Source organism: Python bivittatus, unplaced genomic scaffold, assembly GCF_059951505.1.
Source record: "Python bivittatus isolate LINGU-HERP-01145 unplaced genomic scaffold, Pbiv_v1 ctg000810_np1212, whole genome shotgun sequence".
NCBI classification, from domain to species: Eukaryota; Metazoa; Chordata; class Lepidosauria; order Squamata; family Pythonidae; genus Python; species Python bivittatus.
Genome location: NW_028277111.1, coordinates 1,520 through 250,871, shown reverse-complemented (window position 1 = coordinate 250,871; position 249,352 = coordinate 1,520). Strand labels below are relative to the sequence as shown.

Below are 249,352 nucleotides of genomic sequence, written 5' to 3'. Positions count from 1 at the left end.
CAGTCAGCCAGATGTTTAGATTGGATTTGGCATTTTTATCCACCCATTGAGTCCTTCCCAAGCTCCTGGGATAGACAGATGTTGTTTGAGGGTGTTAAAAAGGTATGGTTGCAGGATGGAAGCTGTTCCGAGGAAAGCTGCCTTTTGCCATTGACTGAGGGTGATTTTGTCACTGCCGATGGTCTTCAAGGGGTGCTCCAGATGTTTTGGGATTGCACCCAAGGCGCCTGTAACTATTGGTACCATCTTTGCTTTCTTTTGCCACAGTCGTTCTACTTCTATTTGCAGGTCTTTATGTTTTGTGATTTTCTCCAGTTCTTTCTCTCCTAGTCTGCTGCCTCCAGGGATTGCAATGTCCCCTATCCAGACTCTTCGTCTTTCTTACCAACAATGGTTAAGTCTGGGGTGTTGTGTGGCAGGTGCTTGTCTGTTTCAATTCTGAAGTCCCAGAGCACTTTAGCTTCTTCCTTTTCTATTACTGTGTCTGTTTTGTGGTCCAATTTGCTGAGACTCAGGATTTTGGAGAAAAGCCAGGCTGTGGCTGATAATGCAACATTATTATTGTTGTTGTTGTTGTTGTTATTATTATTATTATTATTATATTTATTTATTTCTAAGAAGCAGAAGGAGGCCAACATCCTTGGTCCCCTTTCCCTTTTTTATTCCTCTGGAAACACAGATGTATAGAATAGTTTAATACGGTGTTTCCCAACATCAGCAATTTTAAGATGTGCAGACTTCAGCTCCCAGTATTCCCAGTATATGCTGGCTGGGGAATTCTGGGAGTTGAAGTCCACACAGAGTAGAGGACACAAAGCAAGATGTGCTAGACTGTCTCTATCACTCCTTCTGCTTGTGAAACTGGAGAGGTTTATAGCAACAGCTTCAACTATCAGAGGATGCAGGGCTCGCCTAGAGCCACCAAAACCACAGGATAAAACCCCTAATTTGATGAGCAAAATGTGGTCAAACCTCAGGCTAAAAAAAGCAAAAGAACAAAGGCCCTTTTCCTACCCCTGCCTTGAAGACTTCCCCACTCATTCTTGAATCAGCAGAATCAGGCAGGACTTTCACTGTATACCTCTTTTCCACCTCTGTTCTCAGTCTTCTGGCTTCCCCCTGAGATCCTGGGAGATTACAGGTTTTATACACTGCGGGACTGCGGTGGGACAGTGCCAAAACAGGAGGGGATGCAGCTACCGACAAATTAAGCCCGTCTCTTTCCTGTGCTGGAGGGGATTTATTTATTTATTTATTTATGGAACCTATAATATAGGGCTGCCCACCTACCCTATAATATAGGGCTGCCCACCTACTAAGACAGTCTGGGCGATAAGCGGAGAAAATCAACCATGAGAATCCAGAACATTAAAAAACAAAACATAAAAAGAAATGGCCACACAGGCCCCTCAAAGATCTCACAGGCGACAGACAGACGGTGCTCACATCAGAGCTTCATTAGCCCCCTGGTCCCATTGCCTAGGGAAGAGCCAGGTCTTTATGGCCTTACGTAAGGCCAACAGAATCGGGGCCATCTGTAATCTCGGGGGGAGGCTGCTCCATAGGGCAGGTGCCATAATGGGGAAGGCATGCTTCTTAGGGCCCATCAAGTGACACTGCTCCACCGAGGGGACCTGGAGCATGCCCATTCTGCCCAGTTTGGTGGGACGAGCAGAAACCATCGGGGAGAAGCAGTCTCACAGGTAACCTGGACCCATGCCAAGTAGGGCTTTAAAGGTGACAACAGCACCTTGAATTGCACCTGGAACCCTACTGGTGGCATTACATGGGCAATGTTATGTGGGCGTGCCGTGGGGTACCCGATACTGCCACATTCTGGACCAGCTGAAGCTTCCGAATGCTCTTCAAGGGCAGTCCCAGGTGGAGCGCATTGCAATAGTCCAGTCGAGAGGTGACTTAAGACATGAGCAGCCATGAGCAGGGGCTTGTGATCCAGGAATGGGCATAACTGACACCACAGATGTCATTGTGCCAAGGGCCTCATGGCCATGGCTGCCACCTGCTCCTTAAGCAGCAGCTGTGAGTCCAAAAGAACCCCCAGATTATGCCCCAACTCTGCCTGGGGGAGTGTTATCCCATTCAGAGGAATCCAGCGTTATGGGGACGCAGCCAAAAACAGCTGCCGGAGCATGTGTTTGCTATGTTCATAGGGTGACATGTCTGAAGATGGATGTGAGTACCTGCTTGATTTCTGTGCAGGCTGCTAGAAATCTCTGGATTGGCTGGGCCTTAACTGCTCTGAAGACTCTGGACTGGCAAAACCATATATATCTTTTCCTTGTGTTTTTTGCTGGCCCAGGAGAGCAAAATCCATGGCCTGTAACTCTCTAAGGCCATTCCAGAGTTGGCAGATCTTCTCAAGAAAACGAACACTTCTGTTCCCCGAGTTCATCCTGCGAAAGATGTCCACTCAGAGTTAGCAAAAAGGGTGTCTCGGATCAGGTTTGGAGCCGAGGGATTTGCTTGCGGAACAGAAATGCAATGGCTCTCAGAATCCATTACTCATAAAATTCCATTCTTAGTTTTCCACCTCCTTTCCCAGCACTGGCTCATTTCCATCAGCCTAAGTTAAATGTTGGAGCAAAGTCTTTTTTAATTATTATTATTCCCTTTCTTCCTTCTTAAAGAGAAGCTGCAAGTGTTCAACAACTGAGAATAATTCATCCGTTACTGATCTACAGACAGATCCAGATACAATACTTGGTGCCCAAAACTGTTCTGAACTTCCTGTTTTCCTTTCAGTCAGGCCAAAATTGCTGAGTCTGGATCTCCAGAAAGATACCCGATTAATCCCCGGTGCTGTTTAGCTTTAATGGTTTTTAATTTAAATTTATTTCCGTTCTGAAGGGAACTGAATAAAATCAGGGAAAAAGAACATGCAGAAACAATTCTAAATCATTGAATGTTTGATATTCCTCTGCTGTTTGTTTCAATCATAATTCAAATAAAACTTCTATTGGGACGCTTTGTATGAAAAGGTGGGTGTTAAACTCATCTGAAGAAAGAAAGTATTGAAGTGAAGATGGAAGCCCAGCACAGTTCTGCTTCATATTCAGGAAGATTTTAATTCTGTTTTGAAAACGGCCCTAGAGAATCAGTTTTGAGCCATTGCCTTGGAGTGAAATTTCCTCAAATGCATTACTTCTAATCAGGCCACCCATATATAAACTCTAGTTTTGTATACAGGGGTATTTTCAGGGTAAAGTAAAAAAAAATCAAGATGATGGTCATAATGAGGCTACCATCTTGACGTTTTTGATCCTAAGCTGGCTGGGGAACTCTGGGAGTTGAAGTCCACACATCTTCAAGTTGCCAAGGTTGAGAAACACTGCTGTGGATGTTCTTGTTTTTGTGACTTTGGGTGGCAATCGAAGCATTCTTCTATGTTTTGCTTTACTCTGAGGTTATGTTTTAATTGCATTTTATGTGCAGCCTCTTAACCTCACACAAGCCAGGATCTCAGGCTGGGAGATGGGGTTTTTCATTCCCTAATCTTTTAGAAGTGCCTTCATTCTTTGTTATAGACTCAGCTGGGTTCTCCCTCGATGCATTATGTCAAGAAATGCTTTCTCAAAAATGTAAACACTAGGGGAGAGTCGCCCAGCACAGGCCAGCCAAGCATGAGCGTCCATGAAATCTTGCTCTTCTCCTTCACGAGCCCATGGCGACACAAGTCAAAGACGCAGACGTTGGCCGACCTGCCAACAGCACCATAGGCCTTGGGCTGGCCCCTGTGTCCAGACTCATATGTCATAAAAGCAGCAGGGACGGCCATCGCTGGTGACTCAGCAAGCAAGAAGATCTTGGGCTCCAGATTGAGTGAAGTCATGTTATGTCAGTATTGGAAGCAGATGTGAGCTGTTAATTTCCGCAGCTGTGCAACCCACGATGCAAACCAGATGTGGCGCCCAGAATGGACAGGGGACGGAGATGGAGGAGGCAGAGACCCGGGGGCCAGAGGCCGGAAATGCTCTCTCTCCCTTTTGCCCTTGGCTCCTAGAGTGATCCTGCAGGAGGAAGGCCTGCAGCCAAGCTAACTCAAAAACGGGGGGGGGGGGGGGCTCCGCACTCATACTGCCAGGTTGAACACAGGACAAGGTTTGGGAGTCTCCGTTCTTTGATCGCATAGGGAGAGGAGCCTAGCGGTTGCAGGAGCAGCAGTCAAGAGCTGGTGCGGCCAGTGGATGAAAGGATCACCTATGAGAGAGACACGCAGTCTGAGATCCCACCACATCTGCCCCTTTCTGGAGACATTGCCAAAGTTGGTTCCAGATGGAAATGTTTAGTGGGGCCGAGAGTCACCAACCCTGCTGTACATAGAGAGGCATAGTGTGAGATGCATTTAATTCCTTCCATTTCTGCTCCATCCTTTTTTTCTGGTTGCAGTGCGACATCACCTACAAGGTGCTAGGACTGCTGTGGTTGTCGAGCTGATTCTGGCACTTTGGGGGTTTGCACTGGTAGACGGTGACCACAAGCATGCTTCATTTGCTGGGGGTTTCATCGCTCAAGGCCGCGTGCGGCACCCAGCCTGACAAAAACTGTGCGCCTCCCTGACCGAGGGCTGCAACTCAGCATGTAACCAAAACCGAGAGTAAATTGAAAGAACGGAGGGCGGATTCTTTTTCCATTCTTGTCTTTCTCCAGTTCTCTTTCTCTTTTCCCTGTTGTTTCCTCAGTCTTAAACACTTGTTTTTGTAACCTCATTCATTCTCCTGTACTCTCTTGTATCGGAGGCTGTGTTAAAGGGGAAAACCGAAAGGGTTTCTGATGTTATTAATCACTATTATTTGCTGTCATTCCATTCCGTTGTATGCCCCAGCTTTCCTTAGGGCAGTGTTGTCCAAACTTGGCCATTTTAAGATGAGTGGACTTCAACTCCCAGAATTCTGGGAGTTGAAGTCCACTCATCTTAAAGTGGCCAAGTTTGGACAACACTGCCTTAGGGCAATGAATGTGAGTATCTGTGCTAATATTTCACCTCCAAAACAACTACCCTGGAAGGTAGATCAAGTTGTGATATTATGACTGATCTAATGTCAGCCAGGAAGAAACAGGATTGGAAGAATATTGATGCTTTTGAGTTTTGCACAGCAAAGAAAACAAACTGACGGATCATTGAACAAATCAACCCAGAGATCTCACTCGAGGCACAAATGAGCAGGCTCAAGTTATCCTAGATTATGCAAAAACATAGCTCTGTGGAGAAGTCTATAATGCTGGGAAAGATGGAAGGAAAGAGAAGAAGAGGATGACCACCAGCAAGGTGGATGGACTCAGTTACAGTGTTGATGGAGACCCAATTGGAAGACCTGAAGGACCAGGTTGGGGACAGAACCTCATGGAGAAAATCTATCTATGTACTTGCTACGGGTCAACACTGACTTGATGACACGTAATCAATCAAATCTCAGCCAGCGATCCCATGAGCAGGGATTTGAACCTAGACCTCCCCAGTCAGCTTCTTCACCTTCCCATTACAGTGACTCTCATGTCCATCAGCCCACCTTTTCCTTTCCTTTCCTTCCCACAACCCAAATGCCTTATCTTTTGAGGGAGGCCAAGGGAAAAACGGGGGGCAGGATCAACAGCTGCCCAAAAATGCCATTGGTCTTCAATGAGCTGTGTCAACGGGGCCAGTGTGCCGTTTGCAGCCTGTGGGGCTGGACATCATTGTCAAGAGGCTGAAGACAATTGTGTAGTACCTTCACTCTATGCAGAAATTCTCCGTTCTAGATCTGTAACTAAAAGGATCAAGGACAAATCATGGAAAAGCCTCTTTTCTGGAGAGCTGGAACAACTGCTGCTCATTGGAGGGCAGAGCTAAGGGGGCAAAGGCCCTTCTAAGCACCAGCCTCATGGCTCAGAACCAGCCCCCTGCTTTGCCCAGAGCAGAAAGCCCTGGGTTCAGTCACCATCTCTGGGAATTGAAAAGGCTCTTGAGCTGCAGTGGGTGAGAATGAACATTTCTGCTGGGGTTTCCCACAAGCTGTTGCTAAGCCCAGTGGACAATACTGAGGGTTTCCCCCAAGGCAGCAGAGTTTTCCAGGTTAATGATGAGAATTCTGTATGTTGACGTGCAACACAGTTGGAGGACCCCCTTGGGAAAAGGCTGTGGGAGCCAAAAGGGATGAGCATGTTTTCCTTTGTCGGTCAGCTCAGAGAGGCTACTAGTCTGCTGGGGTTTGTGTTCCTATACAGCAGCCTCTTAAATTCCTATCTTGGGGTCCGGGGTCCAGGGGGTGGGCTTCCATTCTGTGGCAGCCCACCCTCTTGGTATCCAGGCTGGGGCCTGAGGAGGAAAGGCGCCCCAACCCTTCTGCCAGCCCTCTCATTCACCTGCCTGCAACTCCTGATCTCCTGTCATGACAAGGCAAAGAATGTCATCTCAAGTCCCAGAGAGGTCCTGTGGCTTGTGGCGGTATGGAGGACACACTGGTCTTTCAACATAACCCCAGCCAACAGTGTGATACAGCTGCAGCAACAGCAGATGCCATTCTAGGACAAGGAGAAGCTATTTTTCCCTTCCCCAAATACTAGAACCAGAGGTCACCCAATGAAATGGAATTCTGGAAGGATCAGGACAGGCAAAAGGATTTTTTTTTTTACGCAAGACATAATTCAACTTTGGAATTCGCTAACGTGAGATGTGGTGCTGGCTGCCAGCTTGGCTGGCTTCAAAAGAAGGTTGAACCGATTCATGGAAGTTGGGGGGATCCATGGCTTTTAGCCTGGATGGCAGTGGGACTGCCTCTAGAGGTCATCTGCTGGGTGGCCAGTGGGCTTCCTCGTGTGGCTGGTGGGCCACCAGGAGCAAAGACTGCTGGCTAGATGGGCCAGAGGTCCGATCCAGCAGGGCACTGCTTAAGTTCTTATCTTCATGTGGAGGTTTACCAACAGAGGTTCAGCATCAAGATCAAAAGTCTCTATTCTGGTGGCTGGTGTGGGTCTTCCGGGCTGTGTGGCCGTGTTCTGGAAGTTTTGTTTCCTAACGTTTCGCCAGCACCTGTGACCAGCATCTTCAGAGGGCAGGAGCACAGACAGGAGCAGTTCTCTCTGTGCCCAGGGTGATGTGACCCTTTTGTGGGTATTTATAGAGATCTGGGGGGGAGGGAAGGGGGGGATTGGGTGTGTGTGGGGGGGGTTGGGTTACTGAGTGGCTGCTTGTTTTGGTGTCTGAATCTGTGTGTATCTTCCTGGGGATTAGGCAGGGTTTTTTCCTCTATTGAATTGTTAACGAGGGGCTGCTGGGGGTGATTAGCAAGTTCATTGTGTGAACTGTTCACATGTCCTGATGGTTGAGCTGAGTTCGTTGACCTTTTTGCAGGCTGTATTTTTCAGGATTGGTAGCCAGGTTTTGTTGATTTTTAGACTCTCCTCTTTTTTATTGAAACTGTGCTGGTGTTTGTGAATCTCAATGGGTTCCCAGTATAGCCTGGTATAGTGGCTGTTGGTGTTGTCCAGTATCATCCTGGGCACAGAGAGAACTGCTCCTGTCTGTGCTCCTGCCCTCTGAAGATGCCGGTCACAGGTGCTGGCGAAACGTTAGGAAACAAAACTTCCAGAACACGGCCACACAGCCCTGAAGACCCACACCAGCCATCGTATGCTGGCCGTGAAAGCCTTTGACAATACATCTCTATTCTGGGTTGGTCAGACCTTAGCTGGAATATTGCATCCAGCTTTAGCTGCTGTGTTTTAAGGACATTAATAAGCTAGAGCGAGTCCAGAGCAGAGCATGTGACATGTGTAAAAAAGTGGCAGGGCTTTGATCATGTGGTTGTGGCCACCATTTTGACTTTTTTGACCCTACCCCTCTCTGTGGGCATCCTTGGACCCAGGTGAAATCAATATGAGGAAGGACTTTGGGAGAGTCTCTTTTTAAATTGCATTAAAGGCCTTTCACTACACAGGTTTGTGAGGTTCTCTGTTCTAAATGGCAGAAAAGAAAGCTGCTGATTTTTCATAATTGGGATTGCCTTGGCCCACGGGGTTGAGCCAGGTTGCCCTTCCCTGAGATAAATGAGCCAGAACTCTAATGCTGTAGAAGACAGTTTCTCATCTTCCAAATTCATGTGTCCAGTTCTTGTCCAGCCCAGATTGTTATAAAACGCAGCTGGTGCCTGTGTAGAAATGTTTAGTGGACTGATTAATAGGATGAATGGTCAAATTGTAAAGGGAGAGAATATTTGTGTGTCTGGCTTGTTTATTCTGGTCTGTGTCGGTCGTCGGTTATCCTCCCCCATCTCCAAGAGGGTCAGAACACCCTTGGATTTACGGATTTTTAATAAATATTTCCATTATGGAAAAGGGTGAATAAATAAGCGTGTGAGAGAAAGCTCTCAGGATTTGAATGAGAGAAAAAAGATGTTTTCAGTCACTGACCTCATCCTCATCAAATAAGAATGAACTGATAGACACCTGTTCCTCTTTTCTTGCATTATTTTCACAAAAAGGGGTTTCCCCCACTAAATGTTGCAGTCCTTGGAGGGTGTCAGAAAAAAACAACCATGTGAACTTTAAGATGTGTGGACTTCAACTCCCAGAATTCCCCAGCCAACTCCCAGAATTCCCCAGCCAGTTCCAGAGGAACCCTGTTCTAAAAGACACCAGGTATGGGGCTGGCTAGCCCCTTAGAGGCCTGTTGTCTGCAGCTCTGGAACCATCAGCCTCTTGGACTTTCTCTTTTCTTTCGGTAATGCTTTGCAGAGTTTTCTTGTTTTATGTAATTTTATATATATTTATTGTTTTAATGGATCTTGGGAGCTGCCCAGAGTGCCCCATCAGGGGGAGATGGGTGGAGATAAATCTAATCAATCAATCAATCAATCAATCAATAAAAACCAAACTAGGTGGAGAACACCTGAATGTCAGCTAATGGGTGCTCTCCAGTTGGACTCTGAAGTGTGTGTTAACATCTTAATGAAACAGCATACACAAGTGTTGGGACCAGCAAATGGTTCCTTCTCCTTCCTTAGTATCAAGGTCATCCATGGGAGAGGAGGGAGGGCAGAAAAGTCAAGATGGCAGCCAGGATGGCATGATCAATGCCTCCATCTTGGCTTTTTCCATGCACGCTCCCTGATGGGCATCCTGCTTAGAAATCTGCACACTGCTGCTTTGAAGTGCATCCCCAGCTTGGTTCACTTCTAATTTCACAACCAGCTACCCCCCTTGCTTAGATAAAATGACAATCTTCTCAAACAATGCACTGAGTAGGTGCTCACCTCGCAACTTCTCCCATCCTCCTGAGCTGATGCCTCTGGACTGGATTAGATGTTGTAGAGATGGCCATGAAGAAGAAATTCAACAACCATTATGTAAGCATCCACTCTGGGACTTTACTTTATTGTTATAGGGCAGGGTTCCTCAACCTTGGCGACTTGAAGATGTGTGGACTTCAACACCCAGAATTCCCCAGCCAGCATATGCTTGCTGGGGAACTCTGGGAGTTGAAGTCCACACATCTTCAAGTCGCCAAGGTTGAGGAACCCTGTTATAGGTTATTATAACAGAATCTGGAAAGTCTGACAGATGGTCTCTCCCATTCTTATACCCAAGAGCATGAAGGTGGGGCAATCTTGAGTTCTCACTCCTTCCCCTTTTTCCTTCCAGAGCTAAGCTGGGGCTTACCTAAGGGCTGTTGAGTATCTTCTTCAAGGCCAGCTCTGTACTCATCTACAGAAAGATTGGAAAAGGAGAAAAGACATTGGACTGGAGTGGACAGATTGTGTGAGTGTGGGTATGTGTTTGTGCATGTCCTTCTCAATCCTGAGAGTGTCACTATACAATGAGACGGTGGAGAAGGACAGAGCATCATACTGCTGGCTGGGAATTATGGGAGGTGAAGCCCAACACATCTGGAGAACAGGTGGATGGTGCCGTTACATAAAGCTATCATGTGGCCACTTTTAGAACAGCATGTGCAGTTCTGGTTTCCCCATCTCCAGAATGATATCATAAACCCCAGAGAGGTCAAAAAAGAGCAGAAGCGGAGCGGTCACAGAAATGGAAGAGCTTCTTGATGAGTCAAGGAGTTGAAGCTTTTTTAGCTCAGCGTGACTTTTTGATATATAAATAAAGACAGCTAATGAAGTCAGGAGCCTAAGAGATGTTTCCAAAATTATGAGCAAGGAGGAGGGTTGTTTTTCTCCTTCCCTCATAATATTGGAACATGGTGTCACCAGCCAAGGTGAAGGACATTGGCAAAGGGAGGGAAGGGGATGAAGAAAATACTTTGTCATGCCATGCACAATTAACCGATGGAATTAATTACTGCAGGGGTGACTGACAATGACTGTGAGCTGAGCTGATTTCTTAAAAGAATGCATGAGTCAACTTCATGCAGGATAGGGTGGTTCCTTTGGTCAACAACTTCCTAAAGGGCATTGGGTCTCCATGGACCAAGCAAGAATGATGCAGAAGATAAACATTTGAAATACGTGAATAGGAGCCATCAGGAGAGAGAGCTGCAGCAGATTGGGATTGCAGTGTGTGTGTGTGTGCGCGCTCACACGTGTGGGGGAGGCAAGGGTGTGAAGGAGGAGTTAACCCTTTCCCTCCTGTTTCACTTTGCTCAACCACTCACCCCCCAAAAGCTGCTGTCTTTTCACAATCATTTTTACACATGTCTTTTATTTTTTAAAAAAATGAGATCCCACCATCATAGGAAAAATGGACTGAAGAAACCTGGAACTGGAATCACCTTGGGAGATCAGCCAGCTCAGGGGATCACAATCAGCAATGCCAGGGCATGTGGCTCTCCCAAACCTGGGGTGTACCTCCTTGGATTGTTCATTTATGGAGAGACCATGATACAAGAGGTGAATAAACTCTGCTTATTAAGATCCGGTTAGACTCAACTCTGAGACCTGGAATAAAAAGGATGTAAAAAGGGAGATAGCACTATCCCCCATCATGCAGATAAGCTCAGCTTCTGGAAAAGATCAACTTCCTCACATCCCTGAGCCTTTCCAAAGGTTTTATTTATTTGTTTTGTTTTTAGCTATTATTATAATTACATCCTGTCGTTTCTTTCAGAGCACACGGCAGTTCATGTGGGGGATCCCCCTGGCATTTTCATCCTCCCCAGAATAAACCCTAAAGTCCCACCAACTGAGCTATTATCATGGCCCCATCCTCTTGCCAGTGGCCCAAGCCACTGAAAAGCACATCCAGACCTGCAAGATCCTGCTACTATAGCTGTTAAAATAAAAGTAGCCCTGACCTACATGGCATGGGTTTCTTAGTCTGGTCTACCTTGTTTTGCTGGCATCAGTCTTGCAAGTCTGAATGTGCTTCTGCCTCCCTCACTTTATCTTCATGTGAACTAGGCAGGGGCTTGTCTGAGACCTTTTCTCAAGTTACTTGCTTGGCCCAGGCTCAGTTGCCACTTATCTGTCTATTGCCTTGATAGCAATTCTTCCTCCGGTCCTTCAAGGCCATTCTTTCTGTCTTCTACACTGCCTAATACTGTATTGCCTCAGACCAGAGCTAACTTAAGGATGTTTAGTATAGCCAACTCCACTGGCCCAGAAAAGTGGGGGCCCTCTAAGCAGAGCATCAACTAGAAGCAGGCAGTGGCAAGCAACTGTAGTTGTTGTTCAGTCGTTAAGTCGTGCCCGACTCTTCATGACCCCATGAACCTTCCTGTCCTTTACTGGCTCCAGGAGTTTGCTCAGTTTCATCCTCATTGCTTCAATGATACTATCTAACCATCTCATCCTCTGCCGTTCCCTTCTCCTTTTCCCTTCAAACTTTCCCAGCATCAGGGTCTTTTCCAAAGAGTCCTCTTTTCTCATTAGGTGGCCAAAGTATCTGAGCTTGAGCTTCAGTATCAATCCTTCCAATGAGCAGTCAGGGTTGATTTCCTTTACGATTGACTGGTTTGACCTTCTAGCAGTCCAAGAGTCTTCTCCAGCACCACAGTTCAAAGGCATCAATTCTTCGGCACTCAGCCTTCCTTATGGTCCAGCTCTCACAGCCATACATTGCTACTGGAAAAACCATGGCTTTGATTATGCGGATCTTTGTCGGCAAGGTGATGTCTCTGCTTTTTAATATGCTGTCTAGGTTTGCCATAGCTTTTCTCCCAAGGAGCAAGCATCTTTTAATTTCATGGCTGCAGTCTCCATCTGCGGTGATCTTGGAGCCCAAATAAATGAAGTCTGTTACTGCTTCCATTTCTACCCCTTCTATTTGCCAGGAATTGATGGGTCCAGATGCCATGATCTTAGTTTTTTTAATGTTGAGTTTCAAGCCAGCTTTTGCACTCTCCTCCTTCACCCTCATCAAGAGGCTCTTTAGTTCTTCTTCACTTTCTGCCATTAGGGTGGTATCGTCTGCATATCTGAGGTTGTTGATATTTCTCCCTGCAATCTTAATTCCAGCTTGTCATTCTTCCAGCCCGGCATTTCTCATGATGTACTCTGCATATAAATTAAATAAGCAGGGTGACAGTATACAGCCTTGTCGTACTCCTTTCCCTGTTTTGAACCAATTGGTTGTTCCATGATAGGTTCTAACTGTTGCTTCCTGGCCCACGTACAGATTTCTCAGGAGACAGGTAAGGTGGTCTGGTACTCCCATCTCTTTAAGAATTTGCCACAGTTTGTTGTGATCCACACAATCAAAGGCTTTTGCATAGTCAATGAAGTAGAAGTAGATGTTTTTCTGGAACTCTCATGCTTTCTCCATGATCCAGCGAATGTTGGCAATTTGATCTCTAGTTCCTCTGCCTCTTCGAAACCCAGCTTGTACATCCGGTAGTTCTTGGTTCACGTACTGCTGAAGCCTAGCTTGTAGGATTTTGAGCATAACCTTGCTTAGCATGTGAAATGAGCGCAATTGTGTGGTAGTTTGAGCATTCTTTAGCATTGCCCTTCTTTGGAATTGGAATGTAAACTGACCTTTTCCAATCCTGTGGCCACTGTTGAATTTTCCAAATTTGTTGACATATTGAGTGCAGCACTTTAACAGCAACATATTTTAGTATTTTAAATAACTCAGCTGGAATACTGTCACCTCTGCTAGCTTTGTTGTTAGTAATGCTTCCTAAGGCCCACTTGACTTTGCTCTCTAGGATGTCCAGCTCAAGGTCAGTGACCACAGCAGCGTGGACATCGGGGACGTTAAGATCTTTCTTGTATAGTTCTTCTGTGTATTCTTGCCACCTCTTCTTAATCTCTTCTGCTTCTGTTAGGTCCCTGCCTTTTTTGTCCTTTATCATGCCCATCTTTGCACTAAACGTTCCTTTCATATCTCCAATTTTCTTGTAGAGATCTCTAGTCTTCCCCATTCTATTGTTTTCCTTGATTTCTTTGCAATGTTCATTTAAGAAGGCCTTCTTATCTCTCCTTGCTATTCTCTGGAAATCTGCACTCAGTTGCTTATATCTTTCCCTTTCACCCTTGCTTTTCGCATTCCTTCTTTCCACAGCTATTTGTAAAGCCTCATCAGACAGCCATTTTGCTTTCTTGCATTTCTTTTTCTTTGGGATGGTTTTAGTTGATGCCTCCTGTACAATGCTACGGACCTCCGTCCATAGTTCTTCGGGCACTCTGTCTACCAAATCTAACCCTCTAAATCTATTCATCACCTTCACTGTGTACTCACAAGGAATATGATCTAAGTCATACCTGAGTGGTCTAGTGGTTTTCCCTATGTTCTTCAATTTAAGCCTAAATTTTGCAGTAAGAAGCTCATGATCTGAGCCACAGTCAGCTCCTGGTCTTGTTTTTGCTGTCTGTATAGCGCTTCTCCATCTTTGGCTGCAAAGTATATAATCAATCTGGTTTCGGTATTGACCATCTGGTGATGTCCATGTGTAGAGTCGTCTCTTGTGTTGTTGGAAAAGAGTGTTTGCTATGACTAGCTTGTTCTCTTGACAGAACTCTATTAGTCTTTGCCCTGCTTCATTTTGTACTCCAAGGCCAAACCTGGCTGTTATTCCGATTATTCCTTGACTTCCTACTATAGCATTCCAATCCCCTGTGATGAAAAGGACATCTTTTTTTGGTGCTAGTTCTAGAAGGTGTTGTAGGTCTTCATAGAATCGGTCAACTTCAGCTTCTTCGGCATCAGTGGTTGGGGCATAGACTTGTATTACTGTGATGTTGAATGGTTTGCCTTGGATTCGCACTGAGATCATTCTGTCGTTTTTGAGGTTGTACCCCATTACTGCCTTTCCTACTCTCTTATTGACTATGAGTGCCACTCCATTTCTTCTAAGGGTTTCTTGCCCACAGTAGTAGATATAATGGTCATCTGAGTTAAATTCACCCATTCCTGTCCATTTTAATTTGCTGATTCCCAAGATTTTGATGTTCAATCTTGTCATCTCATGTCTGACCACATCCAGCTTGCCTTGGTTCATAGATCTTACATTCCAGGTACCGATACAATATTGTTCTTTACAGCATCGGACCTTCTTTTCGCTTCCAGATACATGCACAGCTGAACGTCCTTTCGGCTTTGGCCCAGCCGCTTCACTCTTTCTGGAGCTGCTTGGAATTGCCCTCCGCTCCTCCCCAGTAGCATATTGGACATCTTCCGACCTGAGGGGCTCATCTTCCGGTGTCATATCTTTTAGCCTTTTGACATTGTCCATGGGGTTTTCTTGGCAAGGATACTGGAGTGGGGTGCCATTTCCTTCTCCAGTGGACCATGTTTTGTCAGAACTCTCTGCCATGACCTGTCCTTCTTGGGTGGCCTTGCATGGCATAGCTCATGGCTTCATTGAGTTATGCAAGCCCCTTCCCCATGACACGGCAGTGGTCCATGAAGGAGAGCAATTGTAGTAGTAGTAACTATATTTTCCTTCTAGCAGTAGTCCAGAACAGACATAGAATAAAAACAACAGTTAATACTATATTACAGTGTTCCTTAAGGTGTGGTCCAAGGATCCCTGGGGATCCCCCAAGACCCTCTCCATGGTCCGCAAAATCAAAATAACTTGCAAGATTGATGTCAGTCTTCCCATGTAGACCAGACAGGAAAGATGACCAGATGAGCTAATTCTGCTTTATTGTAAGGCTACATTAACAGAATCTTGCAAGTCTGAAAGTACAAATCTTTTGCCATCTCCTTTACAGCCCGAGCAGTTAGGGAGGGTCCTTTCTGAACCTCTTTCTCCATCCATTATGCAGCTGCAGGCTATGTCCTCTCTTATCTGACCATTTCCTAGGCAACATCTTGTTGCCCTGTTTCTCCAGGTCTTTCTCACATACCATTACAACTATATAAAGAATGATGCAGTTCTGATCCCAGATAATTCTGCAGGTCAAAGCATATTTCCTCTAAATCAGTATTTCTTAAACTTTTTGCTCTCAGGATCCCTTCCCATTTTAATAAATTATGGAGGACCCCAAAAGAGCTTTTATTTGTATGGGTTATATTTATCAATATTGACCGTATTGTCAATTATAATGGACACGTTCATAAAATATTTATTGAATCATGTAAAAATAACAATGTTAAGCCTGTTAGATATTAACATAAATAAAGTATTTTTCATGAAAACAACCTATTTTTTTTACAGATTAAAAAAAATGAGAAGAGTGACATTGTTTTACATTTCTGCAAATCTCTTCAATATTTGGCAAATCATTTTGATTTTACAGACCCCTGAGAGGATCTTGGGGGACTTCTGGGGTCCTCAGACCACACTTTAAGCCAGTGTTGTCCAAACTTGGCCACTTTAAGATGAGTGGACTTCAACTCCCAGAATTCCCCAATTCTGGGAGTTGAAGTCCACTCATCTTAAAGTGGCCAAGTTTGGACAACACTGCTTTAAGCAATGCTGCTCTAAAACATACTGTCTCTTCCTCCATCTCACTTTGCAGGAATCCAAATGTAACTTTAGTCTAGGCTTCTCTTTCTCAAACTTTCTCTCTCTCTGTATGCAAATCCAAACCTGTTATTATACTAAATTCCTCACTAGCCAATCTAGCTTAGTTCTGTCCATGTTGACTGGGGCAGGAGATATTCTCACCCCTTCTGGAACAAGACAGAGACTGCCCCCCAAAAAGCCAGAGGTGCCGGGAAGTAAACTAATTTTAATTTGCATTCAGCTGACATTTCAAAATACGTGGATTAAATACTTTGAATAAGGGAGCTCCCCGTTCCTTTCATCCTCTCCCCTTCAACCAGAGGACTGAGTGATCAATTTCAAATGCTTCTGTGCTGCTTCAATCATTACACCTCTAAGCAAAAAAAAATCACAATTTTGCTTGTGATTTTCGGAAGGTTGCTGGAGGCCACATGGCTGGAGACACCTACAAACCCAACACCTCATCTTCTGTGGCCCTGTTTGAAAAGGAAGGTTGGGGATTGTACAGGAGTGTAGAGATAACTTTGAAGATGGAATGCAAAATGATTAAGTAAACGTCAGCTTAGCCCTGGGAAAGAAGAAGGGGTGAGGAAGAAACTGAAGATTGTCCTCCCTTGATTCTGTTTGGTATAAGAGGGGGCAGAGGGAAACTCTGGCAGGCTTCCAAGATTCTGTTAATATACCTTTTAACAATAAAGTAGAGTTCTAATGGTCCTTGTGTCAGAATCCTTGCAATCAATTAGCCGGTTTACTAGCTTGCTTGCTTTGTTTCTGCCATTAGAGAAAGAGAAGGGGGGGTGAGGTGAGCGGTTCTGGCCCTTAGAGGCAGATGGGCTGTTATCGGAGCCTCAGGAATGCTCAAGGTCGAACCAACGGGCGACTGCGAGAAGGCTGTGAGAACAAGGGGCTGAGAGAAAAGGTGGGGTGTACTGAGAAATGGGTAAAAGTAACTTTTTGGCACGCGCGGGCTTCGTCTTAGCAATGCTTTGGACCTGTACACTACTTCTCAATAAATGAGCTTTTCGTTGATCCCTTATCGGTTTCCCAGACAGCTTCTTTCGCTGGGAATTGGAAGTGACAGATTGTTACACCTTGCATTGTAGGCTCCATTTTCTTGTCGGGCAGAGTGATAATCACAAACCCTCCTGTTTGTGCAGAGCGCAGCAAAAACTCCAGGAAAATATTAGCCATGACAGCAAACACAATGCAATGTCCATTTCTTGTTTCCCAAAGAAATCCAGTCAGAAAATATATACTAATTGGTGTTTATTGATAAAAATGCAAAATTCCATAAAATGCAAATATCATACAAAATATAAAGAAAAACACATCTTCTCATTTAATGTAGCACCCAAGACTTATTAGCAACACAAGCTTAACAAAATCTCTAGCTACAAACTCTTAGAGAAGAGGTACGCTACTTGGTACTTTGTTACAACTACGTAGCCCATAAAACCTACATAGTGGCTAACACTAAAACAACTACCAACTACTCAGAGAGGCTGAACATTTTCCTCCCCTTGTATTATAGCTCTATGCCACCCCCACTGGGTACCTAGCATACACACGCCAATAGGTGGCAGTAAATAGCACAATACACAACACACAATAACAGGTGTTTTTCACATGATCTCTGTAGTCAAAATATTATTTGTTATTGTTGTAAAGATAATGGGATGAATCCTTTCCCATGAGAAAGAAAATCCTGATATTTCTGGCTTACCCCAAAGGGTTTAAAGTAGGACTTTTTGCATACAAACCAGCACTCTGCCACTGAGATATGTTCGAGGACAGTCTGTTCTTCAGGAAAAAAGAAGACGTCTGATGGGAAAAGCAAAACAATTGTATTTCTGGCACTAATATTGATTGAATTTGTCCCAGGCAGAGTGATATTATTTATCTTATTGATCAGCACAGTCTTCTCCAAAATGCCCTCCAGACAGGTTGGGATTCCAACTCCCAGAATCCCCAGCCAAGACTAGTCCTCCTGAGTAGACATTCTGGGAGTTGCTGTTCCATTACTTTTGCACGGGGCATTTCAAGCCAAAAAGACTAAAAATTCATCGACTCGGGAAAAAACAGTAGCATTTTATGATGATCTGTCAAAGCCAAATTTCAAAGCCAATTTTTAGAGGCATGTTGGAAGTACATTATTAAAAAAACAAAATTAAAAATCACATGTTGGCCAGTGGCTTTTAAAATGGTGAAATGTTTTCGTCTTGCTTGTCTGTCACCCGTTTGGGTCCTTCGATGGTAGAGAAGAAAAGAAGGAAAGCAGGCTGGATATGATATTAAAGTAGTGCTGGAAAGAAATGAGAAAAATATGCCAGTTAATAAATAAGCCAGTGCGAGATGGGAAGTCTGTTATTTCAAAGGGTCAGTTTAGTGATTAAAACCCTCTTTCTCTCTTAATTTTTAACCGCAATATAATTCTTCACGGTAGCAACTTGTCCTAAAGTCAGCTGTTGACCACTAGCTTTACGATTACTTTAGACGTGATGCTGTGAAAGACAAGTGGAACATTCCCCCAAGATGTTGGGTTTCATTTTAACACCGATGCAAGAGGGTTGATGTAGACCTGAGACATGTTCCTTCTTGCACTAGTCCGTATGAGTATATCTGCACCAGTGAATCTATTCCATAGAACCTGAAGAGTCTCAAAATCCTTCGCTGGGCCATAGCTCTGATCCAGTTTGTCATCTTCTCGGGGCAGCTGCAGGGGTGTGTATGTCAAAAGAGTCAAAATGGAGGCCACCACCATGCAATCAAAGTCTTGTCCCTTTCCTATGTGCAACTCCCCTGGTCATGTCCCTATAATGCTGCCTTCTTCTGTTCTCCTCAGCCCATGAAGGAGACAAGTGTAAGTTCTCCTTAGCCGTCCTGATGTGAAAGTAATGGCTCCCCTTTCTTCTGGCGCTGCCTTAGGGCATCTCCAGGTGTGCAAAATCTTTTAGGCGTTGTCACCCATTCATTCAATGGGGGGGAGGGCAAAATGGTAAGCCCCACCTCTTTGTACCTGCAGCTCAATACACATACAAGAGGGTGGAGCTTTGTTCTCTGGTTGCACCCACCATTTTGTTCTGCCATGATGGGAACCCAAGTGAATGCAGTGACTGGAGATACGGGCACTTGAGGGAGGAGAATGATTGGCAGGGATGTTTTGCATTGCCCCTCTGCTGGAAAGAACTAGTTGCCGACTCTGTAAAAAATTATGTTTCTCTGTAGTTGTAAACAAGAGTGTGGCTAAAGAAGTAGCCATTTATGTTGGCAGCCATTTTGAAGTCTCTCCACCTTGAAAAAAAAAACACCTCAGGCTAGTGCTTGCTGCAAAAAATCTAAACAGAATCAATAGTCGTTTCCAGCAAAGACTTTTGCCAACTCCACGCCCCCCCCCCCGCTGAAAGAAGTATAACAAAAACAAACTAGCTGGTTTTTTGGGTGGGTGTCCATTTGATTTGATTGTTATGGAAACAAGCAGAGGACAGCGAGTACTGTGCCGAAGACTGGGTCTACCTCATGAATGATAGACAAGCTGGAACAGATTCAGAGGAAGAGCAGTGAAAATGGAAAAAACAAGCCTTGTTAAAAAAAAAAGGGGGGGGGGAGGTAGAATAAATCATTATGTTCAACAGAGGGAAAACTGAAACGAGATATGATCCGAGCCTCATAGAATTGGAAAGGTGATTGGACCATCAAGTCCAACCCAACGTTCAGTGCAGGAATCTGAACACAATGATCCCAAACAGGTCGGTGTCCAGTCACTGCATCCCCTGAAGAGCCCTCTCATCTCTCTGGAAAATTGGCTCTGTGGTTAAAGTTTCCTAGCGTTCACTTGGAATCTGCCCTCCTCTAATTTAGATAATTGTTCTGTGTCTTGTCCTCTGAGACAATAGAGAAAAAGGCATGGGTTTCTTCTGTGTGATACCCCTTCTGGTATTTGAAGAATATTGTCCTAGATCCTTAGTCTTGTCATGGTTAACTATATCCAGTTCCCTGCACCACTCCTGACAGGAGTTAATCTCCAGTCTCCAACCATCTTCACTGCCTTTCTCTGAACCCATCCCAATTTGTCTGAACCCTACTTAAGATATGGTGTCTAGAATGGAGCACAATACTCAGGCTGCAGTCTGACCAGCATAGAAGAATGGGAATGTTCCTTCTTGTAACTAGGCATTCTTCAAATAACATATTATTTGTTAGTTTTGTAACCCACTTTCCCCTCAGGAGCTCAAGGTAACATCCCTAGTGCTCCATTCCACATCAAGACTGTGAAGTAGGTTGGGCAGAGAGAGAGAATAACTGGCCCACTGGTGACCCTGGTAACAGTCCAATACCTCAATCACAGTTATTATATAGAAACAAATTTGTTCACTGCTGCAGCACAAGAGAGAACTATATGTCATAGACTTCAATTACAGGAGGGGACATTTTAAGAGAAACATCTTGATGTTGACCACTGTTTCATAGCAGAACCAATTACTTAGAGGGATGATAATTCAAGCACAGGTTGAAGAACCACCTCTTGAAGATGTTCCAGCTTTGCACTGAGCAAGAAGATCCTTCCAATTAAGGATTCTATGATTCCCAGAGAGAATTGGCATGAATTATGAAGGATGGTCAACTGGCCAAAGATGATCTATGCTTCTACATCCCTGACAGGCACTTTTCAATCTTGCCTTAAAAGCTCAACCCCCAGGAGGCAAGATCTGAGGCTCCATTTCTGACCTAGAGATGAATCATGTGGCTCCTAATAACCCAGCAATTCTTCCTTAAAACCAATCCAGATGCTTTCCAAGCCGATGAACCACGAGACAGGCTTGTAAGAAAAGGCAGGGAAACTTTCCAAGTTATCAGCTAATCTAATCAAATGGGAGGAGGTTTGTCTTCTCTATATTGCTGATCAACTGAAAATTCTTTTGTTAGATTATGGCTTCCTTTATTATGGTAAGTCTTTTTTTAAAAGTCCAGATGTAAAATACTATACCGGTTAAAAACATAGCCTTAAATAGTGCTAAGGATTGATTGTAGGGTATCAGTTGTCAGTTACGCAGCTATCAGGTTGAAACTAGAGTGGTAACAATGATTCAGTGATAGGCTACATGTGGCCCTTCATAGGCATATTGGATGCCAACTCCCATTGATCACGATCAATGCGACCAAACGTGAAGGCTGATGGGAATTTTAATCTGACAAAATGTGGAATGCTTCCTGTTGTTTTGAAGAACAAGGAAAGCACCTCCCTTTTTTCAGAAACGTTCTCCATAAGCAAATTTAATCCATAGATGAATTCATGGATAAACTGAAACTTGTAGGGTGAATAATCTAGAATTGTTTCAACTGGCTTGCAATCCTAGACGAAGCCATTCGTGCTATGGATGTATGTTATGAAGATAACCTGATGATGTGTGGAGAGTTGCCATGTATATGTGCCTTGAACTGTGAAAAGTAGGGTGGTATAGAAATATAATAAAGAAAAAGATAACCAGAAATTAAAGAAATAGCTTTTTGGGTGGAAGTTGCAGAAAACGATGAAGAAATATAGTTTCAGTATTTTCCTTCATTCAAAACTGTCACTAGAGGCCAGGATAACCTATGCCTAGCTTTGGCTGGTCCTTCAGCTATGACCTTTTCTGGACTTAGGATAACTTGGCTTCAGTTATCCACAGCCTAATTATTTCAGAACCGTATTACCACAATGTCCTATATGTATATCCTGAAGGGAGTTTAGAAGCGGATCAGAAAGCGTGCAAACAGTTTCGAAGTTGCAGCTGGTGTAAAAGAATGCAGTTCCTGGACGGTGACGCCAAACAGCTCAATGAAGGGCTTGAAGCTTTGCTGTCTGTAAGCTACTGAGCCCAATTAAATGTATTACTTGTATATAAAATCCTCAACAACTGAGAGACAAGTATTTAAACAGCATCTCTGCTGCTACCAGTCTACCTCAGCGCTCATAGAATGCTACCTGGGTGAAATAAAACATGGGGAAAGAAAGAAAAAAAGTAACTTGGAAAAAGATAGGTCTGGCTGACTAGATCCCAGACAGGCATTTTGATACCACACCCTCCAGCTCCTCTTGGCCAGTTTAGGCTGCTGCATACGTGCCCCCTCCCTTCTGATTCTGGGCACTGCCCTCCCTGGCTATTTTGCTTTTGACAGTGGGAGCAGAGAGAGGGTTAAATTTTTTCAGCTGAGTCTACGGCTGATCCAGGCCACCTAGTAAAGCGGGATAGGCTTTTTTAAATGTGTGAACTGCCCTGAACCCATGTTTCAAAATAGCCTAATAATTGATGGGGGGTAGCTGCTTGGGGGAAAGGGGGAGCTCCTTCCCGTTTTATCTCAGAACTGGCCTCCAGCTGTCATCTCCTTTGAACTATTTTAAAACATGGGTTTAGCCCTCTTCCGAATGAGGGCTAAACCCACGTTTCAAAATAGTCAGAGAAACAGTTGACAGTCCCTGGAGCGGGCCATGGGGTAAAGCAGGATCTCTCTGGCTTCAACATGCCCCCCCCCCCGCACTGCACATCAGTTGTTTTTCAGATGGCTCACAGGCGCATTAGGGGGACGTGAGAATGAGTCTATTGAAGTTCAAATCCGCAGAGCTTTTGATCTGTTGGCTTTGTTTTAGACAGAGGTGGGTTGTTTTTTCTGGTTGTCATAATGGAATATTTACCCCCAGTATGAACTCAGCCTTGCAATTAGTAGAATCAACATTACTGCCAAAAGGATAAATGGGCGTGGGCTGCCAGTTAATATGTTTAATATACAGATTGCATTATTTTCTCCAAGAAGCAAAATTTGGTATAACTTTGCCTTAGGCTAGCTGAGAGCAGTGGACCTCATTCACTCCCAGCATATTAAAGGGCAATTGCTAACATTCCATCCCATTTCCCAATATTCCGTCCCCATAACCCAACATTCCATCCCATCTCCCAACATTCCATCCCATAACCCAACATTCTATCCCATCTCCCAACATTCCGTCCCATCTCCCAACATTCTATCCCATTTTTTGGGTGGCCAAGGACCAAATTAGACATGGCAGTGCAATATCCAGAATTGGATATCCCATTTTCCCTCCTCTCCAAATGGCCAATGAGGCCATGGAGCCCCTATGTATTCAAAATGGTGGTCCTATGTGGTAGAAAGTTTAATTTCCATCCCATGCTTTCTTCCCAAGGAGGATTGCAGACACATTTATTTGGAATAAAACACTCAAGTATTTTATTTCCCCAAAGGAATGAATGACAACTTTTCACTAATATGACAGAAAATAATAAGATTGATTTATTTTATTGATTGATTGATTCAATTTCTGTAGCCGCCCATCTCAGACCAGTGACTCTGGGTGGCTAACAACAATAAAAACAATCCCCATTAAAAACCGTACAAAAAATAAATATAATATAGATGCAGCCAAGAGATCTTTAAAAACTGTTGATGTCAACACAACTGTGAAACAGGGCCCTTCACACACTCGGGGCCCCAGGCCCGGGCACAAAGCCAGGTCTTTGAGGCCTTCTGAAAAGCCAAAAGGGTTTGGGGCCATCCTCATTTCAGGAGGGAGGCGCCACAGCGGAAAAGGCACGTCTGCTGGTCCCCGCCAGCCGACGTTCCTTGGCTGACGGGACCCGGAACGTACCCAACCTGCCGGACCGGATTGGACGGGTGGCAACAACTGGGAAAAGACATCGTATTAACCTATCAGTGGAGTAGCTGGACCTCTTCTTCTCATTCTGGGAATAGCCCTCAAGAACAGAACGTGCACCATTTTGCATTTTGCTTATAGGTTACACCAAAATGTGACGAAATGGGAGCGTGGGATGGGAATGTTAGCAGTTAACTTCAGTGTAGTGAGATAATTACGTTTGTTGCAGAACAGCTGTATTGGAGCCCCGTTCTGCCAAATTCTAATTCCTCAGATGACTGGGGAACATTGTCCGATCTGCAAACTAAATTTATTAACTGGCCGTTTATGTCTGTTTGGAATTTTTAAAGCTGTCCTGCAACCATCAATCTTGTTTCTGCTCTGCATGCTGTGTTGCTTTCCCATCAGGAACGTTTCCGTTCGAAACCTAACGTGTGGGAGGTGGTGTGCCTTCTGCAGGCAGAAATTCAACAAGGAAAAGGTCTATTGGAACAAAGGTATGGGTTCATGTGTGCTGAGCTACACCTGTTGGATGTTGGCCCGGCGTGCCTCTGAAACTGACCTAGGAGCCTTGGCAGGTGGACTTGTTTCAACAGCTCATACATGCTGAGATTTGATTCCCTTCACGGTCACCCTTCATTCCTCAGCTTTGGCCTCACCCTCTCGGTTCTCTCATTAGCAAAGGACTTGGGAATCCTCTTTTGAATTCCACATTAATTTTGGGGGGCTGCAGGAGCAGTACAATTTCAAGGCACATGGAATTTGTCTATGTTCTTAGAGAAAAAACAAGCAAGAACCAGCACGAGGAATCTGCCAAGAACTGACTCATGAGTCAGGGTCCTTCCACTCCTCTCCATCTCTGCCTCTCAGCATCTTTTCACAAAGGTCACCATAGAAAGAGTAGATGGTACAAACCGTTCTCCCAAGACCAATTTTGGTCTTGGGGAGCAACGTGAGCGCCCGTTTTGGAGGAGGTGGGGGCAAGCAGAAGCTGAAGGAATAATCCTGGGGAACCAGCTTGTGGATGCTGTTTGTGTAGAGCCAGGGTTATCAGCAGGGTTGGCCTACCCTTTGTAACAAAGTGGTCATGCTTCAAGACCAGTGTTTCTCAACCTTGACAACTTGAAGATGGGTGGACTTCAAGTCCCAGAATTCCCCAGCCAGCTTGCTGGCTGGGGAATTCTGGGAGTTGAAGTCCACCCATCCTCAAGTTGTCAAGGTTGAGAAACACTGTTCCAGACTAAGCAGGACTTGCTTGTGGCCTGAGAAGTGTGTGTGTCTGTGTGTGTTTGTGCACACCTTCAAGTCAGTGTTGACTTCAGGACCTGGGCAAAATTGGATGTATGTTAGTTTTCAAAATCCAAGTTTAGAAATCAAAAGATTTCAGGCCATGTCAGAAGGTCTCAACAAACATCATGGGTTTTCAACAACTGTTAATTGCTTAGCTACTGGCAATCTGTCCCACTCCAGCCTGCATCTACATAACCAACCTATCTTCTCCCCACCTTCCCTCCCTCAACTCACCTCCTGCCTCAGTCAGCCCAGTGTTTTTCAAACTTGGCAGCTTTAAGATGTGTGGACTTCAGCTCCCAGAATTCCCCAGCCAGGATCTAGCCCCTCTGTGCCTCTAATAAAGTAAGCTACAACTCCCAAAGATTTCTGTCTTTTAATAAAAGTTGCTAGTCAGAAAAGGTGCTACCTGGGTTGTTTTGCACCCTGGACCACAGCTCTCCTCCTGCAATGTGCACAGTTCCCATAAAGATTCACAAGGATGACCTTGGGTTTGTCAATAGTTCAGTTCACCCAGTATCAGACTGGGCAAATGAACTTGTCCCAAATCCCGGGCTCACCCAGGGCTGCTGTGTGGTCCAACATGTTTGTGGAACAGACACTGAGAGCTCTGATCATGCAGCAAGTCAAGATCAAGAAGGAAAGGATGAGAGGAACAACACACAGGAGCAAAATCCATATTCAAAGGGTGGAAGAGGTCGATCAATAATTTAACTTAAAACTAAAACCCGGTCATCCTTTGGCTTTTGCATATTTCTCTGACTGTTGCAATGCTGTTCTTCTTCTCCATTGTCAAGACTCGCATACCGAAATGCAGAAATAAACAGAACACATACATTATTGGAAAACAACACCGAGAAATGCATTCCATTCAAAAACATTGTTTGGAAAACAAGGAGGGGAGGGTGCTTCTCAGGCGAAAGGGCAACTCCAAAATGTGTCTATTTGCAAAAGTAGAGAGAACTTCTTTAGAATGTATTTCATAGGCAGAAACGGGCCAAATCAGATCTAAAGAAGCACCTAAACAAAGGTGTGTGTGTGTGTGTGTGTGTGTGTGTGTGTGTGTAGACAAATGGCAAAAGTAGAGATTTGTCTATCCTTACAAAAATTATCAGTGACAATGTCAAGATTGGAAGGGCCTTGAGCAAGAAGTTCTCTGGAGGCCCCCTTCTTCCTCTATCAACCCACTGCTCATTTCCTCCAGCTACTATTCATTATTCTCCCTCTTTCATCCACCCCTCTCCCTGGAAGAGAAACAGACATGGCCACAGAGCAACTATGTTTGAGGGCTCTTGGGGATGTGATCTAGCACAACTGGGAAACACCCAGAAATTCACAGCTTGGTGGAACAGGACGTCCCTTCCACTTCTTGTGGATCCAGTAGCCAGAGGACCCAAAAGCCAGCCCAGAACCTGAGAATTTCCAATGAAAAGTTGTGCCTTCTCTCTGGAGTCCAAAGGTACACCTAAGGGATCCATTCATGCACAGCTAGCAGTTCCTCCCTCTCTCTTCTGCCTTCTGTCCCCAAATGTGCTGTAATTCCCCCTTCTATTTTTGGCTTGCTGCAAATCAGAGTTTGTCATGACACAGAGATGAGAACAGACAGTGTACCAGAGACTAGAAAGGGGGAATAAAAGCATCGCAAAGGTCTGATGGTGGGAAGGAGAAGAGAATTGTGCAAGTCCCTGGCTCGTTCCAAGCATGTTCAGAACAGATTTGGTGTTGATATCTCTAAATGAGTTACAGTTGTTCTAATCTACCACTACAAGGAGAGATAGTACCAAATTGGCAATTCAAGAAGAATAAAAGATATCCTTTTGCATAAACTCCAAAATGTGGTGGTAGTGATAGACAAACACTGGAAAATAACTGAAATGAAATATTCAGCTGAGATACAAAGCTGGAACAGTCAGATGTTTATAATTTATGGGACAGCACAACACAGAACTGTTGAAAATAATCAAACTCCAGAATCGGAACGTCTGTATGAAAACCCTCCTTGGTTGGCCTGAGTCCCCGAAGTAGCAAAAGAATTATATTTAGAAATCCATAAACTTTGGCTGCCTGCAGATGAGAATTTATTCTGGAATCACCATGGCTGTCACTCCTGTTCAGTCCCTATAATGTCAACAGCCACTGTCAATTTTCTTGTATTTGAAGGAAGGGTCTGAAGATCAAGCCCTACAAGGAATCACTAAAGAATCTGGATATGTTAACTTGTAAAAGACACAACTGAAGGAAGCCTTGAAAGTAGCCTTCAAATATCTGAAGGGTTGTCACACAGAAGAGATAGTGGACTTATTGGGACTCTTTGACCCAGAAAACAGGGCCAAAACTAGTGGGCTAGAACCACAAAAAAGGAGGTTCAGGCTAGACATCAGGAAGAATTTTCTCACTGTAAGAGTTGTCATCCAACAGAACAGACTGCCACATGAAGCAGTGAGTTCTTCACTAGAAATCTTCAGACAGAGGGATGGTCATCTGTCAGAGATCTCAGAACCACAGAGTTTGAGGAAACCATATGCTGGCTGGGGAATTCTGGGAGTTGAAGGCCACACATCTTCAAGTTGCCAAGGTTGAGAAAAATGTTTAGAGGATGAGAGAACATAGGTCTGACAGAGGTGGGGATCTTAGTGCTTCCTTTCTCTTAGTTTTGGTGCAGGTATAAGCTTAAGACACCTTTAGAATAAACTTCGCTAGCCCCCTAATAATTTTGGTTGTCCTTTTCTGCTTCTTTTCCAGATCCTTCACATCCTCATGGAGATGCAATGATCTGAACTTTTCACTTTTCCAAGGACGACATCTAGGCCCCATCTTGTTTGCCTTCCATCTTGTCAAAAACTTTCTTGAAATTACATTTTCAGTTGTATGCATTGGAAGGGAAACTTTGGCAAGATAATCTTGATGGCCTGCTCTCTGGGCACATCAACTTCTCATTTCCTCCTGTTGTTGCTGTTATTTTGCTTGCTTTTAGGCCAAATCTTCATCTATTACCTGAGAGAGAGAGGGAGAAAGAGATGACGAAGGCAGAAATTAAAACTCCATCTCTGTGCTCTCTCTGAAAGGGTAGGCAGGAACTGAATGAGCTGTACCAGAGCCAAGAGGGCTCCAGGGATTGGCAGCGTTTTTCCCCTGCCTGAAGAACAGAATGGGCAGGTGCCCAATTCTGCTCATCATTGACACAAGTCTACGTGTTCCAAACCATATAGATATGCATGTTCTGAAGAAAGAAAGTAGGCGATGGCATTGGTTGAACAACCCTCCAGACATTTGGATGGGAGATAGGAATCTCTGATAAAAATCCTGCAGGTGGAATGCCACACCTTTCAAAAGAAAGAAATGAAAGAAAGAAAGAAGAAAAAGAAAGAGAGAGAAGAAAGATGAAAGATGAAAGAAGAAATATAAGGTTAAGGTGCCAAGTCAGGGGAGACATTATATGAGATCCATACATGCACTGTACATAAGATACATGTTTTAAGAGTCTAAATATGATGAGTTTCTGGGCTAGTAGGCTGTGGTTTTGTATTTTAAGAGTGTTTCTTGTATGGTCCTTGTGGTGAAATGGTAGAGTGTTGGTTTATCAGAAAGCAAGCTAAGGCTTAACTGGGCACTTTTTATAAGGAAGATGGGAAGAAAGCTAAGATATGAGGAGAAAGGAAAGAGGGAGAGAGAATGGAAAAAGGAAAGAGAAAGGAGACTGTCAGTATGGAAAAGGGAAGGGAAGGGAAGGGAAGGGAAGGGAAGGGAAGGGAAGGGAAGGGAAGGGAAGGGAAGGGAAGGGAAGGGAAGGGAAGGGAAGGGAAGGGAAGAAGAGAAGAACAGTGAAATTGAGAAAAGAAGAACAGTGAAAGTGAGAGGAGAGGAAAGAAGTTGAAACAGGATCATTGAAGCTAAGTGGAGTGGAGTGGGGTAGAAAGGAGAAGAGAACAGAAATAATGAACTAGAACACAGTTTTGTTGACAGACTCTCAAACAAAAACATTATTTTACACTGTCTGTTGACATAATGTTATTTTTAAATAAATTTTTAATTCTTACAATCAACAGGTTGTCTGAGTAAATGAGAGACAGAATCTAACATCTCTCCCATTGCCCATGACTAAGATATTGCATTACTAGGAGAAGAATCAGTAAGAGAGGAGATAACGAAACTATTAAATCCATTATTTTGAGATGTTGGTAGCACAATCTGAACTATATAAATAAATAAAACTGGGAGAAAGTATGCCACTTCGAACCAAATAAATCCAGTTTCCCCACGATGGCCATTTATATCATGTTATGCCAGAAGGGAAAAAAATGAAAGAGGATTACACGTCTATAGGAATATAATAATAAAATAATTCCTATAATTTGTATTAAAAGGCGGACTAGATCCATAGAATCATGGAGTCACAGAGTTGGAAGAGACTATTTATCTTTCAGTCCAACTTCCTGCTCTGTGCAGGAATTCAAATTAAAGCACCCCTGAGAGATGCCTGCTTAGTCTCTGTTCGAACACATCTGAGTCACTGTTTCCTCTGTCAAACTGCCCTTAGCGTTAGGCATTTTATTTTTGTCCTAACATTCAATCAGGACCTGTCTTCCTGAAATTTAATCCATTACTCTCTTCCTATTCCTTGGAATGATGAAAAACAGGTCTTGACCTTTTAAGCATTGGAAGAGGGCTATCATGTGCCTTCCTCAGCCCTCCCTTCTCAATGCTACATTCCCTCTTTCTTGGCTACGTTCAGAGGTATCATGAGATGAGGAACAAGATGCTGGCTCAAGTAGGCCTTCGCCTCCTTCAGCAGAGTTCTTGTGGTGATTTGATGTGGCCCAAAATGCAGGTGGTACATATTAAAAGCATAACCGCTTTCCTGCAATGTAGTCTTCACATAGATTGTCAACATCATCCTCATTCTCAACTTCATCATCACCAGGATGGCCTCTCTAGTTACATCTGTTGTCATCTTGTGGGATCTCAGAAATGTGCTTTTTTGGTGGCTACCTCTGCCTCGTGAGCTAGATCCTTCCCAAAGTCCGCACGGCCCCAACTCTGTTATCATTTAAGATATCCCTTAAAATGTGCCCCTTTTAGCAAGCCCTGAAGCTGTTGACTTGTAACCCACACTGATATTTGGATTTTATTCCTTGGTATTTGGTGTTTCCTTCTCTGATGTGCTACTGTATCTTCGGTTTTGTTGTTGTTGATGGTGATGACCAGTTTCTAGTTGTTTTATTGTTTTAATGTGTTGCACATTGCCTAGAGTCACTTGGACAATTGAGACGGCTTAAAAATTGAACAGAGGAATAATGGAATACGACACAAAGCATTTCATGAAGAATACCAGTTTTTTAAAAAATGTGCAGAGAAAGGCCTTTCCTTCTCTGCCTCTGAGAGGGAAGCACATCTGACTTAAAATATTCTCATCGGTGCCTTTTTTGCTCCTCTTGACAGGTGATTTGGAATAAGGGAACATAAACCAGGCTGGAGAAGATCTTTAGAGTCCTCTCCAGCAAATGCATCAGCTTTCCCTAAGGCACCTTGCAAATTAATTGGGATCACAACTCCTACAATTCCTAGCCAGGTTAGGAAAAACATCAGAACCTGTCATCATAAATTATTTTCTATTCCCCGGGGCTAAGGCTGGCAGAACAACATTTTTTTTCTCCCTCCTTTCCTAGCCTTCCACAATCTCTCCACCCCCGTGTGACCTCAACTGACACATTGGAGCAGAGAAAATTAGTGTCCCACTTTTTTGCTTCCTGGAGGCATCTGCCTAGCTAGCTGGTACAAGCAACAGAAAGTTGGACCAGGGTATGTCTGTGCTTGATCTGCCTGAATAGTTCACTTGGATGTTTATGCTGTCCCCGTTGCTTTCCTAACTTGCAGTGGGTATAGACACTCTGCCCTTTTTTTTTTAAAATACACTTTTTAAAGAAAGAGTACGTAAAAAGAAGAAATAACAGTCATGTAAAAGGAATAAAAGAGCAGGGAACAGATAGTGGAATGTGAATAAGCAAACATGGGATTTAAATTGTCATAAAAATACAATTTTCGATATAGCCTTATTTACTTACAAAATTGTAAAATGCATCCCCTTTTGAATACATAATACCTGGTTAATTCTAGCCTTTCCACCCTCTTTTTGGAGGGTGATCAAACCTGAGTTTGGGTACTAAAACACGCCCAAGGTGCAATTCAGTTTTCACATGCAATTCATGGCTCCTTTCCCCACCTCTCTGAACACAGAACCCGGGACAAATGGACATGCCCCCCCCCAAACCCTCTTAAGCATTTTCCTTCTGCCCCCACCAGCCCATCCCTTCTCTGCCTCTTGCTCTGGGGCAGTTCCCACCTTCTGCCCGGCTAGATTTCCAGGGCCTGTAGGCTGCTGTTTTGAGTTAGTTGGGTGAGATCTGGCTACCCTGTTTTTGTTTCTGATTCCATATTCTCTTCTGAGTCACCAGTCCTGACCCAGATACATCTGGATCAGAAAGGAGGCAAACGACAGGGCATCGACATTCTTGAAAAAAGCTAGTAAGAGAAACAGGGAGGGGCAGAGAGAAAGAAACCGGGGCGAAAGGCTGCTATCAACCATAAACTCCTGCTTTAAAAGTTTCGTCTTTTCCATGACTTTCCGAAATGGCCTTAGGCAAGTCAGTTCCAACTCAGAATAGGAGGATATTCGCCTACTTTTTACCAGACGGTTGTAAGAGGTGCAGGAAAATTGTGCTTAATGAAGTATTTTGAATATTCAGCAGTGCTCTGTAAATATTAAGAATCATTATTCTGGCAGCATAATTCAGGAATCTCCCCTGGTCAGATTTCAGTAGCTTGTTCGGTGGTTCTTAGTAATGGGAAATTTCCCATTTGGGAGTCATACCAGATCCCTCGATGTGGCCACCACCAAATCCCTTCCTGATTTGAACTCCCTCTGTCTGTTCTAGAAATTTGACTTAATATAATATATTATTGTTAGATAATTATTACAATCTGTTATTATGATATATAAAACCTTGGGGGCTTTGGAAGGAGTTTTTTTCCCCCTTGTATTCAGGAAAATTATAAAAACTAGCTCCAACTAGTTGATGCATGGAAGGTTTTCCAAAATACATGTATATTTTTGTTGGCTTTTTCACTGATTATTGTTTTATTCTTTGTATATTTTTGGATTGTTTTCACTCTGTTGTACAATCCCTAGAGCAGTGTTTCTCAGCCTTGGCCACTTGAAGGTGTCTGGACTTCACCTCCCAGAATTCCCCAGCCAGCATGGCTGGCTGGGGAATTCTGGGAGTTGAAGTCCAGACACCTTCAAGTGGCCAAGGTTGAAAAGCACTTCCCTAGAGTCTTGAATTGGGGACAGTTAATAAATCTAACATAGCTAGCTAGTTAGGCTCAGTCTATGGTGTAATGTTCAGAAGTAAAGATCAAAATAATGTTCATTGTTCAACTTTAAAACGTCAGTAAAGTTTGCATTTCTCTATATTGAAATCAAGCAACAAGTATCGAAATTGCTGTGGATAAAACGTTTGGACTTGGATCCACCTCTTTATAGACAACTTTCACCTTTTTAAATGGAAGTTTCAACCTGCCCTCTGACTGGGGTTAGCTAACAAGGGTCTCCACAGAACTCAGACACATAAAATGCACGTAAAAAGTAGGCGGAGCTTTGATGGCATCTTCACAGCTGCCCTCTTGACTTTTCTAACCATAGCATGCAGACACAACCTGTGATGGGATGTGGGAAAGACCTTGGGAGACGGGGCGAAGAGATGCTGCTAAGGGAATGGTCAGATAAGAGGCAGATAGCCCACAGCTGGATAGTGGGTGAGGCAAAAGACTCAGAAAAGACCCTCCCTAGTTTCTCGGGCTGTAAAGGAGATGGGGGGAGAAATGTACTTCCAGGCTTGCAAGATTCTGTCAATGTAGCTTTTCAATAAAGTAGAATTAGCTCACCTGGTTGTGATTCCTATCTGGCTTTCCCTGAGAGGCTGACGTAACCTTTTTAGCTTGACTTGGGGCAACGGCCAGAGTGTCCTCAGACATGTCCCCCCACTGAAATCTCCCGGTTCCCTCCTTTGGGACACTGTAGGAACCTCCTTCTCCATTTCAAGTTCTTTGACAATTTCATCAGCCAGTCAACAACCCTCACCCCCATATTTTCATCTCCCAGCTCAGTGGAAACAAAAGGGAAGGGACTTCAACTCCTTTCAAGGTCAGAAAGTCTTCTGAGACCAGGAAACTTCCAGGACAGAAGTCTTCCCTGTTCCTCTGTGCTGGCTGCTGTCATTCCAATATCCTCAAATTGTCCGGCACATTGTGTTGGGCACAGTGCCACCATTCACCTTTCCATTATGGAGAAGGGAATGGCAGCCCCCATATCATTCTAAGGCATTCTGGGAATTTCAAAATGGCAGCCAGCAAGAATCAATTGCCTGGTGAGTACTAGTGAATTCCTCAAACTTCACTCCAACACTGAAATATTTTGCCCCCTCCGTCATCACAATCTTCCCTCAAATATCTCCCTGAAAATTTTGTTTTGTTTTGAGCGTTTTGTTCCAGTCCTATTACAATTCATCTGGAAACAGAGCTCTTGAACGAGCATGAAAACTTCCCTGTAACCAGTCCATGAGCTGATCCACACAACCAGGTTACCCCAGGGAGCGTAGTGGCCACTGACCGCTTTTTGAGGACAGGGACGCACAACATAATCTTCTACTTGCCTTCAGTCCCCCTCCAAGAAATCAACTTCTGCCAGTTTTTTTCCTGCTGTATGTCAAACGTAGCTTTTTCTGAGTTGCGCTGATTTCAAGCACGGTTGTTGGTTTTGGCTGCTGTGCTTCATTTCATTGGAGACAAACTCCACCGTTCAACTGGCTGTGAAGTGCTACGGTGGGAACACCTCCTTTCCTCAGGTCACGGGTGACTGGCCTCCAGGGCTACTTTTTTCAATAAGTTCAGTAAGTAGAATGGTGAAAAGCTGGTTTTTTTTTTTTTTTTGGTACAAGTTTACTGATGAAATAATGAAAAGGTGGACCTCTCTCTCTCTCTGTCTGTCTTTAAAGACCATTGAAGGAACACTGGCCAGATGGACCTCTCTTTGGTTTTTACCTAGTGAAATTGACAAGGCTTCAGCCATTTTTCCCTACTCACTTTCCCCTATTCATCCAAGATGAGAGGAAAAATGGTAAACCTGTAGAGTTTCCTCCCTCCTTCCCTCCCTCCCTCCCTCCCTCCTATTTTCCTTCCCTCCTCCCTCCCGCCCGCCTTCCTTCCTTCCTTCCTTCCTTCCTTCCTTCCTTCCTTCCTTCCTTCCTTCCTTCCTTCCTTCCTTCCTTCCTTCCTCCCTCCATCCCTCCCTCCCTTCCTTCCTATTTTCCTTCCTTCCTTCCTTCCTTCCTTCCTTCCTTCCTTCCTTCCTTCCTTCCTTCCTTCCTTCCTTCCTTCCCTCCCTCCCTCCCATCCAGGAGGGGTAAAGAAAGAAGCAGAGGAGTTGTTGGCCTTTCAAGGAATCCACCTCACTAGCTGTGGTGAATGTGGTCTGAACAGGACATAAAGCCATCACTGTGTCCAAAATATAGGAAAGAGTTGAAATCTAGAAAGGCGTTTCTTAAGCTGCTTTGTTTCCAGATGGTTGTTGCTTACAGCTGCAGTGTGAAAAAGTTGCATGTGTAATAATTCTCTGCAATGACTCTTAGCAATGCAGGCTAAGCTTTTTTTTAATGCAATCAGTCCAAGATTAACCTCTGGTATTAAAAACAGATTTTCTTGGTACATGATTGAACTCTAGAGAACAAAATTGAGAAACAGGCTCATGTTTGTATCTGATCTAACTTCCCAGCACTGGAAGACAACAACAAAATCTTCAGGAATGTTGATCTTGATTCTATAACCCTAGTATTCTTTCTTAAGTCATTTTAATGCCTTCTCAATTTTAACCCCATTAACGTATGCACATGTAATGGTCTGTGGGAATGACCATGGAGACAGGAGGGAGAGCCACAGGCTGGACAACTGGTGGGTAAAAGGTGTCTTAGCCCACAGAAAGAGGAAGGGTGTGGGAAGCATCTCAGAAGGGACCCTCCCTAGTTTTCCAGAGAGCAAAAGGAAAGGAGGGGAGAAATACTTTCAGTCTTGCAAGATTCTGTTAATATAGCCTTACGATAAAGAGAGAGCTAGTACTTCTGGTTGTTCTTCCTGTCCTGACTATCTTGCAGGGCTGACATCACCGCTATAAAGTTGTACCTATCAGCAGAGCTGACATTAGTCTTGCAGGTTCTATTTTGTAGCTTACTAGAAGATTGAGATTCAGCAAATAAACCAGATGCAAAAGGCATAGAACAGTGTTTCTCAACCTTAGCAACTTTAAGATGAGTGGACTTCAACTCCCAGAATTGGGAATTCTGGGAGTTGAAGTCCATGCACCTTAAAGTTGCTAAGGTTGAGAAACACTGGCATAGAATGAAATAAGATAGTGGCTTGGAGCAGATGTTGAGCTGAACATCTTTGATTCACTCCAGCTGCCCTGATCAACATCTTCTTGAAGCCCTTGCCACAGATATAATATCGAAATTATTTTTATGTACCTGCTCACTTCTAGTGCTTGTTAAATATTTACTGCTGCAGTTTAAACCCTTACTATGCTCGGGGGCTCCACACTAAAACATTTATTAATATTCAGATTGCTTAAATCAGTGTTTCTCAACCTTGGCAACTTTAAGATGTGTGGACTTCAACTCCCAGAATTCCCCAGCCAGCCTTGCTGGCTGGGGAATTCTGGGAGTTGAAGTCCACACTTCTTAAAGTTGCCAAAGTTGAAAAACACTGGCTTAAATGCTTCCACAATACCTTTTTATTCACAGAAGAATTTGTATCAAATGTAAGATTATGATGGAGCTGTCCAAGCTTCCTTCTTTAAGCTTTCTTATTGAAATAGCTCAGCCCTATCTAGGTCCAGACGGAGGCCCACGGTGTTGAGGAATGCTAATTCCACTGTCAAACTTGTCACCGGATCTATCTGTACCTTGTTAAATGAAGCAATAGGCCTGTCCCAACATGAAGCAGCCATAAAACCGATGAGTAACTCTGGTCTACGCTGGCAATAGAATCCTTTCTACAAATCCAATTTTTTTTTTAGAAAAATCAGTTCCCCTTCAAAGAAGAAGGAGTTTCCAGAATTTTGTGACCAGATAAATGGGGCCAGCCTTACTAGGCAGATGAAACATGGGGGGTGAACTCATGCCTCAGAGTTTGGGTCTCTTGAAAGGCCAGCGGAAGGTCAGCCATTTAATTCTTGTTATTGTAATTCTCCTGCCAGGGATGAGGAGAAGCACTTGCTAAGCTTTCTGACTCCAAAATAACTTGAATTGCTTTGGGAGTTATATACCATGCTTGGGTAATCAGCGAAGCTGCTCCATTTCTGGGAGCAAGTTGTTTTGGAAGCAAACGATGCTCAAGAATTGGAGGAGGCCCTGAGCTACACAAGAAGAGGGATCCTGGGAGCAGAAAATGTCTTCTGACCTTTCAGTCAAAACCCTGGTCTTCAGTATAATCAGGAGTTCTTGGAGAGAGACAGATAGGAGAATGGCAGCCTTGGTGCTCTCTGAGCTTGGTGGCTTGTTTGTAGATGTTTCATTACTTACTAGGTAACATCATCAGTGCAAGGGAGTGTGGGGTTTGCTCCCTGTTTATATAAAGTGGTTTGCCCTGCCAATGTTGGTGGCGGTGTGGCTTTCTCCTTGGTAGTTCCTTGAGTAAGTAGTTCCTTGAGTAGATAGTTCCTTGATTAGATTAAATAGGTAGTTCCTTGATTGACAGACTCAACCATAGTTTCAACTGGGAAACTGTGAGCATCCTAGACCAAGCTAAATCCAAAAATGCTACGGAATTCTTGGAAGCTTGGCATTCAGACACATCAGTCATCAATAGACACATAGAAATAAACCACATTTACACACCATTCAGAAGAGACAATATAAAAGCTCAGAAGGAAACAAAAAGACCCGAACACATCCTCTCCGGCAACCAACACCCAATTAATCAGGGATTAACACCAGAAAAACAATCTAGCAGAAAACAATACCCTAATCAAGGAACTACCAAGGAGAAAACCACACCCTCACTAACACTGGCAGGGCAAGCTACTGTATATAAACAGGGAGCAAACTCCACACTCAGCAGCACTGATGATGTTACTTAGTCAGGTAACAAAACGTCTGCAAGCAAACAACCAAGCTCAGAGAGCACCAAGGACTCCACAGTTCAACCCTGAGCTGCGTATATTCTCTTCTATTGGAGATAGGAATGTTCATCATCTCTGCATCAGTGGTGCTCCCACTGCTCCTGGTAGGACTCTGCCAGTCTGTAGGACCTCCATAAAGAGGGTAAGGGCAGGTGCAATCAACTAGTGGGCAGTGGGATCAAACTGGATGTTCAGCAAATGATATGTTGGGAAATGCGAGGCCTATTGGGGGTGGAAAAAAGAAAAATGGAAGAGAGATCAAATCGTATGACAACATCTGAATGACTTAAAGGTCGTGATTGTCAGAAGTAAAAGGAAGGAATATAAAGTTAGTTTGTTCGACCAAGGTTAAAATAAGACATGTTTCTATAAAGCTCTGATAACCCTTTACAGACTTCTTGCTGACACCAGGACTGAAATGTTGATGATTTATAGACTTGCATATACTGTAGATAAGGGATGGGTTATGGGACGAAGAGATATTTGTTTGTAACCTTCTAGCGGGTAAAGATTATTACATTTGTTTATGCTTGTCGTGATGAAGATTGGAAGTCACTCTTGATATATTTCTTTTCTTTTTCTTTATCTTACTTTCTTCTTTTTCTTTTTCTTTCTTTGCACGTTTTACTGTTTCTGTCTATTTCTCCTTCTCTCTCTGAGTCTAGTTTGTATTTGCTTTTACTATTGTAATTAAAATCTTCAACAACAGTAATACGAATGAAATACAAGGCTTATGGTTGAAAGGCAAGAGTGGGGAAAAGATGCTAAGAGTCCCATTTGCCGCTACCTCAACAGAGGAAGGTCCAGAACCCTTCTGATCTGTTTTTGATTCATCTTGCCTTCTGATCCGGGGAAGGCTTTTTTCCTGCTAGCAAACCAAGTGTGCCCACTGCTTTTGAGACGTTAATTTTGTCCAGTGGGCCCAAGCTTGTTATAATCCACCGCTTCCTTTTTCGCTATCCTGATCAGGAACCCAAGAACATGTTTTTTTACTTTTCACTTGGGCCCCTTTCAACCCATCTGTCCTGCCCTGACTTTAAAAGGAGGGACAGGAAGCCTGCGGCATCCCCCCTTGTTGAATTCAAGCCTTCCTGTTCCACCTTTACAAATGGGGGGAGGGGGGGAGAGTTGATTTTAAAATTCTACACACATGAGAAAGCTGCACTCCTGCAAAGAAAAACAGCAGCCTCCAGCGTCAGTTTGATTTCCAAGAATGCAACGGAAATAGTGGCTGCAGTCTGGTGCTTATTTAGAGGAAGTTTGTTCACCGCTGTTGCCACTAATTTCTGCATCGATGCTTCATTTCGGTTTTGCAGGACAGATATCAAAGAACGAGGACCCCAAGGGAGACGCCAGGATGGCAACCAGCTTTGAAGAAAGTTTATTCAGAAATTGTCCCTGAATATGCTCACAGCGCTAGGGGGTCCCTTCTTCATCTGTCAGGTGAAGCTCAAACGGAGGGTCTCTGGAATTCAACTCACAGAGGGGTTGTTTCATTGGGCAGGCTTTGCACCCCCAAAGCTGTTTGGATATCAGCCAGGGAAGGTTACATATTCATGAGGATTAAGTGTCCGGCTTCGACAAAAGAAGGAAATAATAATCTGATTGGAGTTAGAGCTGGAAGTTTGTTATCTCACAGCTCGCAAGAGTAAATAGGAAGAGCTATTAAGCAGCCGTTCTTCCAGGGGTTGATTAAAAAAGGCAGGTCAACGACCAGACACCTTCCCAGAAAAATGAGAAGACAAAGGGAGGGTTTTGAGGGCCTAGCGAGGTGAGTAGGGAGCTTCTGCATCAGTTGGCCAACCACGCCTGTTTTGCCAGGCATTCTGCCAATGGGCAGATCCACTGCATTGCAAACATTTGGGGCAAATGCCCAGGATAGGCTCTCAGAATTTAAAAGGTGACCATTCGATTCATAAGGCCAAGGGTCTTTGGTGGTCATAGGCAGCTAGAAACTGCTAGCAGGGGAATTCCAATAAGGGACAGAGGGAGATGGTGACCAGGGTTGGAAACTTTCTGTGCCCAGCCTAACACTGGAAAAGGGAAGGAAACTCTTTTATACCCCACATAAAAATGCAGCTCTGGGTCCCACCCTCCACCCCCCCCCAGCATGTTAATAAGGTTAGTCATTAAGGTGATCTTACAAAGCCAAAGAAGCTCATTGTTCCTTCTGGACAGATCTCCCTTGGAGGACCAACATGTTGACTAGCATTTTTTTTTTATTATCCTTTAGAACTGGCCTGCCTCCACTTTTCTTCTCTGCAGACAATGCTTTGCATTTTTGTACACTATCCCGTTAGCGTTATTGATGAATATGCCCTAATCCTAGAGAAATCTCAAGGAGATGATTTCAGAAATAATGCATATGGTGCAAGCTGGAGGCAGGCTGGTGGAAAATCTGATTCTGGGATGAAGAACAACGATCCAGGCGTGTATTTGGGTCATTCAACCTCCCTGCTTTATCTTTTGCCCCCTTGCCTGACCCATTCTTTTCATGTGCTACTCATTAAATATAAATGAACTCGGGGCTCTGCTGCGCATTGCCTCATCCCATCGCTATGAGATCTGGATGTTGCAACATCTGGAGGCACGATGCAGATGTTTGGTTGCCCCAGCAACCGGCTTGCTCGTTGATAAATACAGTCGGGGAAAACTTTTCCTTCCTTCCTAAACTTCTTTCCGTCCTTTGGTAGCAAAACAATCTTCAACTTGGTTCTCAGCAAGGCTCTTGGCTATCCAGGGGTAGGACAGCCTGCTGAAAGGGAAAGAGCCGTTAAGTAAAAGCCGGCGCTCTTGATTGACTGAATCAATTTTCTAGATGGACTGAAAATCAACTCAGGAGGAGCCTTTGCAAGGCACAACTTCTGAGGTCTTTGCTACAATGCAGGTCAGCAGTTAAGAGGCTAGCTGGAAGCCCCACTAGGTAGAAATCCACTCCCTAGGAAAGTTAAAACTACTTTTATTGAGATTGGCTACAACAGTGTTTCTCAACCTTGGCAACTTGAAGATGTGTGGACTTCAACTCCCAGAATTCCCCAGCCAGCAAGCTGGCTGGGGAATTCTGGGAGTTGAAGTCCACACATCTTCAAGTTGCCAAGGTTGAGAAACACTGTTCTACACCAATACAAATTGCAGGGAAATCTGGCTGGTTTCAGTCTGGTTTTGAGGACAGGATGGATCGGCACAGAATCTGTAATGGGTGTAATACTCATTGGGTATTCTGTTGCCATGATCCGAACACTTCTTGGGGAGATGTGGGCTGGCTTTAGATGACTTCCCCTGCAAGGGTGGAAGAGCAATTGGGATGGTCTGTCCACGGAGATAAATGGAATCTAAGGGATTTCTAAATGCTCAGCAGGGTATGCCAGTGTAATAACTGGCAGTTCTCTTAAGGTCCTAGTCTCACGCTGGAAGAGTGAGCTGAGAAAGGCCCTTGACATTACACCCATCCCCCTTGAGTATTGTCTCATTGGAGGGAGCTTAGAATGCCCTTGGTTTACCAAGCAACTCTTGGCAAATGTGACTTGATCACATATGGTAGGAATTTCAGCATAAATTTCACCAAGGGTAGGTTAGAGGACTCAGTCATGCATCCCGTGTGTGAGGTGTTCTAGTGAAGAGGACTTACCTCTCCCCCATGATTGTAACCTCAATGTATCCCCAGCAGAGCTTTCTTTAGTGTGATGAATGGAATTATGAAGGCCAGGCTCAAAGATATAAAAATTTTCTTGATTGATGTCAGGCCTAGCCCAAGGAACTCCAAGAGACAATGCAAATTCAATGTATTGTCGAAGGCTTTCACGGCCGGAATACGATGGCTGGTGTGGGTCTTCCGGTCAGCCACTCGTTAACCCCACACACCCCCACACACCCCCTAACCCCCCCACCACACACCCCCAATCACCCCCCCCCCAGATCTCTATAAATACCCACAAAAGGGTCACCTCATCCTGGGCACAGAGAGAACTGCTCCTGTCTGTGCTCCTGCTCTCTGAAGATGCCGGTCACAGATGCTGGCAAAACATTAGGAAACAAAACTTCCAGAACACGGCCACACAGCCCGGAAGACCCACACCAGCCAATGCAAATTCAGTTCAGCTTTGTTTATTAGCTACAACCTCTAGCAAGAATCTTCCCAGACTGAAACCCCAGCTCTCAAGCCATCCAGCCACAACAGTGTGAATTCCTCAGGGAGGTGCCAGTCTCATCCTCTTGTATCTCCCACACTCTTCTGGCGAGCTAAGAAAATGTTTATATCCCTGAGCCTGGCCTTCATAATTCCATTCCATCACATTTATTGAAGACTAGGCTGCTCAGGGCTAGTGTTATAGGAGGCTCAGTTGACCATTCAATAGTCTACCATGATAAATTTGTGATGTGTTTTGAAGGTAAAGTTGTTCACGTTTGATCCAGATTTGGTGTCATCATTCTTGTTAATCCTTTTGAGCATATTGTATAAGGGCACCATTTGGTCAGAGTTTGTGGGATCAGATTATTGAAATTATTCTGACTTGATGAACTGGACAAGAAGTTTGTGAGATTATTTATTTATGTATTTATGTATTTATGTATTTATGTATTTATGTATTTATTTATCTATCTATATAATTCAACTATCAATGTTTTGGACACGCTCTTAAGATTCAACAGAGAGGATCTAATTAGGTGGATCCAGAGAATGCTAAATGCTTCTTTATATGACAGAGTTATGCTCCCCATCTTGAAGGAGTTGATATGAAACTTGCTTGAAAAGGTTCTCCCTGGACCTTGAGGTTTTGCACCTCTGCTACTCAGTTGCAAATATTCTTTTGTTGGGCAAGGTGCTGGAAAGTGTAGTGGTCATCCAACTTCAAGCATGGTTGGAAGAAGCCAACTATCTAGATCCATTCCAGTCTGATTTTATTTCTGGATATAACACACAAACAGTCTTGGTAACAGACTTAGGAGCTTTATCAGGACCGAGTTAGGGTACTGAGTTGCTCCTTCAGGATCTCTCAGCAGCCTTTGGCACTACTGATCTTAAGTACTGCTGGAGTAGCTCATTAGATTGGAGGGCATGAGGATACAGTGGTTCCATTCCCAACTGCAGGACCTTCCCCAGAAAATACCCATTGAAAATTTCTATCTGGTTTCAAGATGCTTAAACTGAGGTGTCCTACAAGGTTCTAGTCTTTCTCCCCTCCTGTTCAATATCTAGATGAAGCTTCTGGCAGTAGTCATCTCAGAGATTTGGAGTTGGGTATTACAGTATCAGTATGTTGGGTGGCACTCAACTCCGTCTCTCCTTTGTACTTGAATCAGAACAGCCTGCATAGGTTAGATGCTACTAAGTTGGGCCAAACTCCTGGTGTCTATCCAGACAACTAGTCTCCATCTCAGTCCCTGGTGACACTGGAACACTTCCAGGGACATTCAGTAATATCTTTCATTCCACCCATCCATCTTAATCATTGTCTTCCCCTTCGTCTTCCCTCTATTTTGCCAAACATCATTGTTTTTTCATTGTCCTTCAACTACTTCATCACAGGACCCAAGTATGTGAATTGCTGATCATCTCTTCAAGAGAGGACTGTAATCTTTATTTTTTTCAGGACTGACTACTTTTAACAAGCATGTCCAAATCTAGAATTTGAAGGCATGTATCTTCTTTTTCTTCCTTTGCTTTACACCCAGCTTTCACTGGTGTACTTTACTATGGGGCAGACTAGTGCTTTCATTATGCTGACCTTTGTTGTCATAGAAATATTCTTCAAGATCTTGTCTAAATTTGTAGTTCCTTTCTTCCCTCGGATTAATCTCCTCTTTTATTCTAAAGCATATTGCCCATTTTTATCTACTCTTAAGCCCGAGAAAAGAAAACTATGTATTATCTTCACTTTTTCACTGCCAGTTGTGAGTTCACGGTTGACATTACCCTTGTTGTCTTAATATTTAACATTAAGCCAAATCCATCACTTTCACTTTCCATTTTCATCTTCCTAATGAGCTCTTCTAAGTCTTTATTGTTGGCTAACAAAGTGGTGTTTACTACATATCTCAAATTATTACTATTTTTGTCTCCAATCTTGAGTCCAGCTATCATTTCCTCTGCCATTCTTATAAAATATTTGCTGTAAAAGTGGAAGCTATATGGGGACCATATGAATTCTTGTCTCACTGCCTTCCCCATTCTGAACCTCTCTGTTTCTTCAGATTCAGCTCTTGCAGTAGCTTCTTGTTCATTGACAAGGTTCCTCAGAAAAATAATCAGGTGTTTTGGCCCACCTACCAGCCTTATGTTCCACATTCTGACAGGATCCACCCAAAGGCTTTGCAGGACTCAACGACAGAAGTAAACCTCTTCCTCAAATTCTCTTGCTCTCCATTCTGCATCTTATGTTAGTCTTCTGATCTCCTTCCCTTTTTTTGGAAATCAGCCTGTTCATTTGGCATTCCCCTTTCCATATATGACTCTATTTTTCTTGTAAGACCTTCAGCAAAAGTCATTTTCATTTTCTTCTCCTTTCTTCAGGAAAGTTTATTTAAGGAAATATATGGGGGAGGGAGAGAGCCAGTTTGGAGTAGTGGTGAAGGCACCAGGCTAGAAACTGGAAGATTGTGAATTCTAGTCCTGTCTTAGGCATGGAGCCAGCTGGGTGGCTTTGGACCAGCCCCTCTCTCTCAGCCCTAGGAAGAAGGCAAGGATAAACAACTTCTGAAAATGTTGCCAAGAAAACTGCAGGGACTTGTCCATGTAATCTCCAGGAGTCATGACTGACTCAAAAGGGGTGTACCCACATGCACGGAGGAGGAAAATGCAAAACCTAGCATCTCATTAACTGCACCCTACTGGCAGGAGACCCAGGGAGAGAGGAAGACAAAGAGGGGACACAGAGAAAATCCCTCATTGTCTATCCACACCTCACTGCCCCTTGCGGTCATAGGTTGTGAGTCGCTGCAGAATCAGTCACCCAATAAAAGATTCCTGAAGGCTTTCCACGTTAGACATATAGGTGTGTGTATGGGGGGGGGGCATTGGGGGTATTTTCTCTGTGAAGCATTCTTGACCATGGAAAAGGTCAGTCAAGGGCTAGAGGGGATGGTGTGTGCAACCAGACCTAAAAGTAGACAAGACATTGCAACATTGTACAGCATCTTCTCACATGTTCTGAATCAGTGCTATCATTCCCCTCAACCTCTGCAAACCCACCTTTGGGCTCAACTATTCCAATCAGCTATGAGATTCCAGATATAGATAGGCAACGTAGTACCACCGGACCAGATCTGTACAATCTGAAGCCCAAGGGCCACATGGAGCCCCCAAAGCCTTGAATGCAGGTCCCAAAAATTACCCAAAGTTCCATTGTGACAGAAAAAGTAAATGAATTAAGTATGCGACCAGCGAATAATCATTTTTAATTTTAATTACATGTACATTAAATGAAGCCACAATCATTTTTGTCCTGGCCCCATGAGGTCAGTCTCCAACATCTGAGCTTGCCTCCTGGAGTTGTGGGTGCTCCATCACTGGAGGTTTGCAAGAAAAGATTCGACAACCAGTTGTCCGAGATGATATGAGGACTCCTGCCTTGGTCAGGGGGTTGTTCTAAAAGACCTCCAAGGTGCCTTCCAACCCTATGATTCTATGATTCTATGATTCTATGCTACTCAATGCTACTATGATTCTATGCTACTCAAAGGCCAAATTCAGCCTTCAATCTGGAAAATGTTACAAAATCCCAAGTCTAGAAAGTTTGGGCTTACGTCCCATCAGCCTCAGCCAGCCTGGCCAAAGAGAAAAGATTGTGAAAGCTAGTCTAAGACCTCCGGGGGATATTAGATTGCCTGCTGTGATGGAAGACATGAGCGGGGAGGATTCTGGAATGGAGCTTCAAGGTTTCTGGGAGGGGGAAGAGAGGTTCCAGGGGAAGCACCTCCTCAGCCCCCAGCCCGAGTGTGGGAAAATCAAGAGAAGGAGACTGGCCCCTCCCTAAGGGCATCATGGTTATAGTTGCTGTTGTTGGGGATTAGAATTAGTCTGGCAAGATTCTTCCTATTAGGTGTAAGCTAATAAAGGAGCTGAACTGATTCTGGACTGTCTCTTTGTTATTCTTGGGCTGAACCTGACACTGCCTAATTTCTAGGGACGTGGGTAAAGCTGAAGAGAAAAGAACTTCAACCTTCAAGTAAAGGCAAGTGACATTAGGAGACAACCCAACATTTATTTTGCTTCTAGGATGTAATAGGTCCTGGCTTGAGAACCCCAAACAAAGCTATTTGGGATGCCTAGATCAGGACAAGACAGGTTGATTCTTTCAGAGTTTTTCAAAGGGTCTATCAACTCACTGGTGGAGCGCATGGTTGACTCCCAGAAGATCCCTGATTTGATCCCTGTTATCTCCAATTAAAATGGGCTGACGGCAGGTGATGGGAAGGAGTCTCTGCTAGAGAATCTTGAGAGGTGCTCTCAGCCAGAGTGTCGTCATCATCATCATCATCTTCAATCCTCCTCCTCTATCCTCCTCCTCCTCCTCAATTATCATCCTCATTCTCATCCTCCTCCATCCTCCTCCATCCATCCATCCATCCATCCATCCATCCTCCTCCTACTTATCTCTTTCCTACTTAAAAGAGTCCAGAGCGGTGCACAAAACTACAAAGTTCAAGTATCATTGCTTAACCATTAAAACACCCAGTCCAAACAGAAACGCTTACACATATAAACTGTTCACAGCAGGCAGCCATTTATTTTGGTTCCTGCAGAAGTATTATTCCACAACCAGCCCCATAAGGAGATGAGTTTTATTTACTGTCTGAACTTTGCAACGAAGAGCCAACCAACTTCTCCTGGGAGATAATTCAGTTCTGGCAGCCGGTACCGAGCTAGGCGGACCAGTAGTTTGATTGCTTGAAAAGCTGTTTCAGCTAGTCAGGCGAACGGGACGTTCCCAGTGGTTGAAGAATGAAAAGCATGTTCTTTCCATACAGGTCTACCTTGTCATCAAGTCATGCCTGCCAGGTTGCAGGCCTCACTGCTGACCAGCTGGGGATATTTTTCTTGTGATCTAATTCTGCTTTATTTTCCTGAGAAATCCCTGGGGCAGAGGGGGCAAAAAAGCCTGTTCTTCCATGATATTTACTTGCTGCCCTTGCATGGCCAGGAAATTATGAGAATTGTTTGTCGTTGGCTACAAAAGTTTCTACCATTCTGGGTGGCCAAAGACTAAAGTCTCCCTAGAGACTGAAGAAGATGCTCTAAGGTTGCCATGCATAATTTATCCATCCATAATTATCCACAAATAAGTAACTGTCCTTAGTTGACATAATGCAGGATGGGAGAGGTCCCATATTTGTACAAAAGACGGCTACATCGTCATTGCTATTATTAAGTTACTGTTCAGGAAGTCAGCCAAGACCTCTCTGAGATTAGCTGTCATAATAGATAAAAGGAACAACCCAACGATGTTCTACCTCCACACAAGAAGGTGCTTAACCCTTGGAATAAATATTATTAATCAGAGCTTTTAGATTCTTGTTCCTAGAATGTATTGATTCCTGTCAAGGCTGCTAGGCTGACAAATTTCATTATTTGTCAGCTCTGAGCCTTTGAACTGGCTCTTTTTCCACAGAGGATCAGATCAGATGAATCCAGGTTTAATTCTGTGGCTTAAAAACTGAATTGCCATGATTTCAATCATCATGACGTTACTATTTGTACTGGCGTAGAAACATAGAGAACTTTTATTATAGTGATGCATTTTTCTTTCTCTTACTGTGTCCATGTTTTGTTCCTTTTCCCCTTTTCTTTTTAGTTTGTATTATTTTGTTTTCGTTTTTCAGTATATAAGTAATATCAGTGATCAGGCCTGGGGCTCCCAGGGGACCGGGGAGATTTTACAATGGCTCCCTTATTAATTTTATTCCCTCCTATTTTGTGTGTTTTTACAGTTTTTTTATGTGTAATTGTTTTTATGTATTTATTTTTTTAATTGTTGTATGCCACCCAGAGTCACCTTGTGTGAGATGGGCATGAAAATCATACATTTTGCTTTCAATTACGATTCGCCGTACCTGTTTATAAAACTCAATAAAAATTAAAATAAGTAAAAAGGAGGGCTATCTGATAACGTCTTCCAAAATGTTTTTAAGAAAAGAGCAGGGGTGACCTGGGGGCGGTGGTGTGTGTCAAAAAAGTCAAGATGGCAGCTATGACTGTTGAGGCCCTGCCCTTTACCCAATGCACATTTTACAAGGGTGGGCCTTCAATGGTATGTTTGCAAACGCCATCTGGACTTTTTTGATTTCCCTTTTTTTTCGTGGTATAAATTTTTATTATTACATAGTAGACAGATTTGACTTCCAGTATCCTAACAGTAAAAACAAATCTATATGTAAATAAGCTGCTATTTCTATTCTACTTCTTAAATGATTAAACACCAAAATAATTTTTTAATTAGCATTCTTTGGGGAATTTATCTAGGGTTCAATTCTGTTTTCTCATCCAGTGTTCATATTCCATCCAATTTTCTTTATATTTCTCCAAAGTCTTGTCTTTAATCCACGCTGTTATCTTTGCCATTTGCTTGAAGTGGTTCAATTTCTTCTTCCATTGTAGTTCCCATTTCTCAATCTTCTCAGGCTTCCAATGTTGAGCAATAATCATTCTTGCGGCTGCTGTTGCATACATAATACAATTCCATGACTTTTTCTTAATTTTTTCATCAAGCATCCCCAACAAATAATATTCTGGCTTTTTAACAAAGTTCGTTCCAATCATCTTTTCTATATGTTTATGTATAATATCCCATAATTTTTTCACTTCCTTACAACTCCACCACTTGTGAAAGAAGGAGGCACCCTTCTCCCCACATTTCCAACATTTAACCTCTATTTTTTTTATACATTTTTTCCCCAATTTATTTGGGGCCAGGTACCACCTGTACATCATTTTGTAACTATTTTATCTTATATCTCGACATGCTGTAAATTCTATATCTTTTTCCCACCATCTTTCCCACCTTTCCATCATAATACTATGTCCTAAATCCTGTGCCCATTTGATCATAGAATGTTTTACATTCTCTTCCTCTGTTTTCCATAACAGCAAAATTCTATATGTAGGACTTTTTTGATTTCCACTGCAGACCCACTTGAAGGACAACAACCGTGCCTACTTTTCACGATCTTCCCTTTTGGAGTAAGCAACATTATGCCAAGTACAGGTAAAGAGTGGCATTAGGCAAAAGAAATTCACGGCATGAGAAAACAGGAAAAAAATCTAACTAAAACTCGTTTACACCAACCATTCATTATAGTCCATTATAATCTGATGAAGGGAGCTGTTGTTCAAGAAAACTTAGGTCTTTAGATAAAAATGTGTTAGTCCGAGAAAGCGTTACCAGACTCCTCCTGATTTTTGGCTGCTATAGACTAAAACAGTTCTCTCCCCACAATGTATACCCAGAAGTACAATCTAAAATTAGGCAAGAACTGGTTATGGCAATAACTGCTGAACACAGCCCTTGTTTTGTACATGCTGATGTACAAGTCTCACATCTGGTGCGTGCATAAGAGTCAGCAAGTGTTGGTTATGACAATTCCCAGGTCCTGTTTGGCTACCGGAAGCAGCTTTAGTTGCAGGACTGTTTTGTCTGCCTGATGCTCTGTGTACATGAGATGTGCTGCTTCGACAGGGGAAGGAAGGGAGAGCTGGGCGCACTTTGACCTGGGAGAAAATGTGAGACTAGGTTGACGTCGACCATTTCGGCCGCAATCGGAAAATGAACCCAACACATACGCAGAGAGTGCAAAAGCCGGCGATCTTGTCAAAAAGATCCCGTTGGAAAACAGATAAGAAAGAACCAGAATTTTCCTTGCTGGGATTAATGGACGGTCAATTAGAAAAGAACCATGGAAGATTATTTTTATAGATGTCACTACTGCTGTGAGACGATCATATGCGCAACAGTGGAAAGGCTCTGAGATACCCACAGTAGAGGAATGGTTGGTGAAGGTGACAGACTAGCAGAGGTGGCAAAATTAACCTGTTTGAATAGAGAAAGATCAACAACTACATGTATTAGTGACCGGAAACCCCTTGTGGCCTTTTTGCTGAAAAAGGAGACAAACGAACCTGTGATTTATGGGTTTGAAGATGAGGAAGGGTAGTTTATGGAAAGAAAGAAATTATGATGTAACCTTAGAGAGAGAGAGAGTAAAACGTACAGTATCTATAACCGCTGTCGAGAAGATCCGAAGCTGCTTCTTTATAATCTTTCTTTTCCTTTTCCTTTTTTCCTTTTTTTTCTTTTTTCACTATTTACTATTCTTCTTTATCATCTTTGTTTTCTCTTATGGTTTTTCCTTTGTTAAAAATCTCTTTAATGAAATTTTTATAGATTTTTATAGATAAGAAAGATTGATTGATTGATTGATTGTGCCATCAAGTCGTTTTTAACTCCTAGTGACCACATAGATAGATTTTCTCTGTGACAATCTGTCCCTAACCTGTTCTTTCAGCTCTTCCAACGGTGCCCATCTCTGCTGTAACTGAGTTCCCCCACCCTTGCTGCTGATCATCCTCTTCTCTTTCCTTCCACCTTTCCCAGCATTAGGGCTTTCTCCAGAGAGCTGGGTCTTCACATAATGTGTCCAAAGTAGGATAATTTAATCCCATCAAAACTACCAGACATGCAGATCAATAAGATGAGGCCTTTGGGGGATAAAAAGAGGTCTTGAAATCCACCCACTCTGAGTCATTCTGGGTCTGGCCCTGGTGGCTTCCATTCTTCTAGCTCAATGTTTCTCAACCTTGGCCACTTTAAGGTGTGTGGACTTCAAATGCTGGCTGGGGAACTCTGGGAGTTGAAGTCCACACATCTTCAAACTGCCAAGATTGAGAAACACTGTTCTAGCTACTGTCTGGCCAGCCTAGCTGAGCAGGATTAGGGTAAGTGTGAGCAAGTGTGCATGTGAGCAAGTGTGAGAGCAACTTCATGCTTTAATCAGTAAAGCTTTGCTGTGTTGTTAAATGTATAAACTTTTGTTGAGATTTTAAATGGAGGAAGAGCATGTTAAAGAATATATGGTAAAATGGGCCAAGAATTTTGGTTACAGGGAGTCCTTGCTTAACAACCGTTTGTTTAACAATAGTTCGAAGTTACGACAGCCTCGGAAAAAGTGTGTTATAACCTGTATTTGCACTTATGACCGTCGCAAATCATCTTCTAAATGTTTTTTCATACAGGATTCATCCTTTCTCTTCTTGCAGTTGCTCTGCTTTTACTCCAATGTTCTTCAGTTCTCTTCTTCTATGTCCAATTTTCCCCAAGTTCCACCCTTGATGCTACAAATGACAGTCTGTCCCACATTCAGAACTTCTCTTTCCCTTGTATCTTTCACTAACTCTCTGCACCTTTCACCGTAAACAATAAAATCAATCATGCCTTGAATTGACTTATTCCTAGTCCATGTGTTGGTATGACTCGACTTATGCTTAAACCATGTGTTTGACATACAGGTCTTTTAAGTAGATACTCACTAAACATTCATTGTCGTTCTTATTCATTCTTGGGCCTGCATGTAGTCCAGTTGCTTTTTCAGTAGTTCCCATCTGTCAGCTAAGAAAATATTTCTGTTCCTATATTACATTCATTCAGAATATTGCACAATTTTTCCTGAAACTTGTATCCTGTTCTTATTTATTTTTTATTTATTTTCAAATTTATATATGCCACCCATCTCACTGTATATGTGACTCTAGGTGGCATTACAAGTAAAAAACGATAAAATCTTAGAAAAAGTATACAAGTTAAAAACTACAAAAGGTTAAAATTAAAACTAAAAGTTAAAACTACAGCACAGACTAAGTTTGTACTAACTACAGTTCTTCCTTTATCACCATTCACTGAAGCATAAAAGGCAAATATCACCAAACTATGGATTCCTACTCTCAGGTAGAAGAGTATTCCACAACAATTCATGCATTCCATCTTAGCCCTTTCACTTATAATTCAGTCTACATCAGCTCTTTGTCAGGCGTAGTCATCAACTCCACAAGATCAGACCACCTTCGTTTGGATCTGTTATATCTTTCCTCATGCAGTTTCACAGACACTCAACTGATCTATTTTTCTTCTTTCGTTTCATTCATGAATTTGTGCTCTTCCCGCTTTCTTTTACAATCGAAGTTGCAATCCTCCATACGCCGAGGTCATCACAACTGGTCTCATAGATATTGACTTCTGCCACCCACCCATTTTGGCTCTGGGGCCTTCATTGGGGCTTTCACGTAATGCTTTTTTAGCAAGATAGAAATGTAGGCTAGGTTATCAACCTTGGTCCCACCGAAACCACATGCAGCATTAATGAAAAGGACAGTAATGACCACTTTTCACATATTTTGGCCGGGATGTCAACAACGCAACCAAAGCCAGGTTTCACCCCAAGCATATACATCACAAATTAATTCACACTCGGATAGACTGCACTATAGCTGGAATGAAAAATCTAAAAAATCATTATAAACAATCAATTAGAAATAAGACACTATCTGGAAAAAAAATACAAATAGAGCTGTTTGGGAGAGAAATTTCGGTTCTAAGGGGGGAGGAACAAGGAGATGTGGTCAATAGCAGAGGGACACCAACTAACATTGTTAGTTAATATTTTTCCTGTTGTAAAGTGGGAAAACTGAGATAAAAGGAAACTAGGGGGTTATTATTTTGATGCTAACTTGGTTCAGTTCTCCTATTGAACCAGGTTACATCAGATGCCACAGATCTGATGCTATCACTCTTATAGTTACTCCCCCATTGCAGTGTTTCTCAACATCAGCAACTTTAAGATGGCTGGGGAATTCTGGGAGTTGAAGTCCATGCATCTTAAAGTTGCTGAAGTTGAGAAACACTGCTTTATTATGTCACTGCAACAAAGTTCAAATGAAAGACATATATTTTAAAACCTTTATCCATTTTTATTCTTTACGAAAGGTACTGATAAAGCAGCATCACCTCTCTGGAATAGATGCCAGATGGAAGGAATTCAATAATTGCACACTCCTTCTTTTTTTCCAGATTCTACATTCGATTTATTGCATAAGATAACCTCTGTCTGACTTTGATCTAAGTCCCAAACCATCTTAAATTTCATAGCAGCCCTCTGCAATCTGGTTCCCTCCAGATGCGCTTAGATTCTTGTTATTCTTCCAATGTAGTTAGAGGGCTCCAGATCGGGGAGATTAATTGAACTGTAGAATTTGCAGAGTCCTTCTGGATCAGTCCGGCATTTTGCTAGCACGTTAAGCCAAACAGAGATCTTTGGGAAGCCAATGAAATCTTAAGTCATACAATTTGATTGAAGCTGCTGTCCATTACAGACTGCAAGGAATAAAAACCCACTGAGTACGGTGGGATTTATTTCCAAGTTTCATGTGAACAGGGCAAATGACAAGGAAACAGACTCCAGCTGTCAACATCTGTTGTATGCTCGCGCTGTGGTGTGGGCCGTTTCCCTATTTTATTTCCTTTCTGCTGAATTAAAATGTAATCCCATTAACCCTGGGAGATTTCAAAGGGTTTTTCTGTTGGTTTTTTTGTTGCCAAACTCTTACCTGGTTTGGAAATTCTTTTTTCTCCTCTTATTGCTTTATATATGAGAGACATAATAAGTCTTAACAGGCCATAAAGAAGATACAGAACAGCATCGTCTTTTTTAATGTTTAAATCAGGAATCAAAGGAATGCCTTATATTAAATTACATTGTTCCCTTAATATTACAACATATCTCTAGGCAGCCAATTCTGGCCTTTCCTGCCCAATCAATCAATCTCCTGTATGTGACTGATGGAAGTTTTTCTTGGGCTAGGAATCCAAACTTCCCTGAGACTGATCCTTCCACCCTCACCTCCCAAACCTCTCCCAGTTCTTCCTCTTTTTGCTCTACACACAGTTATTAAGTGGTGATGGATCAACTACACATCACCCTAGAGCACGGTTTCTCAACCTTACCAACTTTAAGATGTGTGGCTGGGGAATTCTGGGAGTTGAAGTCCACACATCTTAAAGTTGGTAAGGTTGAGAAACCCTGCCCTAGAGGAAGTGGATTAGTCCAGATTCAGGCCTAGATAGAGAACTGAGATGGCATCAGTTGCTCTCCTGACTGATGCTTGTCAGAACTGGGATGGAGACAGTGTGCCCGCCTTGCCCTGTTGAACCTCTCAGCAGATTTTGATACTATTAACCTTGCCCCATAATGGACCACCTGTAGAGGTTGGAGATGGGGGCACTGTTTTGTAGTGGTTTCACTCTTTCTGCTGTGGATCTTTTCAGTCTGTTTTAATGGGGGACAGAGGTCAGCCAGGTGGCCCCTCATTTATGGGGTACCAAAGGGGTCAGTCCTCATCCTACTGCCTTTTCACATCTATATGGAACCTCTAGGGGAGGTAATCAGACAATTGGGGTACAGTGTCATCAGTATGTAATGATACCCAGCTAACAACCCATCACTAACTCAGGTTATGGAGGAGATGCTGTTGATGTTCTACCCTGGTTCCTGGAAGCTGGGAGGGTCTGAATGGGAGAGGATAGGCTCAGATTGGACCCTACACTGCGGTTCTCTTTTGGTGCCAGTGTTATTCCTGGACAGAGAGGCACTACCTGTCTAGGAGGTGGTCCAGGATTTGGAGTCCTTCTGAAAGTGTGGCCCCTGCTTAAAGAGCAGATGGAAGTCGTGGCTAAGGGGATGCTTTTGCACAGTTTGGCCGGTGCACCAATTGAATCATTTCCTAGCAACAGTAATGCAGGCTCTCATCGCCACCTGCAGAGACTATTGTAATGTGAGTTGTCTTTAGAGGCTACCTGGGAACTGAATTAGTGCAGAATGCAACAGCTTGTGGTTCCTGATGCTTATGCTCTGGACCGTAGAGAGTAAAAAGGATGACCTGGACGGAGATAGTGAGATCCCTTGCAATGAGGAGAAAAACATGGCTGAAGCCCCAAACATGCAGAAGATATGCACAAACACCTCCCTAATTCACATGAGTATAAGGGGGGGGGGGAGAGTAAAGCACAATCAGACTTGCAAAATTCTGTTACTTTAGCCAATCTTAATAAAAGTAGTTTTAATCTTCCTGTGGAATTGGTTTCTTGCTCTGGTCTACCTCGTGGGAGCGCCCTGGTTATCGGTTCAGTTCTGAGTACAATTTAAAGTTGGTGCTAGAAGGCGCTCTGTGGCTTGGCACCTGGATATTTATGGGGTGGTTTCCTCCAGTGGACTTGGTCTGGCCAGTTACATTATGTAGGGAGGGGGTCCTCCTTAACCCACATTTTCTGGATGTCAGGGAGCTGAAGCAGCACCAGCCCTATGGAATAGGCTCTGCACCGAGACCAGACTGGCCCTTCCTGGCTAGCTTTCAGGAAATTATTAAAAATGGAGTGTTTTCAAAGAACTTTGAATCACACCACCCACACCTCTTGTTGATCTAATTATTTTTCTCTCCTTCTTTTGTTCTGAATGCTGCGTGGCTTATCTTCCGTTGTTGTTTCTGCTCTGACCTAACCCCCCGAGAACATAAAAATCAAATAACAAATAAATCAGCGGACAAACTTGCTTACTGACTTAGACTTCTGTTTCTGGCCTACCCAACTCTCGCTACCATATAACCAAGTGGGCAGTAACACAGAGCCAGTTTGCTTCTTCCGACAAACACTACCGCATACCTTTCTACAAGTATTTACATGACTTAAAAATTCTCCCTCCGTTTCCTCATATAAACATTTTGCCAAGATACACACATTCATCTGGTTGCCCTAGATTTTTTGGGTTTTTTTGCAGATATGCACAACTTGCACTCTTCCACTCCATTTTCCCTGCCAACATTCCAGCCTGCAACATATCTCTGTCATTCCCATACAAACCTTTAAAAAAACGCCTAGCATTCCTTCCCTTCGGTTTCATCCCAAACCATGTCATCACCTTTATCTCAGAAAAGTGCTCAGGCAGATAATTCACACCTCTGTTTTTGCATTTCCCAGGAATTTGTATTCAATGAGTGTGACTGATGCCCAGCCCATAGCACACTGTTTTTTCAGGGGAAGGTAGCAGACCCCTTGAAACAAGCAAAGCAGTATTTTTTGCAGATTTGACATTTAGAACCACTGGTGGAATTCTCAAGGGAAAGGCAAATTTTGTCCAGGGGTTCTCAACTGGGTAGCTCTGTTTCTCGGGAGCGGAGGCATTTACAGTAAGCAGAAACTAGATAATTGTCTATCAGGGATTCTCTACTTCATTTTCCCCCAACCTGCAATATTTCAGACAAGTTATCCATGATGGTCAAAAATGTCAGGATGATGGTCAACGGTGCAATCCAAGCCCTGTCTCTTTTTATATAAATGTCATGTTGATGTGCATATGAAAGGGGCAGGGCCTTGATTACGCAGCTGATTTTTTGACCCTCCCGAAAACACATCCGTCTTCAGATGTAAAGATTTCAACTCCCCAAATTTCTTATCTAGTGTGGTTATTGCTATGGATTCTGTCTGCTGAAATTCACATTTTTGGAGGACCTGCGGTTGGGGGAAGCTCCCCTTCCTGCAGACTGCATTACGGTAGAACTCCTGGTGAATTCATAAAGATGGATTATGACTCTATGCAGAGGTCTCAATTTTTGGCAGGAGACCTGCTGTTCTTCAGGGTACCTTATATAAAGTTGGGGATCCCTCAACCTCCCTCTGTTAGGCTTTTGGTGGTGGCTGCCTAAAATCAAAAGTGATTTGTTTCCAAGTAAGATTCTCAGAATTGTCTTTGGCAAGATTTACTGAGATGAAAGGAATGAGGTTACAAGGATTCCAGCAACTGAACTATTTCCCCTTTAGAGTTAACATATCTCTCTGCTTGATTTTCTCTAAAACAGCCCTGTGATCAATCAAGGAGACAGTTGACAGCTGGGCAAAAAAATGGTCTCCTGAATCTTTATCAGTCTGGGAGTCAACCATTGCTTCCTTAATTCCATTGACCACCACTACAGCCTGAACATCAAGGTGGCTACCCTCAAATCCATGTAGATTATTACATTCAGGGTGGGCCATTTGAAGAACCACAGTTAAGAGTAGGTAGCCAGTTCTTCATTGTGGTCTATCTGATCGTCACCTATCAGTGATTAACAACCACTCTGACCTGGAGATGAGCAGATTAGATCTGGTGTAGAATTAAAGCTTTTCCAAATAATGCATCTCACCAGGATCCAAGTTCCAATCAATAATGTCTGACAAAAGCAGAAACCTGGAATGGGGTGGCTGTTCTCAAATGTCTAGCCATGGGAACTCTGTCAAGAAGGTTGTTGATGAGGTGACAGATTTCAGGGAGTGATCCCACAAAGTCCAAATCGTAGTAGAGGAGAACTGCTGCTGTCATCCAGTTCACATCTACTGCAAATAAATTGGAAGTTCAAATCTAGATCCCAAGTCAGTGATGAAGAAGCAAGGATCCTTCTGAAGAACATTATAGGGTGATGGCTCATCAAACATCCAGGGAGGGCAAATGATGATCAATGTTGAAAGGTCAGGAAAAACCAAAGAAGCACCAATTTCTGGCACAAATGAAAGGGGGAGACTATTATCAGTAAAACAGAGATATGTGGCTGAAGAATTACCTTTTTCTTATTAAAAACTAAGACTTGCCAGGATGGGCACAATGAGGAACCTGTTTTCCAAGGTATTGGGGCAGATTGTCAAGGGTTTGAAAAGACCTGATAATAGACAAACTACAACTTGAGACTAGGCCAGAGTCCCTCCAAATGGTCAATATCGACTCCCAAGGTTGATGGCACTATCCAAGAGATTGATAAATGGCTGGGGGTCAATAGGTGGTTGATAAATGATGGAAGGTCGATTGGGGTCAATTCATCTTTTGGGGTCCCTGTAGAGTTCCACGCCAGTCCCTGGTCCTGAAAGTGAGGTGGCTAGCAGTGAGACAGTGTGACCCAAGGTTGGATGGTCAACCACCAGCGAGAGTGGCCTTGCGTTGTCACTACTATTATTATTATTATTTGTAATACTATTAGTTAAAGTAGTATTTATCAAATTATTTTCATATAATAAATGTTTGGGGGTCAAGGAACAATCTGAAACTTCACGAAGGGGTTGATGAGCTGAAGCGTTTGGGGAGCCCTGAACTAGTACCTTACATGGAGAAATGAACTCGTAGAGTTGTTTCATTGTGAGCACCTCAGGATGCCTCAGCAAAGATGGGATTAGGAGTCAGCTGTTGAAATAGAAAGAAAACTTGTCTCCTCCTAAAAGTAAACATTCACTAGCCTCTTAGATCATGGCTTGATTTGGTATAATAAAGCTGATTTATGCATCCACAATGATCGTACTTGTATTCTCGTGGTAGCAGAAGAAGCGTTTTCCAAAATCCACAAAGTTAGGAAATAATTTTGACCAGAAGTGGGGCGGTGAAAGGGCAGCATGGATATCCAGGCGGACGGATCCTGCTGAGTAAGCGTTGAGCTGATTGCGAGCTGGCAAGGCCCCACACGCCTCCCAAGGTGATTGAAGGAACTCACCCCCACCTCACAACGTGGACACCTCATTCACAGGTGCTGAAAATCCTGCTGTGGTTTACATTGCACCGTGAATGCACGTCTGGCACTTCACGGACTAAAATAAGCCAACTATGAGATGCTTGCAGTCGGGATTTAGACTGGACAGGAGGAAGAAGTAAAGCTAAAAGACAGAGATACATAGGGAGGGAGGGAGGGAGGGAGGGAGGGAGGGAGGAAGGAAGGGAGGGAGATGATAGATAGATAGATAGATAGATAGATAGATAGATAGATAGATAGATAGATAGATAGATAGATAGGCAGACAGACAGATGATAGATAGGCAATAGATAGATAGATAGATAGATAGATAGATAGATAGATAGATAGATAGATAGATAGATAGATAGATGATAGACCAACAAACATGATAGATTGATAGATAGGCAGACAGACAGATGATAGATAGGTGATAGATAGATAGATAGATAGATAGATAGATAGATAGATAGATAGATAGATAGATAGATGATAGACCAACAAACATGATAGATAGATTGATAGATAGGCAGACAGACAGATGATAGATAGGCGATAGATAGATAGATAGATAGATAGATAGATAGATAGATAGATAGATAGATAGATAGATGATAGACCAACAAACATGATAGATTGATAGATAGGCAGACAGATGATAGATAGATAGATAGATAGATAGATGATAGACCAACAAACATGATAGATTGATAGATAGGCAGACAGACAGATGATAGATAGATAGATAGATAGATAGATAGATAGATAGATAGATAGATAGATAGATAGATAGATATAGGCAGACAGGCAGGCAGGCAGGCAGGTAAAGCTGGGTCCCAAACAAATGATGCATTTCTACCACTTATTGTTTGTAAAGCAGCACTGGGAAAAACAGAGGGAATACATTCCGAAACCCAGACTGCAGCTTCTCTAGAGTAGGGCTTCCAGTGGTGAGCAGGTGTGGAGGCTCCTGTTCAACCATCTCAGCTCTGTTTTGTCTTTGAAATCTTTGCTCCGCAGCCTCTTTTTCCTCTCCTTCCTCCAAATCAGTTATTTTTTTTCCTTGTTGCCCTTTATAATTTTGGCAGCGTATCCCATAGCCTATCTACAGCCAAATGTTGTCAGAATCAATTAGGTATGTGTATATATCCCTATTTTTCATTTTGCTTCTTTGTTTCTTTTGGGGGGGGGTGATGATATTCTTCACATAATTTATGACTGACGGCAAACTTTGGGACTGAGCCAGATTCTTCCAAAGTTGCAAAAACCAAATGTTGTTCTCAGAACAAATGACACAAATCAAGATTTTTGTTTTAGAGCCCAACTTTGGGGATAGGTTGATCCATGGTCTCTGTATGTTAAAGGATAAACTGGATGACAGAACAATTCCTCCTGAAAATGCTGGCATTACTCAAAATATAATATAGCATGGAGGGGAGCACGGTGATCCCACATGGATTTTTTAAACACTTAGATCAGTGTTTCTCAACCTTAGCAACTCTAAGATGGGTGGATGTTAACTCCCAGAATTCCCCAGCCAGCCATGCTGGCTGGGGAATTCTGGGAGTTGAAGTCCACCCATCTTAGAGTTGCTAAGGTTGAGAAACACTGGATTAGATAAATGAATGAATTCTGGAAGTTGAAGTCCACCCATCTTAGAGTTGCTAAGGTTGAGAAACACTGGATTAGAGAAAACACTGGATTAGATAAATGAATGAAGTCCACCCATCTTAGAGTTGGTAAAGTTGAGAAACACTGGATTAGATAAATGAAATGACAGTTCTGTCAAAGGGTCCTTTACAGTCTTTTACTCTCTTCCTGATGTCCAGAGGATAAGGCAGAGCCTGCTGCGGCTAAAACAGCCTTGCCGATACCCAAGAGAACCCTCTGCAATCCTGGTTTAGGCCTAAAATTTGCAAACCTGCGAATCTGAGCTGATTCCTCTTTCTCTGAATCCACAAATGTGCAAGCCATTCCTCTTCTCACGTTCCTCCGTCCTGGAGTGCCTCCGCAGGGCTGTTTCCGACCCGTGGCCTCTCCCGCGGTGACCTCCTTTTTATCCAAAAAGCCACGGAGTTCTCCACAGCCCGAGAAGTGATTTAAAAAGCAGGCAGGTTTAGATAAACGAGCCTGTTTTGGGTTGTTTTTCAGACTCAGGGCAGGCCTGCATGCCATTAACCCAGCGAAGATCCCAAACCGCTGATCCTTCAAAGGCCCGTTCAAATGTCCAGAAAAATTTATTCGGCTGTCGACCTTAAAGGAACCTTCACCCTTAATCAAGGAGATGCTTGTTCACCTTCAACGCCAGCCAGCCAGCCAGCTAGCTAGGGGAAAATGGTATGGGGATTAAAAAAAAAAAAAAATATATTTGGACTGGGGAGTCTTTGAAACGGAAAATGCTTTCAAAAAGGAGTTTGTCTTCTAAAAAGCCTCCAAGTAACATGTTGGCAAGGAGAGTTACCCTCTTCGGCGGCTTCCCTGTTTGAAAGGCTTCCTCCAGCTGCAGTTAGCCTACACGGGGCCCATTTCAACGGGTATTATAGCTGCAGGGCATATGGGGGGGGGGTGCCCTGCTCTGCGAAATGCCTTCTCTAGGGAGGCCAACAGAGCCCCAGTGTTACAGGCACAGTTACAGTGTTTGGACCTAACTGATCGAAGCTTCAATCCTACGCCGGCTGATGAGTAAACCTGACTGAATCACAGAATCAGAAATGAGAGGGTTGGCGGGGGTATTGGAGGTCATCTAGCCCAACCCCTGGCCAAGGCAGGAAACCTCAGACCAGTCCAGACTCAGACTGGCTCATCTTTCCCTGAAAGCTTCCAGGGATGGACAAGGCAAGCTGTTCCACGGCTCAATAGCTCTCGCCATCAGGAGATTTCTTCTTCTTTCAAGTTTGGATCTCCTTCTGTAAAGCTTCCACCCGCTGGTTCTTGTCTTACCCTGGGGTACCTTTAAAGGCGGACGCCCACTTCTTCATTTAGGAAAGAAAAGTCGATGCATAAGTATAAGATGGGGGAAACCGGTCTTACGCATAGCTCTTCTGAAGATATTTTGGAATAATAGTTGATGGTGAATGGACTGTGAGCCAGCCCTGTGATGCAGCTGCAGAAAAGGCAAATGAAATTCTAGGCTGCATCAATAGAAATACAGTATCCAAACCACACAGAGTACTATTTTATTCTGGGTTGATCAGACCTTTCCTCAAGTACTGTGTCCAGTTCTAAGCACCATGTTTTTTTTCCTTTTTATTGTGTTGTTATAAACCTTGATACATTAAGTTGTTTCAATACAATGGTATTTATACGATACAGTTACAAATCCTTGACATGGTATTGTTTAGATAACTTAGAGTATTGGAAATAAAGAAAAAAGTAGATATTCTATCAGTATTAGCTACAATTTACGATGATTGTATCTGGCTTTTTCATTCCAAATTAAATATAACATTGGAAAGGAAAAAAAATTAAAAAAGAACACTTGCACCAAGGTATTTGTCAAGGGCACCACATTTTAAGAAAGATTCAGACAAACTGGAGCGGGATTTGAGAATAGCACTGAGGATGATCCCAGGCCTAAAAAGAGAGATGCAAGGAACTGGGAACGCTTAGCCTTGAGAAGGTCTTATCCCAGACTGCAGGAGATGGAAGCATGGATTTAAGACAAATTCTGCTCCAAAGTTTAGAAGGAGCAGTTTGGCAATAGACCAATGACCCAGAGAGGTGGGGAGCAGCCTTTACTGGCTGTGTCTAAGCAGCAGCTAGAGCAGTGCGTCTCAACCCTGGCCACTTTAAGTTGTGTGGACTTCAATTCCCAGAATTCCCCAGCCAGCATGGGGAATTAGCTAAACAGATCCTTCCAGCTCCATGAATCTTACCAAGCTGGTGGCCTCCAGGCATGTAGAGCTACAACTCCCAGAATTCTCAGCTATCGGTTGTGCTGGTGGGTAATTATGGGAACTGTAGTCTCAGCATAAGTAGAGAGCCCCAGGCCAGGAAGCTGAACATAGGAACTGTTTTATTCTCCACTATGAGCATCGGCTGGGTCTGTATAGGAAGCTTAGCCAGGCCAGCTGAAATCCCAGCAGCTCCATTTGTGCTTGGTTAGTTTGAACCATGGTTAGTTTTTGTGGCTTACTGGGTTATGGGAACCCAGCCTATTTAGTTAGATTGGTTAGTTTGAACCATGGCTAGTTTTTGTGGTTTAAAACTTGGTTAGTTTGGACCATGGTCAGTTTTGTGGTTTACTGGGTTATGGAAACCCAGCCTATCTAGTTAGATTGGTTAGCTTTAACCATGGTTAAACCATGGCCCATTGTGTTAAATTATGAGCCACTGTATTGGGTGCACCCAAGAAATGAGTTAACTCAGTGACTGAGTTAAACGTCTTGCCCAAACTCTGCCACTGTGGTAGCCTTGAGTAGCTCTGAAGAAGTTCCCTGGAAGAAGCCCTCTTTTCTCACATCAGAAAGTCGTCCACCACGTCTTCAAAGACAAATTGAGCCCCAAAGACGTTCCCCGAACATAGAGGGATTTGGGAAACGGCCGCCTTGCAGCTTAAAATGCAGTTTTCCTGGACCGATTGCAAGTGTGACCCCCAGAGGGAGCCTCTCCCGCGCTGGAAGACTCTCCCGGTTCGTGCGGTTCAACTCCTTCTCCTCTCCCTTCCTTGGGTCTCCGCCAGGGTGATCCGCAACCTCCTGGGTTGATTATCCTTCTGGCTCCACCAATTCCTGACTCTTCCTGGTGAGACTCATGCTGTGACAGCTCCCAAAGACCCAAGCCAGGAATGCTGGCTTAAAAGTCCATTCCCTCCCCCCCCACCCCCCGTGCGGGGATCTCCTGAAAGTGGAAAGGAGAGGCTTCAGACGGTATCAGACAGCTAGTCAAGAGCAATAAAATATGAGCCTCCCCTTCATGCTTTCCCCAGACAAGGCTCCCACGGGGACACGGTTGGTCTTCCAACAAGCTGACGATGAGCGAGGAAAAGGTCACTCAGCAACAACTGTCTGGACAAACAGAAAACAGCCTGCTTCCATGCCACCCGGTGGCCTTTCCCTTGCCATGGAAACAAACTTGGCAACTGGTGGGCTTTGCCTGCTGACATTTCAAGTGTGGGGTCCCCTAGACCCAAAGCTGGCTCTGGTGAGGGTCCTCCCCCATCTTTGCTCCTTCTGCTTGGAATGTATTTAATCCTATCCATTTCTTTAGAAGTGAGACATCCCACACTTGGCTTCTTTGTTAACAATCACAAGGTTCGGGGGAGAGATGCAGTTCAACTGCTTTAAAAAATGACCATTAGAACAATTAATTCAATTAAAAAAAAAACCTCTATGAGATATATTTGCCCCAAGGGTGTCAGTACACTGCTTGTATCTCCTAGTTGGTGGGATGCAGGCCATAGCATGTTGGCTTCCATGATAGTCTCCAGGGTAGGTATCTTAGCTTGCATAGAATAGCATGAGTAACTATGGGCCCATCTAGTGATGACCACAGCCTATGGAAGATTGCAAGTTGGAATGTCAGAAGAGTAAAGAGCATGAATTAATGAATGAAAAGGCAGGAAGAAAAATGGACACTTTGTGGGTAAGGGGAAAGGTGTAATAGATCTGAAGGAAGCTGGCCTGATCTTCGGTGCGTGACCACCTGCGGGGAAGTGAAGAGGCAGGAGAGAAGATTCGAAAGTTGCTTAGTACAGAGTGAAAACCACAAACCACAGAGGGATGGTAGTGGGAGATGACTGCAATACATAAAATAGAAGAATTAATTATATCCGAAGAAGTGCATAGAGTGACATGAATGAGAAGTATGGAAAAGGATTTTGGGAGAAGGATAAATGAAAAGAGGCTCTGAATGAGGGAAAATAGTGTGTTTGCTGCAAAAAAAAAAGGGAGAGAAAGATACTGTATTATGCAGAACTGTCTAAAGCAGTGTTTCTCAACCTTGGCCGCTTGAAGATGTGTGGACTTCAACTCCCAGAATTCCCCAGGTAGCAAAGCTGGCTGGGGAATTCTGGGAGTTGTAGTCCACACATCTTCAAGCCGCCAAGGTTGAGAAACACTGCCCGAAAGGATCCAATGCTGTTATCAGCCTGACAAAAGCAGCATTGCCCCCATGATACCACAAGCTCTGCTCCTTTTGTACAGATATGTGAATATATGTGCACATCTGTATGAAAACAATGTGCATTGTTGGCTGAGAACTTGAATGATTTGCAGCAAATATTCGAAAGACTGTATGATGCAACAAAGAGCAGGCACTTGAAAAGTAGCATATCGAAGACCATGTTAGTTGCATTTGACAAGGAAAGTGGGGTGGACAGTTGCAAGTTATACATAAATGGAGATAAAATAGAGGAATTAGATGCATTTCTATACCTTGGTAGAATGCTTACTAAAGATGGATGGAGAAATGTTAACATGTGCAAATGCTGGTGGAAATCGAGTGAGAAATGTGTGTGTGGTCTGTTGCAAGGACTGGACATTCATCAAAGAGCCAAAAATGGCCGTATATATGAAGATTCTTCTGCCCAGTTTGTTATAGGGAGATGAGAACTGGATATGCCAGGAGAAACATAAATAAACAGAATGCAATGAGAATGGGTCACTTAAGAAGTGTGTATTGTAAAACAAGAAGAAATGATGTCAAGAATGAATGAGTGATGAATGAATGTGGACAATGATGATGATGATGACCACGTGCCATCAAGTCATTGTCAACTAGATTTTAGATAGACCACAGAGATAGCAAGAGAGATAAAATCTATCTATGTCAGTGTTTCTCAACCTAGCAAATTTAAGAGATGTGGACTTCAACTCCCAGAATTCCCCAGCCAACTCTGGGAGTTGAAGTCCACATCTCTTAAATTTGCTAGGTTGAGAAACACTGATCTATGTGGTCACTAAGATAGATGAATATGGACTGAATACAAAATTGAATGACCAGTATGAAAGAAAGGTGTCGAGGCTGTTTGGTTATATAAAAAGAATGAACGAGGATCAGCTTGCAAAACAAATATATGATGGAAGAGCAAAAGGATCAATAGGAATGGAAACAAGCTTGAGGACACCTTGAGCAGATGAAGCTGATGAGATCCTTAAAAAGAGAGAGAGGTGGTAAGTTGAAAAAGTGAAAGGCAAAATACGAAGCAGCAAATGGATGTGGCTGAAGTCAGGGTGGTTTGAAAAGTATAGTGAATGGAGTTGGCATAAACTGGTTACAATTATCTCCTTCTTCTCCTTCTCCTTCTCCTTCTCCTTCTCCTTCTCCTTCTCCTTCTCCTTCTCCTTCTCCTTCTCCTTCTCCTTCTCCTCCTCCTCCTCTTCTTCTTCCTCTTCTCTTCCTCTTCCTCTTCCTCTTCCTCTCTCCTGCTTCATTTTCTTTGGCTTGCTATTTCTTATCCCCTTTTTATGCTCTGCTAAACGTGGCCTACCCCAAAAGCAAAGAGCACGATAGGTATGTAAAAACGTACATTTAAAACCATAATGCCTTTCTCCATGAACAAAGGAAAATACCATCCAGACAGAAATGCGTAAAGTGAAAAGGGTTAACCTGGGGAAACCACTTTTGGAATTTAGAAAGCTTGCTGCCAACCATAATGGAACAAACAGCATATCCTACAACTGGGATAGTTGGGTCACCTCAAAATCTGTTGGCATATGAGATACCCTCAGGAGGACATCCTCATCTGATTTTCATCTTTTCTTCAAGGAGCCTCAAGGGCAGCATTTTCTTCTCACGATAGTCCTGTGAGGTAGGCTCAGAGAGAGACAATGACTGGCCCAAGCTTACCAAAGAATTTTATGACTCAAGGTAGCTTTGAAAGCAAGATCTTCAGTCCTGGTTGGGTGGTTCAGCACCAACAATTTGGGTGCCTGAGATGATGTAGCAAATACAGTATCTTCCCCACCAATCAACTACAACCAACTAAGATATCTTGGCACCTGAAGCAGAAAATCCCCAAAATAACATTCACTGTTCCTGGTATTAATGATACAGTTCAGTGTCCATGTTCTACACTTAAATGACACTGAGGAACATCTGCCTGAGACTAACAACCACCTCAGTCTGCCTAATGGTAAGGCTGGCACTGCTTCTTGTCCAACACTCAGCCCACATTAGCTAACTTGTTCCTTTAATAGTTGCCTGCCCAGCAGAAAATAAGAAGATGAGGCTACAGGAGAAACATCCCGACTGCTCCCCTATGTCAGCCCTTCAAGATAGACCAGACTAGGAAACCAATGTCATGTAGGTCAGCACTACTTTTATTGTAAAGCTATAGTAACAGAATCTTACAAGTCTGAATGTGATTCTCCCCTCTCTCCCTATATTTTCATGTGAACTAGGGAGGAACTTGTCTGAGATGTTTTTTTCAAGTTACTTTCTTGGCCTGGGCTCAAGCCCCTCTTATCTGACCATTGCCTTGGTAGTGGCTCTTCCTCCTGCCTTCATGGCCATTCCCTCTACCCTCCTCACCCTGTGACCATACAATTCTCTCCTTTAAAAATATAAAGTATGAATCAAGAACAAAAAATAGTGTGCCCCCGGGCATGCCTAAAGTACTTTCCCTATTGCAAAGATTAATCAAGTTAAATTTGAGGTTTAGAGACAGAGTTTCCAAGGAAGAGGAACAGTCCACCATAAATGTTGGTCCCTTCTTAAACTTCAGCATAGCCCCATGCTGATTTGTCAAGACCCCCACTGTTCCTCTTCCCAATTCTTATGCCTCCGTTCCATTTCCAGCCTGCAATTGAACTTTCCCTTTCTCACACTCTTGTTTTCTTGCTCGCCTTTTCCCTGAAGACTCGTGGACGTATTTTTATCCATGACCTCAGCTCCTGTTGTATATTCCTGGGATCTGGAGCAGGAGAAAGCATTCTGGGTCCAATTGTCAGGATTCCAGTTGGATTTGTGTCCCTGATGAAAGGGAGGGAATGTCAATGAATTGACCGCGCGAGAGAAAGAGAGCACGGGAGAAGTCTGTAGAGCATACCAAAAGTTAGATTAGCATATGGTCTGAGACTCCATACGATCAGCATCTTTGGAAACACTTCAGGGTTTAGGAGGGAGAAATGGGAAACTAGACACTTGAGTTCCCTTGAAGCCGGTAATGTAAAATTAAGTACATTCAGGAGGGAGAGAAATACAGAATGAAAGAACATTATTCAGAATTCTTTCAGAGCTTTCTTTTTCAAATTTGTTCCTTGGTCCTTTTGCATCACTCCACCTCTCCCCTAATAATTATCATTGGCCCACTAATAGTACCCTCCCTTTCTCTGGTTTACAAGATGACCAAGTTTAGGAGACTGCTGGTTCACAGGCCCCCAAATGTCTGTGTTGACCCCCTTCTCTAGCCAAAGCAAACGCCACGTTCTTTGAAGGGCAATTTTTGGAAAGCCTGCCTGGGGCTGCCACTGGGGACAGAGAGACCCTTTTTCCATTCTCACTTGGGCCTTTCTTCTCCTCACCCCAGCCTTACAGAGAGCCAGCCTAGAGACCCGGCCAGGCCCACAACGCCCAGGACTGGCCTATAGCAACACGCAAACTTGGCTTCTAAAAGATGCCATTGTCCAATTTATTTTCCAAATGGCATGGTGCCAGGATCTTCCTTTTTTCAAATGTATCCTGTCGGGGTGGGGGGACGGGGACTCAGCACATCTACGGAGGAACTGCCTTCAGGGAAATAACTTTAGGTTAAAAAAAAATGCCAGTAGCTTTATCTTGGCCAGTGTTCAAGAACATCAATTCTCTTTAGCAATTGGTTGAAGCAGCAGAACAAGTTACCGGGGGGTGGGGGGGACCAGGGTGATTTTTTTCTCCCTTTTTTATTCTTATTCCAGTGGTCAGCAAATGTAGAGGATAGAGGGAATGGCCTTGAAGGCAGGAGGAAGAGCCACTACCAAGGCAATGGTCAGATAAGAGGGGCTTGAACTTGGGCCAAGAAAGTAACTTGAGAAAATGTTTCAGACAGTCCTCTTCCTAGTTCACACGAAGATAAAGGGAGTGGGGTGGGGGAAGCACATTCAGATTTGCAAATTTCTGGTACTATAGCTGTTACAATCAAAGTAGTCCTGACCTACCTGGCATGGTTTCTTAGTCTGGTCTACCTTGTAGGGCTGACAGCAAATCAGGGTCACAGCAGACTTTCAGAGTACTGACCCCACTCTGATTTCCTTTCCCAGGGAGCATATTTTTCTCCTGGAGTAAAATATGCTCCCTGATTTAGAAGATCTTGAGGTCAACTCAAAATACCCCTCTTTTAACACAATACTTCAAAGCCACTGCCCCAAGGGAATAAATAAACAAATAAGAGGAAAATGGGGTAAATCAGAGAAGCTCAAAACCATATTTTTAGGGAGAAACATTTCTCTTTTCCACCATCACCCTTCCCCCCAATTTTCTCTCTCTTCCCTATTTCTGTATGGTGACACTGTACACATCCATGCCTTTTTGAACTAGTAGGTGTATTTGCAACACAAGACTCTTGTGGGTCTACCCTTCACAAAATATTAGCCAGAAGAGACCTGGCCAGTCGAAAAGCATTGATTTATCAGCAGGCAACCCACTTTGTTTTATTTATTTCTTTATATTTCAAATTTGCCCCTGCCCATCTCACTGCAGAGCGACTCTGGGTGTTTTCTAGCCCTATCTCCCACAGGATGCTCCCAGCCTTGTCCGTGTGGTTATGTGTAGGCCTGTGGGTGGGTAAGGCTGTTTTCCACTTTTCCTTTATAAAATCTTTCAGGTTGGTGGAATAAGAAAGTGGCACGCCCAGCCCTCACCCCGAAGAAAAAGAACAATGGAAAGTTTGCCCTCAGGAAACATCAGCGTAAGTAGTGGGAAACTTGTAATGGGCTCATTTGGCAGCCAAACAGCAACCGGCTGCTTTCGCCAGCCCTGCGAGGGAGGCCAGGTTAGGAAATGTCAACTACAAAAACTCGTAGAGCTCTACTTTATCGTGATAGGGTATGATAACAGAAACTTGAAAGCCTTTCAGAGTCTTTCTCCCTCCGTCTTATATCCAAGAGAGCCAAGTGAGTTTCCTTCTCATCCTTCCTGTCTTTCTGGGCTAAGCCGATGTTTTCTTAATGGTGGCTGCGTATCTCTCCAGAAGAGCACTACACTTGTGTTGTTAAGGAGCCCTTGTGATGCTTGATGGCACTTTGCCACGTCCTGGTTGAGGATTACGGGAGCAGATCCCCTTGCAGAAGCCGCAGGTCTCATTTTTTTCACCAGTCCAAGTTCAAAGGCTCACAGAGGAAAAAATGCCATCCCCACAGCCACCTCAAATCGACTGGGCAGATCCCAGTTCCTGATTGCATCATCACCATCATTTTAAAAAAGGAGGGACATTGAGAGTTGCCAGATTGAGGTCAGCCCTTCGAGGTAGACCAGACTTGAACACCAAAGTTGCGAATACTAAAACTACTTTTATTAAGGAGTGACAGGAACAGAATCTTGCAACTCTGAATGTACCTCCCTCCTCTCTACCTTTATCCTAAAGAAAACTAGGGAAGATCAAGTCTGAGATGCTTTCTCAGATTCTATTCCTGCTTTGGGCTCAGATTTCTCTTATCTGACCATTGCCTTGGCTATGGCTCTTCCTCCTCTTCCTTAAGGTTATTCTCACAGGTGGCCACTCTGAGATCTGGGAGCACAATGCCCAGCGTTCCCTGTCAGACACTGAGCAGTGCATTGTAGGGGATAATATCCTAGTTGCTCTTACTAATGGCTGAGCAGTTATTAGCTCCCATCTTTTCCCTGTAGAGGGCAGAGGGAATGGCCTTGAAGGCAGGAGGAAGAGCCACTACCAAGGCAATGGCCAGATAAGAGGGGCTTGAGCCCAGGCCAAGGAAGTAACTTGAGAAAACATCTTGGATAAGCTCCTCCCTAGTTCCCAAGCAGATAAAGGGAGGGAGGGGGAAGCACATTCAGACCCTCAAGGTTCTGTTACTGTAGCTATTACAATCATAGCAGACCTGACCTACGTGGCATGGGTTTCTTAATCTGGTCTTTTGCTGCAGCGTAAGCCCAACCAAACTGCAAAATGATTGCCAGCACAAATGGGTTCAGTACCAATGAGGAATTGCTGGTAGTTTTTGAGAAGAAGGCACCATTCCTTAGGCCAATGGGCCTGCCAGGGCACGTCAAACCCAGCAGCTGCTGAAGGTCCCAAGGAGAGATGCCAAGTCTACATCATGCCCTGTTCTCCCCAAATCCACCCCGACTCAGGCTGGATAAAAAGCGCCTGCAGAGATTTGACATGCCATGGAGGCAGAGGAGAAATTCACAAAGACATGCTAAAAAAAACAGACTTCTACCTCTTGTTCTACACACAATCAGTGCCAAGCTGTGAATAAAAAAATAAGGCTGCTTCTGTCCCGTCTAATCTGGATCTGGGTGGGCATCTTATAAATTAATTCAACAGGCATTCTTTAAGTCCACTGAAGGCCCCTGTTGGGCTGGGTGGGGCGGAACTGACTGTTTGGCTCATATTATTTACATTGCTATAGTTATTCTGATGTCTGAAAAGTAACCACAACAAATATTCCTAAAATAACGCTGTTTTTTTTCCCCTGCAGTCTAATTTGAAATATAGCCAAAGATAAACTTGTTCTGAGCCTTGCTTTAAATCCCCATTGTGTGCACATCTGCAAAGGCAGGGACTTCTGCAGCAAAGGGCAATGGAAAGGATCCTGGATACCATGGATTCCCCAACCTGGTGCCCTCCAAACGGGTTAGACTGCAATTCCCATCAGCCTTGGCCTTCACAATGACCGATGATGGGAATTGTACTCCATTGGTAGTGATTGTGATTCAATTTATGTAGAGGGCAATACCCTCTACCCTGGTGTTACCAGGCTAAGCTTTGCAATGAAAAGATAAGGGTGTTTAGAAAAAGATGATTATGAGTGGAAGATTCAATGCTTTTCTCTGAAGCGCAGGATCGCCCTTAAAAGATTCAGGGATTCAGGAGAGAGAAAAGAAAACCACAAAACCACAGGGTTGGTGGGAATGTTCGAAGGGTCGAAGAGAGAGGCTTCCAAAATATCTGGAGACCTCAGAGTTAGGGAAGCCCATTCTCTCTCTCTCTCTCTCCCTCTCTCTCTCTCAGGGTTTTAAAAGGGGGCAGGGGAAGGGAAACACTGCTACCTTGTCACCCTTGCGAGGTAGACCAGACGGGAAACACGGCCAGATGAGCTCATTCTACTTTCTCAGAAGGTCACACGAACAGAATCTTGCCAGTCTGAAAGATTCTCTACATCTCTCCCCCTTCGCCTGTGCAGCCCAAGAAACTAGGGAGGGTCCCTTCTGAGCGGCTATTTATTTAACTTAAAACATTTATACAGCCACCCATCTTCTATCGAACTCTGGGAGGCTCCCAGCCAACCGTTAAAACAGCACCAATATACCGTTAACACATACCTATCTCTATTAAAACTACAAACACTAAAGCCGGGCACCAAAGTTAAGCTTTCCCATGTAGTCCATCCCTAAGTCCTCTTGCCCATCTCACCCTGTCCCAGTGCTTGGGGGAAAAACCAGGTCTTCAGTGCTTTTTGGAAGGCTGGGGCGGGGACTGCAGAAAAAGGTGGTCCATAAGGGAGGGGCCGCCATGGAAAAGGCACGCTTCCTAGATCCCATAAGATGGCAATGTTTAAAGGAAGGGACTAAGAGCGTGCCCACCCTATCTGATCTGGTAGGACGGATGGATTTCCTTAGGGATTCCTCGGCGGGCTAAGTTGCCTTTCATCTGACCGTTCCCTTGGCTGCATCTCTTCGTGCTGTCTCCCAAGGTCCTTCCCACTTATATCCCTCCACCTTTAATATCCCTGAAAAATGCCACCAATTTGGTCTGAATCCTGGAAGGGTGTAGTGGGAGAAATTCCCAGGTAAGTATGTATCAGATTACCCTGATGCATAACAACCCTTCGAGGTGGGCTAGATCAGGAAACAAAGTTTGTTATTAGACCCTATAAAAATACAGCTTGACAGAGTTTCTCTCCCTCTCTCTTATACCAAAGAGAATCAAGGTGGGGCCGTCTTGAGTTTCTTCCTCACTCCTTTCTGCTTCCCGAGCTAGTTCACGTTTTCTTAACAACTGGCGCATATCTTCTCCAAGGCTATCTCCGTACTCCTCTACTGCATTAGTGACATTCAAGTTGCATGTTTGCCATAAGCTAAGATGGCTTTTATAAACAAATTAATAGAGGATAGATGGGCCACTATTCATCAGTAATAAATGCTACAAATTCAGGACTTCACATTTTTTTCTCTGTCTTAAGCACCATGCTGTTAATTTTGGCCCATGGTTTAAACCAGCATTTTTCAACCTTGACAACTTTAAGATGTGTGGATTTCAGCTCCCAACTCCCATGGCTGGCTGGGGAATTCTGGGAGTTGAAGTCCACACATCTTAAAGTTGTCAAGGTTGAAAAATGCTGGTTTAAACTTTGTACATTTTTAAAATTTTCTCTTTGCTAAAGTGTTACCCATTCTTCCTAGTTTTATGTCTTCTGCATATTTGATCATTAGCCCTTACCCCCTTTATCCAGGGGGTAAACATGAATGAAAATGTTGAACAGTACAGGGTCTGCTCAATACTTCTTTCCATGCTGATATGGAGCCATTTATGAGTACTCTTAGGGAGTGTCGCTTAGCCCTTATGAAACCATCTAACAATAGTATCATCCAGCCCACGTTTCCATTTTATTATCATTATTGATAGGATAACTTTGCTGGGATCAAGATATATTATGCCAATGGCATTCCCCCAATCTATGAAACCAGTGACTATCAGGAAAAGGAGAAGGTTAATCTGGCTGACAACTTTATGATAGTTCCATGCTGGCTCTTGTTAACTGTTACATTCCTATCCAACTGCTCACAGACATGTTTTTTTCTCTTTCCAGTTTTCTGGGACATCACCAGGAATTCTCAATGATTACAGTCAGTGGTTCTGGCATCACAGGAATCATTTGTTCCTCTAGTACCCTAGGATATAATTCATCTGGCCTTAGAGACTATTCAGATTGTCCTGCTGAAATTCAATATCGAGTTTTAATATTCAGTAGAAGTGATTGTTGTTTTTTTAAAAAATGAAACAAATTGAACATTGGCACATTGAACCAGTCCTTGCATTAATGCGTTACAATGCTTTTTAAAAAAATCCTTGAAAAGCTGAAAAATTGGGCTTAAATTTTCCTCCAGTGACAATTGCCTTTTTAGCTTTTATCCACTTATAGAAGTGGATAAGCAGATGAACCAGGTGAAATCACTTTAATAATTTGCTTAATTATTGATTATTACTCATTCTTAGCCCCAGGAGTGAGAATACTGTAATCCACATTAGCAATGACATTGCTATAAGATAATAACTGATCACTTCTGAACTGGATCTCCAAACACTGATGCAGTATACCAGAGAATTTGGAAAGTTCTGAAAATATACTCTCTTTTTTTGGGAGATAAATATTAGTTGTCTGTTTTTTAAAGGAGGAAAATATATAATTTCCCAAATATGAGTACAGTGTTTGCTTACTGGGAGGGTAGGAATTCTGTTTTAAAAAGCGTATCTTTCAAAAATTATTCTTCAGCAGTACATAAAGACTGGAGGGGAATATAATTTTGCAACAGAAACCTCACCAAAATCATTAATGGTCAGCTTTCACACCTCCCCGGCTCCTTCCATTAAACAGTGTAGCTATTTTTCAGAGCCTCAGTCGCAAGGCACGATGCTTGCTGTCCGTGTCCGGTATACGTTAACAGACAAGCGGTGGTTATGATCCAGCTGCAACATCTGTGCCAGTGGATGGATGGATGGTCAAAAGCAAAGATTTCAGTGTTAGAATGTTGGTTGGCTTTACTCACAGTTACATTCTGGCCCTTTTCCATTGGCAGAAGATTTTCACTTCATTTAGCCTCTCCTGTATAACTAAGGTGCATTTGAAAATTGCACAATTTTTAATATCTGCCCTTTCCCACACTGGCGCCCTCCATTTATATTGGCATATAGTTCCTCACCCTGGGAATTCTGGAAGCTGCAATCCAACCCATTTTGAGGGGGGACATGTTGGAGGAAGATATTGCAAGATCATAGAATGCAAGGGTTGGAACATCTTGGAGAACATCTAGTCCAGTGTTTCTCAACCTTGGCAACTTTAAGACACGTGGACTTCAACTCCCAGAATTCCCCAGCCAGCAAAGTTGGCTGGGGAATTCTGGGAGTTGAAGTCCACACATCTTAAAGTCGCTGAGTTGAGAAACACTGATCTAGTCCAATCCCCTACCCACTTAAGTCATTTTAAATTCTGGATAAAGGATCTGATGAAGGGGAAGAGAGCTGATTGAATGACAAAGTGCCTTCATTCCAGATGTGATAGTCCAGCCCTTTGGGGTTTCCCATTCAGGGAAGAAAATGTCTTCCCCCAAGTCCTGCCTTTGCAGACAGGACATAAACCAGCTCCAGAGCACTGCAAGGCCCATGGCAAAATTGAGATTCTCCTTCAAAATGGCTTTTGGGGGGGGCGCTTCCTACTCTCTTCCGACAGAAGCATCTGCAGGGAGGATGAAGAGAGGAGGCAAAAATGGAAGCCACTTCATGACATTGTGATGTCTACGGGCTTGTGATGTCGTACGCAGATATCAGAAGGGTGGACCTTGAGTTGCAAAGAAAGCCTCTGAGCTTGCCGGCGCCTCTGATTCAGAGCCTTACTGCCCCTGAACATGGAGGTTCCATTTAGCTGAGACAAATGATATGCTAATTGATCTGATCCCAGTTAAGCCATCTCAGCCAGAAACTTCCTGTCCTGGATGGCCACATGTCCTATTAGTTCTGCATTTTATTATAACGTAACTTTCCTTTGCTTTTCTTGAATCTACTGGCCAAAGCTGCCTCTATCCCACATTCCTGTATTAATCTCTGATTCCTCCTTTATATTTCCCTCCTCAGGTTTTAATGTGCACTTAGTCCCCTGGAAATGTTTGACCACAGCCGTATTCCCAGTAAACTTCACCTTTGCTCCTAAATGGGGAACACAGATGCGCTTTCCAAGGGAAGGTTCTGAGCATCTCCTCTGGCTCTTAAAGGAGGAGGAACCCAACGGGAACTGATGCAAAGGCAGAACTTGAGGAAGAACTACCAGGAAGAGGTGGCCAGCAGTCCTGATTTATAAAGGACAGGTTCCTCTACTTGGCTTTTTGATGCGAATCCAAATCTGATTTGAAGATTAAAAAAACAGAAACAAAAAGCAAACACGCCCCCCCCCCATCCTCTCTTTCTGTACCATTGCTAGACAGGCCTTCCTTTTTGCAAGCTTTGTATGCAACTCTTCCCTACGTCCCCCAAGCCCCAATTGCCCACCCACTCTTTCCGTGGCAAGTGAGAAGGTTCTCTCTCGTTCTGCCATGGAATCTCTTTGTTGGAATGTTTGTGAACATTCCATGGCTGCCCTATGTTGATGATATTGATGACGGTTCCCAAGCTTCAGGCCAGTGGCTTGATCTTAAGCTGAATTATGCAGCTGATTGGCTCAGAGCAGTACCTAGGAAACATATTCCTCATCTTTCCTCCTCAAGGAATCATTGGCTGTGGTGGTCGCCCTGCCATGAAAATGTGTTCCAGTCTTATGAAGAATGCAGTACGTCCCGTAGTCTTAAGCAGTGGGATGAACTGGGAGGGGATGACGTGATAGAAGAGGCTGGCGTTTCTCCATCTTTCTGCTCAGCATCCTCTTTTCTCTCTGTCCAAAACTTCTCTCTCCCCTCTTCACCGCCACCCAGCGTCCTCTCCCTCTTTCCAATTGGTGATCTCATCCTTTTTCAGGGGGAAAAAAATCACAGCCAACGGCGTTGGGGGTGGGAGAGTCTGCAGGGATGAGGGCCAGCGAGGGGTAAAGGGGGAATGGAAAGGTTGGGCCAACAATGTCTGCCACAAACCATCAAGAGGTCAAGTGGGGAGTTCAAATCACGCTTTAGGAAGGGATGGGGTGGGATCAATCTTTAGGGACAAGGAAGAAAGCTATGTCTAGCTGTGGGAAGATGTATTCTCACAAAAGTGTGGCAAGACACAATCCTTGGGATGCTCCTTCCTCTTTCAAATTTCAGAAATTGTATGTTTTGATGGTCAAATCCATGCCCTGCGTGTGTAAAACAAACACATTGGCTTCATCTGACCCTGGAATTCATTCAGACTTATTGGATCATTTCTTTTCAATTATTTTTCTGAATGGGCCCATCTGTGTGCTAAGGGGGTTGGGGGTAGGGGGAAGCCCTGAAATCCCCCTTACCCCCTCTCAGCACCTACCCACTCCAGGTCCAACCCTGGCCTAACACAGCAGGTTGCAGAAGTTATCCCTGAACAGCTCGTCTGCCATCTCGAGCAGGGGCTCCCGTAGGATGGAGGTCAAAAAAGTCAAAATGTTGGCCTCAACCATGCCACCAAAGCCCTGCCCCCCTGTTTATACACACTGTGTGTGCAAGGCATGTAAAAAGGGGTGGGGCCTTGATCCCACAGTTGGGGCTACCATCTTGACTTTTTGACCCCCCCCCAGGGATTCCCTTGATCTCATGACTGATAAAGCATTTGAGGCATTACGTTATTCTTGCAGGAAGCCGTGGGGAGGATAGAAATAGTATTTTAAGAGACTTCCCTAGATCGGTAGCCTCAGCAAGTGGTGAGGAGAGACCACCAGCCCTACATTTCACAGCTAAGATGAGGGCAGAATTCGAATTAGAATTAAAGGACGCAAATGCTGAGAAGAACCTAAGAATATGCCTCTTAAATACTAAGACCCCTGAACTAGGACAGAGACAAATATCACCTCAATCTGTACCCAGGGCCGCTTGAATGATTTTGACACCTGAGGCTGAAAACGACACAGCCACTCTTCGCTCCTCAGGCGTTAAAATCATAATGAATGAAATAATCGGTAAGTAGCATTTTATCAGGCCCCAGATCTGCCCCCAAGGCGGTTGAGTCACTCTGAGGCTAGCACGGCCTTATGAAATTCATCGCTGCGAGATTGAAAGACGGCTGGACTCAGACCAAAGGCCGAGTCCAAGATCGTGATTCCCAGCCTCCTTTCAGAGATGAGCAATGTCTCTGTTCAGTCGAGGTTGCGTTGAGTGATGCTGGCTGTTGGCTACAGATACATCTTCCCTCTGTTAAATAAGATCACATAAGTCTTTGAGCATCGCCCGCAATCCAAGACGGCGCATTCCGCAATGCGTTTTGGTCAGCATTGATTGGATTGCGTAACTCCACATTCTTCCTACAATCGTACACTGATGACCTCTATCAGGTCTCCCTCTGAAGCACCTTTTTTCTGAAAGTAAGGGCAAAAGATGTTGACATTTGAGGCCAGCATTATTTCTCACTTTCGTGATTTCTGATGGCCCTGCTGTTCCTTTTCCTTGTAATTCTGTTATTAATTGTATTTGATTCATTGAATGCTGTGTTTCTCAACCTTGGCCCCTTGAAGGTGTGTGGACTTCAACTCCCAGAATTCCCCAGCCAGCCATGCTGGCTGGGGAATTCTGGAAATTGAAGTCCATACATCTTCAAGGGGCCAAGATTGAGAAACACTGCTGTCATGCCTTTAAATTGCTGTAAATTATAATCTCAGTGGGATCTGAGCTAGGCTGGACTCAAAGCTATGTTGGACCAGGCTCAGTTAGATGAAAAACCCACCAGGAAATGGGTTGATTTGTAAGCTCTGGTGTTTCCCCACTACTTTTTTTTTTTAAATGTTCACAAAACAAGTCTGGAAGGCAAAGATGCCATTGCTGCATAGGGCCCTTTTTTGATTCATCTGCTGGTCTTAATCTGGAGTTTGCTTAATCTGGAGTTTGCTGAATTAGTGTCAGAACTGCTCATCCAATTTTCACCACCCCGTTTTTTTTTTTTAGAAAAAGGATTGTTAGTAGCTAAGATAGTATCCCTAAACAGATCAAGTGGTTGGACTTGTTGGAGATTTCTTGATTATGTTTGGGTGGGAAAGCCATTAGATGCTGAAGAAGATACACGTTACCCTCCATTTCAAAGGACGTAGTATGTCTGTGTGTGTGTGTGTGTGTGTTTGCATGGGTGTGTGTATTTGTGAGTGAGTGAGAGAGTGAGACAGAGAGGTTTGGTTATTTCAATGAGCCAAAAAAGCCCCCCCCCCAAAAGAACTGAGTACCAAATCAATGAACTCATTTGTGGTATTTGTATCCCACAAATAATATGTGGTTTACAATAAAACACAATTACATAATTAAAATGACATGAGGAACACAATTAAAACAACAAAAAAGCTCTTTCTGAAACTTAAGAAGTGATTCATAGCCAAATGGCTATCTTGATTTCAACACAGCTTTCTTGTTGCCTAGATCTAAAGCATAGCGATGCTTTGAATTCGAGCACTCCAGAAAATCAAAATGTCTTTCATCCAAACTTCTCTGGAAAGGGAATTCCACAGATGGTGGCACGATCAATCCAAAAGCTGATTAGTCAATTTCTTATGGTGATGATGGAGGTTAAGGCCTCCATGTAGGCAGAGATCAGAGATCTTTGAAGCATCCTGAGCCCTCCATGAATGGCTTAGGAGATTTTGAAGGACAAGATAATAATCTTGTGCTGTGCTGAAAGGTGTTCTTCAACTTCTGGAACATTTTCTTCTCCAATGAAAATGGCTTTTCTTTTTCTACCTCCTTCTTAGGGACGTCAGAATTGTCTTTGAATTTATTGTATTTTTTTTTTTTTAGTGCAATACTGGAAATTATCTTATGGTGATGAGCTGGATGCCAGAACTACGTGTGTGTTCCTTTTTCAATACATCTGTCTCTCACTCCATAGGCTCCCTAGCTACCTGTTCTTTTAGAGAACTTACTTCATGATCTCCTCCCTTGGATCGGAATGAAGCTGAACTGTCTGATCTTTTTTTACAACCTTCTAAGTCAGGAGGGCTGTCTGTAGCAGCAAATCCCACTAATGACGTTATGGGAAGAAATTCCTTTGTCCTAATCAAGTTCACACCAACCCCCTGAAGACCGAGAGAGGGAGTTAACAACAACTTACCACCAGAGTTGGGGGATGGACAACCTTTTGGGGGTGGAAGGAAGGACCACAGCAAGCGGATGGGCAACGTAAATTCAGTGCAATCAACATTTTTGCTTTTTCTCATTGGGCCTTTCCTTCGCTTTAATAACTCGGTTTCACCTCTTTGAGGAGTTACATGATAGTTTTCATGCTTCTGGACTCCAAATGATTGGAAACACTGCCGCTGATCTTGGCTCCTGGTGCTTGATAGGACCGATGGGGTAAAAGGGGAACTGACTGCCCCTCCTTTAAGGTTATGTATATGTACAGGGACCATATGTTCTTGGAAAAAATAAAGGACCAGCCTGAAAAAGGGGCAAATCTGAAAGAGATTCATAAGGATAATAATAATAATAATAATAATAATAATAATAATAATAATAATAATAATAATGGTTTAGGTTTATAACTTTGCTTTACTCAGGAAAATTCAGGAGCAAACCCAAGAAAATAAATAATTAAATTTATTTTCTGAAATAAAGAACTGTCTTCTGTAATAAGGGACGCAGGGTCACTGTATGGGTAAGCCAAGTAGATCTACTGAATAATCAGTAGGGCAGCCCTGTCAGTTTTGCTGGGAATACATGGCAGGGAAGGATGGGCCTTGTAGAGGCTGTCCTGTTCACGTCCTCAAAAGGGGAAGAGTCTGCACTACCCTCTATATGATAACATTATCCCTGCCAGAGATCATGTTTGCGTGTGATGTAGCTTTTAAGACACCACCCGGAACCATCACCAGGAAGAAGATGCCCATGAGGGATCAAAAGTTATGGTAGATGTGGGCCACCGTTCAGAATCTGTAAACAGGGGTGAAGAAGGGGGAGGACGAGAAGAAAAAAGGGCAAGAGGCTTGGAACAGAAGCATCATTCGTTGAGTGCCAAGATGGTTATCAGCCATTCCCATTTATGATCTCATGGCAGTTGTGTCAGACGGTCCGTGATTCCAAACCAAGGAGGGAGTGAATGAGTTCTGGGTGTGGGTTTGTATGTGTGTGTTGCACACACACACACATTCGTGAGGCACATATGCTTGCTCACACGCCAGTGCTGCTTTGAGCCAGGAAATCCGATGGCCAGAAGGCTGTCTCCTCCCCAATCCAGGGCAGAGACACACACAGAGAGAAAGGAGGAGTGAGGCAGTCCGAGAGGCAGCGGGCGAACGCGGCTCTTCCCCCTTCCAGCCTGAGCACCCGACTTTTGCAAGTAAGGTGGGGAATCTACGAGGAGCTGATCTGGCCAAGAGCAGGGAGGGTGGTGGAGAAAAGCCCATTTAACGGTAAAGGAGCGGACTTGCCCAGAGTCACTGTGGAGCGGTTTTGGTAAACCAAAGTCTTCTTGTGCACAAGGGGACCTGCCAGAAAATGAAAAGATACTACAAAGCACAGATAGGTGAGGTTGAGACCCAGAGAGGGTGATGAAGAAGCCAGATGCTTGAGGCACAGATGTTAGTTCTCTGCCTTCCTTTTTTCTAACCAGAATGACGTTTGGCTGAAGAGAGAGACAGAGAGAGAGAGAGAGTGCTAGACTGGGACAGATGGAGAGAACATTTGAATGGATGGAGGTAAAGAGAAAGGATGAGGGATGAATGCAGAGAAAGGACGTTTTAAGAGTCACTCAGAAGGAACTCAGTCTGCAGAAAAGAGGGGTTCCTGACCAAGCACAAAGCTAATCTAGAGAACTGGCTGCTATAAGATACGGTGACCCAGGGTAGATGATCTTCACAATTAGTTAGACCCACCGATGGAGGACAGTTGATGTTCTGAAGGTTTGTGCCATCCTAGCCAAGTGGAATCGAACAGGTCCAGTTTGGGAACAGCGAATATTGGAAAAGGTTCCCCCTTCCCAGGTGCTTCCCTGAGGTTAGAAGCTTCCAGGCGCACCTAGCTTGTAGGAAAAAGGCAGATCTGATCTCAAAGGTGTGTTTTTTTTTAATATTCTTTTGATTCAGATTAGCTCGAGTAATCTAATTTGCGGGGCCAGAAGACATAAAAGAAGAGCAGGCACGCTAGAGGGGAAAGATTAATTGTACTATATAAACATGAACAGCTACGAGTTACAAAGATAGCTTCAAATCAGGAGTGGGGTAGCATCTTTCCAGACCATTTAATTCAACGGCAGATGATTTCATGACCTGCAGCTTTCTTCAGTGATGAAGTGCAAGGTAGCTCGTGAAAGCTTTGAATAAAATGTATGGTGAGTCTGAAAAAGTGCTACCAAATTCCTTCTGAGTTATGGCTACCCTAAACTAACCTGGTTCTCCTACAAAGATAGCTAAAACAATGCATTATCTTGGATGAAGTGGGCACGGTTAAAAAAAGGAAAGAGAGGGAGGAAAGTGGAAGGGACGGGAGATCAATGTGAATATAATGCAGTCTAGCCCAATGGGTAGCCAATAAGTTTTAAAAATATTGATAAGAGGATGCTAGATGTTGGAAAGAGAGATGAGAAATAATGAATGAAGATGGATCAGTTAATCAGTGTTTCTCAAACTTGGCCAGTTTAAGATGTGTGGACTTCAACTCCCAGAATTCCCCAGCCAGCCATGCTGGCTAGAGAATTCTAGGAGTTGAAGTCCACACATCTTAAAGTGACCAAGTTTGAGAAACACTGAGTTAGATGGACCAGCATGTAATTGATAGAGGATGGGAGAGGAAAATGACACTCAACTTCTTAGCAGGACAGAGATGGGAGAAGAGGCTGTTCAACTCCAAAGCCCATCATCCCTGACCACAAGTTGGAAGACCACAGAAAAAGAAATTGAGGAAGAATTTGAGAGCCATCAGTAGGAGGAAAAAGGGATGAGTGAGTGCTAGATAAGATAAAAAATAGGATTTTTTGGAGGCAGAATAAGGCAAGAGGAGAAAGATTGTGAAATTAAAAGGAAGCAGAACAAGAGGGGGACTCTGGCTGGCGGTGGATCAGCTACTAACTCAAAAGAGGTCCTTGGAGTCCAGGTGAATGACATGTGAGGCAGCCGGAAGGGGGATTGATATATTTATTATATTTCTAAGTGTGGTTTGAAATAAGACTTGCCTGGGACTCACAGGAACTGCACGCAGGTGAGTAAACCTCCTCTTAGTCATAGCCATAGAACTAGTAGCAGTAGCCCTGAAGTCTCCCTTTCAGAGCTGAGCTTCTGCTGATTGCCAACTTTTCGTAGCAACGATGCTGGAATGGTTTGCCACGGCTTTTCCCGGAATGCTTCTTTGCCTTCCCAGTCTAGTCTGTGGCTTTTCTGGTGGTCTCCCATTCAGGCACGAAACAGATCTGACCCTCCTGACTTTTTCCAAGTCAGCCCAGGCTTTGCCACCTAGCTAGACCTCCCCTCATTCAATCAACGTGGACTATTTGAAGTGCCCTCAGCCTAAGAGAGCTGAGAGCTGCCAGGAGGGTCAGGGGCTCCCTATCCTCCCTTGGCCAGCCCTGGCAAGCTAAAAAGCATCTTTGCCATGCGAGTAGCAGTTCTGGGCTTAAAGGCTGGAGTTCAGCCAGCCTCCCTCCTTCCTTGCTTCATTATGAGGAGATCTTTTGACTCCAACCCATGTCGACCCCTGAGTTGAATTCAGGTCCTTGTTCAAAAAGTGGGTGGGCTCCCTATAAAAAGTGGGGCAGTGATGACAAACCTGGGCAGCTTTTCCAGAAAGGTGGGAGCGGCTCCTATGATTCCCCCATGCTGGCAGGGAATCCCGGGGCTGAAGTTTAACCCCGGTTGGAGGGAGTTGGAGCTAGAATCACACGTGGGTTGGGCTGATCCAGCAAAGCAATTTACTGTCCGCGGTTAGGGGGATTTGCAAAGGGGTGGGGTAGGGAAATCAGGAATCCTCTGCGTAGTGCTTGCCAGATATCTGTGAGCAAGTGATTCAGCTTAACTGCTTGGTGTGCAAAGATAGCGTGCCATATTCTCAAATCCATGCCAAAGAAATGAAGTGATGCCTATTAGTTGTCAATGATGATGATGAAGATGGTTTGTTACAGCTGTCCCACTCTAAAAGTCTCCGGGTGGCCCCATGTAGGACCTCTACATTCAAAGACAGTAAACATACTTTGCAAATACTGTCTAGACCAGTGTCTCTCAACCTCAGCCGCTTTAAGATGTGTGGACTTCAACTCCCAGAATTCCCCAGCCAGCATGGCTGGCTGAGGAATTCTGGGAGTTGAAGTCCACACATCTTAAAGTAGCTGAGGTTGAGAGACACTGGTACAGACCTTGAGTCCAGACTGGATCTGAGGCAGGGCACGTGGGCAGGTCAATAGGGCTAATAGGACCTGCAATGAAATGCTGCTGCTTGGAGCATGGCTCTGCCGAATTTAGGGATTTCTTTGGCTTTGTCTCTAACACCCCATTTCCCTACCCCCAACCAGCATTCCACAACCACTGAGTATGCTCAGTCCTTATTGGGGATTCCTGTCCCTGAGGTGGTGGCTTTATTGTTGGGGGAAGGTTACTTCTGTAAATGTTGGAGTCCTACCAAGGTTGGAAATGCCATTTTGGCTATAGCTGGATGATTGATTGATTGATTGATTGATTGACTGATTGATTACATGCCATCAAGTTTTTTTCGACTCCTAGAGACCACAGAGATAGATTTTCTCCATGATGATCTGTCCCCAACCTGGTCCTTCAGGTCTTCCAAGGTTGCCCCCCTTGTCACTGTAACTGAGTCCACCACCTTGCTGCTGATCCTCCTCTTCTTCTCATTCCTTCCACCTTTCCCAGCATCAGAGCCTTTTGCTCTCTGGAAACTGAGTGTGACCAGTGTGTGCATATGTGCAAGCAGAAGTTTTCAAGAGAAGACCAATCAGATATAAATGGGGGACAATTCCTGCATTGCCAAAGAAGAAGTAATTCAGGATCAAAACTGGGGATAATCAAAGGCACCCTAGCATAGGTTTGCACATGTACAAGCTTTGAAATAATTATGGCCATTTACTCTGTTTGTTTGATGTCTGTTCTGGTTCTGACAACTCTTTCGTATTTTAGGAAGTTATTCCCACATGAGGGAACTCCCCAGGACTTTGCATTCTTTCTTTATTTTCAGTTTCTGGAACCCACTCAACCCAATCTTCAGACTCTGGGCAGCAGAGAGAAAGAAAATCATTACATTAGGAATTTCCCACCCCTGCCCCCAGATGGTGGCCAGAAATAATCAGCTCAGGTTAAAAGCCAGGTGGAATACAGTTTTGCCGGTGAACGTTTTATGGAATTCTCACTGAACTTCTGAAATTTTCCTGAAGGGGACCAAGCTTTGGATACTGTGTGTGCTCTAACTGGAAACAGACCACTTAGAAAATAGAGGGGGGTTTCCAAGCCCCGATCATGGTGAAGACTGCTTTTTGTTACAGATGCTAAATATTCAACTGGAGAATATTTAGGGCAAGCCATGTGTGTTCCAGGATTGCATCAAAAATTCTGCAAGCCCTTTTGAAGCACCCAGGTGTCGCGAGAGACGGTGTGGGCTTAGTTAGGGACAGTCACTAGGTGTCAATGCTGACTTGATGGCACGTAATCAATCAAAATCAATCAATCAAATCAAGATTTAGGGCGGCATTGCTCACAGTAGAGCCTTCCTAAGATCTTGGTCCAATGCCTATCACTCTAGATGAGCAGGCTGGCTAGGCATGATGATCCTAAGGCAGCAGATCGGGGCTGGTAGGCTAGGGAAAAAAGATGGGATGCCAAATATATATTTTATAAGTTGCAATTTTTTTTAAATTAGCAATAGGTGTTGAAAGGGGTAGGTTTTTAACAGGAGCACACTATACAGAATTGGGAAGATCTAGACCAGTGATGGGAGAGCTGCAGCCCTTGAGATATTGTTGACCTATGACCCCCAAAGACACAGCCAATATGGTCGACAGCTAGGGATACTGGGAGATGTAGTTCAAGGATATCTGGATGGCAACTCTTCCTTCCCCAGCTGTGATCCTGATTAAAATCTTACCCTGCACACAGACACACTCTTAACTTTAGAAGCAAAATCTTGGTCCTGTTGCTTTTCTTACAGTGCCTTTACTTCGATCCTTTGTTTAGGTAGATTTGGTCTCTGAGCCAGGAAAGTGAACTGGATCCAAAGTTTGTGCAAAAGGACCCCCCCCGAATTAAACTGGTATTTGTAGCAATCAACTATGCAAACAATTGCAGCATTTGGAATCATTTCCCTCTGTTTAAAAACAATCCATTGATTTTTAAACTGTTCTAATACATAAGTACATTCAAGGTCCAGCTTCTGATCCCTAGCTTTATCTAGAAGCACTTCCCACTTCAAAGTCCTATTTTTATTCATTATTGTGGGCAGATCTAGATCTCCTGGTAGATCCCTTTGCAATAGAGCTAAAAGGACTTGTAATCCCCAGTTGTTTGACAAGAGTAATTAGAAAGGGAGTCACCCCCCTCCTGCCCTAAATGATACTGATGAAATGAGGAAATTGAGTATTTAATGCTTTTTTTTTTTTGCTTTTTGCCTTTCTGTATTTTAGTGGATTTTACAGAATATGCTGCCTAACACCAAAAGGATATATATATATTAAGAAAATATATAAGAAAGTGGGGAGGGGGAGGAAGCCAGAAGATTTCGTGTGAAATCAGCCCATTCAATTCCTAGAATTAACTCCAACAGTGGACTCAGAATTCTTTAAGGTTTATGGTATATCTTGGCACCAAGCTTTGGTTGGTGGATCTTGGGGTTCTACCAAAATACAATACAATACAATACAAATACAAAAGACTTTAATGACCAAGTATAAAATATATACAAGGAATTTGTCTTCGGTGACGAAATGAATAAATCCATCTGGGAAGGAAGTTCTGAGATATTATCCGACCCCCTTTCTAGGTAGATATTCTATAGCGCTCTACGTCCAACAACATTATCCATGCATTGAGAGCAAGACACTAAGCCAGTCTTGAGCTTGGGACTTGGGAGGGAGAAATCAGGGCAGCAAAATCCGTGTTTCTTATTTCTTTGCTCCCATCTAGTGGTCTTTTGGAGTTTTACAGCCCAGCTATGATAACTCCACCTTAATATTTGTGTTATAGTACTTAAAACTGTCATTTTTTCTTGAGATGACCTGCTTAGCCAAATAAGGTTGCTAACTGACTGAAAAAAAGTGGTCTAGAGCAGTGTTTCTCAACCTTGGCAGCTTGAAGACGTGTGGACTTCAACTTCCAGAATTCCCCAGCCAGCAAGGCTGGCTGGGGAATTCTGGGAGTTGAAGTCCAGACATCTTCAAGTTGCCAAGGTTGAGAAACACTGCTCTAGACTGCTCTTGTTATTTTTAAATGGAACCAGTAAGGGAAGCTTTCCACACATGGGTCCACCCACTATACTAAGCCATAGTTTGTTTAGCCATGGTTTGTTGAATAAACCACAATTGGTGGTTTATACATCATACTGCAACATAAATGGTGGTTCACAAGCCACAATGGCTGGATTCACAAAACATGTTAAAAGAACAGGATCAGGGTGTAGCATGTTTAAACCCAGTACAGTATTCATTTCAGTGAGATTTATAGTTTGTGGAAATATGAATTATCTTGGTCTGGAGTTGGATCTCCAAAGTGAGATGAATAAACTCTTTCTGCTTATCGCCTGACAGACTCTCTGCTCCACCTGCTTAAAAAAAAAGTTTAAAAAATCTGGGATCAGTTTAGTAATTACTGGCTCTAGAGAAACCAGCTGCTCAGAAAGAATGATATGAATTGCATCTGATTAATTGAATGTTTCTTTTGGCCCTGCTAACTCCCTTTGAACGGCCTGTCCTTTCCATATATATATATATATATAAGATTTTAATTACAGTAATAAAAACTAATACAGACTAAACTCAAGAGAGAGAAAGGAAAGTAAAAAGAGAGAGTAAAAATGCCAAGAAAGGAAACGTAAAAGAAGAAGAAAGAAAAGAAAAAGGAAAGAGTGAGGTAAAGAAAAAGAAAAGAAATATATAAAGAAAGGACTTCCAATCTTCATCAAAACAAGCAGAAACAAGCATGGTAGCTCTTCACCCCTGTAAGGTTACAAACAGGTATCTCTTCTTCCCATAACCCATCCCTTACCTATAAGCAAATGCAGAAGACATCAACTTTACAGTCCTGGTGTCAGCAAAAAGTCCACAAAGGATTGCCAGAATTTCATAAAAACATGTCTTATTTTAACCTTGATCAAATAAACCAACTTTATATTCCTTCCTTTTACCTCTGTAAATCTTAATCTTTAGTTCATTCATATATTATTGTAGGATTTAAACCCCTTACGGACTTTTTGCTGGAAAAACAAACTTGTGATTTATGGGTTTGAAGATGAAAAAGGGTAGCTTATGGAAAGAAAGAAATTATGATGTAACCTGAGAAAGAGGGTAAAATATAAATGTATCTATAACTGCAGTCAAGAAGATTAGAAGTCGCTTCTTTAGAATATTTTCTTTTTTCTTTTCTTTTCTTTTCTTTTCTTTTCTTTTCTTTTCTTTTCTTTTCTTTTCTTTTCTTTTCTTTTCTTTTCTTTTCTTTTCTTTTCTTCTACCTCCCTTCCCTTCCCTTCCCTTCCCTTCCCTTCCCTTCCCTTCCCTTCCCTTCCCTTCCCTTCCCTATTTTTTCTTTCCTATTTCTTTTTTCTTATATTTCTTTTCACTTTCTTATTACTTTTCTTTATTCTTCCTTAATTCAAAATTTGTTTTTAATTCTGTAGAGAAACTTCTTCAATAAAAATTATTGAATTTTTGAAGGAGAAACTCTGGACCTGTGGTTCTCAGCTTCAGCAATTTTAAGATGTGTGGACTTCAGCTCCCAGAATGAGCTGGCTGGGGAATTCTGGGAATTGAAGTCCACATCTTTTAAAATTGCCAAGGCTGAGAAACGCTGCTCTTGAGCATCCTTTTTAAAATGCTTTTTAAAATGTATACCACGACTGTGTGCACGGAGGTAGATCATACATTTTTTTTCCTTTGAAAGCAAGTCTGACAAAACCTCAGTTTTATTCACTTCTGTCACCACCGCCTTTAAAAAAAAAAAACAGTGATGCGCAAAGGAGGATTTGAAATCGGAAGTGAAGTCTAGGCAGCTGGGTTGCTGATAAAGAGGAAAATGTGCTGCATGGTTTGAACGGGATCAGGCTACAGGTTACTTGGCACAGATCACTGGCAATTCTCATTTCCCATTTGAAACATCAGAATTTCCTTGTTTAGACCTCCCTTGTAACCACCCCCTCCACTATCTTTATATCCCTGCATAGAAGTTTTCTAGAAGTTCCAGTCCAGTCCAGTCCATAGACCAGCATTTTTAGTGGTTGTTCCTCTTTGGGGAGAGGAAATAAGTTGACGGGCGCTCCCCTTCAGCTTAAATCTGATTCTTGGGCCATTCCATAGCCTCCATAGCTTGGACAAGGAAAACATTTGCTGAGTTGGGTTTCATGGGGCAAGGAGAGATGCAACACTGGAAGATGAGAGGAATTTAGCAGATGGGGCACCTTTGATCTCCCCTCCATGAGAAGAGCCAGTTGGGTGTAGTACTTAAAGGTACCAGGCTAGAAACTGGGAGACTCTGAGTTCTAATCCTGCTGCAGGCCAAACGCCACATGAGAGTCCTTGCCAAATTCTGCTAACTTTATGTATTCTTATTACAGCCACAAGTGTGGGATCCCTTTTACAAGCTCACTGGGGCAACTGATATTTAGAGACATTGCACAGAGCCCAGGACCTGGTGCTCACACTAACTTTAAGCACGCAGCACCAGTGTGGAATACATCATCCCCTCCACTAAACTGCCGTTTCTTCCTGGTGCGAAATAGAGGAAGGATCACCTGGTGTCCTACTCTCCCTCTATTCTGCTACCATTATGCACATAAAGGCTGGAATAACCAAAGGCCACTCCGTTGGGGGCTGTCCATGCTAATAACCCACAGGATTGTTTCCTGTGGCTCTGGAAAGCTCCACGGAGCCAGTTTGGTCCAGTGGTGAAGGCCCCAGGCTAGAAAGCAGGAGACTGTGAGTTCAAGTCCTGCCTTAGGCATGAAAAAACCAGCTGGGTGTCTTTGGGCCAGCCCCCCTCTCTCAGCCCAGCCCAGCCCACCTCACAGGGTTGTTGTTGTAGGGAAAATAAGAGGAGGAAGGAATATCAGGTATGTTAGCTGCCTTGAGTTTTTTCAAAAAATAATAAAGGCAGGTTAAAAAAATCTAAAAAAAAAAGATGCCTGTAAATATATACCTATAGATATACAGATAATATAAATGCTTGTCTGTGGTTCATGTATTTATCTTTACTGCCTTTGCCCCATTTGGCCACTTAAAGGTTTTGATGTTGGAGGATATTCAATAAATAAATTCAAGCTGGTTTTTTTTTTTCTTTTTGCTAGCCGAATTGAGGGGTGCATGTGCTTGCTCTGATCTGCATATAGGAATTGATTGGGAGCAAATTAAACTGGAAATTAACAATAGTAATTTATCTTCCACACCACCCGCCTTTTTCATTGCCTCTGATGCCCCCTATCTCCTCCAAAAGAAGCTGGCTGGGGTAGCACCATCCCTGGAACCTCTGGCTGCTCCGTGAACTGCGTAACATTAACCAGGTTCACACACTGCACTAAACTATGGTTTCTTGAATTAACCACAATTGGCTGGATTCACACACAGCACACTATGCCAGTGTTTCTCAACCTCAGCAACTTTAAGATGTTTGGACTTCAACTCCCAGAATTCCCCAGCCAGCCTTGCTGGGGAATTCTGGGAGTTGAAGTCCACACATCTTAAAGTTGCTGAGGTTGAGAAACACTGCGCTATGCTAACCAAAGCAAGCACATTATGCTCAGCTTGTATATACTCACAAATAAGCTGAGAATTTTAGGCGTCAAAATACACCCCAAATTTGGGTTTGGCTTATCTGCAGATGGACTTATCTGCCACTATATACGGTAACATTTTTTAAAGTTCCCGGATATACTTGCAGATAAGCCCATCCGCGAAGAAGCCAACTCTCAAATGTTCAGCCAAAATGCGCCACCCGTGGAATCGTGAAAATTAAAACTTATGAAAATTTGGAGGGCTGGTGGTGCGTTTTTCGTGGTATTTTGGTTAAAAATTCAAGGGTCGGCTCCTCCGCGGATGGGCTTATCCACGAGTATATACGGTAAAAGCATAATCAGCTGGTATCTATGCTGTAAAAGCCTTTATTTGCTTGAATTTCGTCTTTCTATACTACCCTACTCTGTAAGACGGCAGGCTGTTCGCAACCATAGGGCCTATTTTGTCATTGCACACTAAACTGGCCAACGAGTTGGTAGAGCGTAAAGTGAGACCAGCTGTGCATTCGGACGCCCACGGTCTTGGTCCTTTCAAATGGTCCCCAGGACAATCTGTGGCAACCACTGGTCTGTTAAGTGGATGGAGATGATTCCCCAGAGATGCTGATTTGGAAGGGCAGAAGTCGATGAGTGTCGCTGTATATATTTTATTTATTTATTTATTTATTTATTTATTTATTTATTTATCAAATGTGTATGCTACCCATCTCCCCCAGTTGTATTTCATTACTAAGGAAAAGAGGCACTTGAGGATGGCTGGAAAGGGGGTCCAGTATTCCAGATCTAACCAGTGCTGGACGACTGCTTTAATCTGATTTAATTTAATGGATTGGATTTGATCCGGCCACCCACTCTAGAAGACCCTGCTGCCAAGGGTGCTTGGGTTCTCAGCCTGCTTGGAGTCGGGCGGGATCTGGCTGGGGCGAGTCCGTCTCGGGTCTGGCCTTTTGAATGCGAGCCAGAGCAACAGGGAGAAAAGGGAGGAGACGGGGCGAGAGAGAAGCCCTTTTTGCACGTATGCGGAGGTGCGGGTCCTCAGCCAGGCCTCTCGGCTAACTACGGAAATGGGCCCTTGAAAGAGCCTTTCTCTGTACGGAGTGCTGTGCTTGGAAGCTGTTCAGCAGGCAAAGGACAGCCTTGAAGGATGGATGTGATTTGGGGGAAGGGGCTCTCTTCTCAATATTAGCAGCGGGGAAAAGGGGCTTCTTTTGAATGAGAACTAAACACCGCATATGTTTTTTCCCAAAGCCAGATTTCATCTGCCTATTATACATATTCAAGAAGCGGAACAATACGCAGTAACTTATTACATGGAGTAGATTTCCGTAACCCTGTAGAGGCAGTCCTCACTTAACGACCACAGTTGGGACCAGAATTTAGGTTGCTAAGCAATGCAATCATTAAGCCACCCTTTTTTATGGTGGTTGTTAAGCAAATCATGTGATCATTAAGCAAATCATGTGGTTCCCCATTGATTTTTGCTTGCCGGAAGCCAGCTGGGAAGGTCGCAAATGGTGATCATGTGACTCCAGGATGCTGCAACCATTGTAAGTGCAAGCTGATTGCCCAAGTACCCAGATCACGATCATGTGGCCGCAGAGGCGCTGTGATGGTCGTAACTTTGAGCACCAGTTGTAAGCCACTTTTTTTTAGCACCGTCATAACTTTGGTCACTAAAGGAATGGCTGTTATGCAAGGACTACCGGTATACAACATTAGGACGACACTAGGACAAGAAACAGTTCTGTAAGTGAAATATCTAGCACAGCGCCCTCCAATAAAACTCTGATTTGCAAGCTGGTTAAGTTGGAGCCAAATAGGGTGGCAAGTAAGTGCATATATAGCAGAATCAAAATGATTAAAGCTTTCAAGTGACATCTCCCATCGTTTGTCTTTCTAACCTTTAGGACAATTCATCTTGTATGGGGTCCTCCTCATTCTTTTCCCCCAGGATCACCAAATAACAACTTAGTAAAGAGAGGTAATCTTCTTTCCAGATGGTTTAGGCCACCGCTTGTCAATCTTAGTAACTTTAAGATGTGTGGACTTCAACTCCCAGAATTCCCCAGCCAGCAATTCTGGGAGTTGAAGTCCACACATCTTAAAGTTACTAAGGTTGAGAAGCACCGGTTAAGATTGCAGCATCCATGATTTTTTCTCACTGGCTGATGTTTCTAAGAGTTGGAGTCCAAAGTATCTGGAGGGCTCCAAGTGGCCTATCCCAGCTTACAGTTGGCTGGGATGGACACCACCCCCCGCCACAAAATGCTATTTATCTCTACCGGCATAACTCTTCCACGTTCACCAATTTCTCCTCCTGTCCTCTAAACCTCTTTCAAAGCCATCTATGGCAATGAGTATTGTACATCGTGCACAGCAAATTCCATACATTAATTTAACATTGGGTCAGAAAATACTTTTCTTTCGTTTATTCAGAGTCTCATCCCCACCAGCGATGGATAACGTCCCAAATTCTAGCAAAATGCATGAGAAAGATAGATCTTTCCGTATCTATCTTTTCTCCACTCTTCGTAACTCCGCAAAAGCCCCTTCGGTAATGCTTGATGCTGAAAAAGGCAACGATCTTTACACAGAACAGAGTGTGTATAATTCATCATTACAATGAAAGTTGTAATATAAATACAATCCATGTGATGAAAAAGTTATCTTACGGGCCATCGCAATAGCTTGATAAGGTTGCTATGTGTGGTGTGAAAGATTTACTTTTCCCCAACTAAATCCAGTCCTGGTCAGTTTCACTAGATCCTCGTATTACGAGAAGGGGGAGACAACAAATTCTTCTGTATCTGTCCACATGATTCGTACAATCACACAATCCATTTTAGATGTGGTTTTGGAAAGTGTTAACCACACTGGAGGAATTTCCCCAAAATATGTAATTTCATGGGCCTGAACTATCCATCTTCCACTCTTGCCATTGCCCATAAATTACCAACACAGACACACATGTTTGGGGTTTGTGGCAGAAGTCACAACCGTCCGGAAAACACGTGAAAGGAGCCTCACAAAAGATGATACCAGAGACAATTCAAATTTTTCATCTGCTTTTTCACTTTCTAAGACAGTGCTTGGCCCAAGGGTTGGCACGGGCTGGAGGAAAGCAGGGGTAAATTAAAGGCCGCACTTAAAACAACAGGAACTCGCTGTGGCCCGCCAAAGAAACAAGTGAGGAGTGCCCCAAAATGCTGCCGTGTAAAATTTCTCCTGCTCAGAAATTCTAGCCAGACAAACATGCCCATTTCTTTAAAGCAGCTGCATCTTTTCCTGGCGCTCGACCCCAAGAAAAAGTTGGATTTGTTTTACAGGGTGGCCGAGGCTACATTTGCTCTGAAGGTCCTTTTGGTCTTTGAATCTGAATCATTGCCCAGCCCCACTGATGATCAGAGATGTTAGAGACAAACCCAACCGACCTGAATCCTGGAATCCCCAAATCCTGGAATTGGAAGGTACCTCAGAGGTCATCTAGTCTGACCCCTTGCAGGATCCAGTGGAGCATCTCTGACTATCTTGCCTATCTTGATACTTTGCAGGCATTTTAGAGGACAACTCCATTTACCTACTAACACTGGCTGTGTTTCTCCAAGGATCCTCAGGGTTCTGCAAGAATATAACTTGAGAACTACTGTGGTTCCAAGGGCTCTCATTGGGGGAGAGCCAACAAGTTGTACTAGATCAGTGTTTCTCAACCTTGGCAACTTGAAGACATGGGGGACTTCAACTCCCAGAATTCCCCAGCTAGCATGGCTGGCTGGGGAATTCTGGGAGTTGAAGTCCACACATCTTAAAGTTGCCAAGGTTGAGAAACACTGCACTAGATCATTTGGGGAGGGCAGACTCAAAGTTTGATTCAATATTTGAAAGGCTCAGAGGGATTCCCACTTCTCATTCAAAATAGGAAATCTAATGTCCTGTAGGAGTTATTTTAGTCCTTTTGAGTTTCCCCGCAGACCCCCATTAACCAGGCCAATTACTTGAAGGAACAACAACAAAAATAAGTAGAGGAATAAATGCTGCATAACCAGGCCCCAGTTATACTGTATTTTATGGTATTGAGCCCATTTATAAGTGTGTGAAAGCACGCTGGGCCCCGCTACGGACAGCTAACACCCTTAGAAAGAAGGCTGTGAAGCTAAATCTTTTTTCCCTTCCTTTGGTGTGCGTCGATGGGAGGACGAGGGACCTCTTAAATTTAGCTTGAAATTGAGAGAGAGAGAAGGAAAGAAGCCCCTTGTAGACTTTTTGTGTGAAAACAGAAAAAAATGAACTTACGACTTACGGTTTGGATGATTCGCAACAAGTCGGTACTAGAAAAACGAGCGTTTGTTTTTGTAACCATAGAGGAAGAGCACTTGTAAATTCTGTGCGTGCTGTAAAGGAAATCGGAAGCAACTTCTCTCTATTTCTTTCCATTTTTTTCTTTCTGCACGTTTTCTTTGTTCTCTTTCTCCTTTCCCTTTCCTTTTGACTTTCCACGAGCTCCTGTTCGTTTTTACTCTCTGTTTAAAATTCTGAATAAAAATTATATGATTAAAAAAGAAAAGCAAAGAAACGGGGAGAGAGAGAGGGAGAGACCTCTGGGAGGAATCCAAAGGGAAGCTGTGCTTGCTTTGATCGGAGGGGCCGCGTTCGTGTTGGCTGTTTATACGCTCTTCATCAAGAGCGCTCTGTTTCCTGAGTCAAAGAGCTGCTTACAGCAGGATTAGGATGGAGGGCTGTTTAATTTGGACCTGGGATCGCTCGCTTTTGCGCAAAGGGCAGCGTTCTCTTTGACAAACACGAGAGTTTGTCGGGCTTCCAAGTGGGGTGTGGTGGGGCAGGGAGGCTAAAACAAAAATGGGGTGCTGACAGTGTTGCTGGAAGATTTCAAGAGGCTGACCCGGTGGCTGGCTACGGCTGATGTGCGCTGATGCACATAAAAAGTAGGGGCTGCTTTGATCGCCCTGTCACAGCCACCATCTTGACTTTTTTGACCATACTCTGCATTCAGTCCTGGTCAGAGAATTCGGACTTCTCTGGTTTTGGGTGGTTTATTGTGCTGTCTTCTAGTTACATTTTTAAAGATGTGCTTCTGGAGTCAGTCCCACCTTTCTGATCTCAGGATGGCTGAACTATGTGCCTTGAATTGTTAGTAGGGCTTACTTGCTAGAAACCTTTCACAAGAGAGCCGCTAGAGTGGAAGGTCTACATCTAGCGCAGTGCTGTCCAAACTTGGCCACTTTAAGATGAGTGGATTTCAACTCCCAGAATTCTTAGCAATGGCTTGCTGGCTGGGGAATTCTGGGTGTTGAATACGACACACCTCCAAGTTGCCCAGGTTGGGAAAGACTAGATGCAGTATCTGTGGAAGCATTTTGGACCTAAGGCTATCTAGACTGTGTCGGAAGATCTTCAGTGGCAGGGAACATGCCATGCTACAGTTTATTCCACCCGTGCTGTCACCCAAAGTCAGCTTCCATGCCTAAGGGAGGTCTTCCGGTTTCTAGTCCAGTGCCTTAATCACCACACCAAGCTGAATAGATGGTGGATAGTTGATAGATAGATAGATAGATAGATAGATAGATAGATAGATAGATAGATAGATGATAGATAAGAGAGAGATTCAAGAGAGAGAGATCCTTAAGAATACTTGCAGTTTCAGGGAGCAATCTGGGTTGGTAACTGGTTGAAGAACAGGAAGCAGAAAATCGGAATACAGGTAGTCCTCGCTTACCAACTGCCTCATGCGACAACCGTTTGAAGGAATGACAATGCTAAAAAGATAATTTTGCAACCAATCCTCACATTTATGACTGCCACAGTGTTCCGCAGTCACGTGATCGCCATTCACACATTTCACAACTGGCTTGTGACAAACAGAATTAATACAGAAGGCAGAAGTAAAATTGTAAGTCGCGGTCATGTGATTTTTCGCTTAGTGACTGCATTGCTTTGCTTAACAATCAAAGGGGACGTGAGGTCATAAACCCAGTCGTGGTCACATAATTTTCAGCTTAGCAACCGTGTTGCTTAGCGACCGACTTGCCGGTCCCAGTTGTGGTCGCTAGGCAAGGACTACCTGTAAATTGCCAGTTTTCACAATGGAAGGATATGCAAAGTGAGGCCTGATGCTTTTTAACTTGTTTCAAAACCTGTATCAGTTTCAACTGGTTTAAAGAGTTAAGGTAAGCAGTTGGGAGATGGTTGAGTTTGTCAATGATTCTAAATTTTTTAGTGGTAGAATCAAAAACAAATTGCAAACAGCTGCAAGATAATTTCTCCAAACTGGATGAAATTAAAAGGGCAAGAAGAATTCAGGGCAAACAAGTGAAATGTGATGCGCCTTCTCGCAAAACCCCCATACTTCACATCTACCTGTATTCATGGGCGTCCGAGCCAACCATGACTGATTGGAAAAGGGTCCCTGGGGGTCTCAGTGGCTAAACTAATGAAAATGACATCCTGAACTGTGTCTATAACAAAATGAATTCAGTGCTGGGAATCATTAGCCAATTGTCCCCTTGAAGTTCCTATTAATCTTTTATGAGGGGAAGAAATGAAATGAGGGGGCATTTACTCTCTGCGACAAACACCCATATCTTGCTAGTTACCCAGAAGGGGCTTGGTGCATTCCTGTCTTGGACTGTAATAAAATGGTTTGTTCATACAAGAGTGTCTGAACTCTAATGCGATGGTTGATTGATTGATTGATTGATTGATTGATTGATTGATTGATCAAATTTATATAGCTGCCCATCTATCCAGAGGAACTCTGGGTGGCAGACAAAATAAAAACAGAGTGCGTTAAAAGCAACCATTTCAAACAATAAACTGCCCATCGCCGAACTGTGAGGAATAAATGAAGTTGTAAAAGTGATTTGGTGTGGACTTCTCTACTGTTGGATATTGAAGCCAATATGAGACCAACCTGGTGAAAAATGGTGGGATGTATCCAACTTCATAAAAGTGGACGGGGGAATACAGCTTTTGCCCCAACTTCACACGGAAGATCCATTCAGAACTATATCTGTGAATTGCGCGAGAGGAAAATGATACAGAATGAGAGAAAATGAGATGTCAGAGAAAGAACATGGTTTGACTCATTCCCTTTTGGGGAATGACTCCCTTTTGGCTCTGGCCCCAATTCATGCTTGTTTCCCTTCTCGTGTGACCCGAACAAATTCTCCCGGAAGGAACTTCTCTGCACAGAAAAAGAGTTTGCCAACCTTTGGTGCATCTCGAAATACCTGTATCTATTCTGAGCTCATGAGAAAATAACTCTGAAATCTCATATCGAGACAGCATTAATCCATACCATTAATCATGGTTTTCTTAAAACCGGAAATATCTTTATTGTTCATGGCTAGTCCACTCTGAAGGCATTCAACTGACAGGATCAATGCTGACGATCTGCATCAGCCAAGATGAAATGAGATGATCACGTGATGATTGCAAAGCAATGAATAGAAGGATTCGGTTAAAATTGCTGCCCAGCATTTCAGTAATGGAGGATCTCAGCGAGAAAAGCACTTGGGGATCTCTTAAGTTGCTTCTAAACTTGGCTGATTTCCAGAAGATTTAGGGTCTTAGTGGGTAGGAGAGGAGTGATCCCAGCCATTCCTAAACATGGAGAAATCTACGCTAGGCCAGAGAAATTAAAAGATTAGGGTGACATGCAGGCAAAGGAGGAATGGTGGAAGAATTCTATTTTTCCTAATATTCAATTAGGTTGATTGGCAAGTAGGGTTAGATAGCATTAGAAGGGAATTTTGCTATGGATTTGGGAGTGAGAGAAGATAGAAAACTTCCCATGCAGACGAAGAACAAAATCTTTCTTAATTCTGATTTTTACAGTAGGCACGCAGGCCATATTAGGGCACATTCCCAGAGTTTAAGGTTCTTGAAACAGCTTAGCCCTTGAGTTTTCCCACAATGCTTTGCGTATCACTCTGTAAGCCTCTCGGATGCATTCTGGGAAATTTAAAACGGCATATACCAAGCTGTGTCAGGTAAGCTGGAGGTCAAGGGAAGATGTGAATGGGAAGCTTAACCATTAGACCCAGAGGGCCAAGGCAGACGTTGGCGCCAATGGATCTGGAAGGCACATTGGAGCCCCAACAGCAATGTATGCATTGATGCAGAACCTTAAAATCCTTTCCGTATCAGTTGGCTTGTTCTGTTTATTTTTAAGAGGAAGAAAAGTACCACAGGCATAAACCAACTCAGGGCAGCCACAACTGTCTTTGCCAGAGCACTTTTAATTCCATACCACATGGACGCCAGATGTGCCTCCCATCGCAACCCAACTGCCAGTATTTTGTCAACACCTGGGAGTTCTACAAGCAGATTGGGAATTGTTCCCCCACCCTTGGTGCAGTCTGAGACCTGTGAGTGCAACAGAGCAGCAATTCATGGATCAAAGAGCTGGAACGCATCCCACGTGGAGGAAAGGCAGCACGATTTTAGAGCACTTTCTTCAAAAAACTAAACGACAAAGTTCTGCTGTTCTTACCACCGGGCAGTGCATCCATATACAATATAAGATTAAAACCAGAGGCTTACAAAGTGTACATTGTAAGCCTCTGGTTTTAATCTTATCTTCTATTCCTGAGGGTAAAGACATACACAGTAAGTTTAAGTGAGGTCAGTGTGGGTTAAAAATGTAGATTCACACCATTGCAAAGCCTTGGGGGACACCCAATCGCTTTCCCAGCTCTTCAAGTGTTACATATGTCTTCCCTGCTGATAAGTTAATCGTCACCACATCATTTATCTGGAAGCAACACGGATGTTTAACAAAGGAGTCACAGCTGTGCGGTTAACCATACATATTTGTCCCACTGCCCTGCAAAGCTTCACCACCTAAATATCTGCATGAGAGATGGCTGAGAAAGCCACAAGAACAAGACCAATGAAAATAGATTTAAAGCGGGCAATTCCCCGGCAACCTGCAGTTATAAAAGTAAACGGCATTTTTTCCTACAAGAAAAATAAGAGGCAAATTTAAGCAGAAGGTGGGCTTTTCTTCTTGCACATCCCCATCAAAGACCTGGGGCCCCAGGCTTTGTGGACTATTCCACTCCAATTCGGAGATCTGTTTAACCTCCTTTAGGCTGGGTGTATAGTGTGGTGAGAGAATTAGCTCAGGGCAGGAATAGTGGGCTGATGAATCAGAAGAGCCACTCCTGCCTAGATCCAGCACATGGGGTGGAAAAGAATGTATTTGGTTTACCAGCAGCATGGATTGATTTTAACAGTCTCCCCTGTTAAAAAAGATGCCTGTCCATTTCAAGCGGCAAGGAAGGGCTGCCTGAGCTCTTGAATCATCTTGAAAAGAACTGGACCCCAAACTCAGGGCTAAGGAACCCGGGCCCGGGAGAATTTGAAAGGCCCGATGCCTTGATCGGTCCTTCTGCGAGAAACGATTCTCATAACTTAAGGATAACATAAGGATAATAGGCATTTTATTACTCCCAATAAATAATGGAGCAACCCCTGAAAGGAATGAAGAGAAGGCCAGAAAAGTGGATTAGAAAATTGCAGGGCTTCCAGCCAACAGCTGTAATAAAGATACAGTAATACAGGCTTCGCTCCAGAGCTCCAGCAGTCCAGTGATCTGAATTGTGTGTGTGTAGTGGAGGGGACGGTAATGTCAGTTCTCCATCTATATGGCAAGGTTAATCTGAGATACAGCTGCCACTGACATACGTTTTGCAAGGCTCTGGTTCTTTGAATCACTGGACAACAAGCAGCAATGCTACTAATTAAGATCCTCCCTGTAATGGTATGTGGGAAAGACCTTGGGAGACGGGGCCAAGAGGTGCTGCCTAGGGAATGGCCAGATAAGAGACGGCATAGCCCGTAGGTGGGTAGTGGGTGGGGCAAGAGGCTCAGAAGGATCCTCCCTAGTTGCTCAGGCTCTAAAGGAGATGGCAGGAGAATTGTACTTTCAGACTTGCAAGATTGACGTCAGCCTTATCAGGTAGACCAGACAGGAAACACAACCAGATAAGCTAATTCTACTTTATTGTAAAGCTACATTAACAGCTGAAAGTACAATTCTCCCCCTGTCTCCTTTACAGCCCGAGAAACTAGGGAGGGTCTCTTCTGAGCCTCGTGGCCCACCCACTATCCAGTTGCAGGTTATGCCGTCTCTTATCTGACTGTTTCTTTGGCAGCACCTCTTTGCCCCATCTCCCAAGGTCTTTCCCACATACCATTACACTCCTCTTCTAACCAGTAGCTTCAGCCACTTAAGGTCTTACAGTTCTATCATTGCTGAAGGAAAAAGACCTCTATCCGAAAAAAAAAAGGCACAGAGTACTATTCAAATACTTTGAAAGGTGTCACGCCGTTGAAAGCTAAGTCCTGTTTCCTATCAGGCCAGAATGTAGGACACACAGAATAATGGATTTAAGTTACAGGAAGACAGATTCCGGTGGGGCGTTAGGAAAAACTTCTAAACTATAAGAACAGTTTGAGGGGGGAACTGATGACCTGAGGATCCTTGGTTTGCCTATCCAACACAACCAGCAGGATGTGTTTTGGCAAAGGCTGGACTGCCATCTTTCAGGGTTGCTTTAACCTGGAGTCCCGCATGGATCAGGGAGTCAGACTCAACAGCCTTTCCAACTCTATAGCTCTTTAATTCTAAGAAACAGCCTTTCCTTGTTTTTCTGCTTGTTTTTAAGCACCAGTGAGATGCTGAAGTTAGGCTGGTGTTTCTCAACCTTGGCAACTTCAAGATGTGTGGACTTCAACTCCCAGAATTCCCCAGCCAGCATGGCTGGCTGGGGAATTCTAGGAGTTGAGGTCCACACATCTCATTCTATCTCATTCTTCTCTACTCTGAGTCTTCAAAGCAGTCTTTGAAATGAGGGTATGGTTTTGGAGTTAGCCTCCCAGCTGAGGCTTCCCCCGGCAAGGGAAAACGCACCTCTGAATAAAAACTGCATAGGCTCATTCACACAGGGGAGAATTCAGAATAATTACAAACTTCAACAAATTGTATTTCCTTAAACCAGTGACTTTTAAACTGGAGGTAATTACTCCCAAGAGGGTAATTTGGGCATATTCCTGGGGGTGATGGAGCAATTTATAACTGATGGTTTGGGAGTTGAGGATCCAGTTTGGGACTGCCGCTGCTGAGACACTTGTATAAAACAACAAGAGTCTGGATTTTTTGTGGGGGCAACGACATTATTCAAGACCGGGAAAAGACATAAGTGGGTCAAAGAGTTTAAGAACCACTGCCTTAAACATTAGCAGTTAGTTGCCAGTGCAGTTCCAAAGCTTGGTTCTTTGCTCCCCCAGAAAGCAAAATTAGATCTGAGAGGTTTAGGAGAATGCAGGTGTTTTCTCAAATTCTTGAGTTGCCGGCTAATTTAGCATTTGCAGGACGGATACCGAAGCAGGAGGACACTAAAGGAGGTGCTGGGACAGCCATAAACTGAATCATGTTTATTAAAATTGTCCCCATTAAATTATTACAGTTTCCAGAATTCGGGATGGCTTTGATAGCCCTGAAATCTCTCTGTCCCCCTCCACCCTTGGAGTTGCTCAGTTTAGGCATCAGCAAGGGGAGGCTCCATATTAATGAAGGTTAAGGGTCTAGCAGGCACTGGGCGCTGGCTAGGACAAAAGAAGGAAATAATTATCTAATTGGGGATAGGGCAGAAAGTTTGTTATCTCACCATTTGCAGGAGTTAAATAGAAAGAGCTGGCTTGCATCAGCCCTTCGAGATAGACCGGGCTTGAACACCAAAGTCATGAATACTAAATGCGCCTCACCCATCCCTGCCTTTATCCTAAAGAGAACTAAGGAAGGGCAAGTCTGATGTTTTCTTAGCTTTCTCAAATTCCATTCCTCCTTTGGACTCAGATTCTTCTTATCTGACCGTTGCCTTGGCCGTGGCTCTTCCTCTTGTTCCTCAAGGTTCTTCTCACAGCCCATTACATGCAGCCTCTCTTCTGGGTGTTAACTGAAAAGTGCAGGTCAATCACAGGACAGCAGGTAAACCCCTAAAGGAGCTTCTTAACTGCGAGAACAATTTGAGAGTTAGATGGGCTGCCCAGGAAGGCTGGATTTCCTGCCTCACAGAACAGGTGGAATTAGAAGCTAGAAGTCCCTTCCCAACCCTGTGACTCTAAGGATCTCCTCAAACTTGGAGTTAGCTCAGCTGATTCGCTGGGTTTGGCTTGGTCCTACAATGAGATTCGTGCCAACTCAGGTTTATAAATTACTGTTATGGAGGATTTTACTCCTGGAAAAGGTGGCTGTAAGGAATGAGGTCCTACAACTTCAGGAGGCAATTCAATCCATCGCTTATAGCCCCTGTCATCAAAAGATATGTTTGCACTCTTTCTTCCTACTCTGTCTACTCTAATCCCGTTTCTTCTTCTCTGTTGCCAGCTTCCTACTTCCGATCTGATTCTTTCAGGGCAGGTCTCCAGCCGCATTTCAGAACATCCTGCAGGGTGTATTTTCACTGCTCTTACTATTTCCTGACCTTCCAGCTTTGGCAAAGGGCTGTGGGATGTGCGTCAGGCATCTGTTTGCATTCCTGCTCTCCACATCAATGCTACGGGTGATATCCACATCGTTCTTCCTAATTCCCTTGGTAGCTGGTGGTGAGGCACTGCAAAAGCAGGCTTGAAAACTAAGCCACCAAGCTCTTTTGTTGGGTTTCTTCAGCATCTATGAATGTGTGAAAGGGTAAGGGTAAGGGTTTATGGACAAGACACATTTTTACATCTAGTACCAGACATGAATTTGTGCCTAAACTATAGGCATCCCAATTATCTTTATTTAACAGGGACGGTCTCTTCTGGTATTTGTCCCCAGTAAATTGATTTGCCTATTATGGTTGGTCCAGTCAGCCAGATGTTTGGACTGGATTTGGCATTTTTGTCCATCTATCCAGTCCTTCCCAAGGCCCTGGGATAGGCAGATGTGGTTGTCTGAGGTTGTTAAAAAGGTATCGTCGCAGGATGGAAGCTGTCCCAAGTAAAGCTGCCTTTTGCAATTGACTGAGGGTGATTTTGTCAGTGCCGATGGTCTTCAAATGGTGCTCCAGATGTTTTGGGATTGCACCTAAGGCGCCTGTAACTGTTGTTACTATTATTACCGCTGCTGCTGCTACTGCTGCTGCTGCTGCTGCTACTACTACTACTACTACTACTTTGGGTTTTGTTTTCTCTTGAACCTCCAGCATTGAAGCTATGTGAACTAATGTACTTCTAACTTCAGACTTTTAAAAAAAAATTAGCTTACTTTTCTTCTTATTGGAGAGCTCACAAAGGTAGAGACAGAAGTTCTGCCTGTTCCTTCATATTTCCAAACTGGGCTAATTGTGCATAAAATAAATGCCTCTGTTGGTCAACTGTATGGATCTCCTGAAGAATAATAACTGGCACTTTGGGTTCCTTCTACCTCCAATTCATCCATTCTTCTAAACTTGAAATCAGGCCCCATCACCTGAGTTGCTTCCATCAACCATCCATCTAAACTAGTGTTTTTCAAATTTGGCAACTTTAATTTGTGTGGAGTTCAACTCCCAGAACTCCCCAGCCAGCATCTTAAGGTTGCCAAGTTTGAAAAACACTGAACCAATTTGGCTTCCCTGCTAAGAACAGTTCTTGGCTCCTTGACCATGCTGATTATTCTCTTCAGCAACTTCAGTTCTGTCCTCTTTTATTGCCTTGTTCAGCACTGATTCTCTTCCTTTTTGTCCCCTTCCTTACAGATCTGGATCATGGGGAGGCCCTCAAAGGCAGTGTCTTTCCTTCTGCTCCTCTGCTGGCTGGGGGCTTCATGGGAGGCACGTCTTCCCCATCCTCTCATCCCGTCCAACGCAACCATCTTCTCCCATGTCTACACCATTAAGGTGGCAGGAGAAGATCCAGAAAACAAGGGTGCCTCCCCACCTCCCCAAGAGGCCTTAGGCCCTCCTGGATCTTCTCAGGGAGGGGGCCTGTACGAGCACACCCTGGAAGGATCCGATCAAGAGCACATGGTTTTCACCCATCGCATCAACCTCCCACCACAGTCCTGTGGGTGTCCACCTGGCACTGAAGATACCCAGGAGCTCTGGAGAAGGCTGCAGGCCCTTGAGAATGAAGTGCGGGTCCTACAGGAAACTTGCCATGCTGGGGGAGGCTGTTGCCCTGCTGCCCCTGCCAGAACCCAAGCCAGCGAAGGTAAGGGAAGAGGAAGGGGGCAAGGATGAATTCTACCACACTGTGCCATGCCTTACAATCCCAAAGCCACACTGCATGTGATGCTGGAGCCTTTGGAAACATGTCCTGTGATTTCCCTTTAATTGGATTGGAGCTGTCCCTGGAGAAGGCGGATGTGGGACCAGGCAAATTATGTTGTTATCCCATCGTCCATTTCTTAAAAAAAAAAAAAAAATCAACCCCCTCCTGCCATCTGTTTCCCCATAGGTGACAAAGAAGCCAGTCTTTTATGCATCACTCAAAAAGAGGAAATACAGTCGCAAACAGGATGACAGTAAAGCACATAGATTTCCATAAAAAATTAATTGTGAGCCGCCCAGAGTCACCTTCTGGGGGAGATGGGCAGCATATAAATTGAATAAATATATAAAATAAATAAAATCGTATGTGTTAATATAGATCAGGGTTTCTCAACCTTGGCAACTTTAAGACCTGTGGACTTCAACTCCCAGAATTCCCCAACTAGCCTTCCTGGCTGGGGAATTCTGGGAGTTGAAGTCCACAGGTCTTAAAGTTGCCTAGGTTGAAAAACTGATATAGATAGATAGATAGATAGATAGATAGATAGATAGATAGATAGATAGATAGATAGATAGATAGATAGATAGATGTCTAACAATAATGATTATAATTTAAATGGAAGTAGCTCTCATTGTGAAGGGGAAAACTTTGTTTTGGAGACTTAGAGTATATATATGCTTAGACTGGCTTCAGTTGCTGTTCTGTTCAATTCAGACATGAAACTCCAAGCTTGGGTTTCTCTTTCTCCGTCTGGGGTTGTCAGCCTTGCGAGGTAGTCCTGACAAGAAACACACCCAGCAGCAAGTTCCATTCCCATTCAGTCATTCTTGTGAGGATAAAACAAGCAGCTGATTCTCACGCACTTCCTTCCTTGGGCTATAAACGCAGTAATAAAGCGATTTACAGGTGCATTTCTAAACACACACCCCTTTCTCTACCTTCCTATGTCTCTCTCTTCCCCCTAGGCCAAACAGACATTCGCACGTTATGTTCGCACCATGGCTCCTTCGACCTCTCTCGCTGCCTGTGCGAATGCGAGTCGGGTTGGGGCGGCCCCACCTGTGCCGAACCGGTCTGCCCCGGAGGCTGCAGTGGCCCAGAGCGTGGCCGATGCGTCAACGGGCACTGCCAGTGCCAACCCGGCTACTCGGGGGCCAGCTGCGAAGAGCCCCCCTCTTGCCCCGAAGATTGCAATGACCAAGGGCGCTGTGTGGATGGGCGCTGCACTTGCTTCCCCGGATATGTGGGTCCGTCCTGCTCTGACCCAGTTTGTCCCCAGAACTGCCACGGACACGGCCAATGCATCTCGGGACGGTGTGTGTGCAACCCTGGTTACAGTGGCGCTGATTGTGCGACCCGGGCTTGCCCTAGCAACTGCAACAGGCGTGGAGAATGCCGTAACGGACGCTGCGTGTGCGAGCCGGGCTTCACAGGACCGGCCTGTGGCAGCAAGACTTGCCCCAACGATTGTAACCAGAGAGGCCACTGTCTGCCGGGAGGTGTGTGTACCTGCCACCCAGACTACACCGGACCTGACTGCAGTCAGCTGGCGTGCCCAGAGGACTGCAGTGGCCACGGAGAATGTCAGGATGGAGCGTGCTTGTGCCACAATGGCTATTCCGGGGATGACTGTTCCATAGGTAGGCACAACGGTCGGGAGGGGACATTTCCTGAAATCACTGTGGTCTAGCCTCTTGCGTGCTTTGTCTGCGTCCACTTCTCTTTTCAGCAGAGTAAAACAGCTGCCTTAGGCAGCCGATGTTAAGCCTCGTGAAAAGGACAGCAAGTGGCTAGGGACTTTTAGAAGCAAAAATTGCAATCGCAGGCCAAGGGGAAAAAAATATTCACGGCTGGACCACTAAAGTGCCCCCAAGGGTCGGTGTGAGCCTTCAGATTCTCCAAAACTCTTTGAGTGGCAAGATGTGGTGATCTACAGTTTGCACACATCTCTTAGGGCATTTTTTTTTTTTTTTTAATCTGCGCTCAGTCGTTCCCAACTCTGCAGTGACTGCTTGGACGAGTCCTTTTGCAGTTTTCAAGGCAATTGTTTCGGAAGTGGTTTACCAGAGCCTCCTTCTTAGAGCAGAGCCCAGCTGGCGAGCGCAGGAGGCGGGGTTTCCATTGCTTCGCACCCTTTTCGGGCGCACACGGTTTTTCGCGCTTACCGGCAACTGCTCCCGACTCCTTTTTTGCAAGGCGCTGCCAGCATTTTTCCTCCCACCGGAGTGAGAGTACCCATTTATCTACTCACGTGAGTTTTCGAACTGTTGGGTTGACAGGAACTGGGGAGGAAACAGGAGCTCACCCTGTTAACGCGAAGGCTGGACTCGAACTGCTGAAGCGTCGACCATTTCTGGCCCAGCATTCATGATTTAGTGCATTATGAATATAGTTTGATGGCTATGAGGACACTCTGAATAGCTATTGTGCCAAAACAATGTGTAGGTGCTTTCTAGCCCAACTTGTCTGACACAGAAAAGCACATTTGCAGCCAAGTGTCCTGGGCCAAACCTTACTTTCCCAGCCTTTAAAAGAGCATTAAAAAAATCACTCTTTCTCCAGGCCTTGGGTTTTAAGCATCTTTGAAAACAGCTATTTATGCCAGCTTGCTTCAGCCGTTAAATCCCCTTAATGTGTGTTTCTAATTGGCCCACGCATGCTGGCTGGGGAATTCTGGGAGTTGAAGTCCACACATCTTCAAAGTTGCCGAGGCCAAGAAACCCTGGTCTCCCACATGAATAAACGACAAGGTATTTTTTTACTACCAGAGAAAGGAAAAAGGGGTCATGGATTTTCTTGCACAAATATTTTAACTAGCATGGACTACAGAGGTGTGTACCTTGATTGGAGGTGGGGCTGATTGACTATCTCCCCTCAGGCGGCAAACTGTCTCTTCAAGGGAGCCTTATCTTGGCGAAGCTCTGGGGAGGTTGGCTATAAAAAAGAAAAAAAGCAATATTGGTTTCTGCTCTTATCTACACGCCCCCCATCTTTTTTCTTGGCCTAAACAGAGATTCCATCCGTTGGTGTCCGTGTCTCAAATCGAGATGAAACGTCTTTCCGCCTGGAGTGGAGCCACCCTGAAATTGCCGTGGACGGATATGAGATCCATGTGGCACCCATGGTAACAGGACATGCCTTGGGCCAATAGGCTTGTGTGGTGGAAGCGGAGAATCCAACTTCTGCTGCCTTCCAAGTGTTACTGAACTACAATTCCCAGCAGCCCCAGGCAATGTGACCAGGGAGGATGCTGGTAGCTGTAGTTCTTCACTACCTGCCATGTCACAGGTTGCTTCTCCTGTCCTACAGAAGTGGGGAAAGATACTGTAGATACGATGGACCCGAAGAAGAGTGGGAGAGAGATCCTAGCTACTTCATTTGGTTGCAGGCCAAGTCTGCTTGAGAAGTAAAGGTTGGATCCTTGTATCTTACATTAAACAAGCAAACACTTGGGTGTTTCACACTAGATCAAGCCAAGGGTGAATTCACTCAACACGCTTTACAAAGATCTGGCAGATGCATTGATATAACATGCTACACTTGGTTAGTATTAACCTTGTTTAGGTTTCTAGCTGGGTCTCAAGGCCAACCCATTTGAATAGCTGATTTCAGTGCATTATGCAAACTCAGAAAACGGGTTAATGCGGTATCTAAGTGGAACGTGTGGTGTGAATGCAAATCCAAAGTCCATCTGGAGACCCAGCAGATGGTATGAAATTGCCTCAGGGTGAAGATGCTTCCTGTAATGGTCTGTGGGAATGACCTTGGGAGACAGGAGGAAGAAATCAGGCAATGGTCCAATAAGAGGCAGCTGAGACCTCAGAAGGAATGGGGGTGTGGCAAACCTCTCAGAAGGGACCCTCCCTAGTTTCTTGGGTTGTAAAGGCGAGGGTGGAGAAATGTACTTGCAAGATTCTGTTAATGTAACCTTACAATGAAGTTAGAGCTAGCAATCTTTCCCCCCTCACCCTTTATGGTCCAAGAAACTAGGGAGGGTCCCTTCTGAGATGTTTACCATGCCCCCATTCCTTCTGCAGGCTCAGCTGCCTCTTATCTGACTGTTGCCTAGTCTGCAGCTCTTCCTCCTGTCTCCCAAGGTCATTCCCACAGACCATTACACTGCCTCTATGTTTGCAAGTCACCTATAGTCTCAGTGATGGACCTCAGTCTCCTTTTTCATGTCTAATCCTTCCTTTAAAGCCATCAGAGACAGCAGCCATCAATTTGTGATGGCAAATTTTGTGAATTCTATTTGCTTGGTGTCAAAAGGAGAATGCTCTTTGGCTTCCTTCGAACCGGTTACACACCAGTGCCTTTGAATAATGTCCTTTAAATGCAGGTATATCAATGTGTTTAGTAAATAGATCAAATACGATTTGGTGTCCTCCAACACCAAGCATTTTCTTCCTTGCTTAGGAAGCTTCTCCCCTCCCCATCACGCCAACTTCTTCATGAAGCGCCATTGAGGTATGTTGCCAAAATAGAAGATTGACTCACTCAAAGTCATCTGGCACTGAACCTCCTGAAAGCGTTGTGGTCTAGCAACTTGAGTATTGGATTACGACCACTATGGAGCTTTGGCCAAGTCTCTATCTGTCTGCTTTGTTCCCCTGAGTAGTGACACATGAGGAAACAAAATGAGCCGCTTCCTCTGCATATGAATAATTTTGCTCTCACAGTTAAGAGATCGTTCCAGCCACTCAGTCTAGAGAGGTGTCAATGTTACTGCTTCAGTGAAGTCTCCTTGGAAAAATGTCAGGCACAGATGCAATGACCATCTCTGAGCAGATCTTTGTGCATACAGGTTCTATCATCTAACGTTTAGGCATGGGTCTTCTAGCAATTTTCTCATTTTCTGAATCAGTCTCCCCACAATTTGGGTTTGGAATTTCCTGATGTAATCAAACAAAATATATAGTTATGGGTGCTCATGCTGCTTTGGAGTAATGAGAGGTTTCGGGGTGACCAACAGCTTCGAAGGAATTCCATTCTGGGATAAAAGGCTTATTGATAAATATTCAGGCTGAATATGAGACATCATTAACATACTGTACCAGTAGATTCCTTTTCACTATCTGAAGGACCCCAATACTCTCAGAATTGTTGCAAAGAGGGCAAGATTTTTTTTCTGGCACCAGCTGACTTCCTGCCTTTGTATAACCCCCCTTTGTCTCCTCCTCTTGATTCAGGAAGAAATGGATAAGTAAAAGTAAAGCCCACTCATTTCTGTCCATCTTAGCTCCTACTGTAAAGAAATTACTAGAATTTTTGTCTTTTTGTCACTGAAGGCCGATCCACCGGCCCTGGTTTTCCTTTTCTGGAAGGCACAAGTGGGCAATATTGTCCTGTGTGTGGCCCCAGCCCATCTCAAACACATTTTCTGTCTGTGTTTTTCTGCTCCACATGGAGAATAGTATTTTCCAGCTTGTGTCAGCTCAAACTGTGCTGTCCAATTTCCTTGTTGCATTTAACTTCCTTCTAGGCAGGACCAACCATGGTGTATGTGTGTGTGTGTGTCTGTCAAAAGAGTCAAAATGGCAGCCATGAATACTGTGCTGTTTTCTATGTGCATCACACGAGCAATGTACATTAAAAAATAGCTACATACTTTTCCAGTGAAGTTTTTTTTTTTAATTAGTTCATCAATGCACCATTGAAACACAGAAGAGAGAGAGATTGATTTAGCTCAGTCCCAGGTCAATTTATTTTTTTATTTATTCAACCAATTTATATGGTTGCTCATCTTCCAGTGAAACTTTGGGCCGTGAACAAGGAAATAGCACAAAAATCAATTGAAAGAACCACGTTGAAACACCTTATTTATTTGGGCTCTTTGACAACTGGGGTGAAATCCTCTCTCCAAACAATGGAACAGTGCATCAGTGAACTGATTAAAAGAAAAGCAGTAAGTGGGTAGCTCCAGGAAAGAAAAACAGTGATTAAAACAAAACCAAACATTGCTGCCAGGTTTTCAATCAGCAACTCTGCACGTCAGGCAAACATTATAGCCATTATATGATTGAAACCCTCCTGTAACAGCTCCTGGGGCAGAGATTAGGGAAGCATGTTCTTGAGAACATGCAAAAAAGGAACTTTTATTTTAAAGCTAGTTGCTGGGCCTGTGGATGTGTACATGTTGATGCTTTAACTTTGTAAACTTTTTTTTAAAATCACTTTCACTCTGTAAACTTTTTTTTTTAAGTCACTTTAGCTTTGTAAACTTTTTTTTTTAATCACTTTAACTTTGCAAACTTGAACTTTGTAAACTTTTTTGTAAAAAGACTCACTCCCGGAAAGGAATGAGAATAGCAGTGTTTTTTCCAACACGCATGGAAAATGGTCTCACAGAGACCATGTTATTTAGAATTACAGGAGGCTGGGTTTCTTGCAAGATTTTTCAGACTGATCTCCCCCACCGCCCCCCCAATCTCATTCCAAACAAAATGATTGCACTAGACATTCATAAGCAGAGGTATGTGGCTTCATTCTGCCTCTTTTCCTTCCCAACGTACAGCGGGATCCTCAGGCGGGCGAATCCATACACTTGCCTGGCACCAAAACAGTCTTTGAATACAACGGATTAAAACCGGGGGAGGAATACACGGTCACCATTCGGGCAGAAAAAGGGCCGCACCACGGACCCCCCGTCACCCAGACCGTGCGTACGCGTATGTAGTCTGGAGCCACGTCTCCATTTCTGTCTGCCTTCTGCGTTCCCCATTTTTTCTCTCACTGACCTGTTCGATGTGTGTGCAACCGCCCTTCTCACTTTTTCCCCCCACACTTCCTTACCTTGTGGAATGGTTGGAGCTCACAATACAGCCTCTTTAGGCATAAGCAGAAATTGATTTATTGATTGCTAACTTACTGGTGCTTATAGTGTCATCATGGCAGATGAAGAAGAGGATCAAGAGCCCTGCCTGAAGGCAATTTGAAATTATTATTAAATGGCAAAAGTAAATGAATAGGTTTGCATTTTTTTTTTTTTGCTAACAGTGTTTCAAACCTGACCTCATCGTCTGATGTTTGCATACATTCAAGCCGATCATACCAATCAAATAATTAGCATCAAATCCAGTTTAATGTGACTCATAACAATAATACTAGAATGCTTTTTTCCTCTCTCATGTCTTGGTAAATTCTTTATGTAATTTTTATATTTTGTCAAACTTTAATGTGCTCTCCCCCCCCTTCCTTCTATTACTTTTTCCCCCCCGTTTTTACACTTCAGGTGTCATTACAAATAAATAAAAACAAATAGTGAACATCCTCATTCAGATCCTGCATGGACCTGCTCTAATAATCTAGGAAATTAGTAAGAGGGAGGGGGGGGAAACCCTTAAAAATGGCTTTAATTATCCTACTTTGCTGGGAGATAAATCAGTCCATTATTGAAATAATGGTTTATATTTCCCAGCTTCTCCGGCATTTGATCCTTAGTTACATTAAATAGCTACACTTCCTGTTATTTCTGGTCGTTTTTCTTGTTTAGGGCTAAGTGGTCTGGGCCGCAAGGATCTCAGTGACCACTAGGTGGCAGCAAAGAGATGTCCCTTTTTTTTCCTCTGGCTCCTCACTGCCATCTAGAAGTCACTCGGATATTACGGGCCAGATCTGGGAGTCCTACTGCTTACTCCTTTCATTAGGCTCAAGGCTGTCTCTTGCCAGCTCCAATTGTTTCCCCCCTCCACCCCCACCCCCATCACAATGTTTTGTGTTTCACAGGTCTCTTCCTTTCTTCCAGGAGTGGCTCCCCCCAGTGGCCTGCAATCATCCCAAGTGACAGAAGACTCCCTGACCTTGCAATGGGATCCACCTGCTTCTCGCCCCGATGGCTACATCCTCAGCTACGTCCCTCTGGTTTCCACTCGGCCCATCCAAGCCATGAAACGTGTAGAGCTGCCAGCAGCCCCTGAGCGAGTTACCTTGGAAGACCTGGAGCCCAGGATGCGCTACCGCATCACCTTGGTTGCCCGTCAGAGTGGTGAGAGCAGCCGGGCCACCAGCGTTGTTGTCAGCACCACAGGTAGATCACTAGAGGGTTGGCTGATACTTGCTTTGGTCTAGAACTTGCTTTTGTCTGGAAAGGATCAGAAAAAGAAACAGGAGCTTGGCTGTATTTTCCTAGAGGCCACCGGGCACAGAATATTGAATGCGGCATGTTGGGCTTGCTGGATCTTTGTGTGAAGTGACCAGCACCTCAGAGATGCTGCCCTAAATGGTAGCCATATGTTGAATTCTCCCCATCTGTACTCCCCATTTGTCATGGAATGACAAATGACCAGTGATGTGGCTAAAAAGGCAGGGGAAGGCACAAGATTGCATAATATCATGGATATCCATGATTGCCTGCTACAGTACCGAGGAGGGAGCATCAACACAGGATTGCTGTTTGCAGACAGGCCAAAGGGAAGAGGGGATTTTATACTGCCAGAAGTTACAGGGCCCCATTTTTCCATTAGCTCCAGCCAATAGAAATGATCAAAGTATGATAAGATACGGGATAAGAGGATGAAGCAAGGAAGTGGTATTGTTTGTGTGGTCCAAGAAATCAAAAGGATGGGATAGGAGGTTATGTTTCAAATCCTTCCAGCATGTGGAGAGTCATAAAATTCTCAGGAACCCAAAATGTCACTATATACAGACAGACATATAGAGAGAGATACATACTGTATAGCGATACATGTAGAAAGATATAGATACAGATATATTGACCACCAGGAGGCATCATGTGACCAGTTTCATCCTAATTCATCCAGTTTCATTTGGCTAGCCATCGGACATGGGTAACCAAATGTTATTTTATGGAGCTCACACTCTCTACCAGTTGAACTCACAGAACCTTGCACTGGAAATGACTATATACAGTGCATTAGGAGCTATCCAGGCACTCAGCAATTGCAGGAAGAGATAAATAGAATCTACCAGAACAGTATACAGGTAGTCCTCACTTAGCGACCACAATTGGGACTAGCAATTCTGTTGCTAAGTGACACAATCACTAAGCAGAAAATCACGTGACTGCGACGGACTTATGGTGTCATTTTCCAGTCAGCTGTTAAGCGAGACATCACCTGACTGCAACTTGCGATTTTACTTCTGCCTTCTCCATTAACTCTGCTTGTTGCAAGCTGGTTGGGAAGCATGCAAATGGTGATCATGTGATCACAGGATGCTTTGACGATCGTAAATGTGAGGACTGGTCACAAAGCTGGTTTTTTTACACCATTGTAACTTCCAATGGTCGCTAAATGAGGCAGTCAGTAACCGAGGACTACCTGTATGGAGCACAGAGATAGAAATGTTACAGAGAGCTTCAGGGAAGGTGGACTGTTTTTACCATTCTGATCAATATATATTCAATGAGCTTTGTCCTAAGCTGAGATTTCAGGGATTTGTTTCCTCAACGCACCTGGAGGCTACTAAATTAAGGAAAAAAAATTAAAAGAAGTATTTTAATAGGCAGAGCAATGATGCCAGCTTTGGATTGTTTAAATCACATATTTAAATACCACCTGTCACTCTAGAACCTTATAGGAGAGTTAATACATTTTTTATTTGATTGCCAATACCAAGAACTATAAAGCATAAGTTACCGCAAACTTTAAACAATACAGGTAGTTCTCGGCCATTTGTTTAACGACCATTCGAAGTTACAATGGTACTGAAAAAAGTGACTTATGACCTGCCCTCGTGCTTACAATCATCCCAGCTTCCCTGTGGTCATGTGGTCACCATTTGCAACCTTCCCAGCATTCCTTTTCCCACAATTACATTCTCTTTTTTCCTACCAAGGATATCTTGCTTCTTTCTTCATTTTTCCCTTTCTTCCTTCTTTCCTACAGCAGTCATGATTGTAATTTCCTTTTTTTATTTGAACCTCCTCTATATCACCCGCAGATCTCTGAAAATCAGACCATAGGAGGTTCCTGGAAGTGATGTATAAAAAGGCTGAAACTAACTCCATTTGTTTTATTGCAGCTTATGGGAAATTCAAGATCAGCACCACGGATGAGTCAGCAAGCATAACTTTTTAGTGGGGTGTGCCAACTCCAATCCAGGCTAGTTTAGAGCGGTGGGGAAATTGGAAAGCTAGATAAGCAGGGCTCCATATTTCTAGTTCGGTGTTTCTCAACCTTGGCAACTCTAAGATGTGTGGACATCAACTCCCAAAACTCCCCAGCCAGCATTCTGGGAGTTGAAGTCCACACAACTTAGAGTTGCCAAGGTTGAGAAACACTGTTCTGGTTGATAGCCATACATCTCACCTCCATGACTTATTCCCACTGAGTACTTTGCCATAACCTCCTCCCTTTTTGATCCTACCAGCACCAGCTCCAATCCAACCAAGCCGCCACTACTTGACACCACCCCCTTCTTCCCATAAAAAGCCAGATACTTCCTCTTCTGAGCCTGAAGTGAAGAAACCAGGCACTAAGCCACATCCAGGTCGCAGCCCATCCAACACCACCTTACTGACTAAGGAGTATTTCCTGAAGAGAATGACGCAGAATATCTCATCCAAACTTTCCCCATACAATGGGACTCTCCTTCAACGGTTAGAGAGCTACCTCCGTGCCATCAATTTCCCTCTCCGGGGCAATCAGACAATCCAGAGCGTGGCCAGGGACATATACCTCTATCTCAAACGTGCAAAGCCAATTGAATTTCAAGAGAGGGTTGAAGAACGTCTTGTCAAAGAAACTAGCAATTTGCCTCGGCAAAGGGAATTCCCAATAGCAGAAGCAGATAGCGCCTACTCAGATGGATATCTCCGTCCAGACCATGCCAAGCCAGCGGTGGTGACCACCTCCTCAGACCATATTGAGGTGTCTTTGGACAGTGTGAGAGGGGTCTCTGACAATGTGGTCATCCGCTACCAAAACATGGCAAATGGAGAAAGAAGGGAGTTAGTGGTCCCCGGAGATGCTTCTACAGCAATCATCACCGGATTGTCTCCTGGAACAACCTACTTGATGGAAATTCACGGCGTCATGAAAGGACATTCCTCTAAATCTTACTCCTTTATAACTGCCACAGGTACCAGGGTTGGTAGGGCCGTCATCCACCAAGGCAGTTTGCTCTCTTCCTTCACCTGCAGTAGAACCATCACATGCCTTATTTATATTCTTGCAAAGCAGAGCTTCTGCGGCACCCACACATCGCCAAATATTTAATTACACGTTGCTTTCACGTTCTCCCCAAAGTGGCTTGGACTGTAGATTGCTATGTAGCTTCCTCTCTTGGACGAAAGTTCTTCTGAGCCATATTGTTTTTCACGCAGATGTCACAGCATCCACCAGCTAATTGTCTTCTTCAAGCCAAAATGTGCCCTTACCTGCTCCTCCAAAGTTTGTTCGGTCTGTTCTGTTTTTGCTACACGTCTCTTCTTATAGACAGAGTGTTTCCCGTCTGTCTTTTCTATGTTGTCCTGAGTTTATTTGACGTCTACTTGCAAAGAGTTAAAATATGGGATATTTTCCCATTAAATTGAATCACAGGAGGAAGAATTTTATTATGGTTGTGGATATTACATGCAAAGTTCTTAGGGAACACAGAGAAGTGGCTGGAAAAATACTGAATTATTTCTTAATAATTTTAAACCTGACTTTCCCCTGAAGGAGTTCCCATTTTTATCCTTACAGCAGTCCTGAGAAACAATAATTCACCCCAAATCACCCCACAACAGCCCCCTATTTCCCTATAAAAATAGTCTACATATGAACGTATATACATAAGAGTATCACGTCCAATATTTACTGAAAGATTTAACACAATTTAGTAAAACATTTCTCAGTATGCTGGCTCAAAAGTGTACCAGTGAAAGCCAAGGTTTTGTCAAAACTGAAGAAATCAAAATCAGAACGTCCAAACATTCACATGTGGATGTTGAAATCAGGCTGAATGTTGACTCTGTATGAAACGTTGTTCTGGTGTTACTGTTTTCCTGTCCCGCGTCTTATTGTAACACACCACTCACTTTATTTTTTAGCCACAGCCAGCTGCCGATGTTGTTCAAGTGAATCTGAAGTCTTTTGTGTTTAATCACTTTCTTCTTCCAGGCTTCCAGCTCTTGCCTTCATGTTGCTTTTATGTGGCTGAAAACTTTATTTTCAGTTTCCGTTCCAGCAATGTTGGCTGTCATTGTCAAGCCAGCCCGTGCTGCTGCTCTGCCTCTCCTCCTGCTGCTGCCGTGGCTGCCCCATCACATATCCAAACCTCAGCCTCAAAGTGTCTGTCTGGCAGTTAACTGGGATATCTAGGTTTTGTTTTCTGAAATGAAGAGAATCTATTCTAAAAACTCTCCTCCTTCTCCTTCTCCCTCTCCTCCTCCTTCCAGTAGCAGGAAGTTCAGCTCTGATATATATCTGGCTAGCATACTTCTCAGCTGAATTGAACCATAGGGCTGGGTTCCCACAAATATTGCCAGGTAGTTTGTACATCCCACTGTGTGAAAGCTGGCCTCAACCTTAGCTGGTTGAGTGAACCATCACACTGAGCCATAAAATGGGTTATTTGCTTGGGCATAGCAGGTTATGGGAATGCAGCAATTATGGTTTTTAAAGCCAAGATAAGCATATTGTCCGTATCCAACCTGCATTGTCTAGATCAGTGTTTCTCAACCTCAGCAACTTTAAGATGTCCACACTTCTTAAAGTTACCAAGGTTGAGAAACACTGATTTGGAACATTATACAGATTTGCTGTTATTGATTCCCATGTAATAATCTGTCACATTTCAAAGGCTCAGGGATTCAAACTGCAATCAAAAGACACGCACACACACCCTCACACACACACACACACAGTCAATGGCTAAGGTGTCTTCTGTAAAATCCAGGAAGTAGAGAAATATGCTGGCCAGACTGAACTAAGGGAGGAGGTTGCTGAAGCTTAAAAAAAAAAAAAGAGTTTCTGGTTCCCTCACCTCACATCTCCTTTCCTTCAGCTCCAAGTTCACCAACAACTGACAAGATCCAAACCATCGCCGTGCCCACCTTAACTCCTGAAGCTCCATTGAGGAACCTACAGGTGACCGACGTCTCTCCAAACCGGCTCCGTGTGACTTGGTCAGCCCCGCCCAATTCCTTCCACAACTTTTCCCTGTACTATAGGGACCCCAAATATGATGCACCCCCAGAAAAAATCAGCATTCCAGGAACAGAGAGAAGTGTCAACATAATGGGTTTACACCCTGGTACTGAGTATGAAATAGAGTTACATGGAGAGATACCTGATGGAACCTACAGTGCTCCCCTCTTGACAAAGATAATTACAGGTACCTCACTATATTCCCTGAATTCATCAAGTTCCAACTGGGATCTTGGTTTTTTTCTGTTTCAGATTTCCTTTTTCTAGCAAAGAAGATAGTAGAATATATATTTCTGACGTGATGAAGGACATTTTCTGACTCACTGACCATTGTGTTTCATCTGTGTCCTCATGCAATCTGTGTCATGGCTCAGGATTCTGATGCCCGTTGCTGGGCGGACAGGGCTAAGTCTGCTTTGATTCAGCCTCCAAGTACCCTTTTTGTGGCCTAGAAGCACCCAAAGAGCAGTGGGGCTAAATCGCCTTTTTTTTTAAGGGGCAGAGAGTTAAATTTTGCAGCACTTAAAAAAAAACAACTGCAAAACCAACATGATCTTTTCCTAGATTGGATGGCTTTTAAAGGGCAAAGGCCGCCTAGAGTCACGTATGTGAGATGGGCAGCTATAAAACAAGTATTATTAGATTCTGCAAAATTTAAGGTATGCCTTCTGAACCTTCAATCCTGCTCCAATAGGAGCTGAAAGTTTGGTAATGCCATGCTGTTACAGGTAGTCCTCGCTTAGTGACCATAATTGGGACCTGCAAGTCCATCACTAAGCGCATGGTTGCTAAGCTGAAAATCACATGACTGTGATAGGATTACAACCTCACTTCAGCTTTGGTCATTAAGCAAAGCAGCACAGTCACTAAGTGAGACATCATGTGACCGCAACTTATGATTTTACTCCTGCCTTCTCTATTAACTCTGTTGTCACAAACCAGTGGCGAAGCACCTGAATGGTGATCATGTGACTATGGGATGCTGCGATGGTTGTAAATACGAGGACTGGTCACAAATATATTTTTTTAATACTGTCATAACTTCGAAAAGTCACTAAATGAGGCAGTTGGTAAGCAAGGACTACATATATTAGCCATGCCTCTTGAGGCCTTGGAGCCCACTAATTTATTTCCCAGTCATAAGAAAATTGTGTGCACACCCATCTTGTTCCATGACATCAGGTTGGCTGTTGAGAACAAAATGTGTATTTTCACTTAATTGATTTTTTTTTCAAAAATTCTTTATTTAAAGGCAGTTGAGAGAGGAACAAGGCTATGAAATAAGGTTGGCCACATGCTTTCCCATCCTATCAAAATTCAGTGCAAAACTGCTGGTTCTCTGTAGTATCATTTTTTATCCTCCCCGCCTCCCCATTCCCTCTATCCAACCCCACATCTCTCACTTATATTACCTTAGATGGGAAAAAGTTGCCCACCTGCACTAAATGGACTTTTGGTCTGACAGATTTCCTCAGCCTGATATTTAACAATTCTCCCTAAGTCCCTGAAAGATGAGCAGACTGATTCTCCCTCCACCAGATCATCTTTCAAAAACCCACAACCTACCTCTGTGGCCCTTACTCTGAATTTGTCCCAAGCTACTAGCTTTTTAACAGGCTAAAACTGATTTTTGTAAGCTAAACGTTCTTCCTTGCCTATATAAACACAGTATAACCTGGTATATGTTCCTTATTCACCATAGTGAGACCTGTGAGATTCATAGATACTGCACTGTCTTCTCCCATCATCCCCGCTATCCTCTTCTTCAGAGAAACTCCTAACCATCTCCTTCCCTTCTTTTTTCTTGTCAGCAGCAGAACCAGAGGAGCCCAGCCTGGGAGGTCTCTCTCTTCTAGAAGTCACAGACACCTCGGCCCACCTTTCCTGGGATACCCCCACTGGGGCTTTTGACACCTTTGTGATCCAATATAAAGACGCTGAGGGCAAACCCAAGGTGCATCGGATGGATAGGAATTCCCGAGAAGCCATGATTTCTAACTTAGTGCCGTCTCGAAAATACAAATTCAACCTTTATGTGCTCGTAGGCCGTAAGCCTTTTGGCCCAGTGTCCTTGGAGACAGTGACAGGTGAGCAATGGGTTCCAGGCACGGTATTCCTCTTGAATTTGAAATGAGGTTGAGCCCAAAGCCAGATCAACTACTATTAATCTAATATAAAGATGCTGAGGGCAGACTCCAAGAGCTGCCCACCGAGGGAGATTCCCAGGAAATCACCGTCCCCAACCTGGCTCCTTCCCACAGATACAGATTCAGCCTCTATGGCATCTCCAACCACAGATGTCTAGGTCCTGCCTCTATAACTTTCATCACAGGTCAGGGGAATGGTTAACGTAGCTACAGGATTTCTCTGCAAGATGTGTCCCTTTCCCTGCTTTCTCCAGAGGATAATGCTTGATTTCAGCTTCCCTCTGAACCAATCTCCACGTGATAGTAAACGTATCTTTGCATCTTGGCCAGGATGGAAAGATTCACCCTGCAGATTGAGTTCAACTTCCCAGGCCTCCCCATACAGCTCTTGGAAACCCCCAACGGGGGCCTAAAAGATCCATCATCTGCCTCCACGCCAGGGGTGTCTGCAGGATGAGGTCCAAAAAGTCAGAAGTTGCACATGCAACACACATAAAACCCAGCTGCAACTTTGTTGCACCTTTGCAGGCATCATCTTAAATTTTTTGACCATACCCTGTTCCACTTCCATATTAAGAAGCTGCCAGATAGGGTTTCCTTAAAAGCTGAGTGAAGACAGCTTAGTTTAAAATCACTGCTTCAAGTCAACACAGATCAACAATGCAACATGCACAATTTGCATAATGAGTTACACAAATTTGCTCTATTGCATGTGACATCTGCTGTGTTGAGTCCCAGTAAACTGAAGTTACATTGTGTATGTTTATGTGTGACCTGTCTGTCTACCTACCTACCTACCTTGCCAGCCTGTATAAGCTAGATGTTGCCTTTTTCTGGCTGATATGACTTGATAGGAAGGCTGCAGTTCTATCTGGAGCAGGATTCACACAAACACTAAGCCATGGTTTATTTTGCCCTTGGTTTGTTCAATAAGCCAGAATTACTGGATTCATACAATGTAAAAGGCAATAAACCGTGGATTGCAAATCACTACAGGTAGGTTTGCATGTCAGCCTGGGTCAGAAACCAACCACCCAAGTATGTCTTGACTTCGTGCAGCCATTGTTTAAAAACACAAATCTGTTCCAAATTATCTATGAAAAACATGCAATTTTTGCAGATGAGCGGAGTGCTACTTCTCTCTTGCAGCCAGAATCGTTCACTGGGTGCTTTTCTCACTGAGTTAGGTAATGGTAGTGAAGAAACATGAGGCACATGCCAGGGGGTGAGGACATGTGCCTTCATTCCTCATCTGTCTCCCTCTTTTATTTTTCAAATTAGAGTCACTGCTCACTACCATATTAGGGTAGTTCTGTACATGCCTTCCTACTCAGTTTGGCTTCTTAGAGAATTTGGAGGAGGTATTGTCACCAGAGAATGCACAACGACACAAAGGAGACATTAAGAGAGATGTACCTGAAAAAAGAAGTATGTTTCCAAGAGTTGGAATCAAAAATGGATGTCCGTATGGAGGAAAAAGACTTACACTGGGGAAATACACATTCTAAAAGTCTACATCAGGATGTGTGCATTGGAATATGGTTTCTCATGACATCCTTTGTTCGTAGGTGTAAAAACTGTGTATTTTAGGAAAAGCTGCAATTGAAAATGAACATAGATTTTTATCACTCTTTAAATACACTCCATAAAAAAAAAAAAACAGCTTGCCAATATATTGCTTTACTATTGTAAATAATGAAAGGGATGGAATTTCTACAGATCCTCACACAGCTAGAGCAAGGACTGCAGACTTAAAAACATAGTCAGTGACTTAAAAGATGGACAGGAGCTAGAGATCTCAAAGAGGGTGGTCATCTTTTGTTTTATTTCCACAGCATCACAGAAAGATGTGTCCAGACCCAAACCTGTCCTCAGTGATCTGTCTGTGGCAGAGGTGACCAGCAACTCTGTCCACCTCACATGGAGAGTCCCCACCGGTAGATTTGATTCCTTTTTGCTCCAGTACCAAGACTCAGAAGGCAAAGATCAAGCCCTGCCTGTGGACCGAGATTCCCGTGAAGTCATTGTTCCCAGTTTGGTTCCCTCCCAAAGATACAGATTCAACCTCTATGGTATCTTTGGGACACAGCGCCTTGGACCTATCTTTACAGATGCTGTGACAGGTCAGCAGCATCGTGAGCCAACCGGCTTTAATGTCTTTTCTTTGATAATAGGAAGCCTTTTCCTGTTAATATGAAAAAAGTAGGAAAGTATTTCCTAGTGATTTCTTTTCATTCCATCTTCCAGGATATTTACTTGGTACAAAAGATAAATCAGTGAAATTTAACTCTTAATTGAAATGTTATGAAATCTAATGAAGGATGGAATGTGCAAAGAAAGCCTGCAGGGTAATTTCCAATATTCTTTCCGAAAGATTGTTGGTTGCAAGAGAAGGCAGTCCTAATGTGGAATGGTGCTGACATCAACTCTTTTTATTCCCCATCTCTTATAGCAACAGTTCAGGAACCAAAGAAGGAGAAACCAATTGAGACAACAGGGATTAAGCCCAGCCTGGGGGAGTTCTCAGTCCTTGACGTCACAAGCAATTCTGTCCGTCTCTACTGGACCGTCCCCACCGGGAGCTTTGACTCCTTCCTGGTCCAGTACAAGGATGCAGATGGCCAAGCCCAAGCGTTGCCTGTGGAGGGACCCTCCCATGAAGTGACTGTGACCAACCTGGCTCCTTCCCGCAGATACAAGTTCAACCTCTATGGAGTCTCTGGGCGCAAACGCTCCAGCCCCCTCTCCACTGATGCCACCACAGGTCAGCTTCAGGATTCAGTGTGACTGGGGGTCTTCAGATATTATTCTTCCATACTAACATTCTTGATTTCCTTAACTAGCAACTTTTTTACTGATTTTTCCAGTTCTTGGAAGGAATCTCCAAGGCCAAGAAAATTATAACTAAGCCTTTTCTTTCATTTCCCTGTTTTAGCCAGCCTTACAGACTCAGAAAAGGTAATTCCTGTCCAACCCAGCCTGGGGGAGCTCTCAGTCCTTGACGTCACAAGCGATTCTGTCCGTCTCTACTGGACCGTCCCCACCGGCAGCTTTGACTCCTTCCTGGTCCAGTACAAGGATGCCAATGGCCAACCCCAAGTGTTGCCTGTGGAGGGAGGCTCCCGTGAAGTGACTGTGACCAACCTGGCTCCTTCCCGCAGATACAAGTTCAACCTCTATGGAGTCTCTGGGCGCAAACGATCCAGCCCCCTCTCCATTGATGCCACCACAGGTCAGCTTCTGGGGTCACCATGACTGTGGGATTTGTTGTGCAGAGTACAGCAGTGCTCCCAGAAACCCTTTGCCCAGGGAAAAAATACACACCAGCATGATAGGTTTGCAAACTGCAATGTCCATATCTTGTTCTCCAAAGAAACTCAGCCAGAAAATTTATACTATCTGGTTGTTTATTGATAAAAATGCAAAACTCCATAAAATACAAGTTGTAAACAAAATATAAGGAAAAACACTTCTCATAAATTCAGCATCCAAGACTTATCCACAAATATAAAGTCTCTAGCCAAAAACTCTCAGAGAAAAGTACACTACTTGGTTATTAGTTACAACTACATAACCCATACCTACATAGTGGCTAACACTCTACTGCAACTGCAGCTACAACTGCCAAAGCTGGGCATACATGCTCCAGTTGTATTGTCACTCTATACCCACCCACTGGATAACTAGCATACACACGCCAATAGGTGGCAGTAATTAGCAGTATACTACGTGCACAACACACAAGTCACAAGTTACACTAACAATAACAAATTTGTCATATGACTCATATAGCCATAATATTGTTGTACAGATAACGGGATGAACTTCTTTCCCATGAGAAAATCCTGACAGGATTTTGATTGATTTCCTTAATAAGCAGTGTTCAATATCTTGTTTCATACTAGTTCCTACAAGTTAGATCTTTTGCTAATATTGTGCTGGATTTCTGTTGTTTTGCCTGTCTCCTTTGGAATTCCTCCTCCCCCTCCCATTTTCAGCTGCCTCTTTATCCATCAGGTGGAAACTAAATTAATTCAAGTATTGAGGAGCAACATATATCAACTATTTTTTCCATTGGGTTAAGAGAAGATTCTCCTTACAGGGCTGCATCTAATCCATACACCTGAATAATCCCCATTTTTCAAAATCTTGATAGATTTTAGGATTGTGGAGGAAGTCAAGAACAATAGACGCATCCTTAACATAAAGAAGACAAGTTTCATATTATCAACCTCTTGATGTCATCTCAAAATGTACAATAATACAACAGGATCAAGCTATACAGAACTATGTTCCAAACATAGTACTGAGTTAGTTTTACCAGCACAAAGTTTATAATAACCTATTCTTTCTATTTCTTTTAGCCCCAGTTCCAAATGTTGAGCAGGCAGCTCCTGTCCAACCCAGCCTGGGGGAGCTCTCAGTCCTTGACGTCACAAGCGATTCTGTCCGCCTCTATTGGACTGTCCCCACCGGGAGCTTTGACTCCTTCCTGGTCCAGTACAAGGATGCAGATGGCCAACTCCAAGCATTGCCTGTGGAGGGAGGCTCCCATGAAGTGACTGTGACCAACCTGGCTCCTTCCCGCAGATACAAGTTCAACCTCTATGGAGTCTCCGGGCGCAAACGCTCCAGCCCCCTTTCCACTGATGCCACCACAGGTCAGCTTCAGGATTTAGTATGGCTGCGGGTCTTCAGATATTATTCTTCCATACTAACTTTCTTGATTTCCTTAACAAGTAACTTTTTACTGGTTTTTCCAGCTCTTGGAATGAATCTCCAAGACCAAGGAAATTATAACTAAGCCTTTTCTTTCATTTCCCTGTTTTAGCCAGCCTTACAGACTCAGAGGAGGCAACTCCTGTCCAACCCAGCCTGGGGGAGCTCTCAGTCCTTGATGTCACAAACGATTCTGTCCGTCTCTACTGGACCGTCCACACCGGCAGCTTTGACTCCTTCCTGGTCCAGTACAAGGATGCAGATGGCCAACCCCAGGTGTTGCCTGTGGAGGGAGATTCCCGCGAAGTGACTGTGACCAGCCTGGTTCCTTCACGCAGATATAAGTTCAACCTCTATGGAGTCTCCGGGCGCAAACGCTCTAGCCCCCTCTCCACTGATGCCACCACAGGTCAGCTTCAGGATTTAGCATGGCTGGGGCTCTTCAAATATTATTCTTCCATACTAACGTCCTTGATTTCCTTTATAAGCAACCTTTTTACTGATTCTTCCAGGTCTTGGGTGGAATCTCCAAGACCACGGAAATTATAACTAAACCTTTTCTTTTATTTCCCTATTTTAGCTCCCCTTACAGACCCAGAGGAGGCAATTTCTGTCCAACCCAGCCTGGGGGAGCTCTCAGTCCTTGATGTCACAAGCGATTCTGTCCGTCTCTACTGGACCGTCCCCACCGGGAGCTTTGACTCCTTCCTGGTCCAGTACAAGGATGCAGATGGCCAACCCCAAGCCTTACCCATAGAGGGAGGCTCCAATGAAATCACTGTGACCAGCCTGGCTCCTTCCCGCAGATACAAGTTCAACCTCTATGGAGTCTCTGGGCGCAAACGCTCCAGCCCGCTCTCCACAGATGCCACCACAGGTCAGCTTCAGATGTCAGGGGGGTTGTTGCAGGTTCTCTCTCTTTCTCTCTCTCTCTCTCTTTTTGAACTACCCATTACCAGACTGACCCAGTCTCAATAGACACAAAGCACTGGAAACCTGGACTGTTGGTTGACAATTGTTTTTATCTCCCTTCAGTGACTGGGGAGAGATTTTTATTTAATTATAAAAGAAAATCTTACCAAAAAGGAATAGAATGCCTTGAACCAATTCAGAAATTAATCTTAATAATAAAACTATTTTCTAGTTTAAGCATCTATTTTCCATAAGCTCTTTATTTACACTATCTCTTTAAAGTTCAATTTCATTATTATTTTCATATCTTTCTATTCTATATCTCCAATATATCTGTTTACTGGTGACTTTTATAATTCTGTTCTCTTAGTCCCTGTACAGATAGTCCATATTTACCAATGCTAATTGGGACCAGGAACTCCGTCACTAAGTGATGTGGTCATAAGGCACGACGTAACGTGACCTTGCCAATTTAAGTTGGCAGTTGCAGCAATCCCAGTAGCCGTTGTTAGGGAAATCCCATGCGATCACAGTGTCCCATGGTCATGTGATCACCATTTGTGACCTCCTGCTGCCTTCCCCACGACTCTGCTTGTCAGAAGCTGGCAGCGAAGGTCAAAAGTGGTGATCACGTGACTACACGACTCTGCGACATCATAACTGCGAGTACTTGAATTGTGATCACATGACTGCGGGGATGCTGCGATGACTGCAACTACAAGGACCCGTCACAAGTACCCCTCATTCAGCACCATTGTAACTTCAATGGTCGCTGAACGAGTGGACGTTAAGCGAGGACTACCTGTATGTCTCTATTGAGACTCACTATAGAGCTATCCTCCTTTTTGTACAGGGTTTGATTTGTCTTTTATTTTTTTTAATTTCTGTTTTCTATTCCTATTCATAACAAATCTTGGCTTTTTCTTGTCTTTTCTGTTTGTCTGTACCTGGAGCGGCTTCTTGACTCTTCTCCTCTTCTGACTCTCAGCTCCATCTGAGAGAAACGGCTTGAAGAAGTTTTCCCTCATGAGGGAAGGAAATAAATGCCTCTCTCTCCCCAGTTTTCTCAGTTGCTGCCTCCTTTCCAGTTATCTCTCCGCATCAGGGCAGTCTATCTTTTAGTTGCCTCTTTATTTCTCCTGGACTTTGGCTCTGCTTATTCAGCCCCTTCCTCATGCGGCCTGGGGCAGCAGAGCTCCCAGGCAGCCATCTTGCCTTCCCTCCCTCTCGCCTGTGCCCAAAACTGCTGTTTCATTGAAGCTGCTGTTTGACTGGCAGCTCAGTTGCCGTGACAATGGGGGAGGGCCGAGGAGGGAGGGGGAGGAAGGAGCACAGGTGCTTTTAAACTGCTGAGGCAGTCTGTCCTCCAACAGGGCTGTTCAGATATTATTTCATTTTAATGTTCTTGATTTCCTTAACAAGCCACATTTTTACTCATTACTCCACCTCCTAGATGGCATCTCCGAGATGTAACTAAGCCTTTTCTTTCATTTCTCGGTTTTAGCCAGCCTTACAGACTCAGAGGAGGCGGTTCCTGTCCAACCCAGCCTGGGGGAGCTCTCAGTCGTTGACGTTACAAGTGATTCTGTCCGTCTCTATTGGACCATCTCTACCGGGAGCTTTGACTCCTTCCTGGTCCAGTACAAGGATGCAGATGGCAAACCCCAAGCCTTACCCATAGAGGGAGGCTCCAATGAAATCACTGTGACCAGCCTGGCTCCTTCCCGCAGATACAAGTTCAACCTCTATGGAGTCTCTGGGCGCAAACGCTCCAGCCCGCTCTCCACAGATGCCACCACAGGTCAGCTTCAGATGTCAGGGGGGTTGTTGCAGGTTCTCTCTCTTTCTCTCTCTCTCTCTCTTTTTGAACTACCCATTACCAGACTGACCCAGTCTCAATAGACACAAAGCACTGGAAACCTGGACTGTTGGTTGACAATTGTTTTTATCTCCCTTCAGTGACTGGGGAGAGATTTTTATTTAATTATAAAAGAAAATCTTACCAAAAAGGAATAGAATGCCTTGAACCAATTCAGAAATTAATCTTAATAATAAAACTATTTTCTAGTGTAAGCATCTATTTTCCATAAGCTCTTTATTTACACTATCTCTTTAAAGTTCAATTTCATTATTATTTTCATATCTTTCTATTCTATATCTCCAATATATCTGTTTACTGGTGACTTTTATAATTCTGTTCTCTTAGTCCCTGTACAGATAGTCCATATTTACCAATGCTAATTGGGACCAGGAACTCCGTCACTAAGTGATGTGGTCATAAGGCACGACGTAACGTGACCTTGCCAATTTAAGTTGGCAGTTGCAGCAATCCCAGTAGCCGTTGTTAGGAAATCCCATGCGATCACAGTGTCCCATGGTCATGTGATCACCATTTGTGACCTCCTGCTGCCTTCCCCACGACTCTGCTTGTCAGAAGCTGGCAGCGAAGGTCAAAAGTGGTGATCACGTGACTACACGACTCTGCGACATCATAACTGCGAGTACTTGAATTGTGATCACATGACTGCGGGGATGCTGCGATGACTGCAACTACAAGGACCCGTCACAAGTACCCCTCATTCAGCACCATTGTAACTTCAATGGTCGCTGAACGAGTGGACGTTAAGCGAGGACTACCTGTATGTCTCTATTGAGACTCACTATAGAGCTATCCTCCTTTTTGTACAGGGTTTGATTTGTCTTTTATTTTTTTAATTTCTGTTTTCTATTCCTATTCATAACAAATCTTGGCTTTTTCTTGTCTTTTCTGTTTGTCTGTACCTGGAGCGGCTTCTTGACTCTTCTCCTCTTCTGACTCTCAGCTCCATCTGAGAGAAACGGCTTGAAGAAGTTTTCCCTCATGAGGGAAGGAAATAAATGCCTCTCTCTCCCCAGTTTTCTCAGTTGCTGCCTCCTTTCCAGTTATCTCTCCGCATCAGGGCAGTCTATCTTTTAGTTGCCTCTTTATTTCTCCTGGACTTTGGCTCTGCTTATTCAGCCCCTTCCTCATGCGGCCTGGGGCAGCAGAGCTCCCAGGCAGCCATCTTGCCTTCCCTCCCTCTCGCCTGTGCCCAAAACTGCTGTTTCATTGAAGCTGCTGTTTGACTGGCAGCTCAGTTGCCGTGACAATGGGGGAGGGCCGAGGAGGGAGGGGAGGAAGGAGCACAGGTGCTTTTAAACTGCTGAGGCAGTCTGTCCTCCAACAGGGCTGTTCAGATATTATTTCATTTTAATGTTCTTGATTTCCTTAACAAGCCACATTTTTACTCATTACTCCACCTCCTAGATGGCATCTCCGAGATGTAACTAAGCCTTTTCTTTCATTTCTCGGTTTTAGCCAGCCTTACAGACTCAGAGGAGGCGGTTCCTGTCCAACCCAGCCTGGGGGAGCTCTCAGTCGTTGACGTTACAAGTGATTCTGTCCGTCTCTATTGGACCATCTCTACCGGGAGCTTTGACTCCTTCCTGGTCCAGTACAAGGATGCAGATGGCAAACCCCAAGCCTTACCCATAGAGGGAGGCTCCAATGAAATCACTGTGACCAGCCTGGCTCCTTCCCGCAGATACAAGTTCAACCTCTATGGTGTCTCTGGGCACAAACGATCCAGTCCCCTCTCCACTGATGGCACAACAGGTCAGCTTCAGGAAATGACTGAGTCAGAGTCTTTTCAGAGACTGCACTCACACATTTGACTTTGTTATTTTCCATGATGCAGCATTGGCATCAAACATATTACTTCTATTACTTCTTTGCTTTTATGCTTGCGGTAGCTATTGTCCCATGAAAACATCCAACTTCTCTTTTCTATTTCTTTTTTCTTTGTCTATGACCCATATAGACACAAACAAACACTCCTGATCTCGGCTTCCCTTGGGACTATCAGCTTTAGGTCAGTGCACAGAGAAGCTTGTGGCTAGAAATTGAACATCCAGTTAATTGCTTATAGTTAGATTGAAATCAAAATATCCTTTCAGCTACAGTTTTCTACATTTCTCTCAAAGTATTTTGGATTGATATAGTGTTTTCATATGATTAAGGATCCAGAAATACAAACCGTCTTTATTGATTGTACTATCATTCATGTCTTTCTGTCTTTTCGCTCCTGTAAAAATCTCAGAGCAAACAAGGGAATCAGTCCTTGTCTATCCCAGCCTCGGGGAGCTCTTGGTCCTTGACATCACAAGGGATTCAGTCCATCTCTATTGGACTGTCCCTACCAGGAGCTTTGACTCCTTCCTGGTCCGGTACAGGGATGCAGGTGGCCAACCCCAAGCGTTGCCTGTGGAGGGAGGCTCCTATGAAGTCACTATAACCAACCTGGCTCCTTCCTGAAGATACAAGTTCAACCTCTATGGTGTCTCTGGGACAAAATGGTCCAGCCCCCTCTCTACTGATGCCACAACAGATCAGCTTCAAGAATCAGTGTGGCTTGAGGCTTTACATATATTATTATTTCATGTGCACTTTTTGGTTACTGTAATAAGAAGCATTGTTATTGAATGTTCCAGCTGCTAGATTGGATTTTGTACAGCCAAAAATTCTAACCAAGTGTTTTCTTCTAAATCCTTTGTTTACCCAATTCTCAGACCCAGAGGAGATAACTTCCCCCCAGCTGAGCCTGGGGGAGTTCTCAGTCCTTGACGTCACAAGCGATTCTGTCCATCTCTATTGGACTGTCCCCACCGGGAGCTTTGACTCCTTCCTGATCCAGTACAAGGATGCAGATGGCCAACCCCAAGCATTGCCTGTGGAGGGAAGCTCCCGTGAAGTCACTGTGACCAACCTGGTTCCTTCACACAGATACAAGTTCAACCTGTACGGAGTCTCTGGGCACAAACGCTCCCATCCCCTTTCTACAGATGCCACCACAGGTCAGCATCAGGAGTCAGCGTGGCTGTGAGCTTTTCAGCTCTTGTACCAATATGTTAACATTCCTGATTTCCTTAACAAATAGCATATTCCTGGAATGTTCCAAAACCTGGATGTAATCTCCAACGACAATGCAACTGTAACTAAGCCTTTTCTTTCATTTCCCTGTTTTAGCCAGCCTTACAGACTCAGAGGAGGCAACTCCTGTCCAACCCAGCCTTCGGGAGCTCTCAGTCCTTGACGTCACAAGCGATTCTGTCCGTCTCTATTGGACCGTCCCCACAGGGAGCTTTGACTCTTTCCTGGTCCAGTACAAGGATGCAGATGGCCAACCCCAAGCGTTGCCTGTGGAGGGATCCTCCCGTGAAGTGACTGTGAACAACCTGGCTCCTTCCCGCAGATACAAGTTCAACCTCTATGGAGTCTCCGGGCGCAAACGCTCCAGTCCCCTCTCCACAGATGCCACTACAGGTCAGCTTCAGGATTCAGCAACCCGGGGGCTCTTCAGCTATTCTTTCATATTAATGTTCTTGATTTCCTTAGCAAACAACCTTTTTACTGATAATTTCAGCTTCTGGATTGCATCTGCAATATCAATGCAACTGTAACTAAGCCTTTTCTTTCATTTCCCTGTTTTAGCCAGCCTTACAGACTCAGAGGAGGCAACTCCTGTCCAACCCAGCCTTGGGGAGCTCTCAGTCCTTGACGTCACAAGCGATTCTGTCCGTCTCTACTGGACCGTCCACACCGGCAGCTTTGAGTCCTTCCTGGTCCAGTACAAGGATGCAGATGGCCAACCCCAAGCATTGCCTGTGGAGGGAGGCTCCCGTGAAGTGACTGTGACCAGCCTGGCTCCTTCCCACAGATACAAGTTCAACCTGTATGGCGTTTCTGGGCGCAAACGCTCCAGACCCCTCTCCACAGATGCCACCACAGGTCAGCTTCAGGATTTAGTGTGGCTGGGGGTTTTCAGATATTATTCTTCCATACTAACATTCTTGATTTCCTTAACAAATACCATATTTCCGGAATGTTCCAAAACCTGGATGTAATCTCCAACGACATTGCAACTATAACTAAGCCTTTCCTTTCCTTTCTCTGTTTTAGCCCCCCTTACAGAAACAGCTGAGCCAATTCCTGTCCAACCCAGCCTGGGGGAGCTCTCAGTCCTTGACGTCACAAGCGATTCTGTCCGTCTCTACTGGACCGTGCACACCGGCAGCTTTGAGTCCTTCCTGGTCCAGTACAAGGATGCAGATGGCCAACCCCAAGCATTGCCTGTGGAGGGAGGCTCCCGTGAAGTGACTGTGACCAGCCTGGCTCCTTCCCACAGATACAAGTTCAACCTGTATGGCGTTTCTGGGCGCAAACGCTCCAGACCCCTCTCCACAGATGCCACCACAGGTCAGCTTCAGGATTTAGTGTGGCTGGGGGTTTTCAGATATTATTCTTCCATACTAACATTCTTGATTTCCTTAACAAATACCATATTTCCGGAATGTTCCAAAACCTGGATGTAATCTCCAACGACATTGCAACTATAACTAAGCCTTTCCTTTCCTTTCTCTGTTTTAGCCCCCCTTACAGAAACAGCTGAGCCAATTCCTGTCCAACCCAGCCTGGGGAGCTCTCAGTCCTTGACGTCACAAGTGATTCTGTCCGTCTCTACTGGACCGTCCCCACCGGCAGCTTTGACTCCTTCCTGGTCCAGTACAAGGATGCAGATGGCCAACCCCAAGCGTTGCCTGTGAAGGGAGACTCCCATGACGTCACTGTGACCAACCTGGCTCCTTCCCGCAGATACAAGTTCAACCTCTATGGAGTCTCTGGGCGCAAACGCTCCAGACCCCTCTCCACTGATGCTACCACAGGTCAGCTTCAGGAAGCAGTGTGGTTGTGGGGTTTTCAGCTCTTGTACACCAATATTAACACTCTTGGTTTCTTTAATAAGCACTATTCTTATGTAACTGATTGCCTAACATCAATAACTTGTTTTACAGTAGCTCCTGCTGACTGGGTCTTTTATAAATATTTTATTGAATTTTTTGGGGGGGGTTGCCTGTCTCCTTTTATTTTTGCTTTTTTCTTCCATCTTCAACTTCTTCCATGTCCCTCAAGTGGTAACCCATTTATACACCCATTTAACTTACTTTTATATGTTCTTTTCCTGCCCCGAAGGAGCAAGTTTGCTGTCATTGACTCCCTGGACAATCTTTTCTTCAATTTATCTATCAGTATAGTTATATCATGTTTTCCCAGTGACCCTTAATTTTTTATGGGACAATGAATTCCACATTGTAGTAGCTAAACTGGCTCCTGAATGACTGCTTCAGAGGCTTGTGGGGTGGAGGAAAACCTAGAAAACCTTTTTCGTCTTCTCTTGAGATCTCTACCCCCAGTGCCACAGGCCCCAAAGACACTAACAATACCTAGCGTTTATGGGTTACATGCCATTCAAACATGGATTCTCTCTAGTTCGGCTAGCCCTGTGTTGAATCAAAGCTGGAATACAGTTGTCCTTTTAGTATATTTCTCAGTTCCGGCACAGCTAATTAGAGGTACACTTTGCCGATCAGCATGATTTCCCCAACCCTGTTAGCAAAAACACTATCTAAATTAGCAATCAGTTTCCAGAATTTGCCTTGTAGTTCCTTGATTCCAGAAAAACCTCCCAAGGCAGGAAAGATAGCAAGAGAACCAGATGTGAAAAAGGAGCAAAGAGAAGAGCAAGTGAAAGAACAGAGACTCCTACACTCTACACGCATTCCTGTACACTTCTCACAAATACCAAGAGCTCCTTTGCACTTCCTTCTTTATAACCTAAATGTCTTGACCAGCTTGTTTCCGTCAATGAATGTTAGGGAAGGATTAGAGAATTATAATGAATCAATATAAATCAGCTACATATTCCATACCCAAATATATTAAATTCTTAATTATCTACTTAAAGAAGATTAAAATCCCTACAAATCCTAACTGATTGATTCATTATGTGCCATCAAGTCATTTTCAACTCCTAGTGACCGCATAGAAGTTCCAACAATATTGATGGAACCAAAGGGGTTTTTACAAGTGTTTCTTCTTTTGGCTTAAAGTTATTGCTGTTTATTTGTATCCTACAGAAACACATATATACAAAACTGGAGTTGGGTGGCCAATAAATTATTATTATTATTATTATTATTAATAATAATAATAATAATAATAATAATAATAATATCTGAATACCAAAGAGACCAAACTGCCCTATAAGAAAGACCAAATGAAGAACAGAAACAAACAGCAAATGCGGCCTCTGCAAAGAAGCGGAAGAAACAGTGGACCACCTAGTCAGCTGCTGCAAGAAGACCGCGCAGACCGACTACACACAACGGCCTGACAAAGTAGCAACCATGGTGCACTGGAATATCTGCAAGAAATACTGTTTGCCTGCCAGCAAGAACTGGTGGGACCACATAACAAAGTAACAGAAAATGAAGAAGCAAAAGTGCTCTGGGACTTTAGAATTCAAACAGACGAGCACCTGCCACACAACACCCCAAACGTAACCACTGTCGACAAGAAAGACAAAAAAGTCTGGATAATGGACATTGCAATACCTGAAGACAGAAGAACAGAAGAAAAAGAACTGGAGAAAATCACAAAATACAGAGACCTGCAGATATAAGTAGAATGACTATGGCAAAGAAAGCAAAGATGGTACCAATAGTTATAGCCCCAAATAATCCACATTTGTTAATGAGTTGATAGATTGCAGGAGTGGCAACGGAGCAAAGAATAATAGATGCATCCTTAACATAAGGAACTAAAGAGTTATTATCAACTCTGTTGATATCATATCAAAATAGGACAATAATAAAACGAGCAAACTTTACAGAGCAATGTACGAACGCCTGAGTTGTATAGACAAGAAAAAGATTATAACAGTTTCCCATATATTTCTATGTTTTAGCTTTGACTCCAGATGTTGAGAAGGTCATTCCTGTCCAACCCAGCCTGGGGGAGCTCTCAGTCCTTGACGTCACAAGCGATTCTGTCCGTCTCTATTGGACCGTCCCCACCGGGAGCTTTGACTCCTTCCTGGTCCAGTACAAGGATGCAGATGGCCAACCCCAAGCGTTGCCTGTGGAGGGAGACTCCCGCGAAGTCACTGTGACCAACCTGGTTCCTTCCCGCAGATACAAGTTCAACCTCTATGGAGTCTCTGGGCGCAAACGGTCCAGTCCCCTCTCCACAGATGCCACCACAGGTCAGCTTCAGGAGCAAGCATGGCTGGAGGCTTTTCAAATATTATAACTTCATCTTAACTTTCTTGGTCTTCTTAACAAGCAGCAATTTTTACTGAATGTTCCAGCTTCTGGATTGCATATCCAACAGCAAGGCTGTTGTAACTAAGCCTTTTCTTTCATTTCCCTGTTTTAGCCCGCCTTACAGACTCAGAGGAGGCAAGTCCTGTCCAACCCAGCCTGGGGGAGTTCTCAGTCCTTGACGTCACAAGTGATTCTGTCCGCCTCTATTGGACCGTCCCAACTGGGAGCTTTGACTCCTTCCTGGTCCAGTACAAGGATGCAGATGGCCAACCCCAAGCGTTGCCTGTGGAGGGAGATTCCCGCGAAGTCACTGTGACCAACCTGGTTCCTTCCCGCAGATACAAGTTCAACCTCTATGGAGTCTCCGGGCACAAACGATCCGGCCCCCTCTCCACAGATGCCACCACAGGTCAGCTTCAGGAGTCAGCATGGCTGGGGACTCTTCAGATATTATTCTTTCATATTAACATTCTTGATTTCCTTAACAAGCAGTATTTTCACTGATTATTCTATCTCCTTGGATGGCATCCCCAAAACTAAGGAAACGGTAACAAAGCCTTTTCTGTGGAGTCCTTGGGGTTCTCTGAGCTTGGTTCTTTTCCTGCAAATGTTTCATTACATGGCTAGGTAACATCTTCAGTGCTGGAATGGGATGGGGTTTGCTCTCTGTTTATATACTCTTGCATGCCCTTTGAGTGTTGGTGGGGGTGGGGGTTTTATTTTGTTCCTCTGGTAGTTCCTTGATTAGGGTATTGTTTGCTGCTTGCTTGTGTGGCCTGTGGTAACCTCTGCTTATCTTGGTGATAATTGCTGGTGAGGAGCTGTTCTGGTCTTTTGTCTCTTTTGAATAGTGTGTAGATGCTGTTTATTTCTATGTGTCTGTTAATTGCAGCCTTGTCTGAATACCAAACTTCCAAGAATTTCCTTGCATTTTTGGGTTTTGCTTGGTCTAGAATGCTGACAGCTTCCCCGTTAAAATTATGGTTATATCTGTCTCTGTGTTGTGAGATTAAGGAGTTTTCATCATTTCTTCTGACTGCTAGTTGGTGTTCGTGGATGTGCTCTGCTAGTCTTCTGCCTGTCTGTCCTACATAGTGTTTGTTGCAGTCCTTGTAGATGACTCCTGTTTTTTCTTCTTGTGCTACTGGGTCTTTTGGTTTATTTAAGTTATTTTGGAGGGCTTTCGTTGGTTTGTGTGCCACAGAGATGCCATGTGGTTGTAATAGTTTGTTGGTGGTTTCTGAGACATTTCTGATGTAGGGCAGTGTGATCCTTTTAATAGCTTGTGTTGTTTGTGTTGTAGTAGGTTGAGTGGTCAGGCACCTTTTGATAAAGTTGCTGGATATCCATTTTGTTGGAAGATGTACAGAGCTGCTTTTGTGGGAGGTTGGGCTGTTCCTTTGGTCATGGAGTACTTGATTAGCGTGGGTTGTCTTCCACTAAACTTGGGTTTCTAGTTTGCTGTTGTTTCCTCTGCTGATGAGGATATCTCGGAAGGGTAGTGTGTTATTGTTTTTGTGACGGAATGGAATGAGAGGGGTCAAGGACAGAAGCATCTCCTCAGCCCACAGTGTGAGCATGGGAAAGTGAAGAAGATGAGACTGACACCACCCTAAGGAATTCGTAGTATTTAGTTGCTGGCCTGGGGAGCTTAGAGTTAGTCTGGCAAGATTCTGTCTAGCAGGTATGAGCTAATAAAATAACTGAGCTATTCCAGAACTGTCTCATGGAGTTTCTTGGGCTTAAGCTATTGAAACTAAGCCTTTTCTTTCATTTCCCTGTTTTAGCCCACCGTACAGACTCAGAAGAAGTAATTCCTGTCCAACCCAGCCTGGGGGAGCTCTCAGTCCTTGACGTCACAAGCGATTCTGTCCGTCTCTACTGGACCGTCCCCACCGGGAGCTTTGACTCCTTCCTGGTCCAGTACAAGGATGCAGATGGCCAACCCCAAGCGTTGCCTGTGGAGGGAGACTCCCGCGAAGTCACTGTGACCAACCTGGTTCCTTCCCGCAGATATAAGTTCAACCTCTATGGAGTCTCTGGGCGCAAACGGTCCAGCCCCCTCTCCACAGATGCCACCACAGGTCAGCTTCAGGAGCGAGCATGGCTGGAGGCTTTTCAAATATTGTAACTTCATATTAACTTTTTTGGTTTTCTTAACTAGCAGCAATTTTTACTGAATGTTCCAGCTTCTGGATTGCATATCCAACAGCAAGGCTATTGTAACTAAGCTTTTTCTTTCATTTCCCGGTTTTAGCCCGCCTTACAGACTCAGAAGAGGCAACTCCTGTCCAACCCAGCCTGGGGGAGTTCTCAGTCCTTGACGTCACAAGCGATTCTGTCCGTCTCTATTGGACCGTCCCCACCGGGAGCTTTGAATCCTTCCTGGTCCAGTATAAGGATGCCGATGGCCAACCTCAAGCGTTGCCTGTGGAGGGAGACTCCCGCGAAGTCACTGTGACCAACCTGGTTCCTTCCCGCAGATATAAGTTCAACCTCTATGGACTCTCTGGGCGCAAACGGTCCAGCCCTCTCTCCACTGATGCCACCACAGGTCAGCTTCAGGATTTAGCGTGGCTGGGGCTCTTCAGATATTATTCTTCTATACTAATGTCCTTGATTTCCTTAACAAGCAGCCTTTTTACTGATTCTTCCAGCTCTTGGGTGGAATCTCCAAGACCAGGGAAATTATAACTAAACCTTTTCTTTTATTTCCCTGTTTTAGCTCCCCTTACAGACCCAGAGGAGGCAATTTCTGTCCAACCCAGCCTGGGGGAGCTCTCAGTCCTTGACGTCACAAGTGACTCTGTCCGTCTCTACTGGACCGTCCCCACCGGGAGCTTTGACTCCTTCCTGGTCCAGTACAAGGATGCCGATGGCCAACCCCAAGCGTTGCCTGTGGAGGGACCCTCCCATGAAGTGACTGTGACGAACCTGGCTCCTTCCCGCAGATACAAGTTCAACCTCTATGGAGTCTCTGGGCGCAAACGGTCCAGCCCCCTCTCCACAGATGCCACCACAGGTCAGCTTCAGGATTTAGTGTGGCTGGGGGTTTTCAGATATTATTCTTCCATACTAACATTCTTGATTTCCTTAACAAACACCATATTTCCGGAATGTTCCAAAACCTGGATGTAATCTCCAACGACAATGCAACTATAACTAAGCCTTTCCTTTCCTTTCTCTGTTTTAGCCCCCCTTACAGAAACAGCTGAGCCAATTCCTGTCCAACCCAGCCTGGGGGAGTTCTCAGTCGTTGACATCACAAGCGATTCTGTCCGTCTCTATTGGACCGTCCCCACCGGGAGCTTTGACTCCTTCCTGGTCCAGTATAAGGATGCAGATGGCCAACCCCAAGAGTTGCCCGTGGAGGGAGGCTCCCGTGAAGTGACTGTGACCAACCTGGTTCCTTCCCGCAGATATAAGTTCAACCTCTATGGACTCTCTGGGCGCAAACGGTCCAGCCCCCTCTCCACTGATGCCACCACAGGTCAGCTTCAGGATTTAGTGTGGCTGGGGGTTTTCAGATATTATTCTTCCATACTAACATTCTTGATTTCCTTAACAAGTAACTTTTTACTGGTTTTTCCAGCTCTTGGAATGAATCTCCAAGACCAAGGAAATTATAACTAAGCTTTTTCTTTCATTTCCCTGTTTTAGCCAGCCTTACAGACTCAGAGGAGGCAACTCCTGTCCAACCCAGCCTGGGGGAGCTCTCAGTCCTTGATGTCACAAGCGATTCAGTCCGTCTCTACTGGACCGTCCCCACCGGCAGCTTTGACTCCTTCCTGGTCCAGTACAAGGATGCAGATGGCCAACCCCAAGAGTTGCCCGTGGAGGGAGGCTCCAATGAAATTACTGTGACCAACCTGGCTCCTTCCCGCAGATACAAGTTCCACCTCTATGGTGTCTCCGGGCGCAAACGGTCCAGCCCCCTCTCCACTGATGCCACCACAGGTCAGCTTCAGGATTTAGTGTGGCTGGGGGTTTTCAGATATTATTCTTCCATACTAACATTCTTGATTTCCTTAACAAACACCATATTTCCGGAATGTTCCAAAACCTGGATGTAATCTCCAACGACAATGCAACTATAACTAAGCCTTTCCTTTCCTTTCTCTGTTTTAGCCCCCCTTACAGAAACAGCTGAGCCAATTCCTGTCCAACCCAGCCTGGGGGAGTTCTCAGTCCTTGACGTCACAAGCGATTCTGTCCGTCTCTATTGGACCGTCCCCACCGGGAGCTTTGACTCCTTCCTGGTCCAGTACAAGGATGCAGATGGCCAACCCCAAGAGTTGCCCGTGGAGGGAGGCTCCCGTGAAGTGACTGTGACCAACCTGGTTCCTTCCCGCAGATATAAGTTCAACCTCTATGGACTCTCTGGGCGCAAACGCTCCAACCCGCTCTCCACAGATGCCACCACAGGTCAGCTTCAGAAGTCAGGGGGGTTGTTGCAGGTTCTCTCTCTTTCTCTCTCTCTCTCTCTTTTTGAACTACCCATTACCAGACTGACCCAGTCTCAATAGACACAAAGCACTGGAAACCTGGACTGTTGGTTGACAATTGTTTTTATCTCCCTTCAGTGACTGGGGAGAGATTTTTATTTAATTATAAAAGAAAATCTTACCAAAAAGGAATAGAATGCCTTGAACCAATTCAGAAATTAATCTTAATAATAAAACTATTTTCTAGTTTAAGCATCTATTTTCCATAAGCTCTTTATTTACACTATCTCTTTAAAGTTCAATTTCATTATTATTTTCATATCTTTCTATTCTATATCTCCAATATATCTGTTTACTGGTGACTTTTATAATTCTGTTCTCTTAGTCCCTGTACAGATAGTCCATATTTACCAATGCTAATTGGGACCAGGAACTCTGTCACTAAGTGATGTGGTCATAAGGCACGACGTAACGTGACCTTGCCAATTTAAGTTGGCAGTTGCAGCAATCCCAGTAGCCGTTGTTAGGGAAATCCCATGCGATCACAGTGTCCCATGGTCATGTGATCACCATTTGTGACCTCCTGCTGCCTTCCCCACGACTCTGCTTGTCAGAAGCTGGCAGCGAAGGTCAAAAGTGGTGATCACGTGACTACACGACTCTGCGACATCATAACTGCGAGTACTTGAATTGTGATCACATGACTGCGGGGATGCTGCGATGACTGCAACTACAAGGACCCGTCACAAGTACCCCTCATTCAGCACCACTGTAACTTCAATGGTCGCTGAACGAGTGGACGTTAAGCGAGGACTACCTGTATGTCTCTATTGAGACTCACTATAGAGCTATCCTCCTTTTTGTACAGGGTTTGATTTGTCTTTTATTTTTTTTAATTTCTGTTTTCTATTCCTATTCATAACAAATCTTGGCTTTTTCTTGTCTTTTCTGTTTGTCTGTACCTGGAGCGGCTTCTTGACTCTTCTCCTCTTCTGACTCTCAGCTCCATCTGAGAGAAACGGCTTGAAGAAGTTTTCCCTCATGAGGGAAGGAAATAAATGCCTCTCTCTCCCCAGTTTTCTCAGTTGCTGCCTCCTTTCCAGTTATCTCTCCGCATCAGGGCAGTCTATCTTTTAGTTGCCTCTTTATTTCTCCTGGACTTTGGCTCTGCTTATTCAGCCCCTTCCTCATGCGGCCTGGGGCAGCAGAGCTCCCAGGCAGCCATCTTGCCTTCCCTCCCTCTCGCCTGTGCCCAAAACTGCTGTTTCATTGAAGCTGCTGTTTGACTGGCAGCTCAGTTGCCGTGACAATGGGGGAGGGCCGAGGAGGGAGGGGGAGGAAGGAGCACAGGTGCTTTTAAACTGCTGAGGCAGTCTGTCCTCCAACAGGGCTGTTCAGATATTACTATTTCATTTTAATGTCCTTGATTTCCTTAACAAGCAACGTTTTTACTGATTCTTCCAGCTCTTGGGTGGAATCTCCAAGACCGGGGAAATTATAATTGAGCCTTTTCTCTTATTTCCCTGTTTTAGCTCCCCTTACAGACCAAGAGGAGGCAATTCCTGTCCAGCCCAGCCTGGGGGAGCTCTCAGTCGTTGACGTCACAAGCGATTCTGTCCGCCTCTATTGGACCGTCCCCACCGGCAGCTTTGACTCCTTCCTGGTCCAGTACAAGGATGCCGATGGCCAACCCCAAGAGTTGCCCGTGGAGGGAGGCTCCCGCGAAGTCACTGTGACCAGCCTGGCTCCTTCCCGCAGATACAAGTTCAACCTCTTTGGAGTCTCTGGGCGCAAACGCTCCAGTCCCCTCTCCACAGATGCCACCACAGGTCAGCTTCAGGAGTCAACTTAGGTTGAGGCCTTTCAGAAATTGCAGGCTCATTGTAATATTCTTTCCCTTCAGTTAACAGTATTGGTATGAGGTGGTTGCCTTATTTTGCAATATCTTGCTTAACATTCCTGCTGTTATTTAGACCTTCTTCAAATACAGTATTTGGTGATTTCCCTTTCCTGTTTGGCTGTTGCTTTTATTTTCTCTTTTGATTTTATAGGCATGAGTTTGAGGCCAACTCACTTGATTAGCTGGTGATTAACTTCTTGGCTATGATGCACCAGACTTCCAGCCCATGAGCAAGGGGGAGATTTCTTCTCCAATCAGATTACAAAGCTCTAAATGCGCAGTTGGTGTTCATTAGACATACGTGTCCAAAAATCTTCATCCATGAATCTCTCTCTCTTTCCTGTCTGTCTGTCTGTCTGCCTGCCTGCCTGCCTGCCTACCTACCCTATCTTACTGCCCCAATGCTCAAATTGCAATCTATTTTAGCTGGGGAATATGATTCAACCTTGAGTTTATTAATGTGGGAACAATGAGTTTATTTCCTGGTAGTGTGGGAGTAAAATGCCTTTTTATTTAATCTGTGTGAGAGAGTACCAGATGGTAGTTCCATCTTCAGTTATAAAATTATCTCTGTTGATGAATACAAAAATATATACAAAATTGGGTGTCTACGGGGGAGTCAAGACAGTCAAGAAGGCAGATGTGACCATGCAATTGAAGCCCTGACTTTTTTTTTTTTTTTGCACGTGTTGCTTATGTGCCTTATGCAAAAAGGTTGGAGGGCTTTGATGGCGTCCTTTCAGTTGCCATCTTGACTTTTTAGCCCCTTGCAGATGTTCCTGCACAGAAAAGAGGCTGAGAGGCAGAACGCTAGTCACATCATTCTGTACTAAAAATGAAGTTCTGCTTGACTGCTTTTTCAAAGTTTTGTATCTGATGTTTTAATCTTTTGACAAAATCAGATGGCCTTATGGAAAGAGACGTTTTGCTAAATTCCAGACTAATAGCAGACTTAGTCTTTTGTGTGGTTGGCCTTTCAACTTTAACACTTTTTTGAAATGGGACTTTCCATTCATTAGGGTTTTGTAGGAGTAGAATGCATAACAGAAAGGGGCCGCAATTAAACCCATGCAAAACCAATCTCTCTCTCTCTCTCTCTCTCTCCATCCATCCATCCATCGGTTAAGAATGATGGAGAAATAAATAGTCCAACTTTTTTTCCTTTTCTTTATTTAAAAAGTAGACACTAATGACATATTAAAAATGCAAGTGTTAAGGAAGGATGGGTTTGCATTGGAATAAAGACACTTCACTAATTCTTTGGATGTCATTTCTTATTGAGTTATCAGCAAAAAGCCCTAAAAAGACTGGAAAACCTTCAGATTAATTAAGTAGAAATAGCTTCCCAGTCATATGATTGGCAAAGGCCTGAAAATGTGTTTCCTGACTTATTTTTTTACTTAAAAATTGACAGCCAAAAAAATGACAGCCAAAAACTACTTTCAAAATGGCAGCCAAAGTCAACTTGTCTGTCTTCTTTACCTTTCCATGCCTCGCTATCTAAATATTTTACCTGGGGAGGAGCTTATTGGTCATAAGGGGTTTTAGGTTATATTATCTTATTCAGTCCATAGGTCTGAATAATCCCCATTTTTTAAACTCTTGATAGATTTCAGGATTGTTGAGGAAGTCAAGAACAATAGATGCATTCTTAACATAAAGAAGACAAGTTCCATATTATCCAGCACCTGATGTCACCTCAAAATTTAGAATAATACAGCAAGATCAAGCTATACAGAACTATGTTCCAAACAGAGTACTGAGTTACTTTTACCAGCACAAAGTTTATAATAACCTTTTCTTTCTATTTCTCTCTTTTAGCCCCAATTCCAAATGTTGAGCAGGAAATTCCTGTCCAACCCAGCCTGGGGGACCTCTCGGTCCTTGATGTCACAAGTAATTCTGTCCGCCTCTATTGGACTGTCCCCACCGGGAGGTTTGACTCCTTCCTGGTCCAGTACAAGGATGCCGATGGCCAACCCCAAGCGTTGCCCGTGGAGGGAGGCTCCCGCGAAGTCACTGTGACCAGCCTGGTTCCTTCCCGCAGATATAAGTTCAACCTCTATGGAGTCTCTGGGCGCAAACGCTCCAGTCCTCTCTCCACCGACGCCACCACAGGTCAGCTTCAGGAGCAAGCATGGCTGGAGGCTTTTCAAATATTGTAACTTCATATTAACTTTCTTGGTTTTCTTAACAAGCAGCAATTTTTACTGAATGTTCTAGCTTCTGGATTGCATATCCAAGAGCAAGGCTATTGTAACTAAGCCTTTTCTTTCATTTCTCTGTTTTAGCCCGCCTTACGGACTCAGAGGAGGCAACTCCTGTCCAACCCAGCCTGGGGGAGTTCTCAGTCCTTGACGTCGCAAGTGATTCTGTCCGCCTCTATTGGACCGTCCCCACCGGCAGCTTTGACTCCTTCCTGGTCCAGTACAAGGATGCAGATGGCGAACCCCAAGCGTTGCCCGTGGAGGGAGGCTCCCGCGAAGTCACTGTGACCAGCCTGGTTCCTTCCCGCAGATATAAGTTCAACCTCTATGGAGTCTCTGGGCACAAACGCTCCAGCCCCCTCTCCACTGATGCCACCACAGGTCAGCTTCAGGATTCAGTGTGACTGGGGGTCTTCAGATATTATTCTTCCATACTAACATTCTTGTAGGGGAGGGGAGGTTTGGGGGGGGGAGGTTGCCTGTCTCACCATACAAGTTCAACCTGTATGGCGTTTCTGGGCGCAAACGCTCCAGACCCCTCTCCACAGATGCCACCACAGGTCAGCTTCAGGATTTAGTGTGGCTGGGGGTTTTCAGATATTATTCTTCCATACTAACATTCTTGATTTCCTTAACAAATACCATATTTCCGGAATGTTCCAAAACCTGGATGTAATCTCCAACGACATTGCAACTATAACTAAGCCTTTCCTTTCCTTTCTCTGTTTTAGCCCCCCTTACAGAAACAGCTGAGCCAATTCCTGTCCAACCCAGCCTGGGGGAGCTCTCAGTCCTTGACGTCACAAGCGATTCTGTCCGTCTCTACTGGACCGTGCACACCGGCAGCTTTGAGTCCTTCCTGGTCCAGTACAAGGATGCAGATGGCCAACCCCAAGCATTGCCTGTGGAGGGAGGCTCCCGTGAAGTGACTGTGACCAGCCTGGCTCCTTCCCGCAGATACAAGTTCAACCTGTATGGCGTTTCTGGGCGCAAACGCTCCAGACCCCTCTCCACAGATGCCACCACAGGTCAGCTTCAGGATTTAGTGTGGCTGGGGGTTTTCAGATATTATTCTTCCATACTAACATTCTTGATTTCCTTAACAAATACCATATTTCCGGAATGTTCCAAAACCTGGATGTAATCTCCAACGACATTGCAACTATAACTAAGCCTTTCCTTTCCTTTCTCTGTTTTAGCCCCCCTTACAGAAACAGCTGAGCCAATTCCTGTCCAACCCAGCCTGGGGGAGCTCTCAGTCCTTGACGTCACAAGTGATTCTGTCCGTCTCTACTGGACCGTCCCCACCGGCAGCTTTGACTCCTTCCTGGTCCAGTACAAGGATGCAGATGGCCAACCCCAAGCGTTGCCTGTGAAGGGAGACTCCCATGACGTCACTGTGACCAACCTGGCTCCTTCCCGCAGATACAAGTTCAACCTCTATGGAGTCTCTGGGCGCAAACGCTCCAGACCCCTCTCCACTGATGCTACCACAGGTCAGCTTCAGGAAGCAGTGTGGTTGTGGGGTTTTCAGCTCTTGTACACCAATATTAACACTCTTGGTTTCTTTAATAAGCACTATTCTTATGTAACTGATTGCCTAACATCAATAACTTGTTTTACAGTAGCTCCTGCTGACTGGGTCTTTTATAAATATTTTATTGAATTTGGGGGGGGGAGGTTGCCTGTCTCCTTTTATTTTTGCTTTTTTCTTCCATCTTCAACTTCTTCCATGTCCCTCAAGTGGTAACCCATTTATACACCCATTTAACTTACTTTTATATGTTCTTTTCCTGCCCCGAAGGAGCAAGTTTGCTGTCATTGACTCCCTGGACAATCTTTTCTTCAATTTATCTATCAGTATAGTTATATCATGTTTTCCCAGTGACCCTTAATTTTTTATGGGACAATGAATTCCACATTGTAGTAGCTAAACTGGCTCCTGAATGACTGCTTCAGAGGCTTGTGGGGTGGAGGAAAACCTAGAAAACCTTTTTCGTCTTCTCTTGAGATCTCTACCCCCAGTGCCACAGGCCCCAAAGACACTAACAATACCTAGCGTTTATGGGTTACATGCCATTCAAACATGGATTCTCTCTAGTTCGGCTAGCCCTGTGTTGAATCAAAGCTGGAATACAGTTGTCCTTTTAGTATATTTCTCAGTTCCGGCACAGCTAATTAGAGGTACACTTTGCCGATCAGCATGATTTCCCCAACCCTGTTAGCAAAAACACTATCTAAATTAGCAATCAGTTTCCAGAATTTGCCTTGTAGTTCCTTGATTCCAGAAAAACCTCCCAAGGCAGGAAAGATAGCAAGAGAACCAGATGTGAAAAAGGAGCAAAGAGAAGAGCAAGTGAAAGAACAGAGACTCCTACACTCTACACGCATTCCTGTACACTTCTCACAAATACCAAGAGCTCCTTTGCACTTCCTTCTTTATAACCTAAATGTCTTGACCAGCTTGTTTCCGTCAATGAATGTTAGGGAAGGATTAGAGAATTATAATGAATCAATATAAATCAGCTACATATTCCATACCCAAATATATTAAATTCTTAATTATCTACTTAAAGAAGATTAAAATCCCTACAAATCCTAACTGATTGATTCATTATGTGCCATCAAGTCATTTTCAACTCCTAGTGACCGCATAGAAGTTCCAACAATATTGATGGAACCAAAGGGGTTTTTACAAGTGTTTCTTCTTTTGGCTTAAAGTTATTGCTGTTTATTTGTATCCTACAGAAACACATATATACAAAACTGGAGTTGGGTGGCCAATAAATTATTATTATTATTATTATTATTATTATTAATAATAATAATAATAATAATAATAATATCTGAATACCAAAGAGACCAAACTGCCCTATAAGAAAGACCAAATGAAGAACAGAAACAAACAGCAAATGCGGCCTCTGCAAAGAAGCGGAAGAAACAGTGGACCACCTAGTCAGCTGCTGCAAGAAGACCGCGCAGACCGACTACACACAACGGCCTGACAAAGTAGCAACCATGGTGCACTGGAATATCTGCAAGAAATACTGTTTGCCTGCCAGCAAGAACTGGTGGGACCACATAACAAAGTAACAGAAAATGAAGAAGCAAAAGTGCTCTGGGACTTTAGAATTCAAACAGACGAGCACCTGCCACACAACACCCCAAACGTAACCACTGTCGACAAGAAAGACAAAAAAGTCTGGATAATGGACATTGCAATACCTGAAGACAGAAGAACAGAAGAAAAAGAACTGGAGAAAATCACAAAATACAGAGACCTGCAGATATAAGTAGAATGACTATGGCAAAGAAAGCAAAGATGGTACCAATAGTTATAGCCCCAAATAATCCACATTTGTTAATGAGTTGATAGATTGCAGGAGTGGCAACGGAGCAAAGAATAATAGATGCATCCTTAACATAAGGAACTAAAGAGTTATTATCAACTCTGTTGATATCATATCAAAATAGGACAATAATAAAACGAGCAAACTTTACAGAGCAATGTACGAACGCCTGAGTTGTATAGACAAGAAAAAGATTATAACAGTTTCCCATATATTTCTATGTTTTAGCTTTGACTCCAGATGTTGAGAAGGTCATTCCTGTCCAACCCAGCCTGGGGGAGCTCTCAGTCCTTGACGTCACAAGCGATTCTGTCCGTCTCTATTGGACCGTCCCCACCGGGAGCTTTGACTCCTTCCTGGTCCAGTACAAGGATGCAGATGGCCAACCCCAAGCGTTGCCTGTGGAGGGAGACTCCCGCGAAGTCACTGTGACCAACCTGGTTCCTTCCCGCAGATACAAGTTCAACCTCTATGGAGTCTCTGGGCGCAAACGGTCCAGTCCCCTCTCCACAGATGCCACCACAGGTCAGCTTCAGGAGCAAGCATGGCTGGAGGCTTTTCAAATATTGTAACTTCATAATAACTTCCTTGGTCTTCTTAACAAGCAGCAATTTTTACTGAATGTTCCAGCTTCTGGATTGCATATCCAACAGCAAGGCTGTTGTAACTAAGCCTTTTCTTTCATTTCCCTGTTTTAGCCCGCCTTACAGACTCAGAGGAGGCAACTCCTGTCCAACCCAGCCTGGGGGAGCTCTCAGTCCTTGATGTCACAAGTGATTCTGTCCGCCTCTATTGGACTGTCCCAACCGGGAGCTTTGACTCCTTCCTGGTCCAGTACAAGGATGCAGATGGCGAACCCCAAGCATTGCCCGTGGAGGGACCCTCCCGTGAAGTGACTGTGACCAACCTGGTTCCTTCCCGCAGATACAAGTTCAACCTCTATGGAGTCTCCGGGCACAAACGATCCAGCCCCCTCTCCACAGATGCCACCACAGGTCAGCTTCAGGAGTCAGCATGGCTGGGGACTCTTCAGATATTATTCTTTCATATTAACATTCTTGATTTCCTTAACAAGCAGTATTTTCACTGATTATTCTATCTCCTTGGATGGCATCCCCAAAACTCAGGGAATTGTAACAAAGCCTTTTCTGTGGAGTCCTTGGGGTTCTCTGAACTTGGTTCTTTTCCTGCAAATGTTTCATTACATGGCTAGGTAACATCTTCAGTGCTGGAATGGGATGAGGTCTCTGCGTCTCTGGGCGCAGACACTCCAGCCCCCTCTCCACAGATGCCACCACAGGTCAGCTTCAGGAAGCAGGGTGGCTGGGGGTTCTTCAGATATTATTCTTCCATGATAATGTCCTTGATTTCCTTAACAAGCAACCTTTTTACTGATTGTTCTACCTCTTCAGTGCAATCTCCAAGACCAGGGAAATTGTAGCTAAGCCTTTTTTTCATTTCTCTGTTTTAGCTCAAATTACAGACACAGAGGAGACAGTTCCTGTCCAACCCAGCCTGGGGGAGTTCTCAGTCGTTGACGTCACAAGTGATTCTGTCCGTCTCTATTGGACTGTCCCCACCGGGAGCTTTGACTCCTTCCTGGTCCAGTACAAGGATGCAGATGGCCAACCCCAAGCATTGCCCGTGGAGGGAGGTTCACACGAAGTCACTGTGACCAACCTGGTTCCCTCCCGCAGATACAAGTTCAACCTCTATGGAGTCTCTGGGCGCAAACGGTCCGGCCCCCTCTCCACAGATGCCACCACAGGTCAGGTTCAGGAGCGAGCATGGTTGGAGGCTTTTCAAATATTGTAACTTCATAATAACTTTCTTGGTTTTCTTAATAAGCAGCAATTTTTACTGAATATTCCAGCTTCTGGATTGCATATCGAACAGCAAGACTATTGTAACTAAACCTTTTCTTTCATTTTCCTGTCTTAGCCCATCTTACAGACTCAGAGGAGGCAACTCCTGTCCAACCCAGCCTTGGGGAGTTCTCAGTTGTTGACGTCACAAGAGATTCTGTCCGCCTCTATTGGACTGTCCCAACCGGGAGCTTTGACTCCTTCCTGGTCCAGTACAAGGATGCCGAAGGCCAACCCCAAGCGTTGCCTGTGGAGGGAGGCTCCCGTGACATCACTGTGACCAACCTGGCTCCTTCCCGCAGATACAAGTTCAACCTCTATGGAGTCTCCGGGCGCAAACGTTCCAGCCCCCTCTCCACTGATGCCACCACAGGTCAGCTTCACGAGTCACCTTGCCTGTGGCTTTTCAGCTCTTGTACCATCTATTAACATTCTTGGTTTCTTTAATAAGCATTGTTATTAAACATTCCAGCTGCTGGATTGTATCTCCAACAAGGAATTCTAACCAACCTTTACTTCTATATCCTTGTTTTAGCTCAAACCACAGACTCAGAGGAGGCAATTCCCGTCCAACCGAGCCTGGGGGAGCTCTCCATCCTTGATATCACAAGCAATTCTGTCCGACTCTACTGGACTGTCCCTACCGGGAGCTTTGACTCCTTCCTGGTCCAGTACAAGGATGCAAAGGGCCAGCCCCAATTATTGCCTGTGCCAGGAGGCTCTCATGAAGTGATTGTGACCAACCTGGCCCCTTCCCACCGATATAAGTTCATCCTCTATGGAGTCTCTGGGAGCAAGAAGACCAGTGTCCTCTCTGCTGATGCCGTCACAGGTCAGCCACAGGAAGAAGTTTCTTGCAAGCTTTCAGATGCTGTGCTCCATTTTTACTTTTTTAAATCTCTTCAGTCATGAATGTATGTGTTTCTTCTCCTGCTGCCAAAGTAGCCACATCACATACATTTATTGTTTTTCCAGTTTTTGGCCAAGCATTAACTTTTTAAGCTGTCTTTTTATTTATTTTTTTTCCTCTCATTGTCTATTATAGCACAGTGATACGTTTGTGATTAGTTTCTTCCTTTCGAACTATCAGTCTGAACCCATTTCATAAGGATTCTTCATTTCTCCTTAGAAATATGGAAGCAATTTCTCACAGCCCTTTGCATGAAGCCTCTGATTTACTTACCCATGCTGCTTTACTTAAATTTTCTTAGCATTGTTGAAGAGTTATACGATTTACTTATCCTGGCTTCTCTTTATCTGCATTGGCTCCATCTTCAGATCCAGAGGAAGTAGTTCCTGTCCAACCCAGCCTGGGGGAGCTCTCAGTCCTTGACGTCACAAGCGATTCTGTCCGCCTCTATTGGACCATCTCCACCGGGAGCTTTGACTCCTTCCTGGTCCAGTACAAGGATGCAGATGGCCAACCCCAAGCGTTGCCCATGGAGGGAGGCTCCCGTGACATCACTGTGACCAACCTGGCTCCTTCCCGCAGATACAAGTTCAACCTCTATGGAGTCTCTGGGCGCAAACGGTCCAACCCCCTCTCCACAGATGCCACCACAGGTCAGCTTCAGGCGTTAGCATGGCTGGGAGCTTCTCAGATCTTGAACTGTAACTTTAATTTCCTAAGGGGGAAATTCCTCCTTTTTATTTTCTTGATTTTCACTAGAGACAGCATTGGTACAAGAAGCTTTCATCTAACACATATTGATTTGTTTTTACAGTAGCTCCTGTACATGTAACTGCAACATGGACTTTTAAAATTCTTTGTCCATTTCTTGCTGATTTATGGTATTTTTTCACACACATGTACACAGAGTGATCTTAGCTTTTTCTGACATAGAGATACTGGCAGACATTGAGTTTGTGGTGATATTTGTAGCACAGACTTCACACAGCAAAAAAGTTTTTTAAAAGGGGATCTTTTCCCCTCTTACCTAAAGCTATTCCTGCTTCATTCCTTTTAATTTTATATATTGTTTAGGAATTACAAACCTAAGCCATCCCTATCAGGTACAGTGACTGTCATTTTTTAAACCTATTTGTCCCAGAAGAGGAAAGGGACCTGTCTCCTGTCTGCCCAAGCCTGGGAGCTCTTGTTCCTCAAGAAGGAGTAGAATAGGTGCTGAGTGGCACCTAGCAAAGCTCTCTCCAGATCATGATTAACTTCCTGGTCCTCTCTGTTCCAGCCCCACAGATGGAAACACCTCCTCTACCGCTCAGGCCGAGGATGCTGACAGCTAATCACGCCATGCAAAATTCTCTTGATCTCTCCTGGAATGTTGACTTTGTCATCCTGCAGTACCATGATGTGCAGGATAAATCTGAAGCCCTCCTTATACAGGTGGTCCTGACTTAACGACCACTCATTCAGTGACCATTTGAACTTACGATAGCACTGAAGGAGTGGTACTTATGATTGGTCCTCGCAGTTATGACATCGCAGGTTCCCACGGTCACACGATCACCATTTGCAAGCTTCTTTGCAGCCTTCTTACAAGCAAAGTCAGTGGGGAAGCCAGTAGGAGGTCACAAATGACGACCAGGTGATATCCTCGCTTAATGACCTGTCATGATTCGCTTAACAACAGCAACTGGAAGTGCCAGAATTTTCGTTGCTAAGCAGCATAGTCATGTGACTTTGCACTTTACAACCACATTGCTTAGCAATGGAAATTCCAGTCCCAATCACCATTGTTAAGTGAGGACTACCTGTCTATTCAAGCTTTTGCTCTCTCCATTTCCATGACTTGCCTCCCGCTCGCAGATGACCTGATCACTCTCTGTGGTGTCTCAGGGAAGAAGCATCTACAGTAGGCCCCATCTCCACTGAGACAGGTTATGAAGCCTCACTTATTCTAAGCAAACAGTATGTGTATATCGATGACGTTACGTTTTCCATTTCAAGCTGAGCTTCCAGAGAATGAGTTACTTGGCATCTACGTATCTGGCACATTTCCCCTTTCTTTAGTGTGGAGTTTATTATTGCTCTTCTGTTCCAGATAATGGTTGTCCATAAAATAACTTGCCATATTCTTAATTTTCCAGCCAGTGGCAATCAGAGCCCAGAGGTCTCATGTCACTATCATATCTAGTAATAGCCACTGAATACTTCTTTTCCATGAATTCTTCCATTCATTTGTATTCTTACCTTTCTTTGTTCCTTCTCTCTTTTTCAGCCCCATTAGCCACAACGCCACCGGTTCAGCCTAGCTTGGGAGAGCTTTCTGTTTCCAACATCACCCATAATTCGGCACTTCTCTCGTGGACTGTCCATACTGGGAACTTTGACTCTTTTGTGATCCAGTACAAGGATGTGGATGGCAAGCCCCAGGCCGTACCTGTGGAAGGGAACGCGTATGAAGTCATCCTCCCCAACCTGGTTCCTGCCCGCAGATATAAGTTTAATCTCTACGGCATCTCTGGTCGCAAGCGTTTTGGCCCAGTTTCTGTTGACGCCATCACAGGTCAGCAAGAGAGGTTCTTTTAATACCTTTCAACCCACTTTCTAAAAACGTCCACTTTGTGGGGAGTGATACTGCATTGTGATTCCTTTTTAAAAATCTAAATTATGGCTGCCCCAGAAAGCTGGCAATGCCAAGTGCATTATCAGGTGGTTACTGACAGCCCAAACCCTCTGGAGCGTTCACTCTTTCTGCTTCTGATATCCTGGTTTTCTCCTTTCGGCAAATTTTGGAGCCAGGTTGGTGTAACTGGCAAAGGAGATGGACTAGAAACAGTGAGATGGTGAGTTCTAGTCCTCCCTTAGGCTTGGAAGCTGGCAGGCCAGCCCAACCCACCTCACAGGGTTGTTGTTGTGGGAGAAAAGGAGGTGGGAGCATTGTGCACACCACCTGGAATTGTACAAAATGAAGGCAGAATATAAATCATCATTTATTTATTTTATTTATTTATCAAATTTATATGGCTGCCACCTCACACAAGGTGACTCTGGGTGGTGTTCATCATACCTCTTCTCTCTCAGGAAAGAATCATTGTGAGTTGGAAACTTCCCTTTCCCTCCCCGATCTGTTGATGATCCATTCCTCTTCTTTTTTGTCCAAAAGATTACTTTAAGTGAGGCCAACGTCCACCCAGGCACAACGCATTTGGTAGATGGTTGCGGTACACCAAGTCTATTTTCAATCAGGGTGAATAAAGGTGTCATCTAGACCAGGGTTCCTCAACCTCAGCAACTTTAAGATGGGTGGACTTCATCTCCACCCAACTTAGATGGCTGGCTGAGGAATTCTGGGAGTTGAAGTCCACCCATCTTAAAGTTGTTGAGGTTGAGGAACCCTGGTCTAGAAGGTTCCGCAGCCTAGGTTTCGCTCTGCAATTATCTTTCCCCTAACCCTCATTTTTTTCACTCTTCCTTTTTTACAGCTCCACTATCTCCAAGTCAGGACAAAGAGGAGAATGGATCTCCAGGGCCAACCCCAAATCCCAATCTCGGGGAGCTCTCTGTGTCTGATGTCACCAGCAACTCTGTCCGCCTCTCTTGGAATGTGCCTGCTGGGATCTTTGACTCCTTCCAGATCCAATACAAAGATACTGAAAACAAACCACAGTTGGTGCCTGTGGACAAGGAGACCAACACCATTGTGATCTATTATCTGGTACCTTCCCATCAATACAAGTTCGATCTGTATGGCATCTCTGGACGCAGACGTTTTGGACCCATCACTGTCAGTACCGTCACAGGTCTGTAGAAGTTTTAAACAATGGAATTCTTCTCTTCGCAACTTTTCTTTCCTTATTTCTCTTTGTACTATGTTTCTGTTCCAAATAGCCCTTCCTTAGAACTTTGATTTCAGATCTATTTTTAAGAAGGAACCAGGTGTCTCCCATCTAATGCAATTTTTGACGTGTCTGAAGAAATAAAGGCTAAATGTCCCAGTGGAGAGCCAAAATGGCCATAAATAAACCAGCTTATGAATTTCTAGCTGTTTCATTGCTGGAAAATACAGGATCCTCACAATATATCACTTTTTTCCCAAGCTTGTGCTGGTTGGGAATTCTGGGTGATGTAGTCAAACTTGTTTAGAGGACTCCAGACTTGGGAAGCTCATGATGTGAACTTGATCTCTGAAAAGAAGAATAAGGTGAATAGTATCTCAGCATCGGCCTTTCACTGTCCCACTCACTCAATCATGTTTCTTTCCTCTCTACCAACAGCAGACGATGAGAAGCTGCAAAAAGTGCCTGGAGAGGTGGACCAGGAGGTCACGGCTGGAGTGAACCCCCGTCTCGGTGTGCTCTCGGTCCCAGAGGTCACCAGTAATTCAGCCCATCTATCATGGAGTGTCCCAGTGGGAAACTTTGATTCTTTCTCAGTCCAGTACAAAGATGCTGAGGGAAGACCCCAGATGCTTCCTTTAAGAGGAGAGTCCCGTGAGGTCATCATTTCCAATCTATCACCTTCCCACAAATACAAGTTCAATCTTTATGGTATCTTTGAAAAGCAGCGTCTCGGACCAATCTCCGCCCATGCGGTGACAACAGGTTAGCAACAACCCCTGGAAAAAACAGGTGGACAGATACAATTGGTCTGACCCTGGCTACACTTGGATTCCAGCCTTCATTAGTTTTTAGGTCATTATCTGTGAAACACTCGGGAAGGCCCAGTGTGTCCCATGATTATCGTCTGTCTCTTGTTCTCTTCTGTCTTTCTTCTTTGACCATTTCTTTTAAAATAGGCAGAGTTCAGTGTGCAACACAGAGTTACAGAAATAAGGGAGAACACGCTTACAGGTACAGAATTCACCAGTGAGACACCATTGTCTTCTCAGATTATTGGCATTCGTTTTAAAAGAAACACAAGTTTCTGGTCCTTGTGAGCTGAAACTTGGTTATTTTGTTTTAACTGGTTACACATACAATACAAGTATGTGTATTGCATTTGTATCTTTTTGACACAAAAGTGGCTTTCCTTCCTTGAAAATAATGAGCTGCATTTTTAACCTGAACAATTAATTATAATGGTTATAATAATTGATAACCACATCAGTTATCTTTGGTCAGTGCTGTAATAACGAAAATAGAAACAAGTTTCTAGACCATATGGTGTGAAATATAGGGCGAGGTTGACAGATGTTATGACTGGCCAGGTCAGAAATCTAGTACCTCTTGATTGAAGTATTAATCTCCTTTCAACAAACCGCAAAATAATTGCCCTGAAAAACTACTGAAAACTGGTTCTTTTTGCTCTGGGAGTAATGCAATAAAGATGGAACTTCTTTCTTTTAACTCTGCAATTAGTACCTTGAAATAGGTTTAATCAAGATTCGACATTTATTCAGGCTTGGTTTGAATTTTTGTAATGTAGGTCCAAGGTGCCTAGGTAGAATGCCACTCAAAACAAACTTGGTTGCTAATAGCTCAGGATATTTCGAAGCCAGAAAGCTGGCTAAGATGTCCTTTGAACAGAGGGAATAGGATTTTGTTTTTAAAACTAATAACAGAATCAACCTTTATTACTGGAATCACAAGGATACTGTATGTCTGAAAGTGAAAAACAATCAGTACCTCCTGAATTTTCTGAAACCTGTGAGGATCTTCTGCTTGACTTACAAAACTGGAATAGATGAATCAAAATGCAAAATCAATTAAACAAAATAAGAGAAACGATGCATATTTCTTTTAAGTGCATAATGCATGAAAATCACAGAATCTATTTTTTCTTGGCATAGACTTTGGATTGCTTAAAGGAAACAAAATTTCATTTCACTTATGGTGGCCCATGGAGAGTCCTTCACTGAAGGAGTATCTCAGTCAAGAGATATTTGACTGATACCTGCATGTTAATAAAAGGCAAACATTTGAAATCTTACAAGAATCACCACTGCTCTGCCTTCAGGCTCAAATGTCAAATTTCTTCCTGGAAGTTATGCCTTAGGATCCTCCATCATCTTCCTCTTTTATTTTTGCAGCTGCAGAAACATCTGGACAGGTTGAAGAAAAGAAACAACCAGAGGAAACTGCAGGCAAGAGCGTTCAGCCCAGCCTTGGAGATGTCACTGTCTCTGAGGTCACCCCTGATTCTCTTCTCCTCTCCTGGAGCGTTCAAGAAGGAAGCTTTGACTCTTTCATCATTCAGTACAAGGATGCTGCAGGCAACCCCCAGACAGTACCTGTTGACGGAGCCATGCGCTCCCTCCACCTCTACAACCTCACACCTTCACAGATATATGAATTTGACCTATTTGGAGTTTCTGGCTACAGGCATCTTGGGCCTCTCTCAGTTCACACCATGACAGGTCAGTAGAGGGATTTTAAAGGTTCATGAAAGTTTATCCTTTCGGCTGGATAGACAGTATAAATCTGAAAGCAGTGCCTCCTCCCTATAACTGCAGACGGATTGATTGATTGATTGATTGATTGATTGATTGATTGATTGAACGAACCAACCAACCAACTTCTGTATTTCTAATAAGCGCACAAATGAAATTGTTTTTGGCAGGCAGATGCTTTCTCTGAGATGGCAAGAGGGACAACTCTGTAAAGCGGTGGTTTTTGAATTGTTTACCTTTTCATAAGGTGCCCCACAGACTTCCAATAATGAGGAGGCCCATAATTCAGTGAAAGAGGACATGTTTGAATGCAGGGTCCAGTCCCTAATATCTCCATGTAGGTCCAGAAGAAACTTCAGCCTGGATTCCAGCAGAGCTACTCCCGAGTAGATTAGAGACACCAATAGCTTGACTCAGAATAAAGCAACTTGCTATCATACAGTATATTCTACTGCAGAACTCCAGCAGGATTCTTGGGCACGTTCTTTCAGAAGTGTTTCTAGGCAGCATTTCCCCATGAGCACTGTTCAGTAAATATAATCATCAGATAAATATTTGTTTTCTCAATTGGGTTCCCCTTAAAGTGGTTCCCATCTATCGGGGAACATATATGGACCTCTCTACAGTGTACTTACGCAGGGCCACACGGTAAGGCTGGGCAGCCGTCGGCTTCAAATGTGCCCTGAGTCCAGGAAAAGACACCATTTCTTTGAGGAGTGCTGGTGTGATTTGTGAACAACCCCACAAAGTCCAGTTCACCTTTTCCTCTTCCAGTCCAGATTGCTGCGCGGCCTTATCGTTTTGCCCACAAGATGTATATTGAGGGCGAGGGAATCTGCAAGTTTTATATTTTAATCAAGTGAGTGAGTCCAGCCAGTCAGGCATCACTGAACAATTTTTCTGTTGGTTTCACCACTGAGGAAAGGCGTTTGGTTCCAGTAAATGCTTTTTGCAAAACAGTTCTCCTTCCTGCAACCCGGTTTAGCTCCATGGTGGCTACTGTCTGTTCACACAGGATGTACGTCAGTCCTATTGGCCCTTTAGCCCACGGTGTACGCAGCTCCATGGTGTGTCTTCCAAATTCTTTCCGCTGGTCTGTAGAAGCAGACAAGCTGTCCTCTGGGGACGCTTCTTCATTGCAACCCTTCATTGAGGACTCCAAAGATGTATCTCCTGAGCATGGACTGAAAACCACCTTTTCTGATGCAGCTTCTGGATGCGTTAAGCAAAAACTCCCATCATCCCCAGCCAACATGCCTCATTGCCACGCTGGCTGGGGATGGTGAAGGTTGCAGTCCCACCAAAGGCACCAGGTTGGGAAAATCTGTTCTAAAACCCACAGCATTTATCCCTTCAAGTCACTGCAGGTTCCCTATTTCTCAGATCCTGGAACTGTAGGATTTAATTCTGCCTCTTCTCCAGCTTTTTCTGCTCCCAGTTCTCTCTGGCAAGTTGGCCTCCTGCCCTGATGCACTCCAGTTGAGAGGCTATGACAAATCTCAACGTTTATGTAGTTTGCAGTTTGCAAGCATCTGTTTTCTTCTTTATCCTTCTCTTCTTCAACTGCAGAAGTATCTGAAAGAGAAGAGACTGTTCAGCCCCAGCTAGGAGACCTCACCGTCTCTCGGGTTACAAATGACTCAGTGGCTTTGTTCTGGACCGTGGCTGCTGGAAAGTTTGATTCTTTCTTGCTCCAGTACAAGGACGCAGAGGGCAGGCCCCAAGTGCTGCCCCTGAACGGCACCTCACGCGACATCGTCATCCCCAACCTGGCTCCCTCTCACAGATACAAGTTCAACCTTTATGGCCTGAATGGGCGCAAACGCCTTGGTCCCATTTCTACTAACGCCGTGACAGGTCAGAGGGAAACTGGGCTTTCGGGACTTTGCAACGGCATAGAGTTTGTTTATTTATTTATTTTTATTTGTTTGTTTGTTTTATGGAAATTAGAGGCCAGCCCAGTCTGTTACAATTGGGACTTCTACAATACCATAGTAAAATACTTTAAAGGACAGAAAGCATCAAAAGTCTGGGGTGGGGAGGAGAAATCATTCAAACAACCAGAACATCATACAAGGGGTTCCTCACACCCACACTAACCCAAGGATACCTGTGGGGATAAAGACAGTTCTTAAGAGCTTGTTTAAATAGGACCAGGGTGGAGGACATACGAATCTTGAGGAGAATGGGGTTCCAGAGGGTCTAAGAGAAGGAGACAGAAGTAATTCTATTATCTGCCTCTCCTCGCTTAGCCTATTAATCATGTTTTAAGTGCCTGCGTAATGGGAAAAGGGGCTCCCAAACATTTAGTTCCCACCCACGTTGGTGCCTTGCCCACAGATCCATGCCGTGGTAGGACCAGGATAAACTGAAGTGTAACAATCAGAAACTTGGATTTGTTCCTCTTGGAATAACCCAGAGGATTTCCACAAGAGGATTTTGCTCCAGTTTCAAAGCCAGATCAGAGCAGCAGAATGATTTTCAGTCCTCATTTTCAGCACGTTCATTATTTGCTGCTGGCTGATTTCAATAGATATAAATGATACGGGAGCCACTTTGGGGTAGGAGTTAAGGCAGTGTTTCTCAACCTTGGCAACTTTAAGACATGTGGGCTGGGGAACTCTGGGAGTTGAAGTCCACATGTCTTAAAGTTGCCAAGGTTGAGAAACACTGGGTTAAGGCACCAGGCTAGAGACTGGAAGATGTGACTTTGGGCCAGTCCCTCTCTCTCAGCCCTAGGAAGAAGGCCAGGGCAAACTACTTCCAAAAATCTTGCCTAAAAACTTCAGGGACTAGTCCAGGCAATCACCTCGAAGGCACTAAAAAAAAAAGAGAGATGATATAGGGCTGATATTGATAGAAAGGATATAGAAATAGAATTCAGGTTGATATAGATGATGTAGAATTACATCATTTGAAAGAGACAAACTTATGAAAGAAACTGGCTGTGTAATGCCTTCAGTTTGATAGCACTAGGAACCTCATTCTTGAAAGCAAGCAGCCTTAATCTCACTGGATGCATTTAGAATATAATATTGTTCATTTACTTCCCGTGTTAATGAAAATCCATATGTCTCACAGCCTAACTTTTTAAAAATTGAAGTTTAAAGTGCAGGCACAGCTGTTGTTTTTTTAAAGAAAATTTGCATAAATCTGCTGTCTGGGTCCCGTCACTTCACTTTTCCAGTTGTTTTATTCCTTTCTGCTATGTTTTCTGTATAAACAGATTAAAAAAAATAACAAAATTAGCACACCCAAATCCCAAACAACAGTCCTACAGTATTCCCTCGTGCAACCTTTCACAGGAAAAGTGTCACCATAATATTTTCAGTCCAGACGGTCTTCCTCCTCTCTTGCAGGCCAGGGCACCCAACCACTTAAGCTTGGAATATTGTCAGCTCATAACATCACATCGGAATCCCTTCTTCTGTCCTGGACTGTGGAATCTGGGAATTTTGACTCCTTTATTATCCAGTACCGGGACGCAGAAGGCAAATCCCATGCGTTGCCTGTAGATGGAGGTTTGCGGTTGCTCCGGTTCCACGACTTGGTCCCTTCGCACCGATACAAGTTCAACCTTTATGGGGTCTCCCATCGCAAGCGTCTTGGGCCCATATCGGTGGAGGCTGTTACAGGTCAGTTGCAGCCCAATAGCCTCCCTTGTGACTTTTTCTCTTCTTCCTATAACGCTTCTTCCTGAGACCAAGTTATCTCTCCCTCACAGTGTTTTCCATCTCAAAAGCACATTGGCTGTTTCTGGTTTCTGTTTCATATTGCTACTAGGAAAATTTGCGAGGACAGATTAAAATAACTGTTTTGTCATCCTGTAATGTAGGGGGAGTGGTACCCTTTATATGTGCATTTATATGTGGACTCTGGTGATATAGGAGTTACGTCTACAGGTAGTCCTTGTTTAGCGACTGTTCGCAGTTACAACAGTGATGAAAAAATAACTTTGTGACCAGTCCTCACATTTATGACCTTTGCAGGTCTATAAAGCAAAGGAAAGCTGAAGTAAGGTTGTAAGCACAGTCGTGGTTTCACTTAGTGACCGCTTCACTTAATGACTGAGTTGCAGGTCCCAATTGTGGTTGCTAAACGAGGACTACCTTTATTAATGTGGTGAAAACACGGGGGGAGGTAAGGGGGGAGAAATATTCTGGCTTTTTGGGGGTGGGATTTGGGGGAGTGATGCTAATGCCCTGTGTTCCCAAAACATCAGCAGTGTTGAAGAGTTTGGTGCTTATTTTAGTGACAATAATGAAAAACTGCTGTGGAAGATTAGCAGTGTCACTGCCAAGGTTCCACAGCACAATCTGGGGTGTTCTCGTGGCCAGAAAACGAGGCTGCAGCCATATCCTTCCCACGGATATTAAATATTAATATTATATGCCTTAAATATTAATTCCATATATCCTTTTAATGTTTAAACCCTTGCAACTTTGCGTCCTGCTTTTTATTTCACAAACAAGAATGATGTAATATCCCAGTTCCCTCCCAAAAGAGCCAGACTGTCCCCGTGTCTCTGAAGGATGCTTAGCCTTGGAACAGAGGACTCAGCTTAAGCCCAGCCAGTGTTACTTCTGCATCTGCTGCGTTCTGTATTCGCACGAATTGGCCATTAAAAAAAAAAAATGTGCACAAGAATTTGCAGTGATCCGCACGAACCTTTCAACTGCCGTGGAATGTCTGGGATCTTTGTTCACACAGAGGCGACCCCCCCTGTCTTTGTAGACCCACCCATAGAAAGGAAAAGAGTCGGCCCTCGCTTTCCTGGCACAGACGGGAGTTGTAAAGAAGTAGGAGAAACCAGGGCAGGCAAGAAATAAATTAGAAATAATAGTAAAATAGATAAAACAAAGATAAGAGATTAAAAGTAATATAATTACTGGTATATTTACAATGTTTGATAGTCAGAAACCACATTTTAAAAGGCTTTTTCTTTCTTTCTTTCTTTCTTTCTTTCTTTCTTTCTTTCTTTCTTTCTTTCTTTCTTTCTTTCTTTCTTCTTTTCTTCTCTTTTTTTTCCTTTCTCCTTCTTTCTTCTTTCTTTCTTCCTTTGTTATATATGTCCTTGTCAGATTTATGTTTGTAGATCTTAATTTTCTGTATTATTTGTTGTACTTAATGTAGCCTGTACATAGCATTTTATAATCAGGACCAGCTTAATTTCCAGCTGGTATCAACATGGGTCTCAACTGAGGACTGCCAGGTAGAATTGTCCTTTGATCTGATTCCAAAACTTTCTATAAGAGATTTGCTGGCCTTACCCACCGTTGGTTGTTCCCACCCTGCTGCGTCGCGTCCTCCCAACTGATTGTCCCTATTTAAAAAAATGCCCACATTTGAACCAGTTATAGGAAAGCATCATTCATGTTATATACACCTGGTTAGTTTCCTCTTTCACACAGCCATTTCCCCTAGCATTTCAGGACCGCCAACAGGCATGTCTCTTTCCAGCGTTTCTGGTTGAGGAGAGATGCCTCCTCCACACTGTTACACATTGCTCCCCTTGCTCTGCCGTGAGCGTCCTGTGATAGTTTATGGGCACTTCTGAATGAGCTTTACTGACACTGTCCATAACAGCTGAGATGGGAGGTGGTTTCAGGTTTGTGGGAATGCAGTGACCAACCGGGGTACTAGAGACAAGGCACTCCATCCTTCTGCTGCAGATTTAATTCTGGAAGGAGCTACAACAGGCTTCTCCAACTGGAACCAGACTGCTTACAGAATACTGGGAGTGGCAACCCCAGGACCTTTGGAGGGGATGAATGGGGGAACAGAGGCTCCAGAGCAGAGTTTCTCAACCTTGGCAACTTGAAGACCTGTGGACTTCAACTCCCAGAATTCCCCAGCCAGCCATGCTGGCTGGGGAATTCTGGGAATTGAAGTCCACAGGTCTTAAAGTTGCCAAGGTTAAGAAACACTGATCTAGAAGCTAAAGAATGACAACTCTTAGAATACAGGCAAATACTCCTAAAAAGCCCCCCACACACAAATTCTCCTGAGAACCAAATATTAAAAATAGAATGCATAGAGGGCAAGAGCTGTGTTAGCCTAAGGCAGTGTTTCTTAAAGTGTGGTCCAAGGACCCCCGAGGGACTCCAAGACCCTCTCAAGGGTCCCTGAAATCAAAATTATTTGCCAGACATTGAAGCTATTTGCAAAAATGTAAAACAATGTCACTCTTCTCATGATTATTTTTATTTGTTAAAAATATTTTGTTTAAGTTACTATCCAGGTTTTTAACATTATTCTTTTTACATGATTCAGTAAATAAATATTCTATGAATGCATCTGTTTTAATTTTTAATACGGTAAATACGGGGAGGTTTATGTGATCCCGTCAAGCCCCCCACTGCTGACAAACCCCCGAGTGAGAATCTGTGATGGAATGGAATTATGAAGGCCAGGCTCAGGGAGATAAGCGTTTTCTTAGTTCACCGCAAGAGCGTGGGAACTTCAAGAGGATGAGGCTGGCACCTCCCTGAGGAATTCACGGTGTTATGGCTGGCTGGCTTGGGAGATGGGGTTCAGTCTGGGGAGATTCTTGCTAGAGGTTGTAGCTAATAAACATAGCTGAACTGATTTTGCATTGTCTCTTGGAGTTCTTTGGGCTAAACCTGACAGAATCACACGGATTTCAGGAAGGCATCTTTCATGCTGGTCAGGGATGAAAACATAGTCTTGAAAACCAGAAGAGTAAATTCCTAGGATGGGCTAGGATGGTGCTGAGTCAGGGGTCCAATAGTATGGGTGGCCTGGCGCCGGGAGGGAAGGGTATGATCTGTTTGTCTATTGTTGCTTTTATCGGTGATTGTGAGCTGCCTAGGATTACTGCGTGAGATAGGTGACTGTCTAAGCTCTATAAACAAACACACACACGCTTTCTTGGCAGACTCATCCCAAGCCAGGTGAGGTAGACTCTCTTTCCTCCCCTAGCCCCTACCCCTGGGCTGGGCTGGGCTGCCTCTTCTCACATCAACTGAATGCTCTTCCTCCTGCTTCCCATGATCTCTTACAGATCATGTAAGATTTGACTTTTCTGTGTGTGTGTGTTTTTTTTTTCCCTTAGTCCCAAAACCTTCTGGGATAAAAGCTGCTCCTAAACCCAGTCTGGGGAAACTCTCAGCTTCCAACATCACTGGCACCTCTCTCCGTCTGACCTGGAAGGTCTCGACTGGAAAATTTGAATCCTTCAGCATTGAGTACAGAGACGCAGAGGGGAATCTCCAGGCACTGTCTGTAGACAGCAGTGCCCGGGACATTGTCGTTTCCAACCTCGTGCCCTCACACAGATATAAGTTCAACCTCTACGGCATCTCTCAACAGAAACGATTAGGTCCTGTCTCTACGGAAGCGGTCACAGGTCAGAGACTCAAAGGTCTTTAAGAAGAATGGAAAAAATCCCTTTCTCCCTACTTGATTATTTCCTTTGCAGATTTTTTCTGTCTGCCCTATATGTAGATATATATGTAGGACCTTATATACCTGAGATGGGCTTCTTCCCTAGAGTCAATAATGCAAGGACATCTCTTCAGAAGAGGACTAAGGGGGAAAAAGCTGTCTACAAGGGAGTAAGGGAAATTCCGCAAGGGACTACAGGTAGTCCTCACTTAACGATTGTTTAATGATGGTTCGAAATTACAACGGCCTTGGAAAGGGTGCTTTAGGACCCACAACGCATTTCGGGGCATTGCAAAACATTGCGCCGCCGCCTTGCAGTCATGTGGCCACATTTCAGGCGCTTGGCAACTAGCTCGCATTTACGACCAGTTGCCAACCGCCCCAAAATCACTTTATCAACATTTGCAATCTTCTCTCCCAACTTCCCTGTTGGATGCCGGCAGGGAAGGTTGCAAGCAGAGGGTACATGCCATTGTGAAGGAAAGGACCTCAGATCTTCAGGATTTGAGCTCTGTAACTGCCCAGAGCTGGGAGGTTTCCCCTCCTCCTTCAGCACTGGGCAGTTACGAACCTCAAATTTTCAGGTGCTCCATTCACCGCTGAGAGAGGGGAGGGGAAAGACAACGGAGCGAAAGAGCTTATCTGCTGAAGGATAGATAAGAGCTCTTTTGCTCTGTCCGCTTAACGACCCGGGAGATCACTTAACGACTGCAACTGGGAGTGCCCAGATTGCAATTGTTGAGCAAAACAGTCACGTGGGCATCTTGCTTAACAACCACTTTGCTCAACAACTGAGATTCCGGTCCCAACTGTGGTCATTAGGCAAGGACTACCTGTATGCCTTTTTTCTTTTTTTTTTGCAAAAAAGTGTTTTTCCCCCCAAATTTTGCAGAATCCGTTCAAGTCCTTGCAGAACCCTGGGTTCTATGGAACCCAATTTAGATATCCTGGCTAGATTACTTAGCACTTTGTGAAAATCATGGCCCTGTTCATAACATTTTATATTTTTATTTGTTCCAGCTCGAGGGAAGGACTCAGAGACCAAACCCAAGCTGGGTGATCTCTCCATCTCTGGAGTCACCAATGATTCTGTCCGCCTTTCATGGACTGTCTCGTCTGGGAAATTTGACTCCTTTCTTGTCCGATATCAGGACGCCCAAGAGAAGCCTCAAACCATGCCCGTTGATGTGGACTCCCGGACAGTTTTCATCTCCAACCTAATACCTTCCCACAAATACACATTCAGCCTCTATGGCCTCTCTGGGAAGAAACGGTTTGGACCAGTCTCTATCGACGCCGTCACAGCAGGTGAATCTCTTTTTTTCTGTCTGTATATCCTCCCTTCTCGATCTTCTCATAGATTTCTTCGGTCTTTCCTTTCCCTTTGCATCCTTGAGCGATTCTTAGAGGAGGGCGTGGTGCTGGCGCCTGTGTCTTTTCTTTTTTTTTTTTTTTTATATTTTTTTATTTTTACAACAAACACAAAACATACATGGACAAACAAAACCATAAAAAGGCATAAAAAAAGAGCATCTTCCATTTTATAGCGTGTGTCAACCAGTTACCAACTCGTTGGTGCCCCTTTCATAATCTTAAATTCTCATATCATCTATTCAAAATATACTTGTATACTTATCAATTAACAATTATTAATCATTCATAGCTAATCTATAAAATCATTTATTACAAGAAATTTTAACTTTCAATAGGATTAGTAATACATTTCCATCTATCGATTATATGTGTATATATATAATAATTAATATCAAATTTCTATTATAAAGTTTCCTAATCCATTACATTACTATATTTTCTCATCCAATCATTAATAAAAACAAGTTACTTATCTTCTTACTCTAATTTCAAATCTCAGTTTAACTCATCTCTGCACATTTCATAATTTTCAATAACTTCCTCCTGCATAAGTAATTTTTAATTTTTCCAATTCTTAAAAGTTACAGTTCTAACCAGTATCAGTTACAATATCAGTTACAGTTCTAGCGCCTGTGTCTTTTCTTGTTCTGCTTTTCTCGGCTTAGCACCTTGGGCAACAATCAGTGTCTTAGTCTAAGTGCCGTTTTAATTTCCCATAATGCCGCTGAAGTAGCATCATTCGGAAACACGATGGGGAATTAAAATATAGGTAGTCCTCGCTTAATGACCACAATTGAGACTGGCAACTGTTGCTAAGCGACGTGGTAGTTCAGTGAAACATCATGTGACCCTGCCCGACTTATGACGTCACTTTCCATTTGGTTGTTAAGCAACTCACCATGGTTGTTAAACAAGACATCATGTGACTACGATTTGCGATTTTACTGCAGGCTTCTCCATTGACCCTGCTTGTCAGAAGCCAGTTGCGAAGTGCCCGAATGTGAATCATGCGGGATGCTGCAACAGCCAGAAATGCGAGGACCAGTCATAAAGTTATTTTTTCAGCACTGTTGTAACTTCAAATGGTCGCTAAACAGGGCAGTTGTTAAGTGAGGACTACCTGAAGCGGTCCTTGGCCACCAGTGTTTTCACTTAGAACCAACCTTGGAGACAAGGGAGCTGATATGTGTGTAACCAGGGTCTCATGAGTCCAGCAGCTGGCCTCCATCTATTCTTCATTTTTTAATATATACCTCGCCTGCCTGTTTCACAATTTCCACCAACTGCCCTCATCAATCCCTCTGAAATCCATCCTCTTTCTTGTTCCTGGTAATCCTCAATCACTCTTGATTTGAAATAAGCCAGCGAACACCAGATTCTTCCTAAGGTTTGCTAGCCGAACAGGGTGGGGGAATATACAAGGGGGAAAACAATGAAGAAATTAGGCCAGCAGGACATTTTACAGACATAGTGCAAACGTCACCCGTTTCTGGCTGCAGAGGGAGCAGGCTTAAGGCACTTGGCTCACCATTGTTTTATTAATGAGCTGCCACCCCTGCGATCTGGTCAACTACATGCAAAAAGAAAAGAAATGTGCTGGCGTGCGCAGAAAACACTGTTCTTAAGGAACAGGGCCAGGGACCTCTTACGTCCATTTCTTTCTATCAAGGCCAACCTTCAGGCGGAGCAAAGGCAAGGGAGCAGCAGATGAGTCACGGCTGAGGGAAGCAGCCCCGATCGTTGGCTACCTCCCTGGTTTAGAGAAAGCGGCTTTTCTCGCACTCCAGAGGAGAAGTGTGGAAGGATGCCAACTCAATCAATGTTAGAATTATAGCACGGAGGGAGAAGAAACTAAGTAATCCCTCTTTTTCTAGCCACAGTATCCCCCCTAAACACCTCCCCCATTCACACAGCAAGGATGGTAAAAGGACAAATAAAACAAACCCCAAAATCTAGTCCTAGAGTCGGGGAGGCTTTCGATTATTTTAATATTCCCAAATTGTTGCATGAGAGCTCATTTGGTGTAGTGGTTAAAGGCACCGGGCTAGAAGCGGCGCGGCCCTGAGTTCTAGTCCTGCTTTAGGCACAAAGCCCACTGGGTGATTTGGGGCCAGTCCTTCTCTCTTCAGCCCCAGGAAGGAAAAGGCCAGGGCAAGCCACTTCCAGAAACAGTTGCCAAGAAAACTGCAGGGACCTGTCCATTTAGTCACAAATCTGACTCAAAGGCACTGAATCAATCAATGAATAAATTGTGGCATGGAAATGCTGTAAGATCACATTTTCTGTGGTGTGGTTTCCTGATCTGGATCAATCTTTCTGACTTCCTTTTGGAGTAAGAAAAAAAAAACACTGATAAAAAGTAATATTTAAGTAAGTTTTCCATGATCCAGTGCCTCGTTAAATCTCCCCGATGTTCAAGCTAAAACCGGGGAGTAGGATTTTGCTGTACCTAATGACTCATTAGTTCCTCCTCTAATAGAGTTGTAAGTGCGCTTACTGATCCAAGTGAGAAACACAGCAGACCTTGGCTTTCAAAATGAACAAAATTGGCTCCTGGCAACAGCTCATGTTCATCAAAGGCACAAATGCTGAAAAGTGCAGAGAGATTAATGGCACAAGTCCGGTGCTTCTTAAGCAACCGACAGCCCCATACGCATGGGTTGGAGGCAAGAAATGTGCTGGAGCCTCTCCGTCCGTGATTTTGCTTGGGGAAGGAGGAGGAAGAGAGAAGAAATGCTTGCTCTGTGCATTTCTCTTTGTCAAGCCCATCTCCAAGATGCAGCGAGAGGAAGGAGAAGCTGGAGAACGGGCCATTGCGTTCAGCTATAGGCCAGACCTAGTGCCAGAACTAAATGGTATCCTAGCATCACCCCGCTAGGTAGACCAGACCAAGAGATCAACTCCACAAGAAGGCTAAAACTACCTCTATCGAGATGGATTACAAGAACAGAATCTTGCAAGGCTGATTGTGCTGTATCTCCTCCCGCTTCTTATACTCTTGTGAATCAGGGAGGTCTCTGTCTCAGATGCTTCCAGATGTTATCTGGACGTTCTGGTCTCAAAACATGTTTTATCCCTTGTTGCCTTGGCAACGGAGCCTGCATATCTCCACCCAGGTCATCTTCCTTACTCTCTGCACCCAGCCATTTTAATCCAAGGCCTCTGCAGGCTTTTTAGAAGCAGTGCCTGCTTTGAGGAGGACAAGGTGGCCTGCCTGTGAGGGCTCTTGGCTTTCCAAGGACTGGACACACCACAGCGTAGCAGATCTGTACACTATGCTTCATTAGGGCACACACCTTTCCCACCCAGAGGCTCTGGCTCTGGGTTAACTCCACCCTTCTCGGCCTTGCAAGTTGACGTTGCCGCGGAAATACATCTTTTATGCTCAGGCCTTTGGACTCAGTCCAAACAAAAGTGTTGAAGTCTGTAAAGTGGCATACAACCTTTGCCTCCTTCCAAAAAGTCTTGCACTAGTTGGGATGAGGGGCTGCCTCGGGGTGATTGCTCCTTCTCTGGTTGCGGCCGAGCTCCAAGCTCTGCTCTTAAACCAGTGCTTCTTAACCTCGACAGCTTTAAGACGGGCGGACTTCAACTCCCAGAATTCCCCAGCCAGGGGAATTCTGGGAGTTGAAGTCCGCCCGTCTTAAAGTTGTCAAGGTTGAGAAGCACTGTCTTAAACAGTGTTGCTTTTGAGCATGCCAGCTCAGCTCCCAAGCCCAGCTCCAGGCAGCAATCCCACCAGGATATGCTGCTCAACACGGCTTCTGGCCCCAGCAGTTGAGTGACAGTCCTCTTGCCTGCCTGTAATAGCTGTCCGCCTCCAGATGTCGCCTCCCGCTTCCTCGCCTACTTGCTGTTTTCCTATCTCCTTTTCTCATACATGCCCCCACACTTTCTGTCTTAGCCTCTGCTTTTGGAAGCTAAGGTCCCGGGTGGGGTAAGGCTGCCTCCAGACGTCGGCACGTCCTTGAAAATGCCAGGGTGTGGCTCTATTAGCCAGGCCGCTGGAACACTGGTGCAGATGCTTGTAAGTAAACTTGAGGAAGGAAGGAAGGAAGGAAGGAAGGAAGGAAGGAAGGAAGGAAGGAAGGAAGGAAGGAAGGAAGGAAGGAAGGAAGGAAGGAAGGAAGGAAGGAAGGAAGGAAGGGAAGGGAAGAGGGAGGGAGGGAGGGAGGGAGGGAGGAAGGAAGGAAGGAAGGAAGGAAGGAAGGAAGGAAGGAAGGAAGGAAGGAAGGAAGGAAGGAAGGAAGGAAGGAAGGAAGGAAGGCAGGCAGGCAGGCAGGCAGGCAGGCAGGCAGGCAGGCAGGCCAGCCATCTCTCAGGTTTCTGGGGCTGTAGACTTTTATAACCCCTTGGAAAAAGGCTGTGCTGAACTTTGGGGAAGTGGGGTGGACAGCATTTCTGCCTGGCGGCAGCTGCTTTCCCCAAACACAAACAACAATCCCAGCTTCACTTCCTCACACTGCAGAGCGTGGTCAAAAAAGTTAAGATGGTGGCAGACATCCCAGAAGGCAGGGCTGACTCAAGAGAGAAATGTTTGCAGAGTAGCAAGCTGCCGGGAGGACAAGGGAGTTGTCGGTCATCCTCCTTAACATGCCCGTGGCGTGATTCAGTCGCCCAGGAGAGTTTTAGGAGGGCTTCTGTTTTTGAATAAGTGGTTGAACAAGCATGTTAACGCTTTCAGCCCTTTTATATAAAGAAGAAAAGATGAAAACTTTTAGGCAGAAGCTCTATAAGCAATATCCCGTGCTCTTTTTTGCTTGTTTGTTCCAGAAATGAGAAAGCAGTTCATGTGAACAGGAAGGGTGGAGTTTATGTCAGGATCTCAGTGGTTTTGCTTGCACAGTTCGGTGAAACACAAACCAGCCAGTTACACTTAGCCTGATAATAATAATAATAACAATAATAATAACAACAACTCCCAGCGATTCTGGCTTACTGCATGAACCCAACCTATGTGGCTTGTTTATGGTTCGATGTATTCCGAATGTCTGCAAATCCAGAAAATCGAATCGATTGAATCAATCATGGTTTAGTTAATTTGTGGGAACATTTATGAAGTGAGCACTGTCATCCCTTTTGCTTAGCTTTTCTTGCAGGAGTGAAGATGACTATTTCTTTATCATCTCCAGTCTGCGATTCACCGTTGCCCCATCTTGGCATCATCTTTTCGCTGAAATTTCTGCCTACAATCACAACTCTATTTGCAGAAGGTGGCCTCCCAAAAGGGGTCCTCTGTTTCCCACTTGGGGATTTAACGGCCAAAATGTTAAATCCTTGCAGGGGTTCAAGGCACCCATTTTCCCCCTTAGAAATTCACCCAATCCTCTAAGAACATGGGAAAGAAGGGTGAGAATTTATTCCCTGCATTCGCTTAATGTTGTGATTTCACCAGCCCCTGTGACAAAGGCCACAAAGAGGGGCCTAGGGACAAAACGATGTTGTCTATCTAAATGTGAACTCAGTGCGTGGCCCCCTCACCCCATTTGTATTCTTTCTCGCGCAGCTTTCTCAGAACACACCAGCAGTCCGGCCCCCTCGCTTGATTGTCTTGTTGTCTCTGAAGTGACATCTACGACTCTGCAGCTCACCTGGGACGTCCCCGAGGGAGAGTTTGATTCCTTCCTAATTCGATGGAAGGACTCTCTGGAAAGTGGCCCAAGGCCTGCCCTGGCCAAAGAAGTTAAAGTGCCCGGGGATGAGCGCTCCGTCACACTACAGGGACTTGCACCCAGCACTGAATACAGCCTTACAGTCTATGGCATCAAGGATGAGACGGAAGTGGCCGATATCAGCACGGGAGCAAGGACAAGCGGGCTAGGTAAAGTTGCAGTAGTGTTGCCTCACTGTCAAAAAAGCAGGAGGAAATACATTTCAATGAAAGCATTAACATAGTAAGTGGGGTGTCAGTTACAAAAAGTTAATTCAACAGATGATAGGTAGGTAGGTAGGTAGGTAGGTAGGTAGATAGATAGATAGATAGATAGATAGATAGATAGATAGATAGATAGATAGATAGATAGATAGATAGATAGATATAGATTCATTCATTCAGTCAGTCAGTCAGTCATTCATTCATTCATTCCATGGCAAAGCTGCAAATATGCCTCTTGCTTGGAAGCCTTGCCCCATAACTATTGGCTGGGCTTCTGTGATGTCACAGAAAGATTAGAATAAGAACTTTTCAAGCAGGTAAAGTAACTGCCTCAGCAATTCTTGGAAGAGAAAGGGAAGACCTGGGAAGTGGGAGTGGCGAAGGGGCAGGTTTCATGCCATAGGATGTCCCTGGCAGATGTGGAGTGAAGGGTTGGGAGAACTGGGAACTTTGAGAACCAGTGATAAAAGAGTTTAGCTTTCCCAGAAAAGACTGGGAATCTTGACCAGAAATCAGAGGAGGAAGGGAGCCATCTCTTGACTGTTTTCATCATCATTCCAGATTTCACAAGAGAGGCCTGTCAACAACAGCTGTAGTAGCCTGTGATGCTCTTCCTTGTGCCGTCCCTCTCCCCTGGCAATAAGCTGGGAAATACCCTAATACGGCCCTCTTCCATGGGACTCCTGGTAAAAATGGCTGCCAAGAAATTATTCTGTGGCTGCCAGGAAACCATGGACAGGGTCCAGTTTCCACTCATCTCCGCTCCAACCAGCCATCTCTGTCAAGTTTAGCTCTGCCCGCTATCTAACTCTACCTGCTAATCTGCGCTAGGAAGGCCACTGGGTCATCAAGGCAGAGGCCATGAGGTTTCAGAGCTCAGAGCTGATCTTGTGGGAGACCCCAAGCAACCCAGCAGCTGTCCGTTCCTGGCTTGGTTCACATCGGGCTGGGCCGGCTTCCAGCTGTGGTTTCCTTTGTAAGACCTGAGTAATTCATCTTTGGCACTTTATTGTTTCCTTTGTGGTCAGCCAGATTGGCCACCCCCAGTCCCAAAAGAGAGGGAGGGAAGACTTTAAGGGCAAGGGGTGAGCAAGCAACAGGCACGTGCCAAAACACGGGTCTCGTTTTTGTACTCTCCACTTCTCAGCAGGGCCCAGCTGCAGCCACTCCTGAGTTACAACTCGAAATGTCATTTTTCATTTTTTCCTAAAAGAAGGGGGGAAGCAAAGCCCCAATTTGGGATGAGACCTTGGGGCAAGGAGGGAGGGAGTTCAACATTTGGCTGGCTATAGCCTCCACCTGAGGCAGCTTCCCCACATAACCCCTTGCTGCATTTTAAGGAGTTCATAACATTTGCTCTTCATTTTTTGTTCTAAAAAGAAAAAAAAGCAAACAAATTGGATTGGCAGCCTGGTATGGGTAGAAGGTGGGTCAGAAGGTGGGCCAATATATCACCTCATTTGAAGACTGTCTCCCGACACCACCAGCTGCTTTTAAGGAGGAATTTTGTATTAGAGGATTGGAGACCAACAGATGTTTCCTGTTTTGACTAAAAAATTGACTCTTCCCTCAGTGATGTCTTCCCTATTTTATTATCTGCAAAAGAGACACAGATCCATCTCTCGCTTGCTCTCTTCTCTCTTCCTCCAGAGTTGGATGGTCCCCAGGACTTGCGCTTCAGTGACATTCATGAGACCTCTGTGGTAGCCAACTGGAGACCCCCATCTTCTCGCATTGATGGCTACAAAGTTTCTTTCCAGCCTTCAGATGGAGGTGAGGGTCTCTATCTACTTGTTCCCCAGGAGCGTATGTTAACATCACGCAGAACCTCTTAGTTGGGTTCACACAAGATGCCGGATGAAGCTAAAGTGGAATGGAGTTAGGTTTAGCATCTGGGGAGAAACCAACCATTATGAACCAGTCCATCCTGTTAAATCATAGTATGATTTGTTTGGGCCCAGCAGATCATGTGAGCCCAGCAATTGTGTTTTATGAAACTGGGTTTAAGGTTTATTGTGTCATATTAATCCAGGTATGCCTCCTCAATGGTCTTAAAACTTTGTAGCCATGGAACCAAGATCCAGCTCTAAATTTGTTGTTTCCATGGTGGTAATGTTGACAGCCAGTTTGGTCTAGTGCAGTGTTTTTCAATCTTGGCAACTTTAAGATATGTGGACTTCAGCTCCCAGAATTCCCCAGCCAGCACGGCTGGCTGGGGAATTCTGGGAGTTGAAGTCCACGTATCTTAAAGTTGCCAAGATTGAGAAACACTGGTCTAGTGGTTAGGGTGCTGGACTAGAAGTGGGGACACTTGAGTTCTAGTCTTGCCTTAGGCACAGAAACTAGGGGCGTGAATTTGGGTCAGTCCCTCTCTCTGTCATAAGAGGAATGTGGCAATAGGAAACCACTTCCCAAAACGTTATTATTAAGTCAGCCTGTGTCTCAGTGCAGGCTGCTTGAGCCTGGTCCTCTCCAAATGAATGGGGTTACAATTCCCATCATGCCCAGCCAAGATGTGCATTTCCCATGCTAGCTCAACAAGTTGCCTATCCTACTTGGAGAGCACCAAATCAAGAAAACAAATGATCTCAGTGCAGTACTTCATAACATCTTAGGCAAAGGTATAAGCTCTGTTTTTCTGTTTTTAGGAGAGCCTAAAAGCATTCCAGTGGATGGATCTCAACTCAGGACAATCATAGAGGGTCTGACTCCTGGGGCCAGCTATGAGGTTGCCGTGATGTCTATCCGTGGGTTTGAAGAGAGCGAGCCGTTGGTGGGTTATGTCACCACAGGTAAGCCACGGGGGCAAAAGGCTTAAATGTTATCTGGCAGCAGAATGACCTGCTCATTAATTGATTCACTTATTGATTGATTCACTTATCAATTGATTCACTTTTGACTGCAATAGAAGAGAATATCTGTAGCTCAGGGTTGAACTGTGGAGTCCTTGGTGCTCTCTGAGCTTGGTGGTTTGCTTGCAGACGTTTCATTACCCGACTCACTAGCACTGATGATGTTACCTAGTGGGGTAATGAAACTTCTGCAAGCAAACCACCAAGCTCAGAGAGCACCCAGGACTCCACACTTATTGATTCATTTAGTGCCAGCCCTTCAAGGTAAGCCAAGTCAGGAAACAGAGACTACCCAAAATACCAGAGCTCTACTTAATTGATCTAGTCTTGCCCAAAACTAGGATCCACTTCTGTGAAGCTCCTTTATACCAAGCTGTGCCTGTCCAGAGGCTCAAGTAGAAGGATGTCTTCCCCTTCCACAGTGCAGGGATCCCTTTTGGGGGAAATATTCAGGCAATCCTCTCCTTCTCTAACTCACAGTGCCAGACGGCCCTTCCAATTTGCGTGCTGTCAATGTAACCGATACCTCTGCCGTGCTGACGTGGCGTCCTGCAGTGGCTGAGATGAACAACTACATCGTCACTTACGGGCCTATCACGGGTAAGCGATAAGAGCTTGTGAAGCATGAGGACAATCAGTTGGTCATAGCTGTGCATCTCAATCCCATGTGCCATTCCAAAAAATGCTAAATATCTCATAAACATATGATGTGTGGTCACACCAGGTTCCTACCTCTCTAACTTAAATATGGTATTATCCTGAGCACACATGGTTAGTGTGCAAGCTCTTCAAAACTCCAGCTCCTTTAAGAAGGAGCCATCAGGGCAATGAAGCTACTCATGCCAGACTCCACGCTGCTATGCTGTCAAATATCTTGGAAGATATTATTATTTGCGTATGTTTCTGGTTTTATTCTATTTTTACTGTATTTTGATATTGTTTTTATTGCATTTTAATTAATATTTATTGTGCACTGCCCAGAGTCACTTTTTCATGAGATGGGTGGTATCTAAATTTGAAATATAAATAAATAAATAAAACCCTTTGAGGTAGGAGAGGTCAGAAAACAGACTCCACAAGAAATACTGGGACTCTATTGATCTAGGCTATAGTAACAGAATCTTGAAAGCAAAATGCTTCCCTCCCTCATATACCAAAGAAACTCAAGACAGGGGAGTCTTGAGTTTGTTTCTCATACCTTCTTCTTTTCCTAGGTTTAATTCATGTTTCATGTGCTTCTCCATACATGCCCACTTGAATATTGTATGTCTCTAGTTATGGGAGGTTCTGAACGTGGGACAACCCATTCTTTTATAATGTTGAAAGTGGATCTTGGGAAACACTGCCTATGGAAGAGAAGAAAAGAAAAGAATTGAAAGGAACTAAAGTGAAAGTAGAATGATTGTGGGAAGGAAAAGTACAAGTCCTGCATGAAAAAATATTAGGAGTTAGATTAATCTCCCTGGATGGAAAGTAGACATAAGGGAAATGGTTGTGGACGCTGGTTGGAACAAAATAAAAGGAATTTGTTTCAGGGTGCCACAGAAGTGTACAGAGTTAGTTCAGGGTGAGAATGCTTAGTGGAATCATGATGATGATGATGATGATGATGATGATGATGATGGCGATGATGGTGATGATGGGGATGGCGATGATGGCAATGATGATGATGGTGATGGTGATGGTGATGGTGATGGTGATGGTGATGGTGATGGTGATGGCGATGATGGTGATGGCGATGATGGTGATGGTGATGGTGATAGTGATGGCGATGATGGTGATGGCGATGATGATGATGGCGATGATGATGATGATGGTGATAGTGATGGCGATGATGGTGATGGCGATGATGATGATGGCGATGATGATGATGATGATGGTGATGGCGATGATGATGATGATGGTGATGGCGATGATGGTGATGATGGTGATAGTGATGGCGATGAAGGTGATGGCGATGATGATGATGGCGATGATGGTGATGATGGTGATGGTGATGGTGATGATGGTGATAGTGATGGCGATGATGGTGATGATGGTGATGGCGATGATGGTGATGATGGTGATGATGGTGATAGTGATGGCGACGACGGTGATAACGATTTGGATTTATATGGCTGCCCATCTCACTGTAGGGACTTTGGGTGGCTTACAACATTTAAAAACAATACAAAATCATAATACAATAATAATTTAAAACAGAACACACACATAGCAGCTGAGGAACCAAACTAGTCTAAACAAAACAATAATTAGCAGTTCCCACCCCAACCCCCATAACAACAACAATAACCCTCCTTTATTTTGCGCAACCCAACATGATAATGTAATGTTCCCACCTCCTATTTTCCCCACAACAACAACCCTGTGAGGTGGGTTGGGCTGAGAGAGAGGGACTGGCCCAAAGTCACCCAGCCGGCTTTCGTGCCTAAGGGAGGCCTAGAATTCACAAGGATACAGATGAAGAAAAATGCATGTAAGACAATGACTGCTGCAAGAAGTGAAGATCAGAGAAAGATACTGCATAATGTGCATATGGAGAAAAGGACAGTTGCAAAGCATATCATCAAAAGAGTAAGGAATGATTAAGGTTTTTTAATGTATTGGTTTATGATCAGAGTCAAACTCACACACACAAAAAAACCAATGTGAAGCTTAACTAAATTGATTATGTGCCATCAAGCTGGTGTAGACCAGTGTTGTCCAAACTTAGCCACCTTAAGATGAGTGGACTTCAACTCCCAGAATTCCCCAGCCAGCCATGCTGGGGAGTTGAAGTCCACTCATCTTAAAGTGGCCAAGTTTGGACAACACTGGTGTAGACTCTTAGTGATTGCATAGATAGATTTTCTCCAGGAGGATCTGTCCCCAGCTTGGTTCTTCAGGTCTTCCAAGGGTGCCCCCGTTGCCACTGTAACTGAGTCCATCCCCCTTGCTGCTGGTCCTCCTCTTCTTCTCTTTCCTTCCACCTTTCCCAGCACTAGAGCCTTCTCCATAGAGTGAGGTCTTCGCATCATGTGTCTGAAGTAGGATAATTTGAGCCAGGTCATTTGTACCTCAAGTGAATATATTAAAAATAGGAATCTATAAATAAAATTGTCAGGCACTATGCTCTTAAGTATCAAACAGCAATGGCAATTGTTCATAATTTGTCCACCCTTCTGGAGTTCTCAGATAACCTGCCAGCTAGAAGAAGAATATTCTTCTCTGAGCTACTAGATACTTGGGAGTTAGTAGATACATTATCAGATCACCTTGCCAAGTCATATAAAAACAGCATTGCAGAAGCATATGTGAAACGTATTGATTCCCCCAGCAGATAGGGCAGATTGACTCTCATACACCAATGCTGTTATATCTTCCTTCCAGAAAAAAGGATGGCAAAACTGAACTCTCCTGATAGTTGGGCACAGAATATTAGCAGGATATTTTTTGGCTTAGGAGAGGAGTCTTCCAGACAAAGCTGCCCCTTACAAGATGTTGTGGGAGGAGAGATGGGCCAATCTATGGAGCCCAAAATCAGGATGAGTCTGGTAGCACCTTTCAAAGCTAACGTACAAAAACTTTTGTGTGAAAGTTTTTGTACAAAAACATGTAACTTTTAAAACAAAGTGTTCGTCTAAAAGGGTGCTACCAGACTCATTCTGATTTTGGGCTCACACAAAATGGGAATTGTACCTAGGTCATACTGAATATTGTTTGTTTGTTCATTATTTTATTTATAAGGCCACCCAAACCTATAGCAATTCTGGGTAGCATGTGACGTGTCCATTGCTTCAGCTTTAACCAAGCTCTCTCAGAACTGAGCTAGGTCAAATGTTGTATTGATAAGCCATAAAAAAGAGGTACTGTAGAGAAAAAGCAGAACACATTTAATGGAAATAAAAATGTTTTGGAAAGGGATGACAAAGGCTAAGCAAGAAAACTCCAACAGAGTGACTAGAATTAAAATAGTAGTAATGAGGTGATTTGAGATGAAGACTGAGCAAATGCTGGAAGGTTTAGTAGGCCAAAGAGTGGAATGCAAACAAATGCTATGAATATTGCCATCCAGGAAAAAAATGGTGAAAGTTGCAAAAATGGCAAAAAAATGGCAAAAAAAGTACCTAGAGCAAGTAGACGAGTTTCTGTTTACTAAAAATAGGAAATGAAAGGGTTGTTGTAATTTGATTGATTATGGCCGCTCACTCCAAAATGTGCAAACGTAGTGAGCAATATGTGATCTGTTGTGAGGAATGTGACAAGGGAAGCAGAAATGGTTGTGTATATGCTTCTGTCTAACTTGTTATATGAAAGTGAAGGTTGGTTGTATCAGGAGTATAAATGTAAGTTGAATGCAGTGGAAAGGAGAAGGAGATAAAACAAAAATAAGGATCAAGAATGAATGGGTGCTGAATGAATTTAATTAGTTTTCCTGCACATTGCAGAGGGTTGGAGTAGATGATCCTCATGGTCCCTTTTCAGCTCCACAATGATATGATTCTATGAAGGTTGCTTGAATGGAAAGATGAGCATGAAAGGTGGTTTGGTCATACAGAGAGAATGAATGAGGATGAACTGAAAACTGTTATGTGAAGGAAGAATCAATGTGCGAAGAGGAAGTCTGAGAAGTTTGAATGGAGGTGATAAGAGCCTCAGAAAGAGAGATGAGAGGTTTAGAGAAGAAAAAGCAATGGATGAAGTAGTGTATGGTCATGGTGGAAGCCAGGACAATTTGCCAAGAGAGAAAGCTGTTGAGGGGCAGAATACATAGAGTTGGTGTCAACTAGTTACGTTTCCTTTTCTTACAGTCTTCTAATCTCGTGACTTTATATTCCTTGTCTTAACTGCCCTCTGTACTCTGTTACCCCCCCCAAGACAGACTCTTGATCTGATTTGGCTTAGGCTGCACTTGGAATAGATTTCTTATCTGTATTTACCTATTCTGCATTTTTCCCAGGCCTACAGGTCTCCGAATCAGTACCAGGAAATCGTGTCCAGCTGCAGCTGTCAGATCTGCATCGGGACATGGAATATTGGGCTAATGTCTATGGGGAAAAGGAAGGAAATCGTAGTTCTCCAATCAGCGCTACTTTCACTACTGGTAAGTGGATGGGCTCAATGACCGCGAGTGATGGGGGCACCATTGGAAGATCTGAAGGGCCAGGTTGGGGACAGACCCTCCTGGAGAAGTCTATCTGTGTGATCACTAAGACTTAACACTGACTTGATGGCACATGATCAGTTAATCAGTCAATCCATCAATCAGAGTGGATAGTGGAGTCAATAGAGCTATTTCTGAAGATTAGGAAGACATGTCTATTTGTTACAGGTCTCATGGGTTTACATGGAAAGCTATCTGCTTCGCTGAACCCTGAATATGCTTCACATTCCCAGCTGTCAGGAGAACATCTCATTTCATTCACTGCCATGGATGAAACTGAGTTAATAATGCCAGAGTATTAGTAATAAATATACTTTACTACTTTCCCTCACCTAGTGTGCTCTCTACATGAGTGTGACTGCCTTCTCTCATACCTCCCAGTCAGATAGGGAAGACATAATCTCTTACTCATCTAGGGGCATTTATTTGTGGAAGCCTGGGATTGATCATGATCTAAAAACAGGCATAACAGGTTTTAACAGCTATGCCTTAGACCAGAGAAGGCCACTGTCATAGTCTTAGGACCCTAATCAGGGGCTAGAAGCAACCCTTTGCCCCCCAGCCTGGCCTCTGAATATTTTTAAACACAGTTGTAAAGCTGGCATTGTTTCACTGTTTCTGAGACATCATGTTATAGGTCCCAGAGGTGTGAGTTGCGTTTAAGGTAAGAACAAGACTTTTACTGAACCTGGGAGTAAATCAGAAGACAGTGAAGAGATGTATCTTTGTAACACATCAGAGCTGATGTATTACAAAGCTGAAGCTCAAGGTAGCTGTCTACATTTTAACCTTACTGAATTTCAAGCACGGAATTCCATTTCTGCTAAAAATTGAGCCATCTTAGGCAGAAAATATACCACATGAGTGCCAAGTGCTTGAAGATGAACAAGGTGGCAGGGTTCACACAACACCCTGAGCCAAGGCAAGTGAAACCAGATTATCTTGTCTGTCATGCCCCACTTTAGAATTTCTCAGGGGATTGTTAGAAATGTTGGACAAAATGCCACTTTGGCCTGATTTTCCAGAATAATTCATAGATTTTCTCTGCTACTGTATAGGGCAATGTTTCTCAACCTCGACAACTTTAAGATGTATGGACTTCAACTCCCAGAATTCCCCAGCCAAGCATGGGATTAATTGATCATGTGCCATCAAGTCCACACATCTTAAAGTTGCCAAGGTTGAGAAACACTGGCATAGGATAAGGTAGAGTTGAACTCATAATTGTACAATCTTGTTCATTCATTCATTCATTCATTCATTCATTCATTCATTCATTCATTCATTCATTCATTCTTTCTTTCTTAAACTTGTATGCCGCCCATCTCCCCCAGCGGGTGACTCTGGGCACCTTTTTTAACTCTCACCTTCCTCCTCCTGCAGGAGCAGATGGGCCCCGGGACCTTCATGCTACAGAAATTTCAGCCCGCAGTGTGCGTCTCACCTGGTCACCCCCTCGTGCCTCATCTGAGGGATACCTGTTGAGTTATGAAACCCCTGATGGACAATCAAAGGTACCTAACTGCATGGCTACTATTATATATTCCTGCTGAACATAAAATAGTACATACAGTTAGTACTGTAATATCCTTATGCATACTATTGTTTGTTTCAATAGAAGAGACTACCTGTAGCTCAGGGTTGAACTCTGGAGTCCTTGGTGCTCTCTGAGCTTGGTGGTTTCCTTGTGGATGTTTCATTACCCAACTAGGTAACATCTTCAGCGCTAGCTCGTTAGCATCATCAGTGCTAACTGGCACTAATGATGTTCCCTAGTTGGGCAATGAAACGTCTACAAGCAAACAACCAAGCTTAGAGAACACCCAGGACTCCACCATATTGTCTGTTTGTTTTATTAGGCTTATATGCTGCTCCAGTCATGGAGAGCCAGTATGGTGAAGGTGCTGGACTAGGAGTGGGGAGTCCCAGGTTCTAGCACTACCCACCACTCTGCACAGAGGTGTCCTAGGGACTTTGGGCTACTCCTTTCCTCTAGCCCAGAGTTGATGTGGTCTAGTGGTAAAGGTGCTGGACTAGGAGTAGGAAGGTCTAGGACAGTGTTTCTCAACCTTGGCAGCTTTCAGAGGTGTGGACTTTATTCTTTGGACTTTCAGAGGTGTGGACTTCAACTCCCAGAATTCCCCAGCCAGCCTGGGGAATTCTGGGAGTTGAAGTCCACACCTCTGAAAGCTGCCAAGGTTGAGAAACACTGGTCTAGGATCTAGTATTCCATTAGGAGTGACAGCACCTAGCTGACCTTGGACCACTCACTCCCTCTCAGCTCAAATTAGTGATAGACCCTGCAACAAACCAGCTGAAGGACAACTCCCTTGTCTGTCTGTCTGTCTGTCTGTCTGTCTGTCTGTCTTGCCAATTTATACGGCCATCTATCTCAGTCAAAGAACTCTGGGTAGCCGACAAGGCATAGAGGCAAAAACATGCATGTAAAAACAAGAAAAAGAACAATAAAACAATGCCAGGTAAAAATAGCCAACTCCTCAGTCAACACAGAATAAAACACACCGACTGTGCTCTACTAACATCCTGGTCCTAAAGCCTGAGGGAAGACCCAGGTTCTTAAGGTTTTATGGCTACCAAAAAGGGTGGGGTTTCAATTGCGCCCACCCTCTTGACTTTTTTTACCTCCTCCCTGCATATATCCCCAACTGGAAGAAACTCCTTCCTAGTGCAAGCTATTCACCGGTGGAACTGGCTGGCCTGGAAAGTAAGGGCTCCCCTTTGCTGGGGGAGTCGTTAAGTTATTAAGTTATTATTAGTTATTAATGTTATTAATGTTATATTATTGTTAAATTATATAAATAAAATATTAAGTTATTGTTATTATTAAGTCGTTAAATATAAGTCGCATATCTTTCAAGAATGTTAGAAAAGCAGAGCCCTGCACTGAGTTGGGGTTGGACTAGATGTCCCACCTTGTCCCTTCCACGTTGTGATTTTATGGGAAAATATTTAATACATTGTTCCCCATCCAGCTGCATCTCGAAGCAAAGCTCTTCTACCTTGCTGGCCTAAATTGCATCACTTTTATTTTGTTCTCCGCAGGAGATCCCTCTGGATGCTTCCGTCACCTCGTATGAACTTCAAGATCTCATTCCTTCAAGCTGGTACCGGGTCCAGGTCCAGGCAGTGAGGAGAGGCGCACCAACAGCCTCCATCTCCACGTCCTTCACCACTGGTGAGCTCCTGATAAGTGTGTGTTTGAGTCAGACCACCTGTGGTCCTTTTTTGACTTCCAAAACTCCAAATAAGTGTTTGCTGCTAATAAGTAGGATAACGTGATGGAATAGAATTATGACGGCCAGGCTCAGGGAGATAAGCGTTTTCTTAGCTCACCGACAGAGCGTGGGAACTACAAGAGGATGAGGCTGGCACCTCCCTGAGGAATTCACGGTGTTGTGGCTGGCTGGCTTGGGAGCTGCGGTTTCAGTCTGGGAAGATTCTTGCTAGAGGTTGTAGCTAATAAACATAGCTGGACTGATTTTGCACTTCTTGGAGTTCTTTGGGCTAAACCTGACAGATAACCACTGAGCATCCTTCCTTTCTTGGACAGGCCACCTGACATACCCCTTCCCTCGGGACTGCTCAGAAGAAATCCAGAATGGGCCAGGACCCTCACGAGCAACAACAATTTATCTAGGGGGCAACCAGGAACATCCCTTGCAGGTGTTCTGTGACATGGAGACAGATGGAGGAGGCTGGATTGTGAGTATGAACAATATGGTTGGGTTGGTGATGGTCAGCCTACAGCTGCTTGTCAAGGAATCTTTGTGTATGTCTGGTTTCCCCTAGCCATGATTTCATGCATGCTGTTTTTTCAGCCACAGACTTTGGCAACTGGGGAATCTTAAACTGTGTGTGTGTGTATTCTGCTGAAGAGAAACAAATGCAAGTCTTTAAGGTAGCATCCTTCCCCAACTTTCTGGATATGTCAGACCATAGATCCCATCATCCATAGTCAACATGCTATTCTTGGAGAGCGGTCATGTTGAGCCAACAGATGTAGAAGGTGACAGATTGGAGAAGGACACTCTAGTGCAGTGTTCTTCCAACTTGGCAACTTTAAGTTGTGTGGACTTCAATTCCCAGAATTCCCCAGCCAGCGGAATTCTGGGAGTTGAAGTCCACACATCTTAAAGATGCCAAGTTGGAAGAACACTGCTCTAGTGTTTATACCTGCAGAAGACATTGTGAAGTTTGTGGGACAGAACCTTTTGAAGGTTTGGAAGCATGACAGCAGATCTCGGCCAACTTTCTACTGATCAAAATCGGGACCGGTGAGAAGATAGACTTCTGCAGTGGGGACAAGGGAGAGCAAGCAACCACATCACAAACACGGCAAAAACTCCACCCCTCACGTATCCGTGTGCAACGTTGTGACTCAAGTATGAACAGGGCGAGCTTGCATCCTGATGTGATGATGCATGTCTCATCATTTGACATATATAGAAGTTTCTATATATGGAGAAAAATTGCTCCCCAAATTGTGTAGAAATATATCTTGGGGTTTTATTGCTTTCTGATATCTGATTACTAACATCTTTTTTTCCTTCCTGCTCCATCCATGCAGGTATGAGAATGTCCACATGTGCACTTTGGCATATGTTTATATATACTACTAGCAAGTCAGGGTGTTATTTCATGGTACCCTACCTTTCTCTGGCCCAACCCCATAATTAACATAATCAATTATGCAAATGTGTATATGTAAGTGGATTTGCCTTGGGTGAAATACACATACCTGGTCATTTCATTGCATTTGACATCACCCAGGGGCTGCTCAGGTGCGCATCCTGTATTTGTGTAGAGAAGAAGACACAACGTGGCACCCACATTCTTCTCCTTCTCCTCCTCCTCCTCCTCCTTGTCCCCAGGTCTTTCAACGTCGGATGAACGGTGAGACGGATTTCTGGCGGGATTGGCGGGATTATGCTCTTGGCTTTGGCAACCTCACCCGGGAATTTTGGCTAGGTAAGTCGGTTACTTTGCCTACCTCTCCTCATCTCTCTGTGTAGCCAAATAGGACCGCCATTTCATCCTTCATGTCTTTTTACAAACTGGAAACTGAGGTTGAGAGCCGGCCGCAAGACAAAGCCCTTTCTCAGTTGAGCCTGGTTTTTTAGATCAGGACCTTCAACCACAAACCAGCAGAGTTCACCGATGGCTTCCTCTTTGTCCAACTGGAGTTCAGAAAACTCCTAGAGACTTTTGCAGAGTCCCCTAACAAGACTGCAGCTCCCATAATTCTCTGTCGATGTGGCCAAATACAGGCTGGGTCCTTGGGATGTATAGTCTCAATACATCCAAAAGAGGTGAGGGTCAGGTAACCCATTTCATGAAATACATCACTGCAGCAAGTTTTTTTTTTAATTATTATTTTATTTAAAAGTAAGGGCAGGACAGTGATGTGGACTTTGGTAAATCCTGTTCTTCTCTAAACTCTCCTGGAAAAAACAGACATTAGCCCTATATTGAAAAAGATAGAGCTGGCCCTGCTGACATAATCACTTTTTTATCTTTTATTATTATGGTTTTTATCTGTTATTTTATTTAATTGCTGTACACCACCCAGAGTCATTTTGTGTGAGATGGACAGCTATATAAATGCAATAAATGCAATACATAAATAAATAAATAGCTTTAAAAAGTCCTATTTCTACTACTATCTAGTGTGTTGTGCATGTTTGTGTAGGAAATGGAGATTTTTGTCAGGCGCTCCTTTTTGCAGGGAAACAAAAAAGTGTAGAATATTTGAACGTTCCCAGTATATATCAAGGCCCACCTATGAAAAATGCAGTTGGGAGTGCTCATTGCGCACTTAATTTGACCTTAAACTGACCTTTCTTGGCTGGTGCCTGCCAGATGGGTGGGCTTCAACACCCAGAATATGCTGTGAGTTAAATCTGTTCTTTTGGAGAGCGTCCCTGGTTGGAGAAGGCTATCCTACGCAACTGAGCCATCAGTACAAAGCTGGGGGTTCAAGTTTGCCTTCTGCCCTAAGTTCACCAAGTGCTTTGTAGCCTTCACTTTGGGAAGGAAGGAGAAGAAGAGATAAAACTCTTAGAAAGATGATAATAAGGCTGTGCAGTGGTATGAGAGTTTCTGGAGCACATATGTGGAGGGCTTTCATCACTTAGAAGCACTCCTTCTTTAGCCTCCTTCAGGAGATCAATTGATTGATTACATGCCATCAAGTTGTTGTTGACTCTTGGTGACCACAAAGATCGATTTTCTCCATGATGGACTGTCCCTAACCTGGTCTTCCAGTTCTTCCAACAGTGCCCCCATTGCCACTGTAATGGAGTCTGTCCTTCAGAAGACACATCCTCCTTTTCTCTTTGGCTCCAGGGAATGATGCCCTGCACCAGCTGACGTCTTCAGGGGACTACGAGCTACGTGTGGATCTCCGCGCTGGCAATGAGTCCGTCTATGCCACCTATCAGAGCTTCCGCGTGGACCCTCCAGCTGACTATTACCGCCTGCATCTGGGCAGTTATCATGGCACAGCTGGTGAGCAGAGCTGTGGGACCGTGATTGAATGAGTAGGACTATTCTGCAGGGCAGCCTTCAGCTGCCTGTCTTCTGGGCTGAAACCAGCAGGAAAAATGAAGCTGCTTAAGAAACTGCTTTCTGGATTCTGCCCAGAAGTCGCTTTCTGGATTCTGTCCAGAAGTCACTTTCCGGATTCCATCCAGAAATTGCTTTCTGGATTCTATCCTTGCGGGCCTTGATTGCAGGTTTCTTTGTTCTTTCCACCTTCCACCTATGCTGGAAAAGCAAGCACCAGCAGTGTTCCTTGTAGGTGGATCTTTGAGATGTGGCTTCCATCCATAGAACTTTCCATGATTTGTTGACTTCTCTAGAACTTAAAACTTTTGAACTTGTCCACCCCATCAGTTTATGCAGCAGACTCCCAGGGCCGCTGGACATTGTTAGCCTGTGAAGTGTTTCACTGGTTTCTTTTTTGTACATGTATGCCTTTGAGACAGTGTGGACTCCTGGCGACTGCCTGGACAAGTCCCTGAAGTTTTCTGGGCAAGATTTTCAGAAGGAGTTTGCCCTGGCCTTCTCCTTCTTAATGCAGAGAGACAGGGACTGCCCAAAGTCACCCAGTTGGCTTGTGCCTAAGGCAGGACTAGAACTCAGTATAATCAGGTGCCATTAACCAGTCACCAAACTGGCTCTCCTGACTGGTCCACCAGTGGGGGAAAAAAACACCTAGTCCAGCATTGGACTGGTCTATCCGTTCAAAGGGAACTCACATTATGCATATGGCTGTTTCTTAACAGAAGTATAGTAGAAACTAGTAGAGTTTTACTTTTTCCTGTCACTTTTTCTAGAAGGGGAAATTGGTAGACTTGTGTTTATTTCACTCCCTCTCTCAAATGTCTCTAACTCAGTGTTTCTCAAGCTTGGCAACTTGAAGACATGTGGACTTCAACTCCCAGGATTCCCCACCCATGGCTGGCTGGGGAATCCTGGGAGTTGAAGTCCACTCGTCTTCAAGTTGCCAAGCTTGAGAAACACTGCTTTAAGATGAGAGTAAAAATCCCATCCATCTTATGTATGACAAAATCCTACACTGTAAAAAATGAAGACCTGTCACCACATTCCCTAGAACTTTGCTGAATGTAGAAGAAGGGTTTCATGTACGTGGGGGAAGAAGATACCTTGAGACCTGTTTGTGGGCAGCCAAGAATTCAGGAGGGAGAACTGTGGTTCATTTTCACTTTCACTCTCCCACCTTCCTCTTACCAAGGTGATGCCTTCAGCTACCACTCAGGGAGCGTTTTCTCCACTCGGGACCGGGACCCAAATCGGGTCCTCATCCCCTGTGCCATCTCTTACCGTGGGGCATGGTGGTATCGCAACTGCCACTACACCAACCTCAATGGGCTCTACTTTAACAACCGCGATCACCAGGTAATCCCCAGGGGGGAGGGAGCAAAAGTACTTTTTCTGGAATGGTTGAGTGACCAGGAGGACCAACGGGGAAGTTTTCACCAAGGAGAAACACAACGCATCCTTGACTCAACCTTGGGCAGCTAGTTTCGGGAAGGTGCAGGACAAGCCACGGGCTACACACAGCCTCCATCCTGCAATAAAGGGGGTTGGCCGTGGGGAGTTCAAGAGAAGGGTCAAATGGCCTGTCCACTGACCACCTACCCCAATGCCCGTTAGGCAAAGTGGCTGCCTCCCTCTTGCTAAAAGAGTGGAATGGCCTTGGGGGAGAGAGAAATCTTTCAGAGAGCCGGTCCTGTGCCACTAAAACAATAATCACAGCCAATTACTGCCCCATCTACACAAGCTGACCTCTGGGTCATCAGCTTTATTTGGGAGGGAGGGTTTATCGATGTGTAGATATCAGCCTTCTGCTGCTGCTGACCCAGGATGATCATGCAGTGGGGGGGGAAAGGTCCTGGCTTTGATAGAAGAGGGTGCCACAGCAGCCCAAATCTCAGGGCTGAAAGTGAGGTCAATGGCCTCCTAGGGGTATCCACAGCATGGGGTCAAAAAGGTCAAGAAGGCCCCCACAATGGCATAATCCGAGCTCCGCCCATTTTTAATACATGGAGTTTCAACTGCACCAAGGGGCCTCCATCTTAACTTTTTTGCCCACAGCCTGCAGACACCCCCCCCCACCGCCCACTCTCTTTTAAGTGGACTTCTTGTCAGGTGGACATCTCTGGCCTTCCTGGATCACTTTCATCTCCATTGCTCTCTCTGTTTTCATTGATCTTCCGTTTTGGGGGGGAGTCTAGATTTTACATATTTGCCTTCATGTTTCTCACGTGTTGCCTCTCTCTCCTCCACTCAAGGGCGTCAACTGGTTTAACTGGAAAGGATTTGAGTTTGCCATTCCTTTCACTGAGATGAAACTGCGGCCCAGCACCTTCCACCCTCTGCAGCAGTCATGAGTGGGGGGACGCGGGTGCTGACGCAGGACGGACTAAGGGAGAGAGCAATGGAGGAAAAGCAGCAACCACAGCAACAGGAAACCCCACCACGACCCCTTTGCAACAGGATACCTCACACCCAGACTTCATTCTGCTTTTCTGGCCCACCCTGAGAAGAAGAAGAATGGACCGAAACCAAGAAAAATAGTTGGTGTTATAATCTCATTCTCTGGTTGTCGAGACTTGAGACATCCACCTAAGTCAAAAGGAAGAGAGAGCTCAGAGTTTAAGAGGGTGGGAGCAACTGATGAATTTGAATGATAGGAGAGGCGATTTTGGGGGAGAGCTTTCAAGAGAGCGAAGAGGGCAGGTTGGCGAGCAGAGCTTTGGCTACAGAGACCAGGTTCCCTTCCCTTCACTTCGTTCTGGGTCTGGGAATCAATTAGTTTGCAGCATCGCAAGGCCCAGTTCTGACCCAGAGTCTCTACTTCCTGACCCCATTTGCTCCTCATCTGCTCACCAACTAAAGATTTTCCCCTTCCCTCTTCAGCCTTACTCTGAATCCAGGCTTCTTTTTCTTCCTCCCAGAAATACTATTCAAAATGGAGTTAAAGTCATAGGTAGTTAGTGAATGCAGCTTAACATAAAAGCACTTTTAATGTTTCTTTTTTAAATTCCTTTGGGGCCTTATGGAAGCCTTGTGAACTCAAGCCACAGACTGTCCACCCCACCGTAAGCTTTTTGCCTCCTGTCTCCCAGGCTTTCCCATCTAAAGGTAATCTAAGAGAGATGACTGAAACACAGAGGTAGGGGACAGAGTGGAAAAAGAATTGAAGAAAATTGGAAAGACCTCAGATTCATTCTTGTCCTTACAATAATAATACCCTCAACAGTCAGTCGAGGGTACAACAATTATCTTTCCATTTATAGCAAGATAGGCCAGTTCCTATGTTCCATGCAGTCCCTCTCTTTTCCTTACACCAGGTTTTGGGGACCACGTGAGGATTCATTCTCACTTAAATGCAACATTTTCAGGAAATTCCTGCACCTAGAAACCTAGCATTTTATGGATGGCTAGGCTAAATTCTTTCTTCCTTGCTCTCCAGTTTTTCTAAGCGTAGAGGATTTGTTGGAAGGGTATGGACCAAATCTATGTTGACTGTTTCCAAAAAAAGAGCATTTTCCTGCCTCTTAGCCATACATAAAGACTTGCGGTTGGGCACTTTATAGGGAATAATTGTATTGTGAGCGTTATCATTGTAAGGCATTTGCTATTCCAGTGGTTCTTAAAAAGTGGGGACAGTTACCCCCAAGGAGGTGATTTGGGTAAATCCTGGGGGTAGTGGGCAATTTGTAATTGCTGTTTGTAAGTTGAGGATCCCGTTTGGAATGCTACTGCCGAGACACTTGTGTAAAATAACATAGTCAGATTTTTTTGTGGGGATGATGGCATTCTTCGAGACCGGGAAAAGGTCACCAGAAGGAACAGGGTCAGGCAGTTTAAGAATCACTCTGCTATCCTATTCCTTCTGGTGCCCTTGTGGGCTGGACTAAGTCCACCCAGGTTTGTGGGAAATACAGCTGATAGACTGGAGTTGGAGAAAGGCTGGGGTGGATGTCAGAATTAGCCAGAGAGTTCATACAAAATCAGAGAGAGGGAAATGCAATCCAAATGCGGGAACGGCTTCCCAGTCAACCTGCTTTCCAAGTCAAAGTGGGACCAAACATTCTTGGTCCCTTTTTTGAACCCATCTCTTTAGTGGACCAGACGGACTTCCTTTGAAAGATCCAAAGAGATCAAAATGTTGTATTATGATCCTACTTTTTAACGATCGGTTTACTAATACATTAGTACAAACAACCGACTGAATGAAAGGTAGCATTCTCAGATTTGTTTAAAACAGTCCTGATTGTAACCAGACAGTGCTAGGAGTATAAATTGTAAAGTGGGACAGGGAGAGATGCTTAATAAAATCCTACCCTTGATTTTCCCTTTTTCAAATGGTTTTTGCTAATTATACTTCCCTACAGTCTTCTCAAACTAGTAATTACATCACCGGGCATTCTTTTTCTTTGCTGGAAATGTAGAATGTGGAAATAATAATACCACTGTAATCTGATCATGAAGCACAATTGAAGATGAGATTGAAGGGGCCCATCTCCAAGACAGAAATTCAAGGCTGGCCCCAGGGCAGAAAACTTGGAGAGGAAACCGAGATCTGAAGAGGAGGGACACAGAGGAGACTTTGACCAGTGACCCCAGCGAGATCTTAAATCTGTCCATCATTTTCCACAAGCACAACTTCACGTGGCTCACCCAGCACCTTTCTGGGCTAACATTTGTGACTTGGGCAAATGCTCTTGTTTGAACTGGATAAAGATGAGGCAAACAGAATTGCATATTTGGCTCAACACAATATGGGAACAAAGCTGTGCCTCTTTGGGACTTCCATGGCCTTTGATTGCTGCATCTCTCTTCAGCCACTTGATATTTGAAGCAGGAGGTGGAAGAGTTCACAAGAAGGGGGGTTTTTTCCCCTTCTTCTTAGGGGGCATCAGGGGCACATTGCACCCAGAAGGTTTCTTTACGACTTGAGGCAGGGCAGGATATTTGCACGAACTGGGTGGGAGGGAAAGGCAAGCTGTAAAGAATTGTTTCTTTATAAGGGGGTGGAATAAAACTCTTCTATAAGAAGTGCTTGGGGGAAAAAGTTATTTTTAGATCATGGTGAAAAAAATGTTTAAAATAAAAATAAAATATTTTAAAAAATAGAGAGGACTAGTGACATTCTTCTAGTTTTGTTTGCTTTTTTAACAGCCACTTCATCTGGTGGAAAACAAGTTGGAATTGGTTTAAGTCAGATACAGTAGGACGTTTAGAGCTGAATAAGAGCGTTCGCTCTTGATATTCATTGGAGGTGGGAGTAGAATTGTCTCTAACTCAGTGTTCCTCAAGCTTGGCCACTTTAAGACAAGTAGACTTCAACTCCCAGAATTCCCCAGCCAGCATGGCTGGCTGGGGAATTCTGGGAGTTGAAGTCTACTTGTCTTAAAGTGGCCAAGCTTGAGGAACACTGCTCTGACCCAAACAGGAATTGGTGGGACCTACCCTAGAAAGGGTAGAGGCGTGTCACCTAGCAAAACACCCTAGAGCTAGTTGCTTTGGAGTCATCTCTAATTAGTGTCAGTAGCAAAAGAGTCTGTCGACTCCAAAGTAGCTAAGATTCTGGGCATTTCCCAATCTGATCAGCCCGCCGCAACTTTGTGCTGACTCTAATGTGTTGTTCCCCTTGTTCATCCCTCTTTTCTGTGGGCCTTTCCCCACTTCTGAGTTAAAAGGTTGCTCATGATCTCTTTTTGCTTGAGATCATGAGCAACCCTCGCGCCGCTCCTTGAGTCAGCAGAAACTATCTTGGCATAAAATAGCCTGTCTCCACTGCTGATCCCTCTTCTGCATTTATTGCATCTGTTCGGGTGGCAGATGTTGGATCGTGGTGTCCTGGTTTCCCACGTACAGGCTGTATTAAGCCAAGCAGTTGGTTAAACCTCTGGATTTGCTGCCCTTCCCCCTTCTGACCATCAGTGCAAAACCACCACCCCATTGCACCAGGGCAACAGGAATGGAGCAGAAGTCGATGCAGGATCCTACTTTCGGGAGAGCACACCTTTCAAAACTGCAGCCCTCCGCTAGTGTGCTGGGTGGATTTGCAGAGATATGAAGTAGGGAAATATCACTAATTCCACCTACCTTCTCTTGTTAATGTCCAGATAATGGATCGGAGGGGTCCACAGGATCGGAGACTTTTGTCAAAATGGCCATAGCAGCATCACCACCATCACCACACAAACTCTGCCCCTTTCATTCATGCCTGCAGTGACTCAACCCAGGTATTAAAGGGCAGAGCTTGTCGTGCAACCGTGCAAACCTGAATATTCATCCTTCCATAGCCCCCCATGGTGCCACAACTCCCAAAGAGGCCTAGACAACACCCAGATTTACAGGAATAGAAATCTTGCTTGTTCTTTTATTGGCACACACACCAACACAATGAAGGGGCATCTGAGTAACACTGGAGATTAGCACCAGGACTTTGCACCATGACTAGCAGTGGGCATGAAGAAGCATCAAGAGGGCATCAAGCGGGCATTAAGAACCATTTCCTCCTCCTCGAATCATTTTATTTATTTATTTTATTTAGAGGCCACCCAACTCCCAAAAATTCTGGGTAACTTTAAGAAAAAAATACAAAAAGCAGAAAGAGATCATGAGCAGCCCAAAGTCAAACATATCAAACAACAACAAATCCAGTAGAAGCTTTGTGACATGACGCTGTTATAAAGCCTGGGAGAATAGCCAGATCTTTAGTAGCTTCCTGAATATCATCAGGCTGGGAGCCATCCAGATCGCTTTTCCCTCACCGTTATAACTGCGAATGGTTGCTAAATGAGGCAGTCGCTAAATGAGGACTATCTGTAGTTTAAGCCTATCCTAAAACTCCATGCGTGACTAGTTACACAGGTGAAACTTGAGGGCTGCCAAGGGAATTAAGGGAGGGGGAGTGAGGATCCAAGCAGATAGAGTGATTTCTGCTTCCTGGCCACGCAAAGACCTCATTTTGCAGGTTCTGTGGCCCCCACCCGGGGCACCAGCCGCACCAGGAAGGGCTTACAATGCACAAGAAATCGAAAGGATCCTTTGAGGTCAGGAAGGCATCCAGCTGATGAGGGCAAGAGTTGGAAATCTCGCAGGATGTAAGCAAGGAAGAGGAACGACTCCATGCGGGCTAAGGCTTCCCCCAGGCACACCCGTGCCCCACAGCTGAATGGCACCAGATGCCGTCGGGCATCAGCAGAGGCTTCACCCTCCAGGAATCTCTCTGGGCAGAAGGAAGAGACCAGTAGGATTAGCAAGGAAAGAAAGAAATCCTTTCCACACATCTTAAAGTTGCCAAGGTTGGGAAACACTGGGTTAGAGGCTTGGATGGGGCAAAATAAATTAAAAAAAAAAACCAGGAATAAGCCATGTATTCCCTTTCACACCTCACACTAAAGCTTAGCTGAAATCAATAGATGAATATCAAATCATAGCTTCAAGCCACTTGGAATGTTATTCCCATAACCTTGTTAAGTTAAAAACAAATCACATTATGGCTTAGCATGACGTGCAAACCCAGCTTTTCTCTCTCTTCCGTCTGACTCTCACTCACATACTTGTACATCTAAAACATGACATAAAATTCACACAGATTTCCTCCCCAGTCTGTGTCTCTTTCTCTATAGCCAGGTTTATACATTGTGCTAAGCTATGGTTTCCTTAAGGGTACTTCACTGAACAACGCACAATCGGGTTCACACAACACACTAAGCCAAGAAAACTTCATTATGGGTTAGTGTGATGTATGAACTCAGTCTCTCTCTCACACACACACACACGCACATGGACGCACACACACACACACACACTTGCACGTGGGAATACCTGGCCTAAACTCCAGCGGTCGGTGCCACTTGGTCTCATCATGGTGGGCCCCATAGAGGTTGGGAATGACCGTTGTGCCCTTAGGGATGGGAAACCCAGACAGACTTGGCAAAGGGTATCAGAGGGAGAGGAAAAAAGAGACAAAATTATATCAGCTTATGCTACATCATAAGAAGGTGGCCCAACCTCCCTTCTTTGCTTCCATCGAATTGTATTATCTACTGTTAAGGAGTCTCATTCCTCACATCATATGAAAAGAGCTCAGGGTAGGAAAATCCCTAAAAAAATAAAACAGTTTAAGGGGGTCTGAAAGACACCAGTTTGGAGAAGTCTGACCTAAGCAAATGAACAGAGGGGGCATTTTAAAATGTGGGATCTATACTATGTATATCTGACCTGAAGTGATATGGCTGAAAAATATCTAGTCTATATGGCTTTGCAGTGGGGTTTCAGATGGGAGAGGAAACAAAAGCCCTGTTTGGGCCGTCTCTACACATAAAACCAACAGAAAGAGAAAAATGAGGCCTATCCCATAGAGGGATGAGGATACGGTGTCATGAAGTCACCATTCAAATGAGACAACTTATAGGCTTGTGTTGGAGATCATGACGCAAGTCTGCATTTGGCTCATCAGAGTGATGACAATCTGGCACATCCTCGTCATTCTGACATAACTGTAGCTTTTTAGGGGTGCCAAAGTATCTTGGAAGAGATTTTTCACCGTCCTGGTTGCATCACCTGGACAGCCACCCATTGCTGGGATCACAGGCACCCGATAGAAGCCACAATGATGTCAGAATGACAGGGCATATATCATGAGGTCATCATGGACAGAGTGTTACTTGTTCTCCCTGGACCCCACTGCTGTTGCCCACGGGAGAGACGTCTGCCCACACACACTCCAAGACATCTGCAAAAAAGCACATCTGCAGCTGATTGAGAAGAATTCTCAGCTCCCCATCTTTCACCACGAGCACCAACCGGCCTTGCTAAACTATAACCCTAAAACAAGCCAACAATGGAATAACCAGATACAAATGTTTCCTTTGGAAGTCTCTGAGCTGTGCCCATGTTCTTTCCCCATGTTCTGGCTAATGGCACTCAAGGTTTTTAAGCAAAAAAAAAAAAACTTGATGCCACAAGCTTGATGTCTTTGACTGTTGGCCAACCAGGGTCATGGATATCCAGAGGGCAGGGAGGCGGGTAGAAAGAGCACCTGGCAGAACGCAGAAGGAGGGGAACCAGGATCCCCTTCCTCAAGCACAGATGCATGAGGGGGCTTCTCGAAACCTGTTACCTGGTGTTGCGGATGGTCATGTGGGGCAAAGCCAGGGGTGCTGAGGGGCGCAGGCGTAAGGTCTCCCAGATGGTGGCCCGGAGATAAGGTAACTGCTCCTGATCACTATAGGTTGGATCACGATGGAATCCGATGACTGTGGTTAACTCTTGGTGGATCTGCTCCTGAATCTGGAGTGGCAGAGAAAGAAGAACCATGGTGGGAAGAAAGAAGAGAATGCAGGTAGTCCTCATTAAACGACCATTCGTTCAGTGACCACTCAAAGTTCTGATGCCCGCATTTATAACCGCAGCGGCGCTTGAACTCCCCCCACCTGCCTATCTCCTCCCCGCCATCTCTGCCCTTCGGGCCGCCCTGCACTCTGCCGTCCCTGCCTCCCCCAACTGACCTTCTCCGTCTTCTCCCTCCCACTGCTGACAAGACGTGCCCGGGCCAAAGCCTCCCAAGGCCACAGCTGCCTTGGGAAGGGCCAGGCTGGGCACGCCTCATCAGCAGCGGGAGGAAGAAGACGGCGAAGATCAGCTGGGGGCGGCTGGGGCTTTGTGGTGCGGGGCTTGAGATGACATTGCTTGGTGGGGATGGCAGTGCCCGCAGCACCGGGGCTGAAGTAGAGGCCTGGGTGATGGAACGGTGATTTTTAGGACTAATTTGAAGAAGGCAGCAGAAACATTATGCATGGCCCAGAACTACCTTCACTAGCTGCTGGGAACAGAGCAGATCAAGTTACAAGCCCGTCCAAATCCTTTCTCTTTGAATACAGCATTTCTTATCAGTTAGAGCTGATAAATAATGGTCTTGCTTGGTAGCTAAAAAATCAAAAGGAGTCTGGTAACACCTTTTCCAACTAACCAATTTTATTAAAAATAAGGTGCTACCAGATTTCTAATCTTTAGCTACCATAGAGGAACATTGCTCAGTAGCTGTCCTTCTACCTAAACTTTACAGTTCTATATTTTTTTAGGGCGAAAACAGTGGGCCATTAGCAACTGAAGAAAAAAGATATAAAGAACAGAACAGCTAATTAGTTTTATTAATTTATTATTATTGATGTTATTAATACATTCATTTTTATTAATCATTTATTTGTGTAAATCAATATAATGTTAATAAATTATATTAACAATATATTGATTTACACAAGTAAAACCAGTTAAATAACTGACCCTCCTAATAGTCAAAAAGACTCGTAAATCCAGGAAGTTCCATTAGAGATTTGGAGAGAAACAATTCATAGGTTCGTTTGCCACCAGAGAGTTAATGTTTTGTCTCATAACAGGGATTTTTTCCCCTCTGAATCCAGTGAGAGTGAAATCATCTGAGGAATTTAGCTCTAATATTAGTCATGAGACCCATTATGCTGAGGACATGAGGACACAAATACCAATTGTGGTGTTTGGTTTTCAAATTCAGACGATTGGAAACCTGAACTTTTCAGCAATCTCCCTAAGAGATTGTGTTGGCATCAGTCTGTTAATGGCCCTAACAGTTAATGAAATGTCAAGCTAAGAGTCAATAAAGGATATCAAACAATCAATCAATCAATCAACAGCTGTCTTGATACGGGGCACCAATCAGCCAAGAAACTGAATAGCTAATGACACCATTGGAAGGAGACCATCAGAAACCGATCAGCAGAAGAGTTAAGATGGATGAAGAACACAGCAGTAGCAGAACAAGTGTGGAGAAGAAAGGAGGAGAAGTCACAGCCTGTATCAGGCCAGTGGGAAGATGGGTGTCCACAGGGGAGGCAAGTCACATCACGTTTATATCATTCATGTGATGACATCATAACACACATGACATCATTGTGACTTGCAACAAATCCTTATGAGTAGGAAGCAGGGTAAAGTTCGGGAACAGGAGAAATCCCACCACAGGAAGCTGGAGCAGAGTGCTTGGGAAACAATGTAAGTAGTGTTTCTCAGCCTTGCCAACTTTAAGATATGTGGACTTCAACTCCCAGGATTCCCCAGCCAGCCATGGCAGGTGGTGAGGAATAATGAGAGATGTAGCCCAACAACTGGAAGATCACAGCTTCCCCAGGACTAGCACAGACCTTTGACTCTCTTCCATGACCTCTGCATGGAGAAAGAAAGAGAGATTTGAAGCAGGAGGAGATCTTTGACAGAAAGCCAGACTTGGCCCAAAGAGAGAGAACCTACTTTGATTTAGGGGACCATGCCCCCCAGCAAACTGTTCATCCTACCTCAGGATGGTGCAGCAGGAAGGCGATAGCCCAGGTGAGCAAGGTTGCTGTGGTCTCAGTGCCTCCAATGAGCAGGTCAACAATGGCCATGTGGACATGATCCAGCAGGAGGCCAGTCTCCCCCCATTTTCCAGTGCCATGGTCACGCAGAAACTGCAGCATGTCATCCAACATGTCCTGGACCTCTGAAGGGCTATGTGACTCCTAAGAAAGGGAGGAGGACGTGCAGCAAGACAGAGCTGATTTCATCCATCTATTCATCCAGTCGATGAGCAATCAACCAGTGCTCAAGGCCCAGTCCCAATAATTCCTTGCCTCTGACCCTGTTGATAGGAATTGCTCTCCAGCAGCCTCTGAAGAAACATGCCTTCTCCATCCCTGCAGGAAACCCTGACCCATTTTAGCATGGTTGTAGAACTGGAAGGTCTTCTCATCACTCCTGCTCTTCAATGAGTAAATCCCTCCGCTCATATCATCCTCTTGTCTATGGGCTTCCATGAGATATAACCTTAACCTAGCCAATCTCACCTGGTGTTTCTTCATCTGGCCTTGGATCAAGGCATCCCGGCTTTTGACACAAGACAGCAGGTGCCGCAAAGTAGGGTTGGGGAAGACCTGGGGCACAACAGAGGATCCGAATGAAGTTGGTTTCAGCATAAACACTCAGAACTCTTACCTCTCTACTACATTTCTTCCTGCCTTCCCTTTTTTGGATGTGCCAGACACCTTGACCATCCTCCTTTCACATTTTAGGAATATTGCTCCTTCTTCACCAAATTTTCTTTCTGTGTCCAGAGAACTGTGCTGTTTTCCAACGTTCAGTGGTTGATCATTCTCCTTCAATAGTCGGAATGTGCATGAATATTCCGTGACATTATAGTAAGCCACACAACATGTCAGGATCCGAACTACAATCTAAGATAGCTTTCCCAATCTGGTTTCCTCCATATGGGATGGCATTTAACTTCCACGTTTGCTGGACATGTTTGCTAAGGATTATGGAAGTTAATGGTATCAAAAAGTGGAAAGTTTATCTAAATCCTCTTGAAGAAAACCCCTATTCATTCCTGCATGCACACGTTCATTTATACAGACACAGAGACAGAGACAAAAACAGACTGAGCTGATATCTGCCCCTGATTTTGCTTCAGAAAACTAAGGAGGCAAAGCCTTGATAAATATGAGGCAATTCAACATGTGTTGAGTATCCTGGCACATAGAGTTGAATGCAAATCTGTCCAAGATCAGCCTGACATACTGACCACCATTATACCAAGTTCGTACATTTCATTCTGAAAACTCCAGCAATATGATGCATGGATATTTTTATTTTTAACAAAATAGAAGACCTGGATTATTACTTCCAAATATGAAAAAAACAAAACAAAGCTGTGATCTTCCTATCTGTCTCTGTCAATCACAGCATCCATGGGAAGGTCAAAAAGGTCAAGACAGTGGTTGTGACTGCATGTTGAAACCCTGCCCCTTTTTATGTGTGGATGTAAAAGGGGTAGGCCTTCCATCATGCGTTTGCAGATGCCATCTTGACTTTTTTGACTCCTCCCTGACAGATGCCCCTGGCTCAGATCTAAATTGTTGCAAACCAGCCTTAGATCTGCACCCTCTAAATTGTTTGGATATAGTCAGTTAAAGGCCAAATTAATCATGCCCATTGCTTTGGACCAGTGTTTCTCAACCTCAGCAACTTTAAGATCTTAAAGTTGCCAAGGTTGAGAAACACTAGTATATAAATATATTAAATATTGTAATAGTATAGTTGTATATTAAATATAGTTAAATGTATTGTCATTCATTCAGAGAGCATTTGAGCTTTGCAGAAAGAGAGAGGGGGAGGGAGGGAGGTAAATCCCTCAATTTCCATTCCGCTACAGTCCCCTTCTTCAGTTTAAAAATAAACTGGTACCATCACCCAATTAATTTCCATAGGTGAGGAAGGACTAGCAGTGTTTCTCAACCCTGGGGACTTGAAGATGTGTGGACTTCAACTCCCAGAATTCCCCAGCCAGCAACTGAGGTAGACCTTCTCTCCCAGCCCCCAGGAAGGAAAAGGCCAAGGCAAACCCCTTCCAAAAAAACCTTGCCAAGAAAACTGCAGGGACTGGTCACCAGGAGCCAACACTGCCTTGGCAGCACCCAAAAAACCTCCAACCAGCCCTTACCTTGAAGATGGGAAGGAAATCAAGAATTTGGATGGAAGCAGCGCTCCACTTTTCAACCAGCTTGATCATGCAGTGATGCATTCCTTCTACGGTGGAAATGTCCTATGATGGATGGAGAGACAGAGCTAGCTCAGAGCAGCCAAGCCACTGGAAACGCTGCTGGTGCGTCAGCAGAGGACTTAGTGCAGCAGGTCGGAGGACTCACCACAGCCCCAAATATCAGGGTAGAGACGACCGAACAGGCATGCAGGGAAAAATCGTCTGCCACATCCACAGGTTGTCCATTGTAACTACGGAAAACCTGTCAAGGAGCCACAAGAGAGAAATATGCCTTATATCACACAGACACAGACCCACACACATATCACTGTAAATAGCATCCAGCAGGCCCCCACCCTTTCCAGAAAACCATAAACATCTGGATCTTCTCCCATGTGCTGGGCAAGATGAAGATGGAGTCAGAAGATAATGCTGTTGGCTGCATCAAGGGAGATTGCTTGCTTTATTCTGCTTTTATTGTGTGTTGCTTCTATCTATCTATCTATCTATCTATCTATCTATCTATCTATCTATCTATCTATCCATCCATCCATCCATCCATCCATCCATCCATCCATCCATCCATCTTTTATCCTATGAAGAACGGCAAAAGGAACTAGGTCTGTTTAACTTAACAAAGAGAAGACTGAGAGGAGACATGATAGCAGTCTTCCAATCCCTGAAGGGCTGCCCCAGGGAAGAAGGCATCGATTTCTTCTCCATAGCACCAGAGGGTAGAACAAGAAGCAGTGGGTGGAAGCTGGTTAGAGGGAGACCCAACCTGGAAATAAGGAGGAATTTTCTGACAGTGAGAACTACTAAGCAGTGGAACAGCTGGCCTCCTGGAGTTGTGGGTGCTCCATCGCTGGAGATTTTCAAGAAAAGATTGGGCAACCATTTCTCTGAGATGGTATGAGGACTCCTTCCTTGGGCAGAGGGTTGGACTAGAAGACCTCCATGGTTCCTTCCAACCCAAGGATTCTGTGATTCTATGATCTTTTGTGCCCAAAACTGCTTAAAACTTCCTTTAAGCTTTTGGTGACGACTTAGTTGTCACCATTTTCAAATTTCAGCATAACGGTTAGGTTCCCATTTTATCTTGTATCTGTGTTGTATATTCATTCATCTGTATTTATTTACTTATTTAATTTCTATAGCCGCCCATCTCAACCAAGTGACTTTGGGTGGCGAACAATGCTAAAACAATAAAAACAACTAAAAATGATACAAAAAATAATATATACAGTATAGTCTAGCCACCTTTGGCAACTGCTTTTATGCTTACTTGTTTTATGTATTTATATTTACTTGCTTTCTGTGCTACTTTTTATATATATAAATTCACATTCTCTGAATTGCCTTTTTTGGAATCTGAGTTTTTTTCTGACGACAGTGGTGGAAAATCCCTCATTTTAAGAAGGAATACGAGCTTGCTATAAACCACTGTGAGTCTTCCTTGCTTCAGCAGGATGCAAAGAGAATACCAGGAAGGAAATAAAGTGAAGAGACCCATCTTTAAGGTTATATATATTCTTGTATATATTTTTGCATACGTACGTATGAATTTTTGCATATCTATATATGAATTTTTTTTTGTATGTATTTTTGGTAAAAATACACATTTCTACCATATTTTAATACTATTCTTATGTAGGATCGGATTCCCTATGATGGGTCCTGTGTGTCTGTGTCCCCCACATTGTTTCTTCCTTTGCTTTTTATATTATAATTTTATACTTCTATACCCTTTTCATCTTGTATTGTTTTTGCTGGTCTTTGGCCATAACAAAGGTTTTCTGTTTGTGTTAAAGTCTTCACAACTGATGCTAATGATGCCTTCTGCAGACGTTTTAATCCGTTTTATGTTTTTACGGGCTTGCTATAAACCACTGTGAGTCTTCCTTGCTTCAGCACGATGCAAAGAGAATACCAGGAAGGAAATAAAGTCAAGAGACCCATCTTTAAGGTCACCTTGGAGAGGTGTCGAGCCTGGTCCTGCACGATCTGCTCCATGTCTCCCCGCAGGCGACGCTGGAAGGCAATGTGGGCGAGTTTGCGTTGCAAGCGCCACGTCGGCGTGTAGTTGCCCAGGGAGAGGTCTTTGCCCCCCTTTGAAATCAAGTGCGCTGCAGAAAAGATGTAGAAGGAGAGGTTAGAACAGTGTTCCTCAACCTCAGCAACTTTAAGATGCTTGGACTTCAACTCCCAGAATTCCCCAGCCAGCCATGCTGGCTGGGGAATTCTGGGAGTTGAAGTCCATGCATCTTAAAGTTGCTGAGGTTGAGAAATAGTGGTTTATGGCTCGGATGAACCCAGCAAAGTGCAGTTTCTTCCACAATCACAGCCAAACAAATCCTATTTCTGTGCAACGTGCGAACCTCCATCTCACAGGGGTTGGCAAACAAAGCGTCTCTCAAGCCACGATTTGATCTCAGTTTATAACCAGAGTTACAAACAATTTGGGCAACCGTTACCCAGAAAGCTTTGAGGGCGTCCAGCGAAGTCAGACCATTTCCGCATCAAAGCCTCCCGAATTAATTCGGAGCTGTTCAGCACCACCACGACTGAGCAGGGACATCCGAGGGAAAGATAGAAAAAGGAGAAGAAAGACAGATTAAAAAACGTCTCTTTCTCAAAGCCAGTCCCCAAAGCCCCCAAACATTCCTTGTTTGTTTGTTTGGAAAATTTATATTCCTCAGCTCAGTCTTAGGAGAGACTTTTTTCATTAGTATTTTTAAAGAGAGAACTGAAAGCCTTTAGAAAGAAGGATCTGGGCTTGGGCTATGGAGATTTAATTTCCACGTGCCTTGGCTAAATGTGAAAGTGTGACTTGCGTGTGTTTTTAAACTACCAATGCCTAATTTTGCTTTTTTAAGTCAGGCTCACGACCAGCCGAAGACACTGGGTTGTCTTGATGAAACGAAGCCGCCGATGTGAGCGAGACCCCAGTTGCCCCTCAACATCCATGGATGGAGAGTACTGTGGAGGACACCCAAGGAAAGCAAGCTACTTTAGGGTCTGGGTGCCCAACCCACCATTCGTGGGCACCAGTGCTCCCATATGGGTCTCTTGTGGCACTCACCATGCCCTGTGCCCCACCTGATTGGTTGGTTTTTGCAAAAATCAGTTTACTTTTTTAAAAAATGGGAAGTTAACATATTGCAAAGCCAAGGTGTCTATCTTCCCTCCCTCCCTCCCTCCCTTCTTTCTTTCTAAATCATGGCCCCCACGGTGCCAGCCATTTGGTGAGAGCACCTCCATATGCTCTCAAGAGTACAAGGGTGGTGACAAGGCCCAAGGACTTGAAGACCCCCTAAGCTCCAGGGCTTCGGGCTGCCTCCTGCTCCTGATCTGCTCTCTGGGGAGGCTGCCTCGTACTGTCCAAGATTAGGGCCAGCCCTGTAAAGCTGCCATATTCACTGAGTGAAGTGAGGGCAGCAAACGTGTGGCCCTTCGGGAACTTTAAGGTATGTGGACTTCATTTCCCAGAATTCCCCAGCCAGTAGGGCCATTGCAAAGCATTCTGGGAGTTGAAGTCCGCCCATCTCAAAGTTGCCAAGGTGCAAAAACCCTGCTCTAAGGGTTACTGGATAGCATCTCCCATGCTGGCTGAGGATAATGGGGAATGGAGTCCAAGGGCATCCTTAGTACAAAAGCAGTGTTACCGTTTCCACTGTGTTCCTCCCAGTGAGGATGCTAAAACCTGTCCTCGCCTGCATCATATGAGACTGGGAGACAGGCTGACATGATCAAATGTCCCCCCGTGTCAAAAATAGAAACACATCCCTAAAGATCCATAAACCTGGGACTGCCCTCCCACCAGAATGGAGGCAGTGCCAGATGGGAAAGAAACGGGCAGCTGGCGTGAGACCTTTAGCTGCCTCCTTCAGTGACCGAGCGAGGAGTCGGGCCGTTCTCCAGCCTGGCCTCCCTCCAAGGTCCTCGAGGCCGCAGAAGGACAGGCAGGCCGGGGAGGACAGGGCCAGAGAGCTTTCGGCCACCCTGCCCTGAGCAGCTGCTGAGGCCATCGTAGGCTGTGTTCCCAAAAAGGAGCCTCTGTGTCGTAACACCGCTGGGAGAAACCTCCAGGAGATAAGAGCTGCTGAACAGGAGAACGGGCCAGCTCAGGCCATGGACTCTGCCTAGCTCCAATGAAGGAGCTTCCTTTTTTTTTAGATTTTTTTCATCCCACCTTTCTTATTTTTATAACTCAAGGTGGCGAACATACCTAATCCTCCTCCTTCCTCCTATTTTCCCCACCACAACAACCCTGTGAGGTAGGCTGGGTGAGAAAGAGGGACTGGCCCAAGGTCACCCAGCTGGCTTTCGTGCCTAAGGCAGGACTAGAACTCACTGCCTGCTCCTTCTAGCCCGGAGCCTTCACCACTAGACCAAACTGGCTCTATTGAGCCATTGCTCCAGTTTTTAGGAAGTTTCCCTTCATGTTTAGGTGAAATCTCCTTCCCCACAATTCCCCCCCAATTGCCCCCTTTCATATACCCCCAAACAGCCACCGTGGGTCACCCTCTTCTCTCCTAAGGACCCCAAGCGATTCGGATCGCAGCTCAGTCCTCCAGATCCTTCTCCATCCAGAGCGCCCGTTTTGCTGGAAAACGCTTATTTATTTAACCCCTCTAAGCCACCCAAAAGGGAGAAAAGTCTGGAAACCCTCTTGTTTTTCCCAGCAAAGGCACTGTTCCAAAAGAGCACCCTGAAAAGGCTTTAAAAGCACCAAGAGGAAAACGTGGGAAAGAAGCAGGAAAGTTTTGAAAACACACCTGGAAGCCAAACGGCAGCGAAAGAAAACCAAGCAGCCTCTGGGATATGATACAATTCGTTTTTGAAAATTAAAAACCTCCCCAAACATATAGGCTTTAACTGGACACACATACCCCCAGTTTATCCCCAACGCCCCCCCATCCCAGTCCAGCCCCCTCTGAACACGCTCAGGAAGTTCACCTTTCTTCCCGCATCGGAGGCGGTAGATGGGCCCATAGCGCTGGGCCAACTGGAGGAAGTGGACGGGCAGGTCAGCGTGGAACAGGTGGTGCAGGTTGCCAACCAGGGGCAAGACCGGGGGGCCTGGGAGCTCCCACGGTTCCCTTCTCCAGCCCAGCCCCCCATGGCGCCGACTCAGGAGGGCTACAGCCAGCAAGAGGAAGACCAACAGCCCAGCCAAGAGCATTGCTAAATCAGCTGGGTGAGGCCCCTCCCGGGCCTATAAATGCAAGCATATTCAGAGTGGGGCTGGGGAGGAGGAGGAGGAGGAGGAGGAGGAGAGACCCTGCCCCTCTCCAAAGCAAGGGGGCCACCCACCAGCCTTCCCTATTCCACCTCCCCAAAGTTGCCAGTGCCTCCCCACCCCCATATCTCTCCAGGCAAAAATAGCTTTTTCCCCCTGACCGCAAGAATCGGTCACCCTGGAGGCCAGCGCGGGCCCCATCCTTGAGACGGTGACAGATTTATCTTTGGAGAGCGACGCTTTTCTCCTTGACTCCGTCCCGAGGAAAGAGAGCAATTTTTTCCGACCCTCCCAAGGACAAGATCCATGTCAGAAAGGTATATTGGGTGTTCTTTTTTCCTTTTTCCTTCTTTTTTGGGCTCCCCCCCTCCGCCAAATAAACATGGGCACTGAAAACAACGCTGTGCGAGGAACGTGTCTTCCTATTGCAAGGATAGAAATCCATTGTAAGACGTTCGTTGTTAAAATTCAACCAACGCATCGCTCTCCCTGGGGCATACTGGCTGGGGCAGCCGGCAGATGGTCGTGCAACACATCTGGAAAGCAGCAGGTTGCTTGCACCTGTTATAAAGGCTGCAAGTTGAGGCACAAGGCTGCCCCCCACCCACCCCCCGGTGCCTTCTGCAGCGAGGGAGCAGAAGCCTTGAACTGGAAGTCCTGCCCTTGGATGGAGTTTGTGGGATTGGAACGGCCGCTTGATTATCTTCTGATTCAATAACTAAATGAAATCTGATTTTATCTAGAATATAGTTGTACGTTTGTATTTGCATCTAATACAAAGACATGTGTATGGATTATGTGTATGTGTATATGGATTATTATGCATTTGTAAATATTGTATATACCCCTTTTTCAGGTTTGCCCTTTATTTTTTCCAAGAAAATAAATGGTCGCCAAAGGTATGAAGCAACTTTCAAAGTTTTGCATTTTGTATGCTTCCTCATATTACTGGGGTTTGTAGTCAGAACTCCCCTGCCTCTTTTTTGGAGTGACTCTTATAGGTACCTCAAAATTCAGCTGCCCCGTTTCTCATTTCACTTTTCCCTGCAAGTAGTAAAGTAGGTAGGCAGAGCTATGGGTGGAGAGCAAAAAAATCTGCTTTTCTGCTGATGGCGGTGTCAGAAAATAAGCTCACGAACATGCGTGCAACGTGCATGGAAACTGAGCGCCCCCATGCATGATCTTGCCACGTTAATAGAGGAGCGCTTAAGGAAATCCTGATGCACCAGATGTGCACAGATGTGCAAAGCAGTTTGTTTCTCAATCTCAAATGAAAGTCGTTTGAAAGCATCCAACGAAGCAGTGAGAAAACTTAAATTGAATCCGAGCATGTAACAAACCCCCCAAAAATAGGAGAAAACCCTATTTGCAACAGGGGGGCGGGAGTTGAACCATCAAGTTACAGCTAGCATTTCCAGGAATGGTGTGAGCAGGCCTCATTGGGAAAGGGAACAAGTGAAAACAAAAAAGATGTTAGAATGCAGGGAGGAAGCGTCAGGCACGAAGAATTGGGAACCATTTGAACGAACAAAGGGAAGGAGCTGAGAAAGATGTTGGACGCAAGCTTCAGGAAGATTGAGCGACAGCCGATGGTGCAAAACATGGGAAAAGAGAGAGATGGAAGATGCGGGTGGGCTTCTGGAGCGATGAGAAGATGGGGAGCTATTCCGGTTTGAGTGCGAGAGAAGTTGGATTTGCTTCTTCTGAAGAAAGAAAGTGGGAAGAAAAAGAAACAGGGTTGTGTATCCAGTGAGGAGGAAGTAGGAACATCCTTTCGGGAGGGAAGGAATTCTCTCTTCTAGAAGCCGTCCCCTAATAAGAACTCTTTCAGTTCTGTCTTGGACTTCTAGTAATTAAAATGAAACACCTCTGCAACAGCTGGCCTGTTAAATGTTGGAGATCTTTTATACCTGGGTGGAAAAATGATTCCCCAAGTCTTTACAATTCATGAGAGTCTTGTAAGGCCCCCTCTGCCCTGTCTTGAAGATGGAGCATTTGGAAGTCCTTGCTTCAGAAAGGCTGGTTTTTAAATATACCCATTTTTGAAGTGGTCGGGCAGAAAGAAGGAAAGAGGAAAAACACTTTTCCTTCTGGGTTGAGGGCAGGGAGGGAATAAAGGAGATTCTTTAGCATACAGACGTGGTGCAACAGACTCAATTTCAGCTGAGATGCAGGATTTCTCTGTGATTATCCTAAATAAAAGGTTTCCCGGGAGGCCAAATGGGGTGATGTAAGGAGCTTCGACTTTGGAAAACAGATTTTTTTTTCTCTATCTGGCTCCCAGACGCAGCCTAAAATTGCTTAGGTGGCAGCGAGGAGTGTTGGAAGTATTAAAACAGTGTTTCTCAACCTCGGCAACTTTAAGATGACTGGACTTCAACTCCCAGAATTCCCCAGCCAGCATGGCTGGCTGGGGAATTCTGGGAGTTGAAGTCCAGCTATCTTAAAGTTGCCGAGGTTGAGAAACACTGTATTAAAATAAGAAACAGAGCTCACTGAAACCACTTATAAAAACTCATGCAGCATCATTCATCCTGCTTGGAACCTGTGTGCTTAAATACTTGACCATGGAGAGCCTCTCCTTCCAACTGCAGTCTACCTTTAGCAAAATAGAACCAATTCATGGCAGGACCTCATGAACTAGGGACTTTACTCCTAACACTGTACTATCTGTCAGGAGGCTGCAACTGAGGTCTCTGTGTTGTGTTTTACATCCTCATCCTCATCCTGTGTTTCAATCCAACGGTCAGCGCTCTTGCACGTTCTTCTATCATCATGGAGACAAAATGCAGTAAAGGTCCGAGCCGCATATTTTCCTAACTCTTTTGCTCTCTGTAGTCATTGCTATGGAGAAGAAAGAAGAAACATGAGAAAGGAGAGAGAAAGAGAAGATCAGGAGACAGAACAGAGAAGATCACACAAGGAAAGAAACTTTCATCCTCTGCATTCTCCTAACTGCTGTGCGAAAAGAAAAGAGCAGTTGCACTCTGGCCCAAAGCCAGCTTTAACAGCACTAATGAAGGAAAGAGAGCTGACTTGCTTTTTTTCCCCTGCAAGGCCATCTTGATTCCTGCCAACTAAATGGACAAGGCCGTGCAGTCTTCTAGGTCAGTGTTTCTCAACCTTAGCAACTTTAAGATGGGTGGACTTCAACTCCCAGAACTCCCCAGCCAACAAAGAACTGGGAGCTGAAGTCTGGAATTCTGGGAGTTGAAGTCTGGAACTCTGGGAGTTGAGGTCTGGGAATTCTGGGAGTTGAAGTCCACCCATCTTAAAGTTGCTGAGGCTGAGAAACACCGTTCTAGGTGACATCTGCAGAAGTGGCTTGCCCTTGCCTCCTTCTTCCTAGGGCTGCGAGAGAGGGGCCGGCCCCAAATCCCTCACCTGGCTTCCATGCCTAAAGCAGGACCAGAACTCAGATTTCCCTGCCCCAAGTCCAGAACTTTAAGCCCCAGACCAAACTGGCTCACTTTTACTTGAATAAGTAGCCATCATTAACAGGGGTGTCCACAGAGTGTGGTCCAAAAAATCAAGATAGCAGCTGCCATACTGAACTCAAAGTTTTAGGTGCAACAAACACTTTTAAAAAAGGGGTGGAGCTGGGATCCCACCATCGGGGCCACCATCTTGACTTTTTTGACCACACTCTGCAGATGTCCCCAAAAACTGAGGATTCAGAAACTGCAGGAAGTTGTGATTTAAATGCCTCCTATCCCACCCTATCCAACAGGGCTGTCTTCTTCTGCTATCATACAATAATATTATGCCCTGTTCGTATTACAGTAGTGAATTCCTTAGCAAGCGAGTGACTGTTGATAAGTATAAAATATAAAGTAGGTTTTTTCCTTTTCTTTCCTTAGTTGAGTTTTTTTTTTAATTCTTTAAGATTAAAGATTGTTTTGTTAATTGTGTATGCATAAATAAATATTTTTTAAAAACGGACTGCCCTCTTGGTTTAAATCTAAAAAAAAGTGATATGTAAATGCTGCGGAGAAAAGCTATTACGACATTCACAGTTATGAACTTCCTCCATCTTTCTCCCTCAGCCGAAAAGGCCGGGTGGAGGCAATGCACTGGTTCTGCCTGCTTTTGCATCTTCTTCCACTTTTGGGGTTTGATCACAGAGGAAAAGAAAATCAATTTATTCATTTATTTTGATGTGTCGCATTTATATGGCCGGCCACCTTGCACAAAGCAACCCTGGGCGGCCACCAATAAAACCAACAATTAAAACGGTCTACAAAGCCAGATTAAAAACAATGAAACGCCAATAAAAACAAGATGGTGAGAGGGAATCCCTCAAGATGTGGCCCGTGATGCAGCCAGCGCGCGGGCTCCCTGTTGCCAGGGGATCCCCAGGCCAGTTGACAAACCCACATTTTGAAGGCTTTCTGGAAGGTCACCAGGACTGGGGGCTAACCTCACCTGGGGAGGGGATGATGTTCCCGGGCTGGTCCTCGTGACTTTCACCGGATGAAAGGAGCAAGGAAGCTAAAGAGAAGCAGCTGGAATTCACACTGAATTTGGGGAGGTTGCATGACGAGGATCCACACCTGGCAGGTTCCTTGACTTTGCAGCTTTGCAGCCGTCTGATTCCCATGGCCTCTCGAGAGAAGTAACCCCAAACCCTCACATGAGTGGTGGCGTTAGTATAAGGGTCATGTTTGAGGAAACATCATTTGCCATCACCTCCCCAGCCTTTAGGGCTAACAAGATGTTTAGCCATTGCTTCTGGAAACAGAAACGGCTCTTTGGGAGGGAATAAAGAGCAATTGGCGTTCCCGTGGCTCTACACACCTAGGCGTCCATTTGAATCGCAATGCCCTAGTCCAGTGTTGTCCAAACTTGGCCTCTTTAAGATGAATGGACTTCAACTCCCAGAATTACCCAGGCTGGGGAATTCTGGGAGTTGAAGTCCATTCATCTTAAAGTGGCCAAGTTTGGACAACACTGCCCTAGTCCCTGGCCTTCAGGAGTCAATCCAGCACAAAGTAAACCAGGACAGCGAAGCTCCAGGCTTCAAAACTGTAGCCCTCTGGATGTCTGGAAGTCCTCCTATTTCTCTTTCGCCTCTTAGTAGAAGGGCTAAGACCCGTCAGTGAGAAACATGCATTGCGATCGGGATTCTTGGCCGGATCATCGACTTCTGCATCTCGTGCGGTTTTGTTTTTTGATTCTTTTCACTTTGTTTCCTATTTTATTGGATTGCTTTGGCGGGTGTAATTCTAATTCTCCTGGCGGCTTATCAGAAGCGACGCCGTGTCTCCGCATTGCAATCTGTTGTTTTGCAGACCTTCTCCGGTTTTGGCATCGGGGCGGTGAGGGGCTGATGTCCAAGGTCCTCCTCCTCTGCCCTGCTTAACTCTGTCCTTTCGGAGCCTTTCTTGGCAGCGCAAATTACGCGGCCCTTTCCCTAAACGATTCACTGGGAAAGAGATGGACGGATGGATTGGTCGATCAAATGCATTTTTATCCTGCCGCAGTTCAAGACAGTCTCTTGGCAGCTTGCCTCAAATAAATAATACAGTTAAAACGTCCATGGTACTATCTCAAAAGCTGACCCTCCTAATGAACAACAATTACAATAAGCAACGTAAGTGCAAACCACAAAAATACCATAAAAGTGTAAAATTTAAAAAAAGAGAGCAACACCAGATCATTGAAACAGCCCCGTTTTCGGCAGTGTTCAAAAGTTTTGATTCCTTTTACCGCAACGCAAAGTCTAAGAAAGAGGAACTCCAGGAACCATCTTCCAGTGGCAAGGAGTTCCTTGAGTGAGGATGACATGACTTACCTTCATTTCTTTTTTTCCTACAGTTCTCGGGAAGCAACATCAGATCTCCCACGCTTGCTTTGGTGCAGGTTTGAAAAGGAAAAAGTCAGGGGTATCAGGGTAGTCCCCAAATGCAGGCTGGAGAAGATTTTGTGCCTGAAAATACTTCAGGCTGCTGTTTTGGCAACCAAACAAGGTTACATTCCAAATAAATCAGTTTTAGACTGGTTCTCTTCGCTGCTGGGAACTCTTGTTTTCAGAGTTCCTCCGAGAGAAAAACACTCGCCGAGTCGTTGGGAGTCATGTCGCACAAGTTTCATTTATTATTTTTATTATTATTTAGATTTTTTAAAAAAGAGCATGGGTTGTTAATAAGTAAAGGTAAACAAGCCCATTTGATCACCTACTAATAAATGTGATCTGCTGATCTTCCGTGCCAATTTCTTCTCTTAAGTATGAGAGATCCTTATGACTTGACCACTATACAATTTAAGCAACATTTATTACCACTGTTAATTTTATAATTCAAGGTAGGTATCCCTTTTTCTCCAGGAGTTTAAGTCAGCCTTCATGGGGCTCTTTCTTCATTTTATCCCCACCATTCTGATCCTTGTTTGGAGACATGGTTTATATTCATGATCCTTCTTTAGTATATGCTTTGGATTGAAAGTGCAAATGTTGGCTTGTTTGGGCAGGAAGAATTGTGCCAGGCTGCAGGATCTTGTGGGTGCGTGGGAGCGATGAATGATCAGAGGATACCTATCACCCATAATTAAGGAGCGGCAAACAGAATAAATTCAGTCAGCACATACCAGGATAAAAGGATAAATTCAGATAGTACGTCACAATCATAATCACAATTACCAAAAAAAAGGGCCTAATGACCCTTCCAAGCATGCTCAACAGCATATAATCCCTCATATTATTTATACATCGACTGGATATTTCATAGTTACTGAAAAAATTTTTCGCCCATCCCACGCAATTCCTTCCTAGCACTTATGAGGACCTGTAAATTCTCTTTTCTACCCAGTAGGATGCAGCTGATTGCATTTCCTATTCTATTCCTGATGCTCTCCCCAAATATTGGTAATTTTCCCTAAGGATTATGGGATTTGTCTGGCCGTTGTCAATTTTTAGAGATCCTAATAGATTTTTAAGTGAAGGCCACTGTAGTAAATGTAATTGCTTGTGCTGGATAGGGTTTAATGATTTATTTAAAAATTCAGCTAAATAGTTTTTTTAATGTAATCTATGTTTTGGGGATCTGATTTTTCTGTCGTTTTTCTTGTTCTTTCTTTTCCGCATCCAGTAAAGCTTCTATTTAATAGACGAATGTAGGAGAACTGTCTGTTATTCACAAATGCCTATTAAATAGGAAAGCATGCCCTTACTGAGTTTATGTCATCAGTATAAAAACGTCATTACACAAAGGATGACAACTATCCATTCATATCCATTTCCATCATTTGTATTCACAAATCACATACATCGAAGTAAATAATGCTATGCCCCAAATGGATGAGATCATTTCATCAATTACATAAATCATTACAGAACATTGGTCCGTTGCATGCACAGTCCCTTGCATCAAGGCCCGTTAAATCCAAATTTCATTGTAATAATTTTTAAAAAACCACATGCATTTGTTTTGTAGAAAAATGTATTTGCCTCCACTGGATCTAATGAGTGAATGAGTGGATTTCCTTAAAGTTCCAGTTTAGATTCACACCTACACTGTAGTACTAAATTAACTCATTTCCTGGGGTAAACTGAACCATAAGTTAACCAAACAGACTGGGTTCACACATATTAAGTCACACAAAAACTAGCCAAGCTCAGGCTAAGCATGAGTGTAAATGCAAGTGCAGTGCCTTTTGTTGACCAGGTTAAGGTTGTTGTGGGAACAAAGCCATCAAGTCTGTTGTAAAGCCTCCAACAAGTGTTGTGTCCTTGCTTCAAGACCAACACCTCCCCCAATCCGTCAAGTTTGCACATACCGTAACGTCCTGCCTAAACATTATTCAGGGGTTGTTAACTGTTGCTGCTAGCTACAAATATTCTGCCTGACAAGATACACAAGAATTGCTTTTAAAAAAATCATTTTTGTACTGAAGTTGACACAGGGCTCTCCAGAACATTTTGAGTCTCTAAAAAGAGCCACCTTAAACTGCTGTTCTGAGCCATTCTTCTACAATAATGTTTTGCATATTCATTACACTGATTTCTGGCTCTAAGGGCCTTTCCTCGCTAAGGTGCAAACAAGCCTTGCCAGCAAAGGCAGGATCTGATGTTTTTGTAAACATGTGTGCAACATCATGGTATGCATACCAGTGGGGTGGATTTGCACTGCAATAGTGTAACACTGCTTTAATCACTTGACACCTCCTCCACCCCACTCCGGAGGTCTCTGCCTGGGAAACCTTTTCCTTGCCGTGATGTCAGCCCTCCAAGGTAGACCAGACTAGGAAACCAAAGTCATGTAGGCCAATGCTACTTTTATGGTAAAGTTATAGTAACAGAATCTTGCAGATCTAAACACACCTCTTATCTTCATGTGTACTAGGGAGGAGCTTGTCTGAGAGGTCTATGTAGGTTACATTCCTGCCCCAGACTCAGGTTTCTTTTATCTGATTGTTGCCTTGGCCATGACTCTTCCTCCTGTCCCTCAAGGCCATTCCCTCTGCCCTCCACATCTGGTCCCATGAGGTTGCCTTCATCTCATCCTTGCCCAATGAGGAAGAGAGAGGCTTAAGTGATTCTCAGCCGTGTGGATATTGGTCCTCCTTCTGTATCAGTCCGAGGGCAACTTAAAAACTCTTCGGCTTTGAAGCCCATTATCTTGGAAGGGACAACTGGGAAAAATCACAAAAGAAGCAGGGGAAGGACTGGCAACTAGGCAGCAAATGTCACGCTCGTATACTTTCCCACCAACTCAAAGATGGTGAAAAGCACTTCAGCTTGGCCATGGAGAACGTCCTTGAGAGTGCAGCCCAAGAGCCCAAATGCTGTTTTGGCTGGGCTAAATCAGTCCTATCATTTGAAGAATAAACTTGTTCTGACCAACCAAGGAATTAGAATACTGTGAGATTAGATTTGGTCCACCACAGATTTTGGGCAAGACCAGACTACTTCATTGATCCCTTGGAGCATCACCATCACCCCAGGTCTTCTGTTGCTTGCTCAATAACAGGAGCTAGAGGTTAAATATCTGGAGTTCCCGCCGTGCTGAGTGAATGGGGGTCAGGAGGGTGGCATCTGCAGATGCCCTGTCTCTACTGTATGGCTCGGGATTCTGCAACCTCCTCCCTTGAAGACCAAGTTGTGTTTCCATCCCTAAATGCTATTTGGCATTAGCCAGTTTGTAGATCTGGTAGATTTCAGTTGGTCTGCTAAACTCCATTTAGGACATGGAAAACTTGAAATATTGGTCTTCTGGGACTATCTGGGTCAAATAAGAGACTACTGAGGCACGTCTACTCCACTCATATTCTCCACCAATCTCTTTCAAGCTATTCTCTTCCATACTTGCAGACATGCATGTAACCTGAACACCCTTTTAGGATCTTGTGATGACGCCCTAGGCGGAGGGGCACAAGGAAAACTGGCACATCAAAGACCACAGATAAGGTTCTGAAAAATAGTGGTTTATCATCAAACAAGCAAGTTAAAACCAGACATCAGGGGAATTAGTTATACATTAAACTGAGGATGCTAATAGATCAATGGCATTAGAATTGGGCCATAATGCAGCAAAATCCAGGGAAAATAATGTTTGCCTTTGGGGGAGTTGGACAAGGCTCAATAACATTTCTAACAAAAGAGTGTACATGACTGCGGGGGGGGGGGGTGAAGGAAAATATTTTAGAACGGTGTTTGTCCAAAATGAAGGAAAGAAATGAAAGGGAAAAAGGGCAGCCAGGAAGAAAATCAAGGATTGTCCAACTCTTGCAAGAAACAGTGCAGAAAACTGAACCAGGAGCAACTAAAAAACAGAACTGGGGACTGTTTTAACTGAAGGAAGGAGCTGAAGAAAGACACTCGGGTGCAAACATGAGAGTCTGCAAATGTCAGAGTTGTGGTGGAAAATAAAGAGAAAAAAAAGGAGTAATGTGTGGATTACATCTAGTACCCGGTTAATCAGTACTGGTGCCCCTCAGGGATGTGTGCTTTCCCCGCTGCTTTTCTCCCTTTATACCAATGACTGCATTTCAAAAGACTCTTCTGTTAAAACCTTGAAATATGCGGATGATACAACTGTCATTGGTCTAATTCGAAATGGAAATGAGTCAGCATATAGACGGGAGGTTCAACAACTGGTCTTGTGGTGTGGTTGTAATAACTTGGAATTGAATACATTTAAAACCGTGGAGATGATTGTGGACTTTAGGAAGAATCCTTCTAATACTCCTCCCCTTAACATACTCAACAGCCTCGTATCAGTGGGAGAGTCCTTCAGGTTCCTGGGTTCTATACTTTCCCAAGACCTGAAATGGACGTTTAACATCACAGCCATCATTAAAAAGGCACAGCAAAGGATGTTTTTCCTGCGGCAACTTAGGAAGTTTGAATTATCCCAGGAGCTCTTGGTACAGTTTTACAGGGGAATCATTGAGTCTGTTATCTGCTCCTCTATAACTGTCTGGTTTGATTCCACAACCAAACAGGACAGACTCAGACTCCAACGGATAGTTAAGTCTGCAGAAAGGATCATTGCTACCCGCCTGCCTTCTATAGAAGAACTATATACTGTGAGGGTCAAAAGGAGGGCAGAGAGGATATCTGCAGACTCTTTTCATCCTGGATATAATCTGTTCCAACTTCTTCCTTCAGGACCGCACTATAGAGCTCCATATGTTAAAACATCTAGACATTGGAATAGTTTTTTCCCTTGTGCCACTGCTCTGTTAAATACTATATGATTTGATATGTACTGGACAGTGGCTTCTTCTTTTGGAAAAGTTATTTTACTGGGCAGTGTTATTGTTACTGTTTATTAATTTTCTGTTGTTATCCAAACGCACCGTCGATCTTGCTGTTCGTCACCGAAGACAAATTCCTTGTGTATATTTTATACTTGGTCATTAAAGTATTTGTATTGTATTGTATTTGTATTAAAAGATAAGGGAATTAATTCAGAAGCATTTCTGTTTGGCTGCTGCTTTGCGTACGGTAGAAATTGGACTAGATTCTTTTGTAGAAAAAAATGTGGATAGAATAAGAAAAGAGGAAGGGAGCTGATCCATTCAGCCACAAATTGGAAAACTCTTTCTGGATGGAAGGAATGTGTCTTCCACAATCCTAGCATTGATAACTTTTATATTCTTTAGGGACCAAGCCATTAAGCCCAAATTCTAACTTCAAGCTGGCCAATCAGCTTTTGACGCGCATCTTTAAGGCGTCATTCAGAAAAAAAGATTTTTTTTTGGCCTTCCTCAGCTATAGGAAGGGGGACAATTAGAAGAGTTACTTTAGCTTACAAATGTGATGCAACTTATTTAATTACAAGAGATACACATATCTTTATATATTATATTTATATAATAGTATATAAATATAGCTTTGTGATTATCTTAAGCAAAAGGCTTCACTCACCTGACCAGATTCCTGTTGCAGACATTGCTGGAGGAGAGCTGCATTCGTTTATGGTGGCAAAAGAATCGGGAGTCTGGTAACATCTTTTTATTAAAAAGCAGAAGCTTTGTGAAGTGTTGCTCACTTCATCAGAGGCAACAGCGTGAAAACTTCTGCTTTTTAATAAAATCTGTGAGTTGGAAAAGGTACTGCCAGACTCCTCCTGATTTTCTGACCATATTCAGTGACATCAGCAGGATGTGATGAACTTAAAAACTTGGAATAAATTTTCCTAAAATCCCATGCCTATTTCCTTTCCAATTCAATTTTTACAAAGAAAATTCTAACAGTTGTCCTGATAGAAAGGCAGGTACGCACTCACAGATAATAGAACAAAACTTTTGACCTATCCTCCTCTTTTGGATTAAACAAAATAAAAACCAGCCTATTATTTAGCAACTAATCCTATGGCTCTAGCCCTCAGACAGAGTCTACAATTTTATAAGTCATACAGTGGTGAAGTCCAAGTATGAAAATAAGACAATATAGTCCACTGAAGAAACTTGTATATAAATACAATATACAGGTAGTCGACTTATGACCGTAATAGGGACCAGAAATTTCATCAAGCAGTGTGGTCATTAAGTGAGGCATCACGTGACCACACCCAATTTTACATTTTTCGTGGTGGTCATTAAGCAAATCGCTGTGGCTGTTAAGTGAATGACATGGTTCTCCATTGATTTTGCTTGTTGGAAGCCAGCTGGGAAGATCACAAATGATGATCATGTGATCCCAGGATGCTGCAACCATCATAAATGCATGCCAATTGCCAAGCACCCAAATTTTGATCAAGTGACCACAGGGATGCTATGACAGTCGTGTGAGGACTGGTTGTAAGTCACTTTTTTCAGCACCGTCGTAACTTCAAATGGTCCCTAAGCAAACGGTTGTAAGTTGAAGACTACCTGTAGCTCTTCCTGGAGACATTTCATTACCAGGCTAGGTTGCATCATCAACGTAGGGGGGAGTTCAGTTTGTGATATAAACAGCCAGGAAGAGAGCTCACGAACACCACAAACCCAACAATACCCTTAACTATGGAGGTTCCATTGAGCTAAGGTGCCTCTCAGTCTTACCAGATAGACCAGACAGGAAACACATCCAGATGAGCTAATTCTACTTTATTGCAATGCTACATTGACAGAATCTCGCAAGTCTAAAAGTACAAATCTCCCCCATCTCCTTTACTGCCTGAGAAATTAGGGAAGGTCCCTTCTAAGCCTCTTGCCCTGCCCATTATCCATCTGCGGGCTATGCCATCTCTCCTCTGACCATTCCCTAGGCAACGCCTCTGGGCCCCGTCTCCCAAGGTCTTTCCCACAGGCCATTACAATAACCCTCATGGGCCATCAGCAAAGACAGAAGACGTGCAAATATTCAAAACTGTTTTATTTGATGTAAAACACATGGCATTTAAAAACAGACTGGACACATTCCCAGTTAATGCGTTTCAAGTCTGTCTCCTCTCCACAGCTCAGCAGCCCCTTTTCACATCAGAGCTGGTAGCAGGTTTTGTGAGCTGTTTGAAAGGAGCACTGAATTGTTGTTTGCCAGATCTGGCTAGGAATCTCAGCTCAGAGTTTGTAGAGGGGATCACCCAGAGATCGTTCTTCGGTCGCTCTGAGTTGGAGAGGTTCTCTTGGCCTCTTATTTCGGACAGCAGGGAAGGGAACAAAACACCAGGAGAAGAACAGCAGCAGAGCAAAGGACAAAAGCAAGAGAATGGTTGTCTTTCGCAGCTGCCCTTCTCCAGCCTGGGGACCTCTGGAAGTAAATACGGCAAAGCCCATAATCCCCAGCCAGCAGGGAATCATGGGAATTGAAGTGGGGCACCCCTGGAAGGGGTCAGATGGGCATCAAATAATGGGCTGGGGAAGGGAAGGGGATTACGAGTGAGCAGAATATTCAAGAACAATTAATGTACAAGATTTCATTTTAAACATATTTAAAACTCGGAAGCGTAAAAACACAGGCCACACTTTAAAAAAGGAAGCAATTTTTCAGTCCCTGTCCTTTGCACGTGACAGACTCGAAGTGGAGGTGGTAGGAGCTCCCCTACCGAAAGGCTACAGGGTTTAAAAATGGGCAACTGGGAGGGAGGCTGAAATGTGACTCTTCTCTTTCCTGGCACTTACTCCATTCATTTTTTCTCACGTCTTTTAGACCCATCACTGCGCCCCTTCTGAGCGGGGCGATGGGAAGAGGGAAGAAGAGGGCCAACCAATTAGATTCTTCGGATGTTGCAGCAAGAGGAAGGGGCTGGCTTATGTCCTCCCAATCCCTGGAAGTTTTTTGGGCCTCCTCCTCCTCCTTCTCCGAAGCAGTCCCGGGGTGTTCTCCTGCAGCTTTGTGGCCCCAGAAGGTACCTCCTCAGCCCAGAAAGCCAGGGAAGGGAGCTAACCCAAACCCTGCTGGATGCCACGGATCCGCCGAGCTAACTGGATGTCCTTGGGATAGAGGGTGACCCGCCTGGCATGGATGGTGCACAGGTAGGCGTCTTCCAGGAGATGCACCAGAAAAGCTTCAGCTGCCTTGAGAGACGAGAGTGAGCGAGCGAGAGAAAGCACATACAGGGTTAATTTGGGAGCATTTTTCCCCTCCTGGCAGGGTGCAATTTGTGCCCTCTCTTGAGTTGGCAGAAAGCCATCCTAGCCTCACATTTGCCTCCTCCATTACCAATCTGCCTCCTGCCCCTGTTTCAAGTCCCTGCAGTCCTCTGATGTCCCTCCAAGGCAATGGGTACGCTCGTGCAAAGCCCTCCCCACCCAAACTGTCCTGTGCAGAGAATGGCCGACTTGAGTGGTTTGTGCCCACAATGTAGACCCAGAGGCAGTTGTTCTGGGCAGAGGTGTTTTGGGGAAGGAGAGGAGAGAAAGAAAAAGTCAAGGACAGAGTTGTTGAGGGAAAATGGGAGGAGGATTGAATAAGACTTATATTAGATAAATAAATAGATTAGATTGGAGATTATGGAATAGAATAGAATAGAATAGAATAGAATAGAATAGAATAGAATAGAATAGAATAGAATAGAATAGGTTCTGTGAGAATGTCCTTGAGAAACAGGAGGAAGAGGAAGAGCTGCAGACTAGGCAATGGTTAGATAAGAGGCAGCTTAGCCCACAGAAGCAATGGAGAGCATGACAAGCGTCTTAGAAGGAACCCTCCCTGGTTCCCTGGAAAGTAAAGGCGAGGGGGGAGAGATGTTCTTTCAGACTTGCAAAATTTTGTTACTGTAACCTTATAATAAAGGTAGTGTTAGTACTCATAGTTGGTGCTTCTTGTCTGGACTACCTCGAAGGGCTGACATCAATTTTGCAAGTCTGAAAGTACATCTCTCCCCTTTTGCCTTTACAGTCCAAGAAACTAGGGAGAGTCTGAGACATTTGCCATCTTCCCATTGCTTCTGTGGGCTAAGCTGCCTCTTATCCATCCGTTGCCTAGTTTGCAGCTCCTCCTCCTCCTGTTGCTCTAGGACAATCTCACAGACCAATACAAGAATAGAATACTTATATAAAATGGATGGCAAGATATGGGAAAAGCTGACCTAAATGGCAAAAAATAGAAATGTGGGTATGTCACCCAGCGCTGTTCCCCAGATCAGCCCTGTTCTCCACTCAGCCCTGCCTGAGCACTTACTTCCTGCAAGGCAAGCAATGCCATAGACTGCCACATCATGTCAACCCCTCGGGTGTATTCCAGGCAGATCTCCCGAACCTGTGTGGAGTAGGAAAGAAACAAGAGAGATAACAGGAAGTACTCTCAGAAGGGCCTCCTTTTTCCAAGTTGCTATGAGTGGCCCTGCTAAATTCAGTAGCCCTCTAGAAATTTATTCCCAAATAAATATGAGTAGTCATTTTCCTCAACCAGATAACTTCTCAATGTGGTGGGCTGCAACTTCCATCATCCTTAGCCAACATGGGACCCTGTTGAGCTTGATTCCTGGCAGAAGGATGGAAGTGACTTGCCATTACCTTCTCCTGAATTTATTTATTTTTTTTAATTTCACAGTGTAGTTTACACCTTCAGGACTTCCTGAAGCCTTCCCGTTGAAATAATAACATGGTCCGACTCTATTTCAGTCTTGTTTTTCATCAGCCGAGGTTGGTAAGTGCTGCCATCTGCTGTGATCGGGTGTGTGTGTGTGTGGATTTTAAACCAAAATGTATAAAATCTTCAGCTGGGAACCACTGAAGGGTTTAAGAACATCAGATGCTAGTTTAGCTTTACTGAATTTAAGCAAATGGACCTATTACACACACACACACACACACACACACACAAATAAAAATAAAAATCTTCAACTGGGACTAGTGAATGGTTGAAGAGACCAGAAGCTATTTAAAAAAAATAGTTATTGAAATTAAGCAAACATGGACTTCCCCCCACCCCTTGCCAGACAAAAAGGAACAGCTTTCTGTTCTTTCTTTCTCTTTTTTTTTAAGCAACAAGATCTATAATCTCTGGCTGGGGCTTTTTACTGCAGTTTTGCTCTTGATCTCAAAGCTTATCTCAGTACAAAAACCAGGCATTCAATTCAGGGTGACAGGGCAATAAGGCAGCTGAGTGCTGCGCAGTAAGCAGAAGGAAAAAAAAAAAAGTTTTACGCAGTAAAGAAAAAAATACCTCTGTAAGGGTTCACTAAAAATTCAGCAGTTTATACCACCCCTGGGTGGAGAGCTAACATTATAATTAGCTTTAAGCACGAGCACCCAAGGAAATGATCTGGACGTAGCTTGTATTTTCTGTTTTAGTAACGAGTGCATAGCAGGGCGGTGTGCAAAAGCATGAGCAAGGATCAGGGAGAAAATGGCGGAAGGCGACTGAAAGTGATAAGGAGGACATGTGCAGGTGTCTCTTTGGCATCCGTAAAAAGCATAGGTATAGAGGGCAATGCCAGCGAAACCACGGACCGAGAATTCCACACTCTGCGTAGCTTATCGTCTCTGGCTGAAGGACGTACAATTTATGACTTTGCATCTTGTTGCAAGAATGTATAAAAACTCTGCTAACTTGAGAGCACGTGTGCACGCTTTGGAAAATATTCCCTTGCATCGTCTTTGTTCTGCGCAGAATAAATATTTTATTTATTTTATCTCTATCCTGGGCAAAATCACATGCCAGGCTAGAACCGCCCCCCCCAAGTTCCCGGGACAACAATGGTGGATCGTCAATATTACTCTTAAGCTCCTTGAAAGCACAAGCCTATTTTTGGCCCATGAATCAATTTCAAATTAGGTTCTTATTTGGCTCCATCTAGGGCAGTGTTTCTCCCCTTCCATTCATTCATTCATTCATTCATTCATTCATATTTCAAATTTAGATACCGCCCATCTCACAAAAAAGTGACTCTGGGCAGTTCACAATAAAACAGCAATAAATATTAATCAAAATACAATAAAAACAATATAAAATACAATAAAAATAGAATAAAAACCAAACACATATGCAAATAATATCTTCCAAGATGTTGATGATCAGTATGATGGGAGCATCTTCAAGGTGCTAGCCACCCCCAGGGTGGGTTGCCCCTTTTTTCGCCCCATGCCAGTTGGCAGAGCCAGGTCTTGACTGCTTTCCGGAAGGAAAAGAGAGTTTTTGTTTTCCAACTTGGCACTCCCCAGATGCATTTGAATTGGAAATTCCAGAAATCCTAGCTATGCTGCTGGCTTAAAGTTTGGGGTCCTGTAACCCCAAGACCTCTGTCTTATTTTAATGCTTTGCAGGGAGTACCTTCAAGTCAGTTTTGACTCCTAGCAATTGCCTGGACAGGTCCCTGAAGTTTTCTTGGCAAGATTTCAGAAGTGATTTGCCATTGCCTGCTTCCTATGGCTGAGAGAGAGGGACTGGCCCAAGGTCACCCAGCTGGCTTTGTGCCCAAGGCAGGACTAGAACTCAGGATCTTCCGGTTTCTAGCCTGGTGCCTTAACCATTGCACCAAACTGGTTGTAAACAATTTATTATTATGTATTTATCCTTATGTATCACGGAATGATGGCTCTCACTCACCTTGTTTGGCTTGAAGACACTGGGAGAAGACTGCCCAAAAATGTTTTAGATAAATAAAGGTCTCATTTTAGACACTGCAGGATCCAAGGAAACCACACGCAGAAGAAAAAATAAAAAAACCAGGGTGCATGATCAACTCACCACGCGGGCAAAGGGGAGCTTGGAAATGAGAAGATTGGTGCTCTTTTGATACTTTCGGATCTCCTGCATGGCCCGCCGGCCAGGCCGGTACTTCCGTCTTCTCCGACGGCCTGCAAGAGAGGAGCGAAGGGAGTTAACACAAGCAGGGATAGTCCCCAGGAGGAAAAGAGATTCCAGTGCAGTAGTTCCCAACCTTGGGGACTTTAAGATGTGTGGACTTCAACTCCTAGAATTCCCCAACCAGCCTGGGGAAAAAAACAATCATTATAAAAAGATAAAAATTATTAAAATGAAAATAATCAAAAATTTTAAAACATACAAACCCTACGGAGAGAGCAGAATATCAATCACAGTGGAGCCATCTAAGAATTTAATTCTTTAATTTCAACATGCAAAGCTGAACTGTCATCATCTTCCTAGTCCTCTTTTTTAACCAGCACTAGGATCTGTACTAGGAACCCGTTGAAATGTCCTGAAACATTTTCAAGGGCAGACCTTTAGAGAGACAAGCCCTGGAGCCGCCAAGCCTGGTGCTGGCAAAGCAAAGATAAGGGTGGTTGGAAGAAATAAGTTATATTCTGTGGGTTTTCCAAAGGGCAATTCACAGAAGGGAGAATGCCTGGGATCAGTTGCTCTCTTTCAAGGAATGATTAATTTTGCTTTGAGGGGTCCCTGATTGTATGGTTTGAGATAGAGGTGAAAGATGGTCCTAATTTTTCAGCAGAAGAAGGTTCCAGGGTATAAGGCTGCTCTATAAATCAAGCTCATAAAAGAGAGAAGCTTGGACAAAGGGTTACTAGGTATTGTTTGGCAAGGAAATACAGATCACTCCTTGTGTCTTATAGAACATCTGGCCATACCTCCCCTAGGGAGGGGAATGGATTAAATAACCCAATTTTCCTTCATCAACTCGCTTGCTTGCCTGCACACACTTCCTGAGCACTGTATAAAGTTCTAGGTTCAATTTCTGTAGGATCTACTGCTAAAGGATCTCAAATCAAAAGCCCTCATCTTTTAAGCGCCACAAAAAGTTCATGCCAGAAAAAAGTAATTTGCTCCAGAGTAGCTGCACCATTGTGGCCAAAATGATTCAGCTATAATTCCCAAATGTACATATTTTGGAATTTAACCTCTTTTAAAAAGTCACAGACCCCCCCCAAAAAACCAATAAAATAGAGTAAAAAGACATAAGAACAGCACAACCCATCTAACAGCCTACTTAATATAAACAGCAATTAATCCTAAACTAATTTCATGTTCACAAAGCACACGTTCTATAAACTACAAATGCAAATGGAGCAATATGGTTCTGGGGAATTTCCCAATCAGAGCTTTGTACAGAATTGCTCTGATCATCCAGACCAGTGTTTCTCAACCTCGGCAGCTTGAAGATGTGTGGACTTCAACTCCCAGGACTCCCCAGCCAGCTAGCTAGGCTGGCTGGGGAATCCTGGGAGTTGAGGTCCACACATCTTCAAGCTGCCAAGGTTGAGAAACACTGATCCAGACAGTGGTTTAATAAGCAATCCACCATATCAAGAAGCTTGTCAGGTATGTCATCATGATGACCTTCAACCAATTTTCCCTAAATGCAATGACAGTAAAACATGACAAGTCTGGCTGCCAACAACATCCAACTCCTTCATCAAGGTCTGTCAAATATATCAATGTTCACAAGCTGGTGGTTCCCTCAAAAGTCAACCTTTTTATTTGCAGATTCACAAAATGTTAGAAGATAAGCCTTGGTTGACTTTCATGAGTTTAAACTGCCCCCTGTTTCTGCCCCACCGGGAACTTTTTTTTAAAAAGGGCAGAATTCTGCCAATCATCACTTAAGAAGAACAGAGGGGAGGGACTGTTACTTGGAACATGTATCACGCAAAGTGAGACTTTTTTCAATTTCTTTTTGCTCCAGTCATGTTTCTTACCAGCTGCTTCTTCGGGGGGGTGCCTCCGTGCAGAACGACGGGGAGGGGATTGCAGGGGTGCCCTCCTGCGTGGAGAACCTCCAGGTCGGCCACGGCGGGAAAGAGGGGTCGAGGGGGTTCTTCTGGAACTGGGTCCAGCTGGCGGGGAACGCCACATAGCGCCTGGCAAAGCAAATAACAATTCTCAATCATGGCAAATTCCAGATGCCTCAACCAACTCCCAGGATTATCAGCCATGCCTATGGTGGCTGGGAATTCTGGGAACTGAAGTCCACACATCAGGAAGTTATTAGGTTTGGGGAACTCTGCACAAGCCCGCAGAGCCTAGTGGACAGCTTTGGGACAGCCACTTTTTCTCAGCCCAGCCCACCTTGCAGGATTGTTGTTGAAAGAATAAGGGGCAAGAATCCTTATGCCCCAATCTTCCTGGGGAACGGGAAGAGTATTTTCAGGTTTATATGGGCAAGAAACCACACCTCTGGCAATGATTTTGTGACCACATAATTTATCCCTAGTAATTTGGATTGGTGGATTCCAACATTAGCATCGGTATTTACAAACATTGATCAAAATGTTGAGCCATAATCCCAATTTATAAAAAAAGGTAAAAGGCATATTTCTGCTAATGATCAGCCTATCAGTCTGCTGAATATAATTAGTAAACCATACTGGAACATGAGTTGTGGGAATAAAACTAGGGAAGCCCAATGGAATATCTCCAAGAGGTCCCAGAAGAAAGATAAGGCATCAATGCAATTAATTAATCAATGCAATTAATTTGTTCATGCGGAAAGGCCAGATAGCAAACGCAGATACAGCCAATGGCAGTTGCCTTGGTACGCTGCGAGCACCAAGCTGGTTTTTTTACGGGAGTGATCCAAATTCAGACCTCAGCTGGCCAAGAATGCCAAATACAGATTTCGGCCAGAGATGAGCTGCTATTCCCGAAAATACTCCACAGCATGCAGAAGGTTGGGGTGGAAGCTGTGATGTCACCGCGCACAAAAGTAACTCAGTCCCTCTCCATGACGTCACAATGGTAGGGAGCAATAGCGATCAATGGGAGAAAAGTCGCTCGCGCTTAACTAGAACAGTCCGTCCTGGCATTCCTGGCTATGACATCACAATACCCAGAAACTCCAAATCGCATTCTCACCTGGGGGGGCAGCGGCAGCGGATCCAAGAACAGCCCCCTCCTCTTTCCCTCTCGCTACATTCGCACCGCGCGCCACATTTCGAACTCCGCCCCTCGTTTGAGACCGTAGCCAATCCACTCCTTGAAAAGGTTTTCGAATCTTCACGCGGTAAACCGGAGGAGGCGGGCAGTACTGACCAAATCTCCAATGAAGAGGCAGGGCTGGGGCCTGGGCGGGGAAAAGGATGAGGGATAGTATATCATTTCGCCTCATTCTTGGAGGCGATTGATTGACGCTGTGTGTGTGAGAGAAGGACAACTTCTCAAGCCAAGCCTGGGCGGGACAAAATATCTTCTCCTCTCCCCGCGCAAGAACGCTGACCCTGCCTTCGAATTCCTCGTTTTCAATTGGGCCGCTTGAAAGTCGCTGTTATCCAATCGGGCGGCGAGAAGGGGGAAGAGCGCGCCAGTTAGGTCTGTGAGTGCGGCGCTGTCGGTGTCCCCTTGGTCCTTTCCCAAGCTGGCGCCCTCCAGGCACTTTGGAGGGCAACTCCCATCACTTTAGCTAGTGGCTGCGGACAAGGGGTGCAGTAGTACAACACAACTCACGGGTTCCTCTTTAAACGACTGTACCCCAGAAGAGCAGAACTGTGGCTGTCCAGAGGCAAATGTCTTGCCTCTGCCACCAGCCTGAACCCTTATAGCCAGTGATGAGCGTGATAATTTAGTAATTTGGGGCTGATCCCCCTTCCAGCTTACCTCACAGGGTTGTTGTTAAGATAAAATGGGGAAGAACCCTGTAAGTGCCTTTGAATCAAGGATGGGATTAACACCCCCCCACACACACACACAGGTAACCATTTCCCCCAGTGATGGTCCCCACTGGAGATGGAAAATACAAGATTCAGTCCTCTGGGAAGAACTGAACAAGACACAGCAGTGCAAAGCTGTTGATTCTCAGCATTCACCAAAGACTGGGGCGGAAATGGCTGCAGCAATGCTTATCTTTAAAAACTTTTGAACTAGGGTCTGCCTTCTGCATTGTTTTTTTTACTCACCATGGTTCACTCGGAATGCAGTGAGAAGCAAGAACTGCATTTTCTCCTGCTGACCCAGCTTCAAATCCCCACTCTGAGAGGTCACTTCAACTCAGTGTTTCTCAACTGCAGCCACTTGAAGATGTGTGGACTTCAACTCCCAGAATTGCTGGCTGGGGAATTCTGGGAGTTGAAGTCCACACATCTTCAAGTGGCTGAGGTTGAGAAACACTGCCTTAAGCTATTGCTCAGAGTGATAGCTGTCATGCCTTTCACAGAAAAGAACTTTTTAAAACAAAATACATTCATAATTGGGAATTAGTAGAAGGTAACCATTTGTAATCCTTCCATTTCTTTGTTGAAAAGTAAGATAAAATTAAGCCCCTTCCCCCCACCCCTCTCCTATTCCATTCTTCAACAAGCAAGACAAAATCATTTTCAGATCATTTTAACACAAAACCTTCTGTTTACTCATAAGTGTAAGCTAAAAAGGCAACGTTTATGAATTTGCACATTTATTTTCTAGTTCCTTTGGTGCTGGTTGAAAACAGATGGTATAGAATAATAGATTTACACAAATGTCTAACTAAAACACAACAGAGTGGATTTTCCTCCCCCAGAGGTTTCATTGATTCATAAACAGAGCTGGGGAAAAATTGCTTCAAGCTCCTCAATGCCACTTTGACTTTTTAAAGTCTAACTTTTAAAGACACCAACTCTGCAACCTTTTTATTTTGTCTGCATACAAATATCAATCTCCATTTAAGTCTTCCCATCAACTCACATTATGAAAGCTTCTGTTTTGACATCTCTCAGTTCTTTGGGCTCAAGGTAATTTGGACTCCTTTCCATGGAGGGAAGATGATTCTTTTTGAACAACGTAACTTCCTTTTGTTATTCTTGTCTGAAAATAAACTAATTACACTATAAAAAAAAGCTCTGGATGTACAAAATAAATATTTCAAAACCCTTATTTTGAAGGGTTATATCACTCTTTGCTACTTTGCCTTGTAGGTATTCCTCTTGCGGCTGATGGAAGGAGCTAGATTCAAAGTTCCCTTACTCTAGTGTTCTTCTGGGAAGCAGAAATACAACCTCCTAACAGAAATATTTCTGATTAATATTTAAAAACTACAGAGTGCCCTTCCTCTCATTCTTGTGGTCCCATCAATGACTGCCCACTGGTGATGCAATTCCTCAATGTGTAATTCCTATAACTACAAACCCAGTTTTCTTAATTGTACTGGGTTCTTGGAGACTAGTAAATTGGGAATTGTCACAATCGGGTTGGGGCCCAGTCAGGTTCCCTGCAATTATTTACAGATGAACTTTTCAATCAGTGAGCAAGCTTACAGGCCACATTTGCACACTATGTCCTTCTGAAGAATTCCGGTTTTCCAAGAATGAACTCTCTCTTCCCCTCCCATTTGACTCCTCTTGCCGCCAAAAGTGGCTAAACAACCTGCATTTGTACATAAAGTTACACTAGAGTTTATTTCTAATCACAATTTGTTGAACAAACTATAGGACCTCAGTCTGTACTGAGCCAATTTTTAAAGAAAAACTTTATAGTTAAGAGTTATTCACAAACCACACCATGGAAGTTCTTTCTCTGGTTTGTTTAGGGTGGTGTATAAACTGGCAACTCTGCACTGTTTCCTCCAAACCAGAGTTGGGAGCTCCGTTTTCCAACCTTGACTTAAGAAAACAATGAGCCAGAGATCACAGTTTAAACATCATGGTTAATGAAGCACAGAATGAATTAGCACCTGTTATGTAGCATAAAGTTCAGCAACATCTGCCTGCAGATGTCCAGCTCTCTTCCCAAGTGGCACTTGCTATCTCCCCAACAAAATCATTTTAACCACCTTAAAATGCCTTCACTTTGCACAAGATCTCACCAGATTCCAGCACTCCTGCAGATTCTTGTGATATCTCAGCATGAGAGCTTCATGAGGTCTAGCAATCTCAATTCATTGCAGACTTTGGGGTGGTGGAGGGGAGAGATACTTCTGGTTTAGCTTCTCCCACTAGCAGATGAACCCAAGTGAGGAGAAACAAGGTCATTTCCAGCAAACCAGATCTTTACAGGATTCTGGTTTCGCAGCTGGGCAGACACAACTCTGTTCCCTTCTTTCTGTGTTCTTCCTTGATCTACACCACACTATCTAGCTATTCCAGGGGTAATCATACTGTCTTTTGTCTAAAACACCCATTATGATTTCTCCCTTGCATGGATTTTCTGATGCCTAGACAGGTTAGAGGAGCTGGAGAACATTTTCTCACACTCGGGGCACTTGTACGGCTTTTCGCCCGTGTGAATACGTATGTGCTTCTTGAGCCCTTGGCTCCACCGGAAGCTTTGCCCACACTCGGAGCAGATGTAGGGCTTCTCTCCTGTGTGGGACCTCTCATGTTTGGCAAGCTGCGATCGCTGAATGAAACTGTTCCCACAGTAGGTACACTGGTACGGCTTCTCACCAGTATGCGTCCTTTTATGGGCAGTGAAGTGAGAACTAGAAATGAAACACTTCCCACAGTCCGGACACTGGTAAGGTTTCTCACCTGTGTGTGTGCGCTTGTGCGTGGTGAGGTGAGAACTGTAGGTGAAGCACTTCCCGCACTCTGTGCACTGGTACGGTTTCTCTCCGGTGTGGATTCGCTCGTGCTTCCTGAGCTGACAACTAGAGATGAAGCTCTTCCCGCAATTGGCACAGATGTACGGCTTTTCCCCAGTGTGGGTCCTGGTGTGAGTAATGAGGTCCGACTTTTGATTGAAACTTTTGCCGCAGACAGCGCATTCATGGGGTCTTTCCCCGGTGTGAGTCCACTTATGTATCACCAGATGCCGTGTCTGACTGAAAGTTTCTCCGCAGTCTGCACATTTATAAGGCTTTTCCCCCTTGTGCGTCCCCTCGTGAATCACTAACTGCGGTCTGTACCGGAAACTCTGTCCACAGTCAGAACAACAATACGGTTTCTCACCCGTGTGGACCCTCCGGTGCCTCAGGAGGTTGCAGCGAGTCCCAAAGCTCTTCCCACACTCGGAGCATTTGTACGGCTTCTCCCCAGTGTGAGTTCTCTCGTGGATGAGCCGCCCAATTTTATCACTGAAGGTTTTGCCACACACAGAGCATTTATATGGCTTCTCCCCCGTATGGAACCTTTCGTGGATAATCAGAGATTCCTTCCGGGTGAAGCTTTTCCCACAAGCTGAGCATTTGTGGGGTTTCTCTCCCGTGTGGGTTCGCTCATGGATAATCAGGTGGGCGCGGCAGTCAGAGAGCTTCCCACAATATTGGCACTTGTGCAGTTTTTCCTTCAGCGGGACTTTCTGGCTCTTTGGAGGGGAATCAAAACTCGCCTTCTTCTTCCTGCTGCTGTACACCCGCTGGGGCAGGTCCGCTGCTTCTCCGAGGAAGTACTGTTGATGGTCGGGGCCTCCTGGAAGAACAAGCAAGTTAGAAGGACATCAATTATACTGCACAAAAAGTCAGCCCAAGTCTCTTTTGAAAGACCCTCAATGCCTGGGGATTTCATGGCTACACTACTACAAGTTTCTCAACAGCAACATGGAAACTATTTGTCATTTTCTTCTTCAGGGTGTTCTTTTCACCCCCCTGCACAGTCTAGCTTTCAGCCCTAGTTGTCCCGCATCCATGGACTCTCCAGGCTGATCCCTGCTTAGCTTCCCAGCCCAACAAGGGTACCCGAGTGCTGCCACGTGCTGAGGATGCTTATGAAAGGGGAGAAGTGCATCTGCATCAGAGATATGAGGCAAACTCTGACTTCCACCCTAATTCCACGTGGCTCTTGCTGTCGTCTCAAAAGTCTCAGTGAGAGCAACCTGATTACTCCCTGGCAGTCAATGGGAAGGAAGGGAGAGAAAAGGGAGATGCATAAAAGAAGAGGGATAGAGAATGTTAAATAAAAAAGCCAAATAATTGCATAAAGTTATCAAATCATGTTGAAGATGCAACATAAATTTATTAAGCATGCAACAACAACGTGTACACCAGGCTCCCAACAAAGCATTGGCAGCTTGCTGAGCAGCCCTGAAAAAAAGCAGAACCGCAGCTTATATACTGTTGGCCCACTACATTACCATGATAAAGAAACAGGCAGACACCATGTAGCTTACAGTGTGATGTTGGAATTTTTTAACAACCCATCTGGGTGACCTTATTATTATTTATCCCTTCCTACCAGGTCAGCATGGCAACTATACTATCTCTGAGATATGATCAGTGGATAGAAACACTTTGGTTTACTGGACCACTGGTCCCTTTGTGAGTCTTCCCCCTGCTGCCACTCAGGGCCAATTCAGCTTGCTGTGAATGTTTTCTTACAAGGGCCCTTTAAGCAGTTCACATGTATTGGGGGGGCATCTCATAGGCTTGGTAGTGAACGCAGCTCACAAGTGTGTGTGGAGGGGTAGCTTTTACCACCACCACTACAAGAAGGAAACAACCCTCCTTTGTGATGGGGTCTGCCCATTGCCTTCCTTCTTGCCCACATCAATCACCCAAGGTGATGTAGTCTCAGGGGGAAAGTAGTTCTATGTATCAAACATAAACGCAGAGTTACAGAATAGGCTCAGACTACTAAGACAGGGACTAGAAAACCCTGGCTTCAAATACCTCTTTCTCTCTGAAGTTTACTGGACAACTAACTAGTCAATCCTTGTTTCCTAGAGCAAGGAATTCCTTGAACTCCTAGAGCAGAGGAGTTCCTTGAACTCCCAGCAAGAGCGGGTAAAACCAACCAACCTATTTTACCACTACATTCTTTTTATATGTCTTCTTTCTTCCATGGTTTATATTCCTTTTAAAAATGTTTAAGGAAAGAAAACAGGGGAGGGGAAGGGAAGGGAGGGGAGGGGGGAGGAAGGGAGGAAGGGAGGAAGGGAGGAAGGGAGGAAGGGAGGAAGGGAGGAAGGGAGGAAGGAAGGAAGGAAGGAAGGAAGGAAGGAAGGAAGGAAGGAAGGAAGGAAGGAAGGAAGGAAGGAAGGACAGACCAATGCACCTTCCATACAGGTAGACCTTGGATTTATGAGCACTTGTTCAGTGACTACTCAAAGGTATGATGGTGCTGAACGAGGGGGACTATGACTGGTCTGTGAAGCTGTGGCCATCCCAGCATCCCCATGGTCATGTGATTGTGATTCAGGCACTTGGCAACTGGCTCGCAATTACACCATCTCGTTACAGCATCTCACATCATGAGATGTGAGATGCTGTAACGCATTTACAGCATCTCGTTACAGATGGTTACAGCATCTCACATCATGAGATCACTATCTGCAACCTTCCCTGATGGTTGCCCACAAGCAAAGTCAATGGGGAAGCCGGCCGGAGGTTGCAAGTCACTCCTGCTCCTGCCGCTTTTTCACCCACCTGCCTGCATGCCCATGGCACCCACCCACTTGCCTGTAGCTCTCACCTGGAGTTCTCACCCACTGGCCTGCTTGCCTTCCCATGTCACAGTCACGTCAGGTCCTCGCTTAACAACCCACGTATTCCTGGGGTTATGACAGCAACTGGGACTGCCATCGTTAAGCAAAGTGGTCACATGATATAGGGCTTTATACCGCATCACTTAGTGATGGAAGTTCCGGTCCCAACTGTAGTCATAAGTTGAGGACTACCTGTAATCAGAAGAGGCTCAGATAGACACCTCCCTAAGTCACAGGAGTATAAGAAAGGGGGAGGAGGTACAACACAATCAGACTTGCAAGATTCTCTTATTACATCCAGTCTCAATAAAAAAAGTTTTAGTCTTCCTGTGGAATTAATTTCTTAGTCTGGTCTACCAAGCGGGGCTGACACCCAGGGACCTTCCATGGCTAAGATGTGACTGGAACTTGGGTATCCCCAGTCCTAGGCCAGTATTTCACCACTACAACACAACACCTCTGTCTAACAGGAAGGCAATCCAAAGAATGGCCCCATAGCAGAAGAGGCCCCCTACTCTACATTGGTTTCATCCCTTTCAATTGCAGGAAGAATAAGGCTGCAGGGAGATGATGAATGAACAGGTAGTCCTCGATTAGTGACCACAATTGGGACTGGCAACTCTGTTGCTAAGAGCCACAGTCACTAAGCGGAAAATCATGTGACCACAACAGGCTTATGACCTCACTTCCCCTTTGGTCATTAAGCAAATCACTGTGGTTGTTAAGTGAGACATCACATGACCATAACTTATGATTTTATTTCCATCTTCTCCATTAACTCTGCTTGTCACAAGCTGGTTGGGAAGCATGCAAATGGCAATCACGTGACCACAGGACTCTGCGATGGTCATAAATGCGAGGATTGGTCGCAAGGCTTTTTTTTTTTTGGTAGCATTGTTGTAACTTCAAAAGAAAGTTGCATGCTGGTCCCAAGCCCAGATAAATGGGGAGGGTTGAGGTAAGACCTGGCAACCTACCTTGTAAAAACCTTGCCAAGAAAATTTTATGGAAAGGTTCTCAAATGAATCAGATATGGTGCCCAATGGTAGGACCCCCAGACCAGAAGGTACCCAAGAAGCTACTGAGGAAGAGCAAGGACCTGAAGTGAGTAGTCAAGGCATTAATGATGTGCCTGGGGCAAATCCAGCAGGAATCCCAGCTGCTGATGCAGCCATTGGTGAAAGCAAGGGTCTGCGCTGCACGAAGACACATCAGATAGCAACATGGAATGGCCGAGGAATGAGCCCAGGTAAATTGGATATCATCAAACAGGAGATGGCCAGGTTGAAAATCAACCTCCTTGGTGTAAGCAAGCTATACTGGGTGGACAACTGCTATTTCCAGTCTGAGGAATTCACTATTACTCAGGACATGACACCAGGAAAATGAATGGAGTGGCATTTATCACAATCAAGAAACTCGCCCAAGGAGTGGAAAGCTTCTCAACAGTTCATGATTGCATTATGACCATCTGAATCTGTTCCAAGCCCCTCAAAATCACAGTCCAAGTCTACGCCCCAATGACTGATGCAAGAGCTCAAAATAGAGGATTTCTATGCTAGTATCGAAAGAACTCGGAAGCCAGTGCCTAAAAAAGGCATGGTTTACATACTGGGTGATTTCAATGCAAAAGTTGGCAGCCAACAGGAAACAGGCATCACTGGCAGCTTTAGACGTGGGGAGGAGAATGACGCAGGCGATCGTCTGGTTCAATTTTGCAAAGAAAATCGATTTTGAATCATGAACACCTGGTTCAAACCACACAAGTGTCGCTTATACGTTTGGACCTCACCCAATAAACTGCACCGTAATCAGGTCAACTATGTCCTATGCAGCCATCGATGGACCAGTTCAGTCCTCGATGTCAAGATATATCTGGGTGCCAACTGCGATTCAGATCATGAATTGATGGTGGCTAAGATCAGGGTCAAGTTATGCAAGATCAAAATGACCGCACCACCAAAGAAGTCTGACATCCCTTCCACGTGCATAATGGAGGTGAAAAACAAGTTTGAACTGCTGGACACTGCTGAGACGAACTGTGGCAAGAAATTCAACTGACCATCACTGAAACAGCAGTTGAACACATACCACACAACAAGCCACAGAAAAAGTACAAGCGGCTCTCCGATGAAACCATCAGAATAGCCGAGCACAGAACAGCAGGCAAGGCAGCAGGCAAACGGGAGGGAGCACAGAGACTGAATGTGGATTTCCGAAGAGCAGCAAGAAAGACAACGAAGTTCACTGGGACCAGCATCGCATTGGACTCATGACCATATTGCAAATCTATGCTGGATCATGGAAAAATCTCAAGGATATCAAAAGAACATCTACATTTGCTTTGTAGACTACAAGAAAGCCTTTGACTGTGTTGATCATGACAAGCTGTGGAGAGCCGTAGAAGACCTGGGGGTGCCAACACACCTGGTCAAGTTGGTGCAGTCACTGTACACAAATCAGGAAACCACTGGGAGAACACCGTATGGAGACACTGACTGGTTCAAGAAAGAGAAAGGAGTAAAGCAAGATTGCATTCTTTCACCTTTCTTATTCTACCTGTATGCTGAAGTGATTGCAAGGAAGCTGGAACTTAAAGAATCAAAAATCAGAGTAAAGACTGGAGGAAGAAACATAAACAATCTTCGATATGCTGATGACACAACTCTCATCTCAGAAACCAAAGAAGGCCTGAAACATCTGATTAAAAGGATTAAAGAAAGCGAGAAGTTTGGCCTCTTCCTGAACATCAAAAAGACCAAGCTCATGACTGCGAGGAATGGAAATGTCAAAATAGCAGTTGATGGTGAAGAGATTGAATGCGTGCAAGAATTCACTTTCCTAGGATCGCAGATTGAACCAAGCAGTGAATGCAGTCCAGAAATAAAGTGTCAAATCGCACTGGGTCGCACAGCAATGGTGAGCATGAATTGAGTATGGAAAAGCGAGGACATCAGCCTGACAGCTAAATGCACATTAGTCCACACTATAGTGTTTCCCATAGCTACCTATGGTTGCGAAAGTTGGATCATGAAAAAAATAGACAGGAGAAAAACCAACTCATTCAAGCTGTGGTGTTGGAGTTGCTCCTGCGCATTCCTTGGACAGCAAATGTGACAAACAAGCAAGTTCTGGAGCGTATAAAACCAGATATATCACTGGAGGGCAAAATCACAAAATTCTGCCTTAGTTATTTCGGCCATATCATGTGATCAAACTCATTGGAAAAGGCAGTTATGCTCAGAATGGCCAGCAATAAAAGGAAATGAGGCTGCCAAAAACCACAGTGGCTAGATGCCATCAGAGCCGACACCAGCCAGAGCATAAAACAACTAAAAGAAGCCGTACAAGATCAGAAAATGTGGAGAGAGCTGGTCCATAGAATTGCCAGGAATCGGATATGACTGAACGGATAGCATCATCATCATCAACTTCAAAGGGTTACTAAACAAGGCAGTTGGTAAGCGAGGACTGCATTACCCCCAGAAAAAAAACATTTGTAGTGGATAGCATTTTCGGGAAGCATCATGGGGAGGAAACAATTGTTGTCATGCCCAGCTGGTGGCTTACCCAGAAAGATGTGAAGGATCATGGTGACAGAAAACATTTCTGCTCTGGGAGGTCCCATTCCTCTGGGGTTGATGGACACATTTGGAATTCTAAGAGCACACAATGGGTTCTCTCACAAATGGATGTCTTGGTGAGCTCAGCTCTTCCCAAGAAGCTGCCAGGGGGGCACAGCCACTCCTTAAAAGCCCCTTACCATAAGCAAATTGATGGGGCTGCTCCCTCCCTATTTTCTAAGCCACCACTGAGTTACAGCTGTCCACCATTTTTATTTCTCCAGAAGCTTTCTTGGAAACAAAAACAGAAGCTTGCTAACTTCCCAAATGATTTCACTAAAGCAAACTTTTTAGAAAGGGAATAAAATCAGGGGGCACGAAGCCTAGAAGAACCAAGAGAGTGTCACAGGCACCTTCAAATATCCCTCAGTGCCACGTTCAGGACCATCTTTCAGTTTGATCAGCCAAGTTCTTATGGCTAAAGGAATTCATCCCTAGGTTTTTCAAAGCATTTTGGTCTACTCACTGTCACCATCCATGGGGACCTCAACCTTCACAATGTCCGCTGGATCCAGTTCAGAACTGGGAGAATCATCAGGCAAGTCAGCCAGATCCTCCTGTATCTGAAACATGAAGATGTCTAAGAATATGATTGGGACGCATCTTTTCAATACCAGCCAACAGCTAGCACACAAACCAGGATCAACTGGACATTCGCATTTCAGTACTTCTCTGACTCTGGCAAAATAATTTGAAAAGGCTGCAAAACCACTGGAATCCATGGAGCAATGAGGTGGCACAACCGAAGGCAGTTTTAGAGGTTTGTAAAGTGACAAGGAAAGGCCACAGTCTAGTTGTACAGAACAAGTGTGACATGTCTTAATTTTAATCTCTTAGACTGGCAATGATGGAGAAGACCATCCCGAAATCTGAGAAGAATGCCAGCCAAAACAGATCCAGTTTAGCCATTCCTATTTCTTAACTGGGTGTAAGGAACTGTCATACTTCCACAGAATTTAGCACTGAGGGTGGATATAAATGCAGCAAATAAATTAAAAGGCAGAAGCTTCTGTGAACTGCAGCTCACTTCATCGGAGGCATAGAGTGGCTGGGCCGATGTAGGATTTAAACTGAAAATTTAAATTCAAAATGAGGACGGAGGGGAACCTGGTGGAAGACAGATTGGTTATGCAGCTGCAAGACACCCGAGACACAGATCACAAGTATCTTAACAATTGTAATGTGTCAGAAACCGACTGTATGTATTGTGATCTCTCTTTAACGGCACCACCGAGGGAGAGTTTGCTGAACTCACACACATTGAGAGGTTCCAGGCCATCTCAGAAGGTCTCAGCGCACCCACTGGGTTTAGGACACTTTGCTATTCGGTAAGGTACTTCTAACCTGTTTCTCATGTCACCAGCATCTGCATCACCCACCTATCTTTCTCTCCTTTACCCCGTCTCACCCCAATTTAAATCTAGCCACACCGTGCACCTGATTATGAGCTCCAGCTCACGAAAGCTTATGTCTTTTCATAAAATGTTCTAGTTGGAAAAAGGTGCCACCAGACTCCTCCTGATTTTAGGCTGCTTATTCAACATTAAAAACACTCCCATAGTGGGTTAGTTGGAAGGCCCCTCCCCAGCATCTTCCAACTCTCAGATTCTACAAGGGTGTAGAATGGTGTTTCTCAACCTTGACAACTTTAAGATCCATGGACTTCAACTCCCAGAATTGGCTGGCTGGGGAATTCTGGGAGTTGAAGTCCACGGATCTTAAAGTTGTCAAGGTTGAGAAACACTGGTGTAGAACATGAAAAGGAGCCATGCTCACCTTCTGCTCACCACCTTGCGGCCTCCAAAGAAAGTCCTCGGCCAAAGCCACTGCCTGGCTTCCTGTCTCCGGACCCTGTTCCCGGACCCAGCCCTGCATTTCTGGCGGCAGGATCATCAGGAACTGCTCCAGGATCACCAGCTCCAGGATCTGCTCCTTGGAGTGACGCTCTGGTTTCAGCCATTGGCAGCAGAGTTCCCAGAGTTGACAAAACACTTTCTGGGGCCCCTCAGCTTCCTCGTAGCAAAACTGCCGGAAGCGTTGACATCGCAGCTCCGAGTTGAGTTTGCCTTCCTCCACCCACTCTTCCTTCACTTCCGGTGGGGAATCCAGGCCTTCAAAGAATTCAGGGACTTCCTTGCAGCCCAGGTCTGGTAGGGTTTGACCTGCAGCTTTTTCTCTGAAGCACCATGGATGGGGATCAGCCTTTCTGCTAAATGGAGGTCTAATATTCTCCTCTGGTGGGGATGGAGAAAATGGAGAGTTTCTCCCATCTAAATATGGAGCCTTCAGAACTTCTCTTCTCTGGACCTCACAGAATTGCTCCGGCCCCTCATCTGGTTCTTGCTTAATCTGAGATGTAGTTAAGCCCTTCAGACGTTCCCCCGTTGTCTCAGTTTGAACACCTGCCCTCGCTGGCCCTCTCTTTCCTGCCAAGGATCCCGCCAAATCCTGTTCCTCCATCTTTCTCCCTGGCAGGAAGAGAAATTCAAATGATTACTTTTGCACAAAAGGCAAGCCGAGGATCGATAAAGGTCTGTTTCCCCCAGTGCTTCTTGCTGATCTGGATCTGGCTTGGGGATCCTTAATGTAGTGTTTCCTCTTATATAAGAATGCCCACTTATTAAGTTGGCTCCAAATCAACTATTGATTCCACCCTTATATGAGATCAGAAGGGCAGATAATCAATACCCAGCTGTTTTACTGGATGGGAATACTCTCTCTGCAGAAATCCATTAAAATTGCTGTGAATACCCTATGGGTGCAAAAGAGGAATGTAAACCAAACTAATAAAGAAATAATTTTAAGGCAATTGCTGAAAAGTTTGAAAAAAGAAAAAACATTTTCAGCTTTTACTAGCTCAAACAGCAGATTTTCGCCTCTGCATGCTGAAAGTCCTCATCCAATTCTGAGGCCTCCCTCTTGAAGCTGCCCTGTCTGATGTGATACAAGGCACCGTTTATTTGACAGCTGGTTTTCAACCCCGTCTTTAATGGTTTTCTGCAAAAGTCTGGATGGTGCATTATTGTATTTTCTTGTAACCGTTTAAACAGTGATAGCCTTCTAAGTGCATAATGACTTTTTAAAAAAATTGAGTTCACCTTTCCCATTAAAAAAAAATGGTCAGCACCTTAGGTGGCATTAGGAGATTAAGCAGAGTTGCACAAGTTTATATTTAAATGGAAGATTGCTAGGAAATCTTGGAGCTGCGTGCTAAAATATGAAGTCAAACAAATCTCAGAAGAGGACAATCACAAGAAAGCAACCCAGAAGCCCTTTGGAGCGAAACCAAAAATCCTTTGTTTCTAAAGCTGTCAGAAAGTTCTCATTATTTTAGCAGTTGTAAAAATGGCGGGAAGCTTCTTCTCCAGGGAAAATTATATACCCACAAAAGAACTAAAAATAAAATTGAAAACCTCCACCTGTGGTGCTGTTCAGTTAGGTGGGCCGACATAAACAAGGATGCGAGATGGTCAGCCCACAGCAGTCCACTGGGAAGGTTATCTGGACAGGTAAGAGAGGCAGAGCCAGGTGCTGCATCTCAAAACCAGCCCACCTGGACAGTGCTGCCCCTTGGCTGACCCAGGATATCTCTTAGGTCTCTGTCACCAGGCCTCCAGACGCCACTGGCCTCCTCTTCGCACGGTTCATGCCCACGGAGGGTAGCACCTCTAGCCTCCAGGTTGGGAACTACATTCCCTCTGGAAGCATCCTCCGCTTCTTACCCTCCAGACCTTTGGGACCGGATCATCCCCAGCAGCGACAAAAGAACGTGGGAATGGTAGTCCCCAACCTCCCGGAAAACACCACGCTGGGAGCTGGGTTGCACCAAGATTTTGGAGCGAAAGGAAGGAGGGGGACTTGGAGGAAGCCTTTTACGGAGATCAGAGAGCCGTTTGGAGAAGCAGCAACCACGGAGGACAAGCGGCGACGCAGCGGCTTGCACGGAGCAGAAAACCTCGCAAGCAAAGGCTGGGAATCAGAAGGCGAGCGGGGAAAAGCCCGTCTCCTCCTCCCCCCGCCCGGAAGGAGTCCCCCTTCCCCCCTTGCACCTGGGGACTCCCCTCTCCTCTTCCTGATTGCGCTCCCCCCCGCCCTGGATTCAATCGCCCTCTTGCAACGTAGTCGCCCACCTGGCGCCGCTCGTGCGCCCCTCCCCGCGCGGGGAATTCTGCAGCCCCGGCACGCGCAGGCGGCTGGAGAGCAGGAAGGGGCGCGGGTGGGGCAGGAAACGGGGGCTCGAGCCCTCTTTCCTCCCTTTCCCTGTTCCTCCCTCCGTCCCTCGCTCGCTCGCCCTGCGTCTCGGCTCCCTCCTCTCTAGGCGTCAAGGAAGAGCTCTCTGCATTTAACCCCTTCGCTGAAGCCGGACGGGGAGGGGGCGGCGGCGGCGCTGAGCAAGGCTAAAGTCACCCGGCCGGGCCCCGCCGGAGCGGATCCCCCACGCCCCGCACGGGAAAGGCAAAGGTTCAGACACAAGCCCCGCGATTGAAAGCGGAAGCGGCACGCGCTGATCTGCCCCCGTAGCTGCAGTTGAGCAATTCGTTGCTGCTGAGGATGGGCGGGAGAGTCCTGCAGATGTCGCTGGGCTGCAACGCCCACCGTCCTTCACCCCGGCATCGCTGGCTGCAGAGGCTGGGACTTCCTCCGCAACTAACCCTCTGCAGTACGTCAGGAGCAGTGCGCTAGTACCTTTTCTCTCTAACAACTGGTATTCAAATGCCCAGCTCAGATTGGGCAGTCTGAAAAGGTGCCTCTCGGTGCCTTCTGACTGCTGGCGACCATCGACTGGCAGGGCTCTCCTCCTAAAGAAGCGGCGAGTCCCTTCTCCTGGGTACGATGGTGGATTTCCCGCCTTTCTTCTCTTGCTTTAAGGCAGGGGTGTCAAACTCAATTGCACAGGGGGCCAAAATCCAAAACACACTTTAGGTCGCGGGCCGAACAGGATAAACATTTATTGAACACACTAAAACTAAACTTTTAAAACTTTTAAACTTTTAAAACTTAACTTTTTTGAACATAAATATGAATAAAAACAGACAGGAATATTATTCCGGAATAAATCAACTCAAACCTTAAATAACTTATGATATTTTGCTCTCCAAAATATATCCTGTCTAAATTATACAAGTTAGAAATAAAGTAAACGTTAAAAGAACAAACATTCAAATTTCTTTACTTATGTCATTTTATATAAAAAATAAACTTAAATTTTAAATATCCCAAAAGATTTTGCTCTCCATAAAAATATGTCCTGTTAAAATTATACAAATTCAAAATATGAACATGCTGCATAACAAAACCTGGAAATATAAATAAAATTTGTGCTTTTCAGCAATAACAAATCAAATCATTCAGTTGTCTTTGCTCTTATGTCATTTTATCAGAGCTGGACGCCTGGCATCTTTTTTTGGCAACAAGTTCGTTTATATTTGGTGTGAGGTTCTGTGTTGTGGAGATTCTCAGGATGGACTGCAGGTGCTCATCAGTGAGATGACTCCTGTGTGCTGTTTTGTTAGTCTTCATCACTGAGAAGAGCTTCTCACACAGATATGTGCTACCAAACATGCACAAGGTTCGAGCCGCATGTAGACGGAGCTGGGGCATTTCTGCGGGAATGGAGTGAATAAACTCTGCGGGCCATGCAGTGTCGTACTTTGCCTTCAGTGTACCATTACATTGCAGCTCAATCAGCTCCATCTGAATCTGCACAGGTGCGGTTTCCACATCGACGGCAAATGGGTTGCGAAACAACTCAAAATTCTTTTTTTGTTCTTCAAAGTCACCAAAGCGCCGTGCGAACTCAGTGTGCAGTGCACTCAGTTTATCAGCAAAGTGCGTATTTGGGAACACCGTTGTGCCGACTTGGTTCAACATTACTTGGCAACAGGGAAAGTGGAGCAAGTTGCACTGGTGCATTTGTGTCTCCCATAAAAGCAGCTTCACTTGAAATGTCTTCACTGCATCATACATGTCAGTGATCATGCGGTCACGTCCCTGGAGCTGGAGGTTTAAGGCGCTGAGATGAGCTGTTATGTCAACCAGAAATGCCAACTCCCATTTCCACTTTTCATCCCTAAAATTAGTGGAGTCTTTTCCTTTACTGTCCATGAACTGACAGATTTCGTTGCTGAGCTCAAAAACTCTGTTGAGAACTTTTCCCCGACTTAGCCAACACACCTCTGTATGATAAGGAATGTCAGCAAACTCTGAATCTATCTCCCGCATAAAGGACTGAAATTGCCGGTGATTTAAACCTTTAGCTTGGATAAAGTTTACGGTTTGTGTTACAGTGCTCATTACATTGTCCATCTTCAGGACTTTGCCACATAGTGCTTCCTGGTGTATGATGCAGTGATATGCCGTTAACTCACCAGTACAGTTCTCCTCCTGCATCTTTACTCACATCCTTCCCACTAGTCCACTTTTTTCACCACACATAGATGGTGCTCCATCAGTTGTAAGTGCAATAAGTTTGTCCCAGGGCAGTTTCATGTTGGTTATACTTTGACATAGATTTTCAAAAATGTCTTTTCCAGTCGTCCCGTGCATCGATTTAATGTCCATTATTTCCTCTGTAACGCGCAAATTGGAGTCCACTCCACGGATGAAGATGGCCAGCTGTGCAGTATCAGTCATGTCAGTACTTTCATCCACAGCAAGAGAGTATGCAATAAAGTCTTTGCTTCTTTCACTCAACTGTGTTCTTAAATCAGTGGCCATCTCACAAACTCGATCAGCAATCGTATTTCTACTCAGGCTTACATTTGCCAGCGTCTGCTTTTTGTCTGGACATAAGACGTCAAACACCTTGATCATGCAGCTCTTCAGAAATTCTCCCTCAGTAAATGGCCTGGCTGATTTGGCGATCTCCTCTGCCACAATAAAACTTGCTTTCACAGCAGCTTCACTTTGTGATTTTGCACGGGTAAAAAACGTCTGCTGAAGTGTCAGATTCTTCTTTAACTCTTCTGCTTTCTGTATCTTCTGCTCTGCATTCAGGTCTTTCAGGTTATCCTGATGTTTTGTCTCATAGTGCCGTCTTAGATTAAATTCTTTAATTACAGCCACATTAGCTCCACAAATGAGACACACGGGTTTACCAGCAATGTCAGTAAACATATACTCAGCCTCCCATCGGTTTTTAAAGGCTCTGTTTTCAGAATCAACTTTTCTCTTCGGCATCATGAGGGCTAGCTTCGCAATAACTTGCAGCATCATAAGTTAGACTTGATTAACGTGGGAAGCATTCGGCAAGGCAGCTGAAGCGCTGCATTATGGGATCTGTAGTTTATTGTGTTACCAGCACTTCATATCGCCGGGCCATTAATAACAATAATATATAAAATGATCTCATGGGCCAGATATAATTACACGCCGGGCCGGATGTGGCCCGCGGGCCTTGAGTTTGACACATATGCTTTAAGGGGTTTCACCTTTAAAATGAAGCTGCGCCCGAAAAGCAGGCAGATTCCCCTTGTCCGGCAGCAGAATTAAGCGTCCGCAAGGATGAAGCGAAAGCAGGCACAGGCACCGGAGGACTCCACGGCAGGGCCCCATGTCCCATCGCCCAGGTTTGCAAGAGCCCTTGCCCCTTTCATCTCCGCACCCATGGGCACTCCCGTCTGGTCGCTAACCGAGCCTGCCTAGAGCTCTCTCCCGTTTACGCGTGGGAGAGTCACGAATCCGAGCCCTGGAGAAGCCCTCGAGACGGGTGGGGAAGGTGAAAGCTCGCTCACAGCTTTGGAACTCTCCCCTCGCAAAATGGGGCTTCAGAGTGAAGGGCATTATTTTGATACACAATTTTATATTCTATATATACACAATTTTATATTTTATATATATACAGTATATATGCTTCACATAATGTTTAACCATACCTGTAACAGTGCACTCTATTTTATTTCTAAAGGGTTAACTTGCTTTTGCTTTGTAAAGAGCACTGGTTTCTTCTTCCCCCCCCTTATCTCTTTGCTGAATGCCCGATTGTCTTCGAATAAGCAATTAGCTGAGTACAAGTTGTTTGTTTTACCAAGCTTTTGCAACAGTTGTGGGGCCCTGCATTCCAGAGAAAAGATAAGAAAAATCTTGTATGCCATTCTCTTGGTAACCAGAAGAAAAAGTTACATTTAAGTTTACCTTCCTAAGAACCACCTTTCACTTGCTCAGACCGTCCCAAAAATCCCTTGTATGGGTATGAGGGGTTGTACTATCTGATTACAGATTTACATGTCTATAAAGCCTTTGATGTTGTTTTGTGAGGTGTGATTTCATCAACATCTCTTCTGAATGTGTTGATTGGGGTCACCCAGCTGTGTCTTGATCAAAATACATCTGTTATCTTAAAGAAGCCTCGTCTCAAGTCTTTTTATTTGGCTTTATTGAGACTTGGAAAATAAAAGGTGCCATACAGGAGGAAAAACAGCAGAAAGAGAGGGGAAAAGGTGGACCAGCTCCTTCACAAAGAAATAGGAAACAGCCCACTAAAGAAGCTTGTTTGTTTAATCGCACGATGGGAACACAGCATAGAAGGCAGAGTATATTTTGAATAGAATTGTTAGATACTCAGTTAACAGTACAAATATGGCAAGAAATTCAAGAATGGGATGAGAGCAAGACACTGGCGGTCCCCACCAGGGTTCCTATATTTGTATCTTTTAACAGAAAAGTCATGACTGCAGGATGGAGCTTGATATAAATAAAATGACACCATCCATATCCAAGGGGACAGACCACTACAGCAGGCAATACCCAAGAAACAGCAAACGTACAAAATAAATCCTGGGGGAAAGAACTAAGGGCGGGGGGGGGGGAGAGAAACATTCCATGGCAACTTACTAGACACAGGAACCAAGGAATGTTGAGTGTCTGTCAAGCAAAAACAAAAGGGAAAAGCAGAATATCCTGCAAAAGGATACAGCCGATTGATCGGCAGGCTAACCTCTGCAGAGGGGCCCCCTACACTGCCATTTTCGATGCAGAGCAAATGTGGTGTGGATGGTGCTGGTGGCCCAAGTAGAGTTAGAAGAGGCCATTTCAGCTCAGTTCCATGGAGGAATCTGAATTCAAATAACCCCAAGATATCTTTTCTTTATTCCCTTTTCATTCAGGAACCCAAGAGGACATAGAAAGCACTTGCTGTGCAGCTCCCTGGCTGAGAAAGAGGCCCCTTTGCTCATTTTAATCCCCACTGCCTACCTACACCCACTGTCTTTTTTTGGCTCTCAATTGACACCTCAATATTCCACAGCTCCTGGAAGCTGCCTTCATGCCTCACCCACCGCTGAACTAGAACTCGTGGCTTTCTGTCCAGTGCCCTTGTCCCTTACAGCAGATATTTGTTTTTGTTTTTGTTGATACTTTTATTAAGAATTTTAAACAGAATATAAAAAGTAACAAGAACTAATTCATAGTAAAAAAAAAAGAAAGAAAAAAGTCAAAAGTATAAAAAGAAAAAATAGAAATAGAAGTTACTCCCATTTCCCTTTACAGGAAGTATAATTACAAACACAAAATTACCTCTTACTCTATGGTTACAAAAACAAACACTCTTTTTTCTATTATCTATTTGTTTCTAATCAAAACGAAAAGTCATAAGTTCACACAAAAAGTCTCTAAGGGGTTCCAGTCAGCAATGAATGTAGATAATGCCTTAAGGAAGTCCACTTAGCTGTCTCTGTAATTTCATCTTCTTCACCAACCATTCCTCCCTTGTGGGTAATCTCAAGTCTTGCCTGCATCCTAGGGCTGAGAGAGAGGACTGGCCCAAGGTCACCCAGCTGGCTTCGTGCCTTTTCCCAGATATAAGCCAGATGCTTTAAGCACTACACCAAACTGCCTCTTTTTACACCTGACATTCCCCACAAAATCTTCCCATTCAGCTGTTCTTGCTGCTTCAACAGCAAATTCAAAGCTGCACCTTTTAAGATCTAGTCCAACATCTTTGCAATTGACTCCCCCTTAACTCTTCAGGGAAGAAGTCTTTTTCATCTTTAAATCTGAGCTTAAAACTTTTATTCTCAGGAAATGCCGTCTTTCTCTGACTGGGGACTTGTGGCTTCTGGCCTGGCCCTGGGGACCAGCTCCTCTGGTTTTTATATTGTCTGTTGCTGATGTTTCCTTGATTTTATTAGTTATACATTGTTAGTAGGTTTAATTTATCTATTCTTATTGCAAGATCAAATTGCCAACATCTGCTGAATCATGGAGAAAGCATGAGAGTTCCAGAAAAACATCTACTTCTGCTTCATTGACTATGGAAAAGTCTTTGATTGTGTGGATCACAACAAACTGTGGCAAATTCTTAAAGAGATGGGGGGTACCAGACCTTACCTGCCTCCTGAGAAATCTGTATGTGGGCCAAGAAACAGCAGTTAGAACCGGTCATGGAACAACCGATTGGTTCAAAATAGGGAAAGGAGTACAACAAGGCTGTATGCTGTCACCCTGCTTATTTAACCTATATGCAGAGTACATCATGAGAAACACCGGACTGGAAGAATCACAAGCCGGAATTAAGATTGCAGGGAGAAATATCAACAGATATGCAGACGATACCACCTTAATGGCAGAAAGTGAAGAAGAACTAAAGAGCCTCTTGATGAGGGTGAAAGAGGAGAGTGCAAAAGCTAGCTTGAAACTCAACATTAAAAAAAACTAAGATCATGGCATGTGAACCCTTCAATTCCTGGCAAATGGAAGGGGTAGAAATGGAAGCAATAACAGACTTCATTTATTTGGGCTCCAAGATCACCGCAGACAGAGACTGCAGCTATGAAATTAAAAGACCTTGCTCCTTGGGAGGAAAGCTGTGGCAAACCTAGACAGCATATTAAAAAGCAGAGACATCACCTTGCCGACAAAGATCCGCATAGTCAAAGCTATGGTTTTTCCAGTAGTAATGTATGGCTGTGAGAGCTGGACCATAAAGAAGGCTGAGCTCCGAAGAACTGATGTCTTTGAACTGTGGTGCTGGAGAAGACTCTTAAGAGTCCCTTGGACTGCTAAAAGGTCAAACCAGTCAATCCTAAAGGAAATCAACCCTGACTGCTCATTGGAAGGATCGATACTGAAGCTCAAGCTCAGCTATTTTGGCCACCGAATGTGAAGAAAGGACTCTTTGGAAAAGACCCTGATGCTGGGAAAGATTGAAGGAAAAAGGAGAAGGGGACGGCAGAGGATGAGATGGCTAGAGCATCACTGAAGCAATTAACATGAAGTTGAACAGACTCTGAGAGGCAGTGAAGGACAGGAAGGCCTGGCATGATATGGTTCATGGGGTCATGAAGAGTTGGACACAACTTAACAATTGAACAACAACAACAAATACTAGTTGGGTACTCCATTATTGCCTTAGTGTCAGTTTTAATGTGTCTACTTTGTATTTTTGCAAATTCAAATTTGATTAATGTTCCTTTATTTCTCTTCTGCACTTAATTCTTAAGCAAGACATACATTCTTGTTATTAGTATCCTCAGACTCACATCCACTGCCCCACTTTCTTACCTTCTGTGGGTTTGGTTGTACACATGGGACATCTCCCAAAAGGGGAAAAAAATGAAGTCTTCACAGAAAGGTATTCAAAAGAAACACACTACCTGCAATAAACAATTGCAGTAGCCAGCCAGCAATGACCTCTTCCAAGTTATTCATTCCATTCCCTCTCTCCCAATTTCCATTTTATTCCCCAAAGACATCACTATTCTGTAGACACAAAGTATAATTTGACCTCACTGGGGTGAGCTCTAAACACTGTTTTAGAATGCAAGGCTTTCCATAATGGTCTGGCCCTCTCAAAGATCCAGAGGCTGTTCAACCATTTCAAGTGTTTGCAGCTCCTAACCATAATAAAATGTGACATGAAAAGAGGTGTGCACAAAAACCTGGCACCAAAAAAGAGCGAGAGAGAGAAAGGAAGAGAGAATTAAATAGAATTTGAATAGTTTACAGTTTAAAAGCTTTGCAAATGTTTAAATCTGAACCTATTTGGAGATTGGTTTCTCCTCACCCTTGGTGTGATACTGGTTGTTGGATGTCCTTCTGCAAAGTGATCATATGCAATGTGATCTACTAGGAAAAAAAAGTATTATCACCTGATCTCTGAATTGTGTTACTGAAATGAACAAACCTTGAATTCTTTGGTGTCCTCTAAACTCAGTAAAATCAGGATCATTCATCTGGATAGGTAAAATGCCACTTTGCTGCTCCAAATAATTTTCCTCCCTTTACTTGAAGGGATTTTTTGGAAACAGTTCAAAAGAATCCCTGAGATAGGAGTGAAAGAAATGGAAATGTCTCCCATGTGTTGGGGATAGAGCTGTAATTATCTTGCCCCCACATTCACAGCAACCCTGACACTGCCCATTTTTTTCCTTGTCAGAAGCTATTAATGGGTCTTACGCAATGCATTTGTAGACATGAAATTTTCTCCATTGTACAATTCTTGTCTCCACCACCAAGGGGGATGCCACAAAAATCTCAGCATCTCAGCGCTGATGTCAACCACCAGCCATCAAAGGCTAACAAGCAGACACCTTCAAGCAAACAATATCACAGCAGACTCTCCTCAACTCAATATTCTTATCTACAGCTCTTATCCATCATGTTCATTTGCAATTCAGAGCAGCCTTTATATCTGAAATTTTACAGTGCTTTGTCACTGCCACAAACGTCCTTAATATATTCTCCATTTTAATAGTTTCTTTGATATTTCTGATTCATCCTAGCCACAATCTGATACTCCTTGCACTGAATTTCTGAAGGCGTTAGGAAAAGATGAACTTTGAACCCTGTTAACCTCTCCTCTCATATCAATTTCTTCCTACTGGAGCCTTTTTGCATCAATTGCACTATTTCTGCAAAACTAAATATCCAGTAAGTTCTACTGATAGCCAGACGTGTGTTTGCCATTTATACCTCTCTTCCCTCATGTCCAGTACTGAGATATGCTTGACTAAAGAAAATCAGGCCAGAAATTAGTTAATTTCTCAACTGGATTTCCAATGGGGGACCAGAAATGAAATTCAAGCCTTCTCTACACTCATCGCCTTCTGCCTCATGTGAATCTTCTTGTGTGAGACCAGGGAGGAATTTTGATTGAAGCACCGTTCGCAGTCTGGACATTTGAATGGTTTCTCCCCAGTGTGTAAACCTACATGATTAATAAGGGTAGACCTACTAATGAAATCTTTCCCACAGTCTGGACACTCATATGGTTTCTCCCCAGTGTGAGTCCTCTGGTGTATCACCAGGTCGGAATTCCGACTGAAACCTTTCCCACAATCCAGACACTCATATGGTTTCTCTCCTGTGTGAGTCCTCTGGTGTTTCACCAGGTCAGAATTCTGACTGAAACTTTTCCCACAATCCAAACATTCATATGGTTTCTCCCCGGTGTGAGTCCTCTGGTGTATCACCAGGTGGTAATTCTGACTGAAACTTTTCCCACAATTTTGACACTCATAAGGTTTCTCCCCAGTGTGAGTCCTCTGGTGTATCACCAATCTAGAATTCTGACTGAAACTTTTCCCACAATCCGGACACTCATACGGTTTCTCCCCAGTGTGAGTCCTCTGGTGTATCACCAGGTGATAATTCTGACTGAACCTTTTCCCACAATCTGGACATTCATAAGGTTTCTCGCCAGTATGAGTCCTCTGGTGTATTCCCAGGATGGAATTCCGACTGAAACCTCTCCCACAAACCAGACACTCATACGGTTTCTCTCCTGTGTGAGTCCTCTGGTGTATCACAAGGTGGCAATTCCGACTGAAACTTTTCCCACAATCCGGACACTCATACGGTTTCTCTCCTGTGTGAGTCCTCTGGTGTTTCACCAGGTTGCAATTCTGACTGAAACTCTTTCCACAGTCCGGACACTCATACGGTTTCTCTCCTTTGTGCAACTTCATATGGCTGGTAAAATTTGAATTAGTATTGAAGCTTTTCCCACACTCAGGACATTCAAACAGTTTCTCCTCAGTGTGAGTCCTCTTGTGGCTCATCAGGGTGGCATGTTACCCACATTGCAAACCACACTACAAGCATTGGTAGGGCTTCTTTCCAATGTGGGTCCTTTTATGCTCAAAAAGTTGGGAGCTGTAGCAAAAGACCTTCTTACACTTGGAGCATCCATACAGCTTTTTTCCACTGTGGATCCTCTCATGTGTAATCTGCTGTGATCTGCAGTCTGTGCTTTTTCCACAATATGATCTGTGGAGCTTTTCCACCGCTTATATTCTTGGATTCTCAAGGAGGTCAAAAATATTTCTGATCCCTTGTTGGATGATGCTTTGATTCAAGCCACTGTTTCCTTCCTCATAGGGTGAGGCTTGCATTACTCTCTGCCCTACAGGGCTATCAATGTGACCTCTTTGTCCCCACTGACATCCAGGAATTTCCTTCTTTTTATGAATTTGGAAATTATCCCCCTTGACCTTTTCATGTAATGTTTCCTTGAGTTCCACATACTCAATTTTTTCCAGCTCAAAACTCTCTTCCTGTTTTTCTCTCCCTTGTCTGTCACCTGCTGGGGAAGGAAATGAGTTTTCTTGTTCTCTGGGAAGTGGAAAAGATTTTGATTGCTGGCTTGATTTGCTTTCCTTTTTAATGCTTCTTGTAATTCTCAGTTGTGCAGAATGTTCTTATTGGCCTCCTCTTGTCTATAAGATAAAAATGTTAGTTTAATTATTGTTTAAAAAATGGCTGCACGACATGTGAAAACAAGGGGAAAAAAGCATACATTACAAAGAAAAAGCAAATATACCAAATGGTGTCCAAAGCCTCTGCAAGATTTAAAGCACAGGTTTTGCCCATTAAACTCCTCAGCTCCAAATAAGAAAAAGGCAGAAAATACTGTCCACAATCACTCTGGTCACATCACAATACAGGTAGTCCTCACTTACTGACCTCAATTGGGGCTGGTGCCACGATCATTACACACATCACATGACTACACTGACTTACAAAAACAGCTCAGGCTGGAGTCGTTAAGCAAATCTCTGAGGGTCATTTAGCCTAATGCCACATGACCAGGACATAAAACTTCCTGCCAGGTTCCGAGCTGATTTTGCTTCTTGGAAGATGGTTGTGAAAGTTGCAAATGGCAATTACGTGACTGCAGAATATTCCGACCCTCATAAATATGCACCAGTTACCACCACCGGAATTGCTGCAATGTCCACAACTTCAAGGACCAGTTGTAAGTCTCCTTTTTCAGCGTTGTTCAAGTTCAAGTGGTCACTGAACAACTGATAAGTAAGAACTACCTATGCAACTGAAGATCCCAAATGGTCCACAATGGCTACTAAAAATAACAAGTGCTGGATTAATCAAAGTTGAACCGGGTCAATACATGGATGGGAGACTACAAGGAAATCCCATGTTTGTTTCCTCGAGTTGGAAGTAAAAAAAAAAAAATCCAAGAAGACAGCAGTGGCAGATCAGTCCCATATTGTTGCCAAGCAAACATGACAAGGAGTCAACCCTAATGTGAAAGAGACTCTTTAAATCTCCCAACCACCAGAAAATTCCTTGCACCAGTTTTAAAGCCTGCAGCACCCGAGGAATAAAATTTGGGGAGGGAAGGAAAATGGAGCAGCCAACATTTTTCAGCATAGTTGCTCATCAGATTCGGCACCATGGAGGAGACAATGCAGCCCTGCTTGCTCCCGGCCTCTCCTCCGAGCTCTCCTTCACTCACCTGCCAGCTGCTGCTTCAACCCTGGGAAGAGCAAGGGAGAGACACGCACCCCACTACCCTCCCATGGGGAAGCTGGAAGAAGTTCCTCTGCCCTTCTCCTCTCCTCCCACGTCCCCTCT

The 249,352-nt window shown here is 44.3% G+C and overlaps 5 protein-coding genes across 5 annotated transcripts; 1 reads left to right on the top strand and 4 right to left on the bottom strand.

Moving 5' to 3' along the window:
• Positions 1–79,692: 79,692 nt before the first annotated feature.
• TNXB (tenascin XB) lies at positions 79,693–189,088 on the top strand. The gene is made up of 55 exons (XM_088129759.1): positions 79,693–79,847; positions 103,174–103,627; positions 104,653–105,327; positions 106,699–106,811; positions 110,202–110,355; positions 111,432–111,713; positions 114,017–114,727; positions 116,636–116,965; positions 118,590–118,865; positions 120,761–121,048; positions 121,378–121,689; positions 121,861–122,157; positions 123,290–123,586; positions 123,757–124,053; positions 124,225–124,521; positions 130,066–130,362; positions 133,379–133,675; positions 133,849–134,145; positions 135,524–135,820; positions 135,994–136,290; positions 136,462–136,758; positions 136,930–137,226; positions 137,397–137,693; positions 137,865–138,161; positions 139,714–140,010; positions 141,903–142,199; positions 142,373–142,669; positions 143,020–143,316; positions 143,488–143,784; positions 145,867–146,163; positions 146,337–146,633; positions 147,110–147,406; positions 147,580–147,876; positions 148,039–148,335; positions 148,782–149,066; positions 150,683–150,970; positions 151,890–152,207; positions 152,682–153,008; positions 154,436–154,762; positions 156,365–156,652; positions 158,155–158,430; positions 161,871–162,164; positions 163,223–163,510; positions 169,083–169,397; positions 171,102–171,224; positions 172,100–172,243; positions 172,784–172,903; positions 177,243–177,386; positions 178,830–178,960; positions 180,510–180,642; positions 181,018–181,169; positions 182,339–182,435; positions 183,813–183,974; positions 185,224–185,387; positions 186,284–189,088. Exons 2-55 carry the CDS (start codon positions 103,183–103,185, stop codon positions 186,380–186,382), a joined length of 14,892 nt encoding a protein of 4,963 aa, XP_087985885.1. The 5' UTR covers positions 79,693–79,847; positions 103,174–103,182; the 3' UTR covers positions 186,383–189,088.
• A 1,700-nt stretch (positions 189,089–190,788) lies between these two features.
• Positions 190,789–202,747, bottom strand: CYP21A2 (cytochrome P450 family 21 subfamily A member 2). Its single transcript, XM_007439618.2, has 10 exons — positions 202,522–202,747; positions 200,037–200,126; positions 199,534–199,688; positions 197,729–197,824; positions 197,524–197,625; positions 195,872–195,958; positions 195,344–195,547; positions 193,138–193,307; positions 191,841–191,944; positions 190,789–191,238 (listed from the first exon to the last, which is right to left on the bottom strand). The coding sequence occupies exons 1-10, from the start codon at positions 202,745–202,747 to the stop codon at positions 190,973–190,975; spliced, it is 1,500 nt and encodes a 499-aa protein (XP_007439680.1). The 3' UTR covers positions 190,789–190,972.
• Positions 202,748–215,591: 12,844 nt separating this feature from the next.
• On the bottom strand, positions 215,592–227,403 carry LOC103053797 (uncharacterized). Its single transcript, XM_007439616.4, has 6 exons — positions 227,027–227,403; positions 223,446–223,653; positions 222,290–222,451; positions 220,362–220,471; positions 217,851–217,928; positions 215,592–216,745 (listed from the first exon to the last, which is right to left on the bottom strand). The coding sequence occupies exons 1-6, from the start codon at positions 227,264–227,266 to the stop codon at positions 216,611–216,613; spliced, it is 933 nt and encodes a 310-aa protein (XP_007439678.3). The 5' UTR covers positions 227,267–227,403; the 3' UTR covers positions 215,592–216,610.
• A 238-nt stretch (positions 227,404–227,641) lies between these two features.
• Positions 227,642–238,383, bottom strand: LOC148213885 (zinc finger protein 213-like). Its single transcript, XM_088129735.1, has 3 exons — positions 237,670–238,383; positions 235,316–236,007; positions 227,642–227,905 (listed from the first exon to the last, which is right to left on the bottom strand). The coding sequence occupies exons 2-3, from the start codon at positions 235,997–235,999 to the stop codon at positions 227,783–227,785; spliced, it is 807 nt and encodes a 268-aa protein (XP_087985861.1). The 5' UTR covers positions 236,000–236,007; positions 237,670–238,383; the 3' UTR covers positions 227,642–227,782.
• Positions 238,384–241,834: 3,451 nt separating this feature from the next.
• Positions 241,835–249,329, bottom strand: LOC103060764 (uncharacterized). Its single transcript, XM_025177315.2, has 2 exons — positions 249,234–249,329; positions 241,835–248,193 (listed from the first exon to the last, which is right to left on the bottom strand). Exon 2 carries the CDS (start codon positions 247,534–247,536, stop codon positions 246,556–246,558), a length of 981 nt encoding a protein of 326 aa, XP_025033083.2. The 5' UTR covers positions 247,537–248,193; positions 249,234–249,329; the 3' UTR covers positions 241,835–246,555.
• Between the last annotated feature and the right edge of the window lie 23 nt (positions 249,330–249,352).

What these genes read in the sequence shown, in the direction of transcription:
- TNXB (XM_088129759.1), top strand. Translation starts at nt 103,183, where the DNA reads ATGGGGAGGCCCTCAAAGGCAGTGTCTTTCCTTCTGCTCCTCTGCTGG. An exon ending in CACCCAGACCGTGCGTACGC is followed by an intron (nt 110,356 to 111,431) that starts GTATGTAGTCTG and finishes CCTTTCTTCCAG; the next exon opens with GAGTGGCTCCCCCCAGTGGC. An exon ending in CGTTGTTGTCAGCACCACAG is followed by an intron (nt 111,714 to 114,016) that starts GTAGATCACTAG and finishes TGATCCTACCAG; the next exon opens with CACCAGCTCCAATCCAACCA.
- CYP21A2 (XM_007439618.2), bottom strand. Translation starts at nt 202,747, where the DNA reads ATGCTCTTGGCTGGGCTGTTGGTCTTCCTCTTGCTGGCTGTAGCCCTC. An exon ending in CCTCCGATGCGGGAAGAAAG is followed by an intron (nt 200,127 to 202,521) that starts GTGAACTTCCTG and finishes GTCCCTGCTCAG; the next exon opens with TCGTGGTGGTGCTGAACAGC. An exon ending in AGGCTCGACACCTCTCCAAG is followed by an intron (nt 197,825 to 199,533) that starts GTGACCTTAAAG and finishes GCTCCTTGACAG; the next exon opens with GTTTTCCGTAGTTACAATGG.
- LOC103053797 (XM_007439616.4), bottom strand. Translation starts at nt 227,266, where the DNA reads ATGAATGCGCTGTCTGCGGCAAAAGTTTCAATCAAAAGTCGGACCTCA. An exon ending in GCACAAGCGCACACACACAG is followed by an intron (nt 223,654 to 227,026) that starts GTGAGAAACCTT and finishes TTCCCCGCCCAG; the next exon opens with GCCCCAGCCCTGCCTCTTCA. An exon ending in CGCTGCCGCTGCCCCCCCAG is followed by an intron (nt 222,452 to 223,445) that starts GTGAGAATGCGA and finishes TTGCTTTGCCAG; the next exon opens with GCGCTATGTGGCGTTCCCCG.
- LOC148213885 (XM_088129735.1), bottom strand. Translation starts at nt 235,999, where the DNA reads ATGGAGGAACAGGATTTGGCGGGATCCTTGGCAGGAAAGAGAGGGCCA. An exon ending in CGCAAGGTGGTGAGCAGAAG is followed by an intron (nt 227,906 to 235,315) that starts GTGAGCATGGCT and finishes TTGTTCTTCCAG; the next exon opens with GAGGCCCCGACCATCAACAG.
- LOC103060764 (XM_025177315.2), bottom strand. Translation starts at nt 247,536, where the DNA reads ATGAGCCACAAGAGGACTCACACTGAGGAGAAACTGTTTGAATGTCCT.